The following is a 277,642-nucleotide window of genomic DNA, read 5'->3' on the forward strand; positions in this document are numbered from 1 at the left end:
TGTATGGTTATTTGTAAAATGGTGTGGCTGAAAAAGTGATATGTAATAGACCATATACCAAACTGTCTAAATAAAATGTTTTTGCAAAGATTTTGTGTAGTTGATTTTTGACTTACGACACTTACCCATTTGCACCTCATTAGTGAGAACGGGCGATATACAACACAACAACTCACTGCCTTGTCCTGAATGATCACAAAATTTTCCGTTACCATCATCTTTCAATCTCAAATTTTCCGTTACCAGTGTTAAAGAATCTGTGACATTTCTAAAATATTATTTTAGTGAAGTTGATGATGAAATATTGATATATATGACACAATTTTATGTGGAAAACTTGACGTAATTCGTTGTGAATATTATAGTCTTTAATACCACAAACTAAAGATATAATTACCATTTATCTTATCATTACACAAATCATTGCAAAGACTCTGTGACAAATCACAAAGACTCTGTCACAAATCATGAAGTTTCTGTCGCAAAAATCACGAAGACTCCACTCTAACTGTCACCAAGTACCCTACCAGTGCCACTGATGGTGTTCAAGTGACTTTCTGTAAAGTGCTATCTGTGAACTGACAAACATGTGATGTAAAATAATATGGTGCTTTCTCTCATATACTTGATAGGTACATGTATATAAATTATTGTTTTTGATAATATTCACAAGTAAATGTGAAAATATATGTTGATGTACATGTATATGTTGATGCAATATGTCTTAATTTAAAAATCATAATTCATTACATCAATTAATAAAACTACAGTTAATACCTGATGTTGTCTTTTTTATCTGGGCACATACCATTATTATCAAAGGTACAGCTTAATTAGGCCTTATGCAAACAACTATAAAATGTGTTGTTTTAAGCGGTCTGCTTTTTGGGGAGGTCTGTCTTACGGGAAGATACCTTAGCGATAGTAAAAGCACTCAAACAGTGGACTGCTACACAGGAAGAGTATTATGCTGGCAGCAGACAACTCTACAGTGGTCGCGTACATCGACAAACAAGGATGGACAAGATCTCAACATCTTCTCCAGATAACTCAGCAGCTATTTTTGATCACGGACTCGATTAATTGTTTTGTAAGAGCTCGACACATACCGGGATCAGTGAACATTCTCGCCAACTCCTTGTCCAGACAAGATTGAGTGATCACAACGGAATTAACCTTGCAGTATTGATAGACATTCCTTTGCAACTTCCTCTGTGGCACAATCTCCTGAGACAGCCGAAGTCGAACAGATTCTACAACAACGTCCACCAGCTTCGTCTACACGTGTAGAAACATACAGTAGCAGAGGGTGCAATATAAATGAATGCATAGTAAATAATATCACATCTGTAATGCAGAGGATCTCATATTCATGGCATGGTATATATACATGGCAAGGTATTTTGTTGCTGTTTGATTTTGGGATGCCATTAGGGTATAGAATTTGTCTAGTCGGGGGTTCAAGTAGAAATATTTCTTTATGTATTCTTTTCTGATATTTGCATACAATGGACAAACAAGCAAGAAATGATATTCATCTTCTACCTCCTGATAAGTACACTATTTACACAATCGTTTTTCCCGTGGTATCCCTAAATACCTACCTTTTTCTATTAGAAGATCATGGGAAGTACATCTGAAACGGGCTAGTGCTGTTCTGAATTTCTTAACATAATGTCTAGAAGATATGTTTCTGTAAGAATGAATGATTTAAAACGGGAGTATATGGTTTAACCTATTGTGTAAACATAGTGAAAAGTACCTCTTTTGAAAATACATATCTTTTAGCCTTTGCGTTAAATCATATATAAAATACTCTGGTGCTGTTACATTTTGTTCTCTCCAGATGTAAACATAGCCGCAAGACTGAAGTATCTTTCTGACACCAGAGGTCCAGTTATTTTTAACTCTATCATCGTAAAGCATCAGTTCTGTATACACAATGCCATTTAGAAAGTGGTCAAATGTAACGTATGTTATATTGGGATTACTCCTTCTTTGTAAAGTATAGATTCTAGTACTTATTTTAGGTTGAGTCCCATCCAGGATTCGAACCCACACCCTCAGAGTCAGACACCTAATTGCCAGTCCACAAAGTCTGCCGCCTAACCTGCTCAGACACCGTGGCTTACACCAAAATGGTAGTCTGACAACTGATAGTCTACTCCTCTGATAAGTATAAACTAGCACAACACGGCCGAAAGCTATGAATACACAATGCCATTTAGAAAGTGGTCAAATGTAACAAAATTATGTTATGTTTGGTATAATATGGTGTGATCATAAAACTTCGATCGTAACATAACTTCGATCGGCCATTTTGAATGCTTATTCTCGCGGTACCTGACGAGATATGACGTTACCTGGCGCTTTGATCTGCTGCCGACACCGATTTTTTTCGCCTGGACCGAAATATGCTTCGTGTCAAGTTCATCAACGTAAGTTATTGCTTATATACTACAAGTTATACATAACCAATCATAGATCACTAATGTAACTTTTCAACCCATATAAAATGCAAATAATTACGTAATGACATGAAGTATATGTGTGTGAGACCCATCGTCTGCTTTGTTTACCTTGTCACTATAAAAGTCACGTGACCTGGGTCCGGCAGCTCTTGCCGAGTTTTAAAACTATGGAAGCCCAGTAGGGCCATCTCTTATCCTCTTTGTACATAAATTTCGTACGTTTCATACGAGTAATAAAGGAATGCAGGTTGGTATAATTTTTTTGTATAGGTTCTGCTTGATGGAGAAAAGACTGGGAGAGGCTATCAGGAAAGCTGCCAGTACATTCTCCGTTCCCTTTGCAACACTCCATGATCGTATAAGTGGCAAGATTTCTATTGACTGTTGTACAGTTGGACGGGACCCGCTTTTGTCTATGGAAGAAGAAAAGGGATTGGTGTCACATATTGATGCTATGGCCAACTTTGGATATGGGTACACTCGAGCTGAAGTTACCACTCTAGCTACAGATCTTGCCATTCATCTGGGCAAGAAGACACATGACGACAAGCCCCTATCACTTCAGTGGTTTTACAGTTTCATGAAGAGATGGCCTGACCTACGTGTGAAGAAACCATGTTCACTAGAACTACAGCGGGCGAAACCAACATCTGAAGAAACTGTAACACATTACTTCGATGAGCTTGGACACATTATGAATAAATATAACTTGAAGAACAGCCCTCATCGTATCTACAATGTTGACGAGAATGTTTTGTCGAGAACCACTCTCCTCCATCAGTCATTTCATCCAGCCAGTCTACACCAGTTGCAGTTGTATCCCCTCGATCAAGTACAACAACCGTTATTGGTTGCGGAAGTGCTTCTGGACAATCCATTCCACCATACTTTGTCTTCAAAGGGCAACGGATGCGCAATGAACTGATGACAGGATGTACACCTGGATCAACCGGCACTGTTAGTGATTCTGGTTGGTCAAACAGCGAGATTTTCCAGCAGTACCTACAGGACCATTTCTTGAAACATGCTGTCGCGGCATCTGCAGATTATCCACTACTTGTACTGTATGATGACCATAAGTCACACGTATCTCTTCCTCTGATCAACTGGGCACGTGATAATCACATACTCCTGTTTGTATTGCCGGCACATACATCCCATGTATTACAACTTATGGATGTTGGCTGCTTCGGACCCTTTGCCAAGATTTATAACAATCTACGCCACAAACATATGCGGGACCATGCATCAAGCTCTGTTGACAAGCATTCTGTGTGTGAACTGGGTTGTAGAGCATATAATCTCGCACTAACACCAGCAAATTTGCAGTCTTCATTTAGGAAGTGTGGTATATCCCCCTGGCTGCCGAGTTTTTTTTCAGGCGCACATTTTCATACGGTTTGAAAAGTGATCGTTGTGCGAGAATTGCGCTCGCGTGGTCCTGGATCTACGTACGGCTATAAAATTACACAGAAATGTAGAATATTAAATTTCCTATCCGTTGGTATAAATATAAGTGCAACTACCTCGGCGGTTTGAGAAATAGACACTGCTAAATGTCCAATTTTTTGTTATGCGTTAAAAACAGTAATTTTATCCGCTTTTATCGCGCACCGATAAAAGCAGTGTGCTACGAATTTTTTAATGGGGCATCTTTACGGAAAGTGTGAGCGAAGAAAATACAGCCTGATATCTGAACGACATAAGTGTATATGAATTGGGTTTATGTGCTTGTGCATAGCGTTATACGCTCAACATTAAAAATGACTCGCAATAAATGTCAAAAATGTATTTTCTTCTATGACGTCAAACGACGAAAGAGAGGTCATACACGTATAATGATAAGGGGGCATAACTCCGTTATGCGTAACACTAGGTCAATGTACCTCAGATCACTTGGAGAAAATGTGTTGTGGATACGGACGCTATATTTTCGTTATTTTATATTCATGGTGAACCTCACTATTCCAATTCAAAGTTCCCCAATGTGAACGGATGTGCTTTGGTAGTTTCACAATTTATAAGAAAAGATGACAACGTATTACATGTGATAGCACGTACTAAAGGATTTGAATGGCCCTATCCGATATATAAGTTAGTTCTTAGATTCCCATATTCTCCTGTTTGTGTAGATGTAATTTGACTAATTTTGCATCGTTATTACCAGAGTATTAGCCATATCTTCAAATGTAACGAAATTGCTGAAAATAATACAACATTTTAGTTGACGTCATTGCTTGTTTTATGCATTTTGCGACGTTGGAAAACGACGACATTGGCATTCTGATTAGTATACATTGTGTATATCTCACTTAATTTCCATTCATTGTATAAAAGGTCTAGACTTCTATGTCAGAATTTAACACTCTTTAGACAAAACATAAAATGACTGATTTTTCCATTTAAATAGTGTCCTGAATATATCAACAATTAGACAGTTTGACAGCGTATCTTATTTTGTGACTAACACGCGCACCTGTTTGGCATCAATTTAACGTAAATAAAAATAATATTTCACAACACCCGAATATTTTGTTTGGGATAAGAATTTTGTTTGTTTATGATTATTTCTCTTCATACATATGAAATGAAAGGTGCATAAAGATAGCTTTTGATATATGGAACTATATATTAGAATATGGATATAAGATTTGTCCGAATTAACACATGAGATGGCATATATATTTTTCAACAATTTTCCTATCAGTAGTTAGAGTTTGATATCCTGTCATCACAATATTATTTAATCGAATATGAATTGAATATATTATCGAAAACAATGATAGAGAATCATAAAATGTTGCCAACAAACGCGCACCTTGCCGATCTATATGCATCATTCTTTTGTCTATAAAACGACACAAAATTATGCATGAACAAGACAATTCCTTTAAATATGTGTGCATGTACATTTCATACCATATATAAATCATTGTCATTAATATTATCAGTTTTGCATATAAGGTTGAATTATATCACCGTTCATTAACCTGTTCATATGAAATTGCAATATTAGTCCAAATAAATTGAATATTGTACATCATAGGAACTAAAGTAATTGCAGTTATGGCTACGTTTGATCTTCTAACACTTGTGTAAAGGTTTAAAATATGGTGTATTGCAATAAATATGTCAATTTCTTATGTAAATATGATTCAAACAATCAAAAACTTTCAAAGAATAAAACACCGTAAACCCTATATGCATGTATATGATATGATATTGAACAAGGCTAATATCTGACAGTGTACATCGGAAGGATATGGCGATTGTGTTTACTCTTGTTCAACCGACCTTCACCTCAAAGAAATTGCCTAATATGTACAACAATGTTGACGTATGACATCACTACCGCCGACCGATTTCTTACAAAATGGAGGCTTTGCTGACAAGGGTTCACAGGATTTTGCGAGGACCCTTCCATTGATTCAGGGATCGTTTGTACATAAATATGAGATGTAAGTAATCAGAATGATTCTGACTATCTGTGTATTGTTATATGTTTTTATCGTTTTCACTATAAGTAAGAGAAAAGGCCAGAAATGCAGATAATTACCGTTGTCGTTCTCCGTGATTTGGCGTCAGTCATGGCGTCACACTGCACGGAAACTTTGACAATTTCTTATGAATTATCAAATCATTGCATTGTATCTATTTATAATTTCCTATTTCTTGCTACGATACTCTTTCCATGTATATTCTAAAGGTATCGAGCCATTGCAAGCAATGAATAGACGGATGAAAGTTGAAAAATTTCAGAAAATGCTACGCAGTGTAAAATCGGAATTTGTCTTTGTTTACATTTCACACAAACGCAGTCTTTCAAGCACAGCGTTCGTTTTCACACCCCAATATGTTTCGTTTCATTTTATCTAGACAGTTATTATTGGTGACACAGACCAGTTTCAAATTGATTCTAAAATGTATGGGGAATTCAGTGATGCATTTTTCGAAGCTGAATATGAAATATACGTGATGTAATAGGCGTCTCAATACCGGCCTTCGCGAAACGTGATTTTGTAAACACTATCCAATATGGCGGAAAGCGCTCTACGGTGTTCGTGTAAGGGCATTTTCGAAAACATCCCAACCGATTCTAGATTCATAGGCAACGTTTCAGAATTATAATTAGCGATTTCATGTAAAACTGATATCAGTGATCATGAATAGGTTATTTTTTAAATTCAGTACTCCCAGGAATTATCCGATTTTCACATTTCAAAACATACAGTAAATAACGCTGTGAATCGCGATTTCATACTGTGTCAAAAATGTCGCCATTTTCGATGAAGCCTATTTTGTAAGGTCATTTTCAGCACTTGAGCTTTGTTTAAAATAATATTGGATGGTATCAAGAAACAGGGAATTTCCCGCAGAATTCGAAACTGTGAAGTGTATTTGTGTGCGTGGGATATTTTGATTTTTATTCGACTTCAAATTGAGGGTTGAAGGGGAAGGACATATATGTCCCTGTGGCATCCAGGGGGTTAAACTTCTTTGTAATTTCTCTCACGACGTTTCGAGACCATTACAGGTCCCTTCATCAGGTGAACTGGCAGTTAGGACTATAACGTCGTCACTGTGACGTCATAACTGAGTTATGACGTCACAATGCAAGTGACATCACAGTACACTAGGGAGAGTACTGTATAACTATAAGTGAGTTTGAAGAGTTATTTACATAATGATGAAAATTCATGCTAAATAATAGAGTTGAAAGTTGAATTGTCAATACACAACAACTGCTAATTACACAAAAAGTTACTTGATAGCAGTCTTTCCAAAAAGAATAGTAGACTCGTTTTTCTTTTATCTAAAGACATCATACGACATCAGCATGGAGATGATGCGGTTTGTTCCATCAACGAGTACAAGACAGTTAGTAAGTGTGTTAAAACTAGCAACCAGATAACTTTCCTTCTCCGTTGCCGAGACAGTAACCTTGTGCCTAAGGGTTTACAAATCTCATCCCCTGTTCACCGTTCTCCAGCTGTAGATAAAATTCTCCATAAAGCTAGCCACCTGTTAGTCAAGAATCAGATCCATCAAATTCGCAGACGCAAGTCACATCTCGAGGCACAGAGAGAGAGTATGATATCCAAGCTAGAAGAGACCCTCCAACCCGACCTCTATCTCAAGACCATGTCGTTATCACAGTCCTCTAGAGACCAGCTCAATCAGAAAGTAAAGTTAACTCACATCAAAAAGTTATCCAAGCTTCAACAACCAGTACATAAGCACGCTAAAGAAACGAGTGCTAAGACTGGCATAAAGACTGTAGTGAATTTGAGCAGTAAGAATCTGACAGAAGCCCAGACTTCGCTTCTTGCTAAAGGATGAAAGTATGTACCTGTGAGCGCTAAGATAAACACTGATGCTTTCATCACAAGCATAGAGAGTGGTCTCCAACAACTTGCACCGAATGGCAACGTGGATTACCTACGTCACCAGATCATAGACACCATCAAGAAAGTGCCCAGGCCACGCAGCAACCTCTCTGCGCAGGAACGACAAGCAATAGCTGAACTCAGACAAGACAAGCAATCACCATCACTGAAGCCGATGAAGGTAAAGCATGGATACACAAGACTTCGAACAGCTCACAAACAAGAGCCTTTCTGATACCTCAACCTATCTCATCATCACAAAAGACCCCACTGCAAAACTTGAGCGTGAGCATAAGAAGACCCTTAAAGGTCTTCACGAAAACAGAGAGATGAACGATATTGTCTTTAATAAGCTCAATCCTATCAACTCTCAAGCTCCATATGGTAGAGCAACCATAAAAATACACAAGAACCCACCAAAAGCCAGGGTACTTGTCTGTTCACGAGGATCCGTCTTTTACAGCACTGCGCAGCACCTCTCACGCATCCTGGCCCTTAGGTAAAGAAGGGAAGGCATTCATCAGCGATTCATCGGCCTTTATAAGCAAGCTGAAAGAAGATCAACTTTCCGGTACCATGGTCAGCTATGATGTAGTTGAACTTTTCACTAACATCCCTGTGCAAGAAGCCCTGGAAATTCTCCGGAACAACCTCCAGACTCGAATCAAAGAACTTGATACCAGTCTCACGATAAATAGCATCATTAACCTCGCTACAACCTGTTTTGATTTCTCTTATTTCACATTTAATGACAAGATATATAGACAGATACATGGCCTACCTATGGGCTCACCATTGTCACCGCTTATCACTGAAATATATATGACCTCCTTTGAAGAATCTGCTCTCTCCACAGCACCCTTTCAACCTTTGTGCTGGTATCGCAAAGTAGATGATACGTTCACAACCATAGACAAGCAAGATGACCCAGCACAGCTACTGCAGCACCTCAACAACCAGCATCCGAGGATAAAGTTCACAATGGAGACTGAGCAGAACCGGCAACTTCCTTTCCTAGATGTTGCCCTCCAATCTACAGACAAAGGTCTCGTCACTTCTGTGTACAGGAAGCCATCTCACACGGATCAGTATATCAATTACAACTCCTGTCACCACCCACAGATCAAACAAGCAATTATTGCTACTCTCACTAGAAGAGCCAAGTCGATCTGTCACCCAGATAATTTAAACAGTGAAATTAATTACCTCAAGAGAACCTTCACTGTCCTCAATGGCTACCCAGCCCGTCTTGTCTCCAGGACTATCACCAAAACGCTTGAATCATCAGAACCGCGCCTCAAGCCTGAACCATCCCCAATCAGGATCACAATACCCTACGTGGGACCAGTCAGCCATCAGATAGCCCGACTAATCAAGAGCAAAGCGGGCTTTGATGTAACTTTCTCTAGCGGTACAACAATTAAGACACTCCTCCGGGCAAATGGAAGAGGATCTAGCAATGGAAGCCCCAACCCTAGAGGATGTGTATACCAAACACCATGCAGCTGTGGCGATCAATATATTGGCGAGACTCTCAGGCCCATTAACACCCGGGTTGCTGAACACAAGTCGTCAGTATGCAAACAAAATGATAAGTCAGCTATATCGGAGCACAAGGCAAATAACCCAAGTCATGTAATTTTGTGGAATGATATCAGGGTGCTTTCGAGAAATAACAACGACTGGCGTCGGAGAAAACTACATGAGGCTGTGGAGATAAGGAAACATAAACAAGCAATGAATCGTGATCAAGGTGTATACCTGCCAAGTGCGTGGGACCTCTTGATTAACTTTTGATGAACTTTAGATAAAAGAAAAACGAGTCTACTATTCTTTTTTGGAAAGACTGCTATCAAGTAACTTTTGTGTAATTAGCAGTTGTTGTGTATTGACAATTCAACTTTCAACTCTGTTATTTAGCATGAATTTTCATCATTATGTAAATAACTCTTCAAACTCACTTATACAGTACTCTCCCTAGTGTACTGTGATGTCACTTGCATTGTGACGTCATAACTCAGCTATGACGTCATAGTGACGACGTTATAGTCCTAACTGCCAGTTCACCTGATGAAGGGACCTGTAATGGTCTCGAAACGTCGTGAGAGAAATTACAAAGTAGTTTAATCCATAAAAAATATCTTGGACATCAATGTACAACTTCTAAATGCCACTGAAAGATATTTTCTCAGTGTTCAAACATACATGTAAATTTGTGACTTTTCATCACTTATTTGCCGTTCTGTTGGAAAACTTGTTATTTCACATTTTTAATTAACTTGAAATAACTGTGGACGTTGTGATTGATAATTCTGACGACAAGAGCCTTCCATACATTCCTATCGGCGAAGGCTGCAGCCCAGCCAATCAGATGATCGAAGTTATGTGACATCACTTCCAGCAACACTGTTTTGATATAGACAGTGGCGGGCACGCCATGCGAGATTCGCACAATGGATTACTATCAATTTTGGACATTGAAACCTTGAATTTTATTCATTCAAGTCAAAGGCCACAGGCCCATAGGACGTACATTAACGGCATGTACACATATTTGTTATACATCAATATATAAACGATGAATAAATTTCACAAGGTACTACAATAATACACAATGCATGATAATAACATTATTGGTGTACCGATGGGTAAAGTTTACTTACTTAGATTTAGGAATGTTTGAGGACATGTGGAATTGATAAGATTGACAAATGCTGCAACAGAGGGATGTTCATGGTATGCAGGGTGAATATATGATTTTCGTAAATTTGAAAAAGCTTCGCATACAAGTAAGAAATGAAATTCATTTTCAACTACATCTATTCCGTAGCGGCTGCAGTGTGTACATAATCTGCTTTCTACATCTATTACGATTCTTCGTCCAAGTTCAATCCTTAAATTGCGGCATCCGCATCTAAATCTTGACAAAGCTTGACGGTATATTCTTAAGTTGATATGAGTTAGACAGTGTTCGACATTTAAAACTGATTTGTAGGTAGCATATGAGGATAGTTTAGAGTTGTTTTTAATGTCTGCTTGCCATTGTTGAATATCTACGTCGACGATACGTTGTTTTATTTCTGATAGAAAGAGTGTTTTATTTCCGAAGTCCTGCATGATCCATGTGTATCCAAATCCATATTGAAATAATATCTGTTTAACCTTTGAAGCCCATGATGTACGATTTAAACTGTCCAACCCATATAACATCACATAGGTCTGCTTTGGAAGTCGGCGATTGTCCATCAAAAGAAGTTTGGTCCAGTATGTGATTAACTTCATTACATGTGTGACGAAAACAGTATGTCTTCCACAATCTCCAAGAACGGCAGCATTGTATGCATTTTTAGGTACATATATAATTTTTTTGAAATATTTCAGCTGAACTTTTTCTATGTGTTGAATATGTTGAAAACCCCAGATATCAGCTCCATATTGGTAGATTGGTAAAGCCATTCTGTCGAATAGGTTTGCAGCTACATTGATCGGCAGTCCACCACACATATAATGTAGTTTGTAGATTACCTGACACACTTTCTCGGCTTGCTGAGCTAAAGTTGTTGTAGCTCGAGTCCATATTGCTTTGGGTGTAAAGATCAGTCCGAGATATTTATAGTATGACACCACCTTAATCTGCGATCTTTTATAAAACCACCTTTCGTAGTTGCGCAGGTATCCTCCGTTTCGAAAAAGTACAATCTGCGATTTATTTTTGTTTAGAGCGTGACCCCATTTGTCACAGAAGGTACTAAGAACATCAATATGTTTTTGTAGTCTCCCTACTGTATCTGTTGAGTTAGCCACGTCATCAGCATATAAGAGAGAACACACCTTTGGAGCGTCTTCGGAAATATAAATACCTTTACAATCTGATATCGTCATTTCTGTTATAAGTTCATTGATATATAAAGTAAAAAATAGCGGGCTTAACATACATCCCTGTCTTGTTCCTCGAAAACACTGGAAGAATTCTGTTAGACCACATGAAGTTCTGACACATGACTTTAGTTTGGAATACATGTTTCGCAGGACTGTCAGAATATTCCCATGCATGTTATAGTTGATGAGTCGGTACCAGAGATGTGAATGAATTACGTTGTCGAAGGCTTTCGATTTGTCAGATTTTGATAGATATTTTCTGATCATTCCATGCAGAGTGAATATATTGTCCACCGTTGTGTACCCCTTCCTAAATCCGGCTTGGTTTTCATGTATAATACTATTATCAGATGTCCATAACTGTAATCTTTGATTTAATATGTTTGTGAAAACTTTCCCGATGACTGATAAAAGTGAAATCCCTCTGTAGTTATTCACATCTGTTTGTGATCCACCCTTATGGAGGGGGCATATTATGGCTCCACACCACTCGTCGGAGAAATTTCCTGATTCAAGAATTTTGTTGAAGAGTCGTAAAAGTACAGGCGCTATCACATCAGAAGAGTGTCTCAGTATTTCCGAAGGTATACCATCACAACCAGGCGACTTGTTCTGCTTTAATTCACTAATTGTTCTTGTTACCTCAGTTAAAGTTACAGGCGCATTAAGACAATGCGGTGTTCCATCATCACAGTTCATACACTGGTCATCATGTAGGGATAAGAAATCATTAACTGTATCTTCCATTGATGTATCTTTCTGTTCATTGTTCAGTAAATTCTCAAAGTGTTTCAGCCACTCATTTGCACCTATTGTGTTAGTAGATTTTGAAGTTTTCAATTTCTTGAGTTCCTTCCAAAGGTCGCCAATACTGTGTTTAATTGACATAAGATTATTTGACATACTCCTTTCGTGTTCTTCTTTTTTGTTTTTGCAAATATCTCTGAAAGTCGATTTTAATCCTTTATATTCTTGTATATCCTGCTGACTGTTAGTTATCCTGAATTTATCCAGAGCACGATATTTGTCTCGTTTAGCTTTCTCACAGTCACTATCCCACCATGGAGGTTGAGTCCGTCTGTGCTGGTCACGTGACGACTGTCGTCTGCTCGTGCTTACAGCGGCTCTACTGTAAAACTGATTTATCATGTGTACAACCTTATCTATGTCCCTATCAACTTGATTTACAATGTTTCTAATCATTTCGGTTGCCGTGTCATCTCTGATTAATCTCTGAAAATTGTCCGAATATCTTGTGTCCCATTTGAATCTGTTATAAGGTGTCGTGCTCTCTGAGCAGTCTTCATGTCCAGTAAGAGTTGCACATTTTGTTACAAACTCACATATAATTGGAAAATGATCAGACTCATCTAGTTCCCCAACCTTGAAATCATCGATAGCAGAAAATAGTGGTGAACTAGCAATTAGATAATCTACAACACTTTGACCATTATTTGAAACACAAGTAAAATCACCAAAATGATCCACTTGATATCTCCTGTTGACAATATGCAAGGAGTGAGATATACAGATATCTAACAAACGTCTACCAAAATTATTGACCTCTGAGTCTCTGTTGTTCCTATTGACGTGTACATCATCAGTGTCATACCAATCACCACCTGGGAGATAATCAGCACTGTCATCAATAATACAGTCATCATTGGTACCTGTTCTGGAGTTAAAGTCACCTGTGAGTATAATGTCAGAATCATAACAAGATTGGATATCATGAAGACATTCATCTAATGTATCTAGACTGTCACTTTCTTTTCCAACATAATACTGTGAATATTCTGGTGAAATATACAACACTCCAATCACAAGATCTCTAGAAAAACCAAAGACTTTCTTATCAAACAGTATGTAGACAGCATCTAGAATATGTGAGAGTATTCTTGTACAACACAAACCTTGAATAAACCTATATGAAGGTAAGATACCCGTGAATGGTATTTATCAGTTTGTTTTCCGCGAATGTTAGCTTATTGCTTATGTGATCGAAGTTATATATCGCAAGGGTACTTTCTTTTGTATCTGCGGTTCACTCAAACAACAGGGATTTACGACAGGCAAAACATTGGCTATTACTCGGTCAATCAGACCCTCTATAGCTGCCTTGAACAATGCCGAATGGAACAGATTCGTCCAGTAGATACGAGACAGACAACTCATTGACCCTCCAATATCTATTACAGTAATGGCAGAATTCCTATTATATCTAAGAAACATCAAGAAGCTCAAGTATAGCAACCATAATCCAGACGTAAATTTCCTAATAATTACTAACAATACATGTAATTGATCCTTTTACACATACACGACCATAACGAAAGGGAGAACAACAACTTACATTTTAATGATAACATAAATGAAGTGAATGGTTCTATTCAACGCCACAACAAAGGAATGAAAACAAAAAGTAAATATCGTGATATTGTAATCTTACGGGATATTACAGGTCGTTTGTTGAAAATCATGCCTATGATATGGCAAATAAATATACATTGGAAAGCAACAAATTGTGTTAAATGGCATGAAAGTTATTCATTTATCCATACCAAATTGTCAATATGATTTTAGACATTGGCATGAAAAAGGGGGAAATGTTGTTTAACAAACATGCATGTAAATGTTGATGTTATAATGACTGGTGTAACAAGGGGGTATTCAGTGTATGTAGAACAGCCCACCATTCGCACGTGACAATCGCACATGTTTTGCCAACCTACTACTGTCTTTTCTGCAATACAAGCCTGTCAAAAGACATGTCAACATCAGGAGCATATCTTTCTATAGTAGTAATTCAACGGAACACACAAAGGGAGTCTGTAAAATATTTTCGAAGCAATGTTAGGAATGTTCTTGGTGTTGCTATTCAGATAATTATAAATGAAGACAATACATTATACAGAATGAGCTCTACCCATTGTTACAGTACTGTACATGATGGAATTGACAGACGATTTGAAAACCCTTATATTTCACGTTGTTCATTATTGCAAGTCAAAAGGGGAGGACCCTTTTTTGCGTTTTCTTGCCTTTATGAATGTAAAATGAATTACATATTGCCAGAAAGAGTCCAGCATTTCACCAAAGCCAGTCGGCAATCGGCCATCTCAAAGAACACTCAACCTGCTTTCAACAGGAACATGTAAGAAACGCAATTCGAAAATTACTCTCTGAAAACAAGTTCCTATCTTTGTGGCTGTTGAAGAAATACATGATACCTGAGTACTCTTTAACTGTGTCCAAGCACTGCTTCTGAAAACTGTTGCACTCTTTTGGGTACCGATATTAGAAAATTGCAGGCAACAGCGCTAGCAGGCATGTCTTATGTGAACAGGAGGATGGAGTGCCTCTGAGAAACAATTACCTGTGAACCGTACGCATGAACTGGAAACAGGGCTATGAGGTGATTTACCTGGATGAAACATGGGTCAATCCATGCGCAACAACAGTGGGGTACGTCAGATGTGAAAACCCTCTCGTAAACTACCTTTACGTTAAAATGAAAGACTGATCCATTTGCATGGAGGATGTCAGAGCATAGGATTCCTTCCAGGATGTGCTTTAATATTTCGAGCCAAATCTAAGGATAACTGCGATGATCATAACGAAATGAACAGTCCAGTCTTTCTGGAATGGGTGGAGAAACAGCTAGTTTGGGTTCTACCTCCGAAAACTTGGTGTCAAGTGATATCCTATTTCCCACTCAGAGTTCCAAGCGTGTGTTGTGTGACGTTGTGAAGGCCAACAAAACAAAGCCTGTGTACAAGGTGGATATTGCCCTACAATCACATGGACACGAGGTCCTGAGGCTACCAGTTTATCATTGTGACATAAACCCTATAGAACTGGGGCATTGTGAAGGGCGTTTCTGGCAGAAGCTATACAACTTTCAAATTATCCGATGTGGAGAAACTGTCAAAATATTTTAGACAAGATTGGTAAAAGCGCTTGGACCAAGTGCATTGACAAAGTTGTGATAAAAATACAGTTTACATCATGCAACCGTCAGTGAAATTGTTACTTATCTCAGCATGACAACAAGGAAAACATGGCAAGATTGAAAACAAGATTGACAATATCAAGAAGAGCATCACTTCAACACCAGTCACTAGCCACAGTTGTTTCACATCAACTCCGGAATGTCAGAGCTATTCAGCACAGCAGACATTGCGTAGATCACCATGTCATCAAAGAAAACTATGTGTATATTAGATCCTGTGCCGACTATCACCTAGACATCCTTCTTCCAGTGATCACAAACATATTGAACTCATGTCTCAAGCCGGGATCTTCCCTGATGCACTCAAACAGGCAGTTGTGCACCCACTGGTGAAGAAGAAAATCTTGACAATGAGTCCATGAAAAATTATAGACCTGTGTCAAATCTCACATTCTTGTCGAAGATCAGGCTATCAACATTCGACTGTGAAGCCATTTGGACAATAACAGTCTTCTGCATAAACATCAGTAGGCATATCGTGAAAACCACAGCACGGAAACGGGTTGTAAGTGATCTGAAACATAAGGTAGATAAGGGAAACATTGCCTCCTTAGCTCTGTTAGATTTTTCAGCAGCGTTTGACACTGCCGGTCACTCCATGCTTATTAGAGGGCACTGCTCTCAACCTATATTGGTAATACCTGAACAGTAGGCACCAGACAGCCCTCATTGACAATGTGAAGTCCTCTTCAACACAACTAAAATCGGGTGTCCCACAAGGATCTGTACTTGGCCCTTTATTGTTTGTCTACACCAGCTTCACAATATGGTGTCGGTCATCAGAACCCACATCACCCTCTACTAGACATGACAGACTGCACCCAACATGTCAAGTCCTGGATGACACACCTAGCAAGCGCTGTGCAGCGCCAGTTAATACGTTAGCTGAGCACCAAGCACGGAAGCATCAACTCCCATCTTATAATGTTTCTTGTTATGACGCGGCTGGGAATTGAACCCTGTCCTTCCGGGTTATGAGCGGACACTCTACGAACTGAGGTCTATTAATCAGCCAAATGTAGTAGATCTATAGACCTTTGTGAAATGTTAACAATATGTAGTTTAATTAGGAAAGGGCTTTGATGAATGGAACATTATTGCAGAATTATATGCACTGATGTTTCAAACATTTTTAGGGGCAAGTGTGGACAGTGTACTGCATATCCAACTGCAGAAGAGTGTAGCTGCTGTCAGAAGAACCCTACAATTGTGGCCAAGATGGAAGAAGTGGAGAGAGAAGGCCTGCCACCAATAAACTGCATCACTCAACACCCTGGCTTTGCTGGGGTGTGCTGTAACAGATGGGTGCTGCAGACAGCATACTTCCGGTACAGACAGCAGTATGGAGAGGGAGATGTGGCTGGCCAAGCTGTCAACAGGTAATGTGAATAAATATGTGCAGAAGTAAATCTACTTAATTCAGTAGATTGTATCTTTAATTGATTGAATTCTGATTTATGTCAACACTGTAAAAAAATAATTATGACTACATCATTTTTGCTTTCAGGCGGAACAGATACACAGCCTACCGACAGTTTGTGAGATGCCACTTCCTGCATGTGCAGTTAGAACCATCAGAAGAATTTTGTGGCTTCAAGTATCCATCTTTAGAGTAATGACAAACAATGACTTAGTGGCAAGAATCATTTTGTCATAAATACATATTCTACCATGACATTTAAGTATGTTCGTTTTTGATTGGCTGTTACTAAAAAATTAGAAGTGAAAAAATGTCAATAACCACTTCTGAGAGCCGGTTCACTGCGCGTAGTGTCAAAACACTACGCAAGGGTAATGAGTGCATATTTAAAACGCGTTTTATTCAAGGTGCATATGTCATGGTAGAATGGAGATAATCCTATTGTGTTTACATTTTGGAAGTGATTATAGTTGGTTGAACGCTGCTAAATGTTTCACAATAGGATTATCTCCTAAATGTACATATATACAAATTCTGTTAGACATACACAATGCAAACATTAATATATAAATAACTTTGTGATAGTAGCATTGTACTATATTATGCATATATATATTATTGACAAAATAAAGAATATCTATTTTTCAATCTCTGTACACTTTGTTTCATTTATAGCATGAGGGTTTATTTGCTGAAACGTGTCTTGTGTCTGGCAATGGCATCTTCCTTATTTAGTCTTTTGAATGCGTGTGTGAGCAGGTTCTTGATAAAAGGCGATCAGCGTAATCTGCAATTCAAAATACAGTATGATAACAAAACATGTATGCATTTTAGGATATCATTGCAATGAAAAAAAACACTTGTGTTTGAAAAAAAATGTAATTTCCATAAGCATTAATGAAAATTTAAACACCGTGCAAAGTCATGAACTTTTTGTGGGGTCAAAAGTGTAGGTTTTGTTTACGCAGAGAACTAGATCAAACAGTAACATTGCACACTTTCAAAGTTTTTACCAATAGGTAATGGCACGGGCAAACTTATCCAGTAATTTGATCAACAGCTTGTGAAAGACTTTGAATTGACATTGTAGCTTGACTATTGTACAAACTCAGACACATACCATAGGTCCTTGCCGTTTTGACATGATGGATCACTGACTGTCCTTTCTTGTACTTGGGATAGGACACCGATACCTGTGGTCAACCATCCATGCTAAGTGCTTGTTGCCTGGACCCATTCTCAAGTCCAAGTCCATGGAGGCAAGATACAATCTGGAAAAAAATTAAATATATTTATATCTGTAACATTCATACATGGAAGTTATATTTATGATTCTAAGTGAAACATATTTATGAAAAGAATATAATCAATGTTACAGTTTTTGCATTTTGTTTCAAGATATCAGGTAAAAATGTGTCACAATAGGATTTGATGGTAAACTGACTAGTGCATGCTATTTTATCATATATTACCTGGACTGCATGCCAAAACTGGTGCAAAATGATTGACCACACTGTGATAGGCTTCGACTTTTGGATGTCTGGTAGCCTCGGGAGAGTTTCTGTACATCGCGAGGCTGGTCAAGGAGTTGACTGAGCTTTTCACAGGCCTTGGATCCTATGAAAAACATTATTTTTATCCAGTAACAATTTTGATCACATAATAGAATCTAACAGAATAGAAAATACATTCTAAAAGAGAACTCTTCCCAATTGAATATCGGTTATATGGTGTACTATCAATTGTCAAAATGATTCTGTCATGAGCAAATACATATACTTAGTTCCAAAAGAAACGCGACATTCATGTTTGTTTTGAAATTTCCATAATTGTCTTATCTACGTAACAATCATAACGAATGTGCATGTTAAATGTTCTTTTAAACCAATTTTCGAAACTAAACTGCTGAAGCAAGACTTTTAACGTCAGATTAGCCGTGACAACCGAATCTAATTATTGAACAATTATGGGAAAGAACAACAGAAACGCATCGCATAAACGCATGCCCTGACGCGTTGTGCACGTGAATTTAATGATACGACACTTTCTTCAAGAAAAACGAGAGAAAGAACACTTTAAAAGATGCGACAGCAGTTTCTGTTGTGTTCTTTTTCTGAATGGTTCAGAGAACAATATGCCACGTCTGAGTAATGAAGCACGTCTACGTGCTCTTGGGATGATTCATGCTGGTTCCAGTGTTGTCAACGTTGCACAACATATGGGAGTAGATCGGACGACAATTTACCGACTGTTTGTTCATGTCCATGGGAAGACAGTGTACTCATGTGATAAACAATAATGGTGGTCATACCATGAACTGATAACATCGAATATCAGCTTAAGCTTCTAAACATGTCTAATGCAGACTCTTCGGGTAGGACACAATAAAAATTTCATCAGATCTTCAATCCACTGTCGTTGCTGTTGTCTTTTATCTTTCTTTGGTGCGTTCTGTGTAAAGCATATAGTTCTTATTTCAAATGGACATGTCGCGTTTCTTTTGGAACTAAGTATATTTCTACCATACCTGACTTCAACCATTTTCTCTTCTGGTCATCTTGGCCTAGATCTGGATGCAGACTGTTGGGGAAGTGTTTCCCATGGCCATAATGAATATTCTGCATGTGGTTAACCACGGACAACCTGTTGTCTCTGATGACGTCCCTATTCCCATCAGTAGTGGATGCTGCGGCCCAATAGAGGTGATTGCAGATACTGCGGACCCATCTGCCAACTATGCTGCAGTCTTTCTCTTTTGCCAAGGCCCCCATCCTCTTTCGCAAACCTGATTTAAAAAACGTTTAGCTCATAATTTAAATGAGTATTTATCATTAAAAAAGTACTATTATTTTCTTTACAAGAAACATAAAAATAAAGTGCAGAAACTTTTATACCTTTAGCTATGTACAAATGGTAATTATCAGTACAAATTACAAACAAAACCTGGTGAATAAATGTTCCATGAAAATCATAATCAAAAAGCAAACCCCAGTTCGTGTTGTTAATAATTTCAATGTACCTTTAGCCACATGCCAGACATCATAGTGGTGGACAGTATCGGTCTTTGAATCCACTTCTGAATTTGGAGGTGGTCTGTCACCATGGTATGGATGTTCATCTCTTCTTCTCTGAGGCTGCGAACACCACGAGCCAGGCCCTCTTTTTCCATGGCGTTGGAGTTTTTCACCTCATTGCTCCGAAGAAGTTAAGACATCTTGTATAGATATTACATACATGATAAACCCTTGATGCGCAATTATATTGAACATTATAAACGGATGTTGTGAATGTACAAATTCCTCATTGTACGTCATTTTCATTAATCATCCTTACACCGATAGCTTATTCAAGGAGGGGTAAAATCCCACTTCATTCCATTTCCACCACAAGATAACTATTTTGTGACCCTGTGTGTAAGCAGTTAATGATTATTCTTTACACTTTACTTCACTTGAGATTAAATTTCCAATGATACGTATTTGTAATAAATTTTCCTTTGTTCATGAACAATAAAAAACCCGACATAAGTTATACCTGCACTAGTTCTACGTGTACAACTTTGCTGGTACCCAGTTCCATCAGGATGTAGGCGTCAAACTTAGCATTGTGGCCTGGAGTGTCTGCCCTTCTATCTCCACCCAGGACGAGAGGTTCCTCTGTGAATCGAATTTCATCTAGAATCATCCTCTGTTCTTCTCGCCATACACTCTCAATCATTCGGTGTAACAGGTTACTCTGATGGTGGAAGAAAGTCCTCCCATCGACTGAAGCCATGCCAAGGTACTGCAGCATTAGGGGTGTCTTTCTTGGCAGGGATCCAGAATACAGGATTGCAGCTGACACCAGAATGTTCACTGGAATGTTCTTTATGTAGGGTTGACTATCCCAACAACGGGAGAAAGAGCAATGTTGACAGTACTGATGAATGGATAAAAAAAGTTCTTGTTCACTGATGTTGGAAATTTACATGCAGGACATGAGGTGAATAGTTCCAATAGGCAACCCTCGAAAACGTCTTCTCTTTTTCTGGCGAAGACGACTCGAGACACAAAGTGTCTTTACAACTGTCAGGGATGAAATAATCACTATGAACATGTTACTCATGCAAGTATTCTCGTGTTCTTTACTGCATTTATCATTATTAGGATTATATTTGTTATAACCCGTGAAGTTCCGGATTAGAATTGGCCTTCAGTAACCCGTGCTTGTCGTAAGAGGCAACTAACGGGATCGGGTGGACATGCTCACTGACTTGGTTGACACATGTCATCGGTTCCCAATTGCGCAGATCGATGCTCATGCTGTTGATCACTGGATTGTGTGGTCCAGACTCCATTATTTACAGATCAACGCCATATAGCTGAAATATTGCTGAGTGCAGCGTAAAACTAAACTCACTCTCTTTATAATTATAACTCTCTATGACTCTGTGTGCTGGCGATTAGGTGTGGGTTCGAATCCCGGATCGGACTCAACCCCAAAAGTACTAGAATCTGTACTTGATCACTTTCTAAAATGGCATTGCGTATTTAATAGCTTTCGGCCGTGGGAGCTGTGCCAATTAACACTTATCAGAGGGGTACACAAAGTCCGCAGTCTAGACTACCAGTTGTCCGACTTCCATTTTGTGGAAGCCGCGGTGGCTGAGCGGTCTAGGCGTCTGACTTTGTGTGCTGGCGATTAGGTGCCTGACTCTGAGGGTGTGGGTTCGAATCCCGGATGGGACTCAACCCAAAAAGTACTAGAATCTGTACTTTACTGAGAAAGTGTAATCCCAAATATAACATATGTTACTTTGATCACTTTCTAAAATGGCATTGTGTATTTCAAAAATACACTGGTGCCATACTTTTTCTTGCATTTGGAGGGGTTGGAAGATTTGCAAACCAAGTTTTCAAGAAAGTGTAGCATTCTAAATACTAATTTCATTGTTAAAAATTGCTCAGCTTAAAAACTGATATGTTTTAATTCATGTCTATGGAAACATAGAAAAAAACATGTTGATTGTGATAAGCAGCCTCCGTCACAGACAAAACTCAATGTCTGGGTTTTTTTTAAATCCGTCTTGTGTGTCTACCTGCTTGTCTGCTAATGGCAATATGCAATACACAACTTTAATCATTGACTACAAGCAATTTCAACTTAACATCCATCAGACTGTACACCATAATTACGACTATCTTAGCTCTAAGAGAACTTCGAAAATCTAGGCCCTCATGTACAAGTCACACCAAGGTTAAGCTCCATCATACCTGCCCAGTCTGCTCCAACTCTACAGAACACAACTACTTCGTTCACAAGCAGTTCCAAAATTCAAGTTAGCAACTTTTGGTGGGAAATCTTTTCTTGTCCTGTCAGCAAAATTGTGGATTGAACTGCCCTCTAACGTAAGACATATTCTCCATCCTTTGATTCATTCTTAACTCAGCTCAAGACTCATTTTTTCAGACTATCTTATGACCTGTAATTTGTTTGTGCTTTGAGCATGCACTTGGTGTATGGAATTTAGCGCTATAGAAGTACACATTATTATGTTTTCCAGATTAAGATGAAAATGCAGCAGAGAGGGTTCGGATGATCATGGCACAGTCAGCCTGGTAAGGCTCATCATCAGCTCAGGGCCCTTGTCCTTCTACACGCAGCCCAGACAAACGAATGGAAACGCAGCCTAGTCAAACGCACCAAGAACTTTCCGGAGAATATGAAGTCTCCCCTACACTGCAGCCTTCTGCATTACCCAGAGTGTCAGAAGGCTTGTGTTCCCTGTGGAGAACCCAGGCACTCTCCTGATCTGCGCCAAGAGATCAGGAGGTACCAAGCCAAGGACACAAGCGAGACATTTCAAAGGCGAGGTCCGCATATTTGGCATGTTTTTCCTGAATCTTGCCAATCACATTGCTGTCAAAAGGGACAGAAAATTCAATGATATAAATAAATTCATTGGCTTTATCAAAAAGGACAAGATCAGGTATGTTGGCTGGAATTCTTCTGAGGCTATATATAAGAAGCTTAAAAGCATCATTTTCCATGACGCCCTGAACATGTTCAGAGTTACTAAAAACAAGGTTTAGCCCATTGCCAACTGCTTGACCCACACAACACACATGTCTCAGAGCATTACTTCCAGACAAGTTACAGACAAGTATTGAGATTAAGATAATAATTGCATGCAAATGGTGCAAATTTTATCACTGTACTCTGTTATGATTTATAGTGAGTGTGTGAGTTTAGTTTTACGCTGCACTCAGCAACATTCCAGCTATATGGCGGCAGTCTGTAAATAATCGACTCTGGACCAGACAATCCAATGATCAACAGCATGAGCATCGATCTGCGCAATTGGGAACCGATGACATGTGTCAACCAAGTCAGCGAGTCTGACCATCCGATCCGGTTAGTCGCCTTTTACGACAAGCATATTCGCCTTTTGTGGCAAGCATTGGTTGCTGATGACCTTTTCTACCCCGGATCTTCACGGGTCTATGATTTATAGACTAGTGGGAAGATGTACTGTACATACACACCCAAAGGGGACAGGCAGCAAAGCAGAAGCACAAATAGTTAGCTATAAACATTTCATATTGTGGTAGAGTTTAATTCTGTACATAGTTATCACGTTTTATTTCGTGATTGTTTTACAGGCTGTAAATAATGTCATTTGTATATTTCAGATAATGCAGTAACTAATAACTATTTATTTATTAATTTCAGATGTATAAAGCAGTCTCCTTCACTGATGTATCAATAATCAAATATCTTTTTTTAGGCGGGAGGTGGGATAGCCTAGTGGATAAAGCGTTCGATCGTCACGCCGAAGACCCGAGTTCGATTCCCCACATCGGTACAATGTGTGTAAAGCCCATTTCTGATGTCCCGCGCCGTGATAGTGCTTGGATATTGCTAAAAGCTCCGTAAACCTGAACTCACTTACTCAGACTGCAAAAGATATTTAAGCAGTTGTAGGTTAAGTAACATCATGAAAGCTCTTCTCTTTTGTTAAGTGATTATCATTGGGTCACTCCATTTTAGTGTAGGGCAGATCGGTTATCAATCAAAGTAGAGGCCCAGGCATATTAATGATTGGCTAGTTTTTTTGATTGGGCTTCCTACATTTCACCCTTTTGCATTTTCACACTGGCACACCACATGGCATTGGGAGACAGAGACACGATCTGGAACTGAAGGAGTTAGATCTTTATTCATGAAAACTGTAGGCCATGTTCATACAGGTAGTCAGTCAACACAAATATAGCTGTACCTTCATATATATACTGAACATCATTGAAAACGCACCAGTCTAAAATTGTCCATATTTTCATCAAGATGGATTTCAGCATGACAATGATCAATGAATATAACTAACATGAAGTCGAAGGACATGTCCAGTTGAAAAAATGATTTAGAATCAAATTCCTGTCCACAGTATGACTCTTAATTCCAAAATGCATCAACATGCAGCCACGCCATGAAATAAGCGCGAATTTCATTCTGAAATCATACTGTATGAGAACCGATTCTCATTGCTTCACTAACGATTGTGAAACGAGGACAGAGATGCCGAGGTTAACACCTCACGTGCACTAGGCATGATGCAGGTTGGCACCAGCAGCCGGGATATTGGTCGACAACTTGGACTTGGCCACTCCACCATCGTTAGGCTTCATAGACGACATCAGTAGACAGGCAGCACCCGTGACCTTCAATGACCTTGGCAACAACGTGTTACGACGCTCCATCAGGATCGCCATATTGACCTTGTCCATATCAGTGATTGAACACTGCAAACTGCCAGGACTGCTGCACTAGTTCAAGGTTGACGTAGGGGTCATCAGCGCTGACTCCATGCGACGCCGTCTACACGCTACAGGGCTCCATTCTCGACGTCCTTACGTTGGACCAATTCTGACTGACAGACATGGTAATGAGCGTATACAATGGGCTAGCAGGCATTTTCAGTAAAGGTTACAACAATGGCATGGTGTGGTAGTCACTGACGAGTCACGTCTTCATCTACGTAATGCTGACGGCCGATTACGTGTTTGGCGTAGACGTGGTGAACGTTATGCTGATGAGCGTGTGGTTCAGACAGACCTTTGGGTGGTGGGAGTGTCATGGTCTAGGGTGGAATAAATTACAATCACAGGACTGCCTTCATGTCTGTCAAGGGAGAGTTAATGCCCTTTATTACCGTGAGCAGATTCTTCAGAATCACATCGTATATCTGTCTTCAATCACCACCAAGATGTCCATACTTTTCAACAGGACAACGCACGGGCACACACAACAAGACTTTCCGTGCAGTATCTGGCCCAGCAACACATCCAGGTTATTCTTTGGCTAGCACAGTCGCCAGATGTATCCCCCATGGAGCACTTGTGGGACGAAATTGGTCAAAGTCTTTCGCGGCGACAACAGATGCGAAACATTCGGGAACTTGAGGCTGCACTACTGCAAAAGTGGAATGCCATCCTCAAGAATTCTATTCGGACGCTTATTGACTCAATGAGTAGACGTTGAACTGCATGTGTCAATGCAAATGGCGGTCACACGCGATGTTGACTTTTCGATTTGACCCCACGTGTGTTTGATCCTTTCTGACTGTGGAACATTTCAGTGAATGAGTGTCTTTTCTGTGTTGTTGTTTTTGTCAGTCGTCAATCTGTTATTATCCACTCAAAAAAAATCAATTCCTTACGCGTGCTTTTAATCATCTGAACTTTTATAAGTGGTGCGTTTTCAATGATGTTCAGTATAATATAGGGCATAATATATCATAATACAGTACACAGCAAATGCGTATATGTATTTCTTATGCAACAATGAAGTTCCTTTCGTATCCTCAAAACAGTGTCTACCCCTAAGTGTTATTACTCTCTTGTTGTAACCCGTGTTAGGTGGTATAAACCTACACACGTTTATTTGTCATTCACTTGATGGTCAGTTAATGAATTTATAACAGGTATAATTAGTTGTAACTCACTCAGATTACCCGACAAAGGTTCCCATTTAGCATTTCTCATGTCTGGAGTAAATACTCAGCATTAGTTCTATATTGCACAGCAGATGTGTCAAAAGGTATTGTTTATGTATGTAGATGTATTAACGTACGTTGAATATACCCACACACTGTCGTAAAGTGTCTGTGTAAAAGCAACGTCCAGCCTTCAAAGAATCTTTTTAAGAATGGTGGACATCACATCACTTTATATCACATTTTTGCATATTAAACTGTTAAAAGACACATGAAATGGAACAGGATTCTTTGTCATCTGCAGATGAATGGCATATCGTTCCTTTATGTGGATATTGATGGATACATTCCTCGAACATGGTAATATCCATATATTATTGCTATATCTTTAGTCTGTTTTAATTTTGATATTTGTATTATTTTTATTCCTTTGTTGTAGCAATCAGCAGTCATTATTTGCGCCGTGACGTGTAATGAGAGAGACAGCATACACTATGATTCACCTTGGCAATCTATATAATGTCCAGATATTACAGTCATGTTGTCAGTTCAGTATAAACCATGCTGATTTTACACGTAGGCATAGGTACTTTTTATTTAGTTTCAAAATGCATGCAAATATAATAATACACTAATCAGGGGTATAAGACAAAATATAAAGACGTACAATGACATCGTTATTTTTGCAGTCCTAACATTTCTTATCACTGGCAGATGATGTCAAACTTCAAAATGTTTTCATGTATTATCATGATAATGAAGATGGAAATATTAATGAGTTTAAAAGTTTTCATCTTTGTTGATCAATATATACTTTTACTACCAATTGCGCTTGCGGGGGTCGCAGCAGAGATCGGAAACCAGTCAAGAATTCTGCGAAAGCATTCGGGTACTCACGGTAGAAAAACAATAACAAAAGCAACAACCAGTCCCCCCGAAATCACTGTGGATCAGTGTCACTTTAACTTTTGGGAGTTTAAGTGCCTCTGTCTGGGAGTCTGTATGATTGAGTTTGTCTTGAGGGTTGTGATGTGTGAACGCAAAAACCATTGATCATATATTTACAATGCATTGTGTCCTACATGAGTACTGGCGTATAGAAGGGGGCAAATTCTACTGCATACTTCTCGACTTTCCAAATTGTGATACGTGTTATTACAGTCAGATATACACGAGAAACTGTAACGTTGTTTTACAAAAACATGTTCAGTAATGTTCGATCTTCCGTAAAGACGAATAAGTGGGAAATGACTGACATGTTTATGACCTACGCTGGTGTAAGACATAATTGTATTTTGTCCCCTGTCCTCTTCCAATTATACATAGAAGAACTCGTAAAGGATAAAGGAAATGCTGTCGAAAGATTCAAGAGGTACATTTATCGATTAAACTATTCAAAAACTGTCTATATTACTTTTCGCTGATGATGTGGCGTTCTTTGCAGACTGTGGTTCTGTTACAACGTAAAATTTAACTGAATATTGTGTAAACTAGCGGTTACCAGTATATAGTGATAAAACAAAAATATAAGTTTAAAAAAACGGAGGTACATTATCAAACTGTAAAAAAGGTTCTTAAACGGTAAAGAAATTGAAGTAGTATCATAAAATAAAGTAGTAAATAATAATATAAATAATATTGTTGTTCTCAAGAGCCTGTGAGACAATGTATGCCAGTCGAAAGAGGTTTACATATCATAAAACAATTTATATTGAAATATAAAGATTTTCTAATTCGGGGGAATAATTCCTCCGATCATGTTATATGGTTCAGATTTTTTACATACAAACTAATAAAAAAAACTGGAAAAGGAACACACTAAATTCTGTAAATTTCTGTTACATACAAGGCTGCGGATAAAGTTATACTAGCCGAATGGGGCCGTTTTCCATCAACGCCCACACTAGAGTATTATCGTGGTGGATACGGTTCATGGGACAACCATCATAAAGATTCTCTAAAAGCTCTTATGATGCACTGAAAAGACTAGATGACACGGGCGATATAAACTAGGTATATGTTGTACATAATTTACTATTAGGGGCACGCATGACAATAAAAAAAAGTCCAGCTACAACGAACGCTGACTAAATTTAGATGTAACGTACAAGATTTCAATATACGAACGGCACGATATATACATAAGGATATTTATACAATTACTATAATGCTACTTATTGTTTGTGACTCCAATACATAGCCAAATCCAAGTTGAAACAATTTTTCAATTTGGAAACCCTATAATTTTGGCCATTATTAGCTGTTTGTAAAAGCATGTTTTTACATTTCTTTGGATATCTTGCATTAGGCATATACAATAATTTAATTCAAAATTTTATAGAACGTTACAAAGCAAAAATATACAAAGAGTATCTGCCACAATCACCCAATACTGTATAAGTTGGTGTCGATGTCTTCCAAGGAAGCGTTTGCATGAAAACATGTGAATGGTTTCTATATTCGTTACTATACTAAGCAGCAAAAGAAACGTCAGTTTGGAATTTTGTCATTCCTCGAAACGGATAACTGTAAACTCATCTAATGTTTTGATTGTATATTTTTGACAACATCTCCAACTTTACCTGAGCAAAGACATTCCTTCCCAAACTCAGAATGGTCAGGAAATGGTCTCAAAAACGCAACCTGATCACGAAGATGGTACTGTGTTCTCCATGCAACTCATGCTTCACGTGCTGTTCAAAAGGACCAGACCAAGGACCAGACCAAGGGTGACCACAAGACGACCAGACCAATGGTGACCACAAGACGACAAGACCGCCATGTTGTGCGACAGCATGTACAGAATCCCTTCATGCAGGCATCCGAAACACCGCGCCCGACACTGGGAACACACGGAAGACCTATCAGTACTGATACAGTACGCCGCCAGATTAACAGCGGGAACCTCCATTGCCGTAGACCTTACCGTGGACCTATCCTCACCCCTCGTCATCGGCGTGAACGTCTACAGTTTGCCCTACAAAACACCAAAACTGGCGATACAGGCAATGGAGAACTTTTCTGTTCACAGATGAGAGTCGGTACTGCGTATCAACTGCAGATGACAGAACAAGAATATGGCGACGACGTGGCCAGCGTTACTCAGACCAATGTGTTATGGAAAAAGACTCATGGAGAGGTGCAAGCATCATGGTATGGGGTGGAATAGGCCTGAACCAGAGAGTAGGTCCTGTGGTGTTCCAGAACCTTGGTCAAGGGAGAGGAGGCGGCATCACAGCGGTGCGCTACATCGACCAAATTCTCAGACCCCACGTCATACCACATTTCGCACGTCACCGGAACAACATTTTCCAGCATGATAACGCCCGGTCCCATACTGCCAGAGCTACACGGGACTTCCTACAGCAGAATGGTGTCAATATTATGCAGTCGCCTGCCCTTAGTCCTGATTTAAACCCAATTGAACATCTTTGGGATGAAATTCAGAGGAGACTGAATAATGTCATACCAAGGCCGAACACAGCCGATTTATTGCACCAGGCTTTTCTCAGGTGTGTGGTTCCAGGTGCCAATGGCCTTCATCAGTCGATTGGTGCATTCCATGCATAGACGCTATGCTGCAGTTATTGTCACTCGTTGTGGTCACACTAGATACTGAAGTCAAGAGTCTGAATGGACTGCAAACGTTCACGTAATGTCTTGAAGTTGTTATTCATTGATGTGTCAAGATATTGTGCACAAACAATGTTTTTGATCCGCTTATTATGTCAATTTCTGTAATGATTTGATTACAGTGCCTATATAATTTTGAATTCGTAATGACGCTTTTTTGCTGCTGAGTATATATCTAGCCCTTAAACCTCAGAGCCATACAGTAAACTAGACATAAGTTTATTATATCACTGAACCAGACTCGCCTCCAGTTTCTAAGGTTCTAGTCGCGGACTCTACGACACCACCGCAAACGTTTGCGCCGATGGAAGTCTCTCAAAACAGGGACGACAACTGACCTTCTTGGTCGAATCCCCACTTCACACAATCGACTCCTGACGGTTTTCGTTTTGAAGGAGTTTCAAGGGTAAATCCCTACGCCACGTCTTGACGCTGCTATAAGGAACATCGCCATTGAAAGAATGCACGCTGGAAATTAACAATCTTCTGTTGCCAGGCGTTGAATGTTATAGTCTGACCACGATATCACGGCTTGCAGCTCGTTACAGCCACACAGGTATCACAAATGACCGTTCCCGTACAGGCAGACCTCGAGTCATCACTGCAGCCCAAGATCGGTACACCCGGGTACTACATTTGCGTGATCGTACTGCCACGGGTGACAGCTCAGCAGCCAGGGTGCCTGGACATCGGGGGATATCCGTTCAAACTGTACGGAACAGGTTAAGAAAGATTGGACTGCGAGTCGTGACAAAAGTATTCGCGATTTGGCAAAAATGGCCGTTCGGCTTTGATTAAAACGTCTCGTATTTTGTCTCTTGCTTCGCAAATACTGAACAGATTTTCATGTTTGATACGTCGCTTTTGAGCTTGATATATATACGATTAAGTGTGCATGTGCAATGACGTCATATATCATCGCAGAAATCGTCTGCTGTAAACAATGGGCCGAAAATCAAAGGAACTCAACATCAGTACGAAAGAAATAATTGTGGATTTGAAACGGAATGGAAAGAAAACTTCTGACATTGTGAAATTATTAGGTGTACCTGAATCAACAATTCGGTATGTTTGGCAAAAATATTTGAATCGTGATAATGTTGAAAACAGCCGACGAAGTGGTTGGCCAAGAAAAGTGAGTATTCATTGTGAATATGTTTTGTTGAAGAGTGTCCGCAAGAAAAGATTTAACATTCTAAGAGACGTTACCCATGATTATAATGCTGGTCAACATCAGCAAGTAAACAGTAGAACAATCGTATCGTGAAATAGTTGAAGACAACCTCTGGCCCGTCATAGCTCGGCACTTCAACAACAAACCATATCGGTTTCAAGATGACAATGCCCCAGTGCATCGGGCACGAATTATTCAGGAATACAAGCGTGACAATGCTGTAAATTGCATGACTTGGCCTGCACAGTCTCCCGATCTCAATATTACTGAAAATGTATGGCTACACATCAAAAGAACACTACAGCGACGATCACAAACTATCCTGACCACTGACGAACTGTATGACGCCATCCACGATGTCTGGACAAATGTCACTCTACACTATATTAGAAACTTATATGAATCAATTCCACGACGGATTATGGACTGCATACGCTCCAAGGGGAACTTGACCAAGTACTGAAGTATGGCGTAATTCTTTTTTTGAAATATCGCTGTTTAAAGTTTTCATACGGTCTTGTGTTTACTTACGCCATTTTAAAATGTCGCGAATACTTTTGTCATCACGCCCAACGGCTCCGTTATCTAAAATTAACCACTTGGTTGTATAGACATTTAAACTGATGTACAAATTCATGCACTTAAGTCTAATTGTGGACAAGTTATACATGTTTGAAAATACAACATTTTCGCAACAGATTTCTTGCCTATGCGTTTCTTTTTTCTGGATAGTATATGTTATTTTTGGGATTACACTTTCTCAGTAAAGTACATATTCTAGTTGTTTTGGGGAATGGACTCAACACTAAAGCTACTAGAATATGGACTTTACTGAGAAAGTGTAATCCCAAATATAACAACATATGTTACTACCCCGATGTAGCGGTCCTGTGGTAACTCTGGGACGGACGCTTCTCGGGCGATTTTGGACGGAATTGATTTGCAGGAAACGAAGGCGAGACATCGTCCTGTAATGAACGTAGAAATGTCGGGCAACTACAGACTGTGACTCACCAGCTTCAATGCGGTCTATGGCGATCTTTAGATCGGCTGCTTTCGTGATGATTTCCTCTTTTTTAAAAAAAAAACAAAATAAAAAAAACAAAATAATGACAAAATTATACACAACGTTTCCTTTTTTTATAGTGAAGAAACTGATTCAATATTCGTTGAGTTTGAGTGAAATGAAACAATGTCAAAAACAGCGAAAAACAAGGGTGCTGAAACACACCGGCACCATGTTTCATTCAAACGCCCTAACACAACAGCCTAGTGCATGTGAAAGACAGACATCCCATGCAACTAAATCCCATGCACTCAGAATTGGGGTGAAAAGGTTGCATTTACCTTAGAGTATAAATGATCTCACCATGTTTAAGTTTATATATGACCATCAAATTGTAGAGTGTTCCCATACTGTTTGGTTGTCTATATATTTGTGTTGTTTTTGCCGCAGCTACATGAGTCCAATATTCTAAAATCACCCATGCGTTTATTATTTTAAAGAGTGTACAACGAAATGACGTAAGAGATTCGAACAAAATGTGATGAGGAGCATAGGGGACAGAGGCGATCACAAGCCATTCAATTACTCAGTATCAAAATCAAAGAACTAATAGGAGATTAACAATAAATTGCTTCATTGATATGTGGATGGCATAAATGATCTATATATTTAGTAGGAGACGCCCATTTTTTCTACCGATGGACGTTCCTGCACAAACGTATGTGGATGGCATCACATGGTGCCAAATTTGACCTGTTTTGGAGGGTCCTAAGGGACAGAATTGGGGTGAAATAATAATAATGGTTTTAATAATGGCCAGTTGCGGTCGTTCCCTCATTGTCTATACTACTAAAATTGTGAGTAGTAATTTTGAATTTTCAGTTCAAGATATTTGTATTTCCTAATTCATGTGAAAACGGCTTGCCATTACGATATTAAATTGAAAAGAGATATCATGAATTGAATTGAAAATATTTTAATTTGAATTGGATATATCGTGAAATGAATTAGAGATAATTTTGCCATTGTTTCCTCTTACTTGTATCACAGAAATCAGTAACTGAATTACAGATATATCCCGAATTATTAATGAGAACTAGATATCAGTAATGGTTAGAATTGAACATATCAAATTCAGCTGACGATATCTCGTAATGCGTTTGTGGATGTGTATAAATCATTTCAATATAAGTTCATATCCTAAAGAAATTTCTAATTCAATAATGTTCACTATGATCGTAATTGTTGTTGATATCTTAAACACATTTAGAGATACCACGAAATATTTACTTTAAATACATACACTCTTCAAAAGAAAAAAAAGAAGAAAGAAACGAAGAAACGAAGATAAAAATGCCAAGATATTGAATGCTACTGATTGAAAATGATTGCCAGGGGAGTCCCAGTCCGCCGTTGCAAGACACTTCAACGTCCACCACGGCACCAAATCTCGATTATGACATCGATATACCCGCTTCAGAAATTACTTAAATATACCCTTAATTATTTACCAATATAATTAAAAACATTATTGATATCTTAAATAGAACACAGGTATCTTTAAAACAATGGAATTTATCTTTAATTTCCTAATAAATGTGTAAACGGTTTACCATACATATCATTCATCCATTTTAAGATATCAAAAAATTCTTTTCAAGATATAATGGATATGCTTCATCATATCCTTTATTCATTTTGCGCTATCATGCATTTTATTGCAGATACCTATAATTATCTCTCTTCGAGAATCTCTAATTCAATTCGATTCAAGATATCTTTATTTCATTCAAGATATAACAATTTAAGGTATCAATATTTCTTCATGAATGTGAAAATGGTTTGCCATACGTCCCTCTCTCGATGAATGTTATGTTCTGAAAAACGACAAACCAATCAGGACGCGTAAGGATTGAGGTATTTTGATAAAATATAATCCCAAGACATTTGATGATTCTTTACAAATCGTGAAATATATTTGTAGTCATTTCGACATTATACAGAACATTGGTAACATAATTGTGTTACCCGATTTGAAGTTTTTAATAAGTGCACGGCCATGAACAATAAGAGATTCAAATATACACCTGCATTTGTTTCTTGCGGGCATGCTTTCGTGATGTTACGGGCGCTTTCCGACATTCAAGTTAATTTGGCTTGTACAATGCGAATGCTGTGTATCAATGTTGGGACATATGACAGCAGAAATGTAATGTTAATATTATTTTAATTGCCTCTTCGTAAATAAAATCCCATTTGCGAGTGTTTAACCGTATTTGGAAATATAAATTCGGAAATAGAACGGGAACACCTGATAAAAGTTTCGTGAGCATACGTTTTCAACAAATAATTATCACCATTTCTATTAAAGACGAGAATTGATGTTTGTCAACTTTTCGGTGTAGGCTATATATTCTTACTCCTTCATCGGGAGTTATGATGATGAAGGAGTAGGGATATACATACTCCGAAACGTCCTGTTTCTCAAAATATTCAAGGTTGATATCCATAAACTCTCGCCTTTATATGTATTATTTCTAAATGCCGATCAAAGACACCATATCTGCTGTTTAAAACATCATGACATCTGATTTCATAAACAACTTTTTTGTGCTTCTTTTATTACTGTTCGAATGAAACTAAAATGGAGTTGTCGTTCTTGTTGAAGTAGTTCACGAGTGAATCCGGGATAACACGAGTGGGTCCGGAATAACACGAGCGTGTGGCGAATGCGACTGAAGATCACGACATTGGTGTGAAGAGCTCCACAAACGGGCTTTCGCTGTGAGGAGTTTAAGAACCCACGTGCATGTGTTGTGACTTCATTCGTGTTGTTTCTCGCGTGTGATTCAACCTGAACTCATAACAGACTTGACAAAATATTTAGCTAATTGTTTTCATTTTTCATTGGATCCCCATTTATATAAGTTTGTCATCAGCAAATAGGCTGGAAAGCTGCGTCCTAAGATTTCTCTTCCCCCTCTCCATCAAGGAATACAAGTGATTAACAAGTGAGTACAATAGTCATTCTAAAATAAGATTTTGCTTGAGGTAAGTAAGAGGTGGGGATATCACCAGGCAGTAATATTCTTGGGTAGGGAAATGGCAGATCTGTTTTGTAAGATGTGTAAATATTGTAATATGATCCCAAGTCGCATTATATTTTAGCCCCAAATGTATCTGTTGAACTGGAAACAGTCTAGTGTTATGCCTGAAGAAAATCATATTATTGTTCAGCAAATAAAGTGTCTTTGTTGTTTGCCCACAGATCAATCAGAGTTTCTACCAGTTAACATGGTTAGATTTGAAAGAATATCTAATTGCAATCTCTACTAGTAGGATCAGAGATTCCACCAGTAGAGACTATTGTGACATATATATCTCAAAACCCAGCAAGTAACATCTGCATTTGAAATGCTGTGTTTTGCAATACAAATCAGCTGTGACACACTGTATGCGTGTGAAAATATCAGGATTTCTTTAGCAGTGTTTATTTAAGAGTGCAATACACATAAGCAAAGCACCATTTTGTATTGATGGATACATTTTATGGAGGGAACCGTTTGAAGTGTCACTGTACCTTGTGTGTTTTCGAGGTCTTACTATTTTGACAGCGAAAACAATGTTGTTTGTTATAGTCAAGTTGAATTTGAATATGCCTTTTTCTCTTTTACAACAGTTCAAGATGGTCAGGAAAAAGATAGACAATCGAATCCGAGTGTTAGTAGAAAATGGAGTTGCCAACAAACACAGATCAATGTTTGTCATTGTTGGTGATCATGGCCGAGATCAGGTGATTATCACATTATATGTACATTTTGTTGTTGATGAGTCAAGGCCTGGTAGAAGTCATGTGTCTCTTTCATCTGTAGTAAACATTTCCTTAGAAACCAATAATCAATAAAGTCAAAATTTCATACACTTGTTCACATGAATGATGACAACCCAATTTGTTCAACAGATTATAATCCATTTTCATCCTTTTGACAGGTGCATGGCATGCCAATTTTTTTGTGTAAGCCAGATAGGTTGCAAAGCTTTACATTTAGATAGTAAATGGCTTGTCCAACCTTTTTAGCAACAGTCATGTGTAAGTCCGGGCTTTTTCAATAACGGTAGCTACGCCCCTGTTTGACTAGCATTAAATAGTGTGTGTGTGATTTGTGGGATTGGAGTAAAATATCTGTGGATTTGCTTTTTAAATATTTGGACTGGACAGGACACTGATGAAAAGGTGTAGATAATATAATTTATATTTTACCCACGATAATGATGAGGATATATCACAAGCTTTATTGACTTTGATTGGTAAAGAAGTAACCACATGGTTCTAGTTTTGTAGTTTAACATATGACTATCACCTGTCTTTGATGGTGATTTGCAAGACAGATCTGTACCGATATGGTTTACAATGAAAACCCTTAGATATATATCATGTAGATAGTGACAGTGTTTTCAGTAAACTCAAGGATTATTGTGTTGTTGTAGGTTTAGGTGGAAACATTACAAAAATAATTTATAGATGGATGGGACTGTGTGACTTTGTTTTTGTCCTCCTTAAAACATGGTGACCACATGATATAAAATGCATATCTGATCAATCTTTGAAGGGCATTTAGGAGTGGAATATATAAGAAAAGCAAGATTCATGGATGTCAACTTCTATATTGTGAATGACACGACGTTTCAGAGTGTATGCTTGCTCCTTCACCGGATGAGGAAAGGTCCCTCGCAAAACTGCATACCGATGTCAGCAAACTAGTGTTGGGAATCAGAAACCAAATCCACTATCTATTATCGGAGGATTGTGGTGAACAATTATTGATTACAATCGAAATACAGTCAAATTCCGATGAGTCGAATGCCGGTGTCTCGAATATTATGCATAACACGAAGTACCTGTCGGTCCCGACCATTCCCTGCTATTGTTGTCATCATTTGATTTCCGGTTACACGAATTCGTCTCATAAATACACACGATGAATCGAAATGGAAATGTGGTCCTGTGAGATTCAAACAATAGTAATCTTGTATACATAAGCCGAAGTCAGTCAATGAGAAGTTAATTGGTGTTGCTAACTGATCCAATTAACAAACCAGCGCGGCTCGCACCTTTCCGCTAATGTCGGGTGAGTTCAAAAGGCAGATTAGTGATTTTACGGAAACGGAAGAATTAGCACATGACATTGAGTTAACTCAATCAAATCAGTTGCGTTATATAGCAGCTTTCATTCGGTTATATTTGGGATTACACTTTCTTTGTAAAGTACAGATTCTAGTACTTTTGTTGGGTTGAGTCCCATCCGGGATTTGAACCCACACCCTCAGAGTCAGGCACCTTATCCCAAATATAACATACAGTAGAACAGGGATATAGCGAACACGGATATAGCGTACAAACGGATATAGCGAACAAATTTAAAAGTCCCGTCAACAATCCTTTATGATATCATTAGAATTATACGCGAATAACGAACTCGTGAGTAGCGAATTAACGGCTATAGCGAACTGATTTACTACCCCCAAGCCCAATTACGGCGTGATTAGCGAACTCACTCAGTGTCAGCTCAGTGTCAGCTCAGCCACTTAGCGGTATACATCAACCTTGTTGGCGGCGAATCAACATATTGTTGAGATTGTTAAACATGTTCTAGCTAATGTCTGTGAATGATCAATTCAGAATTTTAATGTTATGTCAATATACATGTACAAGAATAAAGATTTGTAGCCTCAGCATATACGTGTCTCTACATCTCTACAATCCAAGATGGCGGTCAGATGTGAATAACGAACACCGGATATAGCGAACTAAATTTCTTGGTCCCTTGGAGTTCGTTATATCCGTGTTCTACTGTATGTTATATTTGACCACTTTCTAAATGGCATTGTGTATTTCATAGCTTTCGCTCGTGGGAGCCGTGCCAATTAACACTTATCAGAGGGGTACACAAAGTCTGCGGTCTAGACTACCAGTTGTCCACGGTGGCTGAGCGGTCTAGGAGTCCGACTTTGTGTGCTGGCGATTAGGTGCCTGACTCTGAGGGTGTGGGTTGGAATCCTGGATGGGACTCAACCCAACAAAAGGACTAAAGTACTGTCGGAAAAAGAAAAAAACCTGTATTTTCTCATTTATCTCTACAATTTATGTAGTTGATGTGTGAAATATCTGTTAATCTAAGTTTCAGCCTAACTACAGTCTCAGTGGTAGAGAGATAGGAAATGGAGAAAAGGGACTCTACTGAGGGTAAATTAGTGCAGAAATGAGCGATGTTTTTTTTTTCTAAGTCCAAAAAGACTTATTTGGAACAGACCATGGCTTTATGAAAATTAGTGTGCGACGATATTGTATTACAAAGGACACTTTTAAAATGCCCAATTTGAAATTAGACGTAGATTCATTATAAACGATAGCTGACATAAAAAATGATAACTTTTATGCCGAAAGTATTAAGGATGTAGCTACCATGCAGTCTCACTGTCACTATAAAAAGAAACAGATAGGAGGGATCGTCTCAAAAGCAAAACCTGGGGTCGGGCTTGGGGACAGAGATATCAGTTAAGATAAGATAATCCTTCAGGGCAATTATACTGGAGAGGTACACGGCATGTCATAACAATTTACAAATAATATCCAGTCCTGTCGATCTTCGGGTGGTCATGCCACCTATATACTACGATGCGTTTCTATGTTTTTCGGGTATCATACTCTTTTACATATCTCAACATAAACTATATGAAAGAAAGACACGTTAGATGTTAATCAATAGATGAGACATAGTCAACACACATGAAAGAGCTCAAAATATCTTTGAGATGACCCCTTGTGCCTGTAGGCAGCACATGCATTTCATGCCAGGTGAGTCGACGGTCCGTCATACCTGGCTGAGCGACCTAATTGCCTTCTATAGTCTGATCTATTGTTTTCAGCAGCCATTCAGTTTTTTCTAAGTTTTGTCTGATTTTTCGAGTAAACATGCTTTTCTGGATATCGTATTACGCATCCCACTGAACGCCCAGTTTTTTCTAAGTTGGTTATTTCGACATATGCTATTTGCAATTGTGTAAATTTTAGGGATACAGAGTAACAGCCTAAAAACAGTTTTTTTCAATTTCCGACAGTACTATAGAATCTGTACTTTACAAAGAAAGTGTAATCCCAAATATAACATATGTTACATTTGACCACTTTCTAAATGGCATTGGACCGCCTCCGTGGTGTAGTGGTTAGAGCATCCGCCCGGAGAGCGGAAGGTCGCTGGTTCGATCCCTGACCGCGTCATACCAAAAGACGTTAAAATATGGTACTTGTTTGTCCCTGCCTGGCGCTCGGCATTACTGGGTACAACAAGGACTGGTCGGCTCAGAGTCAGTATAGTGTGTCTGAGTGGGGTATTCATGCTTCACTGCGGCATGGTATCTCAGTGGTCTAGCACTATAAAACCAGCTTAAGTCTGGGCTAGTACAAGCAGCCGCACATACACATACACACGCCTGCACGTCGTCATATGAGCGAAATATTCTCAAGCTCGACGTAAAACCCAATTTCACCTCACCTCATCTAAATGGCATTGTGTATTTCATATCAATAATATGTATTTTCATACTTAGTGATTCTGAAATTGAAGGAATCAAATGAATTGTTGAGGTCTCAACGTTGAATTGGGGGAAAGTAAAAACGCTTTCTAGTTAACTAATTCTTTTAGGTGAAGGTCGGTTGAATAGGAGTAAACACAATTAGCCTTTCACACTGCTTTCACTTTGAGTATTTTAATGTATAATTTGCGTTTTGTTCAGCTATCTTTTAACACAACTATGTTTTTTTTACATACATTTAGCCTTGTTCAATATCAACATGGATATAGACAATACATTGTTTTTTTGTAAATTGTATCCTTTAAATTTTTTTGTTTGTTTGGACCATATCCACAAAAGAATATTTTTAACCTTTACACAAGTGGTAAAAGATGGAATTGTAGTACACAATATTTTTAACCTTTACACAAGTGGTAAAAGATGTAATAATTGTTCATGTATGTTGGTTATGACATGCTTATTATATTACTTATATTTCAAACAGCTTCAATACATGCATCTCTAAATTCCTCATACATCTTACTATCAAATTACGTATGATTTTGACATTTTGTCACCAAAATATGTTCATTTCATCCAAGTAGAGTGTGAAGTTTTAGTGTATACTTCCCTTTCAGGCTAAGTTTGTAAATGAGCAAGTTTGACCTTTGGGTGGTACCAGATCCTTTAAAACTGAGCATGCAAATACATTATGTGTACGTGATTACCCTCTGAGGACTTTATCAGTACAGGGTTATGCCATTTGGATTTGCCCAGCCACCTTAGTGCATTATGAAAATTGAGACTTCAGGACTCCAAAGTAATGAGAGTTGTTTTTTATGGAATAATAATTCATACAAAATTCATTATTCATTGTTACCACTACAAGCAATATATTAGGATTCAGATATTAGGAAAATGTAAATATAGAATATTAATTTCATCATGTATCAGTATTAGCTTAGAGAAAGACTCCAGTCAAAAGTAGTAAAACTCATCTTACAGTAGTGATGTGCCGATGATCGAAAATATTCGAAAATCGATCGAAAGAAGGATTAGAAATAATTATCAATTGTAAAAAAAATATTTGTGATTAATCAGAATTTTTGTTGTTTTAGTATAACACTTGAATGAAGTATACTAACCATTACATTTGATGAATATCCACGAACAAACATGCCATCAACAGCGTAAAGCTATGCACGTTGTTTTCATAACACTATGGTAAATATTACTGTAACCTGTCTATGAATACATCTATTGTGAATGTAATGAGATATACTGATGAAGATTGTAATATTAACCACATTGTTCATTTACAATTCCAGTGTCTTTCTTGCACGCGTGCATTTCATTGAATGACATTAGTAGTTATAAAAACAATAATTAGGAAAGAAACTAAGTGGAAAACCATTAACATTGGTGATTACATAAAAATGTATACAGTGGAAACCGCCTAAGTAAAGACCGCTTAACTAAACATACCGGATAAGTAAACACTTTTCTTTGGTCCCGGCAACTTTCTTCATTAATTATCACTATTAGAGTCCGGTTAACTAAACTCGGATAAGTAAACAATACAGCTTAACTAAACGTCTTCTCACGGTCCCTGAAAGTAAATTACTTAACAAAAGAGACTGGATAACTAAATTAGCGTTCACCACATAATCCGACATGAGGGGCAGTCGTGTCAGTCTCCAGTCAAACAAACATCCTGTTTACAGCTCGCTGGCGTCAAGCAGTTGACAATACACTGACAACTGGAGGCCATCCCTGATAAGTTGTTCATTGTTACATATGCATACATATACTAGTACATGCATATGGTTGTCATTTGCAGGTTTTTATAAGTTTGGATAAGTAAAATACCTGATAAGTAAACAATTTTTGGCGAGTCCCTTGACATTTTACTTATCAGGTTTCCACTGTATTTCGATTATAATCGATAATGGTTCACCACATGTCCTCCGATAATCGTTAGTGGATTTGGCTTCCAATTCCCAACACTATCTCACAGACATACTATTGAAAAAGGTGTAAGTTATGACTGCACAATTTCTCAGATGTTCAAGATAAATCCTACCCTAAGGTCTCACCTGTTAGACATAACTTTCAGTAAGTAATAATTCATACAAATATTGCTAAAAGCGGAGTAAAATCAAACTCACTCACTAATAACTCCTACCAAATTCACTATCCATTGATAGTTGAACTAACCAAACTGTCAGTCATCCAGCATGTTTAGTGGAGTGGAATGATCATTTTGGGGAGCATCTGTGCCATCTTTAAAAGACCATCACAATTTTCATGAATTTACACAGGCAAATGTTCTGTTCTAAGGGTAAGGTCAGGTACTAAAGCAGAAGGCACAAGCACTATTTCTCTATCACTGAGAAAGAAACCCTTGCTTTTGTGTTGCCATTGCAACATTTAAACTGTATTTGGGAACTACCAGTACACTGTGCCCAAAAGCATAGAAGTCCTAACTGTGTGATTGATGAGTTGGTCTTCATTTTCAGAAGAGTTGAAGATATCTTGAAACCAAGCATATCAAGAACAGCGACAATGTGTTATTACATTTTAAGAGTCAGTTGATTGGATTGAATATTAGAAACAGCCTGTCCGACCTATGATGCATGACCTTTGTGAGCTCAGACCAATTGTGCTTGTATCATCAAACTTTCACTCTCTATCATGTCTATGGACTGGTAATCTAGACTGGCTACATGTTCTAGACTCGCATGAGCTGTATTGGGTATATTTGTTTCAGGGTCTGCATGACGGACAACCTAGTGAAGCCTATTTATTGGTAGCCTGATTGATATATTATCTGATTTTTGTGTCAACAACATAATACCAGAAAAAGAAATTAGAATTTTCCCAAACACAAGTCCTGGATCACAAAAGAAATGAAATCTTTATTAAACGAAAAGAAACGAGCATACATGAAGAAAGAGAATAAAACTCAAGTGCATACAGGAAGGACATCAATCTTAAAGCTCGTGAGTGTAAACTAGCGTACAAAGAGAAAGTTGAGAGACAGTTTCAGCAAAGCAATCTGCAACAAGCCTGGCAAGAGCAGGCGACGACAAACAACCAACGCCAGGGATAATAAAACCTTTGCTGAGGACCTCAACACTTTCTACAGCCGCTTTGATTGTCACGACTTTACCGATGAGAGAGCCCAAGTTAGTGAAGCCGTACAGGATAGTGAAAGTCGTATCCATATATCAGAAGCTGACGTCATTCAAAGCTTCTCCAGAATTAACATCAGAAATGCAGCAAAAGGGCCTGACAACCTTGAACGGCATTGTGTTGAAGGTGTGCAGACTTCAACTGTGTACAGTTTTCACTAGATTGTTTCAATTCTCAGTGAATACACACGTTATTCCTTCAAAACATCAGAAATTGTACCAGTTCCTAAAAAGACACATCCTAAAGAACTCAACGACTACAGGCCAGTTGCTCTCACATCTATAGCATTGAAGTCGCTGGAACGCATCTTGTTGAGACATCTCCGTCAGGAAGTTGCCGACATACTGGACCCGCTTCAGTTCGCCTACAGGTCAAGGAGAGGAGTTGTTGATGCCACACTGTCACTCCTGAATAATGTCTATAAACATCTAGAGACACCTAAATCATACATCAGGATCCTCTTCGTTGACTTTTCATCTGCGTTCAACACTATCCAGCCACATATCATGATACAGAAACTGTTAGACATGGGCGTTAACTCATACCTCATCAAGTGGATCAAAAACTTTCTTGTGGACAGACAGCAGTACATGAAAGTTAGCGGCGCTGTATCGAGTAAACGGACCACCAACACTGGTGCACCACAAGGCTGTGTAATATCTCCTGTTCTTTTCACCCTCTACACTAATGATTGTGCAAGCTCGAATTCAACCTGTTCAACTGTAAAGTTCGCAGATGATGCAGCAATTGTCGGCAAACTGAACGACACTGATTCTGAAGAACTGTATAAAGAGGACATTTTACGACTTGGTGTGCAGAAAACCACTTACTCTTAAATGTCACAAAAACAAAGGAACTGATAATTGACTTTCGGAGTAAACCCACAGAAATGCTTCCAGTGATAATCAACGGTGAATGTGTTGAGACAGTGTCGGAGTATAAGTATCTGGGAACCTTCATTGACTCTAAGCTGAACTGGAACTCTAACACTGAGGCCCTATACAAAAAGTGTCAACAACGTCTTCATTTTATGCGTAAACTGAGATCTTTTAATGTTAACCCATCTGTGATGTCATCTTTATATGTATCATATATTCAGAGTATTTTAACATTTTCCTTCCATTGTTGGTACGGGTCTCTCTCAGTTCATCTCAAATCTAAAATAGACAAAATTGTTAACACTGCAAGTAAAATTGCTGGTGTCAGATTTGAATGTTTATCATCAATATATGAGCGGCAAATCGTGAATCAAGCTGTCAAAATCATATCTGACCGTACTCACTACTTTAATTCGGAATACAACCTCCTCCCTTCAGGCCGCCGATATAAAGTTCCAATTGTGAAAACTAAGAGAGCCCGTAATCCTTTATTCGAAGTACCATATCTCTCTTAAACAAATGTGAAGAAATCAAAGAATTTATGTAAATATGTTTGGTATCTCTCTAATGTGTCAGTAGCTCTGCTGATGTAACACAAATTCCTGTAAAGGCATTAAAGTATTATTCTATTCTATTCTATTCTATTCTAATTTGGTGAATAAATTTTAACTTTGTGTGTAAGATTACAGAAGTACAGAATTACATTGAAACTATTTTCAACCTGTTTTTCAACTTGAGATAAGGGGATAAGTCCTTAAATTCATTTTATGGTTTGGCCTCATGGCAGTGTTGTTTAGTTGCTCAAATGTCTAACTGTGTGAAAAGTGTTTTTGCATACACTGGGATGTGATCAGCTTTGTTCCATTTTTACACAGGTGGTGATACTGCATCATATGCTATCAAAAGCGGTGGTGAAAGCAAGGCCATCTGTACTCTGGTGTTACAAAAAAGAACTTGGCTTCAGCAGGTGAGCTAGAAACAAAATGTGACATGTGGTACATTCATGGCCTTACTAGATGAACTGCCAGATATAGGGTAGTCTGAATCTTGTTAATTATGGTTAAATTAGCCAAGATTGTTGTTATTATTATCTCCCTGCCGTGTTATTCAGGGGGATGTACAGGAGTAAATTCCTTGTCTGTCCATCCACCCATTCATCTGTAATCATTTCATGTTCGGAGCACAACTTGAAAACAGCTATCAAACCAGTCAACAAGGGCTGTCTTTAGCTATTTGAGGATATTTTTTCATTTTCTTCTTCCTTCTCTCTCTCTCGATGACTTTTTGTTGTTGTTTGCAGTGTGAAATATATGTACCTAAAAGAACCAGCTTTGGGGTGTAGCCCACCTGGATGTTGTACGTTTGGCCCACTGGAATATATTTTCCCTATATCATCAGCCCATTATTGCTATAGTTATCATTGTCATATTAAAATAAATAAATGCATGAAAGAATGTTTAGATGATCCTGGGACAGTGAACATGGTTAAACAGGTTAAGCTCATTGTCAGCTCATTGTCAGCTCATGGGACAATGAATGGGACTTCTCCTAGGAATTGCTGGTGTCTGCCCGGGAAAGCCACATTTGAAAATTACCAATTGCCACTAAAGCCACATTTCAAGTGCAAACCTCAGTGCCATGAATCGCAGTGAAAGCCACAATGAGTAAAGGAATCAAGACCATTTTTTCAAACGAGCGTCAACCCATTGATCACAATGGATTAACATTGTTTTAGTGACTTGTCCTTTGTTTGTTTAGTTAACATATGATGGGCTGCATCTTTATTCTCGTTAAAGTTTTTAGCTACATGATAACATATATTTTTCCTTATCCTGACTCATGCTTATTGCTTGTCTCCTTCCTCTTGCGAACGTTAGTGGAACACTTGTATCTCCTATTGAAGCTCCCTTCAATAAAAACAGACGTAAAATCACCACTCACCATGAGTTATCTGTCTGGCCGTTTTGACGGGAAAAGTGGCGCCACCGCTCCCACATGCTTCACTCTCTCCTTCTTCGCCCTAGTGGACGGTTGGGAGAGCACCTGTGTCTCAAATACGGCACTATATCCTTTGATTATTTAGTTATTACCCTATTAATTACCTTTATAGGGGTTTAGGGAGTATCCTTCAACAATATGGTTTGAAATTTATTCGTATTTCATTGTTTATTCACAGTTTTTGTACGTGATTGTTCAGTTGTTTACATTTCATGAAAACCTGTTTTCGTTGTAAATGTAGGTTTAGGTTCGCTGCTGCAAACCCGCATTGATCGTGCCCTAGCTGCACAACAACATGTACTTCTAGCTATCGATGTAATCTTTATCAGCATTTAACAGAAATTCAAATTAATAAATAATTTTTCTCTGTACTTAGACTTACTAGCGACAATCCAGGCGACTTTACAAGTCATGGTTAAACCGGCTGAGTCTCTCACAAGCTGTCTACTGCTGTCAGACGACTTACTTCCATCCAGTGACCTGCCGGAGGTGTCCTCGGAGGATGGGCGTGGGATGTTGTCCGCCTTTACTTCGAAGAAGATGGTTTCTACATCGGACAACCCCTCAACGCAGATGAAGAAGAAGAAGCCATCCTCTACGCAGAATGAAGCCTCACACCCCTAAGGTCTTCACGCAGGTTTCCACGCGGAGGTCTCCATGCAGGTCTCCACGCAGCCCTCCACGCAGGTCTTCAAGAAGGCATTTGCGCAGGCCATCAACAACGCAGAGACGTCGCAGTACTTAGACTCTCAACAGAACGCTACATGCCATCAGCAACCTGCGCGCAGGACGGCGCAATCTTCAGAAACCGTCAACAGATGATGAGCCTAATAAAGGACCTTCACGCCGACTACCTACATCAAGGGCATCAACAACGCCTCGCAGATCATCACGTGAATCCCCACTTAGGAATACATTGCCAGGAAGGCAATCCCGGACTACAAGACGATCACCTACACACAGGGCGCCATACAGACGCACCAAGCAGACCGCCACGCAGATCGCTACGCAGATCTCCAAGGATGTTCAACCAGGACACGATGGCGGACTGGACTTAGCGTCACCCTACAAGGGAAAGATCTTCGCCGGCACAAAGACTGAGGGACATGTAATGAAGTTCAAGAGGGGTACTCTTGTCCGAATTCATCACCGGGCACGGACCTTCAGACTGAATCCAGGACGGGATTCACATAGATTGATATATCTACATCAGAAGACTCATGGCCATCTAGAGATCTTCACTTCCATACAGATCTGCAGATATTCACACTGGCGTGGTTCAGCAGCAGCCTTGCTAAGGCTAGGAAACTACAAAATCATCAACGACTCCCTGGGTAAAATTTACAACAAAGTTCAACATCAACTCTACAATTACGACGCTTCATTGAGATCGATGTATGCAGTCTACAATAGCAGCACTGAGGACGTGACGATTTCACCTGATCATCTGTATAAAAGGACGTCTGCATTATCTTCAGGACTGAAGTAACAGTCACAGCAGCCAGGAATACAGCCTACCTACATCGGTATTACGTGGCGAAATATTTCGCGCGTTTACCATTCAACCCTCGATACACATGGTCACTCGTGTAACTCCGGAAGGCTACGGACAAGACCGAGTGGTGACAAGATATCAACGGCGGCACTAGATTCTACAAGGGCCCTTTTCCTGCTACACCGGTGACGTCACATCGCGGGAAGCCAAAGGAATCAAAATGCTTTATTTTGATTGGACCATGAGAGACAACGCCCTGCGCAGAGGTCGAACGTCGTTCACATGTCAGGAAATGGGTTACAAGTGACAACAACCTGTCAACGAGAGAGGAAGGCCTCAATTACAGTCCAGTTAGATGGGACCTACGTGATTTGGCTTCCTTCACGGGGGTTAAAGACCTTCCCTGTCAACATTGAAGACGATTCATCAGACGAATTGCAGCAACATACGTTGGACGGACTTTGGGTGATGGCAGCCAGACTACTTTATATAGACTTCACAACGATGGCAGTCACAGAGTCGGACATCGCTTCATTTCCCTTACGGAATCAGCACAGGACAGGACACGCAGAGGGAGTCTACAACTACGCCCACTACAGGTCTTCGTGAATGTACAACTGGACGATCCGGACCCCTTCGGACTCCCGGACAGCCTACAACCATATGTAATATGGTGGACTCGGAGATCGAATGGTCACAGAAGCACCTATTTAGCAGAGCCGGAGTGCAAGACGCATCTCTATGTGGACGCATCTCTCCAAGGTTGGGGAGCACACCTCGACAACGAAGTGTCAGCTGGGATATGGCCCATAGAAGAGAAAGATCTGCACATCAACATGCTGGAAATGAAAGCAGTGATAAACGCCATACTCCACTGGACCAGCATTTTGAAGAATGCTCATCTGACGGTACATGCAGACAACTCCACAGTGGCGTTCTACATAAACAGAAGGATCAACAAGGTCGGCAAACCTTCTGGACCTCTGCTTTCAACTGGCCAGCATAACAGACAACCTGAACATCCACATAAGAGCATGCCACATTCCAGGAGCCAAGAATGTGACAGTAGATGCACTATCCCGTCCAACGCAGCCATCCTCAACAGAATGGATGCTACATCCAGAGATCTTCAAGCAGATCATACAAGAGATGGGAGCCTCCAACCCACATGAAGTTAGAGCTCTGGCGTCAACACTCTCTCTACATGGGAATTGCTCTATCAGGACGATAATGGAGGGCTGCTTCTGGAAATGGGACATGGTGTTTGCCAACCACTACCTGAGGGACATCGCCACAGAGGACGGCTCTGGCATTCACCATTTCGGCCCACTTGTTGTAGCACAACAATTGACAGTCCCACAAAGGCGCTGAGACGGAGTCTCGCCCTTTTATCACATGACTTGCAAAAGCCTACACTCAGGAGAGTTCAATTTTAGAGTCTATATGCACGTCTAGGACAGACTAGCATAAGTGATATGACCCAGTACTTGTAAGGACATACTCGTACAGGAAAGAGTCGCTTCTCCACTTGATGCTCGCATCAGAGATGGACTTTCAAAATCCACATAAATGTTAACAGAAGCCAGGACCAAAAGTTAACAATTGTGGTCCCCCCATCAGAGACAGCTGGAAGTGAAGGGTTACAGCAGCAGCAGAGCCTAGCAGTAAAAGAAGTGCTACCAGGAAGTTCCCAAAGGGGTGTATGCAAGACGTAAATCCCTACATGAAACCAGAAGTAGCTTGACCCACCACCAAATCCGCCGGATTCTACAAGCAATAAGCATGAGTCAGGATAAGGAAAAATATGTAATTTTCTGAATAAAATTGATATTTTATACTTATCCTGACTTATTCCCTGCAAATTTAAGTGTCGGGCTCATAATTCGGAGAGAGTGAAGCATTTGGGAGCGGTGCCGCCACTTTTCCCGCCAAAACGGCCAGACAGATAACTCATGGTGAGTGGTGATTTTACGTCTGTTTTTATTGAAGGGAGCTTCAATAGGAGATACAAGTGTTCCACTAACGTTCACAAGAGGAAGGAGACAAGCAATAAGCATGAGTCAGGATAAGTATAAAATATCAATTTTATTCAGAAAATTACGTGTTCTGAGATAAAATTATACATGCTAATGGGTTGTTGTATGGAAAAGGGCAATTTCAGCTTTTGCTCTTTTGAAAATTTTATTTGTATGTTTTGTATTTTTATGTCTTCATGTAAACTACTTTGGTTTGTATGATTGGTATATTGCATCAGCAGAGAAGTTTGAATTTTTCATCCTATTTATTGTGACGTTTCAACTTTGAATCAAAATGTCATTACCCCAACAGCTGCAAAAATACTGCTTAAAACAGCTATGGAAAGAGTTGGGCATCACATGTGTGGCTGATTATAAATGCACATTCTTCTAATATTTTTTTATAGTTTTTAGCATGAATTTAAACATAAGAGCTATAGTTATCAGAAAAGGATAAAACATTAAATTGACCCTCCCATAAGTTAAAATTGGTTGTATAATCATAAATAAATTGTAAAAGGTGTTTGAGTACTTACGTGAGGCAGCTAGTTCTGATGCAGTGATGGGTCAAATATAATATCTAAAACTATTATTTTACCAGGTGAAATATACTGAGTCAAAAAAGAAACTTCACAAAATGTAATTTGAAAAATAATGAATAATTTTTTTCTGATGATACATCTATGTATCCGAAATGGGATCCCTATCTTTCGACTCTAAAAAAAGGTTAGCAAAACCCACTCAAACCCATCCATTCGTCGTGCAAATGACGTTAGTGCCAAATCAGGTTTTGCACGTGCAGTCGATCACGTGATCTTCGCATCGAAGTTTTCATCATATGCACGTGTTTGCATTGGCCTCAAGAATTGAAAAAAACACTTTTAAACCACAGTTCTAACGGTACTTGAAATGCCACGATTGTCAAATGTGCAGCGTGAACGTGCCGTTGGCATGTTGCAAGCGGGAAGATCAGTTATTGACGCCGCAAGAGCAAGGGGATGCAGCCGTCGCATTACTGTGTATGACTTTGCGAGGTCGTCTACAACAAACTGGCACCACTTCTGATCGCCCAAAGGTCGGGTCGATCCATGTGTGACGTCCACGAGCAGAAGACCGTCAAATCGTCCTACATCACCTACGTGACAGATTTCTGCCGGCTACACGAACCAGGGATGAGATGTTTAGAGGTCGATTGTCCTCACAGACCATTCGAAATCGGTTCGCGGGCTGCCAATCTCCATTCTCGGCGTCCATATCGTGGGCCAATATTGATGCCGTTTCATCAACGTCAACGCGTCTGCTGTGGGCCCAACGTCACCTCCGATGGACCCAGAGAGACTGGAATCGAAGTCGATCTTTAGCGATGAATCGAGGTTTACCCTCAGAGTCGCGCGGATGGCAGGCATAGAGTCTGGAGACGGCGCCGTGAACGGTATGCCCAATGTTGTGTACAGGAAGTCGACAGATTCGGGGGCGGAAGTTGCATGGTGTGGGGTGCTTTCTGTGGGAACAACCGTTCCCGACTTCTGGTCATCCGTGGAAACCTCACAGCTGCTGCTTACCGCGACCAGGTGCTCACCCCTGAACTCGTTCCTTTCATGGCGGCTCATGGCCCAGGTCTACAGTTCCAGCATGATAATGCTCGGCCGCATACCGCGATGTTGACACGAAATTTCCTTCAAAACGTTGGAATCAACGTCATGAACTGGCCATCGAGGTCCCCTGACCTTAATCCAATAGAGCACGTTTGGGATGCATTTTTATTCTTGTGACTTGACATTCTGTATACCCATGTTTTGGAACGGCGGTGTAACCTAATGGAACTGATTATGGCACTGTCAGTGTATCGAGTACATCACACAGATCTCAGCAATGAAATAATAACAATTTAACCATCTAACCATCTCTTGTTCTTTTATAGTGCCCTGAAGAAAGAATGTGAAGTTTCTTTTTTGACTCAGTATATATCCTAAAGTAAGGCCAGAAATGCTTGGAAAATGCTTTTTGGCTTCAATATCATTATGATGAATTTGACACAAGATAAAAGCACAAATATGAATATATGTACGACTCTACCTAGTTGGATATTAAAGCTCAGATGAAAAAATGCACTTGAAGAGTGACTTCACAGGAGGAAATTTTGGCGTTTTAACAACATTCGTAAATATTCTAATTACAAACTCTAGTTTTGAAATACAGACTATAATTATTGGCCTTGAAAGTGTCCTCGGATCCATGAATCTGTCTGGAAAACTTTTGAGCTTGAATTTTCACAATCTCCCCAGATATTTGTGTTCCGTCATGTCTCGACTGTGTAAACCATGTAAAAAGGGCTTTGTCCAGCGTCGTGTCGTATGCTGTCTTAGCCTTCTTTAAGCCAAGACCTCCGATATCTTCCGTCTCCATCATGAATCCCTTCAACTTCTCCTCATCTTTTAACCAGCCCCTGAGGGTGCCTGACGGGACTCCAGTGCTGCGACTCACGCTGGCCTGTGACTCTCCATTCCTAACTCTCTTGATAAGGGCCAATTTCTCTGTGTAAGCTTAACGTTTGTACTTTGTAGATGCCATGGTGAAATTCACATATGGTACAGAACAACTGCGACCTGAACTTTTATACCGAAAATGATTTCAGCACTCACTTCTATTATGAATATGATTACAGCGTAATGTGATTACAGCTTAATGGAAACTGTTACAAAGTGCTTTGTTTCAGGTTCTCTGTACTGAGAATGTTTTCTTTTTCATATTTGATGTGATTCTAATTTTTTTCCGGTTATTGTCCGGATTCCACTCCGGTTGACACTGAGCAGGCATCCACCATGTTGTAACTCCAACGACAACACGCGGCATGTTTGATGTTCAAATTAGTTTAGACAGTTCAAACAGCTGATCTCATTAATTTACTCAAGCAACAGATAATGCAACAACATATGAGGTAGATGTTTATTTAACAATCAAGGATCAATTGACGATCCCAGTTAGATATGGAGAACACGTGTTGTTATGGACGGATTATACGGTCAGTGCTTTGCTCTTGTTACGCAACATGTATTCACATGAACTTTTTGGGAGCCATGCTTTACCCCGCGGTTTAACCGAATCCGCGGTATCGCAGAAGCGCGTTATCGCGAGGGATGACTGTAAATGATTGTAAAAAGTTGTGTGGTTTTTTTAACATCTATATGTGAAAAAGATAGAACTCTTGTAGAAGTGATATTCAAAATAATTACGTAAATAAGTCTGAATTAAAATCGCATAGATAATCTTGTTCACCCATAAAAGTTTCATTGAACCGGCAACTCCTCCACCAGCAGTGATACTGACACTTGATATTTTGAGATGGTCCCTGACATGTACTGCCCATGCGTTACATAACGCTGTCACCCTGTCTGCCTGCCAGGTGGGTCACAGTATAGTTTGTTTCTTAGAAGTGTTTCGATATTTTACGAGTAATCATTATGATTAGGGAATGGTACATCGTGATTACTCATATGCCATATTAGGTCGAGGTGGTATGAATGATTATATATGAGTTTTGAATCTGAAATATCAACCATTATCAAATAATTGCAAAAAAGCATTTTCCAAGCATTTCTGGCCTTACTATAGCATTGTGTAGTTTTACTTACAGGTTTTGCTCTATAAATGTAAAATATGTATAATCAACACTAAGGTTATACTCTCATGGGCACGGACCCTCATGAACATGGTAAGCTGAAGTTGTATGCGCAAGGAATGAGGTGAAATAGGCATGCCATTTCACCAATGTTACTGTAAACTAGCGGTCCATGGAAGACAAGACAGTAATCAGTTCGTGATTGTTGAGAATAATAGGAAATTGGTGCTATCGCGGTTGGAGCCAAAAACATACCCTCATTAACATGTAAGCGGAAGTTGTATGCTTATGGAATGAGAGGAAATACACATGCCAGTTTGTTGTGATTGACAGCTACAATAAATATGACATTTGGCAAAACAATATATGTATCCATTTTCTGTCAACTACAGTTCACTTCGAGGCGTGAGTAGACGCAATATTATTGTGATTTCTGTGAATAATGAGGATAGATTTCATAGTTATCGGTAACTGCCAGTTGTCTTGTTGTCTGAGTTGGGTATTCATTACTGTTTTCATAAGAATTCGATTATGACAGTTTGCAATCGATTGTTGCATTGGAAAAGGGTAACCAATCAATTTCTTATTATAATTGATCATCAGAACACCAGTAGAAATCAGACAAATGGTAGTCTAGACTTTGGACTAATAAGTGTAAACTGGCACGGCTCCCATGGCCAACAGCTATGATTACAATGCCATTTAGAAAATGGTCCCATGTAACATATGCTATATTTGGGATTACACTTTCTTAGTAAAGTACAGATTCTTGTACTGATTGTCGAGGTCGTGGTGGCTGAAAGGGTTAGACGGCTGACTTTGTGTGAGGTCCACTGGTGCTGGGTTCTGTGTACACACGTCAACCGAGTTCATCCCAAGCATGCTCAATTGGGTTGAGGTCTGGCGAGCATGCTGGCCACTCCATCTGCTCTACACCTTGCTGCAATTCCGCGACAATTCTGGCCCTATGAGGCCTAGCGTTGTTGTCTTACAGTAAAGAGGGTCGACCATAAAAGCCATGCATAGCTTGCTGGAATGGTACTGCTATAGGAGCCAGAATCTTGTCCTGATAACACTGTCCAGTAAGATTACTGTCGACAATGTGCAGTGTGCAGTGGAGGATATCCAGTAGGAGTTATCACTGCCCAAACCATGACCGACCCCCACCAAATCGGTTATGCATGGCCACATTTGCATCTGTGATTCGCTCTCCATTGCGACAATAAATCCTCTGCCGACCATCATAGAAGGACAAATTCTATCTGTTTTCATCTGTGAAGAGCACATCAGATCTTTGACGTTGATTCCAGCAGCCATAATGTCTACTCTATCTCAAACGTGCCTGTGACGTGGTAGTGATGGACGAACTGCAGGTTGCCTACTGTGGAGTCCGGCTGCCCCTAAGCATTGATGAACGGTGCTCCTGGATATCCTTACATTGTTAACATTGAAGTGTTCTTTCTGAAGATCGGCTGCATTAAGGAATCTGTCTCATAACGCAGTGTTAATCATGTGCCTATCATCTCAGAATGTTGTGACTCTGGGGTGATCTGGTCAACATGCATAGTCCACGGACCATTGGCTTAAAATCTCTGCCACAGTCTACTAGTAGCATTCTGACTCACATTAAAGTGGACAGCAACTTGTCACTAAGTTTGACTAGATTCTAAAAGGCCTATAGCCTGACCCCTTTCAGCAAGCGTCTGAACAGTGAACAACAGTGAGAAAGCATCAATGCAAGTGTATTGTCCTCCATTTTCCATGGATAGAGCGACTTGCACGTGCAAATCATTGACATTAAGTAGCAGGTGGATTTCAATATTGACAATTTGAATAAAAAATGTGCCATTTGTAAGAAGAATGTATCGGACGTTTAAAAACGTAATAATGACATTTCAACGGGCTGATGTGGTTTTCCATACTGTTAAGAAAGTTTGTAAAGCATTCAGTTGTATATAAATGAAGATTTTGTAACTTTTAAGAAATAGTGTTACCAATAGCTTGGCCCTTCATTAATGTCACTGAGTATATGATGTGTTTCTTTCAGTCATCGTAAGAAGAGAATGCGACAACTACAGAAGAAAATAAAGTCTGGCAAGTTAGATGTAAAAGAAGATGACCCATTTGAGTTGTTTATTGCTGCAACCAACATCCGTTATTGCTACTACAATGAGACCCACAAGATTCTTGGCAACACATATGGCATGTGTATACTTCAGGTAATATTGTAAGCTTTATTCATGGTTACCCCAAAGTATAATACTTTGTGCTTTCTGTGTTTCCATATGTTGTGCATATGTACGGCTGGCTCGCGCTTCACCAACTTACCAGCACCAAAGAAAAGAATTACGTAAGAGTAGTTCCTGCCGATACAGATTTATTCTTATCTTATACCTCATGATCATGGTGACAAACGCGAAAATGCAAACACACGATACAAATTCGACAATCACCAGTCAGACATGCTCAAGTCCATTTTTTATTTTTTCCGCAACATCACACATGCCATCATTTCAATACTCAGTGTTTTGCGAGCATTCCAACAACAGCTCACAGCATCAAGAATTATGGTGCATTACATTGCAAAATATAGAGTCGTGGCAAGTGTTTCTAGGCGATAAAACACGAAAAATATGCAATTCCTATCAATGAAAAATATGAACAGTAGTAACTGACAGAATAGCAAGTTACCTGTGACACAAAGTGTCTACTGTAACTAAGTGTGTGTGACCAAACCTACGCACTTACAATTTTTGCTGCCTCTGTACAGCCATCTCGTCACGTCTGCCCCTCGGCAAGTGCAACCCCCCTTATTTATCACATTGATGATGCCATCGGACAGGGTCCCGCAGAGTCCGATGCTTCATGGGTAAGGTCAGAGCGAGTTCATCATATAGAGCTTCATATCCGGGTCACACGAGGTCATTTCCCGTATAACTGTCAACATGACAATGGAACTTCAGTCCGATCTCAGCGAGCCCAATTAATTAGACCATACTGTCAGTAAGTCAAAAATATTTCATTACAATATATCGATGTTTATGTTTACATTGTTGTACTGCAGAAAACTGACTTGCCCTCAGTGCTCTCAACTGATCTTAGTTAAATCTGCGGGGCGGTGGGGTAGCCTAGTGGTTAAAGCGTTGGCTCGTCACGCCGAAGACCCGGGTTCGATTCCCCACATGGGCACAATGTGTTAAGCCCATTTCTGGTGTCCCCCGCCGTGATATTGCTGGAATATTGCTAAAAGCGGCGTAAAACTAAACTCAGTCAGTCAGTAGTTAAATCTGCGATAGTCAATTATTGTACTGTCAATTAATGACAGGTTTCTCCCATCTAAGTATATTTGTCATGAATGTATAACTTGTCACAATATGGAAGATACACCCACAGATCTTCAAGACAATCTGCCTTCCGATTACCAACTGGCAGATAGATCTGTTTGCATCCAGGTTAAACAACCAGTTATCCAGATTGGTGTCACCAATCCCAGACCCATTAGCCTGGGATCAGGACACCCTAGCGATCACTTGGGAGGACCTCAACGCTTATGCGTTCCCACCACTGGCGTTTCTTCCATGAGTAATACAGAAGCTTCGATCTACCTAGAAGATAACACTGCTTTTCGAAGTTGGTTGATTGATATGTTAAGCCTTGTCGATCCAGACACAGTGCCTCTACCCAGCTGAGATGATGTGTTGGTCCATCCTCACTCTGATCAACTACACTGGTCCCCGCAGTCGCTCCATCTTTACGTCACATATCCAGAAATCTTTGACAATGACAATACTTTTTTACCCATGAGGGCATTCTTGTGTAAAGTACAGAGCTCAAACATTGATAAAATGATTACACTATTATCATACAATAAATAACACACATATAACGTGCTAACAAGGTGAGACAAACACTAAGAATCATTTAAAAGATGAATACTGGTGGAAACAAAGAATTTCATGGCACGATTGGATTTAAATTGGGGTAAACAATAACCGCGCCCAGAAGGCAGTAATTTATACTCCTAGTGGCTGGGATGATGTGGAGAGATATAATGTTACGGGCTGACTTGAGAACTCTTTCTTCATATAGTTCATTTAGGTTAGCAATTTTACTGGCCAATAAAACTATTCTGGTGAGACGGTTTCTGTTTTAAAGGGACAAGGTTCCATACCAACATTGTACAGAAAAAGCCAGAACGCTCTGTATAAAGCACTAACCGACCAGTCGATCCTCAGTCATCAAGCATGTTTATTGCATACAATTTGGCAAAAGGGCCTGAGGATGACAGCCAATATGACACCAGGACCCCAAGCTTTCAGCAGTGATGACAACCATAGACATACTCATGGACAAGGAGGCTGTCATTGAGTTGGACTCCTCGGATCCTAGGCCAGGGTTTTACTCTCAAGTATTCCTTGTCCCCAAGGAGTATTCATCAGAACTCAGGATGATCATAGGCAACCGGGAATACCTGAGATGACCTTCCAAGTTTTGGACGGAGTCTGTTCAGAATCAAAGTTAGACCATCTCCAACAGTATACTCTGTGATCTCGACAGACCTTCAGGTCGCTTACTCGTACATTCCTATCAATCATTTGCCATCTCAAGGAGACTCTTAAAGTTAAAGGTAGTTCCGTTTGGGATATCTACAGCTGTCTGGCTATACATGGACTCTCAGCAATCCTAGTGTATTTGTACCTGCAACGCTTAAGTATTAACGGATATCTTGACAAATTCCTTTCTCCAAATACAGGTGAAGAGGCCAGTGTTGAAGACTCTCACTATCTTAAGCTTACTTTGAAATTTTGGGATTTTATGTACATCTGGAGAAATCTGAATTTCAGCTCTCAGCATTCATAGGAACATACAGAATACACTCATCATAGAGCACAGCCAACTTACCATTACAATTTGAAAAGCATGGCGCGTCACAGGTTAGGCAGCAACAATCTTATTTTGACCGATATCAAGATTTCATGCTTGCACAACCTGCAGGCCAAACATTATCACTATTAGATGAGATACCATCAGAGATGAAGTATACTGCTATCACCAAAGGTGAGTTTACATTAAGCGTAACCTGAGGTTGATTGTTGTGATCCTGGAAGCATCTCTTCTAAAATTTCAGAAGTGGGTTATATCCTGTCAGGGCTATAACTTGGTCTTGAATTTAGTGGACGAGATATAAACCGTGACGTCATCATGACATCATCTGAAGTACCATTAACCAGAAGTGACGTCATCAGGTCATTACAGTGATGTCATCAGAGGAACTCTTCGGCAGAGTTTGCTCAAACACATCTCGTTCAGTTAGTGTTTATGGAATTTAAAAACATTAATTGAAACGCAGTTACTTCGCAAAGTTAAATTTCCATAAACACTGACTGCATAAGAATAGCCTGTAAGTGGACAACATATTCTCCCAGAATCAAGTGTTGGAAATCAGCCCATTTTGGTCATTGAGGATAGTTAGATGCTAGAAATTCAGAGTTAAATCAGTAAGAATCAGTTGGAAATTGAAAGAGTTAGAATTTAGACATTTCGGGGAGGCACCATTCCACTATCCCCCATCCCCCTAGCCCTCTGTTGTTACAAGCCACTAATGAGTACCTCTAGCCCCTCGCCTGGCTGTTCTGTAAGCTGTACTCACTCCCCTGTAACAATGGGGCTAGGGGGACGAGGGCTAGAGGGGTGGAGTCTTCGGGGTAAATAAGACATTCATTAACACTAAATTTTACATACATTGTATTAAGTTATTTGTTCACTATGTTTGTTTTTCCCATAAAGGTTATCACATTTGGTTCCTCAGTTGGCCAGTTGGGAAAATAAATGTTATCATGTTAACTTGAATTATTAGTTCAGTTTTGCTTCTACAATACCTTCGGAACACATACCATTAACCGGAAATTATGTCATAATCCACCAACACAGTAAATATAGAAGCAAGAGACTTCTTGCATAAACTTAAAAGGCATATAGAAATTTGATTGAATCCAAGATGATGAGGTGACGTGAAAGCAACAAAACAAGGCTTTGACAGCTGAGAAATTGTTGCAAAGAATTAGTAATGTTTGTGTGTGATAAGGCCAAATCAGTTTGTTAATAAGTTTTTGTCACGATTTGTGTAATTGTTTTATTGAGACAGCTAAAGGGGTAAACATTAAATGTTTTAGTTGTGTTGTATTTGACAAGTATAAGGTAACTTTTTTTTTCATTATTTCTTCAACAGGTCTTACTTGAAACAATTATTTAACAGAGTAATTATTATAGAAGCCCATATTCCTCACAAAAGTTATGGCTGAACAAGTGTTTTATGTGTTCATTTTGTGAATTTGTTATTTCTTTTGATTTTATTGATACTGGCATTATTTGTTTTCAGCTCACAACCATATATTGTGATGACTCTTGCAGCAAATATTATCTCTAAACTATATAACACATTAGATGCTTGATTGGCATTTTAGAAGATGATATTTGATGGACATAGAGATTTTTTTCTGGGTTACATCTTCTTTTTATTCTCGAGTACAACGTTTCAGGGCTTGTTCTGGCCCCATCATCAGGTAAACTGAACAGTAACTGTTAACTCTGGCCGTGACGTCACAATGCTATGACGACACAATACATGTGGTGGTCAATAGATACAGATGACATGGCTCATAGAATACATGTTATTATGAATATATGAGATGTCATTTACTGCAAAATTAATGGATCAATTTAGAACTGTGCAGATACTTATGCAAAATTGTTGATTGAATTAGAAATGTACAGAGACGTATTTATAAATGTATAGAATGTAAAGTAATAGCAGTGTATACATAGAAATTATGCTTTATACATGGGAACAGTGACGAGGGTAGGGTATTGTCTTATTGTTTTATGTACCATGCATTTGGGAGGTAGACACCCTGGTCCCTGTTTATTGCTGGTTTTGTGCGTTTGATGAAGATAGCTTCAATCAACTTGCGTTTACGCCAGGCACTGATGTTTTTTGAGAGGACTTCAGTTTCCCAGTCAATTTCATGATCGGGATTATTCATAATGTGTTCAGAAACTGCAGATTTTAGATCTGATTTGTCCACTGAAGTTTTGTGCTCTTTCACACGTGTAGCTACTGGTCTGCCTGTCTCACCAATGTAGATGTCACCACAGTCACATTTCAGTTTATACACACATCAGCCACCAAGTCAGCAGACTCCTAAAGAAAATGGCCAGCATTGACACCACTTTCTCATCTGTCAAAACCCTTAAAACTTTGCTACGTGCAAATGGTAAGGGGTGCAATCACGCTATATCCAACCCTAAAGGCTGTGTGTATAAACTGAAATGTGACTGTGGTGACATCTACATTGGTGAGACAGGCAGACCAGTAGCTACACGTGTGAAAGAGCACAAAACTTCAGTGGACAAATCAGATCTAAAATCTGCAGTTTCTGAACACATTATGAATAATCCCGATCATGAAATTGACTGGGAAACTGAAGTCCTCTCAAAAAACATCAGTGCCTGGCGAAAACGCAAGTTGATTGAAGCTATCTTCATCAAACGCACAAAACCAGCAATAAACAGGGACCAGGGTGTCTACCTCCCAAATGCATGGTACATAAAACAATAAGACAATACCCTACCCTTGTCACTGTTCCCATGTATACTCCTCACAAAAAGTTAAGCAACAAGTATTTTTTTCCACATATTTTCTTCATGGGTATATGAAGTTATTACTTTGCATATAAGCCATGCAGGAGAACCCTTTACGATTGATGAACTTAAAGCATTTCCCATATTGTTTTTCTGATAACATTGTTAGCACCGCCTGAACGCAACCACCCTCAAAACTCACATGCAAAATGCATGGAAAACATGTGCTATACACGTCGCACATGCGTTCTGATTGCGTTAAAACTGCCAGCAACGACAAATTGTTGACAGTAACATTTGAGAAATGGCTAGGCGTCACTTGACACCAATTGAAGTTGCTCAAATTGTTGGAATGGTGCAGGGGGTCAGACCCAGAGTGCTGTTGCCAACCATTTCAATGTTCATCGAAGCGTCATCTCCAGAGCGATCACTTCGTCACCAACAGACCGGATTGATGACTGAGAGACCACGCTCAGGTCGCCCAAGGGTGACAACTCCCAGAGAGGACCGATACTTGGCCACCTTAGCCCGGCGGAACAGGTTCACCACAGCCAGATCTCTCCAGAATGACCTCCAGAGAGTTGCTGGGAACAGAATCTCCACACAGACAGTGAGGAACAGACTCCATGCTGAAGGTCTCAGGTCGAAGACCAGTGCAACGTATCCCACTGCCTGCACACCATCGTCAACAGAGACTGAATTGGGCTAACCAACGACGTAACTGGAGAGTCAATCGCTGGCGTAATGTTCTCTTCACAGATGAGTCAAGATTCTGTCTGGACTTCAATGATGGTAGGGCTCGTGTGTGGAGAAACCGAATCTAACGATACGCCAACTGTAACGATTGCTGAACATGATCAGTATGGAGGTGGGAGTTTGATGATCTGGGCAGGAATCCAAGTTGGACGACGAACTGATCTTGTGGTCATCAGACGAGGTACCATGACAGGTGTGAGGTACCGAGGCGAAATTGTCACACCTGTGATCATTCCGTGGGCTCAGCAAGCAGGTCCTAACTTCATCTTCATGGATGACAATGCCCGTCCACATCGAGCAAGAGTTGTCACTGATGTTCTTCAGACCAACAACATCACCCATATGGACTGGCCTGCAAGGTCTCCTGACCTGAATCCTATTGAACATGCTTGGGACATCCTCGAAGGCGCGTGTGTAACGGCCTCCACGTTAGTCCTCAGACTCTGGATCAGCTTGAACAGGCATTGCGGAGAGAATGGCAGAACATTCCACAACAGACTCTAGACAGACTCATCTGGTCAATGCCTAGACGTCTTGAAGCGTGTATTCAGGTCAATGGTGGCCATACACGTTATTAAACTTTGGATCAGTGCTCAAAACTGACAGTAAAAGTGTTTTCAGACATTTTCATACCCTGATGCAACACATTTTGCACGGCTTTTTCAGTGACACTGTTTTTGATGATTTGCAAGTCAGTTATTGTTCAATGAATTTTGATTTCTTTGTTGGAAAAGTGTGTGGATATGCTTTATCTTTGTTATGTTTGATTCAGTTGTAATGATCATGAGTAAAGGCATATGTACTGACCAAAAATACACTTGTTGCTTAATTTTTTGTGAGGAGTATATAAAGCATAATTTCTATGTATACACTGCTATTACTTTACATTCTATACATTTATAAAATACGTCTCTGTACATTTCTAATTCAATCAACAATTTTGCATAAGTATCTGCACAGTTCTAAATTGATCCATTAATTTTGCAGTAAATGACATCTCATATATTCATAATAACATGTATTCTATGAGCCATGTCATCTGTATCTATTGACCACCACATGTATTGCGTCGTCATAGCATTGTGACGTCATAAGCATTGTGACGTCACGGCCGGAGTTAACAGTTACTGTTCAGTTTACCTGATGATGGGGCCAGAACAAGCCCTGAAACGTTGTACTCGAGAATAAAAAGAAGATGTAACCCAGAAAAAATCTCTATGTTTATATAACACATCATTGAGGCTTATTTGTTCATATTTTGGAAATCTCTCTCCATGGACTGAAATTGCAGTTTGAATGCACACAGATCTTTTAGACTGGTAATAGTGACAAAATGTGGTGTGCAGTCTTGTATTCTGTCTTCTTTTTGTGGAAACATTTAAAACAGCTGATTGTCTTGGACAGGACTTTGAAGCATTCACCCCCAACCTTCTGGCACGAACCATTGAGACTGTGGAAGGGGGAGGACTTGTGATCATTCTCCTACGCTCTGTGTCCTCCCTCAAACAACTCTATACAATGACCATGGTAAGCACATCCTAGGATGATTTGTTGAAATCTGAAATTCATTCAAGAAATTCCTATTTATTTTGTGTTTATTTCACCATGTATCTTAAATTGGCCGCTTTTGTTTTGTCTTTTTAGCTCACCTTTTTTATTATATGCTTCTTGGTATGGTTTTCGTAATTCCTTCAAATGCTCTACGTCTTTACATTGTAACCTCTCGCTTCTCTGGCTACACAAGAGATCATGTCTCTAATATCAACCCACAAGATTCTTCAACCATCTCAAGACATACCCACCACATTCATTAGATAGGATATTTTTCCAGCAGAAGTTGCCACAGACTAAATATTATTTGTCTTATCCTGACTCATACTAATTGCTTATCTCTTCTCATTTCCAAATGGTAGTGGAAACTCCAGTGCTTGTGTTCGCCAAGAATAGAAAAACATCTCACTTGAACGCAGCCCACAGAAAGAATGTGACCAGCCAGTGAACTAGTCACTCTCATTTGCACGCCAACAGGACAGTTGGGGAAAATCTAGTGAATAATCTAAGCCATCCTTCAAAATCGACCGTTTTTAATCAATTGTTTTGCTTAGATCATATTCTTCAAACCTTTTTTCATTTTTGGCTTCATTTTTTTTTCAAGTTTTGGACCTAAAGTTAGACATAGTCTTTTTCATAAATGATGTTTCAGATCCTCACCCCATATGCTCTGCGTGTATTCCACAGACATGTTCCTGTGATACAAGATTTGTGCACTCTTCTTCCCTGGCAGATGACCAACAAATTACAGGTTTGTTGTTGAACACAGTATTCCTGGAATCGCCGTGAATCTAGGTTGTCATGTACTGACACCAACCCTCCTGCTGAAAGAAAAAAAATTGTTATTTCCTCTGATGAAGAACGGGCTGTCTGGGGTAACCTGAGGCATTGAAGAAGTGATGGGAACAGCTTCTGAGATGTCTTTTGTCAGCGAGTCATTGTCAGCCCCATACAATGTCCAGAGTAAAGCGTAAAAGACAAAAAAGAAGATCTCAGGATTATCTTCTTCAAGGTCTTCAGCAGTATCAAAAGACACCTGCGTGAAGGGGCCTATCTCTCAGAAGCCCTCAGAAGATCCCTGTCATCTGCCAAAAGGTTGGACATATTGACTATTACGTAACACAAGTCCAGCTGCCATGCAAGCCCTCGACCTCCATGCAATCCTTGGCGTTCTTGGATCTGTCACAGGTTGATCATCATCATCATCATCATGATCTACACCTCAACATGAAGATATCTCACAGACTTCACATTTGTCTATGACTCTCACAGCACCTACCTTATGCAGGAGGTGAAGGTTTATTAACCTGGATGAGAGCAGTTATGCTCCGGGCATACAGAGAAGCAGGCTTGGCCCCACGATTGGTTTCAAACACACACAATTTAAGAGTGCTGACCTCCGCACTTGGGCTATGGGAACTGGTATGCTCTATCCCTATCATCATTGCAGGATTTGGCCGGAAATTGGACAAAGTGTTTGCCAATCATTATGCCAATGTCATGTATACTCATAGAGTGAGTGAGTTTAGCTTTACCCCACACTCAGCAATATTCCAGCTATGTGCCGGCAGTCTGTAAATAATCAAATCTGGACCAGACAATCAGTGATTAACAGCATGAGCATCAATCTACACAATTGGGAACCGATGACATATATCAGTCAAGTCAGTGAGCCTGACCACCCGATCACGTTAGTTGCCTCTTATGGTAAGCATGGGTTACTGAAGGTCTAACCCGGATCTTCACGGGTGCATGGGTTACCATTTAACGATCATAACCACTGACTGAAAGTCCATGTACATCTATTTTCGTAAGAAATCAGAACATGAGTGTGTAAGATTACATTTTCTAAACATTAATTGTTCGTAAGCAAAATGTTCTAAGGGTGCTTACCAAATCTACAGGATCAACATTTTTCACTCCTCTCAGAGGTTGGAGGTTGTGCCCCAATTTAAGAAGAAAGTAGATGTCCAAATGATGAAGAAACATGTTCCCATGGGGCAAGTAGAATCCCGCAAATAGTAGATCCCACCACCTACTGTGAGATTCAAGCAATTAGTATAAGTCATTATAAGGTACTCTTTTTGATAAATATATCATTTATACTTACCCATCCGTTCCCGCTACCCAGTTTCGGATTCAGATCGATAGGGTGATGACAGAGTGATGAGTTCACTGAGATAAGCAATTAGTATGAATCAGGATAAGTATTTTATAGATGATATTTTTATCCCAAAATGAACATTAATTCTGTTTGATTTGGCTGCCAGTATTGGTTGATATGGTTAATTGAAGAAAAGTCTCATCCCACAAGATAATCAGCCAGCAAAGACACTGAACAGGTGCCTTCCTGACCCTGCCAGTCAAAAGTAATCAGTTAGAAGATGAAATTTGTTTAATGAAGGTGTAATAGGGTAACAAGTGAACTTTGCTCAGACTTTGCATCCGATAGGTTGGGGTGTTAAACTAGACCAGACCGAAAGGGAGACCATCGTTATTGACCTTTGGGTTTGTGGCATGAGTTGTTTGATGATGTTTCACCTGAGATACTGATCAAAACAAGTAGACCAAGTCGGTCTCATTCATACTATTCTAGTTGCAATTGTGCACATATAGGAAGCTCTTATACTGATGTTTGTTTGGACTTCATCCCAGTTTCTAAAACTACAAAGCCAGCAACCAACTACTCTTACATGGTTTTGTCTCAACCTAACACTGGGGAAGATAACAGGATCAGACAATAGACAGCGGATCATTTTTAGGTCTCAACTATCAATCTGTCTGTAAATCTCATAGCTTACCATACTCCTCCAAGGGATAATGTGATCAAAACCAATTCTGATTTCTGGGTATTCCTGGCAAGAAGGTTGTAGTCTTGTGCTTGAAACTCGAAGATCAGACAGATTGCAACAATCTGGGTTTTTTCTCTTCTCTGACATTAAAAGGCATGATTGGGTACACATGGGGATTGAAGGTGACTCAAAGCTGTTCTTTTCCCACACCAAACCATATCAAGTAAGATTTGTCTATGGTTTACAATCTATGGCTACCACTTTTCCCATCTCATCATTTTTCCAGTGGATGTTGTCTGTTACTGTTTTCTGTTACCACAATTGACCTCAAGTTGTATCTTATCCTATGGGTCACAAATTTCATCTGGATGTTGCCTGATAAAGAAACCATTGCACTTTTGGACATTTTTATTCTTGTATTTCTAGTTCCAAAGAGGACTTGCTGTAATAATCAGATTATATGTTCTTTTGGATATGTAGGGGCTGGGTGTGTTTGTTTTCATCTTCTGATGACTATTGTTTCTGTACTGGGTATACCTAAGTAATGTCAGTTTAGATTGTTTGCTGAATGTTTTCCTCAACTATAACTTGGTAATAATATAAAATTTCCAGAACTGTGGGGATAGCTGAGGGCATAGTTTTATGATAATAATGAATAAGTTTGGAACACATTACAACTGGTAGTGAAGTATGACTGAAAGTGTTATGGCTGCTTATGACCTTTGAAGGCAATAGGGTTAAGACAGGAAATGTTAAAGCTGACGTTTTTGGATCGGGAGTGCATAATACTGCCTTCATTTGTCAAACATTCATTCACTTTGAGGCATACTGACTCTGCAGATGGTGATTTCAGACAGTTTGTCCCACTCCTTTCTTGCACTGCCAGGCCAAGTTCCTCCGTCACAATATAGAGTGGGGTTTGGGCAATCATAATGTTGCAACAACTATATAGTAACTGACCATCCGATAAAATGTGCAGAGAGAATTAGGACTAATCTGAATACATGTACATGACACATAACTTCTATTGTGAATACTATTGATGTCTTTGGTAACATAACAATTTATAAATGACAGCACATGTAGCTGTTGAGGATGGTGGTAAGCTGCATGGAGACAATTTCAGTTGTCTGACCTATAACTCCCACTCCAGTAGTCTGATAAAAGTTTGCTGCAATTTGATTCGCTGTTAGTGTTATGGCTTGATCTGATTTCGGATCAATTTATCCTATGCTCTTATTGACTTCATTTAATTAAATTCTTCGGAAACATACAGTTTTAACAAGTTTTAACAGAATCAGAGGTGTATAATGTAGATTTGACTTTCTTGCATTGATACAATCTTTATACAGTAGTTCATATCATGTTGTGGTATGGTAGTTGCTATAGTGATAGTTTTGAAATTGTATACTTATTTCATTTTTTTTTTAGTCCTTTAAGCTCTTTCCTCAGTATTACACAGAAAGTATTTGGAATATCAATGCTTTTTGTTATTTGTTCTATTTTAAATTTACAAATATTTCCAAAGTTACTGACATGTATTTTCCTTTATTTCTAGGATGTTCACTCACGGTTCCGCACTGAGGCTCACCAGGATGTTGTCTCTCGATTCAATGAAAGGTGTGTAGATTGTAGGATTTTATATTTCTCAGAAAGTGGCAAATATTGAGTTCAGTGCATAGTACTTTTTAATGTTTTTGTTTGTAGATTTCTTCTGTCCCTGTCCTCGTGTAAAAGTTGTGTGGTGATTGACGACCAACTCAACATCCTTCCAGTCACATCTAACATCCTCAACATCTCACCAGTGCCCACCAAGGCCATGGTACGTTGCCATTGTTTACTCACTATACAGTGCACCTCTAACTGAACCCATTCTTACGAGGGTCGTTCAAAAAGTAGTCGGCCTAACTATATTCTAGATGTCCAGTGTTTGAAAAGCTTCCATTTTATTTTGAAGGAATCATTCACAAAGCCATACCCAAAATTTCATATATGTGGGTAATGTGGTTAACGAGTTATCACAATACGTTGGGGCAAAATATTTTTTTTAAATATTGCAGAAAATGAAAAACGATCTGTCATTTGGTACCTTTTGGATAATGGAATGTCCTGAGATAATGTCACATAGAATATGTTCAGTATAGTGTGGGATGACTTCTCGTCATAATCAACATTCAAAGATTTGGATTGCCTGATTTATATTTAGACAGGGGCTGCTTTTTAAGGACACCCCCATTTTAACCTTTCAAAATCTTTGAGTCCAGATATTAAACCTGGCACTGTTTACAAATGATTGAGAGCTGACACTTGTGTGACCGTTCAGTATTTAGTTTAAATCCTTGGCATCATGTATGAGTTGATGAAAACATTAGAATAAGTTATGTCCTTATGATTACATCATCTGAAAGGGGGGTGGTAGTGTCTCCAAAACAAAAATAGTGTCTCTTCCAGTAAACATGAAGGGGGGGAGTCGCTTTAACAAGCGATTGTAGTTTTAGATTCCCTTTTTATGCACTTTAATATCTTAGTTTGATTCTAGCAGACTTTTACTTATACACAAAATGTTTCTTGCATGTTTTGTTTCCTGAATTTTGTGATGCATTTATTACAGATTTTGCGTTTTTAGGGGGGTACCAAGATACATAGTCAAACAAAATGGGGATAGTGATGTTGGAACATAGCAAAACCAATTTGTTTGTGGTTGACAGATAATATGAAGAAAAATAAAACATAAAAACAGATGCATTTGAATGACTCTCATAGTCTGTGTTTAGTTACACAGCTGTGTCATTTTTCAGCAGCCCTTCTCTAAAGGAAAGCGACTTAATGTGTGTGCAAGTATTGCTTTTGCCACCACTGTTTGTTTTCTCAATTTTATTTTTGTGAGATACATGTATTGTGAATTCTCTTTGTTAATTTGTCTGACATACTGTTGGATGAAATGGAAGGTCATTGTACCTTATAGTGACCTTCATGTAAGGCCACTAGAGGGCAAATTATATGGTGGAAAAAAGTTCCAAACTAAAAAGTAACTGATTAAGGTTGGAAAATGGGACTAAAAATTGTTTATGGCAAGTGTTTTATTGGATATACAGTGTTTTCATATGCATAGTGTTGTACCTAGTAGATAGCATAGCGTATATTACCGTGGATAAGCCGATCTCATTGATAAGCCGACCCACAAACTTGACCCTTAAAATCAGTATCAAAATAAGTATCCGTAGATAAGCCTATCCCCCAACCTTTGCTCATCTTTTTGTCGTGATCAATCATCGGAAATAGTGTTAACAAATCCTTATTGAATTGTGCAAGTTTATCCTCCAATATTTTAACTTCATTCCGCCTTACTTACAGCAATCACTATCATATTGCGTCTACCCACGCCTCTAAATGAAGTGTAGTTGACAGAAAATGGATACGTATATATTTTGTTTCGCTATAAGTCATATTTGTTATAGCTGGATGGTCACATGTCAACAAACTGTTTGTCCTCAAACTGTGGAAAAATATATTTCTCTTGGTAAAATAATGGTTTCGGATACTATGTTTTCCCGATCACTGCATCAGAATTCATCTTGTTATATTATTGGATATGTTTTAATGAACTCACTAGTAGATCATGGGAAATAGTGTGCACAGCTGATTCCTGTTTCGGCTCTGTATGTGAGACAAATACACACGGTAATCTTAATCCCTGCATATAAGACAATGTCAAGTAAAAAACAAATTTGAACTGAAAAGGTAAATAGTCTTGTGTAGTGATGTTTAATTACAAATTTGACGTTTTACTGACAAAGTCGTCTTCTCTTGTTCGTTCACGCAAAGCAATACAATGTCATTTTCTTACCCAATGAAAAAAAATTGGACAAAAGTGTAACCTGTAGCTAAGCCGACCCCCATCTACTGACTGCTTTTTTCTGTCCTCAAAATTTGGCAAAATATACAGTAATTAAGAGTATGAGTGCAAAGGTCATTGTTGTCTGTGCAGATAAATATTCCATCCAACTCCTTGCTCAAATTACTCTGCAAATTTTTTAGCCTTCAGCAGTGCTCTGACACAGATTCTCTAAATGTGTTTGATGACAGACGATTTTGTGGAAGTGGTGACACTTGCATTGTTTTACTTAGTTGGATGGTGGTGGCCAACAGAGTTCAAAATTTTGTCATTCTCCCTTTCACACAATTGGATGAGTGGGTTCTCCAGTGACGAGATTGTCCTTAAAAGAGGCACAAGACTATTGTCATTTATCCTTTGCATTTTTTTCCTAAGAGTGGCAAATTTTTAAAACTTATCCTATCTCATGGTATGCACTTCTCTTTCTTACTTTGACCATGGAGTGGAAACTTGCTGTAGGTAGAGTTGAACAAAATCTTCTGGCCTCTCTCGCCCGATCACTCCCCATTGCTCCCATTCCAGGACACCTCAGTAGTCCTTGGAAAACATGCAGGGTGCTCAGGCCGGTCACATCTCTTTCTTGTCGCACATGAGTGTGGACGTGTATGAGCTCTATTTGCTACATTATGGGGAAAAAGTAATCATTCCTCTGGAAGAGGAAATATTGTGATAGATGCAAGAAGAACTGGCTACATCTTTAGATGATGCCCTCAACATGGTGCTTATTCACGAGCAGTTCCAAATTGTTTTAGACCAGCTAGCGTATTTCTTTTCCTGTCTGATGGCGTTTAGAAGGAGAGGTCCCCTTAATTTGTCTTCCTGGGAGGATCGGTTTTAGACAGACCTTTTCAGACAGTCTTGGTTTGGTCGGTCTTTGTTCAATGGGGCAATAAGGGATATTGCCACCAAGGTGGGTCAAAACATGCATCTACAGGTTTCCGTGGAACTCTTAAAGTTTCAGCAGATGCAAGTTGAAGATTCCTTGCATCAGCACATTATGTCCGTAATAATTCTTCATCATCTGCTTCTTTTCGTGATCGATCCTCCTACAGAGGTTACTCCAGGAGGCAGCAGCAACCTTCCACCGGCTCCCGAGATCAGGCTCGTTCGGCCGTATCTGCTAAACAGTAACACGATGACTCAAAATGACCTTCCACCCCTTGTCATGCCTGTTGGAGATTCTCCAGTCGGCGGAAGACGTAGCATTTATGTACCCAACTGGACGATTTTGGGATACCTATTTGTCCCACGTTGCATACCTACGTGCTTCAAAATTTCCATAGTGAGCTCTCCACCCTTGACTTTGCAACCGGTTCAAAGAATGTATACAGGCTCAGAGGGATCAGCAGATCCTGCTCCTACACATACAGTTTGCATCCAGGCTGCTTCACCAATTAGGGAGGCTTGTCAATTTATAGAAATCGGAACTGGTCCTGACCAAACATCTCCAGTTCATTTGGGTTGTGTTTGATACTGGGCTCGGCAAGATATTTGTTCCCCTGAGACCGGTTTGTCAAGATTCAATGACTTGTTCCCCTAGCACTGACTCAACCCAGAACGGTTCGTCAGTGGCAAGAGCTTCTTGGTCTACTGATGTTGGCCCAAGCTCTTACTATCAAGGAACAACTGCAACCTTGGCCATTTTAACAGTTCCTCCGACCTTTCATCAGGATTGGCAATCCCCACATGCTGATTCTACTGCCTCTGGCGCGCTCCATCCTAATCTCCATCTCCAAACATCTGCCGAGGTGTCTCTTTGAGGCTGTTCACTCCCATTAATCACCTGTTGGTGGATGCCTCTCTACACAGTTCGCGAGCTCATCTGCCAGATCTTCAAGTGGCAGGGCTATGGTCTTCCGCAGACCAGTCCTGCCTCATCAATGTTCCAGAGTTCAGGGCAGTAATGCTTGCGATAGCACATTGGGCACAACTTCTACATTCGAGCAGTACGATCGGACAATGCCACAGTGGTATGGTACATCAGCAAGATGGGATCCTCGATTTTGAGCCCAGTGGTGGACCTGTTTGCAACCAATTTTTTATGTCCCTGATCCCGGATCCCCTGGTGTGAGAACACAATGTGCTGGCAATATCCTGGGAGGGCCTCAATGCGTATGCGTTTCTACCACTGGCATTACTGCCTTGAGTTCTACTCAAGTTACAATTGACTCAGAAGATCACACTGCTTTTGGTTATTGGCCAGTCAGAAGTTGACTTGTTGACCTACAAGAATTCGCCAATCCAAACCCAGTACCGCTTCTTGATCAAGATGACGTCCTCTTGATCCTCCCTCACTCGGATCAGCTCCATCTGCATGTATGGCAGATCTGCATAAATACTTGATTGCTAAGGGTTACTCGAAGTGAGTGGCTACTGCTATTACTACAGCTCACTGTACCTCTACACGACATGTCTAGGATGACAAATGGAGGAATTTTGAGGCTTATTGCAAGATGAAGGGCATCACTTCCTCTGAGACAGCATCACCTTAAATAGTTACTGAGTATTTGCAGCACCTCCGCACTTCCAGGAAATTGAATGACTGCATGTTGGCTAAGTATCTCGCAGCCATCAATACAGTAATAGCCAGAGCTTCAAGTGTTTTTTAAGTCTATACTGTCCCTGAACTCCAGTATTTATTATGCTTGTATAAACTAGCCGACCAGTCTTAAGAAATTTCGGCCACTGGCCTGAGACCTTTAGGTCGTCTTCAGACACCTCATCTTAGATGAGTACAAGCCTTTGTGAGAGAAATTTTTTAAGTGTGTTACTTAAAGAACTTCTTCCTATTGGCCCTTGTGACCAGCAGCTTGGAACCATATGTAACAACCCTTTGGGTGAACTACTCCTTAGCATCCTGTGAACCTAACAAATTCACCGAACCTTACCGCACCTACGCAGACGTTCCGACTACCTGGCCTATTGGTTCGTCGGAGCCTACTTTACTTGTGCCCGGGATGCCTGCCAAGACACTCCATGAACCTCTACTTCAAGCACATGGTTATAGCTATGCCAGCCACCTTTAAGATGCAGGAATCAGGTCAATCAATGGTAGATTCAACACACATGTTCACTTGGTTTGCCGATCAATTGGAGCTATCTAAAAGCAATATACCAGATGATCTACTTACAGCATTCTACATGTAAGGATCGGGACTTGTCCGCTCTTTTACCTCCTCATCCCTGTTTCACCCAGTTGGCGGGTTACTTAGATACAGTGTTTAAGTATCTTAAGATTGTTCTAGATGGCATCTCTTCACCTAAGTTTATTGTCCCCAGCCACAACGCAGAACGGGGGACTATGTATTCAGCAGCGTCTGTCCTTCCGTCTGTTATACGTACGTCCCGATTCTAATTAATGGGATATCTCATGAACTGTTGAACCTAATGTCTTCAAATTTGGTGACAGTCTACATTGGCTAATTACCCAGACCCCAGTCGATTGGGGTGACCTTGACCTTTTCTTCAAGGTCACCATGACACTTTGAACACTTTTCAAACTCATGTTGAAGTGATATCTCATGCACTGTTGTATCCAATATCTTCAAATTTGGTGACAGCCTACATTGGCTAATTACACAGACGCCAGTCGATTGGGGTGACCTTGACCTTATTTTCAAGGTCACCATGACACTTTGACCACTTTTCAAACTCTTGTTAATGCGATATCTCATGGACTGTTTGTACCCAGTGTCTTCAAATTTGGTCACAGCCTTACATTGGGGGATTACGCAGACAGCAGTTTATTTGGGTGACCTTGACCTTATCTTCAAAGTCATCACAACACTTTGACCACTTTTCAAACTTATTTAAACGCGATGTCTCATAAAACATTGCACCCAATGTTTTCAGTTATGTTGACAGCCTACATTGGGTGATTATGCAGACACCAGTCATTTCAGGCATCTTGTATGTGACCAAAAAATAAAAAGTAGTAAATATAGATATTCCATTCTTTAGTGGCTGGGGACATTGCCATATCAGTGGCAAACACTTGTTATCACTATTGCGACACTTGGCTATCTCTCCACCATAGATGATGACAAAGCTAGGCTCTGCCCGATAGGAACAACACTCCATTCCTCGTCTAGGATAATGAACTTGCATCTAGATACAGCCATTTGACGAGCCTTACCAGCTATCTACACGATGATTATATACTAAGGGCATTTGTAATGTGCTGAATTCTCGTAGTGGCATGCTCAAGCTCTACAATCTGATTATTTTTACTCCGGATAACCCAAGCTACCTTATGAGGCGCTAGAAGATTACGAGTCACATGACTTATCCCAACGGTCACCCCTATCTGTTACATGAACGGTGGCAGTAGCTGTGTCAGAAGCGCAGGTATTTAAGGCTACTCCAGGCATAAGATGTTCCATTTGAACCCGGATCTTCGAGACTCCTGCGTGGCCGGTTCCACACTAGGGCATTCAGTACAGCTGCAGAATGTAGCTTCCTCATATCCCCTGAGGCTTTATTCGTACTATGATGCAGAGGTGATCGCCACTCATGCTTACTGACCTCTACTTATCAGAGCAATTATGTCAGTAAAAGTATGAATTCGAGGGAATTTCGATGTGTTCTGCTCCGGAGTTGCCAGACACATCCTTGACTAAGCTTAGGCAAAGGAGTGAGGGTACAATTCGATGATCGGAAATGAACATTAAAATAGGGAGCTTTCTGAGTCGTTTGCCCTTTCACCCTCTAAGCAATGGGCTTTGCAAGGGTGGTCTTGAAGCAGGGGCTGACAAGATTAAGGTCGATATATCTCAATTTACCGGGGCTTCCTGTAAATCGTGGTGAGGCGGGGTTTACTTGCCAAGCTGCGTCCTTTCGTCCTCGCACGAAAGTTTTGGCGGAAAACCACACTACTTGGGGGCTTCTTCTCCCTGGGAGTACACCAAGGGGTTCTGGAGAATCCATCGCACGCATTGGAGTTATGTAATCATGGGATTCGTAACAGTTCAGAGCATCGTTATAGCCCTAGCAGGTAGAGGAGCGTGCTGCATGCCTCTCAAGAGACACAGAGGCTGTCCTATAAGGGGAGTAGCAGGAGACCGGCTGGTGGAATTAAAGAGAGAGAGTACAAGATGTGAGATAGGATAAATATATAGATATACAATAAAATTTTCAATCATTTTCATATAATGAATAGTTATTGCTGTTTGAATTGTGTTTCACATCCATGAAAAATATTCTTGTTGAAGCTAATACATTGTTATTTATACCTCCTTTATTCGTCTGATTACATTCTAGGAAGATACCATGTCACCTAAAGAACTGGAGCTTCAAGAGTTGAAAAGCTCATTACAGGATACCCAGCCAATTGGATGTATAGCGGAGTGCTGTCAGACACTAGACCAGGTATTGTGTGGAAATGTTACTCTTGGGCTGGTTCTGTGTGAAAATATTAAGCAACCAGCTACTGTGTTGAAATATTACTCTAGATAAGGTATTATGTGGGAATATCACTTTTGGGCAGGTACTGTGTGGAAATGTTATTCTATATACTCTAGGTACTTGGTATTACACTTGGGCAGGTACTGTGTGGAAATGTTACACTATATACTCTAGGTACTGGGTATTACACTTGGGCAGGTACTGTGTGGAAATGTTATTCTATATACTCTAGGTACTTGGTATTACACTTGGGCAGGTACTGTGTGGAAATGTTACACTATATACTCTAGGTACTGCGTAGTACACTTGGGCAGGTACTGTGTGAGGACATTCCTCAAACAGCTATTGTGATGGAATATTACTCCAGATAAGGTACTTTTGGGGATAAACTCTACATAAGTTAGTGTATGGGGATATTACTCTTGGGCAGGTACTTTGTGGAAATATTACTCAACCAGCTACCGTATTCGATGTATTTAGCGCCCTTTCCTCATAAGCGCGCCCAACCACATTTTTAACTGATAAAATAATATTCTTTTTAGAGCCCCATTTTATGATGTTTATTTACGTTGTATATATGGGCTGTAATGAATACACTATGTGGCGAAAACAATATGTATCACGATTATTGGGTAACGAATACGGATAATTATTCATGAGAACAATAATTAATGTTGACATTGTTGTCCAGTATCTGAGTCAAGTGATTGCTTGTGCATAACTGCTACTTCGTGTAATGTGCCCAGTCAAAACGATGTCGTATCGTCAGAGGTGCAAAAAACAAACTTTGAAAAAGGAAATCAATATATGAACAGGAAACTTGCAATTAAACAGCACTAGACATGATAATTCAATTGTTGTTCTTGATATGCTACAGTACCTGTTATTCAACTAAGCCGGATACAGCAATTTTACTCCAATCTGTTGGTGATTCAGTTAAAAATGACCTGAAAAATAACTTCAGAGAATTTCTGTTCCATCATCTGAAGAATTTATATCGTAAACAGTTATTTTTACAGGGATAATATAAATTGCTAACGTATTAGTATAAAGCTTTTTTTTTCGATGTACATATTTAGCATAATAATTAACATAGGCTCAGCTCTATGGGTACATGGCTGGATACCTTTTACGTATGGCACAGTTCGACAAGTCACCGTTCACTTCCCACGGTACATGCCACTTTGATTGCAAAAACAAACTGTTGGGAATTAATTGTGAAATATGACTTCAATGAGACAATAACTCAGGTCTTGGGGTCCATGGATGACTAGGCAGTAATCAGATCATGATGTTAAGAATAATGTGAAAATGGTGCTATCGCGGTAGGAGCGAAAAATGGACCCTCATGAACAGGGTAAGCAGAAGTTGAACGCGTATAGAATGATGTGAAGTAAACATGCTGTTTCACGCACATTTTTTCTGATGTTACTGAAAACAATTTTAATGAATAAAAGTGAGACTAAATTTAATCAAATGAAATAAAATCACTATAACGTGGTGTGTTGCATCACAGCAAACATTGTAAGTACTCGGGCGATGGCATGTCTATATGATAAAGTTATATACGTTAGTACGATGTTCCTCTGTTCATGTAATTTTTCAAGAATACACAAAATCTCTTTAAGTATCTTACAACCCATAATACAATGATATGTACAATGAACAGTTTTCTAATGCACACTGAATTTCGCTAGTTTCAAGGTCATTTGCAGCTGGCAAAAGCAATGTACCATGTACTTATCAGCTGATTTATGTTTTGATTACTTTTCATTGATCATTGTATTTAGGTCAATGACGTTCTTCAATTTCATTGGCCCAGCTAGTTGTGACTCGGAAATATGGCGATTGACAAATTAGCGATTTCCATAGTTTGTTGTGATCACGATAATGGTTTGTGCAGGTGTTTTCATTTCAGGTATGAATTCTTTTAATACATAGCCTTTGAACAGTTTGTATTTCATGAGTACTGTCCAGATTGACACTCTAGCGTTGTTATTGACCATGTTTTGATGTCATTAAAACTTTTGAACGAGCCTTAAGTTTTATCTTTGTAGTGTGTTTTTACGTGTTCAAGTGAATGACAAGTGATTTAAATAAGCGCCCCCTTTTTTCAATTCTTTTAGTGCCTAGGGCGCTTACCACGTCAAAGACGGTACTTCATTGGAATAGTACTCTTGATAAGGTACTGTGTGGGGATATTACTCTAGATAAGGTACTGTGAGGGGATATTACTCTAGATAAGGTACTGTGTGGGGATATTACTCTAGATAAGGTACTGTGGGGGATATTACTCTAGATAAGGTAATGTGTGGGGATATTACTCTAGATAAGGTACTGTGTGGGGATATTAGAACTGTGTGGACATATTACTCTAGATAAGGTACTGTGTGGGTATATTACTCTAGATAAGGTACTGTGTGGGGATATTACTCTAGATAAGGTTCTGTGGGGGATATTACTCTAGATATGGTACTGTGTGGGGATATTACTCTAGATAAGGTACTGTGTGTGGATATTACTCTAGATAAGGTACTGCGTGGGTATATTACTCTAGATAAGGTACTGTGTGGGAATATTACTCTAGATAAGGTACTGTGTGGGGATATTACTCTAGATAAGGTACTGTGTAGGGTATATTACTCTAGATAAGGTACTGTGTGGGTATATTACTCTAGATAAGGTACTGTGTGGGGATATTACTCTAGATAAGGAACTGTGTAGGTATATTACTCAAGATAAGGTTGTGTGGGGATATTACTCTAGATAAAGGTACTAGATAAGGTACTGTGGGGATATTACTCTAGATAAGGTACTGTGTGGGGATATTACTCTAGATAAGGTACTGTGTGGGTATATATTATAAGGTACTAGATAAGGTACTGTGTGGGAATATTACTCTAGATAAGGAACTGTGTGGGGATATTACTCTAGATAAGGTACTGTGTGTGGATATTACTCTAGATAAGGTACTGCGTGGGTATATTACTCTAGATAAGGTACTGTGTGGGAATATTACTCTAGATAAGGTACTGTGAGGGGATATTACTCTAGATAAGGTACTGTGTAGGTATATTACTCTAGATAAGGTACTGTGTGGGTATATTACTCTAGATAAGGTACTGTGTGGGGATATTACTCTAGATAAGGAACTGTGTAGGTATATTACTCTAGATAAGGTACTGTGGGGTATATTACACTAGATAAGGTACTGTGTGGGAATATTACTCTGGATAAGGTACTGTGGGGGATATTACTCTAGATAAGGAACTGTGTGGGATATTACTCTAGATAAGGTACTGTGTGGGTATATTACTCTAGATAAGGTACTGTGTGGGAATTTTACTCTAGATAAGGTTCTGTGGGGGATATTACACAAGATAAGGTACTGCGTGGGGATATTACACTAGATAAGGTACTGTGTGGGTATATTACTCTAGATAAGGTACTGTGTGGGTATATTACTCTAGATAAGGTTCTGTGGGGGATATTACTCTAGATAAGGTACTGTGTGGGTATATTACTCTAGATAAGGTACTGTGTGGGGATATTTCTCTAGATAAGGTACTGTGTTGGGATATTACTCTAGATAAGGTACTGTGTGGGTATATTACTCTAGATAAGGTTCTGTGGGGGATATTACTCTAGATAAGGAACTGTGTAGGTATATTACACTAGATAAGGTACTGTGTGGGTATATTACTCAAGATAAGGAACTGTGTGGGGCTATTACTCTAGATAAGGTACTGTGTGGGTATATTACGCTAGATAAGGTACTGTGTGGGGATATTACTCTAGATAAGGTACTCTGTGGGTATATTACTCTAGATAAGGTACTGTGTGGGGATATTACTCTAGATAAGGTACTGTGTGGGGATATTACTCTAGATAAGGTACTGTGTGGGTATATTACTCTAGATAAGGTACTGTGTGGGTATATTACACTAGATAAGGTACTGTGTGGGGATATTAGTCTAGATAAGGTACTGTGTGGGGATATTACTCTAGATAAGGTACTGTGTGGGGATATTACACTAGATAAGGTACTGTGTGGGGATATTACACAAGATAAGGTACTGTGTGGAGATATTACACTAGATAAGGTACTGTGTGGGGATATTACTCTAGATAAGGTACTGTGTGGGGATATTACTCTATATAAGGTACTGTGTGGGTATATTACACTAGATAAGGTACTGTGTGGAGACATTACTCTAGATAAGGTACTGTGAGGGGATATTACTCTAGATAAGGTACGGTGTGGGGATATTACTCTAGATAAGGTACTGTGTGGGGATATTACACTAGATAAGGTACTGTGTTGGGATATTACACTAGATAAGGTACTGTGTGTGTGGATATTACCCTAGGGCAGGTAATGCATAGGGAGGTGTCAGTGATGTATATTCATTGATTACAAGATTCTCTTTGACTGATAATCTTTAGTTATTTTGTTTCAGGCAAAGGCGGTATTGAAGTTTGTGGATGCCATTTCGGAAAAGACATTGTGTAGTACTGTGGTATTGACAGCTGCTAGGGGACGGGGAAAGTCGGCAGCCCTGGGTTTGGCCATAGCATCAGCTGTGGCATTTGGATATTCAAACATTTTTGTGACTGCTCCAAGTCCAGAAAACTTGAAAACATTGTTTGAGTTTATCTTCAAGGGGATGGATACACTGGACTATCAGGTAGAATTCCTCTTTATATAATGGAGAGAATATAATTGGTAGTTATATTCTGGTACACTTTTAGATTTTCTTGGTTTTACTGATTATATTAAACAGTCCCTGGTTTGTGAAATATGAGCTCTACTGCAGATGGCTAATTGGTTTTCTCAAATAGGTGGTAATATCAGTTATCAATTATCGGTTACACCTACTTGGGCTGTCAGTGCAGATTTGAATAGGTCATTTCAACACAATGCCGTAGTGGCTATTCTCGATACACTCGCGAATATATATTAAAAGGTGAAGGTTCTCCAATCTGTATCCAAAGTGATGAAAAAATAACAGTCAAAGTAGCAAAAGTACTGAAAGTCCCTATGGTGTCTAGTATGGTGCTTTCACTTCCTTCTTTGTAATGTGTCTTGTACAAGAATATTGTGATTATGGCGTAAACGTTCCTCCTGGATTATGGTTGCCTTTTCTCTGTGGGTACCACTGAGACATACAGAAATGGAAATGGAAAATTAAACTAAGTCATAGTTATCCCTAGTGGTATGCCTTTTTAGTAAAAGGTCACATGCAACCAAAAAATGAAACATAATTAAAACACAATTATCACTTATTCATGACATATAATATACATTGCTGATTATGAAAAACCTATAAACAAAATTATAAGAGTATAATCTCAAATCAAAAGTGCAATATTTTGTACTTGGGTTTATTCCCAAGAAACGAAGCAGCCGGGATACCGAACCCAGTCAGAGCAGGAGGGTGTGCACTCAAGTGTAACGGCTGGTTCATTTGCAGATGCCCTCACGGCTCATTGTGTGTGTGTATATATAGAGCTGTTGGGTTTTGTAAATACATTCTCATTTTTGTGTATAACATTTTGCAATCAACAGACATCATAACATGTCATGGGTACAAGTATCACACCTGCCTGTCTGTGTAATTACATAATGTGACAGAGACCGAACTTGGGCCATATTTCAATGCTTTTTGTTTATGGTGTATAGCCTGATAGGTGTTACGTTCAAATTGCATGTGGTCAGTGATCGAAGCTGTGTATTGAATATTGTCATAAGCAGACAGGCAGGCAGACACATAGGTGTCAATAAAACAGACAGTGAGTTTTGTCTGTGACAAAGACATATCTATATCACAGTTAGAAATTCTGTCAACGCTAAATAATGACATTGCTTTTAAGTATCGAACTTAGAAAGTGACTCGGTAAGAAGATTGTGTGGTGAAATAGACAAATGAAATTATATAAACAGTTAAATCGGTAATCTACTGTCATAACATATAAAAAGCTCGCGCCTGTGAAATATCAACAAAACATTAGAAAAATAGCTCACGCCAAAGCCTTCACCGAGTATTCACTGGACAACCCGCCTCCAAGCTGCGTGAACCTATTTCACTGCGCATGTGCTATGAGCGCAGCCCAGCTGTTGAAACCACTTTTCCCCCGATCGCTGGGGGAAAATTAGTGAATCGTTTGAACTCCGATTTCGCGTGTTTTTTTCATCGCATTATTTTTCAACTTTATAAGTTGAATTTGCATTTTTGATGATTTGTTGCGGTTAGTCCATACCGAAAGGTATCAGAATCGGCAAAGTTGTATTTTACGTTGCATGTGACCTTTAAGTGATTTTCTTCCTTGGTTGTGACATCACAGATTGCTCTTTGAAAATCCTTATAATTTTTCTGTATGGGCTGTGTGCAAGATGTTTGACAGATTGGAAGTAAAATGTCATGTTTTGTTCAAGTGTTTCAACAATCATAGTATTGATCGGTCAGTGTTGTCACATTGGTTATCTGAACAAACGCAATCAAAACTTTTGTGTAAAAAATTGTGTGAGTATTGACTTGCAATTGGACTCAGTTTTCCCACAAAATAAAAGATGTCTCAGAGTAAATGCTTCTAAATGTACCAAATCGTGTTCCCGATCTCCAACTATTTCTACCAAATTGGAATCCAAAAGCAAATCTAAGGCTAGATCACGCTCTTCCTTGGGTTATTTGGATCTTGCAGCCATTACATTGTTATTCTCAATTAAGGAAGATCTTAAAGGCATTATGTCATGCCACACTTCTCTAACAAGAAATAATGCATTTCTCTCTTGTAGGCACGCTACCAAATAATTTATTAAAAAAGATATTACGTGTTTAGATTACAGTATTAAATTAAAAAGTTTGAATGTATTAATGCAACATTGGATTAAGTCAACCCTGGTGCCCTCTACCGGTCGAACATTATTTCAAACGAACCCCAAAGAGTTATGTCCCTTAGAACGCACTTTATGAATATCCTAAGCACCACTTGTGATTGAAACCAGTTTGGCAAACGCCGACAACAACGCATGTTACAGTTTTCGATGTACGGAGCAATTTTTTACACTCCATCTATGGCAAGTGTTCACTGTTTGGAAGCTGTTCGCCTCAAAGTTTGAATTATTGATTTCAGGCAAGTCGTAAGGGATAAGTCTTTTTATTGCATCAATAGGAAGCTAAAGTGAGTGCATGTGCCCCAATATACATAATATACGTCAAAATATTATTGAGAATGTGTGACGTGCCTTTAATCCCTCTATGGATAAGTCGCAGAGACTCTAAGCAGAGATAGAGTCACGGAACGACTCTAACTTCATAAGACAACAGTGGCAGCTGGATCAGCCAGCCGTGAGCTGTACAGACTTGTGTGACGCAGGCAAGAGCCAAGGTCTGGAGTCTATACCCGGAGGCTGTGTGTGCTCTACAAGGGAAAGCCTCAGTCAGAAGTTGAACGCTGATACCGCTTGCGGTTGACCCCACTATCATGAAGCCAGCTCAGCAGGCTGATGTTATCTGCACGGACAGGATGGAGCCACAAGAACCCAATGGGATTGAGCCAGTGGTCCGTGGTCAGGCCACATTCACAGGGTCAGCCCAGAGTGTAAAAGCTGTCACCATGGGCACAGACAGTGTGGCTGAAGTTCAGTGGATGGCAACCATGGCCACCTGGTGGTCAGTACAATCAGTTGGCCGGCTATTGTGGATCACTAACACAAGGGCACATAGACATGGATAACCCACCAATCATCCCACTTGCACCATATGGACTCTGACGGTCTTAGTGTTTACTCTTTCTTTCACCCAGAGTTTGTCATGAGAGAGGGATTATTAACTGTGCCTTCCATGGACACTTCTGTGGAAGACTATATGCCAGGATGGACATTCCAAGAGAAGTTGGTCTCTTACCACAGACTAAAACAGTCAGCAATTGGAGCTAGGTCATGGACGACCTTGGATTCTTTCAGTCATAAATGAGGGGTACTCTCTACTGTTCACCATGGAATCACATTCAAACTTTAGGAAGTTGAATCGATGGGTTCCAAGTTTACAACTATCGATTTGAAGACACTTCACTGCATATACCCATCCACCAGTGGACCCAGGGGTAGTTATGTTTCACAGTAAACGGACACTGTTGCCCACCGGGCACCCCTTTTCTGATGGGTAAACAGAGGCAATTTTGAAAAAAACTCACTTGCCAAATGTGAGACCACATGTATCCTACATGTCTGACACCAGAAATTTAGAGGATCCTGAAAATTTCAATACAAGGAAATTTAGCATGTTTAATTATCAACTGAAAATGCAAGAGTCTGGATTTCTTAATGCTAGAGAATCTCATCATCTTTACTTTACAATAGACTGGACAAGTTCACCCTGTGGGGAAGACGTTTAACTGACTCCCAGGTCTCCATTGTGATTGTTGCAGATTTCTTATTACATATTCGTATGGATAATAGATTCAGTCACAGTACCATTGAAGGATATCACCTTTAGATTCATGTCTACAGCATGACGGCCTATCCATAAGCAACCATCCCGTTCTTAAATGACTAATGAGGTCTTTTCTGCTAGTAGATGTTTTAATTCTGAGATTATTCCCTAAGTGGAATTTACCTGTTGTGATGTCAGTTTTCTTAGCAGAACCCATGACAACATTACATAAAAATCCAAGAAAGCTGCCTTTCTACTGGCCATGCCGACTGCTACTTACGCTAGTGCTGGTATTGACACACAACCTGTGATACGATACATCACGATATTAAATTTTTAGTCGCAACAATATATTGTCAAGTATTGTACACTGAAGCTGCGATACGATAAGAATCCTGATATAAGAGTGGCGATACGATATGTATTATGATACTGAAACCTTTAATTTTAACATCAAGTATAAAACACCTTCAGATAAAAATAAAACCAATTTTTAAGTATTTTGTAAAATTCCGCCAACTTTGTTCAATGTTCATTTGGAAACAAGATAGTTAAGTGTATACAAAGACTTTGTGAATGTTAACATATGAGCGTTATGTCTGACACAGTTCTTGACCCAAGATTTTCCGAGAAAATGTTTACTTTTGAAGGGAAAATGAGTAAGCATATTGTTTGTTATCATCAAACAAAAGCAAGTCTTTTTTCTTGACAGATATAATTAACTTGGGAGCGTTAGGTCACTGAAATTATTCTATTCACTCCCTAAGGGTACACACTAGACCATCCAGATTGTCTGTTTTATCTTATCAAACCCTTGAAATTTTACGTGGCCGTAACAGAACTGTGAGTTAGCGAAGGAAAAAATTAGTTAAGACTCTGTCTGATTGAGATCAATAGCAGGCTGTCTTCAAATACTACTAACTAGCTACCAGGAAGCTCAGAACTCTCCTCTTGTGTTGGGATGATGTTCTGCACACAAGATTTGTGCTCAGTCTTCTAATCTGCATGTTTAAGCAGAATGCAAATTGGGTTAACGTAACGGGTTAGCCAAGTTTACTTGTGTGACAGTCTTCCATGGAGTCTACTCCATAGGCCACAAACAATAATTAGCCCTTAATGTTACCTCTTTTGATAGAAAGGAAAAAGGGTTTGGAGCCAAGATCTGATGAGCAGCTTCAGAACATCAGAATATCAGAAATCTGTTTTAACCACTCTGCTATGTAAACACATCCTTGCCCTTATTGTAAAAAAACATACCCTATCATTGTATTCTACTCTTTGATCTCATTGTTTGTACATACTTAAATATACCTCCCTTATATGTACTCAATTTACATATCTGGCTTCCGGTACATCCATATGTATACTGTACTGTTCACTATCACCATTATCCACCTGAAGGAGGGGCAAGAACTAGCCCAGAAACGTTGTGAAAAATAAATCAGGAAGTTGTTACCCATAAGATTTGTTTTGTATAATTTAGTGAAGGTATCACACGTTAACTGATTCATATTCAAAGTCATTTCAAGCATAATTCAAGAAGGAATAGTTGAAGCTGCTTCCTTGCAGTTACAGTCCGTTTGAGACAGAAACGGACCGATGAATTGCAAATTTTATCATTGTACAAAATTGCCACATAAATATAAATAGTACACATGTTTATCATTTACCAATACCCAACAGCTTTCTCATATTCGAAAATTTTCCGGACTCCACCAAAAAAGTTGTTTAAGAAACTATCATCATTGAAAACGCAAAAGTTGTTATATTGTCGCGGCGGGGTGAAACCGCAGAAACGGAACAGCCAGTCATGGCGGGGGACATCTCAAAATCTATTCCGGGAGACCTGTCAGTTTCTCGTCCGTCGTAGTGTCATAGTCACGACTTAAAGGGATGACAAGTGGTGCCACAGTTGCCTGTTGTAAGCCATCCCGAGACCAGTAACCTTGTTCAATGACGTTAGCTACCTTGTTGACACAGTTTTGCCAAGTTTCAGTCATGATTTTGTTAAGGGATTCCTTAACCAAAACCTCTACGTCACGTAATCTAAAAGTTGTGTTTGATCTGGCAACATCTCCTTTGACAATACCCCATATCATTTCAATGGGGTTAAGGTCACAGTGATAGGGTGGAAGTCGCAGAATATCGTGACCTTTACTTTTTATGTTACTGTCAACTTTGTAGAAAGGTTCACCTTTGTGGGTTTTTATGATCTCATACAGCTGAGGCTTCGTTGCCTTTGAAGGCCCTGCGATTTGAAATTTGTCGAGCCATGATATCATATCACCCTTTCGACAGTTCGATGTCGGGGCTTTACTGTCGGGGTCCTGCACGCTGTGGTATGGGGCATTGTCCATTACGATAAAAGACTTCTCTGGTAGAGCTGGTACCAACTTGTTTTTAACCCAATCGATGAAAACTGCACCATTCATCTCGGAATGGTAGTCTCTGTTATCTGTGGACTTTGCCCTGAATACCAAGTCGCAGCCTGGGAGAAAGACTTTGCTGGAGCAACCAGCATGGAGAATGATTAGTCTCTCTCCTTTCCCTAGAGGCAGCTTTCTACGTGACCCCTTATCACCCCCATCAGGAACCCACTGACTGCTGGCAGTGTGCGAGGCATTGACCTAGATCTCTTCCAAGTACACTGGTTCGAACCCTTCCTCGCGCTTCTTCTTTATAACCCTGAGAAAATTATTTCTCAAGCGAACGATATCAGGGCGTTCACAGAGTACTGACCTATTCTCCCCCGAAATTTTCTTATAACGATACCCGAAAGAGTGTAAGAGTCGCCAGAGTGTGTACTTTGATACTCTGAGGTTGTGTTCTTGCTTCAAATGCTTTTTAAACATTTTCAGCGACATGTATTTGTTTTCAGAATAGAGCTTGTTGATAGACTGCCTTACAAGGTTCTTTTGAAAGTTGTCCAAATGTTTTAATTTGTGTGATTTTGACACGACCCCTACCTGCTTCGCTTCACCCTCACAATGTTTGTGTTCCAGAACATTTGTCAGTACCCTTGCTGATACTCCTAAAGCTTTGCGGCCCGCTTCTGGAATTTATTAATGGCATAAAATGGTTTGCCCCTTTCGGCTTCAGCACGGAAAAAATCGTACACTTTAATCATCAACTGTTTCACGTCAGCATTCAACTTCATTTTTCATCAGGCATGTGTATCCCGTGCACGACGAGATAGTGGCTGTTCCGTTTCTGCGGTTTCACCCCGCTGCGACAGATAACAACTTTTGCGTTTTCAATGATGATAGTTTCTTAAACAACTGCTTTGGTGGAGTCAGGAAAATTTTCAAATATAAGAAAGCAGTTGGGTATTAGTAAATGATAAACATGTGTACTTTTTATATTTATGTGGCAATTTTGTACAATGATAAAATTTGCAATTCATCGGTCTGTTTCTGTCTCAAACGGACTGTAAGGATGGAAGAACAGTACTATAGGGTTTACAGTTAACTAAACTGAGTGCACTTGAGGCAGAGCCCTCCTTTCCTCTGGTATCACCTAACAATGATGCAACAGAGGTAGAAGTTTAGTAAGGATTATTGACCAGTAGCTATCATTGTTTATTGTTTACTACTTCTATTACATCAGAAGTACTCCTCCCAACCTTCCAAATTCTGTATCTCTTAGTGAGATAAGCTATGTTTGAAAGAAGTGAAGCATATTTTTGGTTGAACAACTGGTGTGTAGTTGACAGCAAAGACTTATGTTGAAAATGAAAGTTTTAGTGTGACTACAGCCACAGGTACAAGATTTATGGCAATGAGTCGGTGAGTGAGAAAGTAAGTTTAGTTTTACGCTTATAGCAAGCAATATCACATCTGGGAACACCAGATATGGGCTTCACACATTGTACCCATATGGGGAATTGAACCGGAGTCTTCACTGTAACCATTAGGCTACCCCACAGCCCTTTATGGGAATGATCGAATAAAATTTAATATATATTGCTCAGCATTTTGTACCTTGATGGACACATTCAATAATTATTCCATTTGTTTCATGCAAACTCATGTTTACACTCACAACCTCATCGATATTTTGAAGTCTGATGTTAAAAGTGATGTATTTAATTTTTCCTTATCCTGACTCATACTATTTGCTTCTCACTCCCTTAACCTGAGATACAGTGGAAACATTTTGTCTTTTGTTCCAAAATAACAGTAAAAACATCTCACCTGAACATACCACCACTGTGCATGCGCACCAGCCTCCCACTTGACCAGATAGTGACTGTCAGTCTTCCAGTCATTGACAGCTGACCATGTAGCTGAATGTCAAGACATTATTGTTAAGTCTATTAATATGGATACTTTCCAGTCAGTAGATGGTTCGCTTTACCAGAACTCTACCACTTGTGTAAAGAGTTTTGAAGCAGCTTCAAAGGCTGTAAGTAAAAAGAGGACATCATCACCTGAAAAACAGAAGCATCTTCAGAAATTAGTTAAGTTGAAGATGACAATGGAGAAGAAATCTAAATCTACAAAGATATCTGCAACTGTTACTTCAAGGGCTTTGAAACCTACATTTTAAGAAGATTTTGAGACCTGCAGGCAGACTCTCAGAAGGTTAACACGTGAAGATCCGGGTTAGAAGTGATCTTCAGTAACCCATGCTTGTCATAAGATCGACAGGATCGGGTGGTCAGACTCGCTGACTTGGTTGACACATGTCGTCGTATCCCAACTGCATAGATTGATGTTGATGACTGGATTGTCTGGTTCAGACTCGATTATTTACAGATCATGGCCCTATAGCTGGAATATTGCTGAGTGCGGCATAAAACTAAACTCAACTCACTCACTCACTCACTCACTCACTCACTCACTCACTCACTCACTCACTCACTCACTCACTCACTCACTCACTCTTCATGAAGGCTCCAGCCGTTTAACAACTCGAAGTGTGGGAAGGCCAGTTATTGTTCATGCAGCTCCTACCCTTTCTCAAGTGTCATCAGCAATACATCAGAGACCCTTCATGCAGTCTCAATGTTTCACGCAGCGCCAAAGCTTCTTGCGGCCATCAAGCACTTCACAAGGAGGTATACAGACTAATAGTGTTTGATGAATCATCTGGACGTGGCTCCATGGCATGAAATATTGACTCATTCAGTGTGAAGATAATTTTTAGTCATTGAATTACTCACAAGATAAAAAATCATTCCAGTTGTGAAGACCATGAACTACTGATTGCAGATTGCGGATACCTATCTTCACCCTCAAGGGATTCATTTCCTGCTGATTCATCCTGTATCAATGGTGAAGACATTGACACACTGACCATACCCTACATGAAGCTGATTTCACAGATCTTGAAAAATCCTGAAGAATCCTATGTGAAGACAACAAAAGCTCAGCTGATGCCTACACCTACACCAAAGACGTTTCCGTCACACAGCATGGAGGCTTTCAGCAAAGCGCCAGAGATTGATGAAGACCACTCCCTCAAGTGCAGTACAGAGTCTGGGACGTACAGAAGATCATTCTTTGGACTGGCAATTAACAAGGCCATGTTGAGTATGTTGAAGATTCCTCAGACCGTGAAAGAATGTTTATTTTGATGGAAGTTCATATCAAATCAAATTAGCAGGGCTCACTTTGCTACGAAGTCAGGATTAATATAAAATTCTCAGTTGAAAGACTTCTACACGAAGCCCTTAATACCAGGTACTTCAACTCTGGGACACACCATTATCTATGATGGTTCATCGTGTGAATGAAGAACTTTGTCAAGATAATAAATATCAAATGCTGATTAGTCGACATTTCATATTGATATTTTATTTTAGAATCACATTTTGGTGATTACATGTGGGAAGTGACAGGTCCTGAGCAGCAACAAGAAAGCCCTCAGTTTCACATTTAAGACCAGCCGACTTCATCCAGGCAAAGGAGTTGGTTGGATTGTTATTCTGTTCCACATACTGCATCTACACATGACGCAGGGGGGTTCTCAAAGCTTCTCCACTAATGACTGACTCTTGGCAAACTTGGTGAATGACTTCTCCTGGTTAACTCCCATTGCTGTACGATCTAGCTGTACATTGCCATCAACAAGATAACCTCAAATTTTAGATTCTGTGCAACAACCTTGGCACGCTTAAAATTGCTGTGGAATTCCTTGCTTTCATCATGAGTCTTGACATGCTTCACCAGAGGATCATCCGTTAAATAAATATGTGCAAAAGTGCCCACTAAAATTCTATCATGAAGAGCCTCCACATTAATCGAACTCCATCAAACATGGGAGGATGTTTCTTGAAGTCTGATACTGACTTTGCCAATTGTTTGCCAACCATTTTCTCTCAGATTTCGCTACAAGAGATGTTGCTGGTATTCAACAATTTGGACGTTTGGTTGTAGCACAACAGTGGAGAGTTCCTTCATTAAGATAATGCTCACCCACAATCATGTAGACTCATAGAATTCAGGTTACTGTACCATAAGCAATGACTGAGAGTCCATGGCCCCCAGTTTTAGTATGTAATTCAGAGCATAAGTGATACAATTCTAAAAAATACATTTTTGTTGTATTTTAAGATGTTCTGATCACAAATTTTATAATCATTGTTTGATAGTGAGAATGCAAAATTGTGTTGAGATGATGAATAAATATTCTAAGATATTATGAAAATTAGGCAAAGGTGTTCATGAAAGCATAGACATGAGTTTTTGAAGTAGACAGAGTTTGTAAAGTGGAAGATATGTTTGTGTGCTCTTGATGAATATTCATTCAATATCAATATTGCACAAGAGAAAAATTGATCAATATTTTACTCGAGGATTTCTTTTATGTTGGGAAGCTGTTTTTAAGATTGTTTGCATACAACTGTTTAATAATTTGGTTGGACACTTCTCTGAACATCTAGAAACAAAGGCTGCTTTCCAAAACTAATTTTTGAAAGCATGTGCAAGAAAACCAATTGTTAAAAAATGGCTCAGCCTTATTGTTGGTGATTATTTAGAAGATAAAAGCCCATACAATATGCAAAAGAAGGATTCTTTCATAATTATCCTGCATGGAGTTTCTACAGAAAGATGTATTTATTTCTTACAGGAACATTTGGACTATGAGATAATCCAGTCAACTAACCCTGACTTTAACAAAGCCATAGTGAGAGTCAACATCTTCAAGGAACATCGACAAACCATTCAGGTAACCGAGTCACAAACAACATGCAGTTGCTAGTAGATACACTTGTTATCAGAATCCATGAATTTTGTTTGCTTAAAACACCCTACAATCTCATTATCATATTGTATCAAAGGTTAATTCTTACGATTATGTCCCTCTAACACTTGGTTTCCTTTTTCCTGAAACCACAGATTTAGCTTGAAACATTTTTTGAAGTCAGTTGTGTTGTGGTGTCTTTCTTCAAAGTGGTGCTCCAAGTGCTATCCATAAGAGTTCTCCCCTAACAGAAAGCATGGAAACCTCATAACTTTTCCTATTTTCTTTTTTCTTTCAATTGTTTTCTGAAAAATTCGAATATTTGACTTGGGCTCTAAATTCAATTTGTCTCCCTCCTACTCATAAGAGAGCCATGTTGCGCCAAAAACACGGACCACAACTGCTGCAACTGTTACCTCAGCTGAGATAACATGAGAGGCAAGGCATGGACTGTGACTTATGGACAAGTAGAAGTTGCAGTCAGCTGATCCTGTTTGAGGACATCATCAGAGAAAACAGGATCAGAGATAATAGTACACGCGTAGAGAGGCATCTTGGGACATACAGACCACAGGAACAGTTTTCATAACAGAATGCAAGTCAGCATATAAGCAGGAGAAGCTCAACGCCATGCAAAGGTAGCTTGGACCACACAGGGATACTTTCCAAGGTACAACAAGCCCTGCATTTCAAGGTTTTTTTAATGGACGATCTTCTCACTGTAATATAGAACATTTTACAAATGCTTACTCTGTTGATGAAGGATCATCATCTGCAACAGTTACCTTCATCCATCTCATCACAGACAAGAAACATGCTGTATTCACAGCCCCTTGCGAACAGCTCTTCAATGGAAAATATGAAGAGGCTTTGGAAGTAATAAAAATCAGAGGAAGATAGGAAGTTCCTCAGGACTCTTTCCTCATCACACTTCAAACCCAAGTCTCATTCCAAGGGATACAGGAAAGGGTTTCAGGCTCAGGCCTAAATCAACCTGACTCTCGTCAGACTTCCCAGACTTTAGTAGTACAGATTTCAACTTTGGCTATAGAACAACGATCATGCTCAGAAGACACCCATATTTCCTACAAAAGTGTTTAAGGGTCCAGTGGGCATCCGTTCATCAGCTTCTGCAGAAAACTGGAAGATCATAATGACTGATCAGTGGATCCTCAAAGTTATCATAGAAGGATATCACCTGCAATTTGCCAAGATGCCCCTCTTGATGACACACCCAGAAGGACATCGGTATCAGCTGTGAGAACCCAAGTCTTCAGCACCGATGACACCCATAGTCAAGCTTTTGGTCAAGATGGCTTGGGATCTTTGGAAGCCAGACAAAGCCTTAGGTATGCTAGCCTCCAAGAAGGATTTAAGAGACCTGAGGGTGATTATCTATCTGAAAATCCTCGACCAGGAATACCTGAGACGACCTCTAAAGTTTTGGATGGAGTCCTAATGGAACCTCAGACAACAATTTTCATAGGGGACTTCATGATCTCCATAGATCTACAGAATGTGTATCTTCAATACACGTGAAGGTCCGGGTTAGAATATTGATCTTCAGTAACCCATGCTTGTCGTAAGAGGCGACTAACAGGATCAGGTTGTCAGACTCGCTGACTTGTTTGACATCGGTTTGTCATCGGTCCCCAATTGTGCATATCGATGATCATGCTGTTGATCACTGGATTGTCTGGTCCAAACTTGATTATTTACATACCGCTGCCATATAGCTGGAATATTGCTGATTGCGGCGTAAAATTAAACTCACTCACTCACCGTATCTTCAAATCCCAGTCCATCAGATTGTCACCTATTCTCAGATATATCACACAGAGGATGCATCACACACATCTTGGCAACATTCCAACATTCTGGATATAAAGGCAGTTTCTTTGCTATTCAGCACTGGGCACTTCACCTAAGAAACTCCTCCATACTTATCGCCACTCACAGTCCCACAGTAGTAGCTTACATTCAACAGGAACCCACTTAAGTCCATATCAAACTTTACAATCTAATGGACAGTCTGGATTGCAACATCATGACCAGACACAACTTCATGACCAGACAACTTCTTGGGAAAAAATGATTGCATAGCTATTCTAATGACAGCATTAATCCCACAAGTCTCAGCCAAAATCAGGAATCATCAGATGACACTGTACCTAGTGCCACAAGCATGGCCGACAGGCTCTTGGTTTCTAGGTCTTTCCCTGCTGGTGGGATCAACCATTACATCTGTCTTTGGCAAATTCTTCTCAGACAACCAAAGTTAGACAGATTCCATCGCAGCCTGGAACAGCTCCATTTAAAAGTGTATGCAAAACTATCCAGCCAAAAAACACCTCATGTCAGGAGGATTTTCACAAGGGTGTTTCCTCAGCTGTTCCAATGACACTTCACATCAGCAGACTTTTCAAAAACAAAATCAGTCCAAGCTTGAACATCTGCCTTGTATGACTTTAAGTGGAACCGATTCCAGCAGTGGAGAGTCAGATCTGGAACAGCCAATGGCCCCATAACAGTGCTGATTATTGCAGAATTTCTACGATATCATAGGGAAGATCTCCACCTTTTGCCTTCACCAGAAAAGGATATCTGTCCTCACTAAGCCAGGGATACATATTGGAAAGGATCTGGTTCTTGTCAGTATGTTACGATCTTTACGTTACGAACTAGAGCATATCCGGTTACAACGCTTAACTCTAGGATTTATCAGTAGTAGTATCAGAATTATTGTGTCATCCTTTTGAGCCTTGGAGAAAGCATCCTTTTCACATCTTTCAGGTAAGAATACTTTCCTTATGGCTTTAGCTACATCTTCAAAGATTTCAGAACTACATTCTTTGGATGTACTCAGTCACATTTCATCTGGAGTGGCAATTAGAGCTTTGCCGGAGTTCCTTACTAAGAATCAAAAGCCGTCAATGAGATGAGCTCTTGCTCCTACTCTGGATCGCAACCTACCAGACAGGGTTCTATGCCCAGCAGAATGGTACTTGCAGTGTTATGAGTTTCATTTCCCAAGCTAGTTTGGGGGTAGTCTGGACCCACCAAGTCTGTGTGGGATTCTTCAGTCAAGTGTTTAGAGTGATGTAATTGTAATCAATGATATTACTGTCTCTAACACTAATAGCCCACCCATCCCTCCCCCAGATATCCCAGAGTGCTTTCCTTAAGGTACCCTACTAAAATTTAAACATTTTCCTGCTGATAAGACTTGGAGGACATAGCACCTTGGACTTAATTCACCCGAGTCCAAATGATATTTATGATCATCTCCACATCTGCAGGCATCTTCGCTGGAGTCCTGGAGTCCAGCTTTTTCATCTTCTTTTACGACAACAGCATACTTCTCGAAAGCTGTTGGAGATAATGGCTAACATGCCTCACAACAGGAGACAAAAGAGCAAGGACTGTCAACACACTACCAACAATCTCTGTGAGGATCTTTACATGACATTAATTTTCCACAGGCTGAGCAATTCTTAGTTTTTGAGGGGATGAAGAAATGGATTTTGAGCCCTTCTTAGGTTTACCCATGATTAACAGCAAAAGGCCAAACCTTGGAAATGTTTTTATGAGAAAGTTTTCAGAGAACAAGTGAACACATGGATGCACTACAGTATAAATTATGAAGTTGCCTACGCTTCCAATAATGTGGATGATAAAAATAATAATACTTTTCTATAGCACCTGATGTCAAACTGAAAGCTTCTCAGCGATGCTTTACATAAATACAAACATGAAACAAACACAGAAGAGAATTGCATTAATCCAGATGGGAAGTGACATATGCATACACAAGAGTTTTGGTAGTATCAACATCCAGGTATCCTTTGATTTTTCTGATGGTACAAAGTTTGAAGTTTGCAGTTCTGGCTGTCTTTAGGGCTTGAGTCTTGCTGGACATACACCTGTCCATTGGAACACCCAGGTTCCTGACAGATGTGGAAGGTGCTACGGAGCGTGTGGCTTTAAATTTTGTTGAGTTGGTGGGAGGTCGCGACCATCGTGAATTCAGTTTTGTCTCTATTGAGTTTAAGGAAGTTTGATGATATCCAATTCTGAATTTTGCAGGTCACCTCTACCAGATCTGCAAGATCTGAGAGTATCTTGGAGTGAGTCAGTGAGATGGCGGTCTGTACACAGGTACCAGTCGAATGTGTGTTGTTCCTGTTGTCCATTAAGTGGACAATAGCACTTGGAGGACCCTTAGTTAGAAAGAAAACACAACACCATGGAAATGTTTTCAAGCTAAACCCGTGCACTCAGAAATGTTTCAGTACAAAGGCAATCAAGTCTTATACTAAATTGTTTTGTCATTGTTGATAATGTTCCAAGTCTGAAACATCTGATACCCTGTGGTGTGTTTACAGTACATCCACCCATCAGACAGTCTGAAGCTGGGACAGGCAGAGCTGGTATGCATTGACGAGGCCGCAGCAATACCATTACCTCTAGTCAAATCTCTTCTGGGACCTTATCTTGTCTTTATGGCCTCCACGGTCAATGGGTAAGTCACCCCCTGTAATTATCACCTACTCAAATCATCAGTTATTGTACATCATACAAACATTGTAGGGATTCTCAGCAACCTGTGTGACAGCCTCCAGTCACTGATGGAGAAGTCTTTTGCAGTTGTGACATGTCTTAATTGACTGCAGTTGATGGGTGATTAGTCTGTTTGCAATTGTTGTAACATGTTCTCATGACCCCCCAGTCATTCATTAGGCCCCCAGTAGCAATACCTTGTTGTCATTGCCTGAATTCAGTTCATGAATAGGCTCCTGTAGTTGTAACATGTCTTTCAAGCTGTTGTCAGTGAGTGATTAGCTGTCAGCAGCAGTAACTTATGTGCTATGCCTCTATTAAGTGGACAATTGTGCCCCAGCAGTTGTAACATATCTTCTTGGCATTCTGTCAGTGGATTGATTGGTATCATGGCCTCCATTAGGTCCAGTAACAATAACTTGTTTTCAGGACTCCCACCATCCATTGCCTCAGTGAACATAGATGATTATGTTATTCAGATATGAGGGCACTGGTCGGTCTTTGTCCTTGAAACTGGTTCAGCAACTGCGCCAACAAGCAGCAACATTTGGCAATTCAACAGAAGTACAGAAGATAAAAGCAGTTGAAAAATCAAGATTAAGACAGTCAGCCACAGGTGGGTTGAATCGAACTCAAATATCAGCTTAAGGATATTGGAGCATAAAATACCAGGGAAATTATGTCGTAAACGTTCCATATGGATTATGGTTGCCATACAGAAATGGAAATGAAATTTTAAACTAAGTCATAGTTATCCTTCATGGTATTCCTATGTTGACAAGTGATTATGTCCCTTTGCTGTGACATCACAGCGCAACTGTATGAAAACCTTATAATTTTTCTGTATGTGCCACGTACAAGATGTGTTAAAGCTTTGGAAGTGATCCAAGTTTCTTCCAAGTTTTCAACATTGATCATATTATATGGGTCAGTGTTGTTGCATTAGTTTCTACCCCGAACAATCGCATTCATTATCTTTGTGTGAATTTATGTGAGATCGGACTCGGTGTTTTGTTGCCAAAACATCATGTTTCAAGTAAATGAATGCAATGTCAGAATTGGACCCTCATTCATTATGTGCCGCATGCCTTACTGGACCTCTGTGTTCCTTACAAGATTGTTGTTTGTTATGTCAGGGACAATCTAAGGAAGACTGCTTAAAAATGGATGCTCTATCTAAGAAAAGGAAGTTTTCCTTGTTTTACGAGCCCTCTAAAAGCTCTAAGTCCACCTCTCGATCCCCTACGATTTCTACTAAATCAGAATTTAAGAGTAAATCCAAGAATCTATAATGGTTTTATTCTTGTCCTTTAAACAAGATATTTTTCCTTATCCTGACTCATGCTCTTTTTGCTTGTCTTCTTCTTGCGAACATAGTGGAACACTTGTATCTCCCTAATTGAAGCTCCCTTCAATGTAAAATCACTAATTAGTACTCACCACGCATTTAATATGCCCTAGTTGTACTGCGCCATGTTCATTTTATTCACGTTGCAGTTGCGGTACTAATTTATCCAATTCTGCCTTTTATAAATATTTACTTTGCGTTTGAGACGCGCAGCAGATAGGTCGCGTATGCAGAGTCTAGCATGACTGATACACCTGAACCCCTCGCCAGTCTACTGCTGTTGGTCGACCCCCCTCCCGTGTGGTGTTCCGCTAGAGTGGTGGAGAGGCGTGGGACGTAGTCCGCCGCCTCCAAGAAGCGTCCTGCTTCCCCAGACATCCCATCGTCGCAGCCGAAGACTAGAGGGTTTCTAGTGCATCTCAACGCAGACTTCGCACCCCCAGGGCAGCATCGACCTCTGAGGGGAAATCAACGAAGTCTACTAGAACTTTCTCAGCTGAGATTGTTCCCATCGCAGATTTGGGTCTGTATGATGATCAGCCGATCATCATACCTGATGTACATCAAAAGAATGACAGATGTCGGCAACAGTGATGTCAGCGCAGATCAACATGCAGCCTGATGTACCAATGCTGATATTCGATGATCTTCCTGAAGGTCCCGTCGCTACCAACACTCAACGCAGACTTCGCACCCCAAGGGCAGCGTCGACCTCGGAGGGGAAATCAACGAAGTCTATTAGGACTTTCTCAACCGAGATTGTTCCAGCTGCTGAACTGGGCCTCTACGATGATCAGCCGATCATCATCCCCGACGCACGCCACAAGAAGCGACCGGTGACAGCTACAATGACATCAGCAGAGATCGCCATGCAGCCTGATGTCTCTACACTGATGTCAGACGACTTCCCTGAGGGCCCCACCGCTAACATCGCAGAGAGGGCACCGACTACTTCGTCGCAGACCATCCCAGATGAACTGTTGCGGCAAATCATGATCATGATGGAGGGCCACTACAGACTGGAGAAGCAGCCAGCCCAGGGCCTGAGCCTCCGCGAAGGTTCCAACGCAGACGACACCCCAGAGGCACCCCCCGTCAGCGTAGCAGCCACGACGAAGCCACCTTCGCGAAGGAAGTCGCAGACCACCTCGACGAAGGACCCAGATGTACAGCCTTCGCGAAGGCGGGATAGATCATCACCTTCCTCGGCTACATCCTTAGATGCAGACTCAGACCACCAGACCACACGGAAGCCTTCGCGAAGGTCAAGTCGCCATTCCCCAGGACCGGACGCAGAGGAAGCTTCGCGAAGGACACCTGACCACAGATCGTCATCGTCCAGAAGGACTTCGAGGGACTACACAAGAGCTTAGCGAAGCTATCAACATTCTCCTCACAGGTCTCCGAGAAGGTCAACCCATAGACGCAGATCACCAAGACGATCGCCTCGCCGTTCACCGCGCCGATCTCCTCGTACATCACCACGTCGATCGCCTCACAGGTCACCACACAAGTCTGCACACAAGTCTACAGTCAGGTCTCCCCGAACGTCACCCGACATAGAGATAGAAACACACAGTCCACCATCAGTAGAGCATCAACCTCTCATCAGCGATGCTGGGATAGAAGATGATAGAGGCATCATTTTCTCAGACGCTGAGATACGATATTGGATGGTAAACAACCTAGATCTCTTCACCTTCCAAGAGTGGCAACTCGGCGCAGACATACCTGATGAAGGAAGACGATGCAGACACCATCACCGTACCTCCGATCGACCCGATTGCTGCGGTGCCACAGAATGAGGACACAGCCTACCATAAAGCCATGAAAGTTCAAACGCCAGAGGCGTATGTTCTTGGCCTTAATAGATCTAGAACGATCAATAAGATTCTTATCACCAGATTTCGTGACACGTCTTCTGAAGATGATAGGATGATCTACTCGGCTCTACTTATGCAGAACCAGCAAGAACCACACCCTGTATGAAGCTAACGCTCATATATTGTTGGGACTATAAACGCCGGCTAAGGAAGTCCCAGGCGCCTCAGCGAAGGAGCTAGAGCCTCACCAGTTACAAGGGACGTTAGCGGAGGAGTAGTAGCTTCACCGACCCCACATCCTGTTAAACACAGAGGCCGTTCACGAAGCAAGCGCTCATATATATATATACTAATCGGGCTTTGACTCGATACCAGCCGGAAGGTCGCGAAAGGCTAAGTGGCTCCAACTCTACTTCACCCAGAAGATCTAGAAGGGATACTTCGAGAGCTTCAGCGAAGTCTCGGCGTTCACCGAGGAAGTCTCCTCCAAGGTCTCCATATACTAGCCACTTTCGTCATATATAGCTACTTCGTCAGTCCGTTCAAGACATCGCATAAGTTGTCTATCAACTGTATGCCAGATGCGATCTATAAGCCTACGAAGACAATTGCACAGGCTATTTACAACACAGAACGCCGCTGTATTAATTAGTCAACGACGTTTCATAGATCTTCACAGAAATCAACTGTTCCGTATAGATTGCTAGAATATGCAATCCCGGACGACGATACGATTATCTACATGCATGACCATTACGCATATCTGCAGACAATTCAATATTGAAATTGAACAGCAGCCTTGTTACAGCGAGTATAACTCATAATCGTCAACGTTTCTGAGAAGAAATATGTACAACAAGTTCAGCTTTAATGCTACAATTATGACGATACATTCATGTATACAGTCTACAAGCTGACAACTTGAAAGTTTATTGTACCTTTATATAAGGAAGTCGGAATTATATTCAAAACTGAAGTTACTTTCACGACAGCCAGGAAAATAACCTACCCAGCATTAATATTACAGAGCGAGGTATTTGGCCGGAGGTTTCAGCGTTTACCATTAACCCTCGAAACACGTGGTCACTCGGGTAACCGGGGAAGCTACGGTGAAGACCGGCGATTATGCTAATATCAACGGCGGCAAGATTTTATACAAGGTTTTTTCCTGCTACACCGGTGACATCACAGCGGGGGTATTCTACAGAATCAAAATGCCTTGTTCTGATTGGACCGCGATGGACAACGACCTACGCAGAGGTCGATCTTAGTTCACAGTTCAAGACTTACGTTACAAGTGACAACTATATATCAGTGAACGAGCAAGCCTCCTTACAGTCCAGTTAATCTGAACCTTCATGATTGGGCTGCTTTCTTCAGGTTAGAGACCTCCCCTGTCAAGTTAGGACGAGGGCACGGCAGTCAGGCGATTTTACATAAAGTTCAACGAGGACAGACACACCTGGTTGTGCACCTACATCGTCAAGGACTTCGCAGCGAATTACCTAGACGACGGGATACAAGTGGATCTAAATCCACAGCGTCTCAGACTACAGCTGAATTTCATCATCAAGCTACTAACACAACTAGATGGTTAGTAAACCTACTTAAGCTTTCTGATTGGAGAATTAAAACGGAAGTTTCACGCTCCAACTTGGGGATCTGAATATAGTGCTCCAACACCTCACAAGTGAGGTTTATGAACACGCCTGGATGACATACTTGGACTCCATGATACGATGATTCTATCATGATGGCCAGCAAGAGCACTGTAAATTTATCTCCACCGAACCAAACAGGAAGGAAAAATGCAACAGATTATTTCCTCTATCATCAACTTACGCAGAATGAAGTCTCACGTACTATATCTCCATTTGGATCAGAACTGTCATACTACGTGCATACAAGACGGATGGACCCAATCCGACCCTCCATGAGCTTTTAATACTCATGATATTAGAGCGCTAACTTCTACAATTGATCTACACAAATGTTTTGAAATAATGGAGGGTTTATTTCAGGAGATCCGATATGGTGGTTGCCAACCATTATCTGAGAGATATCACCACCGAGGACGTCTCAGGTATCCACCAATTCGATCCCATGGTCCTCGCACAACAGTTGACAGTTCCTCGGAGAAGATAAGTCAATCTTACAGATTTCTACTTATCTTATAACAGTACTAAATAGCTACATGCTATATATAATTTGCTTAAGTTCCTTTTATCATCACAGTACTATGATTATTACATCATACAATATATAAGTTAACAACTCTACAGAGTTTGTTATTATATATTTACCTTAAGTTAATCATATCTTAAGAGTAGTACTATGGTTACATGATAAATGCATTAGCTAAACAAACTCTACAGATTTTTGGGCTATTATATACGTAGCTTAAGTTAATTATATCTTAAGCATAGTACTATACTCATATTGTAAAAATATATTAGCCAACAAACTCTACGGAGTTTTGCTATTATATAGGTAGCTTATGCTTATTCATATCTTAAGCTCAGTACTATGTTTATATCATATAAGTATATTAGCTAACAAACTCTAAAGAGTTTTTTGCTATTTGGCTTAAGTGTCATCATATCTTAAGCAATATGGTTACATTATAACATGTATTAGCTAACAAACTCTACGGAGTTTTTGCTATTATATATGTAACTTAAGCTTATTCATATCTTAAGCGCAGTACTATGTTTATATCATATAGGTATATTAGCTATCAAAAATCTAAAAGAGGTTTTTGCTATTATATATTGGGCTTAAGTTTCATCATATTTTAAGCTTTATGGTTACATTAAAACATGTATTAGCTAACAAACTCTACGGAGTTTTTGCTATTATATATGTAGCTTAAGGTTTCCTTCATAAGCTCAATACTAGGTTTATATCATATAAGTATTTTAGCTAACAAACTCTAAAGGGTGTTTTGCTATTATACAATTAGCTTAAGTTTCATCATATCTTAAGCAGTATGGTTACATTATAAAATGTATTAGCTAACAAAACTCTCACGGAGTTTTGCTATTATATATATAGCTTAAGTTTAATCATATCTTAAGCTCAGTACTATGTTTATAACATAAAAGTATATTAGTTAATAAACTCTAAGGAGTTTTTAGCTATATACATTTAGCTTAAGTCTAATCTTATCTTAAGCTTAGTACTATGGTTACATTATAAATCTATTAGCTAATAAACTCTACAGAGTTTTTGGCTATTGTATATGTAGCTTAAGTTAATTATATCTTAAGCACAGTACTATACTCATATTGTAAAAATATATTAGCTAACAAACTCTACAGAGTTTTGCTATTATATATGTAGCTAAAGCTTATTCATATCTTAAGCTCAGCATTATATCTATATCATATAAGTATATTAACTAACAAACTCTAAAGAGTTTTGCTATTATATAATTAGCTTAAGTTTAATCATATCTTAAGCTTAGTACTATGTTTATATCTTAAAGTATTTTAGCTAACAAACTCTAAGGAGTTTATACTAGCATATTAACAAGCTTAAGTCTATTAGTCTTAAGCATTGTATTAATGTTATATATACTTTATCATAATAAGTACATTGTAATAACCTTTATATGGCAGCTGATAAGTTAGCAGCAGGAATTCATCAGTTCAGTGCCTTTATGAAGTTCCCATAGGGTTATTACAATCATCACAGTTCAAATCACTAATTATTAAAATCCAAAGTATTATATATTCCCACCTCCTTTTCCGTCCGGATTCTACAAGCAAAAGAGCATGAGTCAGGATAAGGAAAAATATGTAATTTTTAGAATAAAATTGATATTTTATACTTATCCTGACTCATGAGGTAAGCCCTCCCATCCTCCCCACATAACACTTTGGATTTCCCTGTAAATTCAAATGTTGGGCTCAGTATATGAGGAGAGAGTGAGGCACATGGGTGGAGGTGGCGCCCTCGTTCCCGAGCTTGTGGAAGGGAGGTAACTCGTGGTGAGTACTAATTAGTGATTTTACATTGAAGGGAGCTTCAATTAGGGAGATACAAGTGTTCCACTATGTTCGCAAGAAGAAGAAGACAAGCAAAAAGAGCATGAGTCAGGATAAGTATAAAATATCAATTTTACTCTAAAAATTACATATTTATGCTTCTATGAATCAGTCCCTCCAAGAGATAGAGTAATGTAACAAGGCAAAATTCTTAGTGACCTTTCATGATTTATGGCTGGGGCGGGTGATGATGATATTAATGGAGAAGCATGTACATAGTAAATGAGCCCCCTGAATGTCATGTACAAAATCAGTGCCCCCCTCCCCTTCCCATAATTTTTAAGCATTATTGTTTAAGCCATAAATTATAAATGGTTTCAAACTCTACCGTTGCAGTTAGATCAGACAACTGATCCTATTAGCAATCAGTCATACAGACTCCAGTGACGCGGGCAAGAGGCAGGATTTGCCCATGGCGCAAGCTGCACTGGCCCTACCGTCAACCACTTGGGGTTGACCCAACTATCAGTAAGACGCTCGGCCTGCTACTGTTTCCCGCACAAACGGGATGGAGCCGCAAGATCCCAATGGGATTGAGCCAGTGGACAGTGATCAGACCACGTTCACTAGGCTAGCCAAGAGTGAAAAAGCCGTTAGGCAGGTATGGCGGATAACTCACCAATCATCCTGCTTGCACCTTATGGACTCGGACAGTCCCAGTGCCTACTCTGTCTCTCCCCCGGAGTTTGTTATGGGAGAGGGATTATTAACTGTGCCTTCTATGGACACTTCTGCAGAAGACTATACACTGGGATGGACATTCCAATAGAAGTTGGAACTTATTCACAGACTTTATCCTTGCACTATGCCGCCTACCTCAGACAAACCAGACTTGAAATTCCTGTCAAGCTGTGATCTTTGGGATGTTTTCACCCTGAACAGACTCTTATCACTCTCTCAATTCATGAGTGATGGAAAAGGCTTTGGATTTTTTCAACTCTCAACTGTCCAAGGCCAGATCTTTCTGGATAGCTAATCTTTCCCCGTCATCTGAGCCTGTTGAAAAGGCTAAAACTTTGCCTAATACTTCAGCAAAGTCACCAGTTATATCAGCTTCTGCCGGTGTTAATTTAACCACCTTAATTTCGCTGCTATATTCCCCTTAAGACGATTTAAAATTATCATTTGGCAGTGCATTAAAGAACCTTCAAAATCACAGCTTCAATAATATCCTTTTCAAGCTCTCGGTCTGGTACGCATGGCTCATTTTCCCGTCACAGCCAAACAATGCTCCATGTTGATTTCTGAGCCTCAGAGTTATGGGTAGCATGAGCAGGACAGTGCGTGGGTACATGGGACAGAAGCCCGTCCAGGACGCCATGGAAATTCAACCGCGGCCACAGTTCCCCAAACCGCTATCTGACGGCGCCCATGAGGCAAAGACAGCCCGAGCTTTACACAATCGGCACAGTGCCCCAGTTGACCAGGCCACGGTGACCGGGTCGGGCCAGCCAAACAGGAAGCCACCCAGGGAAGCCATGGCAATTCCGCGGACACGGCTCCCAACCAATCCGTACAGCTGACTACTGCACCCAGGGCAGGGGCAGGGGCAGCTCAGATTTCATGTGCTTGACCAAATGCCACAGTCAGGCCAGGTCATAGTGAATGAGCAAGCAATCTGGACGGCATGTGCGGCTACGGCCAGAATACGTGTCAAGCGAGCACTCCACAGAAGGCATGGGCAACACCCCTTCACAGGGGTGGAAATAACTTTAAAATTGCTAGTGTAATCCAGTGCAGTGGCACATGTGAAATCACTTGCCCTGATAACTATACCGGACGTTTTCTCTTGTTGAATTTTTAAATAAACAACATAATTAACATTGGACAGTCAACTGGACGCCGGTAGAGTGTGATATACGAATTTGCTTGCCCGACTGGACACTGGACTCGGACGTCGGGCAATGGGTTATTTCCATCCCTGCTTCAGCTGGTAACAGGATTGTTATCCAGTCACTTGATATCAACAACCCGTCTACGCTCACATTAGAAATGTCCTTGATATAGTCGACACTTCGTCTGTCCGTCTCCGTAATCATTTTGTTTCTTGAGCACAACTCAAAAACCGTACAATATTTTTCAACAAAAATTGGTAGTTATATCAAACAGAACCTAAAACTTTGCTATTTACAGATTTTTGTCCTTCTTATTTTTCTTGGTTTCCATGGAAACATTTGGGACTTAGTCTCAAAAGGGAGGGGTGGGCTTCGTTTCTGGAGCACAACTTGAAAACTATTCAATATCTTTCAACAGAACTTGGAAGATAAATGAGACAGATTTTGAAGTGGTGCCGTTTGCTATTAATGGATTTTTGGCTTTTGCACTTTTCATGATTTCCATGGAAATGATTTGGACTTAGTCTGAAAAAATCAAGTTGGACTTTAAGTAACTGATATATCATCCTCTGATGACTCTTGTAATCTTTTTGAGATAACTTATCCCAAAAATGTTGTTTGTGCTTGTTTTCGTAGTAGTACTCCAAAACAGTTCTTGATGGAACTTGTAATTATGATTTGTGGTACACCATAATCAATGTAAAGTGGAACCAAGGCAGGAACTGACAATGGAACGGTGCATATTAAAACTATACACAGTGAGTGAAATTGGTGCTAGAATGAGCTATTTCAGTAATAGTTAACATGCAACTATATACCCCGTGTCCGATGATGTTTTATTTGCGTGAGCTGATAAAGATTACTTCCTGTTGGTCTAAACACTGCTCACTGGAACAGGATACTGTACTGTAATGCTCTTACTGTCTCTCTAAATGCATATTTGGTTCTGGAGACATCTTTTCTATTATTGCCAGAATGAGGAAGTAGAACTCTAGAATGTAAGATGATACAGGGTTCAAATTGTTTGAATTTTAGTGGTTGTTGTTAAACAACCAGGGAAAATATGATGGTGTTTGATCAACTATTCGCCTGTAACACTTATTGGTTACTTATTTGGAGGTGTTGAAACAATGTTTTACAATATTATATTCATTGTTGCGGATAATCATTTTAGAAATTTAGTTTGTTAATACTTCTGTTTTCTGTATTTATGTTTGAAGAACGAAGTTGACAGCAAATTTTGTTCAGAGGCCCCTTTGTTGGCATTTTCAACTATGAACTACGTATTTAGGTTAGCTACAGTACCCTGTTTTTGAGGTGAGTGCATGTATATGTACACGGTGAGAGACTCTTCGGTTACCACATGCCCCATAGTAATTGAAAGAAGTAGCCATATAACACTCTTCATAAAAAACATGTCAGTGATGAGTGTCTCCTTGTGCATGAAACAAATGTTAATTTCGAAGAGTGTAATTAAATGTTGGAAAGCTTTTGAAAATGTGTCTGTTGTTGTCTGATTGAAGGACGTGCTCTCCATGAGATATCCCTGACTGAGTCCATAAGGTATGCTGATGGTGACCCTGTTGAGTCCTGGTTGAACAGTATACTGTGCCTTGAATCTGGCAGCATTCCGAGCATCCTGTCAGGTTGCCCAGTCCCAGCCCAATGTGACCTGTACTATGTTAACAGAGAAACTCTCTTCTCTTACCATAAGGCTTCAGAGGCCTTCCTTCACAGAGTCATGTCCCTCTGTGTCGCCTCACATTACAAGGTAAGTACAGTCATCTATTTTCATTTGTTAATTGAATAGGTTGGTTGGTGACTTATGTGGATAAAATATTTACATACTGTGACTGAGGTAATTTTGTTTCAACATACCTAGCAACATAGAAAGTGTTTTCATCCATTGGATTTCTTTTTATAGAGTTGGTAAAGATTGAATTCTGCAGAATGTTGCTTAAAACAACAACGACCTCAGGCGATGATTATTTTTTTATCCTTATTCAATCACACATATTGCATTGCTGCTAAGTGCTCTGATGTTGAGTGGAAATCAAATTTAGAACATGTCTTAATGATCCTGGTTTCATACCACCTCCCACAACACAATTCTTCTTGATAGACCCGCCAGTACACTCCATTCTGTGCCCCATCCTTGGTGTGATTCTCTTGTCCTTTTACTTCCAAGAAAGCCAAGATATGACACACTAGAAAGATTCAGCTGTCAGTACAAGTTTCCTTGTTGCAACGCATGGATCAAATGGATACAGCCTTGTCCGTATTCGTGTCCCATCCTGCACTCGTCATGAAAGGGGAAATAGCACATCGGACATCCATGTTTCATCATCGCACAGGATTCTTCTCAAGGCCGATTCAGGACTAGTGGATTAGACTTTTTTCAGATGACAATCAACTTCATCATCAGAAGCATACAAATAAGTTTCAATTTTTACTGGGAGCTGCTCATTAACAGGCCATAGGGAATACACAAACGATCATTAAGATAGGCAATCTACTTGGGAGTGATTGCAAATATAGCATGATCTACTTCAGGGTCATATGTATAATCAGGAGGATCAACAGTCAGTGAATAATTTTTCCTTATCCTGACTCATGCTCTTTTGCTTGTCTTCTTCTTCTTGCGAACATAGTGGAACACTTGTATCTCCCTATTGAAGCTCCCTTCAATTGAAACATACGTAAAATCACTAATCACTACTCACCAAGAGTTGCCCCTCTTTGCTTCCACTGGCGGGAAAGACGGCGCCACCGTGGCCCACATGCTTCACTCTCTCCTTCTTCGCCCAGTGAGCAGGATGTGAGAGCACCTGTGTCTCCCTACACACTATATCCTTTGATATTTCTTACTTAGTTACCTCTACAAGTCCCTTATAGAGGTTTAGCTAGTATCCTTCAACAATATGTTTTGATAATTATTCGTATTTTCTGCTGTTTATTCGCGGTGTATGCCGTGATTGTTCAGTAGGCTACGTTCATGAAAATCTGTACTGTTTGCAAGTTACGCTTTTCTGCTGCTGATCCGCATTTAATATGCCCTAGCTGTACTGTACCATGTTCCTTCAGTTCACGTTGCAGTTATTGTAATAATTTATCTAATTCTGCTTTTAACAAATATTTACTTTGCGTCTTGAGACGTGCAGCAGATAGGTCACGTAAGCTACATCCAGGCATGGATAATGCTACCGAATCCCTCTCAAGTCAACTGCTGTCGGACGACCCCCTCCCGTCTGGTGTTCCGCTGGAGTTTCCTTCGAGGAGAGGGCGGGGACGCAGTCCGCCATCTCCAAGAAGCGTCCTGCATCACCAGACATCCCGCCGTCGCAGCCTAAGACTAAGAGGGCATCTACTTCTCAGCGCAGACTCCGCACCCCCAGGGCAGCGTCTACCACCAAGGGGAAACCAACGCAGACCACACGAACCTTCTCGGCCAAGATTGTTCCCGCTGCAGAACAGGGACTGTATGATGAGCAGCCGCTCATCATACCCGATGTTCATCACAAGAAACAACCGGTTTCAGCTACAGTGACGTCAGCGCAGATCCGCAATCAGCCCGATGTATCAACGCTGATGTCTGACGATCTTCCCATGGGTTCCGTCGCTACCAACGCAGATAGGGCAGCGCCTACATCTTGGCAGATCTTGCAACAGCTAATGAAGTTGATGGAAGACCAGCCCAGGGCCTGAGCCTGCGCGAAGGCCCCAACGTAGACGTCACCCCTGAGGGACCTCCCATCAACGTAGCGGCTGCTACCAAGTCACCACTGAGGGACCAGCCTGCGCGAAGGAAGTCACAGCCTACCTCTGCGAAGGACCCAGACGATCAGCGTTCGCGAAAGCCTTCGCGAAGGACCTCTAGATCCTCACCTTCGGGAAGGAGGATCCTCTCATCCCCGGACTCAGATGAAGCTTCGCGAAGGACAAGTCGTCACTCCCCAGATGTGGACTCAGATGAAGCTTCGCGAAGGTCTTCGCGAAGGACACCAGTTACAGTCTCCAAGTCATCTTCGTACCGGAGGTCATGGAGGGATTCCCCAAAAGCTTCGCGAAGCTATCATCGGCCGTTCTCCACGTCGATCTCCTCGCCGTCTCCACGTCGATCGCCTCGCCATTCTCCTCGTCGATCTCCTCGTAGGTCTCCACGCAGATCGCCACACAGGTCAACACGACGCTCGCCTCACAAGTCTCCGCGCAGGTCTCCAAGAAGGTCTCCGGACAGGACTCCACCTCAGTCACCATCGAAAGAGTATCATCGGCCTCTAATCAGCGATCCTGTTACTGAAGATGATGGAGGCATCATATTCTCTGACGCGGAAATCCGTTACTGGATGGTCAACAACTTGGACTTGGCTTCAAGTTCGAAGGATGATAATTCGGCTAACACCTATCTTATGAGGGAGGACGACGCAGACACGATCACCCTACCTCCCGATTGATCCTATAGCAACGGTTCCACAGAACCTGGATACAGCCTTCCAAACAGCCACTAAAGCTCAGGCGCCGCACTTACCACATTTCAACGCCAAGAAGTTCTCTGCCCATAATATGGACCCCTTCCTTAAAGCACAAGAAATCGACGATAACTTTAAAGTCATCAACGATGCCAAGGCCAAGGCGTACAGGATCGAGGCCCGCAAGCTGGCTCAAGTCGAGACTATGACCAGAAGAATGTTTTTCGGCCTCAACAGATCCAGGACTATCAACGAAACTCTCATCACTAGGTTTCGAGAATCCACATCGGAAGACGACAGAATGGTATACTCGGCCCTCCTTATGCAAAAGAAGGACAAACAGTTCATGACGGATCACCTTACATCCATCTCCGCAGCTCTTACACTGGCTCGTCGTCAGGGTCTCCTCGCCAACTGCAGTTGGGGTGAACAGTTCACAACACCGCTCTACACAGCCCCGTGGTCAACTCCATCCATCTTCGCTGGGGGAATCGATAAAGTCTCTAAAGAAGTCACCAAGGATTCAAGAGAAGTCCTCATGATTAAATCGATTGACACTCTGGCCAGCGTCATCAGACAGACATCACAAAGATATTCCGGAAGATCCAAGTTTACTGGTCTACAAAAAGCACGGGACAGGAAGATAGCCGGCTTCAGAGGTGGAAAGGACGCTTTTCGTCGCCCATTCGGCAACTACAGGGGAGGATCTGGAAGAGGCAGGACACCCAGAGGCTCCCGCAACTATCGTCGATGAAAGACGGGTTCAGAACGACTGGAGTCTTCCACCCCCAGCCGTCCCTATACAACCTTCACAAGTGGGTGGACGTCTTCAACTGCACTGGGAGAACTGGGGAATACTACAAGATCCATATGTCTCCAACATCCTACAACACGGATATCACATCCAACTACGGGCCACGCCTCTGCTTACAGTCAACCCTCACAAGTTCGACTTCCAGGCACAACAACTACTGAAGTTACGAGAAGCTGTTTCATCTCTCCTAACCATGCAGGCCATAGAAATCGTGGATCAAGTAAACATCGAACCAGGTTTCTACTCCCCACTTTTCCTAGTGCCCAAGAAAAATTCCAAGGAAAAGTTCCGACACATCTACAACATGAGCAAGTTCAACAGGGATTATCTACGCAAACCGCCGACGTTTCGCATGATACATCTACCTCAACTACTGCACCTCGTTCGTCCGATGGACTTCATGGCCAGTATAGATCTACAGGATGCCTACCTGCATATCCCGATACATCCCGACCTCGAGGAAGTACCTACGGTTTACACTAGACGGGCTACATTACCAATGGAAGGTCCTACCGTTTGGAATATCATCGGCCCCCTGGTTGTTTACAAGAATAACGAAACCCATCGTCACTTACCTACATCGTCAAGGGCTACGCAGTGCGTTCTACCTCGACGACGGGATTCAAGTAGATCAAGATCCAAAGCGTCTCAAACTACAGTTGAATTCCACCATCAACCTGCTAACGCAGCTAGGATGGTTAGTAAATCTACTCAAGTCGGACCTAGAACCTACGCAAGACCTGCAGTTTCTAGGCATCAGATTTCTCACAACACAGAACCGTATCATCGTACCAGAGGACCGATGGCTCAAGATTCAACAGACGATCCCTCAAGCCTTACTCTCTCCGTTACCACTACGCCAGTGGCAGAGTCTGTTGGGTCTTCTCACGTCAGCACAAGACATGACAGCCAGAGGCAGACTACAGTTACGCCCGTTACAGGTCCTCATCAACGCCCATCTCGACGACCTTCAACCCTTCGGTCTACCGAATCACCTCAGACCTCATCTACTTTGGTGGACCCAGAGGTCGAATGTTTGGGATGGCATCTATTTAACAGAGCCGGAGTGAAAGACCCATCTCTATGTCGACGCATCGCTCCAAGGTTGGGGAGCTCATCTCGCCAACCTGACGGCAGCAGGGGTATGGAACCAAGAAGAGAGCAATCTGCACATCAACATGCTCGAAATGAAAGCAGTAATCAACGCCTTACTTCATTGGAGCACCATTCTACAGAATGCGCATCTCATGATCCACACCGACAACTCAACAGTGGCGTTTTATATAAACAAGCAAGACTCAACAAGATCATTGAACCTACTGACTCTATGCTTTCAACTGTTCGACCTGATCGACGATCTCAACATACATGTGAGAGCATGCCACATTCCATGAGCCAAGAATGTACTAGCAGACGCACTCTCTCGGCCAAATCTACCGTCACCGACGGAATGGAAGCTCCACCTCGAAATCTTCGCTCAGATTATCAAGGAAATAGAAGCTCCATTAATAGACCTATTCGCCACTCGCTTCAACAATCAGTTAACAACATTCGTCTCACCAATCCCAGATCCACAAGCGTGGGCAACGGACGCTCTAAGCATATCCTGGGAAGGCCTCAACGCGTATGCGTTTCCGCCGCCAGCGATAATACCAAGGGTATTACAGAAAATCAGACAAACTCAGAGCCTCCAACTGATTTTGGTCGCGCCTTACTGGCCAGGGAGAACGTGGTTTCCCATTCTAATACAAGAAATCGGACAACCAATGCTACAACTACCAAGGAGTTCGAATCTACTCATACATCCTCACACAAAACAAGCGCACGTCAATCCAGGATCATTCCAACTTCACTTATGGACTGTATTAAAGCGTGTTTAAACAAGAGAGGTTACTCAGCCAGAGCGGCGAAAGCAGTCACGCTTGCCTTAAGCAATTCTACACGCAACCTGTATGATGACAAGTGGCACAGTTTTGAGACATACGCTGCTAAAAAGGGTTTTACAGCTAGAAATGCTACACATCCTCAAGTAGCGGACTATCTTTGTCAGCTACGACAAACCAAACGTCTAAAAGGATCTACATTTTCAACGTACCTCGCAGCACTAAGTTCAGTGATAACTATGAGGACGGGTGCCAAGTTAACCAAGACGCCAGAGTTACTGGCCTTGCTACGCTCTTTCCGATTGGAGGATCAGAAACAAAGATTTCGCGCTCCAGCATGGGATCTCAATATTGTGCTTCAACACCTCATAAGTGAGGCTTACAAACCGCTGGAAACAACATCGTTTGAATTCCTGACACAGAAAACACTGTTTCTGCTATCCCTAGCAACGGCAGCCAGGATGTCGGAAATCCACGGTCTAGATTACGAGAGAACACGTTTTGACGACAATCTAAAACTCAGTGCATATGGGACTGCGATGGGACTTTATCGCCAAGAATCAACTGCCAGGTCAACCAGACAGACAATTCCACGTCCCTGCACTTTCCTCTGTACTTGGACCTCGTGATATGCTGGACTTATCACTATGCCCAGTGAGAGCTCTCAAAGTTTATTTACAACGATCCAAAACGAGGCGACGAAAATTCAAGCGATTATTCATCCCTCTCTCTACAGCGACACAGACTGAAGTCTTGCGCACTACAATATCTATATGGATCAGAACTGTCATACTACGAGCCTACAAGGCTGCAGGACTCAAACCACCAAGAGCATCTAACCCTCACGAAATTAGAGCACTGGCTTCTACACTCGCTCTACATGGAAATTGCTCGCTGAATACGATCATGGAGGGCTGTTTCTGGAAATCCGACATGGTGTTTGCTAACCACCTACCTGAGAGATATCAACACCGAGGAAGTCTCAGGCATTCACCACTTCGGTCCTTTGGTCCTCACACAGCAGTTGACAGTTCCTCGTAGACGGTGAGACGTAGTCTCACTAATTTATATCAGTAATTATCAAGCTTATAACTCTACGGAGTTTTTGCTTTAGTCTACATGTATATCTCAAGCCTAGTTTAGTCTTACGCCCAGTACTTGTTGTTACTTGTACAGTTGGGTCGCTTCTCCACTTTGGAGTCGCTTTATTTCTATTTTAACCTACTATTGTAGTCCCCCCATCTATGGCAGCTGGTAGAACTTATGTATGATAGCAGCAGAATTAATTTATTTACAGTGCCATTATGAAGTTCCCGTAGGGGGTTATTTTACGTAAAGTCACTAATTAAATCCAAAGTATCTTTTCCCACCTCCGAGTCCTCAGAGGATTCTACAAACAAAAGAGCATGAGTCAGGATAAGGAAAATATGTAATTTTCTGAATAAAATTGATATTTTATACTTATCCTGACTCATGAGGTGAGCCCTCCCATCCTCCCCACATGACACTTTGGATTTCCCTGAAAATTCAAGTGTCGGGCTCGTTGTCAGGAGAGAGTGAAGCATGTAAGCCACAGGGGCGCCGTCTTTCCTGCCAGTGGAAGCAAAGAGGGGCAACTCTTGGTGAGTAGTGATTAGTGATTTTACGTATGTTTCAATTGAAGGGAGCTTCAATAGGGAGATACAAGTGTTCCACTATGTTCGCAAGAAGAAGAAGACAAGCAAAAGAGCATGAGTCAGGATAAGTATAAAATATCAATTTTATTCAGAAAATTACATTCTCCATCATATACAGAACACAAAGAAACTGAAGGGATCCATCCTCTCTTCATACTGAGATGCCTTCTGTCACCTCTTAATACTTGCAAAGAGATCTCCAGAGTGTCTGAGCATTAATCCAGTCCCACAAACTAGCAATCACTCCCAAGAAATTCAGACCACCCTTTTGCATCCTTTCAGCCATCATGGAAGAGTACTTTTGTAGGTCTAATATAGTATTTGCCTCCCAATACTTGAGACTTGTATCTGTCACCATGTCAGCCACCTAGAATTCCTAACAAATTTTGTACTTGGAAGAGAAGGAACATAAAGGATACATGTTCTAAGTTTTGTTTGCTTTCAGCATCAAGGAGAGAAAACAGGAATGCAACATGTGTGCTAGAATATGTCTTTAAGATATCAATTTTCCAGTTCCATCTTGTTTTTGTCCCCTTTTCATATGATGTTGGGGGATAATGCTGTCAGCAATTCCTTCTGTCCATCTTTTTGTACAACTGGATAAGTCGCCAAGTAATGTATCAGTAATCACATGACTCGCTGTAGGGGTGAGGTGCAGTTTGTTCAGATCAAGACATGTAGTAGTCATACAAGCCCTGAAAAATGCATAATAGTCTTAGAAATGGTTGCACATTACATAAAGTTTTACACATGTATCACAATTATTTTATCACAATTAGTTCTGTGGTCTAGCAATTACACATAGATTATACTATAACATTCTAACTTGTCACTACGCCAAATGAGATAATGACCACATGAAAATATATGCACAACATTGGTTGCAACACAAAGGGAGATAATGAACTGTCAAATAACACATTTTGCCCAAATAATCTTAAATTAAAACAATATGTACACATATATCTAACAGACAAAAGTTCACAATTAACATGACATACAACTAAAAGGTTACACGAAATGTATACATTAAAAATGGAAAGATTTGACATATGAAAATAAACCTTACCCATTTGTGTAATAGCGTTTTACTGACTAGAACATGTTGTGATCTTACATGAGTTGTTATATGACCTGCAAATCACAATCATCATTCAACATTGTAACAGTGCAGTCACTATCACTGTCAGTCTCCACTCACACAATACAAAGAAAGCTTGCATATGCAAATACACAGGGAAAGCCTAGCACAACAGTTGCTTTTATTATATACCCATGTAAACTTAGGATAGTAATACAGGGATGCAATATGGTAGTTTATCATATACCCATGCAAACTTAGGATGGTAATACAGGGATGCAATATGGTAGTTTATCATATACCCATGTAAACTTAGGATAGTAATACAGGGATGCAATATGGTAGTTTATCATATACCCATGTAAACTTAGGATAGTAATACAGGGATGCAATATGGATGACATGGTCAAATTTCGTATTGCACCCCAGATTCTGTATAGAACCCCTGCCGGTTTTACTTTCTCCAAAGCTTGTCACTTTCCAGGATTCGATTTAAAAGTTGAATAGCTTGTTCGTTCCTTCGTACAAGTTTGTATGTATTAACATATGAATGAATTTCATTAGAATGGTGTCATTATTTTGCCTATGGTAAGTTGTGAAAGTGGGACTTGATTCATGACGTCATGCGGAGGAATGAATGATCAGGTCAGTTGCGTGATCCGCCCACGCGCAGAGTGATACTTAATGTCAAACTAACCTGAATGCGGAAGTATTGAGAGGCGTGAAAATACGCACGCTATGATTTGTTTTATTAAGTAACAGATTAATGCAAGATAAGAGGGTATATCATAAATATAGAACATGATACTTGTACATTTGGATGTTTTGTATTGAACGGGCAGGTCATGGGAGCAGAGACACAACTCGTTGTTTCTCTACTCCCTTGACATCTTCTCGTTCAAAACATCCAAATGCACTAGTATGACGTTCTATATATATACACAAAACATTCATGAATGTGACCATGCTTTCACCATCACTTACGATCTACACTCACACAACTCAAAGTCCATGTCCCAAAGTGGGAAGCGGGGGTATGTGAGCTGTGCTCACTTCTACACTTGTTTACAACATGAAAAATGTCACTGCTACATTTTTATCCTGCGTTTTGCTGGGGGGTATTAAAATGGACTCCGTCAGTGCGTACTGGTGCCTTTTGGTAGTTTTTGAATTCTGAGTAAAACATTTTTGGCATTTCCATGGCAACAAGTTCGACTTAGAATGAAATAAGTGGTAGTGCTCTTTTCCGGAGCAGAACTCTAAAACTGTTCACTGTTTCTTCACCAAACTTGGCACATAGATAGATCTGGTGGTGTACTGGTGCCTTTTGGTAGTTTTGGAATTCTGAATAAAATATTTTTGGCATTTCCATGGCAACAAGTTTGACTTAGCCTGAAATTGGTGGTAGTGCACTTTTCCGGAGCAGAACTCTAAAACCGTTCACTATTTCTTCACCAAACTTGGCACCTAGATTGGTCTGGTGGTGTACTGGTTCCTTTTTGGTAGTTTTGGAATTCTGAATAAAGTACTTTTAGCGTTTCCATGGCAACAAGTTTGACTAAAACAGAAATTAGTGGTAGTGCACTTTTCTTGAGCAGAAATCTAAAACCGTTGAATGTGTCTTCACCAAACATGGCACATACATAGATCTGGTGGTGTACTGGTGCCTTTTGGTAGTTTTTGATTTCTGAATAAAATATTTTTGGCGTTTCCATGGCAACAAGCTTGACATAGATTGAAATTGGTGATAGTGCTCCTCGCTGGAGCAGAGCTTTAAAAACCTTTCAAAACTCTCCTTCCACTTTTCTATATACACCCCTAAATATTTGACATAATCATAACTCGTAGACATAATCATGAAGAGTATTTTGCCATTGCGGGGGATATTGATGACTTTGTCTTCTTGTTGTGATTTATTATTTTCTTGGTTTCCATGGAAACGATTCGGACTTAGTCTCAAAAAGGAGGGGTGGGTTTCGTTTCCGGAGCACAATTCGAAAACTTCTTAATATCTTTCAGCAAAACTTGGCAGATATGTGAGACAGAACCCAAAGTGGTGCCTTTTGCTCTTTACAGATTTTTGGCATTTGTATTTTTCTTGGTTTCACGGCATGCACCTCTCTTCTTCTACGACCATGTGTGGAAACGTGCTGTAGGCTAAGTTGAATAAAAAATTATCTGGCCTCTGACTCCCACTCCGATAGCAGTACCTGTCAATCATCTCAATAAGCGTGCAGATCGCTCAGATGATCACGTGACGGTCTGTGCCTGTCATTCTCTCGTGTGTTGTTCTCTCAGTTAGACATTATTTGATTGTTAATATGGGAAATAAATGGAATCAAAGTTCTTCTAAGAAATGCAAACACTGTGACAAGTGCAACAGCAATTTTTCTGCTGCTGATCCACACGCTTTGTGTGTGGATTGTAGATATAGGCTGTTGTAGTTGGTCACATCGGTGTTCTGTTTGTTCACACTTGAATGATGATGATTTTTCTGAATATCGACGGGTTGCATCTAGACGTAGATCGGACAAAGATTGGCGTACAACTGCTGAAGGTCCTTCAACTTTTAAGCGTGCTATATCGGAACGCCATTCGAAGAGAGAAGTTCGTTGATCTAAATCACCGTCCCTGGACGTAGATTTTTTAGAGGTGGCCTCAGAGTCAGACTCCTACTTGAGCGAGTATCTCCGTCGTCTCTTTCGTCATCAAACTTCTAGTCCCGTCTCCAGACAAGTTTTATCTCCTCCGAGAGTGGATCAACACTTTTCCTGTACCTTGCACCGCCTGCCTATGATCCACCGTCTAGTTCCAGTGCGCCGCTTACTACTAGAGCGGCACTTGTTGTCCATTCATCACTTTGTTCATACCAATGCGTCGCTCTCACTAGACGAGACCAGTGCATCATTTCACTTCAGTTCACCGCTCTCATTCGGTCCAACTCTTTAGACCGATGCACATCATTCGATTGGATCAACACTTCAGCCCAGTGTACCTATTCGATTAGATCAACACTTCCGACCAGTGCCGTTTTCGATTGATATAACGATTCAACCTAGTGAATTGTTGTTTGATCGGCACACCTTTTCAGTCCAGTACACCATTTTATTGTATGGTACAACGTTTTAGACGAGGCCATCGGTCTCAATTGACTCAGTGCTTTAGATCACACTGCCTAACCGGATCATCTATCCGCTCCAGATCGTCGAACCAACCAAGATCGCAGAACCAGTCCTGATCGCCGAACCATACCAGTTCGCCGCTCCTACAGTATTCACCGATCCGAATGTTTTCGCTGAACTGTCAGCATTCGCCGAATCATCTGGTTACCTCTATGCGCCTACTGTCATTATGACTTTGCTAGTTCGCACACTACGCTACCTACAGTGGTTTTTTCTCCTGCGAGTTTACTTTCAACACTTCTTCCAACTCCGGCGTTGATGCCTCATTTCTACAAGTTTTACCGGGGTTGAGCCTGACTTTGGGGTTAGCTTCCTGATTCTGCGGTGTCTATGTACGGACAGTGCGTTCCCTCCAATGCGGTGCTTTCATTCTGTTTGGCGCTTCAGAGAGTACCTTGGGTTTTTGATTGGCTCGTCTCTACACACTAGGTCAATGCACTGTTTTCAGTCCAGTGCGACACTTTGCTCCAATGCGCAGCTTTCATTCACTTCCTTGTTATCTACTAGTGCGCTGATCGTATCCAGTGTGCCGTTTTACTCCAGTGCGCTGCTCTCTAAGTATCAACGCTTCCATCCAGTGCATTGTTTCTGCTGGTTGTATAGAGGTAGTAGTTATGTCAGTAGCGCAGGCCTCTACTTTACGACGGCGATTGACGATCCCGGATCTTTAAGATTCCTCCATCATCTACCTTCCGATCTTCACCTTCGATGAATGATTCGATTCAACGAGTCTACCCTTCGTCGTAGATGTCAGCACTCCAACCACCTGGTTTGACATATCTGTCCAGAAACTGGTTGATGTTAAAGGAATGATGATGAGGATGACGAAACAGGCCACGATTACACCCAGCGATACATCATAACGCTGCTTCGAGTAGTCTGTAGTAACCAGACTCAGTGAATTGTCGTACAATATTCCTGAATATCAAGTTGGCCTAGTATCCACATCTTCTGCGTGTGGTATCAATGTTTGGTCAAGTAGCCAGCGTCCCTAAACACGGATGTTATGGGTTGGGACTCGCCTGGTTAACCGAAGACTGTGGTGTCAGTTTTTTTGCCACTATTTGCATGTGGGAAGCGTTTGCAATGGTGGACTACTGTTTGTTCACCTGAGATTTTTTGATAATTAGAGTGACTATGGAGTGCCCTGACAGACTTGTCTTGGTCCTGAGAAGCAGGTAACTATCCCAGCCTTTAATTGCCAGTGATGATGGACAGTGCCATTCCTGGTAAAGAGTGTTTATGTCGAGTTTCGTCAGTCAGACGGGAGAAACAGTTTACCGAGGGTGCCAGACAGAATCGCCATGACGCTTTCACTTTGGCTGGGTTTACTCGGTTCTTAGCTTAAGGCTTCAGTTCAGTGGTCACTGTAGCTATGTCCGGACTGTTCGTAGGCATCAGTGTTACTACCTTCGTCTCCTTTACGAACGTTCCTGGGGTCACTGGTCTTTTTTCCCTCTGCCATTTCCAACTTCAACAGATACTGCGATTCTACACTCGTATCTCGAGGTTGATTAACTGAACCCACAGGAATTGTTTCGCCTTCCTGAACCACTTCGTCCAGTGCTTCAGGGTGGCCCGACGAAAGGAAGGTCTGCGCTGGAGTTTTTTCTTGGTACCCCTAGCACTCTCGCAACTCAGGACTTTTTGTTAGTGGCAAGAACTTCTGGGTCTGTTGACATCAGCTCAAGCTTTGACTCTCAGGGGATAGCTTCAACTACGGCCTTTCCACTTTTTTCTGGGTCAGAACATTAGGATTGGCGTCCCTCACGCATTGATCTCTCTTCCTCCAGCCCTCCATCTCCATCTCCATCTGGGTTCATAGTGGAGTCTCTTTAAGGCTGCACAATACATCGCCTGTACGAAGTCACTTTCCTAGGTTGGGAGCTCACTGTCTTGATCAGCAAGTGGCAGGGTTGTGGTCTCCTGCAGACCGTGCATGTCACATCAATGTTTGGAGCTCAGGGCAGTCATTCTTGTGATCGCTCATTGGCATCACCTGTTACAATCAACCAAGCTTTTGTTTCGATTGGACTATGCTGCGATCGTGTGGCACATCACTCGAATTGGATCCACGGGGTCTCCTCAGCTTCTTTAGTGGACACAACAGTTTTTTCCACTTAGTGGACTCTTTCAACATCACGGTCCTGGCCAATCACATCCCAGGGTTGAAGTACATCATTGCAGATTCTTTGTCCCGTCCAGTTCGACCATACCCGATGGGGGGGGGGGAAACTGCATCCGCAGGTGTTCCAGACTTTGTGCCTTCCAATGTCTGACCCGACAGTGGATCTGTTTGCTACCCGCTTCCATCACCTGCTTATGATATTCGTGTCCCCGATCCCGGATCCTTTGGCCTTGGAACACAACGTTCGAGCAATCCCCCTGGGATGACTTGAACGCATATGCGTTTCCACCAGTGGCACTACTTCCACGCATACTGCTCAAGTTACGCATGACACAGCAGTTGACACTGATTTTGGGTCGCACCGTTTTGGCACGTTAGTTTGTTCCTAACCTGCAAGACTTGGCCGACCCATTCCAGTACCCCTTCCCCGTCATGCCCATATTAGGCTTCATCTTCATTTCGATCAGCTGCATGCTCTGCGCTCACAATTAATTGTCACGCCTGGTGCCTTTACTTGAATCGCTAACTGCAAAGGGATATTCCAAGCGAGTCTCTGCAGCCATTACCACAGCACATTGAACTTCTACCAGGCCACTCTGTGATGACTATGGAAGTATTTGAAGCGTACTGCTAGACGATGGGTATTATATCTCCCACTACAGCATTGCTGCAGATAGTCGCGGAGTAACTCCAGCACCCTTGAACTTCCAAGGAATTGACGGGTTCCACCTTGTCTACATACCTGGCCATGCGTAACAGAGTTATTGCGCTGGCTACAGGTGCGAAGGTGTTGACTGTCGCTGAGCTCCAGTATCTCCTTAGATCTTACAAGTTGCTGATCAATCCCGGAAGTTCTGGCCACCAGCCTGGGACCTTTCCTTGGTTTTTAATCATCTCATGTCAGAGGAGTATGAACCTCTGCCAGAGAAGGCTTTCAAGCATGTCACGTTTTAATCTTTCTTCCTCCTGGCTCTTGCAACTGCTGCCTGCATCTCCGAGCTTCACGCACTGGATGTCACCCGGTTGCGTTTTCGAGAGGACCAGACATGTCAAAGCCCTCCCTGGTTGAAGTGGGATCTCTTCGCTGAAACCAGTTGCCTGGACAGCCGGACAGACTATTAGCCTTCCCGCTGCTGTCTTCTATTTTGGGCCCTGACGACACTGAGAATCTGTCCCTATGTCCTGTCCGGACTTCACGGGTCTTTTAACTGCCTCCATGGACCGTCGTAGGTTACGCAAGAGACTGTTTATTTCTCTGTCATCTGCCTCATCAACTGAAGTCTCTTGTACCACACTGACCTTCGGGGTGTGATCTACCATCCTTCATGCCTACGCCTGTGTTGACCTTCCTCTTCCTACTAGGGCCAACCTAAGTTCCGCTCCTAAGTTCTTTCTCACCTTTGGTAAGTTAGGGGGATTGGTACTGAACGTGAAACTAGTTGAGCAACCGGGCTATTCCCTCTTTCACCGCCCTCCAGCAGGTGTCTGTTGGTGGTAGTTTCGAAGCAGGGACTGGCCAGATTAAGGTCCTCGACTTTAATTCACTGGGGTCACCTGATAAATCGTGGGGCGGCGGGGCCTACTTGCCAAACTGCGTCTTTTTGCTTGTCGAAAGCGTCGGCTGAAAACCACCTTAATTCGGGATCGCCCACTCCCTAGAGTTTTTATGCTGTGTCAGCCAAGGAGTTATCTGAAGCAACCCATCACAAGTTTGGAGTTTGCATATCGGGAGTTGGTGCTTTCTCCTGGCCTCCTTGGGTAATGCGTCTTCACGGTTGTAAGTATTGACAGGGAAAGTGGTCAGAGGCCAGATAACTTTTGATTCAACTTAGCCTACAGCACCTTTCCACACATGGTCGTAGAAGAAGAAGAAGAGAGGTCCATACCGTGAGATAGGATAAGTATATAAATATACAATTTATAGTAAAATTTTCAAATTCATTTAATGCTTTTCAGGGATGTCATTGAGGATAGTTTGTCTCAATTTGGGGTGTTTAACTCATTTCCAGAGATGACCTTCCAATGAAACTTTGATTCGATACCATACTTGATGTATAATTGTGGTGATTCTGGGTTAAATTACATCCTCAGCAAATGCTGCTTGTTTCTTAGGCATCTACGTGAATCAGTGGTTAGACTTAGTTACTTAGTTGCTCATAATGTCCAGTTAATTAAAAACACCAAAACTAAGCATAAAACAAATAATGTACATCAATTCAGGAATTTTTAAGAGACAGAGAATATATATAAACTTCTTGATTAGCTTTAAGTAGCCAGGGTGATACTGATGACAGTTTCTTCTTTCAGAACACTCCCAATGACCTGCAGATGTTGTCGGATGCTCCTGCATTTAATATCTTTGTACTGCTGGGACCTGTGACAGACAACCAGAGCTCCCTGCCAGAAATCCTGTGTGTTATTCAGGTAGGTCACAGGCAAGGAGATCTAAGCACCTGCATGTCTGAAATCCTGTGTGTTATTATCCCCCCGGCATATAATGCGGGGGGATATAGTCGACGCCTCGTCTGTCTGTCCGTCCGTCCGTCCATCCGTCTGTAATCATTTTGTTTCTGGAGCATAACTAAAAAAACGTTCAATAATTTTCAACAAAACTTGGTAGATATATTAAACAGATCCTAATATGGTGCCTTTTGCTATTTACAGAGAGGCATTTTTGTTTTTCTTGGTTTCCATGGAAACAATTTGAACTTAGTTTCAAAAGGAGGGGTGACGTTCGTTTCTGGAGCACAACTCAAAAAACGTTCAAGATATGGTAGATATATCAAACATAAGCTAAAAAGGTGCCTTTTGCTATTTGCAGAGTTTTGGCATTTTTATTTTTCCCGGTTTCCATGGAAACGATTCAGACTTAATCTCAAAAGGGAGAGATGGCCTTCGTTTCTGGAGCACAACTCAAAAACCTATCAATATTTTTCAGCAAAAATTGGTAGTTATATCAAACAGAACCTAAAGTGGTGCCTTTTGCTGTTTGCAGATTTTTGACATTTATGTTTTTCTTGGTTTCCATGGAAACGTTTTGGACTTAGTCTCAAAACGGAGGGATTGGCTTCGTTTCCGGAGCACAATTCAAAAACCGTTCAATATCTTTCAACAGAACTTTGCAGATATATGAGACAGATCTTGAAGTGGTGCCTTTTGCTATTTGCAGATTTTTGTCATTTTTATCCCCCGGGGTGTAATGCGGGGGAATATAGTCGTTCCCTCGTCTGTCTGTCCGTCCGTAATAATTTTGTTTCGAGAGCATAACTCCAAAACCATTCCATATTTTTCAACAAAACTTGGTAGATATATCAAACAGATCCTTAAGTGGTGCCTTTTGCTATTTGCAGATTTTTGGCATCTTTATTTTCCCCGGTTTCCATGGAAACGCTTTGGACTTAGTCCCAAAAGGGAGGGGTGGGCTTCGTTTCTGGAGCATTTCTCAAGAACCGTTCACTATTTTTCAACAGAACTTGGCACAGATATCAAATAGAACCTTAAGTGGTGCCTTTTGCTATTTGCAGATTTTTGGCATTTTTAATTTTTCTGGCTTCCATGGAAACTATTTGGGTTTCGTTTCCGGGGCACAACTGGAAAACTTCTTCATATCTTTCAGCAAAAACTTGGCAGATATGTGAGGCAGATGTTAAAGTGATGCCTTTTGCTATTAGTCTCAAAAGGGAGGGGTGGGTTTCGTTTCCGGAGCACAACTCGAAAACTTCTCAATATCTTTCTGCAAAACTTGGCAGATATGTGAGGCAGATCCGAAAGTGGTGCTTTTTGCTATTTACAGATTTACAGAACGAGGCGACTACTATATCCCCCCGCATTACATGCCAGGGGGATATAGTCGTCTCCTCGTTCGTCTGTCCGTCCGTCCGTCCGTAATCATTTTGTTTCCAGAGCATTACTCCAAAACCTTTCAATATTTTTCAGCAAAAATTGGTAGAAATATCAAACAGAACCTAAGGTGGGGCCTTTTGCTATTTACAGATTTTTGTCAGTTTTATTTTTCTCGGTTTCCATGGAAACGATTTGGACTTAGTCTTAAAGTGGGGTGGGCTTTGTTTCTGGAGCATAACTCAAAGACCGTTCAATATTTTTCAACAAAACTTGGTAGATATATCAAACAGAACCTTAAGTGGTGCCTTTTGCTATTTGCAGATTTTTGTCATTTTTATTTTTTTTGGTTTTCATGTAACAATTCGGACTTAGCCCCAAAAGGGAGAGGTGGGTTTCGTTAATGGAGCACAACTGGAAAACTTCTTAATATCTTTCAGCAAAACTTGGCAGATATGTGAGGTATATCCCAAAGTGGTGCCTTTTGCTTGCAGGTTTTTTTAGATTTATTATTTTCTCGGTTTCCATGGAAATGATTCGGACTTAGTCCCAAAAGGGAGGAGTGGGCTTCATTTCCGGTGCACAACTCGAAAAGCGTTCAGTATCTTTCAACAGAACTTGGCAGATATATTAGGCAAATGTTGAAATGGTGCCTTTTGCTATTTACAGATTTTTTTCCCTCGCAACGCGTTTTGCGGGGGGTATTAAAATGGACTCCGTGCGTGCGTGCGTGCGTCCGTCTGCTGTCCGTGCACATTTGTCTTTTCCGGAGCAGGGGCCATCTTCTGATGACTCTTGTTCTGTTATGTCGTAACAATTAACAATTAGTCTGTTGTTTATGGGTGGCTTTCTAACTTCTGTTGGCTGTACTGGACCCACCAAGCCTTGTATGGGATTCATCAGTCAAGTGTTTGAGGGGATGTATTCATAAGAATCTTGTACATTATCAACAATGACATTAATTCTTTTAATACTATCTCTAACACTTGACATTCAAACCATGCCTCCATAGACCCTTGCTGTCAAGGTGGGGTGGTGGGATAGCCTAGTGGTTAACGCGTTGGCTCGTCACGCCGAAGACCCGGGTTCGATTCCCCACATGGGCACAATGTGTTAAGCCCATTTCTGGTGTCCCCCACCGTGATATTGCTGGAATATTGCTAAAAGCGGCGTAAAACCATACTCAGTCAGTCAGTCAGTCCTGTCAAGGTAACCTCAGAAAAATTATGAGGTGCTGTGGATTGCATTTTGGTGGACCACAAGGAAGAAAGACAACGCATTTCCTTGGAATAAAGTTTTATTTTTTTATTAAACTCAAAAACAATCTTCAGGAAAAAGGCAATCAAGTGTAGTGTTAAAACAATGTACATTTATCTGAAAACAGGTATGCCTTGAAGGAGAGATCTCCAAGAGCACCATCATGAATAGTTTATCCCGGGGAAGGAGAGCAGCAGGAGACCTAATTCCATGGACTGTTTCACAACAGGTAGGATAGATCAGTGACACAAAACAACATTACATACATTCTTCATCATGTTTCATTTATATTGTTAGGTAGATTGATGAACTCAGAAGAAAACTGCTATTCCCCACATTCAAGCTATAACATTGTAATGTATCATTGTAATCATATCTGTAGTTTTTCCATAGATGTCCTTTAGCCTTGATGACAGCAGATGACACATGACAGACATACATCCAATGTAAACATAACTTTGCAATTGGAATTGTTTTTTCATGTTTCAATTAATGATTTCCTTATGTCTTTATCTGAATGTGTAAACTCTACAAATATGAAACAGCTGCAAAAAACATATATTGTGCTGAATGTGGGCTTGCTGTCCCATGGCAGAGGTACGAGGTTGCCTGGAACTCTGGAAAGGATATTTTCCCTGATGAAAAAAAGAAGAAGTTTAGACTGACTGAAAGCACTCACTATATTTTATGTATATATATATGGTTACATCGAAGAATAATTTCTCCACTAAGTTTGGGGAACCAGCTGCAAACATTATGCAGATGAATTTAATGAGGATCATGCATCAAATTGATGAAATGCATGTGCAAATATCATGCATATGAACAGCTGCGCTTTGATGTAAAGTTTTGTTAAGACTTCGCCATTCTTTTTCATAGAGATCATCCTTGGGGTACATATGTATATATATATGCATTTTCTGTGGCTGAAAATGTCGTGACAGTTGTATCAATGTTTTAATAAAGATATTGTACAATAAATATAAATCTTTTTTATCTATTATACGTCCCCCACCACGTGGGGTTACCTCCCTTCTACACATGCGCAGCCAACCAGGTAAGCACCTAGGTCCGTATCATTCCTTCTGCTGTCACTCTAGCGTTCACACGTATTTACAACCTGAGTTACTAGCTGATTTACTTGTAGAAGAATGTCTGAGACATTGCAGTCTGTTATTTCTCATTTATGTGACTTTGTATTAAACTTTTACGCTAGCTTTCCTGTGGTTTAAGCACGTGTTGCTATCCCATGGCGGGAAGTTTTAGAGTGCCCTGTGGTTGAAATATTGCGTTATTAACCAAGTATTTTATGTCGCGTTGTCACATTCACGTAATTTTCAATGTTTGTATGTGTATATTATGCTGTTATGTACGCCGTTAGCTACATGCTTGCATGTTTGCTTTCAGGCGTTTACGGGATGTGCTGCCTGTGGGCAAAATATTCCCCGTTCTGGTAAACGTGACAAATGCTTATGCTGCCTGGTGAAGGCAGGGCATAACCCTGACATCTGTGAGTTGTGCATGGGCTGCTCCCCCCGGGCCCAGAAGAGACGGGCGGCTGACTTTCTTTTTTTATGAGGAATTGCGTGAGGCGGGAAGGGACCTGACCCAGGAGGTTCCCCTGTCCAAGGCCAAAAAGGCTAAGCAAACTAAATCTAAGTCTTCACATAGGTCACACTCTCCATCTCCGTCCAGTGGTTTTGATATGTCACTTATCACTCAATTGTTTCAGCAACATATGGACTCAGTGAAGTCCCTCATTCACGAGTCGGTTGGAGGTGTCCAGCAGGATTTGCTCACCCACTCTGATCGGGGGGTCCGAGAGTCCGGGTGTGGGATCACCGAGCTCGGCTCGATCCCTTCGCTTTGAGGCATCTGTCGATCCTTTGCCTCGGATGCCCCGGAGGGGGAGGGTTCGCTTCCAGTCCCCCTCTCTGTAAAGTTGGCGCAGGGTCCGTTGAGGATTCCTGGGGTGTTCCGGTCCCAGTGCAGCCCTGCCCAATGAGAGCGGAGGAGCCGGTTCTGTCCGGTCTTCCTCCCGTGTCTCGGAACCGGGATTAGTGTGTTGTGTCGGTGGCCCGGAGCTGAGAGTTCATTTGGCTCTTCCCTTCCCGCGGTGTCTGTGGCTCGGCCTCCCACCGGGTTGGGGTTCGACTCCTCTTCACGTGGAGATCCGAATTCTGACTCTGGCTCGGGTGCCGAGTCTATGGAGGTTTGGGAGGTCGAGGAGTCAGAGGGTACTTTCTGTTTTCGTCGGCTCTCCGGGAGGTTAGGCAACGTATTGCCCAGTATATTCCCCAACCCGCGGTGCCGACATGTCGCTCGGACTCGACTGAGTTCTGCCTGCCGGGTGAGGCATTTGCCCCTAGGCAACCCTCTCAGACACAGCTCCGTATCTTGCCTTCCCTGGTGCAGGACGTGATTGATCCCCTCCTGGTTGGTTCTCGCCTACGGTTCGATCTACCCGAACTTGTTAAGAGATATCAGCTGGGGGATGATTCTCTGTTCTTTGTGCCAGTGGTTGACGAGTGCGTGTTTACTTCGGTTGCCTTCGGGGGAAGCTCGGCTTCCTGGCTGCCAAGCAAGGACGGTTAGTACCACCGTTTGCCCCAGCGGGTGCCTCCCTGCGGCAGGCATATCAGACTTATGAGGAAGTCTACCGGAATGCCATGCAGCAGGTGCGGGTTGTGGTCCACTAGGCGTACCTTTCCTCGATCCAAAGGTCGGCTCTGGAGGTGGAAGGGAGCACTGGGGACCTTTCCTCGAATGTTGTTCTGCTCTGCCAATTATCCGAAGTACAGGCCCACCTGACGCGAGACTCTTTACGGTCTGCCGCTCCTATGGTGATGTGCGCAGTCATGGGGATGCGCAAGCTGTGGCTGTCTACATGTCGCGTAGCAGGTTCTTCCTCCGGGGCGCAGCCTACGCCCGAGTCTGCCGGCTGGCTTCGGCCGCTGGGTAGAGGTAGGAGGAGGAGCCGTCCCGCCAAAGGTAAGGGCAAGGAGCAGGCTTCATCGTCTGGCTCTGGTGCCGTCATGTCCGGTCAAGGCGGGTGTACTGCGAGACGAAGTTCAGGCTTTGCTGGACAAGACTGCAATACAGCGTATACCACTGGGCGAGGAACAGGCGGGGTTTTGTTCCACGTGCTTCCTGCCTCGAAGAAGGATGGCGGGTTCCCTCCCATTCTCAACCTCAAGGGGTTGAATCACATGTTAGAAGTTCCATCCTTCAAGATGGAGACACTTTGCTTGGTGATCTCCTCTGTTCAACCCGGCGATTGGCTTAAGTCGATCGACCTAAAGGATGCATATCTACGTGTGCCAATTCATCCATTGTTCAAGCAGTACATCCAGTTCTCTTACGACGGGGTGTGTTACCAATTCACGGTGCTCCCCTTCGGCATATCCACTGCCCCCAGGATGTCCACCAAGCTAATGTTAGTGCCGGCTACCCTCGCAAGGTCGCAGGGAAGGCTTTGTTACCCTTACCTAGACGACTGATTGCTCAGCGCTCTAACTCAGCCAGCGAGCCTAGATTCTACCCACACGGTGATAGACATTCTAGTTCGACTGGGGTGGATCATAAACCTCAAGAAATCCGACCTGGTACCCACCCAGGACTTGGTTTTTTAGGGTGCGGTTCACAACTCACAAGGGTCTTGTCTCTTTGTCGCTCGACCGGGTCACAAGAGTACGAGAGATGGTGTTTTCGTTCCTCTCCCTGCCCCAGGCACCAGCGGCGGACTTGGCTCCTTCTACTGGGTCATATGGCGGCAACTATCTCTGTCGTGTGGCGGGTGCGGTTGAAGATGCGCCCTATACAGCAAGCTTTGGCGAGCTGTGGGCTCACTCGGAGGATCTGGAGAAGTCTTTCACAGTCCCCGGGTGGTTGTCTCCTCACCTTCAGTGGTGGACCAGTGTCGGGAATCTCTGAAATCCCGACGCCAGCTCTTACAGTTCAAACCGATGCATCCCTCACGGGCTGGGGGTGGGTGTTCTGGGCAGTCTGTCGGTGTCCGGACTCTGGTCCGAAGCCGTCATCAACGTCTTAGAACTGAGAGCTGTGCGGCCAGGTGATTCGTCTTCAGTTGGACAACCGTATGGCTATGACCTACATCCTGAAGCAAGGCGGCACAGTGTCCCTAGCGCTCCTTCGGGAAACGTGGGAATTTTTCCTCTGGTGCGACCAGTGCGACTGTCAGGTGCTTCCTATTATCTCCCGGGGCTGGAGAACATGCGAGCAGACGCTCTCTCTCTCGCCAGATCCTGGCCCCGCACGAGTGGATGCTCAACCGGCAGATATTCAGAGTTATCTCCCAGTTGTACGGATCGTTCCAGGTGGATCTGATTGCGTCCAACGGGACAAATCATTTACCCGTGTTCTGCTCTCTAATACCGGACCACAGGGCGTTGGCTTCCGACGCCTTCCTGCTGGATTGGACGGGCAAGGTGCTGTTGGCATTTCCGCCTCTACCACTCATTCTCTGGGTCCTCTCCCAGCTGTCCACTGAGCCAGCTCGGCTACTTGTGCTACTGGCACCGCTATGGCCATTACAGAGCTGGTTTCCGGTAATTCTCAGGTTTCTGGCTCAGCCTCCTGTTCTATACCTTTGCGACCGGACATTCTCACTCAGAACGGCGCGCCATACCCAAATCCAAGGATTCAGTGGGTGGCTTGGCCTCTGTCAGGTCTAGCTTCGAAGCATGCGGAATTCCTGCAGCAGTTGCAGACACAATTCTGGCTTCAGGCGGGATTCGACAAACGTTCAATATGAGGATAGGTGGTCCCGCTATGCGTGTTGGTGTTCAGATAAGGGGATTGCAGATCCCTTTTCTGCGGATTTAGTCTGAGTATTGGAGTTTTTGCAAGCTCGTTTGGAAGAAGGCTGGGCTACTCCACCGCTATTTCCACTTTCGACACCCCTGTCGATGGTGCTCTTCTGGGGCAGCCCCCTCTTATGCAGCGCTTTTTAGCTGGTGTGGATGGGGTTCGACCTGCTGTCAGGCGAAACAGCCCACCTTGGGATTTGTCAATCGTGGTAGATTGGCTGTCCGGTCCTACGTTCTCACATCTATCGGCTATTTCCATTCAGCTGTTAACATGGAAGGCCGTATTTCTGGTGGTGGTAACATCTGGGCGAAGGGTTGGCGACTTACATGCTATTTCGGCAGACCCGGCGCTGACTGTGTTCCATCCAGATCGTGTCAGTATTCGCCTCCCAGATACTTACCGTCCGAAGATCGATCACGCTTTCCATGTGACGACTCCTATCGAACTTCCTACTCTTACCCAGCCTTCCACATCGAGGACCTCTGCAACAAGCACTCACCCGTTGGATGTCTGTATGACCCTCAAGGTCTATATCAAGGGATCCGTATGGGTACTCATCTGTTCTGCTGTTACGGTGGCGGGAAGGCTGGCATGCCGGCTAGCAAACAGACCTTATCACACTGGATTGTATCAGTCATTTGTGCTGCTTATCAGGCTAAGGGCAAGCCTCCCCCTGAGAGGTTGAAGGCTCACTCAGTCAGGGCAGTGGTCACTTCAAAGGCTTTTGCATCGGCACTGCCCATTGAAGAGATATGCTCTGTCGGTATTTTGAGCAGACCTAGCACTTTTATCAGGCACTATCAGCTCGATACACATTCTCGTGATCGTGCGCGTTTTGGTCGTCTGTTCTCTCCAGTGGACAGTGTCCTGCTACCCTGACTGAGTGAGTCTTGGTTATCTGGACAGTTGATGCTGCTTTCAATTGTGTATAATTGATATATCCGCTGCTATCATATGTAACTACTTTCGATTTCTCTCATGAGATTATAGTCGGTTGTGAGTTGGTTTTTCCCCTTACGGCCCTTTAAGTGATTCACAATGTGGGCGGGGTTTTTTACTTTCGCACTGTGTGCGTATTGCTTTGCTTAACCTGTGAAGGTCGGATCTCAGTACTTTCCTCCCTGTCGTTTACCCTCCCATCATGCCTCTCACGGAAGCTTCGGGACACGTGACAGGTGAGTGTTGTGGCGTTACATTCTTCCTAACGATCGCTATTTATGTGTACTTTGACAGAATTCCCTCCTCCCTAGCCTCCGGTCTTTGGGAGTCTGAGTTAATGCATATATGTACCCCAAGGACGATCTCTATAAAAAAGAATTAGCTAAACCTGTTGAGGTTTCCAATTCTTTGAAGAGAATCGTCCTTGAGGTAGGGCCACCCACCTCCCCGCAATTCTGTTCACTGATATATTCAGCAGAAGGAATGATGATACGGGCCTAGTTGCTTACCTGGTTGGCTGCGCATGCGTAGAAAGGAGGTAACTCCACGTGGTGGGGCCGTATAATAGATAAAAAAGACTTTTATTTATTGTACAATATTTTTATTAAAACATTGATACAACTGTCACATGACATTTTCAGCCGCAGAAAATGCATATATGTACCCATAAGGACGATTCTCTTCAAAGACCGCCATATAGCTGGAATATTGCTGAGTCCGGCGTAAAACTAAACTCACTCACTCACTCAAAGAATTGGAAACCTCTACAGGTTTAGCTAAATTTTCACTGAGTTTCATCATTTATTGAACCCATGACAATAATCTTTTCAAAGTTACGAATTTGTTTTACAATACATCAGATCATGTGTAAACAATACCTTTGAACAGTATGGAATATTTTGCAAAGTCTAGTTTAGAACAGTTGGCTGAAGTAAGTGACTATATTTACACTAGAGAGTCAAAACTTTTGATGGCGAGTATATGAAACATTTTGGAAAACCTATTTAGCATGCATGCTTTGATGAGAGGAAGCAGGTTTAATTAGTTTGTAGTGTTTTGTTACAGATCTTCTTCAGACGTATTTTGTCAAGGACCCTGTTTTATGATTTTCAGAACTGTCCAAAAACAATAGATGATATCAAGGCCTGTTATATACACATGGAAAAAATTATCAGAACACCTATGATTTTTTCACTCTCATTTGGCCATTTATACTTGGCATCGTTAATAAAGGGTCAAATGATATATAGCACATGAAAAGAAAAGTTTCTCAGAAATAATATAACTGAGAGTGTCATCATAATGTTTAATATGTTGACAAACGTGACCCATCATGGCATACAGACAAAAAGTTCAAACAGTACTAGCCAACATCAGTTGTATAGACCAAACCCCCAAAAATGAAAATGACAAACATGGAGCACTCGGACATTCAATATCTTGTGTGCCCTCCTCCCGGATCCAAGACACAGGTGCACCTTGTTCTCATGCTCCTTATCAAGTTAATAAAGAAAGCTGGTGGAATCGCATTCCATTCTTCTACTAAAGCTTTGCTGAGTCCTGGGAGACCCACTGGTGCTGGGTCCCATGTGTACACACGTTGACCGAGTTCATCCCAGGAATGCTCAATTGGGTTGAGGCCTGGCGAGCATTCTGGCCACTCCATTCGCTCTACATCCTGCTGCCTAAGGTATTCTATGACAATCCTGGCCCTATGAGGCCAAGCATTGTTCTCTTGCAGTAAAGAGGGTTGACAATTGAAGCCATGCATATCTTGTAGGAATGGTACTGGTATAGGAGCCAGAATGTTGTCCCAATAACTCTGTCCGGTAAGATTACTGTCAAACTCGTGCAGTGGAGTACGTCCAGTAGGGGTTATCCCTGCCCAAACAATGACTGACCCTTCGCCAAATTGGTTATGCATGGTCACAGTTGCATCTGTGATTCGCTCTCCATTGCGATGATAATTCCTCTGCCGACCATCATGGAAGGACAAATTGGATCTACTTTCATCTGTGAAGAGCGCACAAGATCATTGACATTGATTCCAGCAGCCATGATGTCTACTCCATCTCAAACGTGCCTGTCTGTGACGTGGTTTTAGTGGTGGACAAACTGCAGGTCACCTACAGTGGAGTCCGGCTGCCCTTAGACGTCGACTAAGGTTAAGTGCTCCTGGATATCCTAACATTGTTATCCCCACCCCACGGCATGTAAAGTGGGGGGGGGATATAGTCGTCGCCTCGTCCGTCTGTCAGTCCGTAATCATTTTGTTTCCGGAGCATAACTCAAAGACAGTTCAATATTTTTCAACAATAATTGGTACATATGTCAAACATAACCTAAGGTGGTGCCTTTTGCTATTTACAGATTATTGTCATTTTTATTTTTCTCGTTTTCCATGGAAACGTTTTGGACCTAGTCTTAAAGAGGGGTGGGCTTCGTTTCCGGGCATAACTCAAAAAACCGTTCAATATTTTTCAACAAAACTTGGTAGATATATCAAACAGAACCTTAAGTGGTGCCTTTTGCTATTTGCAGATTTTGGGCATTTTAATTTTTCCCAGTTTCCAGGGAAATGATTCGGACTTAGTCTCAAAAGGGAGGGGTAGGTTTCATTTCCGGAGCACAACTGGAAAACTTCTTAATATCTTTCAGCAAAACTTCGCAGATATGTGAGGCAGATCCCAAAGTGGTGCCTTTTGCTATTTACAGATTTTTGTCTTTTTTATTTTTCTCGGTTTCCATGGAAACGATATTTAGCCTTAGTCTCAAAAGGGAGGGGTGGGTTTCGTTTCAAAAACTTCTTAATATCTTTTTAGTAAAACTTGGCAGCTATGTGAGGCAGATCTTGAAGTGGTGCCTTTTGCTATTTGCAGATTTTTGTCATTTATGTTTTTCATCATTTCCATGGAAACGATTTGCACTTAGTGTAAAATCAAGCTGGACTTTAAGTAACTGTCAGATGATTTGTTCTTTCAAAGATGTGGGGGCCGGATGGATATGTCATCCTCTGAGACTTTTGTTAACATTGAAGTGTACTGTCTGAATATCTGCTGCGTTAAGGAATCTGTTATTTAAAGGTCACATGCAACCAAAATAACCAAACATAAATAAAACACTTATTCATGACATATAATATACATTGCTGATTATGAAAAAAAAAATAAACAAAATTATAAGCGTACAATCGCAAATCAAAAGTGCAATATTTTGTACTTGGGTTGACTACCCTCGAAACGAAGCACCCGGGATACCGAACCCAGTCAGAGCTGGTGGGCGTGCACTTAAGTGTAAGGAAGGCTTTCATTGGCTGGTCCATCGCGTTATTTTTCAACTTTATAAGTTGAGTTTGCATTTTTGTTAATTTGTCACTGTAAGTCCATACCAAAAGGTATCAGAGTCTGCAAAGTTGTGTTTTACGTTGCATGTGACCTTTAATGTAGTGTTAATAATGTGCCTATCACCTTGGACTGTCGTGAATCTGGAGCGACCTGGTCGACGTGCATATTCCACAGACCCATTGGCTTGATATCTCTGCCACAGTCTACCAATATCACTCTGACTCACATTAAAGCGGACAGCAACCTGCAAGATTCCAAAAGACCTATAGCCTGACCCCGTTCAGCAAGTGTCCGTAACTGACAACTGCTCAGAGTTGGAAAGTTTTTGGAATGCAGAATTGCGGGCTATTGCAGGGGTTTGGGGATTGTCATCTATAGGCTATCAGCCAATCAGCCAGAAACATAGCAAGCTTATGACATGATAAACATCAGGTTTCAGGTTGATCAGAAGTGACAACAAAAGTCAACATATAATAGAATGAGTATACAGCCCTTCTCTGAATCACAAGACTTCATTTGTTCAAGTTAAGTGGTTTCCACAACATCGTTAGGCCAATAGAATGGTCTGAAATTGCCTAAGATCGGCCAGGTATAGAGCCAGACAACCTTGCAGATATCCATTGTTATACCCAGAGCACTAAGCCCAATGTCACTGAATTTGTGGTCATGGGGAAAGGTCAACTGATCGGACAAAAGACAATTCCTTTTGTTCCTGACTGATGGCCAGCTCATGTTTGGCACTGCAGAAATACTGCATATGCACAGTGGAATATCTTTGAGCAAGTACCATTTCATGGAGTTCATTGGTATTGTGGGCGTGCATCTCACATGAGTGTAAACTTGACCTTGTGACGATATGACAAAATCTGAATGGACAACAGTTCATCACTGTCAGCAAAAGGCCAGTCTTCATGGACAGCAGTGCTTGGCCACTTGTTCCACATGACATTGGTGATTTCCTACTTCAAGCAGCGTGGGGCCACTCCACCTTGGCCTGCCTACGTCATTTCTTGAGGATCTTGAAAATACCTGCACTTGTTAATGTCATATGACCACAGTTATTATCAGTACAAGATGAATCAATTTTTTGCCATGTTTGCTTCTCTCAATAAACTACAGTTATAAGTTTAGTATTAAATTATTTGTTGAATATAAATTTATCCAGATAGTAAGTTAAATTAAGGTTTGAATAAGCTCTCTTCCTGTGGTTTATGGTGACATATTGATGCTATGAAAAATATGGAGAGTTGTAATACTTTTTTCCATGTGTATATATCATATTCTGACAGAAAACAGGCTAGATGACTCAGTGAGTCAGACTGGAACTTCTGGAAGTATTCTAACATTATAACATACTGAAAATGCTTTTGCTGAAATGTTTTCTTTGTCATTTTTTTTAATCCTTAGTTCCAAGATCATGATTTTCCTGGACTGTCCGGTGCAAGAATTGTGAGAATTGCTACCCATCCAGACTACCAAGGGGTAGGTTCATGTCCCTAATTCCAAAAAGGATTCTTTGTTTTGGACACTGATTCAAGGTATGGCGCCAGGGTATGGTGCATAATGTGTACAAGAATTGGTCTCTTGACTACACAACTCAAATGCAGCATATGTCTATTTCAGATTATACATGCTTAGTAAAGTCCTAATTCTGGAATATTTCTTAGATGTAGTTGTAACGGCAAAACTCACTGCTTTCCAACATCAGGTCTTGAGAAAAAATAATATATATTAAGTTGTTTCATTATGAAAAACATATAGTTGTAGAACATGAAAGTGGAATAATATTATTATATTTGTTGTTTTTTTCTTTGTGCTTTTTTTTTATATGTGTAGAGCAAAATCATGCTGGATAAATGAAATATATATATATATGTTATAAGCCACATTACAGCGAGTTGATTCAGCGTTCATTGATACCCATCATGCAGGGCTTCACATGATATAATGTTTTACTTATCATGTATTACATATCACACATTTCTCTTACTACTGAAGATCTGACTAGAAATGAATAACAATCTCTCTGCGTCTTTAGTCGCTCTTTTAGCAATAATGACCTCTCTGACATCTGACTTCAGATGACGAGCACCATATGATAATATTCTCTGTGTCTCCACCAAATGAGAACATGCATAGAATTCTTAGCATGGTTTCAACAGATTTTTTTGTGAGTGATGTTCATTTGTTTCTGTTTTCAATTGGTATGGGTTTTTTCTCATCAGATTAGGGTATTCACGGTCTTCAGTGCATCGGAGTAAAAATCGCTGCCACTAGCTAACATGTTTTTGTGCTGAAGGTAATTTTTGTCATGCTTTTCTCAATATCATGGTTGATGTTTGGTGTGTTATCTGCATTGATGCCTTTGTCTTTGATATTATAGAGTAATTAAGCTTTTTTTCCTTCATGAAATATGTCATTATTCGCTTGCAAATGCTTCATTGCGAGGTCACATCACAGCAGATTACTACTTAATGCTCTGTCTGCAATGACAAGAACTTAGGAAAAGACTGTAGTCTCCAGACTCTGTGACCTGTATTCTAATCCTAAGTGTCTCCCCTCTTGATGTGATGGCTGCACCTCCCTCTCAGGGACTACACAGGGGGGTTTGGCTCTCTCCGTGGGCAAAGATCCGTCATGTGACAGGATCCACCAGGGTGGGCACCATCAAGATTTCAGATTCCTAGATCTCATCCTTAGATGTGGAGTTGCATAAGACACTTCCCCAATTTTCTATTGTGATGTCATCTTTTGCCTGCAGAGCACCAAAATAATGAAAAACAGCAAATGCAGTTCATGTTGTCTATGCCATGTGTTGTGAGCTGTGCTCCTGTGTTGTTGGAGGAAAGCAGTTTGCTAGCTGATGGCATTGGTTCCAGAACATAATTCCTTTGCCCTACACACTACTCTGACCTTTACTTCACCTAAATTGGTATTGGTACTAGCTCCACCTAGGAGTGATGAAATACCCTGAAGAGCGGTACTGATGCTAGAGTGACAAAATACCCTGCTATGCACCCGTCCTCCTGAACCTGTGGAAATCTTCACAATATCGGAATGGGTGGTTTCATTCAGGAGGACCAGAAGTTCCATCCAACCCCCTGCCATGTGACGTTAATGAGGATTAGCAAGTTCCAGCCACAGGCAACCACCTTGTCTGTTTATCATGCATTGTCTAAGTGCTTTCTGTTTATTGATGTCTTTGTGCCAACTGTAACATCAACCCTGTGGGAATCAATAAAAGACAATAATGATATATGGGGACATGTCAGACTCTGTATGTCGTGAAGGTCATGGTGGGCAAAAGAGTTTCTGAAAATACTGTTTGATCACCATTCATTTTAAGACCAATGTGAAATAAGCTATGCATGGTAAATATATTTACAGACATAACACCCAGCTTATGTAAAAATCTTATGAGTTATTCTTGGTTGCCTTTTTCCTGAAACTTGTTTCTGAATCCACTGGTTTAGCTTGAATGAAAAAAATGTTATCCATGGTTCTGTGTTGTCTTTCTTCTTAGTGGTCCTTGCAAGCACTATCTACAGGAGTTATCTACCATAACAGAATGGGCAGGAATCCTCATTTTTTTTCCTCTGGCATAATGTACACTTTAGTTTACTTGTTGTTGTTGTTGTTGTTGTTTTTTGGGGGAATTCAAAAACATATTTCTAAGTTATGGATCCTTATCTTCTTATTATGGGTAAATCTATTGTGGGCAAAAGAGGTACTATTTTGGTGGCGGTGTGTGGGGCTGTGCGTAGAGCTCAGGTCACAAATCAGTTGAAGTTAAGCAACATCGAGCTTGGAGAATCCTTGGATGGGTGACTGTGTTTGGCAGCTTGACTCCTGAGAGTTTCTAGGACTTCACTCCTGCCCCACAACAAAGCACCCTTGCCCCCTCTACACACAGCCAAGACAGTGAATGGGACTTCTCCCAGGAAACGCTCCCTAGTCCAAACCATAAAAAACTTTCTGGAGAATATGAAGGTTCCCCAGCACTGCAGCCTTCTGCATTTGCCAGAGAGTCAGAATGGCTGTGCTCCCGGTGTAGAACCTGGGCACTCTCCTGATCTGCGCCAAGAGATCAGGAGGTACCAAACCAAGGGCACCGAGAACAATGGGGAGCCTGACGACAGTGTACTTGGGATGCAAGTGAGACATTTCAAAGGCAAGGTCCGCATATTTAGCATACTTTTCCTGAATCTTGCGAATCACGTTGCTGTCAAAAGGGACAGAAAATTCAATAGCATAAATAAATTCATTGGCTTTATCAAAAAGGACAAGATCAGGTTTGTTGGCTGGAATTCTTCTGAGGCTCTATATTGGCCTATTCCACAAAAGTTTGAAAGTATCATTCTCTATGAGGCCCTGGACATGTTCAGGGTCGTACCATGGATGGACCTTAGAGTCAAAGCCACAGGCATAACAAAGGCGATAGTAGAAGCAACAAGCCATGCCATCATGTCTTTTAAGATATGCTGCTTGTGCCAAGGAAGGGCACAGTCTCTGTAAATTCATTGCAAAGTCGACATTTCATATTGATATTTGTTTAAAGGTCACATGCAACGTAAACACAACTTTACAGATTCTGATACCTTTCGGTATGGACATACTGAAACAAATCGTCAAAAATGCAAATTCAACTTATAAAGTTGAAAAATAACGCGATGAAAAAAAACGCGCGAAATCGGAGTTCAAACGTTTCACTAATTTTCCCCAGACTTTTCTGGGGAAAACGGGTTTCAACAGCTGGGCTGCGCTCATAGTACGTGCGCAAGTAAATAGGTTCGTGCAGCTTGGAAGCGGGTTGTCGGATGAATACTCGGTGAAGGCTTTGGTGTGAGCTATTTTTCTAATGTTTTGTTGATATCTCACAGGCGTGAGCTTTTTATATGTTATGACAGTAAATTAACTGTTTATATAATTTCATTTGTCTATTTCACCACACGTTCTTCTTACCGAGTCACTTTCTCAGTTCGATACTTAAAAGCAATGTCATTATTTAGCGTTGACAGAATTTCTAACTGTGATATAGATATGTCGTTGTCACAGACAAAACTCAATGTCTTGTTTTATTGACACTAGTGTCTGCCTGCCTGTCTGCTAATGACAATATTCAATACACAGCTGCGATCACTGACCACATGCAATTTGAACTTAACACCAATCAGGCTATACACCATAAACAAAATGCATTGATTTATGGCCCGAGTTCGGTCTCTGTCACATTATGTAATTACACAGACAGGCAGGTGTGATACTTGAACACATGACATGTTATGATGTCTGTTGATTGCAAAATGTTATACACAAAAAATGAGCATGTATTTACAAAACCCAACATCTCTCTCTATATATACACACAATTAGCCGTGAAGGCATCTGCAAATGAACCAGCCGTTACACTTGAGTGCACACCCACCCGCTGTGACTGGGTTCGGTATCCCGGCTGCTTCGTTTCTTGGGAAGTAAACCGAAGTACACAATTTTGCACTTTCGATTTGCGATTGTACGCTTATAATTTTCTTTATATATTTTTTCGTAACCAGCAATGTGTATTATATGTCATGAATAAGTGATAATTGTGTTTTAATTATGTTTGATTTTTTGGTTGCATGTGACCTTTAAGAATCACATTTTGGCGATTGCGAGTGGGAAGTGACTGGTCCTGAGCAGCAAAAAGGAAGCCCTCAGTTTCACATTTAAGACCAGCCGACTTCATCCCGGTGAAGGAGTCACACACACTGCATGTACACATGATGCAATGACTTCTCAGAAAGCTTCTCCATAAATGACCGACTCTGAGCAGACTTGGTGATTAACTTCACCTAGATTACTCCCATCGCTGTACCATCCAGCAGTATATCACCATCAACAAAATCAACCTCAAATTTCAGATTCTGTTCAAAAACCTTGGCATGCTTAAAATAGCTGTGGAATTCCTAGCTTTCATCACGGGTTTTGACATGCATCACCAGAGGATCATCCGATAAATCAATATGTGCAAAAGTACACAATAAAATTCTATCATGAAGAGCCTCCACATTAATCAAACCCCAACCTCCAGAATTGATTGGCACATATACTGAACAGCATTAGAAACGCACCACCCACATAATACGAAATATCCCTGTCAAACTGAAATGTACCCATGATATGTGAGCATCGTCGGTGCATTTTAGTGTTGTGCGTTTCTAATGTTGTTCAGTATATAAACGATTGAGAGAGGAACGAGGGTGATGGGCTCTGTTATCAGACATGATCCTTCTGGTCAGGTGGTCAAGACTCTGGATATCTTGTTTTGTCCAATCAACTACCCCAAAGGAATAGGAATGGACTGGCACAGCAAAAGTATTGGTAGCTTTGACCACGCATTTAGCTCTGTGCTCCAGATTTTCTTTAAGCGAGATTTGTACTCAGCCCGAAGTTTGTCTTGAATCTGGGCATTCTGGGGCTTGTCTCGAACTTGGATTCCAAGATAGGTGTAGACCTGATCTTACACAAGATGATCAATAACTCCTCCCCGCTGTAACTTGACCGATCCATCATTAACTACCTTGCCACGTTTCAAATGAAGAGTATTACATTTGTCGAATCCAAATGTCATGCCAATATCGTTAGAAAAGGACTCCACAAGGAGAACCTGTTCTTTCAAATTGGTAACTCCTTTGGCAAGGAGCTCAATGTTATCCATATGAAGGAGATGAGTAAGCGGTTATGGGGATCTGTGCTGAGTAATGTAGGGGATGGTAACCCCCCTCTCTAAGGAAGTTGAAAGGATTTAAAGACAAGCAAAAAAGCAAAGGACTGAAGGATTTCCCCTGGAATATTCCCCTTCTGATTGGAATTGATTCCGAAGTCTGCACTTCTCAAGTTGAGTCGACCAGCATCTCATTAAAGACTTGAGTAACTCAAGTAGTCGCTCAGGGAGGTTAATACAATGAAGAGACTTCAGTATCCATTCATGAGGGACAGAGTTGTATGCTTTTTTGTAGTCAATCCAGCACATAGAGAGGTTGCGGTGATATGTTTTAACCTCTTCCAAAATCATTTTTTGTACTCTTACAAAGTTGATCCTTGCACCCCCAACATCAGTTCCTTGCTTCCTTCTGCTCTCTATAAAGTATATCATTGGAAGAGCAGTAAGATGACACAAGAATTGTCCAAGACCCTGTGAAGATTTTATATTGTGTATTCAAATATTTGATAGGTCGGAAATTTTTGGGATCAGGCAAGTCTCCTTTTTTGGGAAGGAGTATTGTTCGACCTTTGCAGAACCATGGAGGAACATCACCTGTGTCCACGAGAGAATTGAAGCTGTGAAGTAATGGTGTTTGGACACAGGGGAACAGTTTCCAGTACCGGTTTCGAATGCCATCAGGCCCAGGAGCTGTATTAGATTTGGACGTTTTGATAACCATTTTCAGGAAATATGGTGAGATGTAACAGACAAACAACGAATTGGAATATCTTAAGAACCATTGACTAGATTCTTTTCATACTTGGTACCTAGGTTCATCAAAGTATGCGTTAGGTCCCAGTCAGGTTTGGTGACCTTGACCTTCATCTCAAGGTCACAAGGGGACTTTTAACGTTTTACCCTTGTCAGCGTGATATCTCAAGAACCATTCTCTGGATTTGGGTGACTTTAACATAATTTCAAGGTCACAGCAACACAATTTCAGCATGTTAACCTGCATGTTAAGGATGTCAGCGAGATACCTCAAGAACCATTCTCTGGATTTTCCTCATATTTGACACCAAGCTTCACCTAGGGAATGCACAGCGGCCAGTTGATTTTGGTGACCTTCACGTAATTTTCAAGGTCATGGCAACACTTTGAAGATTTCAGCATGTTAACCTGCATGTTAAGCTTGTCAGCCAGATACCTCAAGAACCATTCTCTGGAATTTCTTCATATTTGACACCAAGCTTCATCTGGGGAATGCGCAGGGTCCAGATGATTTTGGTGACCTTCACGTAATCTTCAAGGTCATGGCAACACTTTGAAGACTTCAGCATGTTAAGATTGTCAGCAAGTTATCCCAAGAACGGTTCACTTGATTCTCTTCATAGACTTTCAAGACTTCCCCTGAATGTTTTTATTATAAGCCATTTCTTTATTACTACTTTCTGCATATTTCATACACCATGACATTCATGTCGAGGTCAAAGTGAGTCTTGAAAATATTTGTGTGCTTGAACAGCTACAGAGCAAGATATCAAGAGAGGTTGACTAGTCATGTTTATGTTGACATTAATTTTAACTTCTTCTTAAACTATGACCTTCACTTTCATTATGTCTCCCCCCTAAGGGTCGGGAGACATATTGTTTTTGGTTGAGTTTCCGTCGGCGTCAGCATTCCCATTGTTTCCTTAACATAACTCGAAAACTACTTCAACAATCTTCACCATATTTGGTATACTGCCTCTCAATATCATGTAGATGTGCCTTTTGGTGGTTTGAGGTTTTTTAAAATTTTATTTTGTTCTGTTTCCATGGCAACAATTTGGACTTTTTAAGGGTAAAGTTTGTTTCTGGAGCAGAATTCTGAAACTGTTTGACCCATCTTTACCGAATTTGCTATACTGCCTCTCCATATCATGTAGATTTGCCTTTTGGGGGTGTGAACTATTCTTTCACTTTTTGTCCCCCGTCGCAACGCGGAACGGGGGACTATGTATTCAGCAGCGTACGTACGTCCATACGTCCCGATTCTTGTTAACGCGATATCTCATGAACTGTTGTACCCTATGTCTTCAAATTTGGTGACAGCCTACATTGGGAGATAATGCAGACACCAGTCAATCTAGGTGACCTTGACCTTATTTTCAAGGTCACTACGACACTGACCACTTTTCAAACTCTTGTTAACGTGATATCTCATGAAATGTTGTACCCAATGTCTTTAAATTTGGTAACAGCCCACATTGGGGGATTACGTAGACACCAGTCGATTTGGGTGACCCTGACCTTATTTTCAAGGTCACCACGACACTTTGAACACTTTTCAAACTCTTGTTAGCGTGATATCTCATGAACTGTTGTACCCAATGTCTTCAAATTTGGTGACAGCCTACATTGGGGATAATGCACACACCAGTCCATTTGGGTGACCTTCACCTTATCTTCAAGTCACCATGACACTTTGCACGCTTTTAACTCTGGTTAACGCGATATTTCATGGACTGTTGTACCCAATGTCTTCAAATTTGGTTAAAGCCTATCTTGGGGGATTTCACAGACACCAGTTTATTTAGGTGACCTTGACCTTATTTTCAAGGTCAAGGTACTGTTCTATCCAGTCTTCAAATTTGGTGACAGCCTACATTGGGGAATTACGTAGACACCAGTTGATTTTTGGTGACCATGACCTTATTTTCAAGGTCACCACGACACTTTGAACACTTTTCAAACTCTTCTTAACACGGCATCTCATGGACTGTTGTACCCAATGTCTTCAAATTTGGTGACAGTTTACATTGGAGTATACACAGACACCAGTTTATTTGAGTGACCTTGACCTTATCTTCAAGGTCACCATGATACTTTGACCGCTTTTTAAAGGCGATATCTCATAAAACATTGCACCCAATGTTTTCAAGTATGTTGACAGCCTACCTTGAGTGATTATGCAGACACCAGTCATTTCAGGCATCTTGTATGTGACCCAAAAATAAAAAGTAGTAAATATAGATATTCCATTCTTTAGCGGCGGGGGACATTGCCATATCAGTGGCAAACACTTGTATTTTTTTCTGTTTCACTTATTGGTCATATTTATGAGAGAGATACAGCATACCGAAGATCTGGTGTTGTTCCATGCTACTACTGTTTTTATGATATCACCTATCTTGTGCTTTATTAGATTCCAGTGAAAAAGTTACATCCACAACTGAATGTGATAAAATTTGATTTTGGTTTCAGCATTTGTTGAAATTTTTATTGACTAGAGACAACTTTGTGACTGAAAAACGACAGATTCATTCATGCATTTCGAAAGAGAATCATTTAGAATTCTGAATGTTTTGTAAAATATAACTGTGGAGTTGTTGATACGCAATTAAGTTCAATTGAATATAAAAGTATTAAAAGAAGGCTTTACAAACATGATAACATACTATCAATAATATGTATTTTCATACTTAGAGATTTTGAAATTGAAGGAATCAAATGAATTGTTTGAGGTCTCAACGTTGAATTGGGATAAGGGGAAGACATCTGTTTTTTACGAGTAAAACCACTTTCTAGTTACATTTTAAGTTTGATTTGATAATTTGCGGTGGGGGATTATGTCACCTCAGTGACAACTGCTTGTTTTCTCATGCATTTCATGGTCATAGTCATGGACCCATGGTACCTCTATTATTATCCCCCGCAACTCATTTTGCGGGGGTTATTAAAATGGACTCCGTCTGTGCGTCCGTGCACGTTTGTCTTTTCCGGAGCAGAACTTTAAAACCGTTCAATATTTCTTCACCACACTTGGCACATGGATAGACCTGGTGGTGTACTGGTGCCTTTTGGTAGTTTTGGTATTCTGAATTAAATATTTTTAGCGTTTCCATGGCAACAAGTTCGACTTAGACTGAAATTGGTGGTAGAACTCTAAAACCGTTCACTAATTCTTCACCAAACTTGGCACATACATTAGTCTGGTGGTGTGCTGGTGCCTTTTGGTAGTTTTAGAATTCTGAATAAAATCTCTTTGCATATCTGGAGCAGAACTTTTAAACCTTTTAATACTCTCCTTCCACTTTTCTATATACTCACCAAAACATTTGACATAATCATAACTCGTAGACATATTCATGGAGAGTATTTTGCCATTGCGGGGGATATTGATGATTTTGTCTTCTTGTTATTATTATAGGAAATTTATATAGTGCACATATCAATGCAACTAGTACATACTCAAAGCGCTGGTATTTTTTTCCTCGATCATTGGATGTCAATCTCTACGGCACATCGTACTATCAATTTCAACTCCCCGGGGATCATACAACTCTTGCAGCCACTAGGCACACCGAGTTCATGTGACTTTCCCATTCTAACGAGGTACCCATTCACTGCTGGGTGGACTGGGACACATAGTCACCGTACTTTGTCCAAGTTTACTGCACGTTGCTGTACCCGCAACTAGGTGTTTGCACGTATTCATGTGGCCACCATCTGGTCATATACCAACGTATTCGTGGGTTCTTATAAGTGCACAGGGTTGTCTACTGTACACTAGGGGTTGTGACAACACTGAAAGAGTCTGCACACAAAGTTGACTCCAATGTTTTTACAGTCACAGGTGGGCTTGATCCTGACACCTCAAGCTCGCTGGATCAATAGCCTGGCGCCTTAGCCAGTTCGCCCACTATGCCCCACAAAGATTCTAACCATTTCTCCAGTGAGATTTGCACTCAAGTTGAATTTGTGTGTACAGTTCCTTAGGGGTGTTGATGTGAAAAACTAAGTTGCAAGTGCCTCTTAACTTTTTACCAGATATTATCTGTGATATTGAAATCAGTAGACTGTAGGGGCATTTTCTTCAATGTAATTTCTGACAATTCTGGGACCATATACAGGAGCATTGTGGTCCATGAATATGTAAGAGTACCTGTTACCTGGAAGGTGACACAGCTCCATATCATCACAGACTTCACATCATCCTTTCTGCACACATACGCACATTCACACATTCACACATTCACACACTAATTATCTACAAAGAAATTTCTCCGTTTATGATACCACAATCTGATTTTTTTCTAAATTGACTTCTGAATTGACACTGATGTTTTATAGCGATCCAGTTGTTTTTCACACACTTGATCAAAGAGTGTCAAACGCGATCAATGAACAGTTTTCATCGTCCACTTCGCTGGTAGTTTTCTACTGACGCAGACACTTTTCATTGTAGAACAAGATTTGACAAACTGCTGAACAATTTCTGAATTTCTTCTTTATGTAACAGTATAATAAATTCTTTCATGTCAGGTATCACTTTATGCCATTGACAACCGGCTGGTGCATACAGTATGTACAGTGGAAGTACACAAGCACACAATAAGTTTTACACATGTCACATGACAGACATATGACAGGGAATCTAGTTTTAGAAAATAGGCTTTGGTTAAACTTTGGTTTATCCTGCGGCACAAATTTATTGGCACAGATTTTAGAGAGAATCAACTTTGTTTCCAAAATCACTAACACTTATGGCCAGGGTCCGGTACTGTATATTTGTGTTTTCTGGCAGATGGGATATGGGAGTCGAGCTGTATCACTTCTCCAACAATACTATGAAGGTAACATTCCCAGCCTCAAAGAGGTAGGACCAGCACAAGCAGAGTTGGACACTGTTCCAGAAGATGTGAGTACATACACTGATGTTGCTTTCATGAGATAATCACGATCCCATTCCCCATCCCATCCCACCCTCTCTTGTTGTGATTGACTAGTAATGACTGGTTTTAACAACGATTACGTAATCTTGCATTGTGATATGACCATGATGTTTTCAGGCAGTAATTAACTCAAAATCAGACTTGGAATAGACATGAGATCAAACAGTTGCTTTAGTTACCTACAGCCACCTTTGCCCATTGTATTGAAAGTCTCTTGTTGTCTCATAAAACCTTGTGACAGGTTCTTCTTTCTAGTGAGAGTTTGAATTTAATAAACAGCATTATCAATATACATCTAGTGTTGAATTTTGACTGATTAAAAATCATAATGTTTCACATGTCACCTGCAACTTTACACATCGTGTTTAATGTTGTAACCCACTGTTTTCATTCTGTGCCAATGAGGCAGGTGATGAAGTCAGTCTTGCTGTACATGTCACTAACTTCAGTTGTCTGCATTCTGAAGTTGGTCTTTATCTTGACATCAAATTTGTTTTTGTACCCCTGACTGTTGTATTGTTTCACTGTAAGGTATCATGATCTTTTTGGTATTTTTTGCCTGTAGAGGTTGCATTGGTTAGTGAGAACACTCCTCCTCGGTTTTGTTCGAAAATATAAAACCCAGAGTTTGAGGTTTTACATTTTCAACTGGAACTAAGTTGGGATGTTTTAACTACACACATGATCATTAGTCAAGCAACCCTCCCCATTTTTTGTAGATGATTATTGGGAAAACATTACATGTTGTATATGCTTTGAAAATAAAATTTTACATATTAAAATGGTAACTGTGATGAATTTTACTCTGATTAGAACCAATATTGAAAGTTTGGCGAGAATTTACTTACAGTATGAGAGTAATACACAAAGTCAAAATACACGTTATCAACAATGCCAGAAAGTATGGGCACTATGAAGAAACCATCAATTTGATTGTCACACAGTTTTCAAATGATGTTGTCATGATATGGCTGAGATATTGCCGATGTGACGTTAAATATTAACTCACTCACTCACTCACTCTCAAATGATGACTGTTGAGATTGTATGAGTCACCACTGGCGACCTCATCTGTACCTGGTATAGCCACACCTTGAACACATAATGATATCTACTTCATACTGGCAATCCTCTGTATTTGTCATGCTTCAACTCCAGCAGATTATGAACACGAAGGATCTCTAGCGTTCATCATAGTCCCAACTATGTTTGATGTTTGTTCATATGAGGGCTATGTGCGGGCTGTGGTCATGTTTTGAAGACCTTTTTCTGCAAATGGACAATGAGGGCTCATGAATGGTGAGGAATGACTGGCCCACGGGATGATTATCAAATCGAGTGATATAGATCAGCATTATTTTCAATAGGTTTGCTGGAAGCACTTCTGGTAGCGCTCTCATGTCAACAGGCGGCTGATTTTTTCACTCCTGCAGACTGTTACTGAGAAATAAGATATGTCAGTCACATCAAGACGTGGAGGTGGTAGGGGTAAAGCGGTTGACGAAACCCCAACGAGTGGTCAAAGCAAGGACGATACTCACCTGAATAAAACAATGAACAATGAAAAAACTGACGAACCATGTTGCAAGTCGGAGCCAGGTGCCATGCCAGACGACATGGCCCGAAGATATCAACAAGTCCATCACTGATGCTCTCAGCCAACAAACCAAAGACCTTGCCAGACAAATCGATGCTTTAAGAGTGGAAATTGCTGACTTGAGAACAAAAACTGACAGCATCATTCAGAGCGTGGAATTTAATTCTGCCCAATTAGAGGTATATAAGCAAGATATTACGAAAATAAGGGATGATTGCGATAAACTACGTAAAGAAATGGACCGCCGGTTTTTCACTCAGGAACTGTATAGTCGGAAAATGAACTTACTAATTTACAGTATCCCCACGTCGAAAGACACCCCCCAAAAAATCAAAGAATTTGGAAATGAATCTTGCATCCTTGGTGGCGAGTTTATCCTTGTTCTTGATCAAAATAAAGATACTAGTAATTTTAAGAATGTTAACAATCCAAAGGCCAGAGAGCAACTATCAGAACTTATAGGGCAACTTAATGTTATAGATATATGGCAGGACAATAACCCTTGATTAAGACAATATTCTTGGCGACACACAATACCAGTAAAACAGGCTAGATTCTGATGTCAGAAAATCTATGTAGAGATGTGTCGCAAGTTAAGATAAACCCAGAGTATAGAACAGATCACTCACTCACTAGTTTCTATTTGAATATTGAAAACTTTCCTAAAAAAAGATCTATTGGAAGTTTTATAATTCTTTGTTGCAGGATAAGAAATCTGTAGAGGAAATTAAAGGTATTATATTCTAGGTCAAAAGAGGTTATGCTGCCCCAATTTATAACTTGGAGAACCTTCATAATGTTTCTAATTTTGACCTTGAATTTTTAATCAATGACCATTTGTGTTTAGAAGCTCTTCTAATGCAAATTAGAGGAAAGTCACTCTCATATTCTTTATTCAAGAAAAAAGAGTTAAACAAGAAAGAAGAAAGACTAAAGACAGAAATAGAAAATTTAGAGAACAACTTTGTGAATCTATTGTAGAAGAATTAGAAACTAAAAAACAAGAACTGCAACAACTAAGACAAAGAATGTTAGATGGTGTACTGGTAAGATCTAAAGCTAAATGGATTGTTGAAGGGGAATGTATCAATAAATATTTTTACCTTGCCAATTGAACATTAAAATCTCAGAATTTTATTCAACTTAGGATAAAAGTTGTTTAACAAACGATCATAGTTTCAAATCGCTATTATTGGTTCGTATTACAAGGGGGTATGCACATTAAATGAAACCCCGAGAACAAGAAGGGTTGGTTTCTACGGTAGTCTAAGTTAGAGCTCATCACGCACCGCACGGGCATTTGTTTCACTGTTCCAATTACTGCGCGTACCCCCTTGTAATACAAACCAATAATAGCGATTTGAAACTATGATCGTTTCTTGAACAACTTTTATCCCAAGTTGAATACATTTCTGAGATTTAAATGTTCAGTTGGCAAAGTAAAATTATGTGGATTCGCAATCTTAATTTCACTTTATTTGATTTACTTTTTTGTTTAAAGTGAAATTCATCGGTACGTTTTCACTGCAAACAGTCTATAGCGGCCTTAAATCAATGATAACAGACCACAAAATTGAAAACAGAGTAACTTTATCTTCTAAATGAAGCAGGGCTGGGGTAGCCTAATGGTTAAAGCGTTGGCTCGTCACGCTGAGGACCTGGGTTCGAATCCCCACATGGGCACAATGTGTGAAGCCCATTTCTGGTGTCCCCGCCGTGATGTTGCTGGAATATTGCTAAAAAAGGCGTAAAACCAAACTCAGTCAGTCAGTCAGTCAGTCAGTCAGTCTAAATGAAGCTCCAGAATTTTATCATAACCTATACTCATCCAGAGAGCACCTAGTGAATGATATAGACCTGAATAATTTACTTTGTGACCAATACATATGTAAGATTGAGAATCCAAGCAATATTGAAGGACCTAAGACTAAAGATGAACTATTAACTGCATTAAAAACATCTAAAAACAACATGAGTCCAGGTTCAGATGGTTTCACTTATGAATACTCCTTTAGAGATCTTGAAACTGGCCATCTGGTCTGTAACTCAAAAAGAGGGAATTATAACATGCATCCCAAAAGGAGATAAACCAAAACAATTTCTCAAAAACTGGTGTCCAATTACCCTATTGAACTCAACATAGAAACTTCTATCCTCAGTCATTGCAGACTGATTGAAAAAGTGCTCCTCAATATCATTAACGAAGATCAAACAGGATTTATGTCTGACAGATATATTGGGGATAATATTCGTATGATTTATGACTTTCTACTTCATACAGAATCTAAGCAAATACCCGGTATGCTGCTACTTGGAAACTGCATTTTCAGATATTCAAGACTTGCTGCTTCCCTAATTCGAGCCCAGTGGTGGACCTGTTTGCGACCCGATTCAACACTCAGCCAGGTTCGTGTCCCTGACCCTGGATACCCTGGCGTGGGAACATGATGCACTAGCAATATCCTGGGAGGGCCTAAACGCGTATGCGTTTCCACCACTGGCATTACTTCCTCAAGTTCTACTTAAGCCATGATCTACACAGGAGATCACACTGCTTTTGGTCGTGCCTTATTGGCCTGCCAGAAGTTGGTTTGTCGACCTACAAGAACTCGCCGATCCAAACCCGTTACCTCTTCCCGACACCCTCACTCAAATAGGCACTCAGATAGGCACATCTGCATAAGTCCTTGATTGCCAAGGGTTATTCGATTATCACTTCCCCTACCACAGCATGACCTCAGATAGTTGCTGAGTATGTGCTCTTGAAATTGAAAGGCTTTACTTTAGCTATGTATCTGGCAGCCACAGGCTCGGGTGTTAAATTCTATACTGTCCCTGAACTCCAGTCTCTACTATGCTTGTATAAATTAGCCAACCAGTCTAAGAAATTCCGGCCACTAGCTTGGGATCTATTGGTCGTCCTCAGACACCTCACCTCAGATGAGTATGACCTTCTAGAGGAGAAAGAATTCAGGCATATTACTTTCAAGACCACCTTCCTAGTGGCCCTTGCGACCACTGCACACATCTCAGAACTTGGATGTTAACTGAGTGCATTTTGAACGGAAGAGGCATGGCAAATTTTTTTCTTTGCCTTAGATGGAACAGTCAGACAGACTTTTTGTCATTCCACTGCTGTCCACAATACTGGGGCCCGACAACATTGAGGATCTCTCACTCTGCCCGGTTAGGGCATTAAATGTGTATCTTGCTGCATCTCCAGACCGTCGTCAAGACAGTCTATGCTTCATATTATCTACGAGATCTATCTGTCTGTCACCTATGTAGAGGGCTTACACCAGTTCGGCCCGTTGGTGCCAAACGCAGCCATTTTTGTCAGCCCGTCAACGCAGATGAAGAAGCAGTCATCCTCACGAAGGTCATGCTACCATGTAGTTCAATAAAAGATATCGATGTTATCTTTTCATCTTGTTCTACTTTATCATGGGCATAGATCACCTTCATTACCGGGGCATTGTAGTACTGTCATACCCATGACTTTAGATACTGAGAGGTCAGTCTTGTACTTCATGCATTGGGGATCGACGCTCCACTTGCACTTACCTTTACTCTTGTGAGCAATTACTTCCGTGAAGTGTTGAGTTCCAAATTCCCACAGGTTTTCGAAACATTTCACTCCTAAGTTCTTTTCTCATCTTGACTAGTGGTAGCAGTGCACATGTCTTATGATAAATGATTGGTACTGAACGTTAAACAATTTCAGCACCTGGCTGTCTTCCCTTTCGTGATTGAAGGGGATGGTTTCGAAGCAGGGGCTGTCCAGATAAAGGTCTTAGACTTTAATTCACTGGGGCCTACTGATAAATCAGAGAGAAATAGTACCTACTTGCTGATCTGCGTCCATTTGTCTTGAACAAAAGCTGTGGCTGATTTTAAGGGTCAAGTTAGGACATTGGCTTATCTTCAGTAATATACGGTGAAACCCAGATAAGTAAAACTTCCAAAGGACCATGGCAAAAGTTGCTACTTATCCGTATTGCCACTTATCTATCCAAGCAAGTTGTATCACATTTCCCAGTAAAGTAAATAGACATCGTATCCCCATTGTATCAAGGCATCGGGACCATTCATTAATTTATATACAGATCAAAATAAAAGAAAATAAATAGATAAATACAAATTTGATTGATTTTTAATATCAATATTCATCATTAAAAACCATTTCATATACATGTACATGTAATATCACCTGTTATGATTTCATGAATTTGAACAGCAAATCAGCATCACACTGTCATTTCACTATCGGGTTACGCTAAAAGTTTCATGAGAATATCACACGGAAAATGAGTCAACTGAGACAATGTGTTCTGATCCCGATACTCCCCTAGACTCGCTAGGTCCCTCGCGAGATTACTCAAACATCATATCAGAATGTAACTAAAGATTGTGATTTTGTGCATGTTATATAGCAGTGTGGTAAATCCTATTTCATATAAAAACCCTACTCCACAATTTTGTAAAAACTCAAGAGAAGTGATCAATGGCGGCGCTCTGTTTGAACTTGCCCCTCTACTCAGATCCACTATATCCATTGTATGGCACACTTGACACCGATTAGGATTAATTATGACAATAAACAACATGCAGGAAGAGACTAATTAGTCGGCTCGTTTACAACCCAAGTGGCTGATGCCAGTTGAGACACGTTAATTACTGCTGAGTGAATCCACAAGGACTGGTCTGAGTATTGCCATTTATTCGATGACATTTCTGTTGTAAAATGTCTGAAGGGATCGCAGAGAAAGGTTTACTTAAACGGAATTGCCACTTATTCGATTTTACTTATCCAACATGAAATAAAGATAAAATATAGTTGCAGGCAACGATGAGGTCTCCTTGGCTTTACTTTCTATCTATTGTATCTAAGGGGTTGGATATCATCGTCCAAAATGGAGCCAGAACACATGTTTTGACAGGCGAGCGGATCTTCCAAATACAGCCGGGGTCATGGGGGCTAGTTCCGGAGAAGAAATAGTTCCTTCTTTAAAAGGCTGTATCTCAGTTGTTCTTGGGTCTACGTTCAAAACAATTAGTGTTCTGGAATCAGCAGGACATCATCTACCATACTGGCACATTTTGGGAGCAAACTACTCAGAAAAGTGCTGAAAAACATGGCCAAAAAAACTGAAACCAAAAATAACTGCCAAACTGTACGATAGCCCTATTTCGGATGTCAGTCCATGTCACAGTCCAACTACTAGTACCACCAGTTCTCAGAACCTCCCTGTTGCCACAAGTGCACTCTCTGGAGCCTCCATCAAGAAAGATAACTCTGTTTAACTCGGTTTACTTATATGGGGTTGCCACTTATCAGTAGTTTACTTATCGGGGTTTCACTGTATACAGTGTACATGCTTTCCTGCCTTTATGGCCCACAATAAATAACATGAATATATGCCTGGCAGCTGAGTTCACAATGCAGATTTAGACATTCGACTCAAATTATACTATTGCAAAGAAAGTAACCCAATTCCTGGACAATAGAGATCAGCTTGGCTTACTTATTAGGAATTTAATGCTTTTTTCTAAACTAAAATCTGTCAAAAGTAGTTTTCTCTTTAATCCTCTGTGATTTGAACTTAAATCCTGATTTCTCTTAAAATTATTTTATGTGATCTGAAATGTATAACATTAAAAACATTCAATCACTTCTTATTTTTCCTTATCCTGACTCCTGCTCTTTTGCTTGTCTTCTTCTTCTTGCGAACATAGTGGAACACTTGTATCTCCTTAATTGAAGCTCCCTTCAATGTAAAATCACTAATTAGTACTCACCAAGAGTTGCCTCCCTTTGCCCTTGCGCGGGAAAGGCGGCGCCACCTTCTGGCCTCATGCTTCACTCTCTCCTTCTTCGCCCAGTGAGCAGGATGTGAGAGCGCCTGTGTCTCCTTACACACTATATCCTTTGGTTATTCTTAGTTAGTTACCTCTTATAGGTTACTATAGAGGTGTAGCTAGTATCCTTCATTAACATGTATTGATAATTATTCATATTTCTACTGTTTATTCACGGGATTTCGTGATTGTTCAGCTAGTTTACGTTGATGAAAATCTGTACTATTTGTAGATTACGTTTTTCTGCTGCTGACCCGCATATAATATGCCCTAGCTGTACTACGCCTTGTGCGTTTGCTTCACGTTGCAGTTACTGTATTAATCTATCTAATTCTGCTTTTTATAAATATCATCTTTGCGTCTTCAGACGTGCAGCAGATAGGTCACGCAAACAAGGTTTAGACATGGCCGATACATCGGAACCCCTAGCCAGTCAGCTGCTGTCGGACGACCCCCTCCCGTCTGGTGTTCCGCTAGAGTTTCCCTCGGAGGAGGGGCGTGGGATGCAGTCCGCCCTCTCCAAGAAGCGTCCTGCTTCCCCAGACATCCCGTCATCGACCGGTGTCGGCAACAGTGACGTCAGCACAGATCGCCATGCAGCCTGATGTGTCTACACCGATGTCGGACGATCTTCCTGAGGGCCCCGTCGCTAACATCGCAGAGAGGGCACCGACTACATCGTCACAGACCGTCCCAGACGACCTGATGCGGCAAATCATGAAGATGATGGAGGACCATTACAGACTGGAGAGACAACCAGCCCAGGACCTGAGCCTTCGCGAAGGCTCCAACGTAGACGACATCCCAGAGGGACCCCCCGTCAACGTAGCGGCCACGACTAAGCCACCTCCGCGAAGGAAGTCACAGACCACCTCGACGAAGGACCCAGATGTACAGCCTTCGCGAAGGCTTTATAGATCATCACCTACCTCGGCTTCATCCTTAGGTTCGGACTCGGACCACCAGACTTCACGGAAGCCTTCGCGAAGGTCAAGTCGTCGCTCCCCAGGACCGGACGCAGAGGAAGCTTCGCGAAGGTCTTCGCGAAGGGCACCATTAACAGGCTCTAAATCATCTTCGTCCAGAAGGACATCGAGGGATTCCACAAGAGCTTCGCGAAGCTATCAACATTCACCTCACAGATCTCCGCGAAGGTCAACCTTTAGACGCAGCTCGTCAGGCCGTTCACCTAGACGATCCCCTCGCCATTCTCCACCTCACCTCATCTCACCTCGCCGTAGATCACCACGTCGATCTCCTCACAGGTCACCACACAAGTCTTCACGGAAGTCCCCAGTCAGGTCTCCTTTAACGTCACCCTGTACAGTGGTAGAAGCACATAGCCCACCATCAGAAGAGCATCAACCTCTTATCAGCGATCCCGTTGTAGAAGATGATGGAGGCATCATTTTCTCAGACGCTGAGATACGTTATTGGATGGTTAACAACCTAGACCTTTCTTCACCTTCCTCCGATCGACCCGATTGCTGCGGTGCCACAGAATTTGGACACAGCCTTCCATAAAGCCACGAAAGTTCAAACGCCACACTTACCGCACTTTCACGCTAAGAAGTTTTCAACCCATAATATGGACCCCTTCCTCAAGGCACAAGACATCGATGATAATTACAAAGTGATCAACGATGTCAAGAATAAGAACTATAAGATTGACGATCGCAAACTGGTTCAGATAGAAACCATGACAAGGCGTATGTTCTTTGGCCTTAATAGATCTAGAACGATCAATGAGACTCTTATCACCAGATTTCGTGACACGACTTCTGAAGATGATAGAATGATCTACTCAGCCCTACTTATGCAGAAGAAGGACCAGCAGTTCCTAACGGATCATCTCACATCAGTCTCAGCAGCGCTAACCTTAGCTCGTCGTCAAGGCCTCCTCGCTTCCTGCAGCTGGGGTGAGCAGTTTACAGCTCCACTCTATACAGCCCGTGGTCCTCACCATCCATCTTTGGACGGAGGAATAGAGAAAGTCTCCAAGGAAGTCACTAAGGATTCTAGAGAAGTCCTTATGATAAAGTCGATGGACACGCTTAGCCAGCCAGCGTCATCAGGCAGACTTCACAAAGATATTCAGGGAAATCTAAATTCACTGGATTACAGAGAGCACGGGATAGGAAGATGGCCAGCTCCAGAGGGAAAGATTCTTTTCGTCGCCCATATGGCAACTACTACAGAGGAGGATCAGGAAGAGGCAGGGCACCCAGAGGTTCCCCGCAACTATAAACGATGAAAGACAGGTTCGGAACGACTGGAGTCTTCCACCCCCAGCCGTTCCAGTACAACCGTCACAAGTGGGTGGACGCCTTCAACTGCACTGGGAGAACTGGGGAATGTTACAAGACCCATATGTCTCCAACATTTTTCAACACGGATATCGTATCCAACTACAGGCCACGCCTCCGCTGACAGTCAACCCTCACAAGTTCGACTTCCAGGCACAACAACTACCAAAGTTAAGAGAGGCTGTTACTTCTCTCCTAACCAAGCAGGCCATAGAAGTACTAGATCAAGTAAACGTCGAACCAGGCTTCTACTCCCCAGTTTTCCTAGTACCCAAGAAAAACTCCAAGGAGAAATACAGACTCATTTCCAACATGAGCACATTCAACAGAGATTATCTACGCAAACCGGCAACGTTTCGCATGATACATCCACCTCAATTACGGCACCTAATTCGTCCCATGGATTACATGGCCAGTATAGATCTGCAAGACGCGTATCTACACATCCCGATACATCCCGAATCCAGGAAATACCTACGATTTACACTAGACGGGCTGCATTACCAATGGAAAGTACTCCCATTCGGGAATATCATCGGCCCCCTGGTTATTCACAAGAGTAACGAAACCTATCGTCACTTACCTACATCGTCTAGGGCTACGCAGTGCGTTTTACCTCGACGACGGGATACAAGTAGATCAAGATCCACAGCATCTCAAACTACAGTTAAACTACATCATCAAGCTACTAACACAGCTAGGATGGTTAGTAAATTTACTCAAGTCGGACCTAGTACCCTCGCAAGATCTGCAATTTCTAGGCATTCGATTTATCACGACTCTCAACCGTATCGTCGTACCAGAAGACCGATGGCTCAAGATCCAACAGACCATTCCTCTAGCCCTACTCTCTCCGTTACCACTACGACATTGGCAGAGCCTGTTGGGTCTCCTCATGTCAGCCCAAGACATGACAGTCAGAGGCAGACTACAGTTACGTCCGTTACAGGTCTTCATCAATGCTCATCTCGACGACCTACAGCCATTCAGTCTACCGAAACACCTCAGACCTCATCTACTATGGTGGACCAGGAGGTCGAATGTCTGCGAAGGCATTTGTTTAACAGAGCCGGAATTCAAAACCCATCTATATGTAGACGCGTCGCTCCAAGGTTGGGGAGCTCATCTCGCCAACCGGACGGCTTCAGGGTTATGGAATCAGCAAGAAAGCAAGCTCCATATAAACATGTTAGAGATGAAAGCGGTAATCAACGCCATACTTCATTGGAGCAACATTCTGCAAAAGGCGCATCTGATGATTCATACCGACAACTCGACAGTGGCGTTTTATGTGAACAAACAAGGCTCAACGAGATCACTGAACCTATTGACTTTATGCTTTCAACTGTTCGATCTAATCGACGATCTCAACTTACATGTCAGAGCATGTCACATTCCCGGAGCCAAGAATGTACTAGCAGACGCACTCTCTCGGCCACATCTACCGTCACCGACAGAATGGATGCTCCATACAGAAATCTTTGCACAGATTATCAAGCAAATAGGAGCTCCGCTAGTAGATCTATTCGCCACTCGCTTCAACAATCACCAGTCCCGGATCCACGAGCGTGGGCAACGGACGCTCTAAGCATATCCTGGGAAGGCCTCAATGCGTACGCGTTTCTGCCGCCAGCGCTAATCCCTCAAGTGTTACAGAAAATCAGACAAACACAGAGCCTCCAACTCACTTTGGTCGTGCCCTACTGGCCAGCCAGAACGTGGTTTCCCATTCTAATTCAAGAAATCGGACAACCAACACTAGAGCTACCAAAGCGCTCGAATCTATTAGTACATCCACACACCAAACAGGTGCACGGAAACCCAGAAGTATTCCAACTTCACTTATGGACTGTATTAAAATGTGTTTAAACAAGAGAGGTTATTCAACCAGAGCGGCAAAAGCAGTCACGCTTTTTGCCTTACGCTTATTCTACCGAACTTGTAATACGACGACAAGTGGCACAGTTTCGAAAATTACGCAGCTAAAAGGGATTTACAGCGAGAAATGCTACACATCCACAAGTGGCTGATTATTTGTGTTACCTACGCCAAAACAAACATTTAAAAGGCTCGACACTGTCAACATATCTTGCCGCGCTTAGTTCTGTGATAACTATGAGAACGGGTGTCAAGCTAACCAAGACGCCAGAGTTACTGGCCTTACTACGTGCTTTCCGATTGGAAGATCAGAAACGGAAGTTCCACGCCCCAGCTTGGGATCTTAATATAGTGCTCCAACACCTCACAAGTGAGGCTTATGAACCGTTGGAATCGACAACCTTTGAATTTCTCTCACAGAAAACCTTGTTCCTGTTATCTCTAGCGACGGCAGCCAGGATGTCAGAAATTCACGCACTAGATTATGAGAGGATACAGTTTGATGACAATCAAAACACAGTGCACTTGGGACTAAGATGGGATTTCATCGCCAAAAATCAATTGCCAGGTCAACCAGACAGATTATTCCATATTCCTGCACTCTCCTCAATTCTCGGATCTCAAGATACACTGGACTTATCTCTATGCCCAGTCAGAGCTCTCAAAATCTATCTACGACGTTCCAAAACAAGGCGACGACTTCTCAAACGATTATTCATCCCTTTATCGGCTACAACTCAGACAGAAGTCTCTCGTACCACCATATCTATATGGATAAGAACTGTCATACTTCGCGCCTACAAGGCTGCAGGACTCGACCCTCCAAGAGCATCTAATCCCCATGAGATCAGGGCATTGGCTTCCACACTCGCTCTACATGGTAACTGTTCATTAAATACCATCATGGAAGGCTGCTTTTGGAAATCCGACATGGTGTTTGCTAATCACTATCTGAGAGATATCACCGATATCACCACCGAGGACGTCTCAGGTATTCACCATTTCGGTCCCATGGTCCTCGCACAGCAGTTGACAGTCCCTCGTAGACGTTAACACATAGTCTTACGAGATTATTATGTATATTTCATACCAGTATTATCTAGCTTATAACTCTACGGAGTTTTAGGGCTATTTATATGCTTAGCTTAAGTCTACTCAGCCTTAAACCCAGTACTGATGGTTATGTACAGTTGGGTAGCTTCTCCATGTTGGAGTCGCTTTTTTATACCTGTATTGCTATTATCATAGTAGATTATTATTGTAATACCCCATCTATGGCAGTGTATAAACTTATGGTTTATAGTAGCAGGAATTATTCTAAGTCAGTGCCATTATAAAGTTCCCGTAAGGGGGTTATTACAGTTATATATATATAAATCACTAATTAATTTTATAAATCCAAAGTATTCTGTTCTTTCCCACCTCCGTTTCCGTAGGATTCTACAAGCAAAAGAGCATGAGTCAGGATAAGGAAAAATATGTAATTTTTAGAGTAAAATTGATATTTTATACTTATCCTGACTCATGAGGTAAGCCCTCCCATCCTCCCCACATAACACTTTGGATTTCCCTGTAAATTCAAGTGTTGGGCTCGCTATATCAGGAGAGAGTGAAGCATGAGGCCAGAAGGTGGCGCCGCCTTTCCCGCGCAAGGGCAAAGGGAGGCAACTCTTGGTGAGTACTAATTAGTGATTTTACATTGAAGGGAGCTTCAATTAAGGAGATACAAGTGTTCCACTATGTTCGCAAGAAGAAGAAGACAAGCAAAAGAGCAGGAGTCAGGATAAGTATAAAATATCAATTTTACTCTAAAAATTACATTCTTGTAATTGAGCAAATTGATTAACTACACTATGATTTATTAATAAGGAATTCATTTATTTATCAGTATCATGGAGTAATAATTCATACAAAAAATCCTCAGTAATTATTGCCACTACAAGCAATATATTAGGATTCAGATATTACGAAAATATAAATATAGAATATTAGTTTCATCATGATCACTAATAGTTTAGAGAAAGACACTAGTAATAAAGATGGAAAGAGTAAGTTGTAACGTACATTTGATTTTATTCTTCCGTTTATTCAATTTGTGTAATTATTATCTTGAAACATCGTTACTTTGCTCTTTGACAACTCTGATGTGGACCCGTTGCCAAAGCATGTGTCCAAGAATCGCTTTTTTCAATAACATTGCGAAAAATAGTTTATAATTCTAATTCTGTCGATTATATATGGCCATTTTAAATGTAATAAGTGTTTTCAGACATTATGAAAAGTTATAGATTTGATAAATGAATCATATGTTAGTTAGGTTCCTAATAATATATATCATTTTGATGCGACTACTGCCTGGCCGGTTTTCCGGCCTATGGTGTCTGGGGACTAGTGATGCCTTGGCCGGTTTTCCGGCCAACGGTGTTGAATGGGTTAAAGCAATAAAAACAGACATACTATTCAAAAAGGTGTACGTTATGGCTACATAGTATACAAGTTGTTTCTACATAAATCCTATCCTGAGGTAATAAGGACTTATCTCTTAGACACTCTATTCAGTAAGACAAAAGCTATGTCTACACTGTTTAATAAATTGCTTTTTATTTTATGAAGTAAACATGTCATCACATACATCACTTACATTCTAATGTCATTGTCAAGCAAGTGTTGACTTTAGAATAAAAAAGTTGTATATCCATAAAAAAACATATCATCTTTCTTCATCGCCTCATCTTCTAAAATGCCCATGAAAGAAGTCTAGATAAATAGTTAGGAAATCCAAATGTTAGTCTCTAGGGTTTAGACTCTCCCAACACAGGTAAGCTTTAGCCCTCAGCCCAGAGGGTTGTACCGACTCTCTGTGGCCACCCCATGTTATCCTGTTCTTGTTAATAAAATTGTGATTAGCTTCTTGTGACTTTGGACTCTTTGGGCTAATTTCCTCACCATACCAGCACGCCATTTAAGAGGGGTTTCACCAGGAACCTCAGTGGACCCTATACGGGGACCATTATATCAGCCTCAATCCACCCATGTTTGGGCAGCAGTACTGATTTTCTATTAACAGTCTCACATATGCCATCACAGAACTAATCTGATAGTTTGTTTAATGATATTTCATGAATACTCCAATAGTGCACAAACTCAAATGGCCTGTCCCTTCAGACAGGGGCGGTGGGGTTGCCTAGTGGTTAAATTGTTCGCTCGTCACGCCGAAGACCCGGGTTCGAATCCTCACATGGGTACAATGTGTGAAGCCCATTTCTCTTGTCCCCGCTGTGATATTGCTGGAATATTGCTAAAAGCGGCGTAAAGTCATACTCACCCACCCACCCTTCAAACAGGTGTTAATTGGAGAAGGTATTCTTCAACAACCCATGCTTGCCACAAAAGGCGACTATGCTTGTTGTAAGAGATGACTAACGGGATCGGGTGGTCAGGCTCGCTGACTTGGTTGACACATGTCATCGGTTCCCAGTTGCGCAGATCGATGCTCATGCTGTTGATCACTGGATTGTCTGGTCCAGACTCGATTATTTACAGGCTGCCACCATATAGCTGGAATATTGCTGAGTGTGACGTAAAACTAAACTCACTCACTCACTCACTCCCGGCATGAGATCATTTTTTGTGACATGCAATAAACTCTGTTCTGTCAATCAGTGTGTCGGGCACGGTTGGTTGATTGGTTGGTTGGTTGGTTGTTTGTGTAATGCCGGACGTAGTCAGCAATATTCCAGCTATGTGGTGGCGGTCTGGACCAGACAGTCCAGTGAGCATCAATCTAAGCATCTGGGATATGAATATGATGACATGTGACAACCAAGTCAGAGAGCCTGACCACCCGATCCTGTTAGTTGCCTCTTACATCAAGCATGGGTTAAAAGTTTCTTCAGTGAAGTGGAGATCAGGACATGTCAGGGATGAGGCTGTCTCTCTTTTTGTGTTTAATGTAAACCTTTTACAAGTTCGATTTGAACTTATGTCTCAAATATCTCTGATGAGCCTAACTGAAATGCTGAAATGGATGATTTGAAGGTATGGAATCATGTGACATGTAAAGTGATGCTCTGCCATTATTTCCTGTGATGGGTGAACATGTTGAAGTAAGAATTTGCTTGTTTTGAAAAACAGAATGAAAAGGATATGTAATGGGGTGGCATTTAGTATTTATTTACCTATATAAGTAAGTATCTGTCAAACATGTATATGCTGTAGTTTCTCCTGCCTGTTCGAATAGGATGTGAATCTGATGGAGGAGCATCTTATTCCACGAAAACACCTGCCACCATTGCTGCTGAAGTTGAGTGAACGAAAAGCAGAAAAACTTGACTATCTTGGGGTGTCTTATGGACTGACAGCTAACCTGCTGAGGTAAATCATTATAGATATTCCTATTGGAAGTTCTAGGAATTTTTGAGTTGGAACAACTTGAGTGAGAATGTTTGTGTGTGAGCTGAGATATAATGATATTCAGCCAAAGTATAATTCTTACAACTACAAAACCTACAGTTCATAAGAAATCCCATATTGTGCCTATCCATCACACTGTAAATCTTTTCCATTTTATGAGTAGTCCTCTATCTCCATGTGAAGCTATCCATAACCAGTTGAAATTTGTATAGTGAGGTGAGGTGAGGTGAGGTGAATTTGGGTTTAACGTCGTGCTTGAAAATATTTCGCTCCTATGACGACGTGAATGCGTGTGTATGTGTATATGCGGCTGCTTGTACTAGCCCAGACTGAAGCTGGTTTTGTAGTGCAGCCCACTCAGACACATTATACTGGCTCCGAGCCGACCAGTCCTTGATGTACCCATTAATGCCGAGCACCAGGCAGGGACCAACAAGTACCATATTTTAACGCCATTTGGTATGACGTGGTCAGGGATCGAACCTGCGACCTTCCGCTCTTCTGCAACACGGAGGTGTCGAAATTTGTATGGCATGCTACAGGGAAATCTGCATTTCTCTTCTCTTGCTTGCTCCTTACCAAAGGCTTCTGGTTCAGTTCTCAGCTAACATTAACAAGCAGCATCCACAATGTCATATTGGCCATTCAGGATACACAATTGAATATTTATTGAAAGGCGAGGATCCTCCATTCTACATCCCTTCTGATAAAATAATCATAGTCGAGCATGCTTGAATGTTAATTTGCCAGCACAAGACAGAAGTATTTCGAGTTTTGTTGATGCAGGAATATTTTTAAATAACAGTAGTTCTCATTTAAATATCTTTATATAAAGACATATATCAGTGTTTAAATACTGATGTACATATGTAGTTGTTTTATATTGGTATATGATATTAACTGTGATTGTTAACAGTTGTTCCTTTGATGAGGTTGGATGTTGTGTCAAATTATTGTCCCGTAGATGAGGATATTTGTAAGTCCATTCAAAGAATATTTGTACCTACCATTGATGTAATATATGACAGCATATTTCGTTATATAAATTGGCTGAAGTTGCAAACAATCGCCAGTAGCCAGGGGAATGGTACAATTCCTGTTGGTGTGCCATGCAAGAAGCATAGGTAAAATAAGTCCTCATGGTCACAAGTATAGTGGAAGAACTTTGCTTGATGGCATTCTGTAGCTTATTTCTATTTCGTGCTTTTATCTTATCTTTATTCACCAAGATATCAAAACTAGTTTTAATAGTGGTAATCTAGTTATTGTACTGTCCATTCCATGACAAGTTTTTGAAATATTTTCCTAATTATGTGCATCTAGTAAAGGATGTTTGACAGACTGGCACAAGCACAAGAGGTTTGTGAAGGGAGGTACATCGAGAGTTGACTTGACAGTGAAGTGTATTTCTGTTAAAAAATTTAAGGTATGTAGTGAAGTGACTGAAAATACAGAATTGGTGGTAATGATGTATTACAGAGACTATTATCTGAATTCTTATTAGCAATTATAACTACTGTTTGATATTTAATTTTTACAGATTTTGGAAGAAAGCTGGGTTTTCGATGGTTTATCTTAGACAAACAGCGGTAAGTAAAAGTCAGCTCTTCCTGAGTGTTGAACATCTTGTTTTGAAAACTATTTGATCGATTTGTTTGTAAATGTTTTATTAGTAATCCTCAGTACAGATACATTGTTTTGTGCCAGATGTTGAGCAAGAGATCCTTCTTTCTCCAGTTGTATATGCATCTCGGGGGTTGTACAATCCAAGGATCCTGGATCCCCAACAACCTGTGTTGGTCCTAACAGGAGACAAAAATGATATGACAAAGTTCTTAACCTGTTGTCCAACCCCATGACATAGATCGCTGTTCACAGCAAGGCTCAAGCTGCATGCTGACATCATATAGCTTGAATTTTGCTGACTATGGCATTAAAAAACAATGAAACTCCAAGGTTATGTAAATTTAAAACCTGTAAAAATTCTCATTATGCAGATAAACTAGGCAAGTACTTTTCTCATTTTTAGATCACCTCACTGGTGGTCACCTTAGCTTGATATTTCAAGTGTTAGTGTGTGGGTCTATTAACACCATGTCTTAAAATTTTTCTAGAAGCACAGACTTGTTCCCATCAATGCAAGGTGGTCGAGCTGTCTGAAGCACCGCACAAGTAAGCGAAAGGTGCCTGGATCGATCCCCACTTGTGACTGGGTGTAAAAACCTTGGAGATAACATTACTTGCAGGCTCTTTCATAGACTAACGCTTAGTCTCTGAATATATCATTTTGATTGTAACAAATAAACCCATTTAAATTGAATAGGAGCCCAAGGCAGACCAGAGATTCCTGAACCTTGGGAAATCTAGACTTGCTTCAGCACTGCAGGAAACTTTAGCACTGCAGGGAGGGCCAGGCTGTAGGGAAAATAATAAGGTTCAGGGACTGTGAGACAGACTAGCTCTTTCAGTGTTATCACAACCCCTAGTGTGCAGTACACAACCCTGTCCACCCACTCATCTGATGGTAGGTGACCAGATGGTGGACACGAACATGTGCAGACACCTAGTTGCTGGTATAGTAATGTGCAGTATCACACGACAAAATACTGTGACTATGTGTCCCAGTTCACCCTGCTGCAAATGGCTACCTTGTGAGGATGAGACTGTGTGATAACTCGCTGTGCTTAACAGGCTGCGTGAGTTGAATACTCCCCAGGGAGTTACGTTGGTTAAAAGAGTGCCAGATAAAAGACATCCGTTGATCAAGGGAACACTCCAGCGCCTTGAGCATGTACTAGTTGCATGGATATGTGAGCTATATAAATATCCTATAATCCTAATCAGTGAGTATAATGAAATTTGGTACATGAGTGGTTAGCTACAGGGCTTATACATATTCTATTTCAACCTTGGCCTTATTTCCTCACACTCTGAACACAATACAGAAAGTACGAATAGTTAATGAATAGCTTGTCCACACTGCAGAAGGTACTGATGGGTTTTCAATGACCTAAAAAGGGAACACTTGTCCACACTACAGAAAGTATTGATGGGTTTTCAATGACCTAAACAGGGAACATTTGTCCACGCTGCAGAAGGTACTGATGGATTTTCAATGACCTAAACAGGGAACACTTGTCCACGCTGCAGAAGGTACTGATGGGTTTTCAATGACCTAAACAGGGAACACTTGTCCACACTACAGAAAGTATTGATGGGTTTTCAATGACCTAAACAGGGAACACTTGTCCACACTACAGAAGGTATTGATGGGTTTTCAATGACCTAAACAGGGAACACTTGTCCACACTGCAGAAGTTATTGATGGGTTTTCAATGACCTAAACAGGGAACACTTGTCCACACTACAGAAGGTATTGGTGGGTTTTCAATGACCTAAACAGGGAACATTTGTCCACACTACAGAAAGTACTGATGGTTTTCAATGACCTAAACAGGGAACACTTGTCCACACTACAGAAAGTATTGATGGGTTTTCAATGACCTAAACAGGGAACACTTGTCCACACTACAGAAAGTATTGATGGGTTTTCAATGACCTAAACAGGGAACATTTGTCCACGCTGCAGAAGGTACTGATGGGTTTTCAATGACCTAAACAGGGAACACTTGTCCACGCTGCAGAAGGTACTGATGGGTTTTCAGTGACCTAAACAGGGAACACTTGTCCACACTACAGAAAGTATTGATGGGTTTTCAATGACCTAAACAGGGAACACTTGTCCACACTACAGAAGGAATTGATGGGTTTTCAATGACCTAAACAGGGAACACTTGTCCACACTACAGAAGGTATTGATGGGTTTTCAATGACCTAAACAGGGAACACTTGTCCACACTGCAGAAGTTATTGATGGGTTTTCAATGACCTAAACAGGGAACACTTGTCCACACTGCAGAAGGTATTGATGGGTTTTCAATGACCTAAACAGGGAACATTTGTCCACACTACAGAAAGTATTGATGGGTTTTCAATGACCTAAACAGGGAACATTTGTCCACACTACAGAAGGTATTGATGGGTTTTCAATGACCTAAACAGGGATGGGTTTTCAATGACCTAAACAGGGAACATTTGTCCACACTACAGAAGGTATTGATGGGTTTTCAATGACCTAAACAGGGAACACTTGTCCACACTACAGAAGGTATTGGTGGGTTTTCAATGACCTAAACAGGGAACATTTGTCCACACTACAGAAAGTACTGATGGTTTTCAATGACCTAAACAGGTAACATTTGTCCACACTACAGAAATTATTGATGGTTTTTCAGGGTTAGAACTAAACCTTAAAGTGCCACTAGCCCTTCAGGCTAGTAGCCTTCAACTATCACTAGCCCACAAACAAAACAAGTAGTCCATTGATAATGAAATTAACTTTCATTGCTTTACTGTTGCATATAACAAATGATGTAATTTACTCTTTACTCGTTCAACACCAGTCAGCACAAGAGTTTTTTACTGCTATGACACCGAGTTTCCAGAGACTCTGAGGTCATAGATGAAGCCTCTGTTTATCAAGGAAAATACCAGCTTGTAAAACACTATTGCTACTACATGTCATACACCATTTGGAAGATCTAATCCTACTGTTTATAAATATGAAAGTTTTTTTATCATATAATTCAAATAGTATAAGTTAATTTATAATGAAAATGCAAGCTTACACATTTTTAATGTCCAGATAAACCACGAAGGAAGAAACACATGTGGCAATTTTTTCAATTTGTAACATGATATATAGTATCCCCTAAACGTTTTCTTTTATATTTTCATTTTTACGTAATCAGAACATTATTAAAAAAAGATTTCTGAAATAACACGTATGGCTTTCAATGGCTTTCTGCTCAGTAACGTGACACAACAGCGGGAAGTACCTCCGTTTTCGAAGCTTCGAAAGAATAATATGTGAAGCGTTTCGTTTGATGGTCGGTATCGTTCGAAAGCTCTGAACATCAACAACTGTACCTTTGCCAAGAGTATTTTCACGGTTGTTAGAAGCGATTTTATCTATTTTATGGTTTCTAATGACGCTTTTTTTGCCACAGTCTGCTATAAAGATGGTGATTGGTCAATATCATGCACATGGCCTAAGGCAGCCAATCATATGTCAGCAATGGATATCGTCGTCGTAAACGAAAACTTTGAGACTTGGGCCAAAGAATTTTGTTGTCCGTCCGTCCGTCCATGCACATTTGTCTTTTCCGGAGCAAAACTCTAAAACCGTTCAATATTTCTTCACCAAACTTGGCACATATATAGATCTGGTGGTGTACTGGTGCCTTTTGGTAGGTTTGGAATTCTGAATAAAATATTTTTGGCGTTTCCATGGCCAAGAGTTTGACTTAGCCTGAAATTGGTGGTAGTACACTTTTCCGGAGCTGAACTCTAAAACCGTTCACTATTTCTTTACCAAACTTTGCACATAGATTTGTCTGGTGGTGTACTGGTGCCTTTTGGCAGTTTTGGAATTCTGAATAAAATATTTTGGCATTTCCATGGCAACAAGTTTGACTTAGCCTGAAATTGGTGGTTGTGCTCTTTTCTGGAGCAGAACTTTAAACACCTTTCAATACTCTCCTTCCACTTTTCTATATACACACCTTAATATTTGACATAAACATAACTCGTAGACATAATCATGAAGAGTATTTTGCCATTGAGGGGGATATTGATGACTTTGTCTTCTTGTTGACATTTCCATGGCAACAAGTTTGACTTAGCCTGAAATTGGTGATAGTGCTGCTTTCTGGAGCAGAACTTTAAAAACCTTTCAATACTCTCCTTCCACTGTTCTATATACACACCTAAATATATGACATAATCATAACTCGTAGACATAATCATGGAGAGAATTTTGCCATTGAGGGGGGTATTGATGACTTTGTCTTCTTGTTTTGAATGTGTTACGCCAAAAATCACCACCTAAACGTACATTATTGAACTTAGTGGACGCATCATGCTGCTGGGTTATGACCTGTGACAAAAATGCTTCATGCATATATTTTAGCATTAAACATCATGTCCGAGAGTGAAGTTCGAGATGTCACTTGACTTACACTGCACAATCACACAAAAAAGATGGAAATAGTAACTTATAACGTACGTTTGACAACTTTTTTGAATATGGTTGTTGATTCTATTCTTTAGTTTTCTTCAATTTGTTTAATTATTTCCTCGAAACATCGTTACTTTGATCTTTGACAACTTTGATGTGGACCCGCTGCCGAAGCATTTATGAGAGGCATTTGCATAAGATAGTTATACTCTATCAGGGCCGGTAGTAAATAACTGAATGCGTGGAAATGGATAACTAAAACTGCCAAGTGTTATGAGAGGCATTTGTTGCGAGGTTATAATTCATCAGATAGCTATGCTCTATCAGGGCCAGTTGTAATGAATAGAAGGTGTATAAATGGATATATAAAATTGTCAGTTTTGCACGCTCTTTCCAACCTAAAACAAGAGGTATAGCGAGGGACCTCCATCATGTTTTTAATAAAGTGACACGATGTACGTAGATGTTATCTTGGAGTTCGGCAATGTTGGATTCACTAGTCTGGTGGTGAGAGTTGAAAATGGATGATCTCAATCATTGCAGTATTTGATGAATAATCATTGAAAAAACTAGTAGTCCTCCTGACTAGTGCAAGTTTTTTTTCCATTCGCCCGACTAAATTTTTACTCGCCTCGGGCTTGCGGGCCAGCGTAAAGATCGAACCCTGTTTATTAATGACCTAAACAGGAAACGCTTGTCCACACTGCAGAAGGTATTGATGGTTTTTGAATGACCTAAACAGGAAACACTTGTTCACAATACAGAAGGTGTCGATGGTTTCAGAATGACTTGACTGGTGAACACTCTTGCATCATGCTGAAGGTGCTTGCTGAAGATTTAGATGACATTGGAGGGAGGGATACAACCTGGCTTCCTGCGTTCAGGAAAGGTATTGTTGTTAATATGATGTATGACATTCATTCATCACTGTGTCATCATTCATAGCCCGTGTCCCAAACCATAAAATGGGTCTGCCTTAAATTTTTTAGTGATTGCTATATCTCATGGCCTGTTTCAGTGACCAGGTTCATTTGTCAGGTTCAACTCAGGCTCTTTTGCAATAGTTTTAAGTTTTACGTAAGTTTTTGTACTTTGACCATAGTGAAAGCTTCTTATGGCCATTACTCAGGCAGTTTCCAAAAACTCCAAAACTCTACGTTCTGTTGGGAGCTTTGATAATATGGCAGGGAAGTGTCATCTCATTACTTGCAACTTCCTGCAATTCATAAAGATAAATAGAAGTGTGTATGTTTTCTTAAATGACAGTCTTATGTGATTGTCAGCCTGATAGTTATTACTGGTATGAAATTACAACCATTGCAGGGCTTTTTGTTATTTGGCTTAATGCTTTCTTTGTAATTAATTTTCAGATTTCCTCCGTCGATTTGTGTCCCTGTTATCATATCAGTTCCGCAGATTTCACCCATCCCTGGCCCTCAACATCCTAAGTGAAAAAGGAGCCAAACTGGAATCAGGTCATTCATGTTTTCCTGTTGTCAAGGTTTTGAATAATAATCAGCAACAAAATAGTCATGCTTTCAAGTGAATTGGGGATGGCATGTGTGCGTGCGTATGTGCATGTGTGCCTGCATGTGTTTTCTCACTGCTGGGCTAACAAAAGCATATTGGAACATAATTGCTTGTGTTGGGTGACACCACATGTTTTGACATTTGCTTTTTGTGGGTATGTATTTGTGTTATCATGTGGTCATCAACCAATGGATCAGCTGACTCTTATAGTACACAAGTTTAGTGTACTTTGCAACACCATAAAGAACTGAAAACTTTGCTGCTCAGTAGGCTAAATATATCAACCTGGTCACTTGTATGATACGATCCAGAACCTGGTTGTTGCTAGCCTGATGCATTATGGGGCTGCTCATTCACTCTGGCCTATCATATTCCTAGCTATTCGAGAGTACCTTCCTTGATCGAGTGATCAAATTTTGCACTAGCAATGATTGATGTTGAATTAAGTGACCATTTTTCACTAGATTAGTGTAAGAAACATTCCTATAGTATTTGCATCGATCATGGGTGTAAATATATCCTCATGGAGATCAAGATATGCGTGAGACAAGAGGTGTGAAACAAAGCTATCATGTTGACGACTATCAAGGAGAACATAGAGGCCAACCATGGAGTTGGGATACAGAATATGTACTGGCATCACAACACTCACTTTACTCATGCTGGCAAGTCATTGTGCTTACAGACTGTATATTGCCACAGATAATCAGCTCTACAAATGTAATATATTTCCGCATTCTGATAATTTACATTGTCAAATTGAAATCTGGGCTTATGATCATACAAAGGGAGCATGATAGAAGACACGACCATCATGTTGGACCCAATGTTGTAACTGATCATGGCCGGAGACATTGAGCTGAAAAAATGACAAATGAAAATTATTTAAGAGGAAATTCCTTGTTAGTGTTTGGTATACCTATGAACAAAATAGAGGACATCCGAATGAAACCTAAATCATTGTACAAAACTTTATGAAAAAATTTAGATCAGCTGTATATAAGCCCTGTGCAGAAAGTCCAAGAGATACATGTCAACTTCAGTCAATATTGTTCACAAAAGAATCTTTATATGTTGATATATTGTTATAAAGAATTTGATTCTTGTAATTTTATTGTTTAAGTCATATTTCTTATATCTGGTTCTTCTTCAAACTTTGTTTCTATGAGATGCTTTCTGAAGGAAGAACTGGAAACCTTTTCCCTTGTAATCACTTTCAACCATTTCTACGAATATATTGGTATATTGATTCAAGAACAGTGTCTTGTTCATTACTCTGTGTTGATGTGTTTGTGCAGGTAGTATCAGCCGTGCTGTGCTTGACATGAACCTGAGCAAGTATGACATGAGAAGATTGGAGCTGTATGCCCAGAACATGGTAGACTATCACCTCATCATGGATCTTGTGCCAGTTATTGCCAAACTAGTGTTTCTGGGTCAAGTCAAGATCCATCTGAGTGCAGTACAGTCAGTAAGTAAATCTTTACATTACATTTGTTGTCTAGGATCAAACTTCACATTGTCAGGACAATAAATTTGGAGGGAGTCCTAAGTTGGTCCCAATACATTTCGGTTTGAATAAAATATGTTTATTCAAATGAATAAAAAATGTTAGGTGCAGATGTTTGAGAATTGTTGTGACAACGACAGGAATAAGGAAAGTAGGTTTGAGACAACTTATATTGTCATGTTTCAGGGTCTGCTGCTGGGTCTAGGGCTGCAGCATAAGACTGTGGATGATTTGGAGAAGGAGTTTGAGCTTCCTACAAGTCAGCTCCTAGCTCTATTGAATAAAGTCATTCGAAAAGTGTCCAAGGTATGTCTGTAATTTCCATTCCATGAAAACATATCTGTTCTTTTAACCCCCTGGGTGCCAGAGTGACATATATGTCCTTCCTCTTCAACCCTCACTTTGAAGTCCAATAAAATTCTGAATATTTCATGCACACACAATAATACACTTCACAGTTTCATATTCTGTGGGAAATTATCTGATTCTTGATACCATCCACTATTATCTTAGCCAAAACTAAAGTGCGGTAAGAGGCCTTTCAAAATTGACTTCATCGTAAATGTCACCTTTTTTTACACATTACAAAATGGCGATTCACAGCGTTGTTTGGTGTATGTTTTGAAATGTAAAAAATCGCATAATTACTCGGAGTATTGAATTTCAAAAATGGCATATTAATGATCACTGATATCAGTTTTTCATGAAATCACTAATGATAATTCTGAAATGTTGCCGCTGAACCCAAAATTGGTTGGAATGTTTTCGAAATTAACACAAACACCAAAATGTGCTTTCCGCCATATTGGATTGTGTTTACAAAATCACGTTTCGCAAAGGCCGGTATTGAGACGCCTATTACATCACGTATATTTTATAGTCAGCTGCGGCAAATGCATCGCCGACTTACTCACACGTTTTAGTATCAAATAAGAAATGGTCTTTTTCAACAAAACCAAGTGTGTAGGTGAAATGAATAAAAATTATATTAGGTGTGAAAATGAACGCTGTGCGCGAAAGACAGCACTTGTTTGAAATGTAAACAAAGAAAAATTCAGACTATACAATGTGTAGCATTTTCTCAAATTTTCAGACAACCAATTTTTAAACTTATCCTATCTCACGGTATGCACCTCTCCTCTTCTTCTACGACTATGTGTGGAAACGTGCTGTAGGATAAGTTGAATCAAATCTTGCTGGCCTCTGACCTGCCCTGACCTCTGCCCCCACTCCGACATCAGCACCTGTCAATCATCTCCATAAGCGTGGAGTTCGCTCAGATGATCATGTGACTACCTGTGCCTGTCATTCTCTTTCTTGTCGCTACGTCGTGTGGACGTGTTCTTGTTTCTAAGAAAGTTTGATTGCGTTTCCAACAATGGGAAAATCTAATCGCAGTGGTTCTAAGAAGCGTAAACATTGTGATAATTGTAAAAGTAACTTCTCGGCAGCATATCCACATGCCTTGTGTGTTGACTGCTTGGATCGGTGTGAGTGGTCGCATCGTTGTACTTTTTGTGCAGACCTCAACGACAATGATTTCTCTGAATATCGCCGGGTGGCTTGCATGTCAGATAGGGATCGTCAAAGAACATCTGAGGGTCTGTCTGCGTCTAAACGTCTTAAGGCAGATCGCCGTAAGAAAACTGCAGTTCGTTGTTTGAAGTCCCCGTCTCCTAATGAAGAGTTCCTAGGGGAGGCGTCGGATTCTTACCTCAGTGAAAACTTACGACAACTTTTCCGACCGCATGCCTCTAACCCCATCACTTTGGAAGACTCTTCTCCACCTAGGGTTGTCGTGTTATCTACATCTTCTCCTCAGCCCTGTCCGTCTTCGGTGATACCTTTCCCTCAGTGCTCTTCGGGTCCTGAGGTGGGGTTTTCTGGTGCGGCGCTTGGTGTGATTCCTAGCATTACATCTCAAGTGCCGCTTCCTTGCAGTGCGGCGCTTGCCACTTTGGTGGTTGTTACTACGTCTGTTTCCCATTCGGTGCTTGCGTCGAATGTGTCACTTGCTTTGGGTACAGGGGATAGTTTTGATGCGGCGCTTTGTCATCCTCTGGTGGGGTTGACAAGTGTGTCGATGGTTCCCAGATTACCTTTTTCCGCTTCTATCCCGTATCCTGTACCGTTTGGTTATGGGCCACCACATTATTCTAGTGCGCTGCTTACCTCTCAAGCACCGCTTACTTCAGGTCAGGTACCCGTGGGTAGAGCGCCGCTTGTTGCCGATCACATGATGTCATTCAGAGCGCCGCTTGTGTCCAATTCGGCGCTCTTGTTTGCCCCCGGTTCGGCGCATACTACTGGTGCTCCCAGATCGGCGCTTCCACCCGGTGTTCCCGGTTCGGCGCTTCCTCCCGGTGCTCCAAGTTCGGCGCTTACTCATGGGGGTTTTGATTCGGCGCTTAATCCCGGTGCTCTCAGTTCGGCGCTAATTCATGCAGGCTTGGGTTCGTCACTTCCTCATGGTGCTCCCGGTGCGGCGCATACTCACAGTATTCCCGGTTCAGCGCTTGCTCCCGGGGCTCTTGGTTCGGCGCTTACTCATAGTACTCCTGGTTCAGCGCTTCCTCATGGTGTTCGTGCTGCGGTGCTTGTCATCCTCTGGTGGGGTTGACAAGTGTGTCGATGGTTCCCAGATTACCTTTTTCCGCTTCTATCCCGTATCCTGTACCGTTTGGTTATGGGCCACCACATTATTCTAGTGCGCTGCTTACCTCTCAAGCACCGCTTACTTCAGGTCAGGTACCCGTGGGTAGAGCGCCGCTTGTTGCCGATCACATGATGTCATTCAGAGCGCCGCTTGTGTCCAATTCGGCGCTCTTGTTTGCCCCCGGTTCGGCGCATACTACTGGTGCTCCCAGATCGGCGCTTCCACCCGGTGTTCCCGGTTCGGCGCTTCCTCCTGGTGCTCCAAGTTCGGCGCTTACTCATGGGGGTTTTGATTCGGCGCTTAATCCCGGTGCTCTCAGTTCGGCGCTAATTCATGCAGGCTTGGGTTCGTCACTTCCTCATGGTGCTCCCGGTGCGGTGCATACTCACAGTATTCCCGGTTCAGCGCTTGCTCCCGGGGCTCCTGGTTCGGCGCTTACTCATAGTACTCCTGGTTCAGCGCTTCCTCATGGTGTTCGTGCTGCGGTGCTTGATTCGTTGGTTGATTGCGGTTGGTTGATTCGTTGCTTCCTCAGGGTTCAGCGCTTACCTCTCATGTGTCTAGTTCGGCGCTGGGTCCACTCAGTTCAACCTTTGCTGTCAGTGGCCGGGACCTTCCGGCTTCATCGTTGCCTCATGGGGTGTGTCTCATGGGGTGTGTCAGCTGGAGGTCCGTCTTCTCTTAGTGAGGTGCCTCGTCATCTCTCGGTATCGGCTTCTGTTTCATCGGTTCCTCCTATAACGGGAACAGTGCCCAGACCCATTTTACTGGTATCCGGAATCCGGGGTCTGAAGTTTCGCGTTCTCAACCTCTGGACTTTGATGCTATTGTGCTAGCGGTAGCGTCAAAGTTACGACAGCAGGTGCCAGCATCTTCCTATGCTAATCAGTCATCAGGTCCTTCGACTACTCCAGCACCTCCATTAGAGGAGGTTCATCGTTCGACGACGCCGTCTCCTTCGTCGGATGGTACTGCAAGATCCAATGGTAGCATGGATGCTGTTGACACGCCTCAACTACTTGTCTGGATTGCCGATAGCCTTCGTTTACAGCGTAGTAGCTCATCGGCGGATTTATTATCCAGTTTTGACATGAAGCCAGGTGACTTTGGCTCTATCACGTTCCCGCCTTGACCGTGTATTACTCAATTGGCAGCGTCTCTGGATGAGGCTTTTGGTAACCTGAGGAAGGTTAAGGATGGGTTCGCGGCTCCTCGCTTCAATTTAGCATCTGCTCATGTTCATGGTTTCTCTACGCTAATCATCTCCCCTCTGGTGGATGATGATATGACATTGCTAGGGACTAAACAGAAAGCCTACTCGCCGTTCCTGGTTGAGGATCATGAGCTTTTGCATTTGGATGGTGTCATAAGGAAGATTATGGCTCCACTCAACATGGTGTTGACGATTAACGAAGCGGTGGCTATGTCGGTTGCGCATGCTACTTCCCATCAACAAGCGTATATTCGAGCAGCTATGGTCTTATTGCAAGAGCAATTCCCGACCATGCTAGATCAGTTAGCTCACTTCTTTCTGTACATCACAGCTGTGCGTCGCAGGGGGCCTTTGCACTTATCCTCTTGGGAGGATCGGTTCCGTACTGATCTCTTTCGGCAGCCATGGTCTGGCAGGTCTTTGTTTAATGGGGCTGTTAGAGATGTCGCCAACAGAGTGTCAGTGGAATTGTTGAAGTTCCAGCATTTGCAGGTGGAGGAATCGTTGCGCCAGCGACGGCCAGCCCGTTATGTCCTTGTGAATCCTGACCTTCGTGCGGGTCCTGCTGCTTCCTTTCGTGGAAAAGGATCCTTTGGCAGAGGACGACTCAACCATCAATGTCGGGCATCCACTGCTTCACGATCAGCTTCCGCTTCCGACCAACCCACTTCGCAAAGACCTGACAAACAGTAACTTGAGGACATTAGCAGGCGAATTGGTTCTTCCACCTCCAGTCGTGCCCATTCTGACTTCCCCAGTAGGCGGCCGGCTTGGGACTTCGTCCTCTCCATGTTGTCCATGGGTTTTCAGCTGCCACTCATCGGGGATCCTCCTCTCACTTTACTTCCGGATTGCATAGACACCTTACTCAAGAAACTTGCGATCGAATCCCTGGGTCCGGCTCCAACCGGCCCGGGGTTCTATTCTCCAATCTTTCTGATCCCCAAGAAGGATTTGGACAAACTGAGGTTAATCTTCAACATGAAGATTTTCAAGGATAGGTTTTTGCAGCCTCCGCCCCATTTTCGCATGGTATCGGCACTCCTCAAGACCATTATCAAGCTGGGAGATTTCATGGTCAGTTTGGATCTCCAGGATGTGTACTTGAACATCCCGATCTTCCCGGCTCATCGCAAGTTCCTTCGGTTTGTCTTCGAGGGCACCCACTATCAGTGGCGTGTCCTCCCGTTTGGAATTTCTTCGGCCCCATGGCTGTTTACACGGGTAACAAAGCCTATCACCAGCTTCCTTCACTTCAAGGGGATAGTGTTCGAAGCTTACAATGACGACTGCATTCAGGCGCAGACCTATCATGCCCTTCTGCTTCGTCACATGCAGTTTGCGATACAGCTTCTTCACCAGTTAGGCTGGTTAATCAATCTGCAGAAATCGGAGCTAGCCCCTACGCGCCGTCTCCAATTCATTGGAGCAGTGTTCGACACAGAGGCCAACAAACTCTTTGTCCCGAGGGATCATTTCTGCAAGATTCAGCGATTGGTTTCTCTGGCACTGGCGCAACCCAGGACGCTTCGTCAGTGGCAGGAGCTCCTGGGCCTCTTGACATCAGCTCAGGCGTTGACCCTCAGGGGTCAACTACAATTTCGTCCCTTGCAGTTCTTTCTAGTGCCTTACATCAGAGTGGGAGATCCCGTTGCCTTGATCACTCTACCTCTGCAACTCAATCCCCATCTCCTGTGGTGGATGGAAGAATTGAATGTTTGCGACGGAGTTTGTTTAGGGCCGTTTGTTGCGTCTCACCACCTCTACACGGGTGTTGAGCTCATCTTCTCAATCGTTAAGTAGCAGGGCGGTGGTCTCCCATCGATCGCGCGTGTCACATCAACGTTCTGGAGTTCAGGGTGGTGATGCTTGCAATCAGTCACTGGCAGGATGTCCTACGAGCAACTTCCCTTATGATCCGGTCGGACAGCGCAGCTTTGGTTTGGCGTATCAACAGGATGGGGTCCACGGGGTCTACTCAACTGCTGCAGTGGACCCAACGGTTCTTCGATCTGGTGGACTCTCTCCACATCATGGTACGAGCCAACTGCATTCCGGGGGTGAAGAATGTCATCGCAGATTCTCTGTCTCGACCGTAGTCGTCCCTCTCCAACGGAATCGAAATTACATCCTCAGGTGTTCCAGACCTTTTGCCTTCCGTTGACGACTCCGACAGTGGATCTCTTTGCCACTCGATTCAACCATCAGCTGCCTCAGTTTGTGTCACCGATTCCGGATCCTCTGGCTTGGGACCTCGTTGCTCTAGCCATTCCGTGGGAGAACCTGAACGCTTACGCGTTTCCACTAGTGGACCTTCTTCCTCGCGTATTAGTGAAGCTGCGCGCAACTCAGAGGATGACTCTGCTTTTGGTCGCGCACTATTGGCCGGACTAAGCTGGTTCGTAAACCTTCAAGACCTACTGACATTACTACAGCACATCGTACTTCTACTAGGTCACTCTATGATGACAAATGGAAGAATTTCTAAGCGTATTGCAGGAAGAAGGGCATCTCACCCCCCACTACGGCGTCCCCGCAGATGGTGGCAGAGTACCTTCAGCATCTCCGAACCTCCAGAAAACTCAAAGGTTCTACACTATCTACATATCTGGCGGCTCTTAAAACGGTTATTGCAGCGGCCTCAGGTGTGAAGCTGTCCACTGTCCCTGAACTCCAGTCTCTCCTCCGGTCTTACAAACTGGCTGACCAAACTTGGAAGTTCCGGCCTCCAGCTTGGGATCTTTCCGTTGTACTTGCTCATCTCACGTCAGCTGATTATGAACCTTTGGAGGATAAAGATTTCGAACATGTCTCCTTTAAAAACTTCTTTCGATTGGCCTAGGCTACGGCTGCTCGTATTTCTGAGTTGCATGCTCTTGATGTTTCTCGGGTACGGTTTGAAAGGTCTAGACATGCGAAACTTTTCCTTGGTTTGCGGTGGGATTTTCTCGCCAAGAATCAGTTACCAGGACAACCGGATCGCACATGCACGATTCCGCCGTTGTCCACTATCTTGGGCCCAGATGACACTGAGGATATGTCCTTATGCCCGGTGCGTGCATTAAGGATTTACCTAGGTGCCTCTCAGGATCGCCGCAGATTGCGTAAGAGATTGTTCATTCCATTGTCTACTGCCTCCACCTCGGAAGTCTCCCGTACTACCTTTTCGTTTTGGATGCGAACTACGATCCTGCATGCTTATGCCTTTGCTGACCTACCTCCACCGTCGATGGCGAAGCCTCATGAGACTCGAGCTCTTGCCTCCACCATGGCTCTTCACAGAAATTGTTCCCTGCAGTCCATCATGGAGGGCTGTTTTTGGCGATCAGATACGGTGTTTGCTTCACACTACCTGAGGGACCTCAGTTACAGACGTGGAAGGTCTACATCAATTCGTCCCCCTGGTCCTGGCGCAGCAACTGTCATTGGCCCGCGTTCGCAGATGAAGCAATCCTTCTTTGGTCGGTTTTGCTCTGTACATAATAAAAGATATGGATGTTATCCATGTCTTAGTACTTTTTTCCATTTGGGCTTAGATTATTCTCACCTATGGGAATAGGGTGTGTCTGCACTGTCATAAGTTGTGACTTGATAGACTGTGAGGCCAGTTTTGTGCTACGTGCAGAGATGATCGACACTCCACTTACTGACCTCTACTCTCTGAGCAATTACGTCAGTGAAGTGTTGATTTCTGATTACCTACATGGTTTTCGAAGCGTTCTGCTCCTGAGTCCTTTCTCACCTTTGGCAAGTTAGGGAGATTGGTACTGAACGATAAACTAGTTGAGCATCCGAACTATTCCCTCTTTTACCGCCTTCCAGCATGTGTCTGTGGGGGGTAGTTTCGAAGCAGGGACTGGCCAGATTAAGGTCCTCGACTTTAATTCACTGGGGTCACCTGATAAATCGCGGGGCGGCGGGGCCTACTTGCCAAACTGCGTCCTTTTGCTTGTCAAAAGTTGCGCCCGAAAACCACATTAATTCGGGGACGCCCACTCTTTTAGAGTTTTTGTGCTGTGTAAGTCAAGGGGTTACGTGAAGAAACCCATCTCAAGTTGGAGTTTGCATTTCGGGAGTTGGTGCTTTCTCCTGGCCTCCTTGGGTTATGCGCTTTTCCTGGTGGTAGTAACTGGGCAATCTGCGACCTGCCTACCAGCTGTGGGATTGTGCATACCGTGAGAAGTTTGAAAATTTTATTATAAATTGTATATTTATATACTTATCCTATCTCACGCGATAGGACCCACTGACCTGCCCCACATCACAGATTACTGGAAGCTCCAAGACGAGAATGACAGGCACAGGTAGTCACATGATCATCTGAGCGAGCTCCACGCTTACGGAGGTGATTGACAGGTGTTGATGTCGGAGTGGGGGCAGAGGTTAGGGCGGGTCAGAGGCCAGCAAGATTTGATTCAACTTATCCTACAACACGTTTCCACACATGGTCGTAGAAGAAGAGGAGAGGTGCATACCGTGAGATAGGATAAGTATATAAATATACAATTTATAATAACATTTTGAATTTGTCTATTTGTAGCGTGCATAGGCTCAATACTTTTTGAATATGCATGGAAAGAGTATTGTAGCAAGAAATAGCCAATTAAACATAGATTCAATACAGTAGCGGGATATGTGTATACGAAATTGTCAAAGTTTCTGTGCAGCATTACGCCATGACTGACGCAAAATCACACAGAACGACAATGGCAATTATCAGCATTTCTGGCTTCTTCTCATGCTTACAATGAAAATGATAAAAACATGCAACAATACACAGATAGTCAGAATCATTCTGATTGCTTTCATCGCATATTTCTGTACAAACAATCCCTGAATCGGGAAGGGTCCTCACAAAATCCTGCATATCCATGTCAGCTAAGCCGCCTTTTTGTAAGAAGTTGGTCATCGGTAGTGATGTCATATGTCAACATTGTTGTACGTATTTGGCAATTTCTTTGAGGCAAAGGTCGGTTGAATAAGAGTAAACATAATCGCCATGTCCCGTCCATGTCACTTTCATTATTATGATGTATATTTTGCGTATTGTTCGGACATATTTTCATGAAACTAATTTCTGTATTTACATTTAGCCTTGTTCAATATCATATCATACGTGGATATAGGGTATGCCGTTTGACATCTTTGAAAGTTTTTGTTTGTTTGAATAATATTTACTTATGAAATTGACATATTGAGTGAAGTACACCATATTTAAACCTTTACACAAGTGTTAGAAGATTAAATGTACCAGGAATGCGCAATATGTTGCTAAAACTAAAAAAATTGTGTGTTTTTTTTAATCTTTCATCAGAAAACTGGTCTATGAATTCAAAATTGAATTGAATATGGTTCAATTTAATCATAGGGGTTAAGATGATCAATTCCTGTCTCTAATAACTTCCCTGTAACCGGTTTTCAAAATGTCCTGTAAACGTGGTAACATCACAGAGGCACTACTAAAGTTAAAAACGTCGAGGTTCGCCATGCGTTTAGAAAGGGACTTCACTCTAAACACCCAAGAATTAAATCCAAATTTAAGCCCATGGGTTAAATTTTGTGTGGGCCTAAATACTGGAATTCCCGGTAGGCATAACAGCAACATGTACTTTAGTTTCTATGCTGTGCAATATTCAATATTGGGACCAATATTACAATTTCACATGAACAGGTTAATGAACAGTGATTAGATTTAACGTTATAAGTAAAACTGACAATATTAATGAATATGATTATGAAATGTATGTGCACATATTTTTAAAGGAATTGTCAGTTCATTGAATTCGTGTTGATTTCATTTTAGTAACAAAACAGTGATGAATAATGATTGGCCAGGTGTGCGTTTGTCACAAACATATTACAATTCACTTTCATTGTTTTTGATAAAAAAATTACTTCATATTCGAAAAATATTGTAATGACAGAATATCAAACTGTAACTATATTTCAATGAAAATTGTGAACAAAATATAGACCATGTCATGTCTTACATTGGACAAACCTTACATCATTATTCTGATAGTTCCATACAAAAAGAACACTGTTTTTGCATCTTTCATTGTATACTGATGAAGAGAAATAGTTACGTAATCATAAACAATGAATAGTCATATCCTAGTAACAAAATATATATACGGGGGTTGTGAAATATTCTTTTTCATTTACGTTGAATTGATGCCAAACAGGCACATGTTGTTTATATTAAGATACACTGTCACACTGTCTAATTATTGATCTATTCAGGACATTATTTAAATGGTAGAATCAGTCATTTTAAGTTTGTCAAAAGAGCTTTAAATTCTGACATAGAAACCGAAACCTTTTATACAATTCATGGAAATTAGGTGAGACATATATTAATCAACATACGAATGTCATCTTTTTTCAACATTGCAAAATACATAAAACAAGCCATGACATCAGCTAAAATGTTGTATTATTAGGGCTCCTTGCCACAAAGCAGGAGACCTATTGTAATCGTTAATGTTTTTATTGTTATTTATTATTCCGCCGTAGTTTGTACCACTCGTACAAAAAGCACCGCTGGAAATTACCAAGGTGCCGACAGTGCTGAAGTTGTTTCTGCAAATATCTCAAGGCTCTAGGCCAAATAACAAAGGGCAGATAATTCAAAATTAATTAAAAAAAGTAAAACAATAATCTCCAAACTTCAAGTCCAATGACTACCAAATTTCTGGAGCAGCTCTGGAATCCGATTACCTTCAATTTCAACTGAAGGGCCCATGGGGCTAAGAGGCACCGTTTGGCCGCCATATTGGATTGAAGGATTGTATGTCACGTGTGTGTGCATCTGATAGCTGAAGCACTGGCAATTCCCGAACACTAATTGTGTTGACTGTACACCCAAGGACAACGGAACTACAGCCTGTCAAAGAGGGAACTATTTCTTCTCCAGAACTTTTTAAAAGGAACATGACCCCCGTGACCACAGCTGTATTTGGAAGGTCTGCTCGCGTGTCAAAAACGTGTTCTTGCTCTGTTTTCAACGGTTTCTAGCCTTTAAATACACTTCAGACACCCGTAACTAAGAGACCAACCGTCCGATTTCGACAAAAATATGCCTGTGCATCTTGGCTGTTAAGGCCTATTATATCTACCCATTACAGTAATGTATCTTCAAAGACAACAGAGGGACAAGTGAAATTCTATTTTCCTTGCTAATCTTCATCGGTTCTCTAGAGAGCAGAATGAAAATTTGAAGTATGTATCTCAAAACTTTGCTGATCATTTTCTGTTCTATGGTGCATGTTAAAAGTATCACCGTTTGGTAATGTTCACGAATGTCAGATGTAACCGAGATAGCTGATGGAAGCGTTAGTAAAATCTGCCAACAATCCCCACTCGCTGTCTTTCCAATGCCGAAAGAGCAAATCCACTTTTGTTATCAGCTGGGTCTTTTGCTGTTTGTGGTTATAAGTGACCTGTTTATAGGTGTTATACATGTATATTTGCTTGCTTTGAAGTTCAGAAGTTCAGTTGCGACAGCGTGATAGTAAGAGTGTAATGAATACGGCACTGACCATTGAAATATCTTACTTGCTGTGGATTCACACAGTCAGTTGCGACAGCATGATACAAACAGTGTAATTGATATTGATATGGACTATAGAAAATACAGCACCCTATCGCCTCATTTCAACATTTCAACGCTGCAACCGTTGAAATATAAGCTGACATGGCACAAGAGCAGTATCTACTAACACCTTAATGTTGATCATGACTTGTCAGGCGTTCTCGGTAGTGACGTAATGTTATGTCATGACTGTCTTGCACCATCGCTTCTCCCGACAACAGCTGTCGATAGTGACGGTTGGGTTCGCGCCAGTTGTCAAACGGGCAAATAGAAATACAGTGAACTCTCTCTAATCCGACATTCCCAGTAAACCGACATGTATATTTGGTCTTGACTTTGTCCCTACATAATATCATATAAGAAACTCCCTCTAATCCGACATCCCTCTATTCCAAATTCCGACACTCAAATTATATTATAATAAGAAGTCATAGTCAGTTACTATGCTCGCAGCTATATTTTTCAGTATTTTCATTCTATTTGAAGATATGGCTAGTACCCTGTTATAGAGCAGTGGCTTTTGGTGTAAAAAAGATGAAACACGTCTACTAGAGGTATAGCAAGATGTATTTGGTACTGTTGGAAAGCTTGGAATCTATAGTTTTCCAAAACTAATATTGCCAGACTTGAATGTGTCAGGCAATATGTCATTTTGGTGTGTTTCCATGGTAACCATACTATTTTTCAGAAAACATGACAGCTTCACTATATGAATAGTGATTTTATCATTTTTGAGAATGCATGTGCTGATCCAAGCACTGCTCCAACGATCCATGTAAAGCAATCAGGTCAAGGTCAAAGGTCAAGGTCACCTCACCTCTTTGTAGCTATTCTTGCTTGAAATTCTATGTTTAACCTCGCATCTTTCTTAGCTGCTAAGTATGGAATACATACAGCACCATGTATTTGGTATCATAAGACACCTCAAAGAAACAGCTTTCTGACGAACTACATCTCAGACCAGTAATTGTTAGGACATGTGCGATATCATTGCATTTCCATGGTTACCATGCATTTTTTATTCTATCATAGAATGCATTATATCATGCCTTTATGTAACTAAATATTGCTTTTCAAGAATGTTTACTGGTGTTCATGATATCCTGCTCCATGGGTGATAAACATGTGTGCATAAACACCTTCAAGGTCAAAGGTCAAGGTCACATTTATCAATTTTGTAGCAAATGTGGGCTAAAATTGAATATTTCCTCATAAATTGTCGGTATGTCAACACAAATAAGACCAATTACATTGGTTCAGAGCTCAGAGTCACAATTTTGTTAAACCAATTGTTGCCAACAAAAAAAAGAGTCATACAAAATGATGTTTTGGGGGCATCACCATGGCAACCAAGACTTTCATTGACATTCTAAATGTGAATAAATCAAAGATAACATTAACACTTTGCTTGATCAGTATGTTTTTGTGATTGCTCAACTGTTTGCAAACATGGACATGCAAATTGGTTAATGGTCAAGGTCAAGGTCAAATGAACATACTTGAACAATCGTGCAAAATGTGCTGCATTGATGGAGCAAAATGTTAACATTATGGTTCAAGTCAGTTCTGGACAGTGAAGCAGTGTTCAGTAATGTGTATGACCATCATGAGCACAAATGCAAGCTTCTACACGTCTTTGCATTGACCAAATGAGCCTTTAAAGCTGCTGTTGTGGAATGTTCTGCCATTCTCTCTGTAACACCTACTCAAGGTCATCCAGAGTCTGGGAGTGAACACGGAGACCATAAACACAACTTCCAATAATGTCCCAAGCATGTTTAATGGGATTAAGATCAGGTGACCTTGCAGGCCAGTCCATATGTGTGATGTTGTTGATCTAAACAACATCATTAACAACTTTTTCACGGGCATTATCATCCATGGACTGGTGTTATCATCCATAAAAATGAAGTTAGAACCGCTTGTTGTACCAGAGGAATGATTACAGGTAGGTTTACACCGATCAGGGTGCATGTGTGAAGAGTGGAGCACATTCATGCCACACATTTTGCATGTTGTTTCTGAGGGTGGTTGTGTTCGGGTGATGTTGTCAATGTTATCAGATAACTCAATTTGACAGTCACTAAAGGTTATGTATTCTTTGAATATATACCTTTCAGTAACATGCCGGCAAATATTGCTATCGAGATTGATAAAGATATTATGCCGAAAATACTTGTTCCTTAATTTTTTATGAGGAGTATATGTTTAAGTGATTGTTTATATATCAAAACTAATTACAAACATGCACAAACGTGACAGTAACATCAGCAGCGTTCAATTAAATATTTTGTACTGTATACCATTACAATATGTTATGTATACATTTTTGTTTTGTTCACATATATAGTGAGTGAGTGAGTTTAGTTTAATGGCATACTCAGCAATATTCCAGGTATGTGACGGCGGTTTGTAAATAATTGAGTCTGGACCTGAAAATCCAGAGATCAACAACATGAGCATCGACCTAGGCAATAGGGATATGATGACATGTATCAACCAAGACCAACCCGTTCTTTCAATGGAGGGGTGAAGTTTATCTTTTGGTTTTGAAATGAAGATCTGTAGTGTAGACCTTCAACAGTTGTACAATTTCCTCTGGCCTTGCCATACTTTGACCAAGGATATCATGTATCTTAGTAACTGTTAAGAATTGCTAATGGTTTACTATTGTGCTTGTTTGTCAAGAATGCATGCATAATAGTCAAAGAGGGACACCAGTGTCATCAGCTGTGCATGTTTCAGAAGAATTCTCATAGACTGTATGCAAGATTAATAGAATATCTGCTTCCACTTGTACTAGGTAAAATATGAGTTTTTCCACCTCTCATAACCAAGTTAATTTGACAATTTTGCCATCCATGAATCATCCATTTACCATAAGCTTCTTTTATCTTTTATTATTGGCAAACAATATATGAACTTACATGATCCACTATTGCTGAATTTTTTGTATTGTGAGATCAAGACATACTATGTTGATTCAAATGTTCCCTCTAGATAGTGTGGTGAGAAATTGTACTTATCTGCCAACTGGCATGTTAACCCTATCTCTGTTTACAATGCAGGAATACCATAAAACACAGAAGGCAGAATGTCAAGATAGATGTACACAGCACACCATCTACATCATAAGAATGTCTTGAGCCTTCATTGATAAATATTTCTCAGCACAGAAGGGAAACTAGACTACTTCTGTATGCAATCATAACCAGTCACGCACAGTGGTGGTGCAATGGTGTTTCACTGACGGACTTGTGCTTCTGCTGTACTATTGTACTGTTGTACTCTGTACTTCAGTTATTACAGTCATTCTGGACACACATGCACCATAGTGAACCATAAATGCGCCATACCAGTAACTGGTGATAAGTCACACCTTGGGTAAAATTGTGTGTCTTTGTCTATATAAGCACTCACATCCTCACTTCTATAATAGGAACGAAAACAGACTTTAACAGATATGTAAGCATATCAAATTTTGAATGATTTCTAAATAATTGGTCTGTCTGTTTTGGATACAGCTCCAACTATGGTATTTAAAATGGACAGGTCAGAGACAAGTTTACAACTACAGTTGAACTAAGGGTCTTCATTGCAACAACCACAGACATGGAATATTGTTTTTATAATTTGATCAATATTTTTGTACTTTGGTGAACAGAAAACACTACAGTTTCCCATTTTCTAAAAAGTAGTAACTTTCAGTTTAATTATTTATCAACAAAAACAATCAAATGTTACATCACCGATTGGATGAATAGGAATGATCATGGCAACGGCAGTAAACAAACAACTCCACATGCATCGTGATACAAAAAACATTGTGACATCCTTTAGATAAATCCAACTCTTTGATTAGGTAAATGTTATTGTCTTTGTAACAAAATTATCATATTTATCAAGTTTATGATGATTTTGCTAGATAAACCTTCCTACACTGACATTGTTGACAGCCGTAGGTGACTCGTAAGGGCGTGGCCAAACTCCCATTTTTTTAGGTGAAAAGACACCGAAGGATGTTTGAAAACACGCGTTCATAAGCAGAATCTGAACTCAAAAACATTCAAAGAAAATGACCCAATACCTAAATAATGCAGATCAATGATTCATTAAACATTATCACAATATTTGTAATATTGTTCCCACCCATGATAAAAAGTGGAAGCACGTATGGCATGGCACTCACTGAGGTAAAATATGCACGAGTTGGAAAACGACCATTGATACATTTTTTTAATTGATTCGAATTCCCGTAAAATCCAAAATATTTTTAATTGCCTTCAATTGGTTACTGTCAGCTGTTTTCAACAGTAGTTGTCATTGTTTGCTTGCGTTGTATATTTTGTCCACTTAATATTGCCGCTGGTGCGTAGATCTTTATTTTGACATAGCATTCAAAGTTGTAAAGGACCTTGCATTATTATGATTTTCGAATAATGTTCTGACATGGGGAGATATTATAAAATGTCAGTATGACATAACAATAACATAATATTGTTATGTGTCTATCGTCTCAAGGACAATTCTGGTGATTGAAGATGTAGCCGAAGATGTCATGCATGAATTCTTTTTTCCTTACACAGTAACGGATGAAACCAGATCTAGTGTAAGAATGTAATGTACATTGGATTTCTTAAAAATTGTCTGTGTGAATGCATTTCACTCAAAATCGGTATTTATTTTAGACATTAAAACATCCAAACAGCACATCTTTTGTTATCCAAGCAGGAGGATAATTGAAATAATCCTGTTGCCTCAAAAAGGAGAGCTCTCAAAATTGTAATTCTACAGTACCTACAAGTTCTTCACATTGTTTGATGTGTCTCCATTTAAAAAAAAAGTGCAAGTGCATGGCTCGATTTCGCATTTAGAATTTGCACTGGTGCAACCTAAATCTGCAAAATGTAACCTCATATTTATACATGCTTGCACACTGTGCATCTTAATATTTTGCTGTTAGAAAACTGGCTTCATCTGGGAAACAAAGTGATGACCCAAACTGGCTTGGAGCAATGATCACACTGACAGTGATTGAAAGAGTGATCCTTTTTTTCATGTCATGAAATATTATGAAGTAATATAAAATTACCATACCAGACTCAGAATAATTTTGTTGTAATTATGTTGTGAATCAGCAATATCAAAACCACAAATAATAGATAATTATGTATTGAGCAGGAGGTGCAACCTGTTTTTGTCTGAGGCATCAAGGTAATCATGTAAGGTGGCACCAGGGGCAAAAAGGTCTCTTTTCCTAAATCAAGCCTTGCAATAAATGATTTTTGTTGTCCAGTTTGGAGCTAATTCATTGAGATTCCAGTTTGGATTTTTTATTGCAATATGTGTGTGGCAAAAACAATATCAAATACATACAGACCCTAAATGAAAGAGTGCTCAGGTTTTGGCATTTTTTAATTAAGAAATACACTTCGCTCTACCACCATGTATAGTGTAATAAAACACACTTTTGCCCTGAACTATTATAGTTAAAGCACGAGGACGGCTTGCGTCGAGTGCTTTAACGCTATAATAGTTCAGGGTAAAGTGTGTTTTATTACACTATACATGGTGGTAGGGCTTAACTGTATTTCTTTTCTAAGATGCCGAATTTAATACTTTCTAAAGATAATTACGATTAATTTAAGGCAGAAAACAAACGACGGTGTCGGTGACCTAAATTAAGAATGCTCGCGACAGGGCTAACTGGTAGCTGTTCTATTGATGTGTCTGCCCCCACGCTAAGACGAACGTTACCAGAAAAAAACAAATGATAACAGTTTGATGACGGTTTACGTTCGGATTAAATATCTTCTCTGAATTATTTTAATTACATCTGTCATTAACGTAAACCATATGGGGCAATATGAATGTTGCATTTCTACTACCAGCGTAAGTTTAGATCAGTACATCCAGAGGAAGTTGAGTAGTCAAGCGACATTCCACAATTGCATTGTGGGAATGTAAACATTACGAACGTTACCGTGTCGCTGAAAACTTGTGAGTCGAAATGACACATTTTAACCGTCGTAAAACATAAACGTAATGTTTCCACCAGTGATGTTAGCTGCGTGAAGCAACAGCAAACCAAGAAACTGGATGCAACGGTGTAGTTTACTGTAGGAGGCCGTACAAGGCGATGACAACTGACATGCATCGTGACGTCGCTTACATTGTGACGTAATGTAAAATGGTTCGATTACGAGGGGGCACACTAGAATGGCGCAGTGACGGGATAACGTCATTCAATTGTTACGTCATCAAAAAACTATACCTTTATTGTCTGATAATGTATTTTTTTTTCGATTGTTCTAACTGCTAGGCATCTTAGAATTCAAAGAAGACTGTTCTTGACATTTTTTTGTCTTATGATGGCAGAGGCAAATTAACATACTGTATTGATAGGAGCATATCACTATGAGACACTTCAGCAAACAGCAACAATCCTTGAAAGTTCACTAAACTAATGTCATATTATGTCATTGCAACCTAGGAAAAGATAATAAGGTAAGATAATTTCTATTTACTGTAATTTTAACAGAATATGAGGCCTGTTGACTTTTCATCAGAATTTATCACGTGTATAAGATCTCTATTTTCACCGAATGATAACATTTTCTGATAAATATTCTGTTTCCGCAACTGCATTAATGACACTAGTAATTTGTGAATGAAAACAATTCACAAAACAAAGGGTTACTGTAGAAAACAAAAATAGTTCATCACCCATCTGTATTTGAGGTATATTTTAGCAGAAATTGTATAGAAACAAAATATCCAAATAATATGATGCATTTATCCATATATTTTATGGTATAGTTGTATTAAATAATTATGTAAAATTGTTAGTTTTCCACATCACCGAAAGGCAGTAATTGATTAGTTATTTAAACTTGGCTAATGCATTTGATAGATCTGTCAACGCGTGGTTATAGTTGACTGGGGAAGTAGCTCAGCATTAAGACGAAGTATACCGGTACGTTGACAAAGACGAAGGCATAGTTGAGTTCAAACTTCTTTTGTTACCTGTTTTTAGGTACATGACAAACAAATATACAAGACATAAACGAGTTGAACGGAGTACCTGCTCAACCCCAGGGCGTTTCCTACGAGCGGCATTATCCTGCTCGCGGTCGTCCCTACACAGGCAGTTGACAAACCGGACTCATACTCTTTGACAAAATAGATGTGAGCATATATATACAGTTTAACAATTGTAACTATTTATTTTTCATAATCTAAAGTTGATAATGTTACCTAATTGAATATAAAGTGATAACTTGCCCCTTTGCATCGAATATATATATATACATGTCAGTGTTATTACAGCAATGAAATCTTTTAGTACGTTTGTTACAAAACAGGGTAAGTTGGTATTTCAAAAACATTCTTAGACATAGACAGAAGTAATATTATAAGTTATTACATGTAAACCATACAAAGGTATTTCAAGCATTTTTGTTCCAGCTGTTGAACGTTTCCTGTTGATTTGAATTGTCAGTTTTCTATTCAATTTAAATGAGCATTGTGTAAAACTTTTGTATTTGATCTCTGTAATTATCTGATCCTGTGTAATTATCAAGTGTTTCAATGAACTCAGTCTCTATTGATCCATCGTCAATAAAAGCAGGATAGTATATCAGTTATGGTATCGAAACACATGCGTATAATCATTCAATCAGATTACAGTAATGAGATAATTGAACACCTCTTTCGACCTGGAAATAACAGCCTCCGGTAGAATGTATATGTAGTTACGCAATTGTTGAAAGGTCTGTCCCGTGACAAGTGTAAAATAAACAGATGGGCTGTTATGTCATTGGACAACCTGCTTTATGGAGTCACGCCCCTCTTTCTACTGTTTATGCATACATGCACATGTGTAATCTTATGAACCTCGTTTGCATTCAGTATGAATATAGGCATGTTCATCTTCATAAATATTTGGGGGGAATTCAACTGCAAGTTTATACAATATAATAATTCAGTATCGTGTCTTTTTTGGAATTCTATAATACTGTACTTTAATTTGGATATTCATTCGTATCAAGGTGAAGATTATATTTACATGTAAAGCAAACTTCAGTTGACAAACAGGCTCTATTCCTCTGAATTTTCCGAATGACACGGACACCAGAATTCAGCTGTTGATCTCACAACGCGCAAATGCGTACAGTATTTGAGATGTACCCAGTGATCACAACTCGGGTGCGTACCCTGAGCCCACTTTGTGAATACAAGCAAGACACAATTTTGCAGTTCTTTCGGTTGAAACAATTTGCAAACACAACACACTTCGTCATCACGCTCATTGTCCGTGTCTGTACCGCTGTCACTTGCGACAACCTCTCGTATATGAGACAATCCAGACGTGCTTGGTTTGGCAGAGAGAGTTGAACGAACATGTGATACTTTTTTTCTTCTGTGCAGACTGTTGCTTCCTCTTCTTGACTAGGTGTTTCTGAGTGTGTTCTTGAATTTTGAAGACTGTATTTTCTTCTGTGATGGCTTTATCACTGACGATAGAGCTGAGGACTTTCAGCTTCAGTGCTGGTGCAGACTTGATTTTGTGCAGAGCGTCTTCCTTCTGTCTAAAAAGTGAGTCGTCGGCTTCGCGGTTTTCCTCGGATGTAATAAAAACTGTAGAAGGTCTCAAGGCTTCCGCAGACACGACAGAATCGTCAAATGGAAATATTCCACATTTCTCAAACGAGGACATCAAGTTTCTTGGAGAAAGAGCCGACCTGTATGCTTTACAAGCAACAGCACACATAGCGTCCCTATCTATGTTGGTGGTGACCTATTCTCTCATATAATGTGCTTCATGGAATTGTAGATCCTTTCTAGTGGCCCGAAACAACCAACGTCAATTGGTTGTAAAACGTGAGAAGTGTGAGCTGGCAGTACCATGTTCCGAGATATGGCCCAGGCAGTGATGGGGAGAGAAACATGAGAGCGGTGCCCGTCGTAAAGAAGGAGAATCGGCTGTGACGGATCTGACCTCTGAGCGTATTTCAGGAAGTGATCATTCAAATAAGTGGAAAATATTTCCATATTTGACCACGCTGAATCACTAGTTGTGGCATTTGTACCTGGTGTACATCCAGATAGAATATCCGAAGCGTTCCCACAACCAATTAAAGTTGTTGTTGTTGATCTTGGTGTAGTAACCGCGACACATCGATATTCAGAAGAAGACACCACTTTAGGAGGAGTATGGTTCTCAATCAACCCTTTTTCGTCAACATTATAGATGAATTGTGGCTTGTCAAATAAATCGTACTTCTCTAGCACAGCCCAAAGTTCGATGAAATATTTGGAAACTGCTTCCTGCGACTACGCCTTTGCTCTGAAACCTTCGAGAGGGCGTGGCTTGTCCACCTTGAGAGAAGGCCATCGCTTCATAAATCCATAATACCAATGGAGAGAAAAGGGATCATCTTTATTTCATTTTCCCAGTTGAATAGCATACTGAGATGCCAGTGTAGTGACCTCCACCCTTGTGTATCCGTACCCCACACTACTCATGAATTTTAGATGTTCAACAAGTCTAGACTCCTCTTCTAAACTAAGAATTGGTTCAGTCCCTGACTTAAGAGTTTCTGGATGGATCCTACCCCTAGCACGATCTCTGAGAGTCATCTCAGGTACAGAAAACTTCCTAGCTGCAGTTTTGACAGGCATATTGTCTTCCACAACGGCTAAATATGCCCTGGTCATAGCCACAGGGTCATAAACCCTATACGACGAGGGTCTTGAATTCTGCAATACACCCGAAAAATTGGTTACAACACTTATAAGACGGCCCCTACTAGCTTATCAGCGGTGCAAGTTAAAAATAGCCAGCCACATGATGTAAGTCATGTGATCCTGGCCGGAAGTTTACATTCTGCAGACGGCATAACTTCAAAGTGATGTCAAATGTTTTCAGTGCAAGAAATGCAGCTTTAAACTTTACAAAAAATATGCAGTAGGCAAAATAGTGACTTTTTGTCATGGGTTTACGTCTTTTTATCTAACTTACCACCTGCAGCTTCACACGCCACATGATTACGTCCTAGACAACCTGACAACTTGTAACCTGCGTTCCGCTTTGAAGTGGCTACCTGGATGACGTCATCAAATAAATCTGCACGTGTATATTGGCGGCTCGAAATGAGGTGACGCTCGAAAAGAGGTAACGTGGGGATATATGTGATCTTTAAATAAAGCAAATAACTAACAAACTGATCATTTCACTTCCAATATGCACAACCAAGTTGAATATGTTGCATCGCAGAAAGGAGTAGGAAAGCAATATTAATAAAAGTGTGAATGAAAAATGAAAAAAGATGAGAATGAAAGTAACAATGAAAGTGTGTAAATGAAAATAAATTATTATGCAAATACATCTGGGAAACATGATATTGTGTTGGTGTTTTTTTAATTTTATTTGGGTGGCATTTGTCCCGATGGCTTTTGTCCAGGTGGCATTTGTCCTAGACCCGTCAACGACCTAGCCAATAAACAATCTCTACCCAAGCTGTTGAGTGACCAAACATGCTCTTCAGAAATTTCACCCACTCCCAATCACGTGTCCCTTCTTCTGTGACACGTATCTCATGATACGATTGGTCATAGACAACAAATGATCAGCCACTATGTTGAACAATTGAGATACTGCACGCTCTATTCGGGAAATTTGATAACGCCCTATCACGTGACTCTTTGTTTTATGTCTATATAAGGAATATGTATTATACAATTTTTAGATGTATGTTTGTATGGTCAGGTATGTTTTTTGTATTAAATCTAGATGAAACAAAGTGCCAAGCTATGTATGTGCTCTATGTTAGTTACAGAGGAGCGTAATAGTACTTTTCTTAAAATATTCACTATACACTAGAAATGTATTGGCAAAAACGCTAATTTCGTAGAAGATTATAAAGCATGTAAGTAAATTCTTCTTTACAGTCTGTCATTGTCATAGATGTTTTGTAAAATTAAACCTCACACAATGATATGACAGGGAGAATTTGTTTATGTATGTCTCATCTCTTACATAAAAATAATACACATATATGTTGATAAAATATAAATGTACAAGCCGCAAAAGGTCTACTAAAGAAACTTGCAATAAAATTACATAAAATGTTGCAATACATGATATGTATTTACACCTGCCTTCTTTCAACATATATCTTTACGACACAATCAAACAATCAGAGCTTGTTTGAACAACTAGACAGTTTCCTGTCATCCCCGAAACCTGCCAGGGAAATCAGGTGTGAATAGCACTAATTAGCTTGCAACAGCGAGTCGGGCAATTAGCAAGGGGTTCCATGTGTTGAGTAGTGAAGTGGCTCTTGGGCTTAATGAGTTAAAGGGCCACTGATGCAGAGCAATTTCCGTGGACTGGTTGTTGCTTTTGTTATTGTTTTTCTCCCATGAGTACCCGGCTGATATCCCCGAATTCATGACTGGTTCGTTACCTCTGCTGCGCGACCACCATGCGCAATGGATACAAAACGTATAGACTGATCAACAAAGATGAAGTCTTTTTTTACTTGATAATCTTGATGTTACTGTAAAATTATGTAGACTGTGATGAATAATTTGGTTTCTTGTAAAAAAAATATTCACTCTGATAAAAATGCTGATTTTGATTTTAAAAAAATGGTTTCATAGTAATGTTGACTTTATAAAAATGTTAACGTAAATGGATGTAGAATTTGATTTAAGAAATAGTTTGACCTTCAATTTGGTGAGAAGCCTGATATAATAGCATTGTTTGAAAGTAAGAGTAACTAAGTACATGGGGAGTCTTGGGGAGAGTTCACTACTAGTCAATCTTAATGTTGTATTAAATGGCATTATTTTGATAACAAATGAAAACATTTTAAGTTTAACCATCTGCCAGTGGTAAAAAAATGTTAGGACTGAAATAACGAAGTCAATGTATGTCTTTATATTTTGTCTTATAATCCTAATTAGTTTATTATCATATTTGTATGCATTTTGAAACTTAATAAAATGCGCACGATCTGCTTATACTTAGTGAATTTATAACACGACTGTAATATCTAGACGTGTATCATATTTCACACACACGCCCTAAGTGCGATCTAGTGTTTGTTGTCTGTCTCTTTACCTTTCACGGCAAAAAAACGATTCTGTTGAATGCCATAACAAATAGATTAAAACAAAATGCAAATATTAAAAGTAAAACAGACTAAAGTTATAGCAACAATATCAGGCTATTATCTTGTTAGGGGAATGTATCCATTAATATCCACATAAAGTATTGAGATACCATTCATCTGCAGCTGACAAAGAATCCTGTTCCATGTCATGTGTCTTTTAACCGTCTAATATGCGAAAAAGTGATCTATCGTTTCAGGTTTTTCACATTGGTGTATCCCATTGGTCACCCAAGATAGCACACCTGGCAAGTAATTGCATGATGTCCGCCATTAGTTAGCCAATAATGAGCTACCAATCAAGGTTTGGGCGGTTAATCCTTTTGAAGGAAGGACGTTGTTTTTGCAAAGAAACTTTACGACAGGGTGTATTCAGTATAGATTAGTGAATCTACATACATAAACACTACCTTTTGACAAATCCACTGTGCAGGATAAAAGCAATTAATCAATCAGCGTGTTATCGGTTAATCCTTTGATCGATGTTTGTTTTGAAACTCAGCTGATAATTCCTCTTGCTGCACTTCCATGCGCATATTACATAAGATGTAATACATTTGCCACATCAGACCTAAATTTATAATGATAAGTATTTACTTCAGACACAAGAAATGGGAACCTTTGTCGGGTAATCTGAGTGGTGTTATCACTAATTATACCTGTTATAAATTCATTAACTGACCATCAAGTGAATGATGACAAATGACGTGTAGATTTACCAGCAAACAAGGGTTACAGCAAGAGAGTAGTATTCACTGTATTGCATGCAAGTTTGATTGCCTGAAAAAACCCTTATGGGCCGACACTGTTTTGACGATACGAACGGATCGAACTTCATTCTTACATAAGAAATATATATAAACATTTGCTGTGTACTTATTTAGAAACTGTATGTACCTAAGTACAATTTCAGATTTTTTTTAGCAATGGCAAAGTGGGGTTGTTTATTATGGATTCAAATATATCAAATGTGTTTTTTTTTAATATCATAGCATACGTAATAGACATCATTTTTTTACATGATTAAATATCGAGGGAAAAAACACAGAAATATGATCAAATTGGATCAGTCACTATACCATCCAAACAGTTGAAAATCTGAAAATGCCTACACTGCTGGGATACTATATTACAATCAAACAAAAACTACCGGGGATATTTTCAAATAACGGCATCTGATGGGCATCCACCCTTACTAATTAGTCTGGTAGGATGGGTACAGCATTCAAATCCCGTGAAAGTTTTGTGATGAAAGCAAGACATTGTGTTTTTTGTATTCATCAGACATGTTAGTTAAACAAAAAGTTTGGTTCCAAGTTGAAATATGGTGCAAATAGTACTTTTGAGCACTTTACAAAGTGGTTGTGGAAAAGGTTGCTAAACGGTCAGAAGGTCATAATGGGAGAGTTGAATATTTAAAGTTTGAGGTTATTAACTTTATCCAAGTGTGTTTCTCTAGTTCATGAAATATTTTATTAAAAGAAAACCCCAAAATATATTTTTTTAAATTAAAAAAATATATATAATGAACACTCCCTCTCTCAAAATGGCAGCTAGCAGACGAATTTAAGCAGATGTAGGTTTTGTGCATTTTGTAAGTATATGATTGCTTCATTTCATCAACTCAATGTAAATCAAGTTATTAAAGAACAGTTATGTATGAAACAAAAAAGAGATGTTTATTTTTGTTTGGTGAGACTGTCAGTAAGGGAGCAGTCCTTATTTCAAAATGTAGTATGTCAATATCAGATTATGATTTATCAATTTCTTATTATTACGCTTGAAGTTTTTCTTCTAAAAGCAGAGTTCTTTGAAAATAGATAAGAATATAATGAAATGATGGGGAGAAAACACTATTTTCTGCTTCACACTCTCTCAATTAAATCCCTTGAAATAATTTTCAAGTCATCAGATCGAATAACTTTCTAAAATGGTTATAATCTTTGAAAAAAGAGATATACAAATAAATGTGGGGAGAAATTTTTTTATCATCAGGATAGGAGAAGACACGGTGTCCATATTTAGCTTGTTTGACTTTGGGGATAACAAGAAGGTGTTGATTCCCTGATCTGAGAGATCTAGATGGTGCATAAGCCTGAAGACGATCTGAGAGTTAGACTGGAGCCGTGTTAGTCATGCACTGGTATGCGAGACAGAATAGTTTGAAGGAGATTCTTTGTTTCACGGGCAGCCAATGAAGGTCCTTTAGAGTTGGTGTGATGTGCCTTTTTCTGGTGATCTGGGAGGTAATGCGAGCAGCTAAATTCTGTATGCATTGGAGTTGGTCAGTGACACAAGATGGAGATCCGGCCAAAAGGCTGTTACAGTAGTCCATACGAGATGTGACTAGGCTGAAGCAGAGAGTTTTTGAGGCATCTTTGGTAAGAACGGTCTGGCCTTTGATATTGGGGAGATGGGAGTAGCAAGTTTTAGTAACATACTTGACGTGTACTGTCATACTTAGATCTTGATCGATGACAACACCCAGATCGTTGACATTGGAAGAAAGAGGAATGGTTGCTCCACAGACACACACACTAGTAATGTCACACTGCTTGCGTTTTCCAGCCTGTCCCAAAAGAATGGACTCTGTTTTCTCTTAATTTAATTTCAAGGCATTTGATGACATCCATGAATATGTTCTGGCAACAGTCAGATGTCTGACAGAGAGACGCTCTATAGCTGACTCTGTGTTTGGTTGAAATAACTTCCACAGCTGCGTGTCATCTGCGTAGAAGTGGTCAAGATTAAGGTTTGCTACAACAGAGCCAAGTGGAACAGAGTAGAGGGTGAAGAGGATCGGACCAAGCACGGATCCTTGAGGGACTCCGCACTCAAGCCTAGATGTGGTTGACACAGACTCACCAACAACAACGGTTTGAGTCCTGTCCTGTAGATAAGATGCCAGCCAGGATAAAGCTGAATCCAAGTTCTGTATCAAGTCTTTTGAGGAGTCTCTGGTGATCAGTCGTGTCAAAGGCACTGCTTAGGCCAAGTAATGTGAGCAGGGCCACTTGTCCTGTGTCAATACCACATCGTAGGTCATTCGGGATCTTCAGCAGGGCCGTCTCTGTGCTGTGGTGTGCTCTGCAGGCTGATAGGAACACCTCATAGAGGTTATGCCAGGAAAGGTGGCCAATGAGACGACTGGAGACTGCACATTCAATGAGTTTGGATATAAATGCTAAGTTTGAAACAGGCCTGTAGTTTTTTGGATCCTCCTAATCAAGGCTTGATTTCTTCAGATGTGGCCTAACTAGAGCTGACTTGAGTACACTTGGGGCATAACCAGATGAAGTAGAAGAGTTAATAATCAGCACTAATGTTGGTAAATATCAGTGAAACTATCAATATGAGTAAGAAGTGCCATCAAACATTTTGGAGGAATATCAGCTTCATCCACAGCCGCAGAAGACGAAATCTTGTCATGAATGTTCTTGGATCTTTTTGTAGAAATAATCCGAAAATGTCTGTGCTATTACTTCATTGTCATCAGATGTCGGAAGTGTCGATTTAAAGTGTTTACTCAAGATACTGAACAAAAGTTTGAACAGCAACTTTGGACTTGACTCGTTGGCTTCAATCTTAGAATTGAGATGTTGATTTGTCTGATGACCGTTGTTGAGTGATTTTTGGCTGAAATATACATTTGGAGATGAATCTCCAGAAAAGATTGTTTTCCATCTGCGTTCTGCTTTCCTCTTGTCTTTTTTCGCTTGTCGAACTTCAGGTGTGAAGTCCCAAGCAGATGTTTTAGTGACTGGTATGACTCTGTCCTTCACTGGTACATGTTTGTCTATATAGCACCTCAGATAGAACTCTATTGTATAGCAGAACGAGACTCTCAGCATCAGATGGTGGCTCAAGTATATGGTCTGAGTTTAGCAAATTGTCTTTAAAAGTATCCAAATCCAGGGAGCGCATGTTCCTACAGCGAGTAATCTTCACATTTGGACTGGGTATTGAGAGGTCCAAGCTCATAAATATATGGAAATGGTCAGAGAGCTGTAGATCCTGTACAGGTACACAACTGACACACGCGTCTGAATCACGGGTAACTATCCAGTCCAGAGTGTGTCCACCTCTGTGGCTTGCCTCTGACACGGGTTGTACACAGTTGTGGACTTCATGAAGATTAATTATTCGTTTAGTGTCATGGTTATCCTTGTTGTCAAAATGGAAATTGATGTCGCCTACGATGATAATAGCTACTTCGTCAACTTATCCAGTCTGTGCCGAGACGGTGCCGAGCAGTAATTGCTGCCAATGGTGGCCATACAAAGAACTGACTTTGACGCCATCTTGTGGACTCAAGAGAACAGAAACACAACAGTAAAGGCTGTGATGTTTGAATTTTCACCTTTTTACGATTGGGATTAAATGAAATAATAGCTCTTAACTCTTTCAACACCAGTCAACCAGAGGCATTTACTGCCATGACACCGAGTTCCCAGAGACTCTGAGGTCATAGATGAAGCCTATGTTTATGAAGGAAATTATAAGCTTGCAAAACGTTATTGCTACTACATCCCATACACCATTTAAAAGATCTAATCCTACTGTTGATAAATATGAAGTTTATTTTTATAATATTATTCAAATAATACAATTCCAACTTAAATAAAATTATTTTGAATGAAAATGCAAGCTTACTTTTATAACGTCCAGATAAACCACGAAAGAAGCAAAAAACTAAGGCGATTTTTTTCCATTTGTGACATGTCATAACATGCCCGTGCCTTTTTCTTTTATATTTTCACTTTTACGTAATCAGAAAATTATGATAAAAAGATTTCTTAAATAATATGTATGGTCGCCTATTTCCCGATATCTGTGGCTTTCCGCTCGGTAACATGACATAACAACGGAAAATACCTCCGTTTTCCGAAGCTTCGTATGAATAACATGGGAGGCGAATCGTTTGATGCCGGGTATCGTTCGAAAGCTCTGAACATCAACATCACTGAACCCTTGCCAAGAGTATTTTCACAGTTGTAAGAAGCGATTTTATTGGATAAAATTTGGTTTCTAATGACGCTTTTTCGCAACAGTCTGCTATAAGGGTCGTCATTGGTCAAAATCAGACAAGTGACCTAAGGCAGCCAATCATATTACGGCAATGGATACCGTCCTCGTAAACAAAAACTTTTAGATTTAGACGAAAGTTTTGGGTAAAATAATGCTATTCTGAACATATTAAGCAAGAAATCGCTACATATACGTAAATTATGGGACTTATTGGACGTATCGTGCTAGGTTATGATCTGTGACAAAAATGCTTCATGTATATATTTTCACATTAAACATCGTGTCCGAGCGTGAAGATTGAGGCGGCGAGAGCCGAGATGTCACTTGTCTGTGATTTGACTTGCATTACATGATCGCACAAAAAGATGGAAAAAGTAATTTTATATGTACGTTTGACAACTTTTATGAATGCTGTTGTTGATTTTATTCATTAGTTTATTCTATTTATTTAATCATTTCCTCGAAACATCGTTACTTTGCTCTTTGACGATGTTATTGTGGACCCGCTCCCGAAGCATGTGTCCGAGAATCGTTGTTTTCAATTACATTGCGAAAAATAGTTTATAATTTTAATTCTGCCGATAATATATGATCAATTGAAATTTAATAAGTGTTTCCAGACATTGTGAAATGTGATGGATTTAATATATGAATCATAAGTCAGGTAAGTTCCTAAAATTATGTCTCATGTTGACGTGACTACTGCCTGGCCGCTTAAGCGGCCTCCGGTGTCTGGGGACTCATAACCTTGTGGCCGCTTAAGCGGCCTGCGGTGTTGAAAGGGTTAAACTAATGCAAGAAATTCTTCTAAAAATGACTTGTGCATTTCTTTTTTTGAAGAGTATTTCTGGGTCGCAGTTTCATGTAAAGACCTCTTCTATAGTTGATAAACAGGGTAAAAAGTATATTCCTTTTTCATATTGTACTAGTTCTATACAAAATATATGCCTTGTGAAGAAATGGGGGTTTTATTCATCATTATAACTTTTAGAGCTAAAAATGACTCTTTAATGTAAATTTAAGACTAAAATCAAACTAAACAGATCTGGTGACTTACAGCATATGAGAAATATATTCCGTAACCAAATATGCATGGTATTTGATATTAAAACCATTGTTTTGTTCCGAGTATTTGCAACTTTTTCAGTTCCCGGTTAAATTTTGGTGGCCATCTTGGATTTTGAGCTAAAAATAGCTTTGACATATAATCACAAAAGAATATATGATTTGCTTTCATCAAAAAACTTTCACGGAATCCCATAAACTCCTTGACTAAATGTCCCACTGATTAGGTTGAAGAAATTCTGCCAAGGTGGACAGTAGCCAAGTCCCTGTGTCCGTCACGGTCGAGGGAGCAGGGGCTGACCAGTTTGCAGCTAGGTTTCGTAATTAGACTGTTGGCTGGAAACATTAATCGCTCTGCATCAGTGGCCCTTTAAGAATGCAGATAATGCAATAATTACATAGTTTTGCATAGTTTTTGGTCTTTTTAAATATTTGGACGATGGTTGTCCTGAATTAGTCACTACAACAGATCCTTAGTGTCTATACCCATGACCATTTGGGAGAAAAAATACTAATCATTTTATTAATAACAATTAAGATATGAAAATGTTTAAAGTTGTAACCAGCTGTGAAACATTAAGCATTACAAATCTATCTTCAGTATTCACTAAGGATTTTAATTTATTGCATAAATTTATATATGTTATTCAAATTGTTCTGAAGTGAGACTATAAATTTGGCATGCATGTAATATGAATGCACATTTTATTATATCATCCCTAATTTCATTTGAAACTATAATTGATACTATATTGTAGAATAATATATAATACATATGCATCATGCATCATATTTTGTCACAATATGAAAAGCATGAATGTTATTTTGAAACAAATTTTTTCACGCCCATATCACAGGGTTTTACATAGCTCTTCGAAACTGGGAGTCCTGCGGACTCAGGGCATATTTTTTTTAGAGTCCATTTCTAAAATTGGGGGTCCATCAATTTGCATTAAATCAATGATAATGAATGCTTCCCATTTGATAATGATTATGTTAAGATATGTGTTACTTTCAATGTCATTAGAATAATGCTTGTAAATAGAATGTTTATATTTTGATATGGGATATCATTACAAACTCAGAAAGTTCTTTCCCAGAAAAAAATTATATTGCGTCCATAAGGACGCACAGGATTTTAGTTTGGGGGTACTTCACCAAATTTCTGCGTCCAATACGCAGGAATCTTGCCTCCTGTAAAATCCTGATATCATTTCTGGGCACCTGTTGCTGAGGCCAATGTTTGTAAACGTTGTTGCGTCGGACAAAGTAAAAAAACAATCAAACTAGCATCAACATGCCTCACAATTATATGTTTCTTATCTGCACATTCAGTGTAGAATAAAGTGGTTGTCCTAATATCAACAAATGTTCAAATAAAAGATACTGAGAATTTGCATGTGGAGTGTTGTCGACTACTGTTTCCGGGTCACGGGAGTTTACAAGGTCAAACTGGTTCCGTGATATGCCAGTTATATAGTAAAAAACATGTTTTTTTCCTATGAACTATGATTAATCATTCTAAATAGTGATTTGTGTAAAATTTGGGTTTGCCTGACGAAATATCTCCAAATGTACTGTAAGTATTCAATAACGAAAGATTTTTACCAGACAACCCCTGTCTGTGACATCACATCCGGTGACCTTTGCACTTACCAGAAAACAAGTTAGAGTTTGCGATCTTAATTTTCATTTCTCTCTTGTCATATTAAACTGAAAATGATAAATAAAACGTGTAGAATGAGAAATTCTTTAACTTTCGGGCAGGGCTTATACATGAAAGTTCTGTAAACTTTGTTCTTATCAAAATAGCAATATTTTATGTAGGGGTTGGATGAAGTTTTTCGTAGGTGTAACACAGTGCATCACTGGTTTTCTGTGGGCTTGTGTCTAAAATAATGAACCATAACACTTGAAATTAGGACTCGTGAACATTCATAAGTCATATATTTTATTCTGCAGTTTTCATGACATGACAGGTTGGCATAAATGTAATAGTCATTTGAATAAAATATGTGATGACATTGAAAATATGATTTGTTTCCAAGGAACATTTTCAATTATTTTCTTTCTGAAATATTTTTTAATTTGTCATCTTGTCGATAACTGCCGATACAAATATACGAATTTCAAGTCAGATAATTATGAAATATCAGAAATAAGAATATTGAAATCGGTTTGTGCTCATTTAACGATTTATTTAGGTTTCTTTTATGAAACGCATTTCGGGTAAATTCAGGAAAATTTACATTATTTATGTTTGCCTTGTCATTGATCTCCGTTTGTTTGAAATTATCAGGATATTTTTTTATAATAATGTTCATTTTTGTCCCCCGCCGTAACGCGGAAAAGGGGACTATGTATTCAGCACCGTCCGTCCGTACGTATGTACGTCCCAATTCTTGTTAACACGATATACCATGAACTGTTGTACCCAATGTCTTCAAATTGGTGACAGCCTACATTGGGGGATTATGCAGACACCAGTCGATTAGGGTAACCTTGACCTTATTTTCAAGGTCACCACGACACTTTGACCACTTTTCCAACTCTTGTTAACACGATATCTCATGAAATGATGTCCCCAATGTCTTCAAAATTGGTGACAGCCAACGTTAGGTGATTACGCAGACACTAGTTGATATTGGTGACCTTGACCTTATTTTCAAGGTCACCACGACACTTAGACAACGTTTCAAACTCTTGTTAACGCAATATCTCGAGGAACTATTGCACCCAATGTCTTCAAATTTGGTGACAGCCTACACTGGGGGATTACGCAGACAACAGTCGATATTGGTGACCTTGACCTGATATTCAAGGTCACTACGCCACTTTGACCACTTTTTAAACTCTTGTTAACACGATATCTCATAAACTGTCGTACCCAATGTCTTCAAATTTGGTGACAGCCTACATTTGGGGATATGCAGACACCAGTCGATTAGGGTGACCTTGACCTATTTTCAAGGTCACCACGACACTTTTGACCACTTTTCCAACTCTTGTTAACGCGATATCTCATGAAATGTTGTCCCCAATGTCTTCAAATTTGGTGACAGCCAACATTAGGGGATTACTTATTAGAAACTGTATATACCTATGTACCTAAGTACAATTTCAGATTATTTTTTTTAGCAATGGCAAAGTGGGGTTGTTTATTATGGATTCAAGTATATCAAATGTGTGTTTTTGATGTCATAGCATACATAATAGACATCATATTTTTACATGATTAAATATCGAGGTAAAAAACGCTGAATTATGATCAAATTGGATCAGTCACTATACCATCCAAACAGTTGAAAATCTGAAAATACCTACACTGCTGGGATACTATATTACAATCAAACAAGAACTACCGGGGATATTTTCAAATAACGGCATCTGATGGGCATCCACCCTTACTAATGTCCCACTGATTAGGTTGAAGAAATTCTGCCAAGGTGGACAGTAGCCAAGGCAGTGAGGCAACTGATTCAATATTCGTTGAGTTGGAGTGAAGTGAAACATTTTCTAAAACAGCGAAAAACAAGGGTGCCGAAACACACCGGCACCTTGTTTGATTCAAACACCCAAACACAACAGCCTAAAGTATTGTCTGAAATAGAAAACAAATGTTTTTTTCACATTTATATCTACAAGTTAGGTAGTATGTGAAAGTGTGAAATATCTGTTAAAGGTCACATGCAACGTAAAACACAACTTTGCAGATTCTGATACCTTTCGGTATCGACTTACCGAAACAAATCATCAAAAATGCAAATTCAACTTATAAAGTTAAAAAATAATGCGATGAAAAAAAACGCGCGAAATCGGGGTTCAAACGATTCACTAATTTTCCCCCGACTTTTCGGGGGAAAACTGGTTTCAACAGCTGGGCTGCGCTCATAGCACGTGCGCAGTGAAATAGGTTCACGCAACTTGGAAGCAGGCTGTCCGGTGAATACTCGGTGAAGGCTTTGGTGTGAGCTGTTTTCCTGATGTTTTGTTGATATCTCACAGGCGCGAGCTTTTTTATATGTTATGACAGTAAATAAACTGTTTATATAATTTCATTTGTCTATTTCACCACATGTTCTTCTTACCGAGTCACTTTCTCAGTTCGATTCTTAAAAGCAATGTCATTATTTAGCGTTGACAGAATTTCTAACTGTGATATAGATATGTCGTTGTCACAGACAAAACTCAATGTCTTGTTTTATTGACACCTGTGTGTCTGCCTGCCTGTCTGCTAATGACAATATTCAGTACACAACTGCGATCACTGACCACATGCAATTTGAACTTAACACCAATCAGGCTATACACCATAAACGCACTGATTTATTGCCCGAGTTCGGTCTCTGTCACATTATGTAATTACACAGACAGGCAGGTGTGATACTTGATGATTGCAAAATGTTATACACAATGTTATACACAAAAAATGAGCATGTATTTACAAAACCCAACATCTCTATATATATACACACACAATGAGCCGTGGGGGCATCTGCAAATGAACCAGCCGTTACACTTGAGTGCACACCCACCCGCTCTGACTGGGTTCGGTATCCGTTTCTTGGGAAATATACCCAAGTACACAATATTGCACTTTTGATTTGCGATTGTACGCTTATAATTTTGTTTATATGTTTTTTCATAACCAGCAATGTATATTATATGTCATGAATAAGTGATAATTGTGTTTTAATTATGTTTGATTTTTTGGTTGCATGTGACCTTTAAACTAAGTTCGGCCTAACTACAGTCTCAGTGGTAGGGGAGATAGGAGTAGATATTAGTGCAGTAATGAGCAATGCTGTTTTTTTCAAAGTCCGAAGTGACCATTTTGAAAGTAGATTTAGCTTCATAATAAACGATAGCAGACGTAAAAAATAACAACTTTAATACTGAAACTATTAAGGATGTAGATACCATTGAGTCTCACTATCACTATAAAAAGAATCAGGTAGAAGGGGTTATCTCAAAAGCAAAACCAAGACGAGTATTGCTGACGGTTGTTGGGGTCGGGCTTGGGGATAGAGTAAAAGCTAAAATTAGAAAATCAGTAGAGACATATTCAATACACATGAAAAAGCATAAAAGATATTTGAGTAGACCCCTTGTGTCTGTGGACAGCACGTGCATTTCATGCCAAGTGAGTTGATGGTCCGTCGTCATACCTGGCTGAGCGACCTAATTGCCATCTATAGTCTGATGTAAGTTTTGCCCGATTTTACGAGTAAACATGCTTTTCTGGATATTCTATTATGCATCACACTGAACACCCAGTTAGGCCGATGTGGGTTATTTCGACATATGCTATGTGCAATTGTGTAAATTTTAAAGATACAGAGTAACAGCCTAAAAACAGTTTGGAGATTGCCACTGATCTTACATATTTATACACCCGTTAATGCCCATAACTCTGACATTATACTTTCTCTATTTCACTTTTGTACTTAGTATCTGCTTCATTTAGTATCAGGCAGGACATGGATCTGGGTTGGTTGGTATCAGGAGGGAAGGTAAGGCAGGACATGGATCTGGGTTGGTTGGTATCAGGATGGAGGGTAAGGCAGGACATGGATCTGGGTTTGTTGGTATCAGGAGGGAGGGTAAGGCAGGACATAAATCTGGGTTGGTTGGTATCAGGAGGGAGGGTAAGGCAGGACATGGATCTGTGTTGTTTGGTATCAGGAGGGAAAGTAAGGCAGCACATGGCTTGGTTGGTATCAGGAGGGAGGGTAAGGCAGGACATGGATCTGGGTTTGTTGGTATCAGGAGGGAAGGTAAGGCAGCATATGGATCTGGGTTGGTTGGTATCAGGAGGGAGGGTAAGTCAGGACATGGATCTGGGTTGGTTGCTATCAGGAGGGAGGGTAAGTCAGGACATGGATCTGGGTTGGTTGGTATCAGGAGGGAGGGTAAGGCAGGACATGGATCTGAGTTGGTTGGTATCAGGAGGGAAGGTAAGGCAGGACATGGATCTGTGTTGGTTGGTATCAGGAGGGAAGGTAAGGCAGGACATGGATCTGGGTTTGTTGGCATCAGGAGGGAGGGTAAGGCAGGACATGGATCTGGGTTTGTTGGTATCAGGAGGGAGGGTAAGGCAGCACATACATCTGGGTTTAGTTGGTATCAGGAGGGAGGGTAAGTCAGGACATGGATCTGTGTTGGTTGGTATCAGGAGGGAAGGTAAGGCAGCACATGGCTTGGTTGGTATCAGGAGGGAGGGTAAGGCAGGACATGGATCTGGGTTGGTTGGTATCAGGAGGGAGGGTAAGTCAGGACATGGATCTGGGTTGGTTGGTATCAGGAGGGAGGGTAAGGCAGGACATGGATCTGTGTTTGTTGGTATCAGGATGGAGGGTAAGGCAGGACATGGATCTGGGTTTGTTGGTATCAGGAGGGAGGGTAAGGCAGCACATGGCTTGGGTGGTATCAGGAGGGAGGGTAAGGCAGGACATGGATCTGGGTTTGTTGGCATCAGGAGGGAGGGTAAGGCAGGACATGGATCTGTGTTGGTTGGTATCAGGAGGGAGGGTAAGGCAGGACATGGATCTGTGTTTGTTGGTATCAGGATGGAGGGTAATGCAGGACATGGATCTGGGTTTGTTGGCATCAGGAGGGAGGGTAAGGCAGCACATGGCTTGGGTGGTATCAGGAGGGAGGGTAAGGCAGGACATGGATCTGGGTTGGTTTGTATCAGGATTGAGGGTAAGTCAGGACATGAATCTGGGTTGGTTGGTATCAGGAGGGAGGGTAAGGTAGCACATGGCTTGGTTGGTATCAGGAGGGAAAGTAAGTCAGGACATGGATCTGGGTTTGTTGGTATCAGGAGTGAGGGTAAGGCAGGACATGGATCTGGGTTTGTTGGCATCAGGAGGGAGGGTAAGGTAGCACATGGCTTGGGTGGTATCAGGAGGGAGGGTAAGGCAGGACATGGATCTGGGTTGGTTTGTATCAAGATTGAGGGTAAGGTAGGACATGAATCTGGGTTGGTTGGTATCAGGAGGGAGGGTAAGGTAGCACATGGCTTGGTTGGTATCAGGAGGGAAAGTAGAAGCAGGACATGGGGTTTGGTTGGTATCAGGAGGGAGGGTAATCAGGACATGGATCTGGGTTGGACATCAGGAGTGAGGGTAAAGGCAGCATCTGGGTTTGTTGGTATCAGGAGGGAGGGTAAGGTAGCACATGGCTTGGTTGGTATCAGGAGGGAGGGTAAGTCAGGACATGGATCTGGGTTGGTTGGTATCAGGAGTGAGGGTAAGGCAGCATCTGGGTTGGTTGGTATCAGGAGGGAGGGTAAGTCAGGACATGGATCTCGGTTGGTTGGTATCAGGAGTGAGGAGTAAGGCAGCATCTGGGTTGGTTGGTATCAGGAGGGAGGGTAAGTCAGGACATGGATCTCGGTTGGTTGGTATCAGGAGTGAGGGTAAGGCAGCATCTGGGTTTGTTGGTATCAGGAGGGAGGGTAAGGTAGCACATAGATTGGTTGGTATCAGGAGGGAGGGTAAGTCAGGACATGGATCTGGGTTGGTTGGTGTCAGGAGTGAGGGTAAGGCAGCATCTGGGTTGGTTGGTATCAGGATGGAGGGTAAGGCAGGACATGGATCTGGGTTGATTGGTATCAGGAGTGAGGGTAAGGCAGCATCTGGGTTGGTTGGTATCAGGAGTGAGGGTAAGGTAGCACATGGCTTGTTTGGTATCAGGAGGGAGGGTAAGTCAGGACATGGATCTGGGTTGGTATCAGGAGGGAGGGTAAGGCAGGACATGGATCTGGGTTTGTTGGCATCAGGAGGGAGGGTAAGGCAGCACATGGCTTGGGTGGTATCAGGAGGGAGGGTAAGTCAGGACATGGATCTGTGTTGGTTGGTATCAGGAGGGAGGGTAAGGCAGGACATGGATCTGTGTTTGTTGGTATCAGGATGGAGGGTAAGGCAGGACATGGATCTGGGTTTGTTGGTATCAGGAGTGAGGGTAAGGCAGCACATGGCTTGGTTGGTATCAGGAGGGAGGGTAAGGCAGGACATGGATCTGGGTTGGTTTGTATCAGGATTGAGGGTAAGTCAGGACATGAATCTGGGTTGGTTGGTATCAGGAGGGAGGGTAAGGTAGCACATGGCTTGGTTGGTATCAGGAGGGAAAGTAAGTCAGGACATGGATCTGGGTTGGTTGGTATCAGGAGGGATGGTAAGGCAGGACATGGATCTGGGTTTGTTGGCATCAGGAGGGAGGGTAAGGCAGGACATGGATCTGGGTTGGTTTGTATCAAGATTGAGGGTAAGGTAGGACATGGATCTGGGTTGGTTGGTATCAGGAGGGGAGGTAAAGGTAGTACATGGCTTGGTTGGTATCAGGAGGGAGGGTAAAGCAGGACATGGATCTGGGGTTGGTTGGTATCAGGAGTGAGGGTAAGTCAGGACATGGATCTGGGTTGGTTGGTATCAGGAGGGAGGGTAAGGTAGCACATGGATTGGTTGGTATCAGGAGGAGAGGGGTAAGTCAGGACATGGATCTGGGTTGGTTGGTATCAGGAGGAGGGTAAGGTAGCACATGGCTTGGTTGGTATCAGGAGGGAGGGTAAGTCAGGACATGGATCTGGGAGGTTGGTATCAGGAGGGAGGGGTAAGTCAGGACATGGATCTGGGTTGGTTGCTATCAGGAGGGAAGGTAAGGCAGGACATGGATCTGGGTTGGTTGGTATCAGGAGGGAGGGTAAGGCAGGACATGGATCTGGGTTGGTTGCTATCAGGAGGGAGGGTAGAAGTCAGGACATGGATCTGGGTTGGTTGGTATCAGGAGGGAGGGTAAAGGCAGGACATGGATCTACAGGTTGGTTGGTATCAGGAGAGGAAGGTAAAGGCAGGACATGGATCTGTGTTGGTTGGTATCAGGAGAGGAGGTAAGGCAGGACATGGATCTGGGGTTGTTGGCATCAGGAGGGAGGGTAAGGCAGGACATGGATCTGGGGTTTGGTTGGTATCAGGAGGGAGAGTAAAGGCAGCACAGGCACATCTGGGTAGGTTTAGTTGGTATCAGGAGGGGAGTAAGTAAGTCAGGACATGGATCTGTGTTGGTTGGTATCAGGAGGGAGGGTGGTTGGTCAGGAAGGCAGCACATGGCTTGGTTGGTATCAGGAGGGAGGAGTAAAAGGCAGGACATGGATCTGGGTTGGTTGGTATCAGGAGGGGAGGTAAGTCAGGACATGGATCTGACGGATCTGGGTTGGTTGGTATCAGGAGGAGGGTAAGGCAGGACATGGATCTGTGTTTGTTGGTATCAGGATGGAGGTAAAAGGCAGGACATGGATCTGGGTTTGTTGGTATCAGGAGGGAGGAGTAAGGCAGCACATGGCTTGGGTGGTATCAGGAGGGAGGGTAAGGCAGGACATGGATCTGGGTTTGTTGGCATCAGGAGGGAGGGTAAGGCAGGACATGGATCTGTGTTGGTTGGTATCAGGAGGGAGGGTAAGGCAGGACATGGATCTGTGTTTGTTGGTATCAGGATGGAGGGTAATGCAGGACATGGATCTGGGTTTGTTGGCATCAGGAGGGAGGGTAAGGCAGCACATGGCTTGGGTGGTATCAGGAGGGAGGGTAAGGCAGGACATGGATCTGGGTTGGTTTGTATCAGGATTGAGGGTAAGTCAGGACATGAATCTGGGTTGGTTGGTATCAGGAGGGAGGGTAAGGTAGCACATGGCTTGGTTGGTATCAGGAGGGAAAGTAAGTCAGGACATGGATCTGGGTTGGTTGGTATCAGGAGGGATGGTAAGGCAGGACATGGATCTGGGTTTGTTGGCATCAGGAGGGAGGGTAAGGCAGCACATGGCTTGGGTGGTATCAGGAGGGAGGGTAAAGGCAGGACATGGCTTGGTGTGGTATCAGGAGGGAGGGTACAAGGCAGGACATGGATCTGGGTTGGTTTTGGTATCAGGATTGAGGGGTAAGAATTCCAGGACATGGATCTGGGGTTGGTTGGTATCAGGAGGGAGGGTAAGGTAGCACATGGCTTGGGTGGTATCAGGAGGGAGGGTAAAGGCAGGACATGGATCTGGGTTTGTTGGCATCAGGAGGGAGGGTAAGGCAGGACATGGATCTGGGTTTGGTTGGTATCAGGAGGGAGGGTAAAAGGCAGCACATGGCTTGGGTGGTATCAGGAGGGGAGGGTAAGGCAGGACATGGATCTGGGTTTGTTGGCATCAGGAGGGAGGGGTAAGGCAGGACATGGATCTGTGTTGGTTGGTATCAGGAGGGAGGAGGGTAAAAGGCAGGACATGGATCTGTGTTTGTTGGTATCAGGATGGAGGTAATGCAGGACATGGATCTGGGTTTGTTGGCATCAGGAGGGAGGAGGGAGGCAGCACATGGCTTGGGTGGTATCAGGAGGGAGGAGTAAGGCAGGACATGGATCTGGGTTGGTTTGTATCAGGATTGAGGGTAAATCAGGACATGAATCTGGGTTGGTTGGGTATCAGGAGGGAGGGTAAGGGGTAGGCACATGGCTTGGTTGGTATCAGGAGGAGGAAAATCTGGGTTGGTTGGTATCCAAGTCAGGCAGACATGGATCTCAGGGGTTGGGTTGGTATCAGGAGGGAGGGTAAGGCAGGACATGGATCTGGGTTTGTTGGCATCAGGAGGGAGGGTAAAAGGCAGCACATGGCTTGGGTGGTATCAGGAGGGAGGGTAAGGCAAGGCAGGACATGGCTTGGTTGGTATCAGGAGGGAGGAGTAAGTCAGGACATGTATCTGGGTTGGTTGGTATCAGGAGGGAGAGTAAAGGCAGGACATGGATCTGTGTTTGTTGGTATCAGGATGGAGGGTAAAAGGCAGGACATGGATCTGGGTTTGTTGGCATTGGCATCAGGAGGGAGGGTAAAAGGCAGGACATGGAGCTGGGTTGGTGTTGGTATCAGGAGGGAGGGTAGTGGCAGCACATGGCTTGGTTGGTGGTATCAGGAGGGAGGTAAAAGGCAGGACATGGATCTGGGTTGGTTTGTATCAGGATTGAGGGTAAGTCAGGACATGAATCTGGGTTGGTTGGTATCAGGAGGGAGGGGTAAGGCAGGCAGCACATGGCTTGGTTGGTATCAGGAGGAGAAAGAATCAGGACATGGATCTGGGTTTGTTGGTATCAGGAGTGATCTGGGTTTGTTGGTATCAGGAGTGGGGGTAAGGCAGGACATGGATCTGGGTTTGTTGGCATCAGGAGGAGGGGTAAGGTAGCACATGGCTTGGGTGGTATCAGGAGGGAGGGGAGTCAGGACAAGGCAGGACATGGATCTGGGTTGGTTTGTATCAAGATTGAGGGTGAGGGTAAGGTAGGACATGAATCTGGGTTGGTTGGTATCAGGAGGGAGGGTAGAATCAGGACATGGATCTGTGTTGGTTGGTATCAGGAGGGAAGGTAAAAGGCAGCACATGGCTTGGTTGGTATCAGGAGGGAGGGTAAAAGGCAGGACATGGATCTGGGTTGGTTTGGTATCAGGAGGGAGGTAGAAGTCAGGACATGGATCTGGGTTGGTTGGTATCAGGAGGGAGGAGTAAAAGGCAGGACATGGATCTGTGTTTGTTGGTATCAGGATGGAGGGTAAGGCAGGACATGGATCTGGGTTTGTTGGTATCAGGAGGGAGGGTAAGGCAGCACATGGCTTGGGTGGTATCAGAGAGGAGGAGGGTAAAAGGCAGGACATGGATCTGGGTTTGTTGGCATCAGGAGGGAGGGTAAAAGGCAGGACATGGATCTGTGTTGGTTGGTATCAGGAGGGAGGGTAAGGCAGGACATGGATCTGTGTTTGTTGGTATCAGGATGGAGGTGTAATGCAGGACATGGATCTGGGTTTTTGTTGGCATCAGGAGGGAGGGTAAGGCAGCACATGGCAGGTGGTATCAGGAGGGAGGTAAGGCAGGACATGGATCTGGGTTGGTTTGTATCAGGATTGAGGGTAAGTCAGGACATGAATCTGGGTTGGTTGGTATCAGGAGGGAGGGTAAGGTAGCACATGGCTTGGTTGGTATCAGGAGGGAAAGTAAGTCAGGACATGGATCTGGGTTGGTTGGTATCAGGAGGGATGGTAAGGCAGGACATGGATCTGGGTTTGTTGGCATCAGGAGGGAGGGTAAGGCAGCACATGGCTTGGGTGGTATCAGGAGGGAGGGTAAGGCAGGACATGGCTTGGGTGGTATCAGGAGGGAGGGTAAGGCAGGACATGGATCTGGGTTGGTTTGTATCAAGATTGAGGGTAAGGTAGGACATGGATCTGGGTTGGTTGGTATCAGGAGGGAGGGTAAGGTAGCACATGGCTTGGTTGGTATCAGGAGGGAGGGTAAGTCAGGACATGGATCTGGGTTGGTTGGTATCAGGAGGGAGGGTAAGGCAGGACATGGATCTGTGTTTGTTGGTATCAGGATGGAGGGTAAGGCAGGACATGGATCTGGGTTTGTTGGCATCAGGAGGGAGGGTAAGGTAGCACATGGCTTGGTTGGTATCAGGAGGGAGGGTAAGTCAGGACATGGATCTGGGTTGGTTGGTATCAGGAGTGAGGGTAAGGCAGCATCTGGGTTGGTTGGTATCAGGAGGGAGGGTAAGTCAGGACATGGATCACCGGTTGGTTGGTATCAGGAGTGAGGTAAAAAGGCAGCATCTGGGTTTGTTGGTATCAGGAGGGAGGGTAAGGTAGCACATAGGTGGTTGGTATCAGGAGGGAGGGTAAGAATCAGGACATGGATCTGGGTTGGTTGGTGTCAGGAGTGAGGGTAAAGGCAGCATCTGGGTTGGTTGGTATCAGGAGTGGAGGGTAAGGCAGGACATGGATCTGGGTTGATTGGTATCAGGAGTGAGGGTAAGGCAGCATCTGGGTTGGTTGGTATCAGGAGTGAGGGTAAGGTAGCACATGGCTTGTTTGGTATCAGGAGGGAGGGTAAGTCAGGACATGGATCTGGGTTGGTATCAGGAGGGAGGGTAAGGCAGGACATGGATCTGGGTTTGTTGGCATCAGGAGGGAGGGTAAGGCAGCACATGGCTTGGGTGGTATCAGGAGGGAGGGTAAGTCAGGACATGGATCTGTGTTGGTTGGTATCAGGAGGGAGGGTAAGGCAGGACATGGATCTGTGTTTGTTGGTATCAGGATGGAGGGTAAGGCAGGACATGGATCTGGGTTTGTTGGTATCAGGAGTGAGGGTAAGGCAGCACATGGCTTGGGTGGTATCAGGAGGGAGGGTAAGGCAGGACATGGATCTGGGTTGGTTTGTATCAGGATTGAGGGTAAGTCAGGACATGAATCTGGGTTGGTTGGTATCAGGAGGGAGGGTAAGGTAGCACATGGCTTGGTTGGTATCAGGAGGGAAAGTAAGTCAGGACATGGATCTGGGTTGGTTGGTATCAGGAGGGATGGTAAGGCAGGACATGGATCTGGGTTTGTTGGCATCAGGAGGGAGGGTAAGGCAGCACATGGATCTGGGTTTGTTGGCATCAGGAGGAAGGGTAAGGCAGGACATGGATCTGGGTTGGTTTGTATCAAGATTGAGGGTAAGGTAGGACATGTATCTGGGTTGGTTGGTATCAGGAGGGAGGGTAAGGTAGCACATGGCTTGGTTTGTATCAGGAGGGAGGGTAAGTCAGGACATGGATCTGGGTTGGTTGGTATCAGGAGTGAGGGTAAGGCAGCATCTGGGTTGGTTGGTATCAGGAGGGAGGGTAAGGTAGCACATAGATTGGTTGGTATCAGGAGGGAGGGTAAGTCAGGACATGGATCTGGGTTGGTTGGTGTCAGGAGTGAGGGTAAGGTAGCACATGGCTTGGTTGGTATCAGGAGGGAGGGTAAGTCAGGACATGGATCTGGGTTGGTATCAGGAGGGAGGGTAAGGCAGGACATGGATCTGGGTTGGTTGCTATCAGGAGGGAAGGTAAGGCAGGACATGGATCTGGGTTGGTTGGTATCAGGAGGGAGGGTAAGGCAGGACATGGATCTGGGTTGGTTGCTATCAGGAGGGAGGGTAAGAAGGAAGGTAAATAGAATGGAGCAGCCTGAAAGTAACTGAATTAAAAAAAACGTTCTAAAATATCTTAGAATTTTATTTTGTTACGTGTGATATCGTTTTCAGTTTTTTACTGAGATTGTGGAAGCTGATATAGAAAGTCTCATGGCAGAAGAGAAGGATGTCCAGATGAATCCAGTAGGCCAAACATTGGAAGAAGATCTGGTGGGTACACTGGTCTGAAGAATTTAAAAATATGAATTGATGAATGTCTTTATCCAGCAAAACATCTTTGCCTTAAGAAGTTCTTGAATTTCCCAGGATCCAGTCTGTTTGAAAGCTTTTTGTTGGTATGTTAATTGTTTTATTAAAGGCACTGGACAAGGATCTGATTGTAGATGCGAGATCCATGGGTCTAATGAAAGAGTTAATTGAACTGAAAGATGTAGTGGTAGGAATATGCAAGAGAATAAAATATCTGCATAATTTCACTGTATTAAATCTGTTCTTAGAAAGAGGCATCAGACAAGGTGAAAGAGAAGCAGAAACAAGAAAAGGCTATCTTGACTGACCATGACCTTACCCAGTATGCTATCAAAGGGTCGGAAGAGGACTGGAAGTTGGCTCTGAACAGTCACACAAAGGCTGGTATCATCAGTGTCAAAGGGTTAGTTTTCAATGGCTGTATGGAACCACTTATACTGAACAATGAATTAAAGTAATACAACCTGCAGAATAAAAGGATAAAAAAAGCATTGCTTATCATAATCAAAATCTTGACAAACTGCCAAACTTGTTTTGCAAAAGTTGAACTACAAAAACAGAGATTTCCAAACTGAAATATTTATAAGTATGCGAGAGAACTCACAGTGAAACCAATGCACAACATGAAATGTTATGCAGTTAAGGACAAATTTAAACAAATTTACAAAAATCCTTGGCTGCTTTTCAGCATTGTAAATTTTATCTGCTCATGAGTGAATGGTCTGTAACAACTATTGGTGCCTGGCGATGTCAAAGGTTATGCTTGGGAAATACTCCTAGTATTTACATGTGCATTATAGTAAATGTCCAACGACCCTTTCACTACATATTTTGAAGACTAAAGACAGACTCACTTGATAAATATATATGAAATTTCAAATTTTACTTATTCATGAATGTACATTTTCTGAAAAATTATTTCTTATATATATTAAAGTAATATTCACTACAAAATTCAATCTCATTACTTCAGTGACTTATGATGTTTGGGGTTGGTGATAGCACAAAATGGTATATGATTACTACAATCTTGTAAGCTTTTTGTTATAATACAGAAGTTAGGACAACAAATGTTCCCTATAAAACAGATAAATTTAAAGTTAAAGTGTTGACATTGATAGCAAAAATGCTAAAGAAATATCACCCCCTCTATATAGAACAAAATGTTCAGCATGTTGATGTTAGCATCAGATATACTAAATGTACAACCCTAACCCTGCACAGCAAGGGGTCACTGTCCGTCTTTAAAAGATGAGTGAAATATGAAACATTTTTCCTTATCCTGACTCATGCTGTATCGCTTGTCTCCTTCTTCTTGCGAATGATAGTGGAACACTTGAATCCCCTTTTGAAGCTCCCTTCAAAATAGAGGACGTAAAATCACTCACCCCACGAGTAGCCTCCCTTTGCCCTTTTGAGCCCTTATTGGTCACCTGACCAGCCATGCTTGTCACTCTCCTTCTTCGCCCTAGAGGACGGTTGTGAGAGTGCCTGGATCCCCAATATGGCACTATATCCTTTTATTTTTCCTTATCCTGACTCATGCTCTTTTGCACTATATCTTCCTAAATGCCGTATATAGCTCAATATTAGTGGTAAAGGCCTAAAATTATGTAATTTTCTGAATAAAATTGATATTTTATACCTATCCTGACTCATGCTCTTTTGCTTGTCTTCTTCTTCTTGCGAACATAGTGGAACACTTGTATCTCCCTAATTGAAGCTCCCTTCAATGTAAAATTACTAATTAGTACTCACCAAGAGTTGCCTCCCTCTTCCAAAATGCGCAGGAAAGGAGGCGCCACCTCTTCCCTCATGCTTCACTCTCTCCTTCTTCGCCCAGTGAGCAGGATGTGAGAGCGCCTGTGTCTCCCTACACACTATATCCTTTGATTATTCTTAGTTAGTTACCTCTTATAGTCATCAATAGAGGTTTAGCTAGTATCCTTCAACAATTATGTATTGATATTTATTCGTATTTATGCTGTTTATTCACGGGACGCAGTGATTGTTCAGCAGTTTACGTTGATGAAAATCTGTACTGTTTGCAGGTTACGTTTTTCTGCTGCTGCCCTAGCTGTACTGCACCATGTGCATTTTCTTCACGTTGCAGTTACTGTAATAATTTGTCTAATTCTGCTTTTAACAAATATTATCTTTGCGTCTTGAGACACGCAGCAGATAGGTCACGTAAACAGAGTCTAGCCATGGCCGATACATAGGAACCCCTCGCCAGTCAACTGCTGTCGGACGACCCCCTCCCGTCTGGTGTTCCGCTAGAGTTACCCGAGGAGGAGAGGCGTGGGACGCAGTCCGCCGTCTCCAAGAAGCGTCCTGCATCCCCAGACATCCCGTCGTCGCAGCCAAAGACTAAGAGGGCTTCTACTTCAACTCAACGCAGACTCCGTACCCCCAGGGCAGCGTCTACCTCCAAGGGGAAATCGACGAAGTCTACTAGGACTTTCTCAGCCGAGATTGTTGTTCCCGCCGCCAGAACTGGGCCTGTATGATGATCAGCCGATCATCATACTTGATATGCGATCACAAGAAAGCGACCGGTGTCGGCAACAGTGACGTCAGCGCAGATCTACACGCAGCCTGATGTACCAACGCTGATGTCTGACGATCTTCCTGAGGGTCCCGTCGCTACCAACGCAGATAGGGCACCAACTACATCTTCGCAGACCGTCCCAGACGACTTGGTTCTTCAGATTATGAAGATGATGGAAGACCGCTATGGACTGGAGAGACAACCAGCCCAAAGCCTGAGCCTTCGCGAAGGCTCCAACGTAGACGTCACCCCAGAGGGACCCCCTGTCAACGTAGCGGCTGCTACCAAGTCATCGCTGGGGAACCCACCTGCGTGAAGGACGTCACAGCCCACATCTGCGAAGGACCCAGATGTTCAGCGTTCGCGAAGGACTTCGCGAAGGACATCTAGAACGTCACCTACCTCGGACTCCGATGATCAACACTCACGAAGAGGTTCGCGAAGGAAGATCCTCTCATCCCCGGACTCTGACTCGGACCCCCAGCCTTAGCGAAGGTCAAGTCGTCACTCCCCAGGACCGGACTCAGATGAAGCTTCGCGAAGGGCACCAGTTACAGGCTCCAAGTCATCTTCGTCTAGAAGGTCATCGAGGGATTCCCCAAGAGCTTCGCGAAGCTATCAGCGTTCACCACATAGATCTCCGCGAAGGTCACCATATAGACGCAGCTCATCAGGCTGTTCTCCACGATGATCTCCTCGCCGTTCTCCACATCGATCACCTCGTCGTTCACCTCGCCGATCTCCTCACAGGTCACCACGTCGATCTCCTCGCAGGTCACCACACCGTTCGCCTCACAAGTCTTCACGAAAGTCCCCAGACAGGTCTCCGTTGACGTCACCCTGCACAGCTGTAGAAGTATACAGGTCTCCACCTCAGTCACCATCGGAAGAGCATCAACCTCTTATTAGCGATCCCGTTACAGAAGATGATGGAGGCATCATATTCTCCGAGGGAGAAATACGCTACTGGATGGTTAACAACCTGGACCTAGCTTCACCTTCCAAGAACGGTAACCCGGCCCACACTTATCTCATGAGGGAGGACGATGCAGACACCATCACCCTACCTCCGATCGACCCGATAGCAGCGGTCCCCCAGAATCTGGACACAGCCTTCCATAAAGCCACTGAAGCTCAGGCGCCGCACTTACCACAGTTCAACGCCAAAAAGTTCTCAACCCATAATATGGACCCATTTTTCAAGGCACAAGAAATCGACGATAACTTCAAAGTAATCAACGATGCCAAGAATAAGACCTACAAGATAGACGACCGCAAGCTGGTTCAGATCGAAACCATGACAAGGAGAATGTTCTTCGGCCTTAACAGATCAAGAACGATTAATGAAACTCTCATCACCAGATTTCGAGATTCTACATCAGAAGATGACAGAATGATATACTCGGCCCTCCTTATGCAGAAGAAGGACCAGCAGTTTTTAACGGATCATCTTACATCAGTCTCCGCAGCGCTAACTCTGGCTCGTCGTCAAGGTCTCCTCGCTTCCTGTAGTTGGGGTGAACAGTTTACATCTCCACTCTACACAGCCCCGTGGTCTACACCATCTTTCTTCGATGGAGGAATAGATAAAGTCTCTAAAGAAGTCACCAAGGATTCAAGGGAAGTCCTTATGATAAAGTCAATGGACACGCTAGCTAGCGTCATCAGGCAGACATCACAGAGATATTCATGAAGATCAAAGTTTACTGGCTTACAGAAAGCATGGGACAGGAAGATGGCCAGTTCAAGAGGAAAAGATTCTTTTCGTCGCCCATACGGCAACTACAGAGGAGGATCTGGAAGAGGCAGGGCACCCAGAGGTTCCCGCAACTATAAATGATGAAAGACGGGTTCGGAACGACTGGAGTCTTCCACCCCCAGCCGTTCCAGTACAACCATCACAAGTGGGTGGACGCCTTCAACTTCACTGGGAGAACTGGGGAATTCTACAAGACCCATATGTCTCCAACATCCTACAACACGGATATCGAATCCAACTACAGGCCACGCCTCCGCTTACAGTCAACCCTCACAAGTTCGACTTCCAGGCGCAACAACTACCAAAGTTACAAGAAGCTGTTTCATCTCTCCTAACCAAGCAGGCCATAGAAGTACTGGATCAAGTAAACATCGAACCAGGCTTCTACTCCCCAGTTTTCCTAGTGCCCAAGAAAAACTCCAAGGAAAAGTTCAGACTCATTTACAACATGAGCACGTTCAACAGAGATTATCTACGTAAACCGCTAACGTTTCGCATGATACATCTACTGCACCTAGTTCGACCCATGGACTACATGGCCAGTATAGATCTGCAGGATGTTTATCTACATATCCCGAATCCAGGAAATACCTGCGGTTTACACTAGATGGGCTGCATTATCAATGGAGAGTACTCACATTTGGAATATCATCGGCCCCCTGGTTATTCACTAGAGTAACGAAACCTATCGTCACTTACCTACATCGTCTAGGGCTACGCAGTGCGTTCTACCTTGACGACGGGATTCAAGTAGATCAAGATCCACAGCGTCTCAAACTACAGTTAAACTTCATCATCAAGCTACTAACACAGCTAGGATGGTTAGTAAATCTACTCAAGTCGGACCTAGAACCTACGCAAGATAATAATAATAATAATAATAATAATAGGCCATTTATATAGCGCCTTTCCACGTCACAGGGATATGCTCAAAGCTTCCTGAGCTCAAATTAAAACTATATACAGTTGGCAGGTACGGATGATTGGAAGTCACTTGTAGCCAAGAAATAGGTGAGTCTTTAGTCGTGTTTTGAATGTACTTAGGGAAGGAGATGATTTTAACTCGATAGGGAGAGAGTTCCACAGAGAAGCTGCTGCATATGAAAAGGTCCTTGAGCCAAATGATTTGAGATTGTAGCTCGGGACAGCAAGTAACAGTTGTTGTGATGAGCAGAGTTCTTTCTGGAGAGTAATGTGTCAGAAGGTCTTGAAGGTAGGAAGGTCCTGAGTTGTAGAAAGACTGGTAGGTGAGGCAGAGAATCTTGAAGTCAATCCTTTCACGAATACGGAGCCAGTGTAGAGAGTTTAGAATGGGAGAGATGTGACAGCAAGTACTGGTGAGAGTGATGATGCGTGCAGCTTTGTTCTGGATTTTCTGAAGACGATGGAGTTGAGAGGAAGAGATGCCAAACAGTAAACTGTTGCAGTAATCCAGGTGGGATAAAATCAGTGTCCGCACAAGGGTGGCAGTGGCTTCTTTTGTTAGGACTTTGCGGATGCTGCCGATGTTCTTCAGATGGTAGTGGCAGGTCTTTACTAGATGATTTATTTGCTTGTCCATGCTGAGGTTTGAGTCCAAAAGAACGCCAAGGTTTTTCACAAGAGGAGAAAAAGGAATCGAAGATTGCCCAATGGAGATATCTTTGATGATAAGGTTTCGTTGTCTTGAGATTGTGGAGATGACCATTGTTTCTGTTTTATAGTCGTTCAGTTTCAGCTTGTTAGCAGACATCCAGGATCTTGTGCTGGAGAGGCATGCTTCAAGGTTGGACTTGCACTCTAACTGACTTTGCTCTGAGGACTTAAAACTGTCAAACAATTGGCTGTCGTCCGCATAGAAATGATGAGGCACATGATAAGCAGACATCAGTTTTCCGAGCGGTTGAGTATACAGGGAGAAAAGAATTGGTCCAAGAACTGATCCCTGGGGAACTCCACAGGTTAGGGTGTGACTGGATGATGAAGATGTTCCGATTTGAATGGACTGGGTTCTGTCTGAAAGGTAGGATCTTAGCCAATCAAGAACTGTATTAGTCAAACCAAATTCTTTCACCAAACGCTCAAGAAGAATTTCATGGTTAATTGTGTCGAAAGCCGCAGATAAATCCAGGAGGACAAGCAAAGCAGATTCACCATGGTCGACTGCAGATCTGACAGAGTTCAAGACATAATTTAGAGCAGTTTCTGTGCTGTGAGCCTGCCTGTAGGCAGATTGGTAACAATCAGTCAAGTTATGCTGAGAAAGATGATCCGAGAGTTGTTGTTTGACTACTTTCTCCAGAACTTTAGACATGAACATCAAATTTGAGACAGGACGATAGTTTTTTAGGCTCTGAGGGTCAAGTGTTGTTTTCTTGATGAGTGGTTTGACTACAGCTCGATTAAAGCAAGATGGTACACAACCTAATGATAAACTGCAATTTCTAGGCATTCGATTTATCACGACACAGAACCGTATCGTCGTACCAGAGGACCGATGGCTCAAGATCCAACAGACCATCCCACAAGCCTTACTCTCTCCGCTACCACTACGACAATGGCAGAGTCTGTTGGGTCTCCTCACGTCAGCCCAAGACATGACAGTCAGAGGCAGACTACAGTTACGTCCGTTACAGGTCCTCATCAACGCTCATCTCGACGACCTACAACCATTCCGTCTACCGAAGCACATCAGGCCTCATCTACTATGGTGGACCAGGAGGTCGAATGTCTGCGAAGGCATCTATTTAACAGAGCCGGAATTCAAAACCCATCACTATGTAGACGCGTCGCTCCAAGGTTGGGGAGCTCATCTCGCCAACCGGACGGCATCAGGGTTATGGAACCAGCAAGAGAGCAAGCTGCACATAAACATGCTAGAAATGAAAGCAGTAATCAAGGCCCTACTACATTGGAGTATCATTCTACAGAATGCCCTACTGGCCAGCGAGAACGTGGTTTCCCATTCTAATTCAAGAAATCGGACAACCAACACTACAACTACCAAAACGCCCGAATCTACTAGTACATCCTCACACCAAACAAGCGCACGGAAACCCAGAAGCATTCCAACTTCACGTATGGACTGTTTTAAAGTGTGTCTAAACAAGAGAGGTTATTCAGCCAGAGCGGCGAAAGCAGTCACGCTTGCTTTACGCAATTCTACGCGCAACTTGTATGACGACAAGTGGCACAGTTTTGAAACATACGCTGCTAAAAAGGGATTTACAGCTAGAAATGCTACACATCCACAAGTGGCTGACTACCTGTGTTACCTACGACAAACTAAACGTCTAAAAGGCTCGACATTGTCAACATATCTCGCAGCTCTAAGTTCAGTGATAACTATGAGAACGGGTGTCAAGTTAACGAAAACGCCAGAGTTACTGGCCTTGCTACGTTCATTCCGATTGGAGGATCAGAAACAGAGATTTCGCGCTCCAGCATGGGATCTAAATATAGTGCTCCAACACCTCACAAGTGAGGCCTATGAACCACTGGAATCAACATCTTTTGAATTTCTGTCACAGAAAACATTGTTCCTGTTATCCCTAGCAACGGCAGCCAGGATGTCAGAAATTCACGCACTAGATTATGAGAGAATACGTTTCGACGACAATCAAAACATAGTGCATATGGGACTGCGATGGGACTTTATCGCCAAGAATCAATTGCCAGGTCAACCAGACAGATTATTCCATGTTCCTGCACTTTCCTCAATTCTCGGACCTCAAGATACGCTTGACCTATCTTTATGCCCACTGAGAGCACTCAAAATCTATCTACAACGATCCAAAACGAGGCGACGACAACTCAAGTCTCTCGTACCACCATATCGATATGGATCAGAACTGTCATACTTCTTGCCTACAAGGCTGCAGGACTCGACCCTCCAAGAGCATCTAATCCCCATGAAATCAGAGCACTGGCTTCCACACTCGCTCTACACGGAAATTGCTCGTTGAATACCATTATGGAGGGCTGCTTTTGGAAATCCGACATGGTGTTTGCTAACCACTATCTGAGAGATATCACCACCGAGGACGTCTCAGGTATTCACCATTTCGGTCCCATGGTCCTCCCACAGCAGCTGACAGTCCCTCGTAGACGATGAGACATAGTCTCACGAGATTATTATGTATATATCATACCAGTATCATCTAGCTTATAACTCTACGGAGTTTTGTGCTAATTATATAGATATCTTAAGTCTTCATTAGTCTTAAGCCCAGTACTGATGTTAAATGTACATTGGGTCGCTTCTCCACTTTGGAGTCGCTTTTATACCATTATTACTATTATCATAGTATCTAAATATTGTAGTACCCCCATCTATGGCAGCTGGTAGAACTTATGTTTTATAGCAGCAGGAATGATCTTAATTACAGTGCCATTATGAAGTTCCCTTAGGGAGTTATTACATATATATAAATCACTAATTATTTAAATCCAAAGTATTCTGTTTCCCACCTCCGTTTCCGTAGGATTCTACAAGCAAAAGAGCATGAGTCAGGATAAGGAAAAATATGTAATTTTCTGAATAAAATTGATATTTTATACTTATCCTGACTCATGAGGTAAACCCTCCCATCCTCCCCACATAACACTTTGGATTTCCCTGTAAATTCAAGTGTTGGGCTCGTTAAACAGGAGAGAGTGAAGCATGAGGGAAGAGGTGGCGCCTCCTTTCCCGCGCATTTTGGAAGAGGGAGGCAACTCTTGGTGAGTACTAATTAGTGATTTTACATTGAAGAGAGCTTCAATTAGGGAGATACAAGTGTTCCACTATGTTCGCAAGAAGAAGAAGACAAGCAAAAGAGCATGAGTCAGGATAAGTATAAAATATCAATTTTATTCAGAAAATTACATAATTTTAGGCCTTTACCACTACTATTAGCTATATACGGCATTTAGGAAGATATACCAGCAATATGGTTGGGATTTTTGTTGTTGTCTGATTTATCTATTTATTCACGTTGTTGATGTGATATTTCATCTTGTTTACAATTGATGAAAAACTTGCATTCGTTGCAGGTACCGGTTGTCTGCTGCTGATCCTCATCAGTCCTAATTGCACTTCTACATGTACTTCCAGCTTTCGCTACCAACTTTGTCAGCAATTATCTGAAATTGAAGTTCCATTCTTAGATGTGCTAAGGACAGGTCTAGACGGCATATACAAGTCATGTCTAACCGAGTGAATGCGCTGATAACCGTTTATTGCTGGCTGCTGAGATTCACCAATCCGGTGAATTGCTGGTTGCTACTACGGAGCATGTTGCTGTGGCAGAGGGGAGCTCCGGCTCCAGGAAGAGGTCGTCAACGTCGGAAGTAGCCTCGTCGCAGTCTTTGAAGACCAGGGCATCGTCTTCAAAGAAAAGAAAACGTCTGCAAATGAGACTTCCGCGAGGTCTTCCCATGGGGCAGCGCAGAAGACGAGGTCCTTCTCTGCAGAGATCATCCCTCCAGACGAAGTAGACGTGTATGACGAGCCACTCATCCTCATTCCTGAAGTAGCAGTTAAGAAGAAGACGAGATCCTCTTCTACAGTGACGTCAGCAGTCATCTCAGCGCAGTCAGATGATCTATCAACGCAGACATCAGGTACCAGAGACGGCAGTTCATCACAAGTGCAGAGGTCCTTGGAAGAAGCCTAATCACTCTCAGATGCGTCGTCATCTGCAGCAGCAGCAGCCGTCGTCGCAGAACTTCAACCCGGGTATCTTCGTGCAGCAGTTTACTCAGCAGATGTTGGAGCTGATGGAACGACGGTTCGCACAGGAGAAGACTGCGGCGAAGGCCCCATCTACAACGAGCCTGCACGAAGGACAAGCAGTCAGCACGAAGATGGAGGCCTGTGTGAAGGAGGATGTCTTCGTGAAGGCTGCTATGACCTCATCTACGATGACGAGCCTGCATGAAGGGACAGCAGTCTGCACATCGCATCCCAACGAAGATGGAAGCCTGTGTGAAGGATGAAGTCTGCGTGAAGGCTGCTACGAAGACCTCATCTATGATGACGAGCCTGCACGAAGGACTAGTAGTCCAAGGAGCCTTCGCGCAGGAGCAGGACTAGACGTTTTTCTGAGTATCGCAGAAGTCGGTCACATGGATCATCTTCAACCTCAGACGCGGATCTTCGTCGTGAGCCTGCGTGCAGGCACTACTCATCACAGAGAAGAGAATCCACACCTTCACGAAGGCAGAGGGATACGTCTCAAGATTCAAGGAAAGATTCATATTCCAACCGTTCACCTGCGCGCAGGTCTTCAGGCAGGCAGGGACTCACGTCATCGTGGATCAGAAGCACTCACGTACAAGATATCTAATGATGATTTGATACGTTCACCTTTCACCTATCGACCTGATAGCTCAAGTACCGGAGAATCTCAGAGCAGCCTTGGTAAGGCTATGAAGTTCCAGAGTCAACATGTCCCGATGTTCAGCGCCAGGAAATTTCCACTACTTCATATGGAACCCTTCATAAAGGCCCCAGAGATTGATGAGAACTACAAGATCATCAACGACTCCATTGCAAAACTTACACAACTACTAGACATACCTGTTTCGGGCTAGGCAGATCCAACATCAGCGGGCTTGACTCTTGTGAGGAAGGGGCAGTTTGACAGTTATCACTGGCCTAGCGTGACATCGTTTTTCACAGTCATCGTAGCGAAGAATCAACTCTACAAGAACCTTTGTGTATTCAACACAATTGGTTATTTTACGGCACTTCATTGAGACCGATGACTACAGTCTCCAAGTAACAGCGTTAAGCAAGTATGGAACTTCAGCTGATCATCTGTAAAAGATGACGACTGCGTTATCTTCAGTGAAGAAGGAAACAATCACAACAGCCAGGGAGACGGTCTACCTACATCGGTATTACGTGGTGAAATCCTTTGCGCGTTTTCCACTCAGCCTGCTATACATGTGTTCACTTGTGTAACTCCGGGAGGTTACGGACAAGGCCAAGTGTTGATGAAGAAATCAACGACTGCACAAGACTTTACAAGGATCTTTTTCCTGCAACACCAGTGACATCTCATCGCGGGAATCTGAGATGAATCAAATGCTGCAATTTGTTTGGTCCATGAGAGACAACGCCCTGCGCAGAAGTCGGGCATAGCTCACGTGCCAGGAAGTCGTCTACAATTGTAAACAACTTTTCAACGTGGGAGGAAGGCTCCATTTACAGTCCAGTTAGCAGGGTACAACATGATACGACTGTCTTCACGGGTCATAAGGACCTTCCCTCTCAGCAGATTGAAGATTGTTTATCCGGCGATTTGCAGCAACATACGTTTGATGATTTCTGCTCGTGGCAGCCAGTCTACTATACATAGACTTCACAGCGATGGCAGTTCCAGTACATCTAGAGACAACGAATTATGCATCACCACTGCACTCTCTTGGGATTCTGGGGACAAGTCTTCTTGACATATTATCGAAAGATTGAAGAAATAAACTTTAAGTCATGATTCCAGAACCAGACATTGCTCGTATGATGTCTTTCAGTGGCATTTAGAAGTTGTACAGTGATGTCCAAGATATTTTATGGATTAAACTTCTTTTTAATTTCTCTCACAGCGTTTCGAATGGTCTCGAAACGTTGTGAGAGAAATTAAAAAGAAGTTTAATCCATAAAATATCTTGGACAGACATTGCTCGACTTCCATTACGGACATGGCAATGGTTCAACTGTCTACTTACCTACAACGTAGGATATGAGCAGATTTCTGGGAAGATGTTCATCTCACCACAGAATCGCATGGTCGTCTCAGAGGATCGTTGGGTCTAGATACAAGCCATGGTATCTCAAGCACTACTCTCTCCGTTACCACTACGAAGTTTGCACTACTACGCTCCTTCAAGTTGGAAGACCACCAAAAGAAGTTTAAGACGCCTGCTTGGGGTCTCAACGTAGTCTTGCAGCATCTCACCAGTGATGCTTACGAACCACTAGAAAGGACATCCTACGAGTTTTTAACGCACAAAACTCTGTTCCTGATTGCTTTGGCAACAGCAGCACGGTTGTCGGAGATACATGCTCTGGACTTTGAACGAATACGATTTGATGCACATTGTAACATCGTACATCTAGGACTGAGATGGGATTTCATAGGAAAGAACCAGCTGCCCGCTCAACCAGACAGACAGTTCCACATCCCAGCACTCTCTACAGTCCTTGGGCCACAGGATATCCAGGATCTATCCTTATGCCCAGTCAGAGCATTAAAAGTCTACCTACAAAGAACTAACACTAGGAGACGAAAATTCAAGTGCCTTTTCATCCCTCTATCCACGGAGACAACCACAGAAGTCTCACGTACAACAATATCCATTTGGATGAGGGCCGTCATCTTGAGGGCCAACAAAGCAGCAGGACGTGAGCCTCCACGAGCCTCCAACCCTCATGAACTCGGAGCTCTGGCATCGACACTCACTCTGCATGAAAACTGCTCCATCTCGACGATAATGGAGGGCTGCTTTTGGAAGTCGGAGACGGTGTTTGCCAACCACTACCTCAGAGACATTGCTACCGAAGACGTCTCCGGCATTCACCAGTTGGGGCCTTTTGTTGTAGCACAACAATTGACGGTTCCACAAAGGCACTGAGATGGATCTCACCCTTTTATCACACGAGGCTTGTAAAAGCCAACCCTCTGGAGAGCTAGAGCTTTAGAGTCCATGCGCACGTCTAGGACAAACCAGCATGAGTAATAGACCCTGTACTTGTAAAGGACTTACTCGCACATGAAGAAGGGTCGCATCTCAACTTGATGCGAGCATCAAGACAGGGAGTTGCATAAATCCACACATAATGTCAGGAGAAGAGTTCCAGAGATATCTGACAAGTTGTGGTCCCCCCAGACTCATCAGAGGAAGCTGGAAGAAAAAAAGGATCAGCACAAGTGCCATTATAAGTTCCCACTGGGGCTATGCAGGACGTATATCTACAACCAATGAATCCAGAAGTGGTCTGACCCACCACCGGATCTGTCGGATTCTACCAGCTAAAGAGCATGAGTCAGGATAAGGAAAAATATGTAATTTTCTGGCTAAAATTGATATTTTATACTTATCCTGACTCATGAGGTCAGCCCTCCCAACCTCCCCTCTGGACACTCTGGATTTCCGGGTAATCTGGGTGTCGGGCTCATATACAGAGAGAGTGACAAGCATGGCTGGTCAGGTGACCAATAAGAGCGCCAAAGGGCAAAGGGAGGCTACTCGTGGGGTGAGTGATTTTACGTCCGCTTTTTTGAAGGGAGCTTCAAAAGGGGATTCAAGTTTTCCACTATCATTCGCAAGAAGAAGGAGACAAGCAAAAGAGCATGAGTCAGGATAAGTATAAAATATCAATTTTAGCCAGAAAATTACATTTTTCCTCCACTAGCAGACTTGTTACTTTGGAAACACACATCTGACTACCTGACTAATACAGTGGTAAATTAAAATCTTGATTTCAAAAATGGAAATATGTTTTCGAAATGTATGTTTTGTAGACTGCATCAATGATTTTTGCAGTGTGTCTTCATAACATACTGGTACTTATTTATACTATGGCTTCATATCACCATGAACAAGTAAGTCAACTTTGTGATATCTCACAGAATGTATTTGAATGCTGCTTTGCTTTGCATCGAAAGACAGCTTTGACAAGGCAACATGGCCACACCCCATTGGTGTATAGGTTTGAACCCAAGCTTTTAACAATTGTTTTATAAAATTAACAAAGTTTACAAATTAAAACAAATTACTTTAGATTATATACAATCACAATACAAAATTCAATAACAGTATAAGAACAATTGCTTGGGTAAAATATCACAGCCTTGTGTTAGCAATAAAGTCAGTGACAGTTGTATTCACCTTACAGCAATAATGGTCAAGCATATAGGCCCAGATTGGATAGCCATGTTGAAAATATGATCATAACTCAATCACTAGTTGTTATTTATGTGAGACGAGGAAGGCATGCGCTTATCCAAGTATTTTGTAATGCTGGATATGTCTCAAGCTGTTTTAAAAGATTTCAGATTATACTTGACTCAAAAATATCTAAATATAGTGACAATTTAAAACTTATCCTATCTTGTTTTTTGCACTTCTCTCTCTTGCTTCGACGCTGAGTGGAACGAATGAGAACTTTTCCTGTAGGCCTCTCTTGTCCATACGCCCGTGTTCCCCAGGCTGCTGTCCTTATAGGACAGGTCCCTAGTCCCCGGCTCCCCGGCAAAGCGTGCAGCACGTTCCCCTGTCTACCCACGTGACTACCTCAGAGTGATCATTCTTCTTCTTGTCGCACCACTGTGTGGACGTATTGTGAGTGTTCTCAGCTTTCCTTACAAGTTAACATGAGAAATATATCATGGGTAGTTGACCCTAAGTAGCGTAATTTTGCGCACACTGTAACAATATTTACTCCACTCGTCATGTGTGGGTTGTATTGACCTGTGTTTCTGGAGCAAACGTTGTCGGGAATGTGCTCAAGGACGTTTTTAGAGCACATAGACATGCTCCCGTTGGCTGGCAGACAGAGCTTGTTACACTTCAACAGTTGATCTCCCGACAAACCCCTGCTTTCAAAGCCCAGTATTTTTTTTTTAAATTTAAAATATTTTTATTTCCCAAAGTACATTTGTTGTTGTTGTAGTACAAAAGCATCATACACAACACATCCTCGTCATCAAACATTGTGCAAACATCACCATCAATACAATCAATCAATACAAAACAATCATTGTATGTTCAGGGTGGATTTACTATAATGTATCTGTTATCCTTACCCAAGGCTAATATGTATACCAGTACTTGTATTCAGATGCAAATTTTATTATACTTATATAACATCTAGATTGGTATAATTAGCAAAAAGTGTATGGAACGAATACCAGAAGGCATAAAATCTTGCTGGGTTTGCATTTGAAAATGCTGTATATTTGGTAGCTTTATAGTAGTTGAGTCGTCACGATATGGTTGAAATATTGCCAATGTGACGTTAAATAATAACTCACTCACTTATAGTAGTTGAGTATTTCCCTTTGAAGCACTCTAAAATCTGGCCTTATGTTATTTCGGCTTGTTTTATATAGCATGTATTTCACTTTTAGAAACACCAGATTAAGTGGGTTATTGTTTTTACCTTTGAAACCAAAGATAATATTTTCGTGCCACAAATCAATATTTCCTTCAGACAGTATATCCAGCCAATCCGATACCTCCTTCCATACTTTCACGGTATATAGGCATTCACACAATAAATGAATAATTGTTTCAGGAGCAGATTCACAGAATGTGCACATTGAAGAGTCTGTGTAATTCATCAAATGTAACTTATGTTTAGTCGTTAAAATATTGTGAGTAATCTTAAATATATGTTAGACCAGTCTCCTTTGTTATATTGTTTGTTGAGGATGTCTTCCCACTTTTTTTGGCTTGTTGGTCTAGTTTCAACTTGAGGTAAAAGTACGTTATAAAAGGATTTACTCCTTTGGTTTTGTCCGCAGATGCAAGATATATTAAAGGGTAATGTTGGGTATTTAACCTGATAGGTCCAAGCTGTATCAGGTATTTTTCTGAGTCTGCAGTATGCTAAGACAGTACACTTTATACCTTCTAGATGGAGGAAGTTTATGTTTGCAATTCCATATATTTTTTCTATATCAACTTTATGTAAGAAGTTTCCATTCTGATCTAAAATATCACATACTAACATTATTCCTTTTTTGCCATATTTTCATAGTAGATTGACTTTCCCTCTATTTTAATGTTATTATTAAACCATAGAGACTGGTTGAAAATATCTGATATTTCTTGCACATTTGTGTAACACCTTTTTAAGTAGTGGCACCATGCCATTAACACATCATTCCAGAATTGATTTGAGACACTGGGAATAATATTATTGCACACATATTGTGCATCAGCATACCATAATTTATTTGCATTGTCTAGGATTTCATTTGCAATAGAAGTACATTTTGAACTGTTGAGCAACAACCGTTTAATCCACATTATTTTTTGAGCAATTATAGTAGTTCTTACAATGGGTACACTTATTCCTCCATCCTTTGGTTTAAGATACATAATTTCTCGCTTTACCTTATCTGTTTTCCCTTGCCAAACAAAATTAAAACACTTTTTTTGAAACTTTTGTAATGTGTCTTCGGATGGACTCGGGATGGATGAAAATAAGTGGTTTAACTTTGGTAAAAGCAAGGATTTCAGGATAACATTTTTGCCCATTGGTGTCAAATATCTCAGAGACCAAATATTCATTTCTTGGTAGATTTTTGTCAAATTTATCATTATAATTTAGGTCTACAATGTTATTTAATTCAACATCAAAAACTATTCCTAAAAGTTTAAAATTTGATTGTGTCCAATCCAGATTCCATTCCTTGCACATCTTATACCTAGATCTTTTTTTTGACCCTATCCACATTAGCCTGTTTTTTTCTGCATTAACTTTTAACCCTGAAAATCTTGCAAAGAAGGCTAATGTGTTCAAGACTGCATACAAACTTGATTCAGATCCGTCTAAGGTCACTGTAGTGTCGTCTGCAAATTGGGCTAAAAGGCTTTGTATATTACATATCTTTATCCCTTTAATTTTCTTATTTTTTCTTATTAGAATAGCTAGTATTTCGGCACATAGGATAAAAATATAAGGTGATATTGGGTCTCCCTGTTGGCATCCCCTAGTTATCTTGAAAAACTCGCTCGCAAACCCATTTACTAATACACTTGATTCACTATCGTTTAGCAGTACTTGTATCCAATTTTGAATACATGGTCCAAAGTTGAAAAAGTCCATTACATTTTGCATAAATTTTCTGTCAACCGAGTCAAAAGCTTTTTCAAAATCAATAAGCAGTAATAATCCTGGAATTTGATATGATTCATTACGTCTTATATCTGCCTTGTGACTTCTCCTATGTATCTTCCTTGAATAAAACCTTTTTGATCCTCACTGATAATAAGTGGTAATATTGTCTTTATTCTATTTGCTATAACTGCAGAAGCTAATTTGTAGGAGGTATTTAGTAGTGATATTGGTCTCCAGTTTTTTAGCATTTTTTTACTTTTACCACTCTTAGGGATACAAGTAATTAGACCTTGTTTTTGTGATACGGACATGGAACCCTTTTCATATGCATATTTCAAGGAGTTAATTAGAAATTTATTTAAGTCATTCCAAAAAAACTTGAGGAATTCACTGGAGAAGCCATCCGGGCCAGGACTTTTATCATTTTTCATTTTCTTTAAAGCTACAAGCGTTTCTTTGTATGTTATTTCTCCCTCTAAAGATGAGGCAGCTTCTTCTGACAGTTTAGGTATTTCATCTTCTATGAACAATTCTCCTAATTTTATTTGTGTGCAGTCTTCACTTAAATAAAGTTTTTTGTAGAATGTTCTAGTCTCTTCTAGTATTTCCTTATAATCTTTTATCACTGTACAGTCCTTTTTTTCCAAAGCCCAGTATTAACCGCTCGTCGTCCGGAGATTCCCATGTCGGACGGTGATGATTTTATAGGCGCATCATCAGATGTCTACTCGTCGTTCCGCCTCATCAAACCGCTCAGTGTTGCCAGCTGACTCACACAGCCGATCTACATCGTCAAATCGTCGAACCGATTCACCACACCGAATCGGTTCGCCATACCATATGGATTCACCAGACCGAACCGTTTTGCCACGGCGTATGTGGATTACGACATTGACTCAATTCGCCATAATATTGAGACTGTTTCTTATCTCCGAAACGGTTTACATCATCGATTCGATTCACAGCACCGAAGCGGCTAGCCACGCCGTAACGGCTCTCTTCACCGAAAAACGATTCACCTCGTTAAACCAATTCCCCTCGCCTCACCGGTTCATCTGATCGTGCTAGATCTCTCCATCAGCTGAGATCATTTAAACGGTTTTTTACCGAACCGATCCAGATCACAACGCCGATCCAGATCAGGGACTGATTCAGATCACATCAATGTTCCGGCTCACCACCCTCAGCCCGACTCGTACCGTTTCACCAGGCCAAACCGCTTCCTATCGCCGAACTGTCAGTATTCCTCAATAATCCATTCCTCGCTCCTTGCCAGCAATTGAGCTTATTCACGAATTGGGCGATTCACCACTCGTGTTATTTCCAACACGGCGCATCTTACCAGCCTATCAGAGCCTATGCCAAGTGTGTCTGGGATGCCTCCCAAGACACTTAACCCACATCGAACCTTGTCTTTGTTTTCATGGTTCGGGCTATGCCAGTCGCCTATAAGATGCAGGAATTGTTTTGGTTGATTCGACACACATGATCGCATGGTTCGCAAACCACCTACAGCTACCTAGAGCAAGATACCAGATGTTCTATTGATTACATTCAACATGTCGACTTGTCAACACTGGTTTTCCACATCCTCAACGAGGTTCGTGAACTTGCATCTAGATAGGGCCAAATTTGTCGAACTCAGCTAGTTTTCAACACGATCCTAGTTTTCAGGGCATCTGTGAGGTGCTGAATTCCTCATTACGTAGTGGCAAGCTCTAAGCTCGACAATTTGATTTGTTTATCCAGTTTACCTTACGGCTTGTGAGGCGTTTAGTGTTTTTAGTCAAATAACTTATCCCACCTTGTACCCCTTTTTCGGCTGGTTGAACAGAGGTAGTGGCTATGTGCTTCACCATGCCGAATCGATTTACATGTGATGTCAGTAGCGCAGTGATCTAGACATATCACGTTCGGCACTTGACGGTCTGATGATCCCAGTTCTCAAGAGTCCTCCGTGACCGGGGCTCATCTTATTCCAGACTTAATCTACCATCCGATCTTCACCTTTGATGAATGATTCTGTTCGGCGAATCTACCCTTCGGTGTACATATCAGTTCTACAACCACCCGATAGGTCATTACTAGATAAGCTTGCTAGCCAGGAATACTTTACCACGCTTCACTGAGTCTTGTTACTACAGACTACTCTTATCAGCGTGTTTGTGTATCGCTGGGTGCAATTATTGCAGATGGTTCGTCATCTTCAGCTCCCTTTGTTTTACATGATTAGCAAGTTTCTGGACAGATATCAGATGGGTCAAGTTTTTGCGCATGGTACCAGCAGTGATGTTTTGTCAAATAGCCAGCATAGCTCAGCCCGGAATTTATGGGCTGCGACTCGCGTGTGTAACGTTTGCAAATGGCGGACTACTGTTTGTTTACCGGAATTTTGATTATTAGAGTGACTATGAAGTGCCCTTGCAGACTTGTCTTGGTCCCACGAATCAGATATCAAGTCCAGCCTTTAAATGCTAGTAACAATGAACGGTGCCATTCCTGGTAAGAGTGATTGTGTCGGGATTTCGACAGCCAGTCGAGAGAGACTGCTTATCGCGGGTGACAGACAGAAACACCCGTGAACGGTTTGACATTTGCTGGGGTTACTCGGTTTTCTAAACTAGCTCAAGCACTGAGTTCAGAGGTCACTGCAGTTATGCGTGGACTGTCACCAGGCAGCGATCTACTACCTTTATCACTCCACCTGGCGAACCATCATTTTGTTCGGCCAACCGAAACATTCCTGAGGTCGCTGATCATACGAATTTCTTCAATTCGTTTACAATGTGAATGTTCCTGTAGATTGACTGACAATCTCCATGCGCCAAACATACTACATTCAGCGGACCGTTAGAACTGACATAGTAGCTCGACTTATTAAACGTTCTTATCTCAGGAGATATCTCTTTGTCAGAGGCAAGAGTTGTTAGACCTCTCATTTCCCTCGACCTGCGAGACGCCTACCTTCACATCCCGATACATCCAGACTATCGGAAGTATCTTTGATTTACTTTCAAGAGGCGTCATTGTTACCAATGGAGGGTCCTGCTGTTTGGCATATGTACGTCCCCGTGGCTTTTTACTCAGATACCCAATCCGATAACAAGCTACCTGCATTGTCGAGGCGTGACATTCGAGAACTATATCGACGACTGTGTTCAAGCCAAGCAGGATCCATTCGTCCTTCCTCTCCACAGGCAGTTCATCATCAAGCTGCTCGCGCAATTAGGATGGCTGCTGAATTCGGAGAAATCGGAGGTAACACCGGTGATTTCTTTTTATTTGGACAATATTCAACACAAAAGGTCAAGATGTTTGTGCCCCAGGAGAGGTGAGACAAGATTCAGTGCAACGCACCACTAGTGCTGGTCCAACCCACAACTTTTCGCCAGTGTCAGAAGTTCCTAGGGTGGTTGACGTCGGCACAAGCACTGACTTACAGGGGCCTGCTGCAGCTTCGCCCTCTTCAGATGTTTCTGTGCCCATACATCCGGGACGACAACCCCAGGGAGTTGATTCGTCTTCCCGCACAACTACATTCAGTCTTTCGTTGGTGGCTCAACAAGTGGAATGTTTGCGTTGGAGTCTCTATGGTGCACTTCATACCGACTCAACACCTGTTCGTCGGCACATCTTTCAAGCTGGGGCGCTCACCTTCTCCATCAAATGGCCTAGCAGAAAAAATGGTCATCAGGAGAAAGGGCCCTTCATATCAACGAATTGGAATTCATCTCTGTCATTCTTGCCGTTCGGCATTAGGCATTTGACTACGGTTCACTCATATACTGATTCAATCAGACATTTCGATGGTAATTTTGTACAAAAACCATCAGGGGTCGACAGGATCAGCAGCTCTGCTTCAGTTGATGTTTCGAATTTTCATCTGATCAGTTCACTCAACACAGTGGCCAGAGCCCGACACATTCCCAGGATGAGGAATGTCATTGCCGATGCCCTGTCACGTCTCAAATGCCTGTCACTCATGGAGTGGAAACAACTGCCTCTGATATTCCAATCAAAGATGTACCTGTTATCACGACCAGAGGTAGACATGTTCGCCACTCGGGACAACCATCAGCTTCAGCGCAGATGATCACCAGTTGTGATCGTTTCTGCTTTGTGTACAATCTGAATAAAATTCTAAATTTTATTTCTGATTTGTGTCTTCAATTCTTCTGGGACTTCGATTTCTCCTCTCAATTTAATTTGAGACTTTGGAGAGCCGCCACCTCACTTACTGTCGTCTGCTCTGTGGAGTAATTACATCAGTGAAGTGAGTCATTCCCGAAATGTTACACTTCGTAGCGTTCATGCTATAAGTACCTCTACACATCTATGTGATCTTACTGTGGTAAGTAGTGGAAGTCATAAGATGATGTTGTGGTACTGAACGTTAAAATTGTGAGTTTTCCGATTCAATTACCCTTTCACCCTCCTCGGGACGGTGTCCACTGGGGGATACTAGTCATTAGACTTATATTACGGGGGTACCTTGGCAATCGTGGTAATGCGACTGATTACACTCGCTAAGCTGCGTCCTTTCATTTTCGTGAAGGTAGTGACTGAACACCACATTGCTTGGGAGTCCCGGCCCCCTGGAGCAATTATGCTTAGTAAGTCAATGGGTTTGAATTAACCATCGCACGTAGTGACCTTGATAGTCATCGGCCTACCTTGTCGTTGCTCCCTATGGATGTAGAAGTGTTTGACAATCTCGCTTCCTGACCTCTACTCCACGGAGCAATCACGTCAGTGTAGTGAGTCCTTCCCGATTTACTTATGGATTTCATAGCGTTCGGTGTGCTAAGTACCTTAGCACACCGTTGTGACCTAACTGTGGTAAGCAGTGGAAGTCATGTGGTGTTGTTTTGGTACTGAAAGTTAAACTTGTGAGTTTTCTGATTCAGTTTCCTTTTCCCCTCTTCGTGATGGGGTCTGTGGGGCAGTCTCGAAGCAGGTAAGGGCCTGATTACTAGTTGTAGTTATGGGGGTACTCTGATAAATCATGGCGAAGCAAGGTGACATGACTAGTTACGTTTTCTTGCATATGCAAGGGTTGCGGCCGAACACCACATTGCTCAGGAGCACCCACTCCTTGGGAGCGATGATACCTAGTAAGCCAAGAGGTTCAGGAGAACCCATCATTAGTATAGGTACTATGCTAGTCGGATCCTGCTGCCGAACACCACATCGCTCAGGAGCACCCTCTCCTTGGGAGCGATGTTGCCTAGTAAGCCAAGGGGTTCAGGAGAACCCATCACTACATCACTAGTATAGGTACTATGCTAGTCGGATCCTGTGGCCAAACAACACCATGTTCAGGAGCACTCACTCCTTGGGAGCGATTATGTCTAGTACGCCAAGAGGTTCAGTAGAACCAATCACTACATCACTAGTATAGGTACTATGCTAGTCGGATTCTGCGGCCGAACACCACATTGCTCAGGAGCACCCTCTCCTTGGGAGCGATGATGCCTAGTGCTAACTGGTTCAGGAGAACCCATCACTAGTATAGATACTATGCTAGTTGGATTCTCTTGACGAACACCACATTGCTCAGGAGCACCCACTCCTTGGGAGCGATGATGATGCCTAGTACATCAAGAGGTTCAGTAGAACCAATCACTACATCACTAGTATAGGTACTATGCTAGTCGGATTCTGAGGCCGAACACCACATTGCTCAGGAGCACCCTCTCCTTGGGAGCGATGATGCCTAGTACGCCAACTGGTTCAGGAGAACCCATCACTAGTATAGATACTATGCTAGTTGGATTCTGCGGCCGAACACCACATTGCTCAGGAGCACCCACTCCTTGGGAGCGATGATGTCTAGTACGCCAACTGGTTCAGTAGAACCAATCACTACATCACTAGTATAGGTACTATGCTAGTCGGATCCTGTGGCCAAACAACACCATGTTCAGGAGCACTCACTCCTTTGGAGCGATGATGTCTAGTACGCCAAGAGGTTCAGTAGAACCAATCACTACATCACTAGTATAGGTACTATGCTAGTCGGATTCTGCAGCCGAACACCACATTGCTCAGGAGCACCCTCTCCTTGGGAGCGATGATGCCTAGTACGCCAATTGGTTCAGGAGAACCCATCACTAGTATAGATACTATGCTAGTTGGATTCTGCGGCCGAACACCACATTGCTCAGGAGCACCCACTCCTTGGGAGCGATGATGCCTAGTACGTCAAGAGGTTCAGTAGAACCAATCACTACATCACTAGTATAGGTACTATGCTAGTCGGATCCTGTGGCCGAACACCACATCGCTCAGGAGCACCCTCTCCTTGGGAGCGATGATGCCTAGTAAGCCAAGGGGTTCAGGAGAACCCATCACTAGTATAGGTACTATGCTAGTTGGATCCTGTGGCCGAACACCACATTGCTCAGGAGCACCCTCTCCTTGGGAGCGATGTTGCCTAGTAAGCCAAGGGGTTCAGGAGAACCCATCACTACATCACTAGTATAGGTACTATGCTAGTCGGATCCTGTGGCCAAACAACACCATGTTCAGGAGCACTCACTCCTTTGGAGCGATGATGTCTAGTATGCCAAGAGGTTCAGTAGAACCAATCACTACATCACTAGTATAGGTACTATGCTAGTCGGATTCTGCAGCCGAACACCACATTGCTCAGGAGCACCCTCTCCTTGGGAGCGATGATGCCTAGTACGCCAACTGGTTCAGGAGAACCCATCACTAGTATAGATACTATGCTAGTTGGATTCTGCGGCCGAACACCACATTGCTCAGGAGCACCCACTCCTAGTACGTCAAGAGGTTCAGAAGAACCCATCATTAGTATAGGTACTGTGCTTGTCAGATCCGTCCTCCCTTGTTCATTGCTATCTACAGTTGTCATTAGCCTATACAGTATATACTGTCAGTGCCTTTTGGCTTAGGGTAATCTGTGACCCCCTGTCCAACCGTGGGATAAGTGCAAATCGTGAGATAGGATAAGTTTTAACAAAAATAAATTTTAATATAAATTGTATATTTATATACTTATCCTAACTCACGAGATGTATGCCCACCCAGCCTCCCCTCTACTCAGATTACGACTGTTACGTATGACTGTCATTGGCTCCATGAAGAGAATGATCACTCTGAGGTAGTCACGTGGGTAGACAGGGGAACGTGCTGCACGCTTAGCCTGGGACTAGGGACCTGTCCTATAAGAAGAGCATCCTGGGGAACACGGGCGTATGGACAAGAGAGGCCTACAGGAAAAGTTCTCATTCGTTCCACTCAGCATCGAAGTAGGAGAGAGAAGTGCAAATCGTGAGATAGGATAAGTATATAAATATACAATTTATATTAAAATTTTCAATTTCATATCAAGGCTTGATAGTAATAAATTCCTGAGAATGTATGTCTGTTAAAACACAACACTATGAATTTCTAATGATTCCCTACTGAAACAGTATTGAAAAATGGGGATATCTCGATAACATGTCTGTCGATATATTTCATGATGTCCATTTGAACTTGTACTTCGAAAAAATGAAGGTCCTACTTTATTGGAGTGTAACTTTAAAAGCACTAAATATTTCTTGAAGAAATTTGCAATACAGATCAGTCTAGTTGTGAATGGGTGCCTTTGGATAATAATGTATATTAAAATCACTGAGCAGCATTATCTTTTTCTTCACTGATCTGAAGATGTTGGATGAAAATGAACCAAAAGTGGAGTATATGTAGCCAAACTTCATTTGTGAATTGCAACATTCAAGGGGGATGTGTCATCTTCTGATGACTCTCATTTGGAGGCAATATGATTCATTATGCATTTGAAGGGTAAATACTGAGTTCTGTATATAATTTTGCAGTCATTTAGGAAATATGTCAGAGTACTCGGTATTTGTGTATTGCAGGAAGTTGGAACAGAAAAGGAAGATAGCAGTATCTCAAACAGAGCAAGAGACGATGATGAAAAGTGGGAAACGCAGGAAAGTGAAACAGAAGAACTGAGCACTCATTTAGTCCTAGATGTTGTGTAGTGGACCATTTGTGTAATGTAGATCTTTCAGGTGTCATTTTGTCAACATGTTGATCTATTATTTCGCTTATGTCTGTTTTGTAAAACTGACAAGCAAATGAAACATTTCCAAATAACATTAATTATAACGTAAACATTCCCTCTGGATTATGGTAGCCTTATTCATGTGGTTCCACAGACACATACACAAAATCAAATGAAATTTTAAACACTAAGTTAGTGGTATGCCTAAACTATCCATGAGTTATCTCCCTTGATCCTGACATCACTGTATTGTTGATCTCCAACCCTTCATAATTTTTCTGTATGGTCCACACACAAAACGTGTAGAGAAGTCAGTGAATTCTTTTTATTATGATCAAGTCTTCATTTCTTCCTAAATAGGTCAGTTACAAATCGCATTCCATATTAATGTTCAATCGCATTTCTGGTTGATATTGTATTACGTATATTTTCTTGTTTTTTGGACTTTGAAAATTTTCCCGCCCTTTTTGACAAGATGAATATGACTCAAAACAATTGTCTCCAATGCCAAAAGTTTATGGCGGACATCGATCCCCACTTCCTTTGTGCTTCATGCTCTAAAGGATTGACGTGCTCCTTGTCAGATCGATGTCTATTGTGTCAGGAAATGTCTGAAGAGAGTTGGATTATTATGCAGAAATTTCGTTCCTTGGCTAGGATGTGTAAGAACACTTCATCATCTGAATCTTCTAAATCTAAGAAAGTCAACACGGGATCGCCATCTTCGTCTATTAAATCCGAACCTAAATCCCGAATTAGGTCCAAATCTAAATCCTCTACCCATGTGCATATGACTGCTATTTCGGAATTACTAGCCGCTTTCAAGTCAGATATTCAGGCCGCTATGGATAAGTCATTACGTGACATGGAGCTCAGAAACGAGGTCAAGTTGAGTCTGCTATCTAAGCACCTGGAGGAGACATATTTACCCGGCAAGACGTCAGATAGCAGCAACGATTTGGTGGTCGATGGCACGAGCCGGGAGGCAAAGTCGTTTACTGCGGAAATCAGGGTATGACAGTGAAAGCCGGTTACCATGCCCTGACGTACGCAGAAAGCCGGTCTCCTCGGGAGAAGTCTAGGGCTTCAGGTGACGGGAACAGGGTTGGCTCCGGGTCCGGGGTGACTGTAGCTCAGGCTGCACACTCCACAACCTTTGTTCCCGGGAACCAACCACCCGTGGCGTATCCCTGTCTCTCACAGCCTGCTACCTTCTCTCACGAGGAGACTGGGCCGCAAGGCTTTCACGGGTCTGACATGGTGCAGGCGGAACGTGATTCCCGTCCCGGCTTAAGCCAAGCCACTGGGTCAACGGCTATGAATAGGGGCTTGTCAACCCAGCAGTCCGATTTGCACGGGCCTAGCGGTTCAGAGGACACGGCTACGGACCCGCACGGTTACTTTCACACGGACAATCCGCCCTTAATCCTGTAAGTGTCTGACGTGGCTGATCAGGATGCTTCTTCGCTGTATCCCTTCTCACAGCCGGAGTTTCCTATGAGAGAGTGTTTGTTGACGGAACAGCCGGGCTGGACATTTTAGGAGAAATTGGAACATTTGCATAGTCTTTATCCTAATACTCCTCCACAACCGTCTGAAGATGAGGAGATAGGTATACCCTTGGAGCTGGGTTTATCGGGATGCTTACCGCCGGAACGGGTGCCCAAGCTGTCGTTACCGCACTCGTCTTCACTTAAGAAAGTGTTGGAGAATTATAACCTAGGCCTCTCTAAGGCTACAAATTTGAATTCTTTGCCCAGGGTTTCTCTGAGCCAATCTATGCCATCCATGATCGTCTTATCTGACCACCTCCGTGGTGTAGTGGTTAGAGGGTCCGCCCAGAGAGCGGAAGGTCGCGGGTTTGATCCCCGACCGCGTCATACCAAAAGACGTTAAAATATGGTACTTGTTGGTCCCTGCCTGGCGCTCGGCATTAATGGGTACAACAAGGACTGGTTGGCTCGGAGTCAGTATAATGTGTCAGAGTGGAGTATTCATGCTTCACTGCAGCATGGTATTTCCGTGAGCTAGCACTATAAAACCAGCTTAAGTCTGGGCTAGTACAAGCAGCCGCACATACATATACACAAGCATGCACATCGTCATATGAGCGAAATATTCTCAAGCACGACGTTAAACCCAATTCACCTCACCTCGTCTTATCCCGGCCAGTCAACCCAACCTAGACAAGGACTTTACACATTTGCAGGATGTTAGAGGCTAAAGGGAGCTAGTACCTCCTTGTACTTAAAAGGATTTTAAGGGATTGGACATGGCAGCTCGGACGTCCATTGATACACTTTCATACTCAAACTGATTTGCTGCTGGAGTTGGCGCTTTGCTTCCTCCAGTCTTTCAGGACTATACGGGGGTTAAAAAGGACACTTTGGTTTCCATGACTTTTTAGGAGGTGGTGTTAGCACATTCATTCCTGGATATGGTCTATCAGTCGCTAGCCGATGCTATGGCCTGTCAGGTTAATATGTTGGGTCGCCTTACGGCTATTGAACGAATCCAGAGATTGGACTCAGTAAGTAACCTTCGGTATTGGTGAAAGGAAACTCGTTTAATGGACAATATAAACAGGCTATTGAGGCCCACGCTGCGTTTGAACGAGCCTGGGATTCTAGATCTCGTTCCGCAAGCAACACTATTTCCAGAGGCTCAACCTTGTCTAGGGGTAGAGGTAGGAGGGGTAGGTCTTTTCAAGGATCAAGGTCAACTTCCAGGAAATATTGACTCAGGTCTCACTGTACGGCTTTCCCCTCCTTACGAATCCGAAACGTCCCTTGATGTTGATTTGATTTTAGATTTTGTACATCCGGGTAACTCAGTCTTCAGTCAGGGGCAGATTGGCCCAGTACTCAGACAAATGGAAGTTAGCAATGACAGACAAGTGGATACTTTCAGCCGTGAGCGGAGGATTTAAAATTCCCTGAGACAACCGGCCTCCAGTGACTTGTTTTCCAGAGGGCTGTTTGTTTTTCATGCAAGGTCAACACTTAGCGGGAGCAAACTGAGCAACAGATCAGCTACTGGAGAAACGGGCGATCATAGAACTTCCTCCATCGGACCGGACATGCAGATTATATTCACCTGTATTTCTAGTCCCCAAAAAGGACACGGACAAAATACGCATGATAATAGACTTAAAGGTGTTGAACAAGCAATATTTGAGGAAACCTCCAAAGTTCAAGATGGAGTCTCTAGCAAATCTATGCACTTTGATGCACCAGGATTCCAAGTTCATAAGTATAGATCTCAAGGACGCATACCTTCATAATCCTATTCATCCGAGATCACCTCAGAAATACCTCAGATTTGCTGTGAACAGCCCCAGATTTCAATTCCGAGTACTGCCGTTCGGAATATCGTTAGCACCGTGGCTTTTCACGAAAGTACTCTCCCCGATTTTAGCCTTTCTGCATCAATGGCAGATTGCAATTCACGGATACCTGGTCGATTTTTTGTCAAGGCATGTGGTGACCGCGGTTTTCATGCGACAAACGAACTTAATCATCCGTGTGTTTACTCAACTGGGTTTAATAGTGCATCCAGTAAAGTTGGAGTTGATACCTTCCACTCGAATAAGTCCAATCTTGGACTCGAGAGCATGTCGCATTTACACTCCTCAGGATTGTTGGTTGGAAATTTGATAACCAACATGCTGGAGAAGCCAACTGCACAGGTTCGCTCCTGGATGTCCCTTCTAGGATCTCTCACTTCAATCCAGGATTATACTGTAAGAGGAAGGCTAATGTTGAGGATTCCGCAGATCTGGCTCAACCAGTTTCGGATGGAGGATTCGGATTTTCTCATTACTCCCTCAGACAGGGTTCGTCGGGAGATACTTTGGTGGACTGTAGACGTGAATGTGTTACCGGGAGTTTCCCAATGTCCTCAATTGGCGGATCTGACACTGTATGCGGACGCTTCGAAAATTGGGTTGGGGAGCCCACATGGATATTTGGCAGACTCAAGGCTTGTGGGGTCCTCTAGAGGAGAATCTACATATCAACTGTCTGGAGATGTTGGCGCTTCTAAAAGCGTTCAGAAGCTGGGTGCGTCACTTACACGTGAAGAATCTCATTTTGGTGTCGGACAACTCCACGGTAGTAGCTTACATCAACAAACAGGGCGGTACCAAATCTCGACAACTACTAATGATCACTCAGGAGCTCTTTCAGGCAGCAGATGCCACAAGATATACCATCAGGGCGCCCCACACCGGGTCAAATAAATTTATTGTCGGACTCTATTCAGGCAGAACAGAGTGATTTCTACCGAATGGACTCTCAAAGCGGAAGCATTCGATCTAATAGGCAAACTTGGGAAATGCCAAGCATAGATCTGTTTGCGACTTCAAGGAACAATCGCCTTCCAACCTTTGTGAGCCCGGTGCCGGATCCTTTGGCCTGGGCAGTTGATGCTCTTTCCATCTTCTTGTGACGGAATGATAGCCTATGCGTTCCCTACGTTCAAGCTTATACCAGAGGTCCTACTAAACATTCGACAGCACAACTGTCTAGTATACCTAGTCGCTCCAGTGTGGCCTGCCAGACCTTGGTACCCCTCACTACTACAACTTCTGATAGACAGACCTCTACGTCTCCCTCCGTGGCACAATGTGATCAGTCAGCCCAAGTCCAACAGGTTTCACAAGAACTTCAGTCAGCTTGCGTTATACATGTGGAAGCTATCTGAAGTTCACTCAAGAAGCAAAGGTTTACAGTGGGAGTACCAAAACTATTGCAGAATCCATTAGACCTTCCACGGATGCCTTGTACGACGCTAAGTGGGGACGATTTATCCAGTGGAGAAGAGAGCGTGGAATCTTGGACACCCCTGTCACCATTCACGTTATAGCGGACTTTACTATGTTCCTTAAGAGAGCAGAAGCAATTTGAAGCACAATACTATTGAGGGGTATCGCTCTGCTATTGCCTCTGTCATGGGCGTTCAGTGCTTATCTGTAGGTTCTGATGCCTCTCTTCACAAGATTATTAGATCTTTTCAGATTAGGGATTTATCGTCTCCTTCTGCAGCCAGAAGTTTCTTTATGAACCTATACAGGATGCTACTCTCAAGTTTCTATAATTTAAGACAGCATTTCTCTTGGCCTTTGTGACAGCTTCCAGAGTTCCCGAATTACATGCAATAGACTTTAAATCTATTACCTTATCGGAAGGATACAAACAGATAACATGTTGAACTGAACCTGAATTTACTGCCAAGAATCAAACTTCTGCTTGCGGTCCTTTGGGACATAGGATATATTGTATACCTCGGCTCCCTAGCTCTACCTCTAGATCAGATAGGTCAAGACGTTTGTGCCCCTTACGAGCCCTACGATGGTATATGCTGCGTACATCAACGTTTAGACGTACCGTATATGACCGACTATAAGTCGGATCCGACTATAAGTCGGGCCCATTTCTCAACCCTCTAAATTCTTGCCAAAACCATGTAACTCAAGTATAAGTCGGCCCCTTTCCACGTACGAATCGGTATCCCCGCCTCAATCTTCACGCTTGGACACGATGTTTAATGCGAAAATATATGCATGAAGCATTTTTGTCACAGGTCATAACCTAGCACGATACGTCAAATAAATCCCATAATTTACGTATAGGTAGCGATTTCTTGCTTAATATGTTCAGAATAGCATTATTTTACCCAAAACTTTCGTCTAAATCTAAAGGTTGTCAGTACGTATATGTTTCCTGCTTCCGGTGTAAACATTGTCAGTTGAGTGGGCAGGGCTGGCAGATTCACACACCTGACCTCGGGAATTTTTTGGGTGGATTAATGAACTCAAGTACAAGTCGGGTCTGATTTTTTACCTACATTTTCTGGTATCAAATTTCCGACTTATAGTCGGTCATATACGGTAATCATCACAGATTGTTTTTTTCATGCAAAACTAACGTAGACTCTGAGATATCTAAGAATACCATCTCCTCCTGGCTCAGAAAGACTATATCTTATGCTAGTCGGGACCAGGATCAAGACTCTATTAATCTCAGATTCTCTCCCCATGAAATCAGAGCCTTTGGCTTCATCTTTGGTGGCTTGGTCGTCAGTCCCCGTTGGAACAGGTAGTTGCGAGTTGCCAATGGAAATCACCCAACACTTTTATCCATTTCTGTCTTAGAGACATTGCTTCCTCTATTGAAGGCCTCCATTCACTGGGTCCTTTAGTGGCAGCGCAGCACCTTGCCTCCACCTGATTGCCCCTGGTGTGTGTGTGTGTGTGACCTAGCGTCTACGAGTTACAAGATTGAATCAGGGAGACGGAGCTACGTACTGGACAATGGACTGCTCAGAGGGAGATGGATACTGGGCAATGAAACATCCTGCAGCAAGCCGTAGATACCACGGAAGGAACCTTCATATTCAAGAGTATCTCCTAACCCAGCACATTATGGATTGAGTTTCTAACTTCCAGGCTATGGCTGAGGACTACTGGTTAGTCTATACCATATATTACCGTATAAAAGCCGACACCATAGATAAGCGAACCCCCAAACTTGACCCTTAAAATCAATGTCAAATGGTATGTTTCGTACATAAGCTGATCCCCCGTGATTGGGTCCTAATCGCGGCAAACACAGACCACAGACAACTGGCAGTTACCAATAATTATAACTTTGGTCCATGTACTGTGTCAATGTCAGGCAAGATAATATAACAGCAAGTTAACCCATACTGCATTGGAATCTTCAAAACTTTATTCCTTAGAGCTGGTAAAAAACTGCAAAACAATACAAAATCTGTATATAGCTTCCATATAACAAAGCTTTTACATGACAAAGGACATATTACTCATGAACTGATTAATAGATAAACCACCTTTGAGTGCTATATGTAATGGACAATGTATAAATCAAAACTCTTTTATGGATGCTTCAAACCAGTGTTTCGAACATGTGGAGTGCATACCAATTACGAAATTACCCAGTTGCATTAAATATTACATTTCCTTGTTACTAATGCATTTACTACTGTTTACACCAACCTGATAAAGTTGTTTACATATAATTGCTGTGAGACTGAAACGCATACCTACATCAATGAAAGCGAAGGTGACGGTCACACAAGAATAAACAGATATTGAGCATATTTGGAAAGGTAAATTGTATTTCATACATTCATACATTATCAAGAAACATCAGTGATCATTCAAATATACTACTTACTCTATGCAAGCCATAAATTGCACCTCTTGTACACGCATTTGGGAGATTGGCTCCCAAACTGAAACCCAATAAGACCATGCGGTCAGGCCCATCACTTTTTATCTGTCTTCCGGAGAGTTTCAAAACAACTAACACACGAAAGAGAAAAGAAGCGTAAGTAAAATGTGAAAAAGAACAGAGATTAGAATGGGCAACGGAATACACACACACACACACACCGATGAAATTCATACTGAATATCATTACACATATATATACCAAATTAAGATAAACCCACGAGATGTTCCGCGGAACATGTTAAATTAGTCTTTCACTAATTCTGATCAGATATCAACAATATGAAAGAGTCACTGCTGCTCTGCTGGCAACAGCAGAGTTAACTCGGTGATTGGCCGAGTATAGGTTACTCGTTTTCCATCTCTCATATTTCTCACAATAACTTGACGGACTTTCCCATCATCGCTAGGTAGAGCAGTAACTACAACACCCAGTTTCCACTGATTTTGATGTAAGTTCTTGTCACTAAGAAGAATTAGTGGACATTTCTCTCACGACTTCTCCACTTTCTTCTGGGTTGTAACGTATGCAAATACTCCACTTTCCATTTGTGCCAAAAACACATCAGCTAAAGATTGCACTTGCTGCCACTGAGACTTGTACAAATGTTTCAAGTCATGAACTGGTGTTAGGTTACCAATACCTGATACTGAGTCAGTCTTGTGAGTTAGAAGAACTGATGGACTGAGGATTGTTGGAGATTCTGGATCAGTTGACACTGGCATGATTGGGCGACTGTTTACAATCGCAGATACTTCTGCCATCAGAGTGGTAAGCATGTTATGAGTGAGCCTGTGATGTGACGGTTCGGCTAGCAGTGAATAAAAAATACGACGAGACACTCCGATTAATCTCTCCCATACACCGCCCATGTGGGAGGAATGAGGCGGATTAAACACCCACTCGCTTCTTTTGTCACGAAGGAAACCTTTGATTGCCCGATCCTCTACATTTACAACGTTGACAAATGTTTGTGGTGCCAATAAAGTTGGTTCCTCTATCCCACTTGAACTGTTTTATGTTTCCTCTGATTGCCACGAATCGACGTAGTGCATTGATAAATGCATCAGTACTAAGGTCCTCAACAACTTCGATGTGCATGGCATGGCACACCAAGCAAGTAAAGAGCACGGCCCAGCGTTTGCTACTTGCAAGGCCTCCCCTAGTTCTCCGGGCAATGATGTTCCAAAGTCCAAAAAGATCGACTCCAACGTATGTGAATGGAGGTGAAGGCTCAAGTCTTTCACATGGAAGATCTGACATCTTCTGAGATGCAGCCGGTCCTCGTAACTTCCTACACGTTACACATCGATGGATGACACAAGTCTCTTCATTCCAATTATCCAGTAACCTGCAGAGCGTATGGCTCCTTCTGTCAAGTGTCTACCTTGGTGCTTCACTGCGTTATGATGATGAAGTATCAGCAACTGTGAAATGTGACACTTTCTGGGTATCACCAGAGGATGCTTAACACAGATGTTAAAGTTGGTTTCGTGAAGCCTGCCACCTATTCTTAGTAAGCCTTCATCATCAAGGAAAGGGTCCACCGATACCAAAGCACTTGTGTTTGGAAGTTTATGTCCTGTTCTAAGATACTCTATTTCCTATTGGAAGACTTCATGCTGTGTATGCTTAATAATGAATCTCTCTGCTTCACTGTAAACTGAAACACTGATGTCCTTTCTAGGATTCTTGTTGATTCTGCACTTGACAAAATGTAACAGCTGAGCAATGCCATTTACCAAACTTCTCCATGTCGGAAAACACTCAAACCTCTTCACACCAAGAAGTCCGCTTTGTGCCCTAATACAAGTTGTCTGGACTCTAATCTCTGGTAACTGTTCAAAGTCGGTAAGAGATACCTCTTTAGATTCAGTTTCATCTTCAGCATTTTCAGTCCTGATTCCTTGAGGTCCTTGGATCCAAGCACTATGTGGCATCTGAGAAGGAGGGATTGATCTAGTATCGGCTGGATTGATGTCAGTTCTCACATATCACCACTGGTCGATCAAAGAAGAGCGAAGTATTCTTGAAACCCTATTGGAGATATACACAGTGAATCTGTTGGTTACATTTCGAATGTATCCGAGAATAATTTTGCTGTCGGTGTGATAAACTACTGCCATCGGTGAAATGTCTAAGTTTTCACACACAAGATCTGCCAGCTGTACTGACAAGACAGCCGCGCAAAGTTCCAACCTAGGAATGGTGTGTCCATGTTTCGGTGCCACCTTAGTTTTGCCCATGAGGAATCCTACTTGAGATTCACCCTCCAGAGTCTCTAGTTCCAAATAACACACAGCTGCTATGGCCCTTTCAGACGCATCACAGTACATGAGTATCTGCCGCCCCAACTGCTCCTTTGAACGACCAGGATGTAAATGGTCGTGACACTCGTAAGTCTTTCAATCTTCGAAGTGACTGTAGCCACTCGCTCCACTCCTGTTGAAGTTCATTTGATAGGATATCATCCCATCCAACATTACTGGAAACAGCATCTCGAAGAATCAAGCGACCTTTGATGGTCACTGGTGCCAAGAATCCCATAGGGTCATATATGCTATGAACCGTAGACAGAATTCCTCATTTCATGTAAGGTTTATCACCTACAGATACCTGGAGCACAAATGTATCAGTCTTGATGTCCCAAGATGTCCCTAGACTGCGTTGAATAGGAACACACTGTTCACTGTGATCCATGAAATTCAAGTCTTTGAGATCACTGGCCCTGTCATCAGATGGAAAGGCACTCATAACTTCTGGGCTGTTTGATGCTATCTTATGAAAATGAATATTTCCATGTTTTCTCTTAGCTGCTTGAGTCCGCTTAACCAAATCAATAGCTTCTCCTGTAGAAGGTAGAGAAGCAATCCCATCGTCTACATAGAAATTTGTGTCGACAAATTCCATCACATCCTGTCCAAAAATCTGAGCTCGAAGATGCAGCAGCCTTCCTTAGCCCATATGTTGCAATCGCTGGAGATGGCTTGTTACCAAACACATGGACTCTCATACGGTACTCAATAAGTTCCTTATCTGGGTCGTTGTCGTCATGACACAAGAACCGAAGATAATCTCTGTGTCTCTTTGGGACATGGAAGCAGTGAAACATCTTTTCAATGTCTCCCATGACTGCTATAGCTTCCTTTCCGAATCTCAACAAGACGCCTATTAATCTATTGGAAATGTCTGGTCCTTTCATAAGTACACTATTCAGAGATGTCCCTTTGTAAGCGGCAGATGAATCAAACACTCGTATCTGGTCTGGTTTCTTCAGATGATGAACTCCAAACAGTGGTAAGTACCAAACTTCTGCACCTTCAGTAGATGACGGAGCACGTTCAGCATGATTAGCAGAGAGTATCTTGGCCATAAAATCAATCATCTGTTGACGCTTCACTGTATCTTTATCCATGCTCTTTTCCAAAGACTTGGCTCGCTTTACAGCTTGATCCTTATTGTTAGGTAGAACCGGTCTTGGATCCTTAAACGGTACCCAATTATCTTCAGGGCCTCTATGCATTTCATTGTCCATGAGACTTAGAAACTGTCGGTCTTCCTGTGATAAGCCTAACTTATCATCATCCTTGGTCATCTTAAACAGGGAATCCTCAGGAACTTCACAAAGAAAGTCTTTCATCTGAAAGTCATTTTGACATGGCTTAAGAATGGTAGGCCTTCTATGAGACAAGAAGTGAGTTTTCATCACTGTTACCTCATCCACGTGGTCTGGAGCACGCACCCTACCTAGATTCGTTTCGCCAATTAATACCCAAACCTAAGGGTAACTTCTGGAGCACATGGAGACCTTCCAGGCCCTACACGTTGATCTAGCACATGATGTGCTTCTGTTTTGTCCCTGCCTATAAGAAGAAATATCTTCGCCGAGTCGTCAACAGGTGGTATTTCCTCCACCAAATCTGACAGATGGAGATAATGCCTTGCTATAGCTGGGGTAGCGATTTCCTCTCATGTATCTGGTATCTCACTGCACTCTGTGAGTGGGGGCAGATTGAGTGTACAGTTCCCGTCCAAAGATTCAATTACAAATCCATTGGCTCTGCGTCCTGACATTTCACAACGCCCGAACATGATGAAAGAGTATAAGCCACTCTTGGTCCTGTTATATTCATATGATCGAAGAATTCCGATGTTGCTCTGATCATCCAAGACTGCATACAGTTTTATTGCGTTCTGAGGTTGTCCACTTGGGTAGACCTTTGCCAGCACAAGTTTTGCACACGACTTTCCATTAAATTCCCCATTACAGATCTGTACACTTTGATGTAGCCTATGTCTTGCGTTGAAGTGCATTACTATTTGTATTGTCTGCAACGACTTTACTAGAAGTTTGGGTGGTCCCCAGTTGTCTATCAAAGTTCTCATTATGCATTGCGGTGGCATGCCTAGTACTGTCACATATCCCACAGAGAGGGCTCTCAGTACAGTTAATCGCCAAATGTCGTTAAGCACAACACTTGTAACAGAAACCTTTCTGCTTCAGAAACTCCTTACGATCCTCAAAAGGTTTGGCCCTGAAAGCTTTACAGTCACTCAACATGTGTTTACTTTTGTGAATGGGACAGTTGCTCTGCTGATTACTTGTATTCTCAAACTTTTGATCTACATCAGTCTTCTTTGCATGAAAACTATAGCCAGATGGCTTGGAGGATTTATCCCGCTTTGCCTCATTATGATTTACTTGTTTGGAACAACTGGGATCATACAAGAAACTTGGATCATTCTTAAGTTTGCTGATCTCGCGTAGAAATGATACAAATTCTGTGAATGGAGGAATTGGTACATTAGTGTCCTGCTTGTATCTAAAGGCACGTGATGTCCACCTTTCTTGAAGGGCAAAGGGTAGCTTTTGTACAATAGGAATGACTCCAGAGGACGAGTCATAGTATGACAACAATGCAGCATACTTTGGATTCTGTTTGAATGAGTTAAACTCGGCTACAAGATCAGCAAGATCATACAACTTTGCATGATCCTTGTTTGTAAGTCTAGGGAAGTTTGACAATCTAGTTTGAAGTGAAGCTTTCACCATCGCAGGACAACCGAAACGTTCATCTAAACGTTCCCACAATCTCAACAAACCCCTCTCCGGGTTATCAGCATTGGCTGCTCTAATACTCACTGCATGTCTAATTGATTCTAACCCCAACCATTTGATAAGCAAATCAAATTCCTCAACTGCACTAACTTTGACCTCACTCACCACACTACGGAAATTTGATTTCCATATGGGATAGGACTCTGGTTGATCATTAAATTTGCTTAGCCTAGATAAGGTCAAATCTTTCTTGAGTAGAAAGTAAACAATATCAGTACTCTGAGAAGGAGAAGAATTGGCATTCAAACCTTGCTGGTTACCATGGTTACCTGACATAGACTTTGTATCATGTGTACCCTTAACATGTGTAATGTCATTATTTGGGATAACACAGGTATTCTGTCCTTTAATGTTTGCAACATGAATGTTAGGAACGTCGGGAGCAACATCATCGGGAAGATTATTCACATAATCTTGGGTCCGTTGCATGGTATCTTCCACAGGAACAGAATCCTGGTCAGATGGTTCCTCGAGAGACTCATTCACAGCTTGCAACACTTTTACTTCTGCTTCTGCTTCAATAACTGCTGTTTTCTTTTCATGAACTAAAAGAGTTTTCTCGCATTTTCCATTTCATCCTGTTTCTTCAGTAATTCTGCTTCTTTCTTCGCTTATTCTAGAGCAACCTTGCTGGATTCCGCTTCTGCCTGTTTCCAAGCGAGAAGTACAGACAAACTAGTCGATGCCTGTGAAAGTGTACGACAACTTGATTTAGTCTTATGAGTCCTTTCAGTCTTTTTGATTATGCACAGACATTTTCTCAATTAATTCTTGAATTTGAGAATTAATATCATGTGAAATAGTTTTCACTTTAGCATTAACAAGCTGTTCAGCACTTACGTGCACCTGTAACTGTTTATCACACTCAGTAACGCCAAATCTGTTCAGAAATGAACTATATTCAGAACTTAGTGTCTTATACTTGTCATAAAGCTTGGTTAGGTTCATTTCACAAAGTCAAAGCTGGGCTAAATCTGTTACACACTTTTGCACTTCAACAGGCACTTTATCAATTTCAGTAATAATCCTGTCTAATTTCGAACGATGTAACTGATTTTGGGAATCAAAGTAGACTTTGCCTTTTTCCGAGAGTGTCCTTAACCTTGATTTGCCTTCTTCAATAGTGCTTATTGCTTCTATTTCATCAATGTAACCTTTAGAATAAGCCATAGTCCAATATTATTCTGATAAGAATTAAACCTTGCAGACACCAGACGGAGTCTTCCTTTAATACTTGATGGCAGTCATAGATTTTTTACGGTACTGTGTCAATCTCAGGCGAGATACTATAGCAGCAAGTTAACCCATACTGCATTGGAATCTTCAAAACTTTATTCCTTAGAGCGGGTAAAAACTGCAAAACAATACAAACTCTGTATATAGCTTCCATATAACAAAGCTTTTACATGACAAAGGACATATTCCTCATGAACTGATTAATAGATAAACCACCTTTGAGTGCTATATGTAATGGACAATGTATAAATCAAAACTCTTTTATGGATGCTTCAAACCAGTGTTTCGAACATGTGGAGTGCATACCAATTACGAAATTACCCAGTTGCATTAAATATTACATTTCCTTGTTACTAATGCATTAAATATTTCATTTCCTTGTTACTAATGCATTTACTACTTTTAACACCAACCTGATAACGTTGTTTACATATATTTGCTGTGAAACTGAAACGCATACCTACATCAATGAAAGCGAAGATGACGGTCACGGTCACGCAAGAATAAACAGATATTGAGCATATTTGGAAGGGTAAATTGTATTTCATACATTCATACATTATCAAGAAACATCAGTGATCATTCGAATGTACTACTTACTCTATGCAAGCCATAAATTGCACCTCTTGTATACGCATTTGGGAGATTGGCTCCCAAACTGAAACCCAATAAGACCATGCGGTCAGGCCCATCACTTTTTATCTGTCTCTCGGAGAGTAACAAAACAACTAACACACGGAAGAGAAAAGAAGCGTAAGTAAAATGTGAAAAAGAACGGAGATGAGAATGGGCAACAGAACAGTCCACATTATTCAAAGAATTCACAATTATATATATTGCGTCTACTCACGCATCGAAACGAAGTGTAGTTGACAGAATATGGATAATATATTTTGTTTCGCTAAATATACTTATTGTAGCACCAAACTGGCTTGCTTACTTTACTGCCTCTTTTTCCATGGACTGCTAGTTTACAGTAACATCGGTAAAAATGTGTGAATTTAAATGGCTTGCTTATTTTACCCCATTCCATGTGTGTACAACTTCAGCTTTCCACGTTCATGAGGGTCCGTATAACCTTGGTGTTGATTATATATATTTTAAATTTATTGAGCAATATAAAATTACACAATGCTTCGATATATTTCTTTGGGTGAAATAATAGTACTTTGTATTATATTTTACTGACGACTGCATCAGAATTCATCCCGTTATATTATTGTGCATGTTTGAACTTGTTCGCCGGGAAACGTGTGCCCGGCTGATTGCTATTTCCGGCTCAAATACACACGGTAATCTTAATCCCTGCAAATAATACAATGCCCAGCAAAACAACCAGCAAAACAACTTGGAACAAAATTTGACGTCTCTACTGACAAAGTCGTCTTCTGTTGTTTGTTCACGCGAAGTGATATAATGTTTTCTTACCCCTGGAAAAAAGTTTCACAAAAGCGTATCTCATAGATAAGCCGACAGACTGCACAGACTGCTTTTTTTGGTCCTCAAAATTCGGTTTATATACGGTACTATACGGTATATATATTTTGCTCAGGTTGAGAGGATTAAGCTTTATATATATAGGTTTACATTTAGAACCGAATTGACATCAACCGGAAGTGACGTCATGAGACCGGAAGTGACATCACTATGATGGATGTGAGGTTACACCTCTTAGATAGAGTCATCAGATTCACTGTAAATGTCGTCATGATCAAGAAGTCGGTTCATGTACTGGAAGTGACATCATTACATCGGAAGTGATGTCATTAGACTGGAGGTGACGTCAGGAATCACCGGAAGTGACATCATAGAATCTAAGGAGATTCTGGGTTTAATGAAATATTACGATAGATCAGATAGAATCATTCTGAGAGTTTGGAGAGCTATCGTAGACCAAGCTGAGTCGTCAGAGTTTAAAGTAAACATCATAAGTTAAGACTTAAGATTATCAAATATCAAAGTTGTCAGCCATATTCAGAATGGAAGTTAGAGGACTCACCAGCACCAGGAATTTATTCCCTCACTACTGACCCAATCTAGAGATAATTATATTCATCTCTGACTAAGTCATAGTTATTCTCAGGAGGTTGAGTCATCAACTATCATCTAGTGGTATAAAGGGTATTATCTTCTAAGGGTAACCCTCCTTCCTTACTTGGGATTCAGGCTACCATAATCCAGAGGGAATGTGTACGTTATAATTAGGAACAATTACATGTATTGTTAGTAATTGTCAGTAGACTTACCTCTGGATTATGGGGAGTAGTTCCCTCTCATTATCCTCCCCGCGTTTTATCCTTAGAAGATGTCATGTGTATGTTGGTTTCAGAAATTTTTTGAAGGGTTGGAGATCAACAATACAGTGATGTCAGGATCAAGGGAGATAACTCATGGATAGGTTAGGCATACCACTAGGAATAGCTATGACTTAGTGTTTAACATTTCATTTGATTTTCTGTATGTGTCTGTGGAATCACAGGAATAAAGCTACCATAATCCAGAGGTAAGTTTACTACCAATTACTAACAATAAATGTAATTGTTCCTGTTTGGTCCTAAAAACCAAACAGGACCATGGCGAAGGAAGATACTTGTATTATCAAAAGACCTGATTGAACAAGAAACATTAGGAATTAGAACATGAATGAAAGTATTGTGTCAACAATTTGGAGGCTGTTGTCATTTGTTCAGTTACTGAACATGAAAAATGAGCCCAGGAATATGTGCACCCGAAACAATGGATAGAAGATGTGGGATGTCTGGTTAGAAGAAATGGGATTTGATGCTATTCTTCTCCCAAAGTCAGTGCCAGTTGATTGCTGTCATAATGGCAATTTTAATGCATTCATCTTACAGGCTTGCATATTTTATTTCTGTGTAAGGAAAAGAAGTTCAATAAAGCAGGAACTTGGTCATTGAATTCTCCAGTGATGTTTCCCCTTATATCATGAGGTCTGTCTTTTGTATTTGGCCATGTTTCAGTTTTTAGCAGCATTTCCACTTCAGAATTTTTCCACTGATCAGGGGATTATAAGCACATACATTGCTCAACTGATAATGGTGTAATGTGTTGATTTCCAAGTAGTGAGGATAAATTAACCTGTTTACGCTACTATTTCACAGTTTTCATCTATTTTGTAACACTATCTGGGGATGGGCCCTACATGTCAAATTTGCAGTTTGCCTGTCAGATTTATTCAAGTTACATACATAAGCTGTATGTTGATTATTGTATAAGATTTTATCACTCAATATGATGAGATAGCAGTCAGTTGTTAATTGACAGAAATACATGAAAGTAAAGAAAAAATTGTTAAAAGCGATTGTTCAGAAATTCACAAGACACTTACTTCTGTCATTTGTTCTGTGTAAGGGAGGTGGGATAGTGCAAAACCAATTTTTGTGTTTACTGCTGTGATACTGTTGGAAGGTTGCTAAAAGTGGCATGAAACATAAAAACACTCACTCATTGTTATTTGCATCAGCAACAAGAGTGGAATGAAAAACATAGTTTATTTGAGATACTCTAGACTAATCAATTTAATTGATCACTGATACACAATATAACAGCACAATGAGTGTAATGAACTTCATATGTGAGACCCCTATGGCACACTTACAAATACATGCACCATGTGAAGAAATCACATGGGTCAAGAACATTTCAAGTTGTTGTGTGTCCACTTCTGTTACCAGTACACCTTGTCTCGTGGGCTTTGTTTCTGGATCACAGCTCGAAAACCATTCGATATCTTTCTATAAGACTTCACAGATATATCAAACAGATCTTGAAGTAGTGCCTTTTGCTATTTGCAGAGTTTTGGCATTTATATTTGTCATGATTTCTGTGGAAACGATTTGGTCTTAGTCCAAAAAAATCAAGTTAGACTTTCAGTAACTGTCAGATGATTTGTTCTTTCAAATTTATGGGGGCCAGGGGGATTTGTCATCTTCTGATGATTCTTGTTTACAGTATTTCAACCTGAAATATGATAATACCATTAAAATATACAGCCAATGGAAGCTTAAGACATCCTTTTGGATATTAAAAGCCAACCATTTGATATTTGATAACAGTACTCATTTTATTAGATATGTTTTTGCAATATCCTTATATCCTTTATATTCCCTCAACATGAAGTGGTTCAAGTGGAACACTTACTTTTTACGATTTTCACTTTTACAATACTGGGATCACAAGTGCATATTCAATAAAACAAATCCCATTTGTGATTCTTAAATCTTATTCAGAAATATAGATTTGGAATTATAAGGTAACGGCTGGTAATATTTACGTCAGAAAACGTGTTTGAGAAAAACTTTTTTCTCCCTTTAGTTGCATCAAAGAGGTTCCATTCTTTAACATAAAAGCTTCATTGATATTTATCTGAAATAAAACAAGAATTAATTTAATGTTCTTGTTTGAAGTAGTTCTGATGTTTATACTCAAATATGAAATCATTCTGGAGGGACACAAGTCTCTATTCAGTATGTCCTGGAATAGGGGAAAACTGAAGAAGCGCCAACTTGGTTTTCTCTCGTAATTTAGATGAAGCAGGCATTTTCATTTGCTCTAGAAGCCAGTGTGAGTGTATGAATGGTATTTCAAGATGAAAATGCCCTTTTTCACACAACTTAAAGGAGGTACGAAAATTTCCATGAAATGAAAGGTCTGGCATGGCCAAAAGGAAAAAAAAGTGACAGCTGTTTTTTCCCTAAAATTCCGTAAAACAAACTTATAGTCGATTCCGGAGTGAAAACAATCTTTATGAAGGGCTAGCAGATTTTCCAAAATGTCGCACGTGGCCATGGGAGGTAACTGAAAAAACTCAAAGTTGGATTTATCCTTCAGTTTAGATGAAGCATGCATTTTTAATTGTTGTAAGGCCAGAGTGAGTGTTATATTTCAAGAAGAATATGCCCACTTCAACATTTTAAATGAGATAAGAAATTTTCCATGAAAATTGAAGTTGCTACGGTTAGTAAATTGCCGTGACAAAAGTTTTAAGAGTCCCCTTTGAACCAGCAAAATAGAACACAGACAAGTCTAAAATATTCAATAATATATTGAACAAACAATGAGTAAGCTGCAATGAATCACAATACAGATTTCTGATACAATGCAATTGAGTCACAAATCTAAAGTACTGGGTCGCAAATATAAAATATTAACACACCAGAGTCTTGACATTTACAGTGAGAGCAGATATACTGAATGAAGGTTTTTTTACAATGACATGTTGAATATAGACGAGCACAGTCAGTCTTGAAATTTAGGTCAGATGATGACGATGACAGACAGATGTACACAAATTCAGTCATATGAAAAGTCTTTATGTTAGGCCTGCCGCACAATGCAACAAGCAGCCTTTATATAGCTCTTACACAGTTATTCAGCATTCTATACTAGGCACATAAAGAAACTGTGCATACAAAAATTTAAAATCTAAATTTATCAAACCTGTGTAGACACATGCGGATTTAAACTCAGAGATTAGTGACATGTATCCAACATGCATGCACATGCCACGTTCCGTGACATCAGTGGTTTCGTCCTTGAGATGTGCAATACATTGTTGCACGTGCATTCCGGGAAAGAGAAACAGAGCAAATGAATGCCACACTATACTATCACTTTGGACAGCTCAACCCCTGCCCTTGCGATTGTCAAAAAAATTAAACGGCTATTGAAACACATAGCATGCCAAGGCTCACGTCTGCACAACATCATGAGGCCATTGGGATGGTCCGTGGGAGAATGTCTCAACGATAAGTGGCTGCACATTTCCACTGCCACCGGGAACACCATTTCTGCACTGGTGAGACGCTACCAGAACACAAATGATGTCATTGATCGGCCACATTCTGAACGTCCACGTGTAACAACGCCAAGACAGGACAGATGGATAAGGGTTACCCATCTTCGCCACAGGTTTCAGACTGCAGTGATGACTGCCCGAACCATCCCAGGACTTTGCCGTATCCACCCCAACACAGTTCGACAACGTTTATGTCATCACAGGATCAGACCACGATGTCCCGCCATACAGCCTGTCCTGACACAACGTCATCGACAAGCTCGCCGTATGAGGTGCCGAATTCATGTCCGCAGTCCCTTGTTTTGGTAGAGAAATGTAGTTTTTACAGATGAGTCCAGGTTTAACATTTCCAATAGTGATGGACGTCAACGTGCCTATAGACGCGTGGGAGAACATTAGTAACAGGCCTGTGTCTTGGAGAGGGATCCCTTTGGTGGTGGTTCCGTGATGATTTGGGGTGGAATAACAGCACGCCAAAGAACTCCTTTGGTGATTGTTCAGGGCAACTTAACTGGTGTGGGCTACAGGGATCAGATTCTTCGACCTGTGGCAATTCCTTTTCTGCAACGTCATGGCCCTGGGTTAACATTCCAACAGGACAATGCCCGCCCTCATACGGCAAGGGTTGCTATGGATTTCTTGCAACACCACAACGTTGACTTACTGCCTTGGCCTGCAAATTCACCGGATCTCTCCCCAATAGAGCATGTTTGGGACGAGATGGATCGACGTCTACGCCGTCTTCCTCATCTGCCAGATAACATCCTAGACCTTGCAACAGAACATGAGAGAATCTGGCGTGACATCCCACAAGCCTTCCTTGCACGTTTGATAGGCTCTATGAGTCGTCGATGCACTGCTGTTCTCAATGCCGATGGTGGACATACCCGTTATTGAGCTTGTGACATGGTCGTTTGACCCCTGTCCTGCTTGTGGACTAGTGACGTCATTGTGATTGACTTTTCAATTGAAATTCTCCTGACTTGTTATGGTCTCATGATCCCTCCATTAAAGTTTATATGTACCTTTGACATTGTTATCGTACTTATCAACTGGGATACTATTTTGACAATGCACAGTTTCTTTATGTGGCTAGTATAGTTAAGGTGGGCAGCATCACTATCCACTCAGAACATTAGGCTATTTTCTCGAACATACAAGATGTAAGATGTGAGCCGCAACCCACACTCAAAACTTTAAACATTGTGATCCATAATAACTATCACTTAATCAATGTTATTACAAAAAAACACCCTCTCCCCCTTAAGGAAAAGAAAGTTTCACAGAAACTTTCTGTTACAATCATAGCAAGATAACTAACATGATAGGATGACATGTAATAATATGAAAAACATGAGAAACATCTTGCAGAATTACTATGATATAATGCAGATATAAACATTCAGCATCATCAAGTCATTATGCATTTACAGCCTGGAAAGTGCATCAGCACAAACATTGTCTTTGCCTTTCTTTGATGCTTGTCAAACTTCTTGGAAAAATGGGTGACCCAATTCCTGAATCATCCTCTTGAATCAGGACAGCACCTGCACTTACATCACTTGCATCAATTTGTAACTTAAAAGCTTTCTCAGAATTTGGTGCCTGCAATACTGGAGAATTCATGAGTATGGCCTTGACTTTTTCAAATGCAGTCTGACAACTGCTATCCCACTGGAATTTTCACCAAAATGTTGGTAGGTGGTGATACAACATCTGAGAAATTTTGACAAAACTTTCTATAATAGCCTGCCATACCCAAGAATCTCATGAGTTCCCTCTTAGACTGAGGTACTGGAAAATGTACAATTGCTTCAACCTTAGCATGAACTGGCTGTACCTGGCCATGCCCTACAACATGCAGAAATTCAACTTGTGCCTTCCCAAATTCATGTTTTGCAAGATTCACTGTCAATTTTGCTTCAGACAGTATTTTGAAGAAAGCACAAGTTCTGTTCAGATGGTCTTCCCACTCCATGTTGTAATTGGTGACATCATCCATGTAAGCTTTGACACTATCAGGACCAGATGTGACATTGTTGACGAGTCTCTGGAACATTGCTGGTGCGTTCTTCAGACCAAACGGCATCACTTTGTATTGATACAGTCCACCTGGTGTAGTGAATGCCGATATTTTCTTTGCACGGTCTGTGAGTGGAATCTGCCAGAAGCCCTTCAATAAGTCAAACTTACTTATATCTAGTTTGATCAATGGGATCAATGCAATCATCCACTCTTGGAATTGGATAAGAATCAGTTCGTGAGAGTGAATTGACAGCTTTCATGTCAGTACAGCAGCGCCAACCACCTCCACCACTCTTTGGCACAAGAACACATGGTGAACTCCACGGACTGTTACTGGATTCAATAATGTCATTGTCCAGCATGTATTTCACTTATTTTCGCAGAATTTCATGTCTCACTGGATTCATACAATATGGATGTTGTTTTACAGGCACAGCATCACCTACATCTATATCATGGCTCACAACATTTGTTCGGCCAGGCAGATCAGGAAATAAGTGAGAGAACTCATGAATCAAATCTGACATTTGAACTTTCTGCTCAGGGGATAAATGTGATAGTTTCTCATCAAGGTGAGCTAACAAATAAGAATTTCTTAACTTTGATGAAACATTATCACTAAAGGTCATCAAACTTCACATTGCTAACACCATCATCAATATTGTCAACATGTTCACCATTGTCTTTAGTACAGTCAGTAACTGGGGAGAGTGTGGCAATACAATTGACCTGTTTGGTTTCTAAGCTGTCATGATATTTCTTAATCATGTTTACATGACCCAACCTCTTTTGCTTAGGATGGCCAGGCATCAGAATGACATAGTCTGTGGCGCTAACCTTTCTGTCAACAACATATGGACCTTGATATCTAGCTGTCAGTGGTTGACCAGGAATGGGAAGTAAGACAAACACTTTCTCACCACAAATGAAATGTCTCTCTTTTGACTTTCTGTCATAATTTAACTCAACATCCTCACCCTGTGAACTAATAAGTTTCTTTCTGGAAAGAATGTGATCACCACCTGACAAACTATCAGACTTATCAAGAAGACCTGAAGAGTTACTACTCTTTGAAGATGAGTCATCAGTCTCTACCTCATGTAAATAATGATCCATGAAAGTTCCTGACAAATCATAAATGGAATTATTCAGCAAAGAAGTCTTGGAAGAAATGCCTTTCGACATTGAACGGTCACTGCACAAGAAGGAAAAATACCCTGAAATTCATCCTCCAACTTCTCTGTACTAACTGAACTCTCCAGAGAAACAGTGACAATGGGATCAGCACCAACTTCGGCCCCCATAACATCATTACCGGTCAATCAATCAACACCTGAAACTGGGAGAGAGTCAAGAACACAAACTTTCACCTTACCAGAAATCAGATCTGAAGTCGAATTCACAAAATGGAGAGGAGCAGAAGAACTGCCACCTATATACCCTGAAGCAAAACATCTGAGTTCGCTGAAGACTCATCAGAAAAAGGCAAAATATCCAAAAATCAGAGACTGAAGATCTCCAGTATCCCTCAAGATAATAACGGGCCGTGGGGTAGAATTATCTCCCATAAGCGACACAGAACCCTTAGAAACAAAGGCCAAAACCTCTTTCCGAACTACAGAATATGAGGCCTTACTCTCTCAAATAAAACTCTCATTATCATGGAAGGATGCTTTGGGAATAATTTCCTTTTTATGTTCAATCATTTTGTTAATAGATTATTTGCGAAGAAAAGCTCAATTCATTCAATCCCATTAACACATGCAGCTGTTGTACAGCATGTCAAAAGGGCAGCTCACCAGGCGGGTCATTTCTGGGGTCAATCATTCTTCCACAGCCTGAACTCCATCTCCAACTGAGTGGGGCTGGATACTAAAGGAAAGTGGACAGTATGTTCCCTACTGGACGACACTACACCAAGCATCAAAATCCTGTCAGGATTTGGTATCCTGTCTGTACAAAGAGGGGTAACAACCGATGCAGGTGCAAACAGTCCTCACTTTCATGCACTGGTGCGAGAGCCAGTGTTCATAACATTGACTCGGCTATGTTTTCAAGATGTTTAACCAGTATTTTGGGTGAGTATTCTTTTTAAAAAGTCGACCTAGTAGGGTATAGATGGCAGGCCCAAAGCTGTAAAAGTAGCCAGAAAAGGCAAAATATTATTTATCTACTGTGCATGCGTAAAATGAAATTATTTTGAGTGCCTCCATATCCTAAAATGTTCACTATGCATCAGTCTATAAATGTGCAAAGTTACATGCTTTTATCATTAAGTGCACATTTTATCTGCTTAGCCGCTCCACTATTAGATGCGATAGACACAAAAGCATTTGGGAAACCTGCAGTCTGATTTTTAAACTGGAGTTTGTAACATGCAGAAATGAGATGACCTGGCTTCTTACAATATGCACAAACAGGATCCACTGGAAGTCTTAGGCTGCGACTGAAAAGAATGTGACTGCTTGTCAGGAGAATTTGATCCTGTTCTAACACCACTGAAACCTGCATGTCCTGACGTCTTACCCAGGGAAAAGCCCTTTTGGCCAGAAAACTTTGTATTACCTGGAGACCTAAAAAAACTCTTGTGTGTCAAACAATAATCATGTGCCAACATCGTTGCCTCATGTAAGTCAACCTTATGTTCATCCAGATAAGTCTGGAGTTGTTGGGGTTGAGTTGGGTTTTACGTCACATCGGCATTATTCCAGCCATATAGTGACCAGAACAAGCTTGCAGTAATAAACATTGTAAGTACATACGCGGAATGAGTTTCATTTCGAAAACATATATTCATTACATTGTCATATAAAAGCAGAAAAAGTCTTAGCACTAAATTTTAAAGCAGGCAATTTGTTAGTCACATTACACAGTTACAATTTATGATACAGATCAACTTCCCTCAGGTGGTTCACTATCAGATGAGCGCTCACACGGGAGAACAGATCTTTCAGGTTTGTTGCATCCTAATGTAGGGCTAGGGCGGGTACTCCAGTACTCGAATCCGGGTCGGGTACAGCTGGAACTGAGTCCTATTTCTAGGAATCGAGTACCCGGTAAAGGAGAGAACTCAGTAATGGCAAGGGCAGACAATAACTTGTCTTTTTTATTATTGACGTAACACACATTTGCATCATTGGCATTGTCTGATTAATGGAGGTCATTATTAACGGCTGTAATATATCTGAGCATGAGCAGTCAAGTTACAGTAACAGCAACAATGGTGTTACTCTCTATATTGGTTAAACCAGGGATAATCTACAACACATAGTCTCTCTCTCTGGTTAGACAGCGGCAATGGTGTTACTCTCTATATTGGTTAAACCAGGGATAATCTACAACACATAGTCTCTCTCTCTGGTTAGACAGCGGCAATGGTGTTACTCTCTATATTGGTTAAACCAGGGATAATCTACAACACATAGTCTCTCTCGCTGGCTAGACAGCGGCAATAGTGTTACTCTCTATATTGGTTAAACCAGGGATAATCTACAACACATATAGTCTCCCTGGCTACACAGCGGCAATGATGTTACTCTCTATATTGGTTAAACCAAGGATAATCTACAACACATATAGTCTCCCTGGTTAAACAGCGGCAATGATGTTACTCTCTATATTGGTTCAACCAGGGATAATCTACACCACATATAGCCTCCCTGGTTAAGACAGACTCAGACACAGACTCAGACAAAGACTCAAACAGACACAGACAGACTCAGACACAGACTCAGAAAGACTCATCAGACTCAGACACAGACTCAGACAAAGACTCAAACAGACACTGACAGACTCAGACACAGACTCAGACAGACACAGACAGGCTGAGACACAGACTCACACAGACATAGACACAGACTCAGACAGACTCAGACACAGACTCAGACAGACTCAGACACAGACTCAGACACAGACACAGACTCAGACTTAGATACTCTCTACTCCAGACTCAACACACATATATAGTCTCCCGTGGTTAAACAAGCGCAATGATGATACTCTACTCAGACAACCAAGGATAATCTACACACATATAGTCTCTCCTGGTTAGACAGCTGGGCAGACTGACACAGACTCTCAGATTGGACTCAGACAGGGATAATCTACAGACACATATAGTTTCAGACACAGACTCAGACACAGACTCAGACACAGACTCAGACACAGACTCAGACACAGACTCCAGACAGACTCAGACACAGACTCAGACACAGACACAGACAGACTCAGACACAGACTCAGACACAGACTCAGACAGACTCAGACACAGACAGACAGACACAGACAGACTCAGACACAGACTCAGACAGACTCAGACACAGACTCAGACAGAGACTCAGACACAGACTCAGACAGACTCAGACACAGAGACCAGACACAGACAGACTCAGACAGACACAGACTCAGACACAGACTCAGACAGACAGACTCAGACACAGACTCAGACAGACTCAGACTCAGAATCAGACTCAGACTCAGACAGACACAGACTCAGAGACAGACTCAGACACAGACTCAGACAGACAGACAGAGACAGACTCACAGACTCAGACAGACTCAGACAGACACAGACTCAGACTCAGACAGACTCAGACAGACTCAGACAGACAGACACAGACTCAGACAGACTACAGAGACTCAGAACAGACTCAGACAGACTCAGACACAGACTCAGACACAGACTCAGACACAGACTCAGACACAGACTCAGACAGACTCAGACAGACTCAGACACAGACTCAGACAGACTCAGACACAGACTCAGACACAGACAGAGAGACTCAGACTCAGACAGACTCAGACACAGACAGACACAGACAGACAGAGACAGACTCAGACACAGACTCAGACACAGACAGACACAGACTCAGACAGACTCAGACAGACTCAGACACAGACTCAGACACAGACACAGACACAGACTCAGACAGACACAGACTCAGGACAGACACAGACACAGACAGACTCAGACACAGACTCAGACACAGACTCAGACAGACTCAGACACAGACTCAGACAGACTCCAGACACAGACACAGACTCAGACACAGACAGACACAGACTCAGACACAGACTCAGACAGACTCAGACAGACAGACAGACACAGACTCAGACAGACACAGACACAGACTCAGACACTGACAGACTCAGACAGACTCAGACACAGACAGAGACAGACTCAGACACAGACTCTGACAGACAGACAGACAGACAGACACAGACACAGACAGACTCAGACACAGACACTGACAGACTCAGACACAGACTCAGAGACAGACTCAGACAGACTCAGACACAGACACACAGACTCAGACACAGACTCAGACAGACTCAGACACAGACAGACACAGACTCAGACAGACACAGACTCAGACAGACTCAGACAGACTCAGACACAGACTCAGACTCAGACACAGACTCAGACAGAGACAGACACAGACAGACAGACTCAGACAGACACAGACTCAGACAGACTCAGACAGAGACTTAGACACAGACTCAGACACAGACTCTGACAGACTCAGACACAGACTCAGACACAGACTCAGACAGACAGACAGACTCAGACAGACACAGACACAGACTCAGACAGACTCAGACACAGACTCAGACAGACTCAGACAGACTCCAGACACACAGACTCAGACAGACTCCAGACACAGACAGACTCAGACACAGACTCAGACACAGACTCAGACACAGACTCAGACACAGACTCAGACACAGACACTCAGACAGACTCAGACACAGACTCAGACACACACAGACACAGACAGACTCAGACAGACTCAGACAGACTCAGACACAGACTCAGACAGACACAGACAGACTCAGACACAGACTCAGACACAGACTCAGACAGACTCAGACAGACTCAGACAGACTCAGACACAGACACAGACAGACTCAGACACAGACTCAGACAGACTCAGACAGACTCAGACAGACTGTCTGAGACAGACTCACACAGACACAGAACACAGACTCAGACACAGACTCAGACAGACTCAGACACAGACTCAGACAGACACAGACTCAGACAGACACAGACTCAGACAGACTCAGACACAGACTCAGACAGACACAGACAGACTCAGACACAGACTCAGACAGACACAGACAGACTCAGACACAGACTCAGACAGACTCAGACACTGACTCAGACACAGACTCAGACAGACTCAGACACAGACAGACCAGACAGACTCAGACAGACACAGACAGACTCAGACAGACTGAGACACAGACAGACACAGACTCACAGACACAGACAGACTCAGACAGACTCCAGACAGACTCAGACAGAGACAGACACAGACTCAGACAGACTCAGACACAGACTCAGACAGACACAGACACAGACTCAGACACAGACTCAGACAGACTCAGACAGACTCAGACACAGACTCAGACACAGACAGACAGACACAGACTCAGAGACAGACACAGACAGACTCAGACACAGACTCAGACACACAGACAGACTCAGACACAGACTCAGACACAGACTCAGACACAGACTCAGACACAGACTCAGACAGACAGACTCAGACAGACTCAGACACAGACTCAGACACAGACTCAGACACAGACTCAGACAGACTCAGACACAGACAGAGACAGACTCAGACACAGACTCAGACAGACTCAGACAGACTCAGACACAGACTCAGACACAGACTCAGACAGACTCAGACAGACACAGACAGACTCAGACACAGACTCAGACACAGACTCAGACACAGACTCAGACACAGACTCAGACAGACTCAGACACAGACACAGACAGACTCAGACAGACTCAGACAGACTCAGACAGACTCCAGACACAGACACAGACACAGACTCAGACAGACTCCAGACAGACTCAGACAGACTCAGACACAGACTCACAGACAGACTCAGACACAGACTCAGACTCAGACACAGAGACAGACACAGACAGACTCCAGACAGACAGACTCAGACAGACTCAGACAGACAGACTCAGGACTCAGACAGACTCAGACACAGACAGACTCAGACACAGACAGACAGACTCAGACACAGACTCAGACAGACTCAGACACAGACTCAGACAGACTCAGACACAGACACAGACACAGACTCAGACACAGACAGACTCAGACTCACAGACTCAGACACAGACTCAGACACAGACTCAGACAGACTCAGAGACAGACTCAGACAGACTCAGACAGACAGACTCAGACAGAGACAGACACAGACTCAGACAGACTCAGACAGACTCAGACACAGACTCAGACAGACTCAGACACAGACTCAGACAGACTCAGAGACAGACTCAGACACAGACTGACACACAGACACAGACTCAGACACAGACTCAGACAGACTCAGACACAGACTGAGAGACTCAGGAACACATAGACTCAGAGAGACAGACTCACACAGACTCAGACAGACTCAGACACAGACTCAGACAGACTCAGACACAGACAGACTCAGACACAGACTCAGACAGACTCAGACACAGACTCCAGACACAGACTCAGACAGACAGACACAGACAGAGACTCCAGACAGACTCAGACAGACTCAGAAACAGACACAGACACAGACAGACAGACACAGACACAGACTCAGACAGACTCAGACAGACACAGACTCAGACACTCAGAGACAGACTCAGACACAGACTCAGACACAGACTCAGACAGACTCAGACACAGACTCAGACAGACTCAGACAGACTCAGACACAGACTGAGACAGACACAGACTCAGACACTCAGACAGACTCAGAACAGACTCAGACAGACTCAGACACAGACTCAGACACAGACTCCAGACAGACAGAGACACAGACACAGACAGACTCAGACACAGACTCAGACAGACTCAGACACAGACTCAGACACAGACTCAGACAGACTCAGACAGACTCAGACACAGACTCAGACAGACTCATGACTGACACAGACTGAGACACAGACTCAGACACAGACTCAGAGACAGACTCCAGACAGACAGACTCAGACAGACTCAGACACAGACTCAGACAGACACAGACTCAGACAGACTCAGACACAGACTCAGACAGACTCAGACAGACTCAGACACAGACTCAGACACAGACTCAGACAGACTCAGACAGACACAGACAGACTCAGACACACAGACTCAGACAGACTCAGACACAGACTCAGACACAGACTCAGACAGACTCAGACACAGACTCAGACACTCCAGACTCAGACACAGACAGACAGACACAGACTCAGACACAGACTCAGACACAGACACTGACAGACACAGACTCAGACAGACTCAGACACAGACTCTGACAGACAGACACAGACTCAGACAGACTCAGACACAGACTCACACAGACTCAGACACACAGACAGACAGACAGACTCAGAGACAGACTCAGACACAGACTCAGACACAGCTCAGACAGACTCAGACACAGACTCAGAGACTCAGACACAGACTCAGACAGACAGAGACACAGACTCTCAGACAGACTCAGACAGACTCCAGACAGACTCAGACACAGACAGACACAGACTCAGACACAGACAGACAGACTCAGACACACAGACTCAGACAGACACAGACTCAGACAGACTCAGACACAGACTCAGACAGACTCAGACAGACTCAGACACTCCAGACTCAGACAGACTCAGACACACAGACTCAGACAGACTCAGACACAGACTCAGACACAGACTCAGACAGACTCAGACACAGACTCAGACACAGACTCAGACACAGAGACAGACTCAGACAGACTCAGACACAGACTCAGAGACAGACTCAGAGACACAGAGACAGACAGACTCAGACACAGACAGACTCAGACAGACTCAGAGACAGACTCAGACAGACTCACAGACACAGACAGACTCAGACACTCAGACACAGACTCAGACAGACTCAGACACAGACTCAGACAGACTCAGACAGACTCAGACACAGACTGACAGACTCAGACACAGACTCCAGACAGACTCAGACACAGACTCAGACAGACTCAGACAGACTCAGACAGACTGACTCCAGACAGACAGACTCAGACAGAGACTCAGACAGACTCAGACAGACTCAGACAGACTCAGACACAGACTCAGACACAGACTCAGACACAGACTCAGACAGACTCAGACAGACTCAGACTCCAGACAGACTCCAGACACAGACTCAGACACAGACTCAGACAGACTCAGACAGACACACCTGACAGACTCAGACACAGACTCAGACAGACTCAGACACAGACTCAGACAGACAGAGACAGACTCAGACACAGACACAGACACAGACTCAGACAGACTCAGACACAGACTCAGACAGACTCAGACACAGACTCAGACAGACTCAGACAGACTCAGACACAGACTCAGACAGACTCCAGACACAGACAGACTCAGAGACAGACTCAGACACAGACTCAGACAGACTCAGACACAGACACAGACACAGACTCAGACACAGACTCACACAGACTCAGACACAGACTCAGACAGACTCAGACAGACAGACAGACACACAGACTCAGACAGACTCAGACAGACTCAGACATCAGACAGACTCAGACACAGACACAGGAGACAGACACAGACAGACACAGACAGACTCAGACAGACAGACAGACACACAGACTCAGACAGACTCAGACACAGACTCAGACACAGACTCAGACAGACTCAGACACAGACAGACTCCAGACAGACTCAGACAGACTCAGACAGACTCAGACAGACTCAGAAACAGACTCAGACTCAGACTCAGACACAGACACAGACAGACTCAGACACAGACTGACTCAGACAGACTCAGAGACACAGACTCAGACAGACAGACTCAGACAGACTCAGACACAGACTCAGACACAGACTCAGACTCAGACAGACTCAGACAGACTCAGACACAGACTCAGACAGACTCAGACATCCAGACAGACTCAGACACAGACTCAGACAGACAGACAGACTCAGACAGACTCAGACACAGACTCAGACAGACTCCAGACACAGACAGAGACAGACACAGACTCAGACAGACTCAGACAGACACAGACAGACTCAGACACAGACTCAGACACAGACTCAGACAGACTCAGACAGACTCAGACAGACTCAGACAGACTCCAGACACAGACTCAGACACAGACTCCAGACAGACTCAGACACAGACTCAGACAGACTCAGACACAGACTCAGACAGACTCAGACAGACTCAGACTCAGACTCAGACACTGACACAGAGACTCAGACACAGACTCAGAGACAGACTCAGACAGACTCAGACAGACTCAGACACAGACTCCAGACTCAGACTCAGACAGAGACTCAGACAGACTCAGACAGACTCAGACACAGACTCAGACACAGACACAGACAGACTCAGACACAGACTCAGACAGACAGACTCAGACACAGACTCAGACACACAGACTCAGACACAGACTCAGACACAGACTCAGACAGACTCAGACAGACTCAGACTCAGACAGAGACAGAGACAGACTCAGACAGACACAGACAAGACAGACTCAGACAGACACAGACTCAGACACAGACTCAGACACAGACTCAGACAGACTCAGACAGACTCAGACACAGACAGACAGACAGACTCAGACACAGACTCAGACAGACTGACAGACTCAGACACAGACACAGAGTCAGACAGACTCAGACAGACTCTGACAGACTAGACAGACTCAGACACAGACTCAGACACAGACTCACAGACTCAGACAGACTCCAGACACAGACTCCAGACAGACTCAGACAGACTCAGACAGACTCAGACACAGACTCAGACAGACTCAGACACAGAATCAGACAGACACAGACAGACACAACACAGACAGACAGACAGACTCAGACACAGACACAGACAGACTCAGACACAGACTCAGACACAGACTCAGACACAGACTCAGACAGAGACTCAGACAGACTCAGACAGACTCAGACACAGACTCAGACACAGACTCAGACAGACTCCACACAGACTCAGACAGACTCAGACACAGACTCAGACAGACTCAGACAGACTCAGACACAGACTCAGAGACAGACTCAGACAGACACAGACAGACTCAGACAGACTCAGACACAGACTCAGACACAGACTCAGACAGACTCAGACACAGACTCAGACAGACTCAGACAGACTCAGACACAGACTCAGACAGACTCAGAACACAGACTCAGACACAGACTCAGACACAGACTCAGACTGACAGACACACACAGACTCAGACAGACACAGACAGACTCAGACACAGACTCAGACAGACTCAGACACAGACTCAGACACAGACTCAGACACAGACTCAGACAGACACAGACAGACTCAGACACAGACTCAGACAGACTCAGAGACAGACTCAGACACAGACTCAGACAGACTCAGACAGACTCAGACTCACAGACTCAGACAGACACAGACAGACTCAGACACAGACTCAGACACAGACTCAGACACAGACTCAGACACAGACTCAGACAGACTCAGACACACAGACTCAGACAGACTCAGACACTGGACTCTGACAGACTCAGACAGACTCAGACACAGACTCAGACAGACTCAGACACAGACTCAGACAGACTCAGAACACAGACTCAGACACAGACTCAGACACAGACTCAGACAGACTCAGACAGACTCAGAGACAGACACAGACTCAGACAGACTCAGACACAGACAGAGACAGACTCAGACAGACTCCAGACACAGACTAGACAGACTTCAGACAGACTCAGACAGACTCAGACAGACTCAGACACAGACTCAGACAGACTCAGACACAGACTCAGACACAGACTCAGACAGACTCAGACAGACTCAGACACAGACTCAGAGACAGACACAGAGACAGACTCAGACAGACACAGACAGACAGACTCAGACAGACACAGACAGACTCAGACAGACTCAGACACAGACTCAGACAGACTCAGACAGACTCAGACAGACTCAGACAGACTCAGACAGACTCAGACACAGACTCAGACAGACTCACAGACTCAGACACAGACTCAGACAGACTCAGACAGACTCAGACACAGACTCAGACACTCACTCAGACAGACTCAGACAGACTCAGACACAGACTCAGACAGACTCAGACAGACTCAGACACAGACTCAGACACAGACTCAGACAGACTCAGACAGACTCAGACACAGACTCAGACACAGACTCAGACACAGACTCAGACTCAGACTCAGACACTGACAGACTCAGACACAGACTCAGACAGACTCAGACACAGACTCAGACAGACTCAGACTCAGACACTCAGACTCAGACACAGACAGACTCAGACACAGACTCAGACAGACTCAGACACAGACTGACAGACTGAGACAGACTCAGACACAGACTCAGACACAGACTCAGACACAGACTCAGACACAGACTCAGACAGACTCAGACAGACTCAGACAGACTCAGACTCAGACACTCAGACAGACTCAGACACAGACTCAGACAGACTCAGACACAGACTCAGACAGACTCAGACAGACAGACTCAGACACAGACTCAGACACACACTCAGACAGACTCAGACACAGACTCAGACCAGACAGACTCAGACAGACTCAGACAGACTCAGACAGACTCCTGACAGACAGAGACAGACTCAGACACAGACTCAGACACAGACTCAGAGCAGACTCAGACAGACTCAGACAGACAGACTCAGACTCACAGACTCAGACACAGACTCAGACAGACAGAGACACACAGACTCAAGACAGACTCAGACACAGAACTCAGACAGACTCAGACACAGACTCAGACAGACTCAGACTCAGACACAGACTCAGACAGACTCAGACACAGACTCACTCACACAGACTCAGACAGACTCAGACAGACTCAGACAGACACACAGAGACAGACTCTGACAGACACAGACAGACTCAGACACAGACTCAGACAGACTCAGACAGACCAGACACAGACTCGAAGACACAGACTCAGAGACAGACTCAGACACAGACTCTGACAACTCAGACACAGACTCAGACAGACTCAGACACAGACTCAGACAGACTCTGACAGACAGACTCAGACACAGACTCAGACTCAGACACAGACTCAGACACAGACAGACTCAGACACAGACTCAGACACAGACTCAGACAGACAGACAGACTCAGACACAGACTCAGACAGACTCAGACACAGACTCAGACAAGACACAGAGACTCAGACACACAGACTCAGACAGACTCAGACACAGACTCAGACACAGACTCAGACACAGACTCAGACACAGACTCAGACAGACTCAGACAGACTCAGACACAGACTCAGACACAGACTCAGACAGAACTCAGACAGAACAGACTCAGACAGACTCAGACACAGACTCAGACACAGACTCAGACACAGACTCAGAGACAGACTCAGACACAGACTCAGACAGACTCAGACACAGACTCAGACAGACTCAGACAGACTCAGACAGACAGACAGACAGACGAGACACAGACTCAGACACAGACTCAGACAGACAGACTCAGACACAGACTCAGACAGAGAGACAGACTCAGAGAACTCAGACAGACTCAGACTCACACACACAGACAGACAGACAGAGAGACTCAGACACAGACTCAGACACAGACTCAGACAGACTCAGACACAGACTCAGACAGACTCAGACTCAGACAGACTCAGACAGACTCAGACACAGACTCAGACAGACTCAGACACAGACTCAGACAGACTCAGACAGACTCAGACACAGACTCAGACAGACTCAGACACAGACTCAGACTCAGACTCAGACAGACAGACTCAGACAGACAGACAGACACAGACTCAGACACAGACTCAGACAGACTCAGACACAGAATCAGACACAGACTCAGACAGACACAGAGACAGACTCACACAGACTCAGACACACTCTCACACAGACTCAGACACAGACTCAGAGGGAGACACTGACTCAGAGACAGACTCAGACACAGACTCAGACAGACTCTGACACAGACTCAGACAGACTCAGACACAGACTCAGACACAGACTCAGACACAGACTCAGACAGAGACAGACAGACTCAGACAGACTCAGACACAGACTCAGACAGACACACAGACTCAGACACAGACTCAGACACAGACTCAGACACAGACTCAGACAGACTCAGACACAGACTCAGACAGACTCAGACACAGACTCAGACACAGACTCAGACAGACTCAGACAGAGACAGAGACAGACTCAGACAGACAGACTCAGACACAGACTCAGACAGACTCAGACAGACTCAGACTCACTGACAGACTCAGACAGACTCAGACACAGACTCAGACAGACTCAGACAGACTCAGACAGACTCAGACACAGACTCAGACACAGACTCAGAGAGACAGACTCAGACAGACTCAGACAGAGACAGAGACAGACTCAGACACAGACTCAGACACAGACTCAGACAGACTCAGACACAGACTCCAGACACAGACAGAGACACAGACAGACTCAGACAGACTCAGACACAGACTCAGACACAGACTCAGACACAGACTCAGAGACAGACTCAGACAGACTCAGACACAGACTCAGACAGACTCAGACAGACTCAGACACACAGACTCAGACACAGACTCAGACAGACTTAGACAGACAGACACAGACTCAGAGACTCAGACACAGACTCAGACAGAGACTCAGACAGACAGACTGACAGACACAGACAGACTCAGACACAGACTCAGACTCAGACAGACTCAGACAGACTCAGACAGACTCAGACAGACAGACTCAGACAGACTCAGACAGACTCAGACAGAGACTCAGACACAGACTCAGACAGAGACTCAGACAGACTCTCAGACAGACTCAGACAGACTCAGACACAGACTCAGACAGACTCAGACTCACAGACTCAGACAGACTCAGACTCAGACAGAGAGACTCAGAGACAGACTCAGACAGACTCAGACACAGACTCAGACAGACTCAGACAGACTCAGACAGACTCAGACACAGACTCAGACAGACTCAGACACACAGACTCAGACAGACTCAGACAGACACAGACTCACTCAGACACAGACTCAGACACAGACTCAGACACAGACTCAGACAGACTCAGACACAGACAGACTCAGACACAGACTCAGACACAGACTCAGACCAGACAGAGACAGACTCAGACAGACTCAGACAGACTGACAGACAGACTCAGACAGACTCAGAGACAGACTCAGACACTGACTCACAGACAGACTCAGACACAGACTCAGACAGACACAGACAGACTCAGACACTGCTCAGACACAGACACAGACAGACTCTGACAGACTCAGACAGACTCAGACACAGACTCCAGACTCAGACAGACTCAGACACAGACTTCAGACACAGACTCAGACACAGACTCAGACAGACTCAGACAGACTGAGACACAGACTCAGACACAGACTCAGACACAGACTCCAGAGACAGAGACTCAGACAGACCCAGACAGACTCAGACAGACTCAGAACTCAGACAGAACACTCAGACACAGACTCAGACAGACTCAGACACAGACTCAGACAGACTCAGACAGACTCAGACACAGACTCAGACAGACAGACACTCACTCAGACAGACAGACTCAGACAGACTCAGACAGACAGACAGACACAGACTCAGACACAGACTCCAGACACTGAGACTCAGACAGACTCAGGAGACAGACTCAGACAGACTCAGACACACAGACAGACTCAGACAGACTCAGACAGACTCAGACAGACTCAGACAGACTCAGACACAGACTCAGACACAGACAGACAGAGTCAGATACACTTCAGACAGACAGACTCAGACACAGACTCCAGACACTCGGACTCAGACTCAGACAGACTCAGACACAGACTCAGACACAGACTCAGACAGACTCCAGACACAGACTCAGACACAGAATCCAGACACACAGACTCAGACAGACTCAGACACAGACTCACACAGACTCAGACACAGACAGACAGACACAGACTCAGACACAGACTCAGACAGACTCAGACAGACTCAGACACAG

At 41.7% G+C, this 277,642-nt stretch overlaps 1 protein-coding gene and 1 long non-coding RNA gene across 2 annotated transcripts; one reads left to right on the top strand and one right to left on the bottom strand.

Annotated features, from left to right (window-relative positions):
- The first annotated feature begins 35,638 nt into the window (after positions 1-35,638).
- Positions 35,639-240,162, top strand: LOC124290487 (RNA cytidine acetyltransferase-like). The gene is made up of 25 exons (XM_046727199.1): positions 35,639-35,746; positions 44,474-44,565; positions 54,773-54,944; positions 62,527-62,649; positions 67,024-67,085; positions 67,173-67,287; positions 74,620-74,727; positions 79,224-79,451; positions 90,273-90,371; positions 94,772-94,908; positions 95,426-95,562; positions 105,525-105,772; positions 121,542-121,658; positions 124,459-124,560; positions 134,852-134,926; positions 145,699-145,812; positions 161,727-161,860; positions 163,440-163,488; positions 168,762-168,867; positions 169,349-169,453; positions 170,807-170,979; positions 171,205-171,324; positions 214,847-214,945; positions 215,233-215,387; positions 240,001-240,162. Exons 1-25 carry the CDS (start codon positions 35,639-35,641, stop codon positions 240,095-240,097), a joined length of 3,075 nt encoding a protein of 1,024 aa, XP_046583155.1. The 3' UTR covers positions 240,098-240,162.
- Positions 106,668-126,183, bottom strand: LOC124290488. The gene is made up of 3 exons (XR_006901948.1): positions 126,174-126,183; positions 124,784-124,787; positions 106,668-106,799 (listed from the first exon to the last, which is right to left on the bottom strand). It is a non-coding gene; the product is annotated as an uncharacterized LOC124290488 (long non-coding RNA).
- Positions 240,163-277,642: the final 37,480 nt, after the last annotated feature.

Source organism: Haliotis rubra, unplaced genomic scaffold (genome assembly GCF_003918875.1).
Source record: "Haliotis rubra isolate DU_JTF1 unplaced genomic scaffold, ASM391887v1 Scf467, whole genome shotgun sequence".
NCBI classification, from domain to species: Eukaryota; Metazoa; Mollusca; class Gastropoda; order Lepetellida; family Haliotidae; genus Haliotis; species Haliotis rubra.

Coding starts and splice junctions, on each gene's coding strand:
- LOC124290487 (XM_046727199.1), top strand. CDS start 35,639: ATGGTCAGGAAAAAGATAGACAATCGAATCCGAGTGTTAGTAGAAAAT. Junction 90,372..94,771: donor AACATCGACAAACCATTCAG/GTAACCGAGTCA, acceptor GTGTGTTTACAG/TACATCCACCCATCAGACAG. Junction 161,861..163,439: donor CTGACAGCTAACCTGCTGAG/GTAAATCATTAT, acceptor TAATTTTTACAG/ATTTTGGAAGAAAGCTGGGT.